Raw genomic sequence first — 278,078 nt, 5'->3', positions numbered from 1 at the left:
TACACACACTGACAATGGTTCCGGAATCCTGAGCGTGGGGAGGTTCCACCAACGGTCGGCAGCGCGTGGGTTCTAACGGAATGCCTAAGCTCGTCTCCCCTGAGGGTTTTCCTAATTTCTCTGTGCCAGGGAATTCTAGGGGTGTTTGCAGGAATTCCCAGGGACAGAGGCTGCCTCCCCAAAGTCAGGGAAGGTATTTCTCTGACTTCCCCAAACAGGGAACACCTGTGACTGAAGAGAGCTGCGTGGAGTTGTCTGTCGATCTCCCCTACGCACTGACAATAGTTCCGGAATCCTGAGCGTGGGGAGGTTCCACCATCGGTCGGCAGCGCGTGGGTTCTAACGGAATGCCTAAGCTCGAATCCCCTGAGGGTTTTCCAAGTGTCTCTATGCCCGGGAAGGCTAGGGGGGTTTTCAGGAAGTCCCAGGGACAGAGGTTGCCTCCCAAGGTAAGGGAAGGTTTTTCTCTGACTTCCCCGAACAGGGAACACCTGTGACTGAAGAGAGCTGCGTGGAGTTGTCTCTCGAGCTCCCCCAAGCGCTGACAATGGTTCCGGAATCCTGAGCATGGGGAGGTTCCACCAACGGTCAGCAGCGCGTGGGTTCAAATGGAATGCCTAAGCTCGTCTCCCCTGAGGGTTTTCCTAATGTCTCTGTGCCAGGGAATGCTAGGGGGGTTTGCAGGAAGTCCCAGGGACAGAGGCTGCCTCCCCAACATCAGGGAAGATTTTTCTCGGACTTCCCCGAACAGGGAACACCTGTGACTGAAGAGAGCTGCGTGGAGTTGTCTCTCGAGCTCCCCCACGCACTGACAATGGTTCCGGAATCCTGAGCGTGGGGAGGTTCCACCAACGGTCGGCAGCGCGTGGGTTCTAACGGAATGCCTTAGCTCGTCTCCCCTGAGGGTTTTCCTAATGTCTCTGTGCCAGGGAATGCTAGGGGGGTTTGCAGGAATTCCCAGGGACAGAGGCTGCCTCCCCAAGGTCATGGAAGGTATTTCTCGGACTTCCCCGAACAGGGAACACCTGTGAATGAAGAGAGCTGCGTGGAGTTTTCTCTCCAGCTCCCCCACGCACTGACAATGGTTCCGGAATGCTGAGCGTGGGGAGGTTCCACCAACGGTCGGCAGCGCGTGGGTTCTAACGGAATGCTTAAGCTCGTCTCCCCTGAGGGTTTTCCTAATTTCTCTGTGCCAGGGAATTCTACGGGTGTTTGCAGGAAGTCCCAGGGACAGAGGCTGCCTTCCCAAGGTCAGGGAAGGTATTTCTCTGACTTCCCCGAACAGGGAACACCTGTGACTGAAGAGAGGTGCGTGGAGTTGTCTCTCCACCTCCCCGACGAACTGACAATGGTTCCGGAATCCTGATGTTGGGGAGGTTCCACCAAAGGTCGGCAGCGTGTGGGTTCTAACAGAATTGCAAAGCTCGTCTCCCCTGAGGTTTTCCCAAGTGTCTCTATGCCCGGGAAGGCTAGGGGGGTTTGCAGGACGTCCCAGGGTCAGAGGTTGCCTCCCAAGGTCAGGGAAGGTATTTGTCGGACTTCCCCGAACAGGGAACACCTGTGACTGAAGAGAGCTGCGTGGAGTTGTCTCTCGAGCTCCCCCACGCGCTGACAATGGTTCCGGAATCCTGAGGTGGGGAGGTTCCACCAACGGTCGGCAGCGCATGGGATCTAACGGAATGCCTTAGCTCGACTCCCCTGAGGGTTTTCCTAATGTCTCTGTGCCAGGGAATGCTCGGGGGGTTTGCAGGAAGTCCCAGTGGCAGAGGCTGCCTCCCCAAGGTCAGGGAAGTTATTTCTCGGACTTCCCCGAACAGGGAACACCTGTGACTGAAGAGAGCTGCGTGGAGTTTTCTCTCGAGCTCCCCCACGCACTGACAATGGTTCCGGAATCCTGAGCGTGGGGAGGTTCCACCAACGGTCGGCAGCGCGTGGGTTCTAACGGAATGCCTAAGCTCGTCTCCCCTGAGGGTTTTCCTAAAGTCTCTGTGCCAGGGAATGCTAGGGGGGTTTGCAGGAAGTCCCAGGGACAGAGGCTGCCTCCCCAAGGTCAGGGAAGGTATTTCTCGGACTTCCCCGAACAGGGAACACCTGTGACTGAAGAGAGCTGCGTGGAGTTGTCTCTCCACCTCCCCGACGAACTGACAATGGTTCCGGAATCCTGATGTTGGGGAGGTTCCACCAACGGTCGGCAGCGAGTGGGTTCTAACAGAATTGCAAAGCTCGTCTCCCCTAATTGTTTTCCTAATATCTCTGTGCCAGGAAAGGCTAGGGGGGTTTGCAGGAAGTCCCAGTGACAGAGGCTAACTCCCCAAGGTCAGGGAAGTTATTTCTTGGACTTCCCTGAGCATTGAACACCTGTGACTGAAGAGAGCTGCGTGGAGTTGTCTCTCGAGCTCCCCCATGCACTGACAATGGTTCCGGAATCCTGAGCTTGGGGAGGTTCCACCAACGGTAGGCATCGCGTGGGTTCTAACGGAATGCCTAAGTTCGTCTCCCCTGAGGGTTTTCCTAATATCTCTGTGCCAGGGAATGCTAGGGGGTTTTGCAGGAAATCCCAGGGACAGAGGCTGCCTCCCCATGTTCAGGGAAGGTATTTCTCGGACTTCCCCGAACAGGGAACACCTGTGACTGAAGAGAGCTGCGTGGAGTTGTCTGTCGATCTCCCCCACGCGCTGACAATGGTTCCGGAATCCTGAGCGTGGGGAGGTTCCACCAACGGTCGGCAGCGCGTGGGTTCTAACGGAATGCCTAAGCTCGTCTCCCCTGAGGTTTTTCCTAATGTCTCTGTGCCAGGGAATACTAGGGGGGTTTGCAGGAAGTCCCAGGGACAGAGGCTGCCTCCCCAAGGTCAGGGAAGGTATTTCTCGGACTTCCCCGAACAGGGAACACCTGTGACTGAAGAGAGCTGCGTGGAGTTGTCTCTCCACCTCCCCGACGAACTGACAATGATTCCGGAATCCTGATGTTGGGGAGGTTCCACCAACGGTCGGCAGCGAGTGGGTTCTAACAGAATTGCAAAGCTCGTCTCCCCTGAGGGTTTTCCAAGTGTCTCTATGCCCGGGAAGGCTACGGGGGTTTGCAGGAAGTCCCAGGGTCAGAGGTTGCCTCCCAAGGTCAGGGAAGGTATTTCTCGGACTTCCCCGAACAGGGAACATCTGTGACTGAAGAGAGCTGCGTGGAGTTGTCTCTCGAGCTCCCCCACGCGCTGACAAGGGTTCCGGAATCCTGAGCGTGGGGAGGTTCCACCAACGGTCGGCAGCGCGTGGGTTCTAACGGAATGCCTTAGCTCGTCTCCCCTGAGGGTTTTCCTAATTTCTCTGTGCCAGGGAATGCTAGGGGGGTTTGCAGGAAGTCCCAGGGACAGAGGCTGCCTCCCCAAGGTCAGCGAAGATTTTTCTCGGACTTCCCCGAACAGGGAACACCTGTGACTGAAGAGAGATGCGTGGAGTTGTCTCTCGAGCTCCCCCACGCACTGACAATGGTTCCGGAATCCTGAGCTTGGGGAGGTTCCACCAACGGTCGGCAGCGCGTGGGTTCTAACGGAATGCCTAAGCTCGTCTCCCCTGAGGGTTTTCCTAATATCTCTGTGCCAGGGAATACTAGGGGTGTTTGCAGGAATTCCCAGGGACAGAGGCTGCCTCCACAAGGTCAGGGAAGGTATTTCTTGGACTTCCCCAAACAGGGAACACCTGTGAATGAGGAGAGCTGCGTGGAGTTTTCTCTCGAGCTCCCCCACGCACTGACAATGGTTCCGGAATCCTGAGCGTGGGGAGGTTCCACCAACGGTCGGTAGCGCGTGGGATCTAACGGAATTGCAAAGCTCGTCTCCCCTGAGGGTTTTCCAAATGTCTCTGTGCCAGGGAATGCTAGGGGTGTTTGAAGGAAGTCCCAGTGGCAGAGACTGCCTCCCCATGGTAAGGAAAGGTATTTCTCGGGCTTCCCCGGACAGGGAACAACTGTGAATGAAGAGAGCTGCGTGGAGTTGTCTCTCCAACTCCCCGACGCACTGACAATGGTTCCGGAATCCTGAGCGTGGGGAGGTTCCACCAACGGTCGGCAGCGTGTGGGTTCTAACAGAATTGCAAAGCTCGTCTCCCCTAAGGGTTTTCCTAATATCTCTGTGCCAGGAAAGGCTAGGGGGGTTTGCAGGAAGTCCCAGTGAAAGAGACTGCCTCCCCAAGGTCAGGGAAGTTATTTCTCGTACTTCCGCGAAAAAGGAAAACCTGTGACTGAAGAGAGCTGCTTGGAGTTGTCTCTCGAGATCCCCCACGCACTGACAATGTTTCCGGAATCCTGAGCGTGTGGAGGTTCCACCAACGGTCGTCAGCGCGTGGGTTCAAACGGAATCCCTAAGCTCGTCTTCCCTGAGAGTTTTCCTAATGTCTCTGTGCCAGGGAAAGCTAGGGGGGTTTGCAGGAATTCTCAGGGACAGAGGCTGCCTCCCCAAGGTCAGGGAAGGTTTTTCTCGGACTTCCCCGGACAGGGAACACCTGTGACTGAAGAGAGCTGCGTGGAGTTGTCTCTCGAGCTCCCCCAAGCATTGACAATTGTTCCGGAATCCTAAGCATGGGGAGGTTCCACCAACGGTCGGCAGCGAGTGGGTTCTAACGGAATGGCTAAGCTCGTCTCACCTGAGGGTTTTCCTAATGTCTCTGTGCCAAGGAATGCTAAGGGGGTTTGCAGGAATTCCCAGGGACAGAGGCTGCCTCCCCAAGGCCAGGGAAGTTATTTCTCGGACTTCCGCGAACAGGGAACACCTGTGACTGAAGAGAGCTGCATGGAGTTGTCTCTCGAGATCCCCCACGCACTGACAATGGTTCCGGAATCCTGAGCGTGGAGAGGTTCCACCAACGGTCGGCAGCGCGTGGGTTCTAACGGAATGCCTAAGCTCGTCTCCCCTGAGGGTTTTCCTAATGTCTCTGTGCCAGGGAATGCTAGAGGTGTTTGCAGGAAGTCCCAGGGACAGAGGCTGCCTCCCCAAGGTCAGGGAAGGTTTTTCTCGGACTTCCCCGAACAGGGAACACCTGTGACTGAAGAGAGCTGCGTGGAGTTGTCTCTCGAGCTCCCCCACGCGCTGACAATGGTTCCGGAATCCTGAGCATGGGGAGGTTCCACCAACGGTCAGCAGCGCGTGGGTTCAAATGGAATGCCTAAGCTCGTCTCCCCTGAGGGTTTTCCTAATGTCTCTGTGCCAGGGAATGCTAGGGGGGTTTGCAGGAAGTCCCAGGGACAGAGGCTGCCTCCCCAACATCAGGGAAGATTTTTCTCGGACTTCCCCGAACAGGGAACACCTGTGACTGAAGAGAGCTGCGTGGAGTTGTCTCTCGAGCTCCCCCACGCACTGACAATGGTTCCGGAATCCTGAGCGTGGGGAGGTTCTACCAACGGTCGGCAGCGCGAGGGTTCTAACGGAATGCCTTAGCTCGTCTCCCCTGAGGGTTTTCCTAATGTCTCTGTGCCAGGGAATGCTAGGGGGGTTTGCAGGAAGTCCCAGGGACAGAGGCTGCCTCCCCAAGGTCATGGAAGGTATTTCTCGGACTTCCCCGAACAGGGAACACCTGTGAATGAAGAGAGCTGCGTGGAGTTTTCTCTCCAGCTCCCCCACGCACTGACAATGGTTCCGGAATCCTGAGCGTGGGGAGGTTCCACCAACGGTCGGCAGCGCGTGGGTTCTAACGGAATGCTTAAGCTCGTCTCCCCTGAGGGTTTTCCTAATTTCTCTGTGCCAGGGAATTCTACGGGTGTTTGCAGGAAGTCCCAGGGACAGAGGCTGCCTTCCCAAGGTCAGGGAAGGTATTTCTCTGACTTCCCCGAACAGGGAACACCTGTGACTGAAGAGAGGTGCGTGGAGTTGTCTCTCCACCTCCCCGACGAACTGACAATGGTTCCGGAATCCTGATGTTGGGGAGGTTCCACCAAAGGTCGGCAGCGTGTGGGTTCTAACAGAATTGCAAAGCTCGTCTCCCCTGAGGTTTTCCCAAGTGTCTCTATGCCCGGGAAGGCTAGGGGGGTTTGCAGGACGTCCCAGGGTCAGAGGTTGCCTCCCAAGGTCAGGGAAGGTATTTGTCAGACTTCCCCGAACAGGGAACACCTGTGACTGAAGAGAGCTGCGTGGAGTTGTCTCTCGAGCTCCCCCACGCGCTGACAATGGTTCCGGAATCCTGAGGTGGGGAGGTTCCACCAACGGTCGGCAGCGCATGGGATCTAACGGAATGCCTTAGCTCGACTCCCCTGAGGGTTTTCCTAATGTCTCTGTGCCAGGGAATGCTCGGGGGGTTTGCAGGAAGTCCCAGTGGCAGAGGCTGCCTCCCCGAGGTCAGGGAAGTTATTTCTCGGACTTCCCCGAACAGGGAACACCTGTGACTGAAGAGAGCTGCGTGGAGTTTTCTCTCGAGCTCCCCCACGCACTGACAATGGTTCCGGAATCCTGAGCGTGGGGAGGTTCCACCAACGGTCGGCAGCGCGTGGGTTCTAACGGAATGCCTAAGCTCGTCTCCCCTGAGGGTTTTCCTAAAGTCTCTGTGCCAGGGAATGCTAGGGGGGTTTGCAGGAAGTCCCAGGGACAGAGGCTGCCTCCCCAAGGTCAGGGAAGGTATTTCTCGGACTTCCCCGAACAGGGAACACCTGTGACTGAAGAGAGCTGCGTGGAGTTGTCTCTCCACCTCCCCGACGAACTGACAATGGTTCCGGAATCCTGATGTTGGGGAGGTTCCACCAACGGTCGGCAGCGAGTGGGTTCTAACAGAATTGCAAAGCTCGTCTCCCCTAATTGTTTTCCTAATATCTCTGTGCCAGGAAAGGCTAGGGGGGTTTGCAGGAAGTCCCAGTGACAGAGGCTAACTCCCCAAGGTCAGGGAAGTTATTTCTCGGACTTCCCTGAGCATTGAACACCTGTGACTGAAGAGAGCTGCGTGGAGTTGTCTCTCGAGCTCCCCCATGCACTGACAATGGTTCCGGAATCCTGAGCTTGGGGAGGTTCCACCAACGGTAGGCATCGCGTGGGTTCTAACGGAATGCCTAAGTTCGTCTCCCCTGAGGGTTTTCCTAATATCTCTGTGCCAGGGAATGCTAGGGGGTTTTGCAGGAAATCCCAGGGACAGAGGCTGCCTCCCCATGTTCAGGGAAGGTATTTCTCGGAGTTCCCCGAACAGGGAACACCTGTGACTGAAGAGAGCTGCGTGGAGTTGTCTGTCGATCTCCCCCACGCGCTGACAATGGTTCCGGAATCCTGAGCGTGGGGAGGTTCCACCAACGGTCGGCAGCGCGTGGGTTCTAACGGAATGCCTAAGCTCGTCTCCCCTGAGGTTTTTCCTAATGTCTCTGTGCCAGGGAATACTAGGGAGGTTTGCAGGAAGTCCCAGGGACAGAGGCTTCCTCCCCAAGGTCAGGGAAGGTATTTCTCGGACTTCCCCGAACAGGGAACACCTGTGACTGAAGAGAGCTGCGTGGAGTTGTCTCTCCACCTCCCCGACGAACTGACAATGATTCCGGAATCCTGATGTTGGGGAGGTTCCACCAACGGTCGGCAGCGTGTGGGTTCTAACAGAATTGCAAAGCTCGTCTCCCCTGAGGGTTTTCCAAGTGTCTCTATGCCCGGGAAGGCTACGGGGGTTTGCAGGAAGTCCCAGGGTCAGAGGTTGCCTCCCAAGGTCAGGGAAGGTATTTCTCGGACTTCCCCGAACAGGGAACATCTGTGACTGAAGAGAGCTGCGTGGAGTTGTCTCTCGAGCTCCCCCACGCGCTGACAAGGGTTCCGGAATCCTGAGCGTGGGGAGGTTCCACAAACGGTCGGCAGCGCGTGGGTTCTAACGGAATGCCTTAGCTCGTCTCCCCTGAGGGTTTTCCTAATTTCTCTGTGCCAGGGAATGCTAGGGGGGTTTGCAGGAAGTCCCAGGGACAGAGGCTGCCTCCCCAAGGTCAGCGAAGATTTTTCTCGGACTTCCCCGAACAGGGAACACCTGTGACTGAAGAGAGATGCGTGGAGTTGTCTCTCGAGCTCCCCCACGCACTGACAATGGTTCCGGAATCCTGAGCTTGGGGAGGTTCCACCAACGGTCGGCAGCGCGTGGGTTCTAACGGAATGCCTAAGCTCGTCTCCCCTGAGGGTTTTCCTAATATCTCTGTGCCAGGGAATACTAGGGGTGTTTGCAGGAATTCCCAGGGACAGAGGCTGCCTCCACAAGGTCAGGGAAGGTATTTCTTGGACTTCCCCAAACAGGGAACACCTGTGAATGAGGAGAGCTGCGTGGAGTTTTCTCTCGAGCTCCCCCACGCACTTACAATGGTTCCGGAATCCTGAGCGTGGGGAGGTTCCACCAACGGTCGGTAGCGCGTGGGATCTAACGGAATTGCAAAGCTCGTCTCCCCTGAGGGTTTTCCAAATGTCTCTGTGCCAGGGAATGCTAGGGGGGTTTGAAGGAAGTCCCAGTGGCAGAGACTGCCTCCCCATGGTAAGGAAAGGTATTTCTCGGGCTTCCCCGGACAGGGAACAACTGTGAATGAAGAGAGCTGCGTGGAGTTGTCTCTCCAACTCCCCGACGCACTGACAATGGTTCCGGAATCCTGAGCGTGGGGAGGTTCCACCAACGGTCGGCAGCGTGTGGGTTCTAACAGAATTGCAAAGCTCGTCTCCCCTGAGGGTTTTCCTAATGTCTCTGTGCCAGGGAATGCTAGAGGTGTTTGCAGGAAGTCCCAGGGACAGAGGCTGCCTCCCCAAGGTCAGGGAAGGTTTTTCTCGGACTTCCCCAAACAGGGAAAACCTGTGACTGAAGAGCGCTGCGTGGAGTTGTCTCTCGAGCTCCCCCACGCACTGACAATTGTTCCGGAATCCTGAGCGTAGGGAGGTTCCACCAACGGTCGGCAGCGCGTGGGTTCTAACGGAATGCCTGAGCTGGTCTCCCCTGAGGGTTTTCCTAATATCTCTGTGCCAGGGAATGCTAGGGGGGTTTGCAGGAAATCCCAGTGACAGAGGCTGCCTCCCCAAGGTCAGGGAAGGTATTTCTCGGACTTCCCCGGACAGGGAACACCTGTGCCTGAAGAGAGCTGCGTGGAGGTGTCTCTCGAGCTCCCCCACGCACTGACAATGGTTCCGGAACCCTGAGCGTGGGGAGGTTCCACCAACGGTCGGCAGCGCGTGGGTTCCAACGGAATGCCTGAGCTGGTCTCCCCTGAGTGTTTTCCTAATGTCTCTGTGCCAGGGAATGCTAGGGGTGTTTGCAGGAAATCCCAGTGAGAGAGGCTGCCTCCCCAAGGTCAGGGAAGTATTTCTCGGACTTCCCCGGACAGGGAATACCTGTGCCTGAAGAGAGCTGCGTGGAGGTGTCTCTCGAGCTCCCCCATGCACTGACAATGCTTCCGGAACCCTGAGCGTGGGGAGGTTCCACCAACGGTCGGCAGCGCGTGGGTTATAACGGAATGCCTGAGCTGGTCTCCCCTGAGGGTTTTCCTAATATCTCTGTGCCAGGGAATGCTAGGGGGGTTTGCCGGAAATCCCAGTGACAGAGGCTGCCTCCCCAAGGTCAGGGAAGGTATTTCTCGGACTTCCCCAGACAGGGAACACCTGTGCCTGAAGAGAGCTGCGTGGAGGTGTCTCTCGAGCTCCCCCACGCACGGACAATGCTTCCGGAACCCTGAGCGTGGGGAGGTTCCACCAACGGTCGACAGCGCGTGGGTTCCAACGGAATGCCTGAGCTGGTCTCCCAGGTGTTTTCCTAATGTCTCTGTGCCAGGGAATGCTTGGGGGGTTTGCAGGAAATCCCAGTGACAGAGGCTGCCTCCCCAAGGTCAGGGAAGGTATTTCTCGGACTTCCCCGGACAGGGAACTCCTGTGCCTGAAGAGAGCTGCGTGGAGGTGTCTCTCGAGCTCCCCCACGCACTGACAATGCTTCCGGAACCCTGAGCGTGGGGAGGTTCCACCAACGGTTGGCAGCGCGTGGGTTCCAACGGAATGGCTGAGCTGGTCTCCCCTGAGGGTTTTCCTAATGTCTCTGTGCCAGGGAATGCTAGGGGGGTTTGCAGGAAATCCCAGTGACAGAGGCTGCCTCCCCAAGGTCAGGGAAGTTATTTGTCGGACTTCCCCGGACAGGGAACACCTGTGCCTGAAGAGAGCTGCGTGGAGGTGTCTCTCGAGCTCCCCCACGCACTGACAATGCTTCCGGAATCCTGAGCGTGGGGAGGTTTCACCAACGGTCGGCAGCGCGTGGGTTCCAACGGAATGCCTGAGCTGGTCTATCCTGAGGGTTTTCCTAATGTCTATGTGCCAGGGAATGCTAGGGGGTTTTGCCGGAAATCACAGTGACAGAGGCTGCCTCCCCAAGGTCAGGGAAGGTATTTCTCAGACTTCCGCGGACAGGGAACACCTGTGCCTGAAGAGAGCTGCGTGGAGGTGTCTCTCGAGCTCCCCCACGCACTCACAATGTTTCTGGAACCCTGAGCGTGGAGGGGATCCACCAACCGTCGGCAGCGCGTGGGTTCCAACGGAATACCTGAGCTGTTCTCCCCTGAGGGTTTTCCTAATGTCTCTGTGCCAGGGAATGCTAGGGGGGTTTGCAGGAATTCCCAGAGACAGAGGCTGCCTCCCCAAGGTCAGGGAAGCTATTTCTCGGACTTCCCCGGACAGGGAACACCTGTGCCTGAAGAGAGCTGCGTGGAGGTGTCTCTCGAGCTCCCCCACGCACTGACAATGGTTCCGGAACCCTGGGCGTGGGGAGGTTCCACCAACGGTCGGCAGCGCGTTGGTTCCAACGGAATGCCTGAGCTAGTCTCCCCTGAGGGTTTTCCTAATGTCTCTGTGCCAGGGAATGCTAGGGGTGTTTGCAGGAAATCCCAGGGACAGAGGCTGCCTCCCCAATGTCAGGGAAGGTATTTCTCGGACTTCCCCGGACAGGGAACACCTGTGCCTGAAGAGAGCTGCGTGGAGGTGTCTCTCGACCTCCCCGACGCACTGACAATGTTTCCGGAACCCTGAGCGTGGGGAGGTTCCACCAACGGTCGACAGCGCGTGGGTCCCAACGGAATGACTGAGCTGGCCTCCCCTGAGGGTTTTCCTAATATCTCTGTGCCAGGGAATGCTAGGGGGGTTTGCAGGAAATCCCAGTGACAGAGGCTGCCTCCCCAATGTCAGGGAAGGTTTTTCTCGGACTTCCCCGGACAGGGAACACCTGTGCCTGAAGAGAGCTGCGTGGAGGTGTCTCTCGAGCTCCCCCACGCACTGACAATGGTTCTGGAACCCTGAGCGTGGGGAGGTTCCACCAACGGTCGGCAGTGCGTGGGTTCCAACGGAATACCTGAGCTGTTCTCCCCTGAGGTTTTTCCTAATGTCTCTGTGCCAGGGAATGCTAGGGGGGTTTGCAGGTAATCAAAGTGACAGAGGCTGCCTCCCCAAGGTCAGGGAAGGTATTTCTCGGAATTCCCCGGACAGGGAACACCTGTGCCTGAAGAGAGCTGCGTGTAGGTATGTCTCGAGCTCCCCCGCGCACTGACAATGGTTCCGGAACCCTGAGCGTCGGGAGGTTCCACCAACGGTCGGCAGCGCGTGGGTTCCAACGGAATGCCTGAGCTGGTCTCCCCTGAGGGTTTTTCTAATGTCTCTGTGCCAGGGAATGGTAGGGGGGTTTGCAGGAAATCCCAGTGACAGAGGCTGCCTCCCCAAAGTCAGGGAAGGTATTTCTCGGACTTCCCCGGACAGGGAACACCTGTGCCTGAAGAGAGCTGCGTGGAAGTGTCTCTCGAGCTCCCCCACGCACTGACAATGCTTCCGGAACCCTGAGCGTGGGGAGGTTCCACCAACGGTCGGCAGCGCGTGGGTTCCAACGGAATGCCTGAGCTGGTCTCCCCTGAGTGTTTTCCTAATGTCTCTGTGCCAGGGAATGCTAGGGGGGTTTGCAGGAAATCCCAGTGACAGAGGCTGCCTCCCCAAGGTCAGGGAAGGTATTTCTCGGACTTCCCCGGACAGGGAACACCTGTGCCTGAAGAGAGCTGCGTGGAGGTGTGTCTCGAGCTCCCCCACGCACTGACAATGCTTCCGGAACCGTGAGCGTGGGGGGGTTCCTCCCACGGTCGGCAGCGCGTGGGTTCCAACGGAATGCCTGAGCTGGTCTCCCCTGAGGGTTTTCCTAATGTCTCTGTGCCAGGGAATGCTAGGGGGATTTGCAGGAAATCCCAGTGACAGAGGCTGCCTCCCCAAGGTCAGGGAAGGTATTTCTCGGACTTCCCCGGACAGGGAACACCTGTGCCTGAAGAGAGCTGCGTGGAGGTGTCTCTCGAACTCCCCCACGCACTGATATTGCTTCCGGAACCCTGAGCGTGGGGAGGTTTCACCAACGGTCGGCAGTGCGTGGGTTACAACGGAATGCCTGAGCTGGTCTCCCCTGAGGGTTTTCCTAATGTCTCTGTGCCAGGGAATGCTAGGGGGGTTTGCAGGAAATCCCAGTGACAGAGGCTGCCTCCCCAATGTCAGGGAAGGTATTTCTCAGACTTCCCCGGACAGGGAACACCTGTGCCTGAAGAGAGCTGCCTGGAAGTGTCTCTCGAGCTTCCCCACGCACTGACAATGCTTCCGGAACCCTGAGCGTGGGGAAGTTCCACCAACGGTTGGCAGCGCGTGGGTTCCAACGGAATGGCTGAGCTGGTCTCCCCTGAGGGTTTTCCTAATGTCTCTGTGCCAGGGAATGCTAGGGGGGTTTGCAGGAAATCCCAGGGACAGAGGCTGCCTCCCCAAGGTCAGGGAAGTTATTTGTCGTACTTCCCCGGACAGGGAACACCTGTGCCTGAAGAGAGCTGCGTGGAGGTGTCTCTCGAGCTCCCCCACGCACTCACAATGGTTCTGGAACCCTGAGTGTGGGGAGGTTCCACCAACCGTCGGCAGCGCGTGGGTTCCAACGGAATACCTGAGCTGTTCTCCCCTGAGGGTTTTCCTAATGTCTCTGTGCCAGGGAATGCTAGGGGGGTTTGCAGGGATTCCCAGTGACAGAGGCTGCCTCCCCAAGGTCTGGGAAGGTATTTCTCGGACTTCCCCGGACAGGGAACACCTGTGCCTGAAGAGAGCTTCGTGGAAGTGTCTCTCGAGCTCCGCCACGCACTGACAATGCTTCCGGAACCCTGAGCGTGGGGAGGTTCCACCAACGGTCGACAGCGCGTGGGTTCCAACGGAATGCCTGAGCTGGTCTCCCCTGAGTGTTTTCCTAATGTCTCTGTGCCAGGGAATGCTAGGGGGGTTTGCAGGAAATCCCAGTGACAGAGGCTGCCTCCCCAAGGTCAGGGAAGATATTTCTCGGACTTCCCCGGACAGGGAACACCTGTGACTGAAGAGAGCTGCGTGGAGGTGTCTCTCGAGCTCCCCCACGCACTGACAATGCTTCCGGAATCCTGAGCGTGGGGAGGTTCAACCAACGGTCGGCAGCGCGTGGGTTCCAAAGGAATGCCTGAGCTGGTCTCCCCTGAGGGTTTTCCTAATTTCTCTGTGCCAGGGAATGCTAGGGGGGTTTGCAGGAAATCCCAGTGACAGAGGCTGCCTCCCCAAGGTCAGGGAAGTTATTTGTCGTACTTCCCCGGACAGGGAACACCTGTGCCTGAAGAGAGCTGCGTGGAGGTGTCTCTCGAACTCCCCCACGCACTGATATTGCTTCCGGAACCCTGAGCGTGGGGAGGTTTCACCAACGGTCGGCAGTGCGTGGGTTCCAACGGAATGCCTGAGCTGGCCTCCCCTGAGGGTTTTCCTAATATCTCTGTGCCAGGGAATGCTAGGGGGGTTTGCAGGAAATCCCAGTGACAGAACCTGCCTCCCCAAGGTCAGGGAAGGTATTTCTCAGACTTCCCCGGACAGGGAACACCTGTGCCTGAAGAGAGCTGCGTGGAAGTGTCTCTCGAGCTCCCCCACGCACTGACAATGGTTCTCGAACCCTGAGCGCGGGGAGGTTCCACCAACCGTCGGCAGCGCGTGGGTTCCAACGGAATACCTGAGCTGTTCTCCCCTGAGGGTTTTCCTAATATCTCTGTGCCAGGGAATGCTAGGGGGGTTTGCAGGAAATCCCAGTGACAGAGGCTGCCTCCCCAAAGTCAGGGAAGGTATTTCTCGGACTTCCCCGGACAGGGAACTCCTGTGCCTGAAGAGAGCTGCGTGGAGGTGTCTCTCGAGCTCCCCCACGCACTGACAATGCTTCCGGAACCCTGAGCGTGGGGAGGTTCCACCAACGGTTGGCAGCGCGTGGGTTCCAACGGAATGGCTGAGCTGGTCTCCCCTGAGGGTTTTCCTAATGTCTCTGTGCCAGGGAATGCTAGGGGGGTTTGCAGGAAATCCCAGTGACAGAGGCTGCCTCCCCAAGGTCAGGGAAGTTATTTGTCGGACTTCCCCGGACAGGGAACACCTGTGCCTGAAGAGAGCTGCGTGGAGGTGTCTCTCGAGCTCCCCCACGCACTGACAATGCTTCCGGAATCCTGAGCGTGGGGAGGTTTCACCAACGGTCGGCAGCGCGTGGGTTCCAACGGAATGCCTGAGCTGGTCTATCCTGAGGGTTTTCCTAATGTCTATGTGCCAGGGAATGCTAGGGGGTTTTGCCGGAAATCACAGTGACAGAGGCTGCCTCCCCAAGGTCAGGGAAGGTATTTCTCAGACTTCCGCGGACAGGGAACACCTGTGCCTGAAGAGAGCTGCGTGGAGGTGTCTCTCGAGCTCCCCCACGCACTCACAATGGTTCTGGAACCCTGAGCGTGGAGGGGATCCACCAACCGTCGGCAGCGCGTGGGTTCCAACGGAATACCTGAGCTGTTCTCCCCTGAGGGTTTTCCTAATGTCTCTGTGCCAGGGAATGCTAGGGGGGATTGCAGGAATTCCCAGTGACAGAGGCTGCCTCCCCAAGGTCAGGGAAGCTATTTCTCGGACTTCCCCGGACAGGGAACACCTGTGCCTGAAGAGAGCTGCGTGGAGGTGTCTCTCGAGCTCCCCCACGCACTGACAATGGTTCCGGAACCCTGGGCGTGGGGAGGTTCCACCAACGGTCGGCAGCGCATTGGTTCCAACGGAATGCCTGAGCTAGTCTCCCCTGAGGGTTTTCCTAATGTCTCTGTGCCAGGGAATGCTAGGGGTGTTTGCAGGAAATCCCAGGGACAGAGGCTGCCTCCCCAATGTCAGGGAAGGTATTTCTCGGACTTCCCCGGACAGGGAACACCTGTGCCTGAAGAGAGCTGCGTGGAGGTGTCTCTCGAGCTCCCCCACGCACTGACAATGGTTCTGGAACCCTGAGCGTGGGGAGGTTCCACCAACGGTCGGCAGTGCGTGGGTTCCAACGGAATACCTGAGCTGTTCTCCCCTGAGGTTTTTCCTAATGTCTCTGTGCCAGGGAATGCTAGGGGGGTTTGCAGGTAATCAAAGTGACAGAGGCTGCCTCCCCAAAGTCAGGGAAGGTATTTCTCGGAATTCCCCGGACAGGGAACAACTGTGCCTGAAGAGAGCTGCGTGGAGGTATGTCTCGAGCTCCCCCACGCACTGACAATGGTTCCGGAACCCTGAGCGTCGGGAGGTTCCACCAACGGTCGGCAGCGCGTGGGTTCCAACGGAATGCCTGAGCTGGTCTCCCCTGAGGGTTTTTCTAATGTCTCTGTGCCAGGGAATGCTAGGGGGGTTTGCAGGAAATCCCAGTGACAGAGGCTGCCTCCCCAAAGTCAGGGAAGGTATTTCTCGGACTTCCCCGGACAGGGAACACCTGTGCCTGAAGAGAGCTGCGTGGAAGTGTCTCTCGAGCTCCCCCACGCACTGACAATGCTTCCGGAACCCTGAGCGTGGGGAGGTTCCACCAACGGTCGGCAGCGCGTGGGTTCCAACGGAATGCCTGAGCTGGTCTCCCCTGAGTGTTTTCCTAATGTCTCTGTGCCAGGGAATGCTAGGGGGGTTTGCAGGAAATCCCAGTGACAGAGGCTGCCTCCCCAAGGTCAGGGAAGGTATTTCTCGGACTTCCCCGGACAGGGAACACCTTTGCCTGAAGAGAGCTGCGTGGAGGTGTGTCTCGAGCTCCCCCACGCACTGACAATGCTTCCGGAACCGTGAGCGTGGGGGGGTTCCTCCCACGGTCGGCAGCGCGTGGGTTCCAACGGAATGCCTGAGCTGGTCTCCCCTGAGGGTTTTCCTAATGTCTCTGTGCCAGGGAATGCTAGGGGGATTTGCAGGAAATCCCAGTGACAGAGGCTGCCTCCCCAAGGTCAGGGAAGGTATTTCTCGGACTTCCCCGGACAGGGAACACCTGTGCCTGAAGAGAGCTGCGTGGAGGTGTCTCTCGAACTCCCCCACGCACTGATATTGCTTCCGGAACCCTGAGCGTGGGGAAGTTTCACCAACGGTCGGCAGTGCGTGGGTTACAACGGAATGCCTGAGCTGGTCTCCTCTGAGGGTTTTCCTAATGTCTCTGTGCCAGGGAATGCTAGGGGGGTTTGCAGGAAATCCCAGTGACAGAGGCTGCCTCCCCAATATCAGGGAAGGTATTTCTCAGACTTCCCCGGACAGGGAACACCTGTGCCTGAAGAGAGCTGCCTGGAAGTGTCTCTCGAGCTTCCCCACGCACTGACAATGCTTCCGGAACCCTGAGCGTGGGGAAGTTCCACCAACGGTTGGCAGCGCGTGGGTTCCAACGGAATGGCTGAGCTGGTCTCCCCTGAGGGTTTTCCTAATGTCTCTGTGCCAGGGAATGCTAGGGGGGTTTGCAGGAAATCCCAGGGACAGAGGCTGCCTCCCCAAGGTCAGGGAAGTTATTTGTCGTACTTCCCCGGACAGGGAACACCTGTGCCTGAAGAGAGCTGCGTGGAGGTGTCTCTCGAGCTCCCCCACGCACTGACAATGCTTCCGGAATCCTGAGCGTGGGGAGGTTTCACCAACGATCGGCAGCGCGTGGGTTCCAACGGAATGCCTGAGCTTGTCTATCCTGAGGATTTTCCTAATGTCTATGTGCCAGGGAATGCTAGGGGGTTTTGCCGGAAATCCCAGTGACAGAGGCTGCCTCCCCAAGGTCAGGGAAGGTATTTCTCAGACTTCCCCGGACAGGGAACACCTGTGCCTGAAGAGAGCTGCGTGGAGGTGTCTCTCGAGCTCCCCCACGCACTCACAATGGTTCTGGAACCCTGAGCGTGGGGAGGATCCACCAACGGTCGGCAGCGCGTGGGTTCCAACGGAATGCCTGAGCTAGTCTCCCCTGAGGGTTTTCCTAATGTCTCTGTGCCAGGGAATGCTAGGGGTGTTTGCAGGAAATCCCAGGGACAGAGGCTGCCTCCCCAAGGTCAGGGAAGGTATTTCTCGGACTTCCCCTGACAGGGAACACCTGTGCCTGAAGAGAGCTGCGTGGAGGTGTCTCTCGACCTCCCCGACGCACTGACAATGTTTCCGGAACCCTGAGCGTGGGGAGGTTCCACCAAAGGTCGACAGCGCGTGGGTTCCAACGGAATGCCTGAGCTGGCCTCCCCTGAGGGTTTTCCTAATATCTCTGTGCCAGGGAATGCTAGGGGGGTTTGCAGGAAATCCCAGTGACAGAGGCTGCCTCCCCAAGGTCAGGGAAGATTTTTCTCGGACTTCCCCGGACAGGGAACACCTGTGCCTGAAGAGAGCTGCGTGGAGGTGTCTCTCGAGCTCCCCCACGCACTGACAATGCTTCCGGAACCCTGAGCGTGGGGAGGTTCCACCAACGGTCGGCAGCGCTTGGGTTCCAACGGAATGACTGAGCTGGTCTCCCCTGAGGGTTTTCCTAATATCTCTGTGCCAGGGAATGCTAGGGGGTTTTGCAGGAAATCCCAGTGACAGAGGCTGCATCCCCAAGGTCAGGGAAGGTATTTCTCGGACTTCCCCGTACAGGGAACACCTGTGCCTGAAGAGAGCTGCGTGGAGGTGTCTCTCGAGCTCCCCCACGCACTGATAATGCTTCCAGAACCCTGAGCATGGGGAGGTTCCACCAACGGTTGGCAGCGCGTGGGTTCAAACGGAATGCCTGAGCTGGTCTCCCTTGAGGGTTTTCCTAATGTCTCTGTGCCAGGGAATGCTAGGGGGGTTTGCAGGAATTCCCAGTGAGAGAGGCTGCTCCCCAAGGTCAGGGAAGTTATTTCACGGACTTCCCCGGACAGGGAATACCTGTGCCTGAAGAGAGCTGCGTGGAGGTGTCTCTCGAGTTCCCCCACGCACTGACAATGCTTCCGGAACCCTGAGCGTGGGGAGGTTCCACCAACGGTCGGCAGCGCGTGGGTTCCAACGGAATGCCTGAGCTGGTCTCCCCTGAGGGTTTTCCTAATATCTCTGTGCCAGAGAAAGCTAGGGGGGTTTGCAGGAAATCCCAATGACAGAGGCTGCCTCATCTAGGTCAGGGAAGGTATTTCTGGGACTTCCCCGGACAGGGAACACCTGTGCCTGAATAGAGTTGCGTGGAGGTGTCTCTCGAGCTCCCCCACGCACTGGCAATGCTTCCGGAATCCTGAGCGTGGGGAGGTTCCACCAACGGTCGGCAGCGCGTGGGTTCCAACGGAATGCCTAAGCTGGTCTATCCTGAGAGTTTTCGTAATGTCTATGTGCCAGGGAATGCTAGGGGGTTTTGAAGGAAATCCCAGTGACAGAGGCTGCCTCCCCAAGGTCAGGGAAGGTATTTCTCGGACTTCCCCGGACAGGGAACACCTGTGCCTGAAGAGAGCTGCGTGGATGTGTCTCTCGAGCTCCCCCACGCACTCACAATGGTTCTGGAACCCTGAGTGTGGGGAGGTTGCACCAACCGTCGGCAGCGCGTGGGTTCCAACGGAATACCTGAGCTGTTCTTCCCTGAGGGTTTTCCTAATGTCTCTGGGCCAGGGAATGCTAGGGGGGTTTGCAGGAATTCCCAGTGACAGAGGCTGCCTCCCCAAGGTCTGGGAAGGTATTTCTCGGACTTCCCCGGACAGGGAACACCTGTGCCTGAAGAGAGCTTCGTGGAAGTGTCTCTCGAGCTCCGCCACGCACTGACAATGCTTCCGGAACCCTGAGCGTGGGGAGGTTCCACCAACGGTCGGCAACGCGTGGGTTCCAACAGAATGCCTGAGCTGGTCTCCCCTGAGGGTTTTCCTAATGTCTCTGTGCCAGGGAATGCTAGGGGGGTTTGCAGGAAATCCCAGTGACAGAGGCTGCCTCCCCAAGGTCAGGGAAGGTATTTCTCGGACTTCCCCGGACAGGGAACACCTGTGCCTGAAGAGAGCTGCGTGGAGGTGTCTCTCGAGCTCCCCCACGCACTGACAATGCTTACGTAACCCTGAGCGTGGGGAGGTTCCACCAACGGTCGACAGCGCGTGGGTTCCAACGGAATGCCTGAGCTGGTCTCCCCTGAGGGTTTTCCTAATATCTCTGTGCCAGGGAATGCTAGGGGGGTTTGCAGGAAATCCCAGTGACAGAGGCTGCCTCCCCAAGGTCAGGGAAGGTATTTCTCGGACTTCCCCGGACAGGGAACACCTGTGCCTGAAGAGAGCTGCGTGGAGGTGTCTCTCGAGCTCCCCCACGCACTGACAATGGTTCCGGAACCCTGAGCGTGGGGAGGTTCCACCAACGGTCGGCAGCGCGTGGGTTCCAACGGAATGCCTGAGCTGGTCTCCCCTGAGGGTTTTCCTAATGTCTCTGTGCCAGGGAATGCTAGGGGTGTTTGCAGGAACTCCCAGTGAGAGAGGCTGCCTCCCCAAGGTCAGGGAAGTATTTCTCGGACTTCCCCGGACAGGGAATACCTGTGCCTGAAGAGAGCTGCGTGGAGGTGTCTCTCGAGCTCCCCCATGCACTGACAATGCTTCCGGAACCCTGAGCATGGGGAGGTTCCACCAACGGTCGGCAGCGCGTGGGTTCCAACGGAATGCCTGAGCTGGTCTACCCTGAGGGTTTTCCTAATATCTCTGTGCCAGGGAATGCTAGGGGGGTTTGTCGGAAATCCCAGTAACAGAGGCTGCCTCCCCAAGGTCAGGGAAGGTATTTCTCGGACTTCCCCAGACAGGGAACACCTGTGCCTGAAGAGAGCTGCGTGGAGGTGTCTCTCGAGCTCCCCCACGCACGGACAATGCTTCCGGAACCCTGAGCGTGGGGAGGTTCCACCAACGGTCGACAGCGCGTGGGTTCCAACGGAATGCCTGAGCTGGTCTCCCCTGAGTGTTTTCCTAATGTCTCTGTGCCAGGGAATGCTAGGGGGGTTTGCAGGAAATCCCAGTGACAGAGGCTGCCTCCCCAAGGTCAGGGAAGGTATTTCTCGGACTTCCCCGGACAGGGAACACCTGTGCCTGAAGAGAGCTGCGTGGAGGTGTCTCTCGAGCTCCCCCACGCACTGACAATGCTTCCGGAACCCTGAGCATGGGGAGGTTCCACCAACGGTCGGCAGCGCGTGGGTTCCAACGGAATGCCTGAGCTGGTCTCCCCTGAGGGTTTTCCTAATGTCTCTGTGCCAGGGAATGCTAGGGGTGTTTGCAGGAAATCCCAGTGGGAGAGGCTGCCTCCCCAAGATCAGGGAAGGTATTTCTCGGACTTCCCCGGACAGGGAATACCTGTGCCTGAAGAGAGCTGCGTGGAGGTGTCTCTCGAGCTCCCCCACGCACTGACAATGCTTCCGGAACCCTGAGCGTGGGGAGGTTCCACCAACGTTCGGCAGCGCGTGGGTTCCAACGGAATGCCTGAGCTGGTCTCCCCTGAGGGTTTTCCTAATGTCTCAGTTCCAGGGAATGCTAGGGGGGTTTGCAGGAAATCCCAGTGACAGAGGCTGCCTCCCCAAGGTCAGGGAAGGTATTTCTCGGACTTCCCCGGACAGGGAACACCTGTGCCGGAAGAGAGCTGCGTGGAGGTGTCTCTCGAGCTTCCCCACGCACTGACAATGCTTCCGGAACCCTGAGCGTGGGGAGGTTCCACCAACGGTCGGCATCGCTTGGGTTCCAACGGAATGCCTGAGCTGGTGTAGACTGAGGGTTTTCCAAATGTCTATGTGCCAGGGAATGCTAGGGGGTTTTGCAGGAAATCCCAGTGAAAGAGGCTGCCTCCCCAAGGTAAGGGAAGGTATTTCTCAGACTTCCCCGGACAGGGAACACCTGTGCCTGAAGAGAGATGCGTGGAGGTGTCTCTCGAGCTCCCCCACGCACTGACAATGGTTCTGGAACCCTGAGCGTGGGGAGGTTCCACCAACCTTCGGCAGCGCGTGGGTTCCAACGGAATACCTGAGCTGTTCTCCCCTGAGGGTTTTCCTAATGTCTCTGTGCCAGGGAATGCTACGGGGGTTTGCAGGAAATCACAGTGACAGCGGCTGCCTCCCCAAGGTCAGGGAAGATATTTCTCGGACTTCCCCGGACAGGGAACACCTGTGCCTGAAGAGAGCTGCGTGGAGGTGTCTCTCGAGCTCCCCCACGCACGGACAATGGTTCCAGAAACCTGAGCGTGGGGAGGTTCCACGAACGGTTGGCAGCGCGTGGGTTCCAACGGAATGACTGAGCTGGTCTCCCCTAAGGGTTTTCCTAATGTCTCTGTGCCAGGGAATGCTAGGGGTGTTTGCAGGAAATCCCAGTGACAGAGACGGCCTCCCCATGGTCAGGGAAGTTATTTCTCGAACTTCCCCGGACAGGGAACACCTGTGCCTGAAGAGATCTTCGGGGAGGTGTCTCACGAGTTCCTCCACGCACTGACAATGCTTCCGGAACCCTGAGCGTGGGGAGGTTCCACCAACGGTCGGCAGCGCGTGGGTTCCAACGGAATGCCTGAGTTGGTCTCCCCTGAGGGTTCTCCTAATGTCTCTGTGCCAGGGAATGCTAGGGGGGTTTGCAGGAATTCCCAGTGACAGAGGCTGACTCCCTAAGGTCAGGGAAGGTACTTCTCGGACTTCCCCGAACAGGGAACACCTGTGCCTGAAGAGAGATGCGTGGAGGTGTCTCTCGAGCTCCCCCACGCACTGACAATGGTTCTGGAACCCTGAGCGTGGGGAGGTTCCACCAACCGTCGGCAGCGCTTGGGTTCCAACGGAATGCCTGAGCTGGTCTCCCCTGAGGGTTTTCCTAATGTCTCTGTGCCAGGGAATGCTAGGGGGGATTGCAGGAAATCCCATAGAAACAGGCTGCCTCCCCAAGGTCAGGGAATGTATTTCTCGGACTTCCCCGGACAGGGAACACCTGTGCCTGAAGAGAGCTGCATGGAGGTGTCTCTCGAGCTCCCCCACGCACTGACAATGCTTCCGGAACCCTGAGCGTGGGGAGGTTCCACCAACGGTCGGTAGCGCGTGGGTTCCAACGGAATGCCTGAGTTGGTCTCCCCTGAGGGTTTTCCTAATGTCTCTGTGCCAGGGAATGCTAGGGGGGTTTGCAGGAATTCCCAGTGACAGAGGCTGACTCCCTAAGGTCAGGGAAGGTACTTCTCGGACTTCCCCGTACAGGGAACACCTGTGCCTGAAGAGAGATGCGTGGAGGTGTCTCTCGAGCTCCCCCACGCACTGACAATGCTTCCGGAACCCTGAGCGTGGGGAGGTTCCACCAACGGTCGGCAGCGCGTGGGTTCCAACGGCATGCCTGAGCTGGTCTCCCCTGAGGGTTTTCCTAATGTCTCTGTGCCAGGGAATGCTAGGGGGGTTTGCAGGAAATCCCAGTGACAGAGGCTGCCTCCCCAAGGTCAGGGAAGGTATTTCTCTGACTTCCTCGGACAGGGAACACCTGTGCCTGAAGAGAGCTGCGTGGAGGTGTCTCTCGAGCTCCCCCATGCACTGACAATGCTTCCGGAACCCTGAGCGTGGGGAGGTTCCACCAACGGTCTGCAGCGCGTGGGTTCCAACGGAATGCCTGAGCTGGTCTCCCCTGAGGCTTTTCCTAATGTGTCTTTGCCAGGGATTACTGGGGTGTTTGCAGGAATTCCCAGTGACAGAGGCTGCCTCCCGAAGGTCAGGGAAGGTATTTCTCGGACTTCCCCGGACAGTGAACACCTGTGCCTGAAGAGAGCTGCGTGGAGGTGTCTATCGAGCTCCCCCACGCACTGACAATTCTTCCGGAACACTGAGCGTGGGGAGGTTCCACCAACTGTCGGCAGCGCGTGGGTTCCAACGGAATGCCTGAGCTGGTCTCCCCTGAGGGTTTTCCTAATGTATCTGTGCCAGGGAATGCTAGGGGGGTTTGCAGGAAATCCCAGTGACATAGGCTGCTTCCCCAAGGTCAGGGAAGGTATTTCTCGGACTTCCCCGGACAGGGAACACCTGTGCCTGAAGAGAGCTGCGTGGAGGTGTCTCTCGAGCTCCCCCACGCACTGACAATGCTTCCGGAACCCTGAGTGTGGGGAGGTTCCACCAACGGTCGTCAGCGCGTGGGTTCCAACGGAATGCCTGAGCTGGTCTCCCCTGAGGGTTTTCCTAATGTCTCTGTGCCAGGGAATGCTAGGGGGGTTTGCAGGAAATCCCAGTGACAGAGGCTGCCTCCCCAAGGTCAGGGAAGGTATTTCTCGGACTTCCCCAGACAGGGAACACCTGTGCCTGAAGAGAGATGCGTGGAGGTGTCTCTCGAGCTTCCCCACGCCCTGACAATGCTTCCAGAATCCTGATCGTGGGGAGGTTCCACCAACGGTCGGCAGCGCGTGGGTTCCAACGGAATGCCTGAGCTGGTCTCCCCTGAGGGTTTTCCTAATTTCTCTTTGGCAGGGAATGCTAGGGGGGTTTGCAGGAAATCCCAGTGACAGAGGCTGCCTCCCCAAGGTCAGGGAAGGTATTTCTCGGACTTCCCCGGACAGGGAACACCTGTGACTGAAGAGAGCTGCGTGGAGGTGTCTCTCGAGCGCCCCCACGCAGTGACAATGGTTCCGGAATCCTGAGCGTGGGGAGGTTCCACCAACGGTCGGCAGCGCGTGGGTTCCAACGGAATGCCTGAGCTGGTCTCCCCTGAGGGTTTTCCTAATGTCTCTGTGCCAGGGAATGCTAGGGGGGTTTGCAGGAAATCCCAGTGACAGAGGCTGCCTCCCCAAGGTCAGGGAAGGTATTTCTCGGACTTCCCCGGACAGGGAGCACCTGTGCCTGAAGAGAGCTGCGTGGAGGTGTCTCCCGAGCTCCCCCACGCACTGACAATGCTTCCGGAACCCTGAGCGTGGGGAGGTTCCACCAACTGTCGGCAGCGCTTGGGTTCCAACGGAATGCCTGAGCTGGTCTCCCCTGAGGGTTTTCCTAATGTCTCTGTGCCAGGGAATGCTAGGGGGGATTGCAGGAAATCCCATAGAAACAGGCTGCCTCCCCAAGGTCAGGGAATGTATTTCTCGGACTTCCCCGGACAGGGAACACCTGTGCCTGAAGAGAGCTGCGTGGAGGTGTCTCTCGAGCTCCCCCACGCACTGACAATGCTTCCGGAACCCTGAGCGTGGGGAGGTTCCACCAACGGTCGGTAGCGCGTGGGTTCCAACGGAATGCCTGAGTTGGTCTCCCCTGAGGGTTTTCCTAATGTCTCTGTGCCAGGGAATGCTAGGGGGGTTTGCAGGAATTCCCAGTGACAGAGGCTGATTCCCTAAGGTCAGGGAAGGTACTTCTCGGACTTCCCCGTACAGGGAACACCTGTGCCTGAAGAGAGATGCGTGGAGGTGTCTCTCGAGCTCCCCCACGCACTGACAATGCTTCCGGAACCCTGAGCGTGGGGAGGTTCCACCAACGGTCGGCAGCGCCTGGGTTCCAACGGAATGCCTGAGCTGGTCTCCCCTGAGGGTTTTCCTAATGTCTCTGTGCCAGGGAATGCTAGGAGGTTTTGCAGGAAATCCCAGTGACAGAGGCTGCCTCCCCAAGGTCAGGGAAGGTATTTCTCGGACTTCCCCGTACAGGGAACACCTGTGCCTGAAGAGAGCTGCGTGGAGGTGTCTATCGAGCTCCCCCACGCACTGACAATGCTTCCGGAACACTGAGCGTGGGGAGGTTCCACCAACTGTCGGCAGCGCGTGGGTTCCAACGGAATGCCTGAGCTGGTCTCCCCTGAGGGTTTTCCTAATGTATCTGTGCCAGGGAATGCTAGGGGGGTTTGCAGGAAATCCCAGTGACATAGGCTGCTTCCCCAAGGTCAGGGAAGGTATTTCTCGGACTTCCCCGGACAGGGAACACCTGTGCCTGAAGAGAGCTGCGTGGAGGTGTCTCTCGAGCTCCCCCACCCACTGACAATGCTTCCGGAACCCTGAGTGTGGGGAGGTTCCACCAACGGTCGGCAGCGCGTGGGTTCCAACGGAATGCCTGAGCTGGTCTCCCCTGAGGGTTTTCCTAATGTCTCTGTGCCAGGGAATGCTAGGGGGGTTTGCAGGAAATCCCAGTGACAGAGGCTGCCTCCCCAAGGTCAGGGAAGGTATTTCTCGGACTTCCCCAGACAGGGAACCCCTGTGCCTGAAGAGAGCTGCGTGGAGGTGTCTCTCGAGCTCCCCCACGCACTGACAATGCTTCCGGAACCCTGAGCGTGGGGAGGTTCCACCAACGGTCGGCAGCGCGTGGGTTCCAACGGAATGCCTGAGCTGGTCTCCCCTGAGGGTTTTCCTAATGTCTCTGTGCCAGGGAATGCTAGGGGGCTTTGCAGGAAATCCCAGTGACAGAGGCTTCCTCCACAAGGTCAGGGAAGGTATTTCTCGGACTTCCCCGGACAGGGAACACCTGTGCCTGAAGAGAGATGCGTGGAGGTGTCTCTCGAGCTTCCCCACGCCCTGACAATGCTTCCAGAATCCTGAGCGTGGGGAGGTTCCACCAACGGTCGGCAGCGCGTGGGTTCCAACGGAATGCCTGAGCTGGTCTCCCCTGAGGGTTTTCCTAATTTCTCTTTGGCAGGGAATGCTAGGGGGGTTTGCAGGAAATCCCAGTGACAGAGGCTGCCTCCCCAAGGTCAGGGAAGGTATTTCTCGGACTTCCCCGGACAGGGAACACCTGTGACTGAAGAGAGCTGCGTGGAGGTGTCTCTCGAGCTCCCCCACGCAGTGACAATGCTTCCGGAACCCTGAGCGTGGGGAGGTTCCACCAACGGTCGGCAGCGCGTGGGTTCCAACGGAATGCCTGAGCTGGTCTCCCCTGAGGGTTTTCCTAATGTCTCTGTGCCAGGGAATGCTAGGGGGGTTTGCAGGAAATCCCAGTGACAGAGGCTGCCTCCCCAAGGTCAGGGAAGGTATTTCTCGGACTTCCCCGGACAGGGAGCACCTGTGCCTGAAGAGAGCTGCGTGGAGGTGTCTCCCGAGGTCCCCCACGCACTGACAATGCTTCCGGAACCCTGAGCGTGGGGAGGTTCCACCAACGGTCGGCAGCGCTTGGGTTCCAACGGAATGCCTGAGCTGGTCTCCCCTGAGGGTTTTCCTAATGTCTCTGTGCCAGGGAATGCTAGGGGGGATTGCAGGAAATCCCATAGAAACAGGCTGCCTCCCCAAGGTCAGGGAATGTATTTCTCGGACTTCCCCGGACAGGGAACACCTGTGCCTGAAGAGAGCTGCGTGGAGGTGTCTCTCGAGCTCCCCCACGCACTCACAATGGTTCCGGAACCCTGAGCGTGGGGAGGTTCCACCAACCGTCGGCAGCGCGTGGGTTCCAACGGAATACCTGAGCTGTTCTCCCCTGAGGGTTTTCCTAATGTCTCTGTGCCAGGGAATGCTAGGGGGGTTTGCAGGAATTCCCAGTGACAGAGACTGCCTCCCCAAGGTCTGGGAAGGTATTTCTCGGACTTCCCCGGACAGGGAACACCTGTGCCTGAAGAGAGCTGCGTGGAGGTGTCTCTCGACCTCCCCGACGCACTGACAATGTTTCCGGAACCCTGAGCGTGGGGAGGTTCCACCAACGGTCGACAGCGCGTGGGTTCCAACGGAATGCCTGAGCTGGCCTCCCCTGAGGGTTTTCCTAATATCTCTGTGCCAGGGAATGCTAGGGGGGTTTGCAGGAAATCCCAGTGACAGAGGCTGCCTCCCCAAGGTCAGGGAAGGTATTTCTCGGACTTCATCGGACAGGGAACACCTGTGCCTGAAGAGAGCTGCGTGGAGGTGTCTCTCGAACTCCCCCACGCACTGATATTGCTTCCGGAACCCTGAGCATGGGGAGGTTTCACCAACGGTCGGCAGTCCGTGGGTTACAACGGAATGCCTGAGCTGGTCTCCCTTGAGGGTTTTCCTAATGTCTCTGTGCCAGGGAATGCTAGGGGGGTTTGCAGGAAATCCCAGTGACAGAGGCTGCCTCCCCAATGTCAGGGAAGGTATTTCTCAGACTTCCCCGGACAGGGAACACCTGTGCCTGAAGAGAGCTGCCTGGAAGTGTCTCTCGAGCTCCCCCACGCACTGACAATGGTTCTGGAACCATGAGCGCGGGGAGGATCCACCAACCGTCGGCAGCGCGTGGGTTCCAACGGAATACCTGAGCTGTTCTCCCCTGAGGGTTTTCTTAATTTCTCTGTTCCAGGGAATGCTAGGGGGGTTTGCAGGAAATCCCAGTGACAGAGGCTGACTCCCCAAAGTCAGGGAAGGTATTTCTCGGACTTCCCCGGACAGGGAACTCCTGTGCCTGAAGAGAGCTGCGTGGAGTTGTCTCTCGAGCTTCCCCACGCACTGACAATGCTTCCGGAACCTTGAGCGTGGGGAGGTTCCACCAACGGTTGGCAGCGCGTGGGTTCCAACGGAATGGCTGAGCTGGTCTCCCCTGAGGGTTTTCCTAATGTCTCTGTGCCAGGGAATGCTAGGGGGGTTTGCAGGAAATCCCAGTGACAGAGGCTGCCTCCCCAAGGTCAGGGAAGTTATTTGTCGTACTTCCCCGGACAGGGAACACCTGTGCCTGAAGAGAGCTGCGTGGAGGTGTCTCTCGAGCTCCCCCACGCACTGACAATGCTTCCGGAATCCTGAGCGTGAGGAGGTTTCACCAACGGTCGGCAGCGCGTGGGTTCCAACGGAATGCCTGAGCTGGTCTATCCTGAGGCTTTTCCTAATGTCTATGTGCCAGGGAATGCTAGGGGTTTTTGCCGGAAATCCCAGTGACAGAGGCTGCCTCCCCAAGGTCAGGGAAGGTATTTCTCAGACTTCCCCGGACAGGGAACACCTGTGCCTGAAGAGAGCTGCGTGGAGGTGTCTCTCGAGCTCCCCCACGCACTCACAATGGTTCTGGAACCCTGAGCGTGGAGAGGTTCCACCAACCGTCGGCAGCACGTGGGTTACAACGGAATACCTGAGCTGTCCTCCCCTGAGTGTTTTCCTCATGTCTCTGTGCCAGGGAATGCTAGGGGGGTTTGCAGGAATTCCCAGTGACAGAGGCTGCCTCCCCAAAGTCAGGGAAGGTATTTCTCGGACTTCCCCGGACAGGGAACACCTGTGCCTGAAGAGAGCTGCGTGGAGGTGTCTCTCGAGCTCCCCCACGCACTGACAATGGTTCCGGAACCCTGGGCGTGGGGAGGATCCACCAACGGTCGGCATGCGTGGGTTCCAACGGAATGCCTGAGCTAGTCTCCCCTGAGGATTTTCCTAATGTCTCTGTGCCAGGGAATGCTAGGGGTGTTTGCAGGAAATCCCAGGGACAGAGGCTGCCTCCCCAAGGTCAGGGAAGGTATTTCTCGGACTTCCCGGGACAGGGAACACCTGTGCCTGAAGAGAGCTGCGTGGAGGTGTCTCTCGACCTCCCCGACGCACTGACAATGTTTCCGGAACCCTGAGCGTGGGGAGGTTCCACCAACGGTCGACAGCGCGTGGGTTCCAACGGAATGCCTGAGCTGGCCTCCCCTGAGGGTTTTCCTAATATCTCTGTGCCAGGGAATGCTAGGGGGGTTTGCAGGAAATCCCAGTGACAGAGGCTGCCTCCCCAAGGTCAGGGAAGGTTTTTCTCGGACTTCCCCGTACAGGGAACACCTGTGCCTGAAGAGAGCTGCGTGGAGGTGTCTCTCGAGCTCCCCCACGCACTGATAATGCTTCCGGAACCCTGAGCATGGGGAGGTTCCACCAACGGTCGGCAGCGCGTGGGTTCCAACGGAATGCCTGAGCTGGTCTCCCTTGAGGGTTTTCCTAATGTCTCTGTGCCAGGGAATGCTAGGGGGGTTTGAAGGAATTCCCAGTGAGAGAGGCTGCTCCCCAAGGTCAGGGAAGTTATTTCTCGGACTTCCCCGGACAGGGAATACCTTGCCTGAAGAGAGCTGCGTGGATGTGTCTCTCGAGCTCCCCCACGCACTGACAATGCTTCCGGAACCCTGAGCGTGGGGAGGTTCCACCAACGGTCGGCAGCGCGTGGGTTCAAACGGAATGCCTGAGCTGGTCTCCCCTGAGGGTTTTCCTAATATCTCTGTGCCAGAGAAAGCTAGGGGGGTTTGCAGGAAATCCCAATGACAGAGGCTGCCTCATCTAGGTCAGGGAAGGTATTTCTCGGACTTCCCCGGACAGGGAACACCTGTGCCTGAATAGAGTTGCGTGGAGGTGTCTCTCGAGCTCCCCCACGCACTGACAATGCTTCCGGAACCCTGAGCGTGGGGAGGTTCCACCAACGGTCGGCAGCGCGTGGGTTCCAACGGAATGCCTAAGCTGGTCTATCCTGAGGGTTTTCGTAATGTCTATGTGCCAGGGAATGCTAGGGGGTTTTGCAGGAAATCCCAGTGACAGAGGCTGCCTCCCCAAGGTCAGGGAAGGTATTTCTCGGACTTCCCCGGACAGGGAACACCTGTGCCTGAAGAGAGCTGCGTGGAGGTGTCTCTCGAGCTCCCCCACGCACTCACAATGGTTCTGGAACCCTGAGTGTGGGGAGGTTCCACCAACCGTCGGCAGCGCGTGGGTTCCAACGGAATACCTGAGCTGTTCTCCCCTGAGGGTTTTCCTAATGTCTCTGTGCCAGGGAATGCTAGGGGGGTTTGCAGGAATTCCCAGTGACACAGGCTGCCTCCCCAAGGTCTGGGAAGGTATTTCTCGGACTTCCCCGTACAGGGAACACCTGTGCCTGAAGAGAGCTTCGTTGAAGTGTCTCTCGAGCTCCGCCACGCACTGACAATGCTTCCGGAACCCTGAGCGTGGGGAGGTTCCACCAACGGTCGGCAACGCGTGGGTTCCAACGGAATGCCTGAGCTGGTCTCCCCTGAGGGTTTTCCTAATGTCTCTGTGCCAGGGAATGCTAGGGGGGTTTGCAGGAAATCCCAGTGACAGAGGCTGCCTCCCCAAGGTCAGGGAAGGTATTTCTCGGACTTCCCCGGACAGGGAACACCTGTGCCTGAAGAGAGCTGCGTGGAGGTGTCTCTCGAGCTCCCCCACGCACTGACAATGCTTACGTAACCCTGAGCGTGGGGAGGTTCCACCAACGGTCGACAGCGCGTGGGTTCCAACGGAATGCCTGAGCTGGTCTCCCCTGAGGGTTTTCCTAATATCTCTGTGCCAGGGAATGCTAGGGGGGTTTGCAGGAAATCCCAGTGACAGAGGCTGCCTCCCCAAGGTCAGGGAAGGTATTTCTCGGACTTCCCCGGACAGGGAACACCTGTGCCTGAAGAGAGCTGCGTGGAGGTGTCTCCCGAGCTCCCCCACGCACTGACAATGGTTTCGGAACCCTGAGCGTGGGGAGGTTCCACCAACGGTCAGCAGCGCGTGGGTTCCAACGGAATGCCTGAGCTGGTCTCCCCTGAGTGTTTTCCTAATGTCTCTGTGCCAGGGAATGCTAGGGGTGTTTGCAGGAAATCCCAGTGAGAGAGGCTGCCTCCCCAAGGTCAGGGAAGTATTTCTCGGACTTCCCCGGACAGGGAATTCCTGTGCCTGAAGAGAGCTGCGTGGAGGTGTCTCTCGAGCTCCCCCACGCACTGACAATGCTTCCGGAACCCTGAGCGTGGGGAGGTTCCACCAACGGTCGGCAGCGCGTGGGTTCCAACGGAATGCCTGAGCTGGTCTCCCCTGAGGGTTTTCCTAATATCTCTGTGCCAGGGAATGCTAGGGGGTTTTGCAGGAAATCCCAGTGACAGAGGCTGCCTCCCCAACGTCAGGGAAGGTATTTCTCGGACTTCCCCAGACAGGGAACACCTGTGCCTGAAGAGAGCTGCGTGGAGGTGTCTCTCGAGCTCCCCCACGCACGGACAATGCTTCCGGAACCCTGAGCGTGGGGAGGTTCCACCAACGGTCGGCAGCGCGTGGGTTCCAACGGAATGCCTGAGCTGGTCTCCCCTGAGTGTTTTCCTAATGTCTCTGTGCCAGGGAATGCTAGGGGAGTTTGCAGGAAATCCCAGTGACAGAGGCTGCCTCCCCAAGGTCAGGGAAGGTATTTCTCGGACTTCCCCGGACAGGGAACACCTGTGCCTGAAGAGAGCTGCGTGGAGGTGTCTCTCGAGCTCCCCCACGCACTGACAATGCTTCCGGAACCCTGAGCATGGGGAGGTTCCACCAACGGTCGGCAGCGCGTGGGTTCCAACGGAATGCCTGAGCTGGTCTCCCCTGAGGGTTTTCCTAATGTCTCTGTGCCAGGGAATGCTAGGGGTGTTTGCAGGAAATCCCAGTGGGAGAGGCTGCCTCCCCAAGATCAGGGAAGGTATTTCTCGGACTTCCCCGGACAGGGAATACCTGTGCCTGAAGAGAGCTGCGTGGAGGTGTCTCTCGAGCTCCCCCACGCACTGACAATGCTTCCGGAACCCTGAGCGTGGGGAGGTTCCACCAACGGTCGGCAGCGCGTGGGTTCCAACGGAATGCCTGAGCTGGTCTCCCCTGAGGGTTTTCCTAATATCTCTGTGCCAGGGAATGCTAGGGGGGTTTGCAGGAAATCCATTTGTCAGAGGCGGCCTCCCCAAGATCAGGGAAGGTATTTCTCGGACTTCCCCGGACAGGGAATACCTGTGCCTGAAGAGAGCTGCGTGGAGGTGTCTCTCGAGCTCCCCCACGCACGGACAATGCTTCCGGTACCCTGAGCGTGGGGAGGTTCCACCAACGGTCGGCAGCGCGTGGGTTCCAACGGAATGCCTGAGCTGGTCTCCCCTGAGTGTTTTCCTAATTTCTCTGTGCCAGGGAATGCTAGGGGGGTTTGCAGGAAATCCCAGTGACAGAGGCTGCCTCCCCAAAGTAAGGGAAGGTATTTCTCAGACTTCCCCGGTACAGGGAACACCTGTGCCTGAAGAGAGATGCGTGGAGGTGTCTCTCGAGCTCCCCCACGCACTGACAATGGTTCTGGAACCCTGAGCGTGGGGAGGTTCCACCAACCTTCGGCAGCGCGTGGGTTCCAACGGAATACCTGAGCTGTTCTCCCCTGAGGGTTTTCCTAATGTCTCTGTGCCAGGGAATGCTACGGGGGTTTGCAGGAAATCCCAGTGACAGCGGCTGCCTCCCCAAGGTCAGGGAAGGTTTTTCTCGGACTTCCCCGGACAGGGAACACCTGTGCCTGAAGAGAGCTGCGTGGAGGTGTCTCACGAGCTCCCCCACGCACGGACAATGGTTCCAGAAACCTGAGCGTGGGGAGGTTCCACGAACGGTTGGCAGCGCGTGGGTTCCAACGGAATGCCTGAGCTGGTCTCCCCTAAGGGTTTTCCTAATGTCTCTGTGCCAGGGAATGCTAGGGGTGTTTGCAGGAAATCCCAGTGACAGAGACGGCCTCCCCAAGGTCAGGGAAGGTATTTCTCGAACTTCCCCGGACAGGGAACACCTGTGCCTGAAGAGATCTTCGTGGAGGTGTCTCACGAGTTCCTCCACGCACTGACAATGCTTCCGGAACCCTGAGCGTGGGGAGGTTCCACCAACGGTCGGCAGCGCGTGGGTTCCAACGGAATGCCTGAGCTGGTCTCCCCTGAGGGTTTTCCTAATGTCTCTGTGCCAGGGAATGCTAGGGGGGTTTGCAGGAAATCCCATAGAAACAGGCTGCATCCCCAAGGTCAGGGAATGTATTTCTCGGACTTCCCCGGACAGGGAACACCTGTGCCTGAAGAGAGCTGCATGGAGGTGTCTCTCGAGCTCCCCCACGCACTGACAATGCTTCCGGAACCCTGAGCGTTGGGAGGTTCCACCAACGGTCGGTAGCGCGTGGGTTCCAACGGAATGCCTGAGTTGGTCTCCCCTGAGGGTTTTCCTAATGTCTCTGTGCCAGGGAATGCTAGGGGGGTTTGCAGGAATTCCCAGTGTCAGAGGCTGACTCCCTAAGGTCAGGGAAGGTACTTCTCCGACTTCCCCGTACAGGGAACACCTGTGCCTGAAGAGAGATGCGTGGAGGTGTCTCTCGAGCTCCCCCACGCACTGACAATGCTTCCGGAACCCTGAGCGTGGGGAGGTTCCACCAACGGTCGGCAGCGCTTGGGTTCCATCGGAATGCCTGAGCTGGTCTCCCCTGAGGGTTTTCCTAATGTCTCTGTGCCAGGGAATGCTAGGGGGGTTTGCAGGAAATCCCATAGAAACAGGCTGCCTCCCCAAGGTCAGGGAATGTATTTCTCGGACTTCCCCGGACAGGGAACACCTGTGCCTGAAGAGAGCTGCATGGAGGTGTCTCTCGAGCTCCCCCACGCACTGACAATGCTTCCGGAACCCTGAGCGTGGGAAGGTTCCACCAACGGTCGGTAGCGCGTGGGTTCCAACGGAATGCCTGAGTTTGTCTCCCCTGAGGGTTTTCCTAATGTCTCTGGGCCAGGGAATGCTAGGGGGGTTTGCAGGAATTCCCAGTGACAGAGGCTGACTCCCTAAGGTCAGGGAAGGTACTTCTCGGACTTCCCCGTACAGGGAACACCTGTGCCTGAAGAGAGATGCGTGGAGGTGTCTCTCGAGCTCCCCCACGCACTGACAATGCTTCCGGAACCCTGAGCGTGGGGAGGTTCCACCAACGGTCGGCAGCGCGTGGGTTCCAACCGAATGCCTGAGCTGGTCTCCCCTGAGGGTTTTCCTAATGTCTCTGTGCCAGGGAATGCTAGGGGGTTTTGCAGGAAATCCCAGTGACAGAGGCTGCCTCCCCAAGGTCAGGGAAGGTATTTCTCGGACTTCCCCGTACAGGGAACACCTGTGCCTGAAGAGAGCTGCGTGGAGGTGTCTCTCGAGCTCCCCCACGCACTGACAATGCTTCCGGAACCCTGAGCGTGGGGAGGTTCCACCAACGGTCGGCAGCGCGTGGGTTCCAACGGCATGCCTGAGCTGGTCTCCCCTGAGGGTTTTCCTAATGTCTCTGTGCCAGGGAATGCTAGGGGGGTTTGCAGGAAATCCCAGTGACAGAGGCTGCCTCCCCAAGGTCAGGGAAGGTATTTCTCTGACTTCCTCGGACAGGGAACACCTGTGCCTGAAGAGAGCTGCGTGGAGGTGTCTCTAGAGCTCCCCCATGCACTGACAATGCTTCCGGAACCCTGAGCGTTGGGAGGTTCCACCAACGGTCTGCAGCGCGTGGGTTCCAACGGAATGCCTGAGCTGGTCTCCCCTGAGGGTTTTCCTAATGTGTCTTTGCCAGGGAATACTGGGGTGTTTGCAGGAATTCCCAGTGACAGAGGCTGCCTCCCGAAGGTCAGGGAAGATATTTCTCGGACTTCCCCGGACAGGGAACACCTGTGCCTGAAGAGAGCTGCGTGGAGGTGTCTATCGAGCTCCCCCACGCACTGACAATGCTTCCGGAACACTGAGCGTGGGGAGGTTCCACCAACTGTCGGCAGCGCGTGGGTTCCAAACGGAATGCCTGAGCTGGTCTCCCCTGAGGGTTTTCCTAATGTCTCTGTGCCAGGGAATGCTAGGGGGGTTTGCAGGAAATCCCAGTGACAGAGGCTGCCTCCCCAAGGTCAGGGAAGGTATTTCTCGGACTTCCCCGGACAGGGAACACCTGTGCCTGAAGAGAGCTGCGTGGAGGTGTCTCTCGAGCTCCCCCACGCACTGACAATGCTTGCGGAACCCTGAGCGTGGGGAGGTTCCACCAACGGTCGGCAGCGCGTGGGTTCCAACGGAATGCCTGAGCTGGTCTCCCCTGAGGGTTTTCCTAATGTCTCTGTGCCAGGGAATGCTAGGGGGGTTTGCAGGAAATCCCAGTGACAGAGGCTGCCTCCCCAAGGTCAGGGAAGGTATTTCTCGGACTTCCCCAGACAGGGAACACCTGTGCCTGAAGAGAGCTGCGTGGAGGTGTCTCTCGAGCTCCCCCACGCACTGACAATGCTTCCGGAACCCTGAGCGTGGGGAGGTTCCACCAACGGTCGGCAGCGCGTGGGTTCCAACGGAATGCCTGAGCTGGTCTCCCCTGAGGGTTTTCCTAATTTCTCTGTGGCAGGGAATGCTAGGGGGGTTTGCAGGAAATCCCAGTGACAGAGGCTGCCTCCCCAAGGTCAGGGAAGGTATTTCTCGGACTTCCCCGGACAGGGAACACCTGTGACTTAAGAGAGCTGCGTGGAGGTGTCTCTCGAGCTCCCCCACGCAGTGACAATGGTTCCGGAACCCTGAGCGTGGGGAGGTTCCACCAACGGTCGGCAGCGCGTGGGTTCCAACGGAATGCCTGAGCTGGTCTCCCCTGAGGGTTTTCCTAATGTCTCTGTGCCAGGGAATGCTAGGGGGGTTTGCAGGAAATCCCAGTGACAGAGGCTGCCTCCCCAAGGTCAGGGAAGGTATTTCTCGGACTTCCCCGGTCAGGGAGCACCTGTGCCTGAAGAGAGCTGCGTGGAGGTGTCTCTCGAGCTCCCCCACGCACTGACAATGCTTCCGGAACCCTGAGCGTGGGGAGGTTACACCAACGGTCGGCAGCGCGTGGGTTCCAACGGAACGCCTGAGATGGTGTAGCCTGAGGGTTTTCCAAATGTCTATGTGCCAGGGAATGCTAGGGGGTTTTGCAGGAAATCCCAGTGAAAGAGGCTGCCTCCCCAAGGTCAGGGAAGGTATTTCTCGGATTTCCCCGGACAGGGAACACCTGTGCCTGAAGAGAGCTGCGTGGAGGTGTCTCTCGAGCTCCCCCACGCACTGACAATGCTTCCGGAACCCTGAGCGTGGGGTGGTTCCACCAACGGTCGGCAGCGCGTGGGATCTAACGGAATTGCAAAGCTCGACTCCCCTGAGGGTTTTCCAAATGTCTCTGTGCCAGGGAATGCTAGGGGGGTTTGAAGGAAGTCCCAGTGGCAGAGGCTGCCTCCCCATGGTAAGGAAAGATATTTCTCGGGCTTCCCCGGACAGGGAACACCTGTGACTGAAGAGAGCTGCGTGGAGTTGTCTCTCGAGCTCCCCCACGCAATGATAATGGTTCCGGAATCCTTACCGTGGGGAGGTAACTCCATAGGTCGGCAGCGCATGGGTTCTAACGGAATGCCTAAGCTCGTCTCCTCTGAGAATTTTCCTAATGTCTCTGTGCCAGGGAATGCTAGGGGGGTTTGCAGGAAGTCCCAGGGACAGAGGCTGCCTCCCCAAGGTCAGGGAAGGTATTTCTCGGACTTCCCCGAACAGGGAACACCTGTGACTGAAGAGAGCTGCGTGGAGTTGTCTCTCGAGCTCCCCCACGCGCTGAAAATGGTTCCGGAATCCTGAGGTGGGGAGGTTCCACCAACGGTCGGCAGCGCATGGGATCTAACGGAATGCCTTAGCTCGACTCCCTTGAGGGTTTTCCTAATGTCTCTGTGCCAGGGAATGCTCGGGGGGTTTGCAGGAAGTCCCAGTGGCAGAGGCTGCCTCCCCAAGGTCAGGGAAGTTATTTCTCGGACTTCCCCGAACAGGGAACACCTGTGACTGAAGAGAGCTGCGTGGAGTTTTCTCTCGAGCTCCCCCACGCATTGACAATGGTTCCGGAATCCTGAGCGTGGGGAGGTTCCACCAAAGGTCGGCAGCGCGTGGGTTCTAACGGAATGCCTAAGCTCGTCTCCCCTGAGGGTTTTCCTAAAGTCTCTGTGCCAAGGAATGCTAGGGGGATTTGCAGCAAGTCCCAGGGACAGAGGCTGCCTCCCCAAGGTCAGGGAAGGTATTTCTCGGACTTCCCCGAACAGGGAACACCTGTGACTGAAGAGAGCTGCGTGGAGTTGTCTCTCCACCTCTCCGACGAACTGACAATGGTTCCGGAATCCTGATGTTGGGGAGGTTCCACCAACGGTCGGCAGCGAGTGGGTTCTAACAGAATTGCAAAGCTCGTCTCCCCTAAGGGTTTTCCTAATATCTCTGTGCCAGGAAAGGCTAGGGGTGTTTGCAGGAAGTCCCAGTGACAGAGGCTACCTCCGCAAGGTCAGGGAAGTTATTTCTCGGACTTCCCTGAGCATTGAACACCTGTGACTAAAGAGAGCTGCGTGGAGTTGTCTCTCGAGCTCCCCCACGCAATGATAATGGTTCCGGAATCCTTACCGTGGGGAGGTAACTCCATTGGTCGGCAGCGCGTGGGTTCTAACGGAATGCCTAAGCTCGTCTCCTTTGAGAATTTTCCTAATGTCTCTGTGCCAGGGAATGCTAGGGGGGTTTGCAGGAAGTCCCAGGGACAGAGGCTGCCTCCCCAAGGTCAGGGAAGTTATTTCTCGGACTTCCCCGAACAAGGAACAACTGTGAATGAAGAGAGCTGCGTGAAGTTGTCTCTCCAACTCCCCGACGCACTGACAATGGTTCCGGAATCCTGAGCGTGGGGAGGTTCCACCAACGGTCGGCAGCGTGTGGGTTCTAACAGAATTGCAAAGCTCGTCTCCCCTAAGGGTTTTCCTAATATCTCTGTGCCAGGAAAGGCTAGGGGGGTTTGCAGGAAGTCCCAGTGACAGAGACTGCCTCCCCAAGGTCAGGGAAGTTATTTCTCGGACTTCCCTGAGCATTGAACACCTGTGATTAAAGAGAGCTGCGTGGAGTTGTCTCTCGAGCTCCCCCACGCAATGACAATGGTTCCGGAATCCTGAGCGTGGGGAGGTTCCACCAACGGTCGGCAGATCGTGGGTTCTAACGGAATGCCTAAGCTCGTCTCCTATGAGGGTTTTCCTAATGTCTCTGTGCCAGGGAATGCTAGGGGGGTTTTCAGGAAGTCCCAGGGACAGAGGCTGCCTCCCCAAGGTCAGGGAAGGTATTTCTCGGACTTCCCCGAACAAGGAACACCTGTGAATGAAGAGAGCTGCGTGGAGTTGTCTCTCCACCTCCCCGACGCACTGACAATGGTTCCGGAATCCTGAGCGTGGGGAGGTTCCAACAACGGTCGGCAGCGAGTGGGTTCTAACAGAATTGCAAAGCTCGTCTCCCCTAAGGATTTTCCTAATATCTCTCTGCCAGGAAAGGCTTGGGTGGTTTGCAGAAAGTCCCAGTGACAGAGGCTGCCTCCCCAAGGTCAGGGAAGTTATTTCTTGGACTTCCCCGGTCAGGGAACACCTGTGACTGAGGAGAGCTGCGTGGAGTTGTCTCTCGAGCTCCCCCACGCACTGACAATGTTTCCGGAATCCTGAGCGTGGGGAGGTTCCACCAACGGTCGGCAGCGCGTGGGTTCTAACGGAATACCTAAGCTCGCCTCCCCTGAGGGTTTTCCTAATGTCTCTGTGCCAGGGAATGCTAGGGGGGTTTGCAGGAAATCCCAGTGACAGAGGCTGCCTCCCCAAGGTCAGGGAAGGTATTTCTCGGACTTCCCCGGACAGGGAACACCTGTGACTGAAGAGCTGCGTGGAGTTGTCTCTCCACCTCCCCGACCCACTGACAATGGTTCCGGAGTCCTGACGGTGGGGAGGTTCCACCAACGGTAGGCAGCGAGTGGGTTCTAACGGAATTGCAAAGCTCGTCTCCCCTGAGGGTTTTCCAAGTGTCTCTATGCCCGGGAAGTCTACGGGGGTTTGCAGGAAGTCCCAGGGACAGAGGTTGCCTCCCACGGTCAGGGAAGGTATTTCTCGGACTTCCCCGAACAGGGAACACCTGTGACTGAAGAGAGCTGCGTGGTGTTGTCTCTCCACCTCCCCGACGCACTGACAATGATTCCGGAATCCTTACCGTGTGGAGGTACCTCCATTGGTCGGCAGCGCGTGGGTTCTAACGGAATGCCTAAGCTCGTCTCCCCTGAGAATTTTCCTAATGTCTCTGTGCCAGGGAAGGCTAGGGGGGTTTGCAGGAAGTCCCAGGGGAAGAGGCTGCCTCGCCAAGGTCAGGGAAGGTATTTCTCAGACTTGCCTGAGCATTGAACACTTGTGACTGAAGAGAGCTGCGTGGAGTTGTCTCTCGAGCTCCCCCACGCACTGACAATGATTCCGGAATCCTGAGCGTGGGGAGGTTCCACCAACGGTCGGCAGCGTGTGGGTTCTAACGGAATGCCTAAGCTCGTCTCCCCTGAGGGTTTTCCTAATGTCTCTGTGCCAGGGAATGCTAGGGGCGTTTGCAGGTAGTCCCAGGGACAGAGGCTGCCTCCCCAAGGTCAGGGAAGGTATTTCTCGGACTTCCCCGAACAGGGAACACCTGTGACTGAAGAGAGCTGCGTGGAGTTGTCTCTCGAGCTCCCCCACGCACTGACAATGGTTCCGGAATCCTGAGCGTGGGGAGGTTCCACCAACGGTCGGCAGCGCGTGGGTTCTAACGGAATGCCTTAGCTCGTCTCCCCTGAGGGTTTTCCTAATGTCTCTCGGCCAGGGAATGCTAGGGTGGTTTGCAGGAAGTCCCAGGGACAGAGGCTGCCTCCCCAAGGTCAGGGAAGGTATTTCTCGGACTTCCCCGAACAGGGAACACCTGTGAATGAAGAGAGCTGCGTGGAGTTTTCTCTCGAGCTCCTACACACACTGACAATGGTTCCGGAATCCTGAGCGTGGGGAGGTTCCACCAACGGTCGGCAGCGCGTGGGTTCTAACGGAATGCCTAAGCTCGTCTCCCCTGAGGGTTTTCCTAATTTCTCTGTGCCAGGGAATTCTAGGGGTGTTTGCAGGAAGTCCCAGGGACAGAGGCTGCCTCCCCAAGGTCAGGGAAGGTATTTCTCTGACTTCCCCAAACAGGGAACACCTGTGACTGAAGAGAGCTGCGTGGAGTTGTCTCTCGTGCTCCCCCACGCGCTGACAATGGTTCCGGAATCCTGAGCGTGGGGAGGTTCCACCAACGGTCAGCAGCGCGTGGGTTCAAATGGAATGCCTAAGCTCGTCTCCCCTGAGGGTTTTCCTAATGTCTCTGTGCCAGGGAATGCTAGGGGGGTTTGCAGGAAGTCCCAGGGACAGAGGCTGCCTCCCCAACATCAGGGAAGATTTTTCTCGGACTTCCCCGAACAGGGAACACCTGTGACTGAAGAGAGCTGCGTGGAGTTGTCTCTCGAGCTCCCCCACGCACTGACAATGGTTCCGGAATCCTGAGCGTGGGGAGGTTCCACCAACGGTCGGCAGCGCGTGGGTTCTAACGGAATGCCTTAGCTCGTCTCCCCTGAGGGTTTTCCTAATGTCTCTGTGCCAGGGAATGCTAGGGGGGTTTGCAGTAAGTCCCAGGGACAGAGGCTGCCTCCCCAAGGTCAGGGAAGGTATTTCTCGGACTTCCCCGAACAGGGAACACCTGTGAATGAAGAGAGCTGCGTGGAGTTTTCTCTCGAGCTCCCCCACGCACTGAAAATGGTTCCGGAATCCTGAGCGTGGGGAGGTTCCACCAACGGTCGGCAGCGCGTGGGTTCTAACGGAATGCTTAAGCTCGTCTCCCCTGAGGGTTTTCCTAATTTCTCTGTGCCAGGGAATTCTAGGGGTGTTTGCAGGAAGTCCCAGGGACAGAGGCTGCCTCCCCAAGGTCAGGGAAGGTATTTCTCGCACTTCCCCGAACAGGGAACACCTGTGAATGAAGAGAGCTGCGTGGAGTTTTCTCTCGAGCTCCTACACACACTGACAATGGTTCCGGAATCCTGAGCGTGGGGAGGTTCCACCAACGGTCGGCAGCGCGTGGGTTCTAACGGAATGCCTAAGCTCGTCTCCCCTGAGGGTTTTCCTAATTTCTCTGTGCCAGGGAATTCTAGGGGTGTTTGCAGGAATTCCCAGGGACAGAGGCTGCCTCCCCAAGGTCAGGGAAGGTATTTCTCTGACTTCCCCAAACAGGGAACACCTGTGACTGAAGAGAGCTGCGTGGAGTTGTCTGTCGATCTCCCCTACGCACTGACAATAGTTCCGGAATCCTGAGCGTGGGGAGGTTCCACCATCGGTCGGCAGCGCGTGGGTTCTAACGGAATGCCTAAGCTCGAATCCCCTGAGGGTTTTCCAAGTGTCTCTATGCCCGGGAAGGCTAGGGGGGTTTTCAGGAAGTCCCAGGGACAGAGGTTGCCTCCCAAGGTAAGGGAAGGTTTTTCTCTGACTTCCCCGAACAGGGAACACCTGTGACTGAAGAGAGCTGCGTGGAGTTGTCTCTCGAGCTCCCCCACGCGCTGACAATGGTTCCGGAATCCTGAGCATGGGGAGGTTCCACCAACGGTCAGCAGCGCGTGGGTTCAAATGGAATGCCTAAGCTCGTCTCCCCTGAGGGTTTTCCTAATGTCTCTGTGCCAGGGAATGCTAGGGGGGTTTGCAGGAAGTCCCAGGGACAGAGGCTGCCTCCCCAACATCAGGGAAGATTTTTCTCGGACTTCCCCGAACAGGGAACACCTGTGACTGAAGAGAGCTGCGTGGAGTTGTCTCTCGAGCTCCCCCACGCACTGACAATGGTTCCGGAATCCTGAGCGTGGGGAGGTTCCACCAACGGTCGGCAGCGCGTGGGTTCTAACGGAATGCCTTAGCTCGTCTCCCCTGAGGGTTTTCCTAATGTCTCTGTGCCAGGGAATGCTAGGGGGGTTTGCAGGAAGTCCCAGGGACAGAGGCTGCCTCCCCAAGGTCATGGAAGGTATTTCTCGGACTTCCCCGAACAGGGAACACCTGTGAATGAAGAGAGCTGCGTGGAGTTTTCTCTCCAGCTCCCCCACGCACTGACAATGGTTCCGGAATCCTGAGCGTGGGGAGGTTCCACCAACGGTCGGCAGCGCGTGGGTTCTAACGGAATGCTTAAGCTCGTCTCCCCTGAGGGTTTTCCTAATTTCTCTGTGCCAGGGAATTCTACGGGTGTTTGCAGGAAGTCCCAGGGACAGAGGCTGCCTTCCCAAGGTCAGGGAAGGTATTTCTCTGACTTCCCCGAACAGGGAACACCTGTGACTGAAGAGAGGTGCGTGGAGTTGTCTCTCCACCTCCCCGACGAACTGACAATGGTTCCGGAATCCTGATGTTGGGGAGGTTCCACCAAAGGTCGGCAGCGTGTGGGTTCTAACAGAATTGCAAAGCTCGTCTCCCCTGAGGTTTTCCCAAGTGTCTCTATGCCCGGGAAGGCTAGGGGGGTTTGCAGGACGTCCCAGGGTCAGAGGTTGCCTCCCAAGGTCAGGGAAGGTATTTGTCGGACTTCCCCGAACAGGGAACACCTGTGACTGAAGAGAGCTGCGTGGAGTTGTCTCTCGAGCTCCCCCACGCGCTGACAATGGTTCCGGAATCCTGAGGTGGGGAGGTTCCACCAACGGTCGGCAGCGCATGGGATCTAACGGAATGCCTTAGCTCGACTCCCCTGAGGGTTTTCCTAATGTCTCTGTGCCAGGGAATGCTCGGGGGGTTTGCAGGAAGTCCCAGTGGCAGAGGCTGCCTCCCCAAGGTCAGGGAAGTTATTTCTCGGACTTCCCCGAACAGGGAACACCTGTGACTGAAGAGAGCTGCGTGGAGTTTTCTCTCGAGCTCCCCCACGCACTGACAATGGTTCCGGAATCCTGAGCGTGGGGAGGTTCCACCAACGGTCGGCAGCGCGTGGGTTCTAACGGAATGCCTAAGCTCGTCTCCCCTGAGGGTTTTCCTAAAGTCTCTGTGCCAGGGAATGCTAGGGGGGTTTGCAGGAAGTCCCAGGGACAGAGGCTGCCTCCCCAAGGTCAGGGAAGGTATTTCTCGGACTTCCCCGAACAGGGAACACCTGTGACTGAAGAGAGCTGCGTGGAGTTGTCTCTCCACCTCCCCGACGAACTGACAATGGTTCCGGAATCCTGATGTTGGGGAGGTTCCACCAACGGTCGGCAGCGAGTGGGTTCTAACAGAATTGCAAAGCTCGTCTCCCCTAATTCTTTTCCTAATATCTCTGTGCCAGGAAAGGATAGGGGGGTTTGCAGGAAGTCCCAGTGACAGAGGCTAACTCCCCAAGGTCAGGGAAGTTATTTCTCGGACTTCCCTGAGCATTGAACACCTGTGACTGAAGAGAGCTGCGTGGAGTTGTCTCTCGAGCTCCCCCATGCACTGACAATGGTTCCGGAATCCTGAGCTTGGGGAGGTTCCACCAACGGTAGGCATCGCGTGGGTTCTAACGGAATGCCTAAGTTCGTCTCCCCTGAGGGTTTTCCTAATATCTCTGTGCCAGGGAATGCTAGGGGGTTTTGCAGGAAATCCCAGGGACAGAGGCTGCCTCCCCATGTTCAGGGAAGGTATTTCTCGGACTTCCCCGAACAGGGAACACCTGTGACTGAAGAGAGCTGCGTGGAGTTGTCTGTCGATCTCCCCCACGCGCTGACAATGGTTCCGGAATCCTGAGCGTGGGGAGGTTCCACCAACGGTCGGCAGCGCGTGGGTTCTAACGGAATGCCTAAGCTCGTCTCCCCTGAGGTTTTTCCTAATGTCTCTGTGCCAGGGAATACTAGGGGGGTTTGCAGGAAGTCCCAGGGACAGAGGCTGCCTCCCCAAGGTCAGGGAAGGTATTTCTCGGACTTCCCCGAACAGGGAACACCTGTGACTGAAGAGAGCTGCGTGGAGTTGTCTCTCCACCTCCCCGACGAACTGACAATGATTCCGGAATCCTGATGTTGGGGAGGTTCCACCAACGGTCGGCAGCGTGTGGGTTCTAACAGAATTGCAAAGCTCGTCTCCCCTGAGGGTTTTCCAAGTGTCTCTATGCCCGGGAAGGCTACGGGGGTTTGCAGGAAGTCCCAGGGTCAGAGGTTGCCTCCCAAGGTCAGGGAAGGTATTTCTCGGACTTCCCCGAACAGGGAACATCTGTGACTGAAGAGAGCTGCGTGGAGTTGTCTCTTGAGCTCCCCCACGCGCTGACAAGGGTTCCGGAATCCTGAGCGTGGGGAGGTTCCACCAACGGTCGGCAGCGCGTGGGTTCTAACGGAATGCCTTAGCTCGTCTCCCCTGAGGGTTTTCCTAATTTCTCTGTGCCAGGGAATGCTAGGGGGGTTTGCAGGAAGTCCCAGGGACAGAGGCTGCCTCCCCAAGGTCAGCGAAGATTTTTCTCGGACTTCCCCGAACAGGGAACACCTGTGACTGAAGAGAGATGCGTGGAGTTGTCTCTCGAGCTCCCCCACGCACTGACAATGGTTCCGGAATCCTGAGCTTGGGGAGGTTCCACCAACGGTCGGCAGCGCGTGGGTTCTAACGGAATGCCTAAGCTCGTCTCCCCTGAGGGTTTTCCTAATATCTCTGTGCCAGGGAATACTAGGGGTGTTTGCAGGAATTCCCAGGGACAGAGGCTGCCTCCACAAGGTCAGGGAAGTTATTTCTCGTACTTCCGCGAAAAAGGAAAACCTGTGACTGAAGAGAGCTGCTTGGAGTTGTCTCTCGAGATCCCCCACGCACTGACAATGTTTCCGGAATCCTGAGCGTGTGGAGGTTCCACCAACGGTCGTCAGCGCGTGGGTTCAAACGGAATCCCTAAGCTCGTCTTCCCTGAGAGTTTTCCTAATGTCTCTGTGCCAGGGAAAGCTAGGGGGGTTTGCAGGAATTCTCAGGGACAGAGGCTGCCTCCCCAAGGTCAGGGAAGGTTTTTCTCGGACTTCCCCGGACAGGGAACACCTGTGACTGAAGAGAGCTGCGTGGAGTTGTCTCTCGAGCTCCCCCAAGCATTGACAATTGTTCCGGAATCCTAAGCATGGGGAGGTTCCACCAACGGTCGGCAGCGAGTGGGTTCTAACGGAATGGCTAAGCTCGTCTCACCTGAGGGTTTTCCTAATGTCTCTGTGCCAAGGAATGCTAAGGGGGTTTGCAGGAATTCCCAGGGACAGAGGCTGCCTCCCCAAGGCCAGGGAAGTTATTTCTCGGACTTCCGCGAACAGGGAACACCTGTGACTGAAGAGAGCTGCATGGAGTTGTCTCTCGAGATCCCCCACGCACTGACAATGGTTCCGGAATCCTGAGCGTGGAGAGGTTCCACCAACTGTCGGCAGCGCGTGGGTTCTAACGGAATGCCTAAGCTCGTCTCCCCTGAGGGTTTTCCTAATGTCTCTGTGCCAGGGAATGCTAGAGGTGTTTGCAGGAAGTCCCAGGGACAGAGGCTGCCTCCCCAAGGTCAGGGAAGGTTTTTCTCGGACTTCCCCAAACAGGGAAAACCTGTGACTGAAGAGCGCTGCGTGGAGTTGTCTCTCGAGCTCCCCCACGCACTGACAATTGTTCCGGAATCCTGAGCGTAGGGAGGTTCCACCAACGGTCGGCAGCGCGTGGGTTCTAACGGAATGCATAAGCTCGTCTACCCTGAGGGTTTTCCTAATGTCTCTGTGCCAGGGAATGCTAGGGGGGTTTGCAGGAAGTCCCAGGGACAGAGGCTGCCCCCGCAAGTTCAGGGAAGGTGTTTCTCGGACTTCCCCGGACAGGGAACACCTGTGACTGAAGATAGCTGCGTGGAGTTGTCTCTCGAGCTCCCCCACGCACTGTCAATGGTTCCGGAATCCTGAGCGTGGGGAGGTTCCACCAACGGTCGGCAGCGCGTGGGTTCTAACGGAAAGCCTAAGCTCGTCTCCCCTGAGAGTTTTCCTAATGTCTCTGTGCCAGGGAATGCTAGGGGGGTTTGCAGGAAGTCCCAGGGGCAGAGGCTGCCTCCCCAAGGTCAGGGAAGTTATTTCTCGGACTTCCCCGAACAGGGAACACCTGTGACTGAAGAGAGCTGCGTGGAGTTGTCTCTCGAGCTCCCCCACGCACTGACAATGGTTCCGGACTCCTGAGCGTGTGTAGGTTCCACCGACGGTCGGCGGCACGAGGGTTCTAATGGAATGACTAAGGTCGTCTCCCCTGAGGGTTTTCCTAATTTCTCTGTGCCAGGGAATGCTAAGGAGGTTTGCAGGAATTCCCAGGGACAGAGGCTGCCTCCCCAAAGTCATGGAAGTTATTTCTCGGACTTCCTCGAACAGGGAACACCTGTGACTTAAGAGAGCTGCGTGGAGTTGTCTCTCGAGCTCCCCCACGCACTGACAATGGTTCCGGAATCCTGAGCGTGGGGAGTTTCCACATACGGTCGGCAGCGCGTGGGTTCTAACGGAATGCCTAAGCTCGTCTCCCCTGAGGGTTTTCCTAATGTCTCTGTGCCAGGGAATGCTTGGGGGGTTTGCCGGAAGTCCCAGGGACAGAGGCTGGCTCCCCAATGTCAGGGAAGTTATTTCTTGGACTTCCCCAAACAGGGAACACCTGTGACTGAAGAGAGATGCGTGGAGTTGTCTCTCGAGCTCCCACACGCACTGACAATGTTTCCGGAATCCTGACCGTGGGGAGGTTCCACCAACCGTCGGCAGCGCGTGGGTTCTAACGGAATGCCAAAGCTCGACTCCCCTGAGGGTTTTCCTAATGTCTCTGTGCCTGAGAATGCTAGTGGTGTTTGCAGGAAGTCCCAGGGACAGAGGCTACCTCCCCAAGATCAGGGAAGTTATTTTTCGGACTTCCGGAAACAGGGAACATCTGTGACTGAAGAGAGCTGCGTGGAGTTGTCTCTCGAGATCCCCCACACACTGACAATGGTTCGGGACTCATGAGCGTGGGGAGGTTCCCCCAACGGTCGGCAGCGCGTGGGTTCTAACGGAATGCATAAGCTCGTCTCCCCTGAGGGTTTTCCTAATATCTCTGTGCCAGGGAATGCTAGGGGGGTTTGCAGGAATTCCCAGGGACAGAGGCAGCATACCCAAGGTCAGGGAATTTATTTCTCGGACTTCCCCGAACAGGGAACACCTGTGACTGAAGAGCGCTGCGTGGAGTTGTCTCTCGAGCTCCCCCACGCACTGACAATGTTTCCGGAATCCTGAGCGTGGGGAGGTTCCACCAACGGTCGGCAGCGCGTGGGTTCTAACGGAATGCCTAAGCTCGTCTCCCCTGAGTGATTTCCTAATGTCTGTGTGCCATGGAATACTAGGGGTGTTTGCAGGAAGTCCCAGTGACAGAGGCTGCCTCCCCAAGGTCAGGGAAGGTATTTCTCGGACTTCCCCGAACAGGGAACACCTGTGACTGAAGAGAGCTGCATGGAGTTGTCTCTCGAGCTCCCCCACGCACTGACAATGTTTCCGGAATCCTGAGCGTGGGGAGGTTCCACCAAAGGTCGGCAGAGCGTGGGTTCTAACGGAATGCCTAAGCTCGTCTCCCCTGACGGTTTTCCTAATGTCTCTGTGCCAGGGAATGCTAGGGGTGTTTGCAGGAATTCCCAGGGACAGAGGCTGCCTCCCCAATATCAGGGATGGTATTTCTCTTACTTATCCGAACAGGGAACACCTGTGACTGAAGAGAGCTGCGTGGAGTTGTCTCTCGAGCTCCCCCACGCACTGACAATGGTTCCGGAATCCTGCGCGTGGGGAGGTTCCAGCAACGGTCGGCAGCGCTTGGGTTCTAACGGAATGCCTAAGCTCGTCTCCCCTGAGGGTTCTCCTAATGTCTCTGTGCCAGGGAATGCTAGGGGGGTTTGCAGTAAGTCCCAGTGACAGAGGCTGCATCCCCAAGGTCAGGGAAGGTATTTCTCGGACTTCCCCGAACATGGAACACCTGTGACTGAAGAGAGCTGCGTGAAGTTGTCTCTCGAGCTCCCCCACGCACTGACAATGGTTCCGGAATCCTGAGCGTGGGGAGGTTCCACCAACGGTCGGCAGCGCGTGGGTTCTAACGGAATGCCTAAGCTCGTCTCCCCTGAGGGTTTTCCTAATGTCTCTGTGCCAGGGAATGCTAGGGGGGTTTGCAGGAAGTCCCAGGGTAAGAGGCTGCCTCCCCAAGGTCAGGGAAATTATGTCTCGGACTTCCCCGAGCTGGGAACACCTGTGACTGAAGAGAGCTGCGTGGAGTTGTCTCTCGATCTCCCCCACGCACTGACAATGGTTCCGGAATCCTGAGCGTGGGGAGGTTCCACCAACGGTCGGCAGCGCGTGGGTTATAACGGAATGCCTAAGCTCGTCTCCCCTGAGGGTTTTCCTAATGTCTCTGTTCCAGGGAATGCTAGGGGGGTTTGCAGGAATTCCCAGTGACAGAGGCTGCCTCCCCAAGGTCAGGGAAGTTATTTCTCGGACTTCCCCGAACAGGGAACACCTGTGACTGAAGAGAGCTGCGTGGAGTTGTCTCTCGAGCTCCCCCACGCACTGACAATGGTTCCGGAATCCTGAGGGTGGAGAGGTTCCACCAACGGTCGGCAGCGCGTGGGTTCTAACGAAATGCCTAAGCTCGTCTCCCCTGAGTGTTTTCCTAATGTCTCTGTGCCAGGGAATGCTAGCGGGGTTTGTAGGAATTCCCAGTGACAGAGGCTGCCTCCCCAAGGTCAGGAAAGTTATTTCACAGACTTCCCCGCAGAGGAACACCTGTGACTGAAGAGAGCTGCGTGGAGTTGTCTCTCGAGCTCCCCCACGCACTGACAATGGTTCCGGAATCCTGAGCGTGGGGAGGTTCCACCAACGGTCGGCAGCGCGTGGGTTCTAACGGAATGCCTAAGTTCGTCTCCCCTGAGGGTTTTCCTAATGTCTCTGTGCCAGGGAATGCTAGGGGGGCTGCAGGAAGTCCTAGTGACAGAGGCTGCCTCCCCAAGTTCAGGGAAGTTATTTCTCGGACTTCCCCAGACAGGGAACACCTGTGAGTGAAGAGAGCTGCGTGGAGTTGTCTCTCGAGATCCCCCACGCACTGACAATGGTTCCGGAATCCTGAGCGTGGGGAGGTTCCACCAACGGTCGGCAGCGCGTGGGTTCTAATGGAATGCCTAAGCTCGTCTCCCCTGAGGGTTTTCCTAATGTCTCTGTGCCAGGGAATGCTAGGGGGGTTGCAGGAAGTTCTAGTGACAGAGGCTGCCTCCCCAAGTCAGGGAAGTTATTTCTCGGACTTCCCCAGACAGGGAACACCTGTGACTTAAGAGAGCTGCGTGGAGTTGTCTCTCGAGATCCCCCACGCACTGACAATGGTTCCGGAATCCTGAGCGTGGGGAGGTTCCACCAACGGTCGGCAGCGCGTGGGATTTAACGGAATGCCTAAGCTCGCCTCCCCTGAGGGTTTTCCTAATGTCTCTGTGCCAGGGAATGCCAGAGATTTGTGCAGGAAATCCCAGTGACAGAGGTTGACTCCCCAAGCTGAGGGAAGTTATTTCTCGTAATTCCCCGAACAGGGAACACCTGTGACTGAAGAGAGCTGCGTGGAGTTGTCTCTCGAGATCCCCCACGCACTGACAATGGTTCCGGAATCCTGAGCGTGGGGAGGTTCCACCAACGGTCGGCAGCGCGTGGGATTTAACGGAATGCCTAAGCTCGCCTCCCCTGAGGGTTTTCCTAATGTCTCTGTGCCAGGGAATGCCAGAGATTTGTGCAGGAAATCCCAGTGACAGAGGCTGACTCCCCAAGCTGAGGGAAGTTATTTCTCGTAATTCCCCGAACAGGGAACACCTGTGACTGAAGAGAGCTGCGTGGAGTTGTCTCTCGAGCTCCCCCACGCACTGACAATGTTTCCGGAATCCTGAGCGTTTGGAGGTTCCACCAACGGTCGGTAGCGCGTGGGATCTTACGGAATGCCTAATCTCGTCTCCCCTGAGTGTTTACCTAATGTCTCTGTGCCAGCGAATGCTAGGGGCGTTTGCAGGAAATCCCATTGACAGAGGCTGCCTCCCCAAGGTCAGGGAAGGTATTTCTCGGACTTCTCCGGAAAGGGAACACCTGTGAATTAAGAGAGCTGCATGGAGTTGTCTCTTGTGCTCCCCCACGCACTGGCAATGATTCTGGAATCCTGAGGGTGGGGAGGTTCCACCAACGGTCGTCAGCGCGTGGGTTCTAACGGAATGCCTAAGTTCGACTCCCTTGAGGCTTTTCCTAATGTCTCTGTGCCAGGGAATGCTAGGGGGGTTTGCAGGAAGTCCCAGGGACAGAGGCTGCCTCCCCAAGGTCAGGGAAGGTATTTCTCGGACATCCCCGAACAGAGAACACCTGTGACTGAAGAGAGCTGCGTGGAGTTGTCTCTCCACCTGCCCGACGCACTGACAATGGTTCCGGAATCCTGACGTTGGGGAGGTCCCACCAACGGTGGGCAGCGAGTGGGATCTAACGGAATTGCAAAGCTCGTCTCCCCTGAGGGTTTTCCAAGTGTCTCTATGCCCGGGAATGCTAGGGGGGTTTGCAGGAAGTCCCAGGGACAGAGGTTGCCTCCCAAGGTCAGGGAAGGTATTTCTCGGACTTCCCCGAACAGGGAACACCTGTGACTGAAGAGAGCTGCGTGGAGTTGTCTCTCGAGCTCCCCCATGCACTGACAATGGTTCCGGAATCCTGACCGTGGGGAGGTTCCACCAACGGTCGGCAGCGCGAGGGTTCTAACGGAATGCCTAATTTCGTCTCCCCTGAGGGTTTTCCTAATGTCTCTGTGCCAGGGAATGCTAGGGTGGTTTGCAGGAATTCCAAGGGACAGAGGCTGCCTCCCCAAGGTCAGGGTAGGTATTTCTCGGACTTCCCCGAACAGGGAACACCTGTGACAGAAGAGAGCTGCGTGGAGTTGTCTCTCGAGCTCCCCCACGCAATGACAATGGTTTCGGAATCCTGAGCGTGGAGAGGTTTCACCAACGGTCGGCAGGGCGTCGGTTCTAACGGAATGCCTAAGCTCGTCTCCCCTGAGGGTTTTCCTAATGTCTCTGTGCCAGGGAATGCTAGGGGGGGTTGTAGGAAGTCCCAGGGACAGAGGCTGCCTCCCCAAGATCAGGGAAGGTGTTTCTCGGACATCCCCGGACAGGGGAGACCTGTGACTGAAGAGAGCTGCGTGGAGTTGTCTCTCGAGCTCCCCCACGCACTGACAATGGTTCCAGAATCCTGAACGTGGGGAGGTTGCACCAACGTTCGGCAGCGCGTGGGTTCTAACGGAATGCCTTAGCTCGTCTCCCCTGAGGGTTTTCCTAATGTCTCTGTGCCAGGGAATGCTACGGGTGTTAGCAGGAAGTCCCAGGGTCAGAGGCTGCCTCCCCAAGGTCAGGGAAGGTATTTCTCGGACTTCTCCGGAAAGGGAACACCTGTGAATTAAGAGAGCTGCATGGAGTTGTCTCTCGAGCTCCCCCACGCACTGACAATGGTTCCGGAATCCTGAGCGTTTGGAGGTTCCACCAACGGTCGGTAGCGCGTGGGATCTTACGGAATGCCAAAGCTCGTCTCCCCTGCTGATTTACCTGATTTCTCTGTGCCAGGGAATGCTAGGGGTGTTTGCAGGAAGTCCCAGTGACAGAGGCTGTGTTCCCAAGGTCAGGGAAGGTATTTCTCGGACTTCCCCGAACAGGGAACACCTGTGACTGAAGAGAGCTGCGTGGAGTTGTCTCTCGAGCTCCCCCACGCACTGACAATGGTTTCGGAATCCTGAGCGTGGAGAGGTTTCACCAAGGGTCGGCAGGGCGTTGGTTCTAACGGAATGCCTAAGCTCGTCTCCCCTGAGGGTTTTCCTAATGTCTCTGTGCCAGGGAATGCTAGGGGGGGTTGCAGGAAGTCCCAGTGACAGAGGCAGCCTCCCCAAGGTCAGGGAAGGTATTTCTCGGACTTCCCCGGACAGGGAACACCTGTGACTTAAGAGAGCTTCGTGGAGGTGTCTCTCGAGCTCCCCCACGCACTGACAATGCTTCCGGAACCCTGAGCGTGGGGAGGTTCCACCAACGGTCGGCAGCGCGTGGGTTCCAACGGAATGCCTTAGATGGTCTCCCCTGAGGGTTTTCCTAATGTCTCTGTGCCAGGGAATGCTAGGGGGGTTTGCAGGAAATCCCAGTGACAGAGGCTGCCTCCCCAAGGTCAGGGAAGGTATTTCTCGGACTTCCCCGGACAGGGAACACCTGTGCCTGAAGAGAGCTGCGTGGAGGTGTCTCTCGAGCTCCCCCACGCACTGACAATGCTTCCGGAACCCTGAGCGTGGGGAGGTTCCACCAACGGTCGGCAGCGCGTGGGTTCCAACGGAATGCCTGAGCTGGTCTCCCCTGAGGGTTTTCCTAATGTCTCTGTGACAGGGAATGCTAGGGGGGTTTGCAGGAAATCCCAGTGACAGAGGCTGCCTCCCCAAGGTCAGGGAATTTATTTCTCGGACTTCCCCGGACAGGGAACACCTGTGCCTGAAGAGAGCTGCGTGGAGGTGTCTCTCGAGCTCCCCCACGCACTGACAATGCTTCCGGAACCCTGAGCGTGGCGAGGTTCCACCAAAGTTCGGCAGCACGTGGGTTCCAACGGAATGCCTGAGCTGGTCTCCCCTGAGGGTTTTCCTAATGTCTCTGTGCCAGGGAATGCTAGGGGGGTTTGCAGGAATTCCCAGGGACAGAGGCTGCCTCCCCAAGGTCAGGGAAGGTATTTCTCGGACTTCTCCGGACAGGGAACACCAGTGACTTAAGAGAGCTTCGTGGAGGTGTCTCTCGAGCTCCCCCACGCACTGACAATGCTTCCGGAACCCTGAGCGTGGGGAGGTTCCACCAACGGTCGGCAGCGCGTGGGTTCCAACGGAATGCCTTAGATGGTCTCCCCTGAGGGTTTTCCTAATGTCTCTGTGCCAGGGAATGCTAGGGGTGTTTGCAGGAAATCCCAGGGACAGAGGCTGCCTCCCCAAGGTCAGGGAAGGTATTTCTCGGACTTCCCCGGACAGGGAACACCTGTGCCTGAAGAGAGCTGCGTGGAGGTGTCTCTCGACCTCCCCGACGCACTGACAATGTTTCCGGAACCCTGAGCGTGGGGAGGTTCCACCAACGGTCGACAGCGCGTGGGTTCCAACGGAATGCCTGAGCTGGCCTCCCCTGAGGGTTTTCCTAATATCTCTGTGCCAGGGAATGCTAGGGGGGTTTGCAGGAAATCCCAGTGACAGAGGCTGTCTCCCCAAGGTCAGGGAAGGTTTTTCTCGGACTTCCCCGTACAGGGAACACCTGTGCCTGAAGAGAGCTGCGTGGAGGTGTCTCTCGAGCTCCCCCACGCACTGATAATGCTTCCGGAACCCTGAGCATGGGGAGGTTCCACCAACGGTCGGCAGCGCGTGGGTTCCAACGGAATGCCTGAGCTGGTCTCCCTTGAGGGTTTTCCTAATGTCTCTGTGCCAGGGAATGCTAGGGGGGTTTGCAGGAATTCCCAGTGAGAGAGGCTGCTCCCCAAGGTCAGGGAAGTTATTTCTCGGACTTCCCCGGACAGGGAATACCTTGCCTGAAGAGAGCTGCGTTTATGTGTCTCTCGAGCTCCCCCACGCACTGACAATGCTTCCGGAACGCTGAGCGTGGGGAGGTTCCACCAACGGTCGGCAGCGCTTGGGTTCAAACGGAATGCCTGAGCTGGTCTCCCCTGAGGGTTTTCCTAATATCTCTGTGCCAGAGAAAGCTAGGGGGGTTTGCAGGAAATCCCAATGACAGAGGCTGCCTCATCTAGGTCAGGGAAGGTATTTCTCGGACTTCCCCGGACAGGGAACACCTGTGCCTGAATAGAGTTGCGTGGAGGTGTCTCTCGAGCTCCCCCACGCACTGACAATGCTTCCGGAACCCTGAGCGTGGGGAGGTTCCACCAACGGTCGGCAGCGCGTGGGTTCCAACGGAATGCCTAAGCTGGTCTATCCTGAGGGTTTTCGTAATGTCTATGTGCCAGGGAATGCTAGGGGGTTTTGCAGGAAATCCCAGTGACAGAGCCTGCCTCCCCAAGGTCAGGGAAGGTATTTCTCGGACTTCCCCGGACAGGGAACACCTGTGCCTGAAGAGAGCTGCGTGGAGGTGTCTCTCGAGCTCCCCCACGCACTCACAATGGTTCTGGAACCCTGAGTGTGGGGAGGTTCCACCAACCGTCGGCAGCGCGTGGGTTCCAACGGAATACCTGAGCTGTTCTCCCCTGAGGGTTTTCCTAATGTCTCTGTGCCAGGGAATGCTAGGGGGGTTTGCAGGAATTCCCAGTGACACAGGCTGCCTCCCCAAGGTCTGGGAAGGTATTTCTCGGACTTCCCCGGACAGGGAACACCTGTGCCTGAAGAGAGCTTCGTTGAAGTGTCTCTCGAGCTCCGCCACGCACTGACAATGCTTCCGGAACCCTGAGCGTGGGGAGGTTCCACCAACGGTCGGCAACGCGTGGGTTCCAACGGAATGCCTGAGCTGGTCTCCCCTGAGGGTTTTCCTAATGTCTCTGTGCCAGGGAATGCTAGGGGGGTTTGCAGGAAATCCCAGTGACAGAGGCTGCCTCCCCAAGGTCAGGGAAGGTATTTCTCGGACTTCCCCGGACAGGGAACACCTGTGCCTGAAGAGAGCTGCGTGGAGGTGTCTCTCGAGCTCCCCCACGCACTGACAATGCTTACGTAACCCTGAGCGTGGGGAGGTTCCACCAACGGTCGACAGCGCGTGGGTTCCAACGGAATGCCTGAGCTGGTCTCCCCTGAGGGTTTTCCTAATATCTCTGTGCCAGGGAATGCTAGGGGGGTTTGCAGGAAATCCCAGTGACAGAGGCTGCATCCCCAAGGTCAGGGAAGGTATTTCTCGGACTTCCCCGGACAGGGAACACCTGTGCCTGAAGAGAGCTGCGTGGAGGTGTCTCCCGAGCTCCCCCACGCACTGACAATGGTTCCCGAACCCTGAGCGTGGGGAGGTTCCACCAACGGTCGGCAGCGCGTGGGTTCCAACGGAATGCCTGAGCTGGTCTCCCCTGAGTGTTTTCCTAATGTCTCTGTGCCAGGGAATGCTAGGGGTGTTTGCAGGAAATCCCAGTGAGAGAGGCTGCCTCCCCAAGGTCAGGGAAGTATTTCTCAGACTTCCCCGGACAGGGAATACCTGTGCCTGAAGAGAGCTGCGTGGAGGTGTCTCTCGAGCTCCCCCACGCACTGACAATGCTTCCGGAACCCTGAGCGTGGGGAGGTTCCACCAACGGTCGGCAGCGCGTGGGTTCCAACGGAATGCCTGAGCTGGTCTCCCCTGAGGGTTTTCCTAATATCTCTGTGCCAGGGAATGCTAGGGGGTTTTGCAGGAAATCCCAGTGACAGAGGCTGCCTCCCCAAGGTCAGGGAAGGTATTTCTCGGACTTCCCCAGACAGGGAACACCTGTGCCTGAAGAGAGCTGCGTGGAGGTGTCTCTCGAGCTCCCCCACGCACGGACAATGCTTCCGGAACCCTGAGCGTGGGGAGGTTCCACCAACGGTCGGCAGCGCGTGGGTTCCAACGGAATGCCTGAGCTGGTCTCCCCTGAGAGTTTTCCTAATGTCTCTGTGCCAGGGAATGCTAGGGGAGTTTGCAGGAAATCCCAGTGACAGAGGCTGCCTCCCCAAGGTCAGGGAAGGTATTTCTCGGACTTCCCCGGACAGGGAACACCTGTGCCTGAAGAGAGCTGCGTGGAGGTGTCTCTCGAGCTCCCCCACGCACTGACAATGCTTCCGGAACCCTGAGCATGGGGAGGTTCCACCAACGGTCGGCAGCGCGTGGGTTCCAACGGAATGCCTGAGCTGGTCTCCCCTGAGGGTTTTCCTAATGTCTCTGTGCCAGGGAATGCTAGGGGTGTTTGCAGGAAATCCCAGTGGGAGAGGCTGCCTCCCCAAGATCAGGGAAGGTATTTCTCGGACTTCCCCGGACAGGGAATACCTGTGCCTGAAGAGAGCTGCGTGGAGGTGTCTCTCGAGCTCCCCCACGCACTGACAATGCTTCCGGAACCCTGAGCGTGGGGAGGTTCCACCAACGGTCGGCAGCGCGTGGGTTCCAACGGAATGCCTGAGCTGGTCTCCCCTGAGGGTTTTCCTAATATCTCTGTGCCAGGGAATGCTAGGGGGGTTTGCAGGAAATCCATTTGACAGAGGCGGCCTCCCCAAGATCAGGGAAGGTATTTCTCGGACTTCCCCGGACAGGGAATACCTGTGCCTGAAGAGAGCTGCGTGGAGGTGTCTCTCGAGCTCCCCCACGCACGGACAATGCTTCCGGTACCCTGAGCGTGTGGAGGTTCCACCAACGGTCGGCAGCGCGTGGGTTCCAACGGAATGCCTGAGCTGGTCTCCCCTGAGTGTTTTCCTAATTTCTCTGTGCCAGGGAATGCTAGGGGGGTTTGCAGGAAATCCCAGTGACAGAGGCTGCCTCCCCAAGGTCAGGGAAGGTATTTCTCGGACTTCCCCGGACAGGGAACACCTGTGCCTGAAGAGAGCTGCGTGGAGGTGTCTCTCGAGCTCCCCCACGCACTGACAATGCTTCCGGAACCCTGAGCGTGGGGAGGTTCCACCAACGGTCGGCAGCGCGTGGGTTCCAACGGAACGCCTGAGATGGTGTAGCCTGAGGGTTTTCCAAATGTCTATGTGCCAGGGAATGCTAGGGGGTTTTGCAGGAAATCCCAGTGAAAGAGGCTGCCTCCCCAAGGTAAGGGAAGGTATTTCTCAGACTTCCCCGGTACAGGGAACACCTGTGCCTGAAGAGAGATGCTTGGAGGTGTCTCTCGAGCTCCCCCACGCACTGACAATGGTTCTGGAACCCTGAGCGTGGGGAGGTTCCACCAACCTTCGGCAGCGCGTGGGTTCCAACGGAATACCTGAGCTGTTCTCCCCTGAGGGTTTTCCTAATGTCTCTGTGCCAGGGAATGCTACGGGGGTTTGCAGGAAATCCCAGTGACAGCGGCTGCCTCCCCAAGGTCAGGGAAGGTTTTTCTCGGACTTCCCCGGACAGGGAACACCTGTGCCTGAAGAGAGCTGCGTGGAGGTGTCTCACGAGCTCCCCCACGCACGGACAATGGTTCCAGAAACCTGAGCGTGGGGAGGTTCCACGAACGGTTGGCAGCGCGTGGGTTCCAACGGAATGCCTGAGCTGGTCTCCCCTAAGGGTTTTCCTAATGTCTCTGTGCCAGGGAATGCTAGGGGTGATTGCAGGAAATCCCAGTGACAGAGACGGCCTCCCCAAGGTCAGGGAAGGTATTTCTCGAACTTCCCCGGACAGGGAACACCTGTGCCTGAAGAGATCTTCGTGGAGGTGTCTCACGAGTTCCTCCACGCACTGACAATGCTTCCGGAACCCTGAGCGTGGGGAGGTTCCACCAACGGTCGGCAGCGCGTGGGTTCCAACGGAATGCCTGAGCTGGTCTCCCCTGAGGGTTTTCCTAATATCTCTGTGCCATGGAATGCTAGGGGGATTTGCAGGAAATCCCAGTGACAGAGGCTGCCTCCCCAAGGTCAGGGAAGTTATTTCTCGGACTTCCCCGGACAGCGAACACCTGTGCCTGAAGAGAGCTGCGTGGAGGTGTCTCTCGAGCTCCCCCACGCACTGACAATGCTTCCGGAACCCTGAGCGTGGGGAGGTTCCACCAACGGTCGGCAGCGCGTGGGTTCCAACGGAATGCCTGAGCTGGTCTCCCCTGAGGGTTTTCCTAATGTCACTGTGCCAGGGAATGCTAGGGGGGTTTGCAGGAAATCCCATAGAAACAGGCTGCATCCCCAAGGTCAGGGAATGTATTTCTCGGACTTCCCCGGACAGGGAACACCTGTGCCTGAAGAGAGCTGCATGGAGGTGTCTCTCGAGCTCCCCCACGCACTGACAATGCTTCCGGAACCCTGAGCGTTGGGAGGTTCCACCAACGGTCGGTAGCGCGTGGGTTCCAACGGAATGCCTGAGTTGGTCTCCCCTGAGGGTTTTCCTAATGTCTCTGTGCCAGGGAATGCTAGGGGGGTTTGCAGGAATTCCCAGTGGCAGAGGCTGACTCCCTAAGGTCAGGGAAGGTACTTCTCCGACTTCCCCGTACAGGGAACACCTGTGCCTGAAGAGAGATGCGTGGAGGTGTCTCTCGAGCTCCCCCACGCACTGACAATGCTTCCGGAACCCTGAGCGTGGGGAGGTTCCACCAGCGGTCGGCAGCGCTTGGGTTCCAACGGAATGCCTGAGCTGGTCTCCCCTGAGGGTTTTCCTAATGTCTCTGTGCCAGGGAATGCTAGGGGGGTTTGCAGGAAATCCCATAGAAACAGGCTGCCTCCCCAAGGTCAGGGAATGTATTTCTCGGACTTCCCCGGACAGGGAACACCTGTGCCTGAAGAGAGCTGCATGGAGGTGTCTCTCGAGCTCCCCCACGCACTGACAATGCTTCCGGAACCCTGAGCGTGGGGAGGTTCCACCAACGGTCGGTAGCGCGTGGGTTCCAACGGAATGCCTGAGTTGGTCTCCCCTGAGGGTTTTCCTAATGTCTCTGTGCCAGGGAATGCTAGGGGGGTTTGCAGGAATTCCCAGTGACAGAGGCTGACTCCCTAAGGTCAGGGAAGGTACTTCTCGGACTTCCCCGCACAGGGAACACCTGTGCCTGAAGAGAGATGCGTGGAGGTGTCTCTCGAGCTCCCCCACGCACTGACAATGCTTCCGGAACCCTGAGCGTGGGGAGGTTCCACCAACGGTCGGCAGCGCGTGGGTTCCAACCGAATGCCTGAGCTGGTCTCCCCTGAGGGTTTTCCTAATGTCTCTGTGCCAGGGAATGCTAGGGGGTTTTGCAGGAAATCCCAGTGACAGAGGCTGCCTCCCCAAGGTCAGGGAAGGTATTTCTCGGACTTCCCCGTACAGGGAACACCTGTGCCTGAAGAGAGCTGCGTGGAGGTGTCTCTCGAGCTCCCCCACGCACTGACAATGCTTCCGGAACCCTGAGCGTGGGGAGGTTCCACCAACGGTCGGCAGCGCGTGGGTTCCAACGGCATGCCTGAGCTGGTCTCCCCTGAGGGTTTTCCTAATGTCTCTGTGCCAGGGAATGCTAGGGGGGTTTGCAGGAAATCCCAGTGACAGAGGCTGCCTCCCCAAGGTCAGGGAAGGTATTTCTCTGACTTCCTCGGACAGGGAACACCTGTGCCTGAAGAGAGCTGCGTGGAGGTGTCTCTCGAGCTCCCCCATGCACTGACAATGCTTCCGGAACCCTGAGCGTTGGGAGGTTCCACCAACGGTCTGCAGCGCGTGGGTTCCAACGAAATGCCTGAGCTGGTCTCCCCTGAGGGTTTTCCTAATGTGTCTTTGCCAGGGAATACTGGGGTGTTTGCAGGAATTCCCAGTGACAGAGGCTGCCTCCCGAAGGTCAGGGAAGATATTTCTCGGACTTCCCCGGACAGGGAACACCTGTGCCTGAAGAGAGCTGCGTGGAGGTGTCTCTCGAGCTCCCCCACGCACTGACAATGGTTCTGGAACCCTGAGCGTGGGGAGGTTCCACCAACCTTCGGCAGCGCGTGGGTTCCAACGGAATACCTGAGCTGTTCTCCCCTGAGGGTTTTCCTAATGTCTCTGTGCCAGGGAATGCTACGGGGGTTTGCAGGAAATCCCAGTGACAGCGGCTGCCTCCCCAAGGTCAGGGAAGGTATTTCTCGGACTTCCCCGGACAGGGAACACCTGTGCCTGAAGAGAGCTGCGTGGAGGTGTCTCACGAGCTCCCCCACGCACGGCCAATGGTTCCCGAACCCTGAGCGTGGGGAGGTTCCACGAACGGTTGGCAGCGCGTGGGTTCCAACGGAATGCCTGAGCTGGTCTCCCCTAAGGGTTTTCCTAATGTCTCTGTGCCAGGGAATGCTAGGGGTGTTTGCAGGAAATCCCAGTGACAGAGACGGCCTCCCCAAGGTCAGGGAAGGTATTTCTCGAACTTCCCCGGACAGGGAACACCTGTGCCTGAAGAGATCTTCGTGGAGGTGTCTCACGAGTTCCTCCACGCACTGACAATGCTTCCGGAACCCTGAGCGTGGGGAGGTTCCACCAACGGTCGGCAGCGCGTGGGTTCCAACGGAATGCCTGAGCTGGTCTCCCCTGAGGGTTTTCCTAATATCTCTGTGCCATGGAATGCTAGGGGGGTTTGCAGGAAATCCCAGTGACAGAGGCTGCCTCCCCAAGGTCAGGGAAGGTATTTCTCGGACTTCCCCGGACAGCGAACACCTGTGCCTGAAGAGAGCTGCGTGGAGGTGTCTCTCGAGCTCCCCCACGCACTGACAATGCTTCCGGAACCCTGAGCGTGGGGAGGTTCCACCAACGGTCGGCAGCGCGTGGGATCTTACGGAATTGCAAAGCTCGTCTCCCCTGAGGGTTTTCCAAATGTCTCTGTGCCAGGGAATGCTAGGGGGGTTTGAAGGAAGTCCCAGTGGCAGAGGCTGCCTCCCCATGGTAAGGAAAGATATTTCTCGGGCTTCCCCGGACAGGGAACACCTGTGACTGAAGAGAGCTGCGTGGAGTTGTCTCTCGAGCTCCCCCACGCAATGATAATGGTTCCGGAATCCTTACCGTGGTGAGGTAACTCCATTGGTCGGCAGCGCGTGGGTTCTAACGGAATGCCTAAGCTCGTCTCCTCTGAGAATTTTCCTAATGTCTCTGTGCCAGGGAATGCTAGGGGGGTTTGCAGGAAGTCCCAGGGACAGAGGCTGCCTCCTCAAGGTCAGGGAAGGTATTTCTCGGACTTCCCCGAACAGGGAACACCTGTGAATGAAGAGAGCTGCGTGGAGTTGTCTCTCGAGCTCCCCCACGCGCTGACAATGGTTCCGGAATCCTGAGGTGGGGAGGTTCCACCAACGGTCGGCAGCGCATGGGATCTAACGGAATGCCTTAGCTCGACTCCCTTGAGGGTTTTCCTAATTTCTCTGTGCCAGGGAATGCTCGGGGGGTTTGCAGGAAGTCCCAGTGGCAGAGGCTGCCTCCCCAAGGTCAGGGAAGTTATTTCTCGGACTTCCCCGAACAAGGAACACCTGTGACTGAAGAGAGCTGCGTGGAGTTTTCTCTCGAGCTCCCCCACGCATTGACAATGGTTCCGGAATCCTGAGCGTGGGGAGGTTCCACCAAATGTCGGCAGCGCGTGGGTTCTAACGGAATGCCTAAGCTCGTCTCCCCTGAGGGTTTTCCTAAAGTCTCTGTGCCAGGGAATGCTAGGGGGGTTTGCAGGAAATCCCAGTGACAGAGGCTGCCTCCCCAAGGTCAGGGAAGGTATTTCTCGGACTTCCCCGAACAGGGAACACCTGTGACTGAAGAGAGCTGTGTGGAGTTGTCTCTCCACCTCCCCGACGAACTGACAATGGTTCCGGAATCCTGATGTTGGGGAGGTTCCACCAACGGTCGGCAGCGAGTGGGTTCTAACAGAATTGCAAAGCTCGTCTCCCCTAAGGGTTTTCCTAATATCTCTGTGCCAGGAAAGGCTAGGGGGGTTTGCAGGAAGTCCCAGTGACAGAGGCTACCTCCCCAAGCTCAGGGAAGTTATTTCTCGGACTTCCCTGAGCATTGAACACCTGTGACTAAAGAGAGCTGCGTGGAGTTGTCTCTCGAGCTCCCCCACGCACTGACAATTGTTCCGGAATCCTGAGCGTGGGGAGGTTCCACCAACGGTCGGCAGCGCGTTGGTTCTAACAGAATGCCTAAGTTCGTCTCCCCTGAGGGTTTTCCTAATGTCTCTGTGCCAGGGAATGCTAGGGGGATTTGCAGGAAATCCCAGGGACAGAGGTTGCCTCCACAAGGTCAGGGAAGTTATTTCTCGGACTTCCCCGAACAGGGAACACCTGTGACTGAAGAGAGCTGCGTGGAGTTGTCTCTCCACCTCCCCGACGAACTGACAATGGTTCCGGAATCCTGATGTTGGGGAGGTTCCACCAACGGTCGGCAGCGAGTGGGTTCTAACAGAATTGCAAAGCTCGTCTCCCCTGATGGTTTTCCAAGTGTCTCTATGCCCGGGAAGGCTACGGGGGTTTGCAGGAAGTCCCAGGGTCAGAGGTTGCCTCCCAAGGTCAAGGAAGGTATTTCTCGGACTTCCCCGAACAGGGAACATCTGTGACTGAAGAGAGCTGCGTGGAGTTGTCTCTCGAGCTCCCCCACGCGCTGACAATGGTTGCGGATTCCTGAGCGTGGGGAGGTTCCACCAACGGTCGGCAGCGCGAGGGATCTAACGGAATTGCAAAGCTCGTCTCCCCTGAGGTTTTTCCTAATGTCTCTGTGCCAGGGAATGCTATGGGGGTTTGCAGGAAATCCCAGGGACAGAGGCTGCCTCCCAAATCTCAAGGAAGGTATTTCTCGGACTTCCCCGAACAGGGAACACCTGTGACTGAAGAGAGATGCGTGGAGTTGTCTCTCGAGCTCCCCCATGCGCTGACAATGGTTCCGGAATCCTGAGCGTGGGGAGGTTCCACCAACGGTCGGCAGCGCGTGGGTTCTAACGGAATGCCTAAGCTCGTCTCCCCTGAGGGTTTTCCTAATATCTCTGTGCCAGGGAATACTAGGGTTGTTTGCAGGAAATCCCAGGGACAGAGGCTGCCTCGACAAGGTCAGGGAAGGTATTTCTCGGACTTCCCCGAACAGGGAACACCTGTGAATGAAGAGAGCTGCGTAGAGTTTTCTCTCGAGCTCCCCCACGCACTGACAATGGTTCCGGAATCCTGAGCGTGGGGAGGTTCCACCAACGGTCGGCAGCGCGTGGGATCTAACGGAATTGCAAAGCTCGTCTCCCATGAGGGTTTTCCAAATGTCTCTGTGCCAGGGAATGCTAGGGGGGTTTGAAGGAAGTCCCAGTGGCAGAGGCTGCCTCCCCATGGTAAGGAAAGGTATTTCTCGGGCTTCCCCGGACAGGGAACACCTGTGAGTGAAGAGAGCTGCGTGGAGTTGTCTCTCGAGCTCCCCCACGCAATGATAATGGTTCCGGAATCCTTACCGTGGGGAGGTAACTCCATAGGTCGGCAGCGCATGGGTTCTAACGGAATGCCTAAGCTCGTCTCCTCTGAGAATTTTCCTAATGTCTCTGTGCCAGGGAATGCTAGGGGGGTTTGCAGGAAGTCCCAGGGACAGAGGCTGCCTCCCCAAGGTCAGGGAAGGTATTTCTCGGACTTCCCCGAACAGGGAACACCTGTGACTGAAGAGAGCTGCGTGGAGTTGTCTCTCGAGCTCCCCCACGCGCTGACAATGGTTCCGGAATCCTGAGGTGGGGAGGTTCCACCAACGGTCGGCAGCGCATGGGATCTAACGGAATGCCTTAGCTCGACTCCCTTGAGGGTTTTCCTAATGTCTCTGTGCCAGGGAATGCTCGGGGGGTTTGCAGGAAGTCCCAGTGGCAGAGGCTGCCTCCCCAAGGTCAGGGAAGTTATTTCTCGGACTTCCCCGAACAGGGAACACCTGTGACTGAAGAGAGCTGCGTGGAGTTTTCTCTCGAGCTCCCCCACGCATTGACAATGGTTCCGGAATCCTGAGCGTGGGGAGGTTCCACCAAAGGTCGGCAGCGCGTGGGTTCTAACGGAATGCCTAAGCTCGTCTCCCCTGAGGGTTTTCCTAAAGTCTCTGTGCCAAGGAATGCTAGGGGGATTTGCAGGAAGTCCCAGGGACAGAGGCTGCCTCCCCAAGGTCAGGGAAGGTATTTCTCGGACTTCCCCGAACAGGGAACACCTGTGACTGAAGAGAGCTGCGTGGAGTTGTCTCTCCACCTCCCCGACGAACTGACAATGGTTCCGGAATCCTGATGTTGGGGACGTTCCACCAACGGTCGGCAGCGAGTGGGTTCTAACAGAATTGCAAAGCTCGTCTCCCCTAAGGGTTTTCCTAATATCTCTGTGCCAGGAAAGGCTAGGGGTGTTTGCAGGAAGTCCCAGTGACAGAGGCTACCTCCGCAAGGTCAGGGAAGTTATTTCTCGGACTTCCCTGAGCATTGAACACCTGTGACTAAAGAGAGCTGCGTTGAGTTGTCTCTCGAGCTCCCCCACGCAATGATAATGGTTCCGGAATCCTTACCGTGGGGATGTAACTCCATTGGTCGGCAGCGCGTGGGTTCTAACGGAATGCCTAAGCTCGTCTCCTTTGAGAATTTTCCTAATGTCTCTGTGCCAGGGAATGCTAGGGGGGTTTGCAGGAAGTCCCAGGGACAGAGGCTGCCTCCCCAAGGTCAGGGAAGTTATTTCTCGGACTTCCCCGAACAAGGAACAACTGTGAATGAAGAGAGCTGCGTGAAGTTGTCTCTCCAACTCCCCGACGCACTGACAATGGTTCCGGAATCCTGAGCGTGGGGAGGTTCCACCAACGGTCGGCAGCGTGTGGGTTCTAACAGAATTGCAAAGCTCGTCTCCCCTACGGGTTTTCCTAATATCTCTGTGCCAGGAAAGGCTAGGGGGGTTTGCAGGAAGTCCCAGTGACAGAGACTGCCTCCCCAAGGTCAGGGAAGTTATTTCTCGGACTTCCCTGAGCATTGAACACCTGTGATTAAAGAGAGCTGCGTGGAGTTGTCTCTCGAGCTCCCCCACGCAATGACAATGGTTCCGGAATCCTGAGCGTGGGGAGGATCCACCAACGGTCGGCAGATCGTGGGTTCTAACGGAATGCCTAAGCTCGTCTCCTATGAGGGTTTTCCTAATGTCTCTGTGCCAGGGAATGCTAGGGGGGTTTTCAGGAAGTCCCAGGGACAGAGGCTGCCTCCCCAAGGTCAGGGAAGGTATTTCTCGGACTTCCCCGAACAAGGAACACCTGTGAATGAAGAGAGCTGCGTGGAGTTGTCTCTCCACCTCCCCGACGCACTGACAATGGTTCCGGAATCCTGAGCGTGGGGAGGTTCCACCAACGGTCGGCAGCGAGTGGGTTCTAACAGAATTGCAAAGCTCGTCTCCCCTAAGGATTTTTCTAATATCTCTGTGCCAGGAAAGGCTTGGGTGGTTTGCAGAAAGTCCCAGTGACAGAGGCTGCCTCCCCAAGGTCAGGGAAGTTATTTCTCGGACTTCCCCGGTCAGGGAACACCTGTGAATGAGGAGAGCTGCGTGGAGTTGTCTCTCGAGCTCCCCCACGCACTGACAATGTTTCCGGAATCCTGAGCGTGGGGAGGTTCCACCAACGGTCGGCAGCGCGTGGGTTCTAACGGAATACCTAAGCTCGCCTCCCCTGAGGGTTTTCCTAATGTCTCTGTGCCAGGGAATGCTAGGGGGGTTTGCAGGAAATCCCAGGGACAGAGGCTGCCTCCCCAAGGTCAGGGAAGGTATTTCTCAGACTTCCCCGAACAGGGAACACCTGTGACTGAAGAGAGCTGCGTGGAGTTTTCTCTCGAGCTCCCCCACACATTGACAATGGTTCCGGAATCCTGAGCGTGGGGAGGTTCCACCAAATGTCGGCAGCGCGTGGGTTCTAACGGAATGCCTAAGCTCGTCTCCCCTGAGGGTTTTCCTAAAGTCTCTGTGCCAGGGAATGCTAGGGGGGTTTGCAGGAAATCCCAGTGACAGAGGCTGCCTCCCCAAGGTCAGGGAAGGTATTTCTCGGACTTCCCCGAACAGGGAACACCTGTGACTGAAGAGAGCTGTGTGGAGTTGTCTCTCCACCTCCCCGACGAACTGACAATGGTTCCGGAATCCTGATGTTGGGGAGGTTCCACCAACGGTCGGCAGCGAGTGGGTTCTAACAGAATTGCAAAGCTCGTCTACCCTAAGGGTTTTCCTAATATCTCTGTGCCAGGAAAGGCTAGGGGGGTTTGCAGGAAGTCCCAGTGACAGAGGCTACCTCCCCAAGCTCAGGGAAGTTATTTCTCGGACTTCCCTGAGCATTGAACACCTGTGACTAAAGAGAGCTGCGTGGAGTTGTCTCTCGAGCTCCCCCACGCACTGACAATTGTTCCGGAATCCTGAGCGTGGGGAGGTTCCACCAACGGTCGGCAGCGCGTTGGTTCTAACAGAATGCCTAAGTTCGTCTCCCCTGAGGGTTTTCCTAATGTCTCTGTGCCAGGGAATGCTAGGGGGATTTGCAGGAAATCCCAGGGACAGAGGTTGCCTCCCCAAGGTCAGGGAAGTTATTTCTCGGACTTCCCCGAACAGGGAACATCTGTGACTGAAGAGAGCTGCGTGGAGTTGTCTCTCGAGCTCCCCCACGCGCTGACAATGGTTGCGGATTCCTGAGCGTGGGGAGGTTCCACCAACGGTCGGCAGCGCGAGGGATCTAACGGAATTGCAAAGCTCGTCTCCCCTGAGGTTTTTCCTAATGTCTCTGTGCCAGGGAATGCTATGGGGGTTTGCAGGAAATCCCAGGGACAGAGGCTGCCTCCCAAATCTCAAGGAAGGTATTTCTCGGACTTCCCCGAACAGGGAACACCTGTGACTGAAGAGAGATGCGTGGAGTTGTCTCTCGAGCTCCCCCATGCGCTGACAATGGTTCCGGAATCCTGAGCGTGGGGAGGTTCCACCAACGGTCGGCAGCGCGTGGGTTCTAACGGAATGCCTAAGCTCGTCTCCCCTGAGGGTTTTCCTAATATCTCTGTGCCAGGGAATACTAGGGTTGTTTGCAGGAAATCCCAGGGACAGAGGCTGCCTCGACAAGGTCAGGGAAGGTATTTCTCGGACTTCCCCGAACAGGGAACACCTGTGAATGAAGAGAGCTGCGTAGAGTTTTCTCTCGAGCTCCCCCACGCACTGACAATGGTTCCGGAATCCTGAGCGTGGGGAGGTTCCACCAACGGTCGGCAGCGCGTGGGATCTAACGGAATTGCAAAGCTCGTCTCCCATGAGGGTTTTCCAAATGTCTCTGTGCCAGGGAATGCTAGGGGGGTTTGAAGGAAGTCCCAGTGGCAGAGGCTGCCTCCCCATGGTAAGGAAAGGTATTTCTCGGGCTTCCCCGGACAGGGAACACCTGTGAGTGAAGAGAGCTGCGTGGAGTTGTCTCTCGAGCTCCCCCACGCAATGATAATGGTTCCGGAATCCTTACCGTGGGGAGGTAACTCCATAGGTCGGCAGCGCATGGGTTCTAACGGAATGCCTAAGCTCGTCTCCTCTGAGAATTTTCCTAATGTCTCTGTGCCAGGGAATGCTAGGGGGGTTTGCAGGAAGTCCCAGGGACAGAGGCTGCCTCCCCAAGGTCAGGGAAGGTATTTCTCGGACTTCCCCGAACAGGGAACACCTGTGACTGAAGAGAGCTGCGTGGAGTTGTCTCTCGAGCTCCCCCACGCGCTGACAATGGTTCCGGAATCCTGAGGTGGGGAGGTTCCACCAACGGTCGGCAGCGCATGGGATCTAACGGAATGCCTTAGCTCGACTCCCTTGAGGGTTTTCCTAATGTCTCTGTGCCAGGGAATGCTCGGGGGGTTTGCAGGAAGTCCCAGTGGCAGAGGCTGCCTCCCCAAGGTCAGGGAAGTTATTTCTCGGACTTCCCCGAACAGGGAACACCTGTGACTGAAGAGAGCTGCGTGGAGTTTTCTCTCGAGCTCCCCCACGCATTGACAATGGTTCCGGAATCCTGAGCGTGGGGAGGTTCCACCAAAGGTCGGCAGCGCGTGGGTTCTAACGGAATGCCTAAGCTCGTCTCCCCTGAGGGTTTTCCTAAAGTCTCTGTGCCAAGGAATGCTAGGGGGATTTGCAGGAAGTCCCAGGGACAGAGGCTGCCTCCCCAAGGTCAGGGAAGGTATTTCTCGGACTTCCCCGAACAGGGAACACCTGTGACTGAAGAGAGCTGCGTGGAGTTGTCTCTCCACCTCCCCGACGAACTGACAATGGTTCCGGAATCCTGATGTTGGGGACGTTCCACCAACGGTCGGCAGCGAGTGGGTTCTAACAGAATTGCAAAGCTCGTCTCCCCTAAGGGTTTTCCTAATATCTCTGTGCCAGGAAAGGCTAGGGGTGTTTGCAGGAAGTCCCAGTGACAGAGGCTACCTCCGCAAGGTCAGGGAAGTTATTTCTCGGACTTCCCTGAGCATTGAACACCTGTGACTAAAGAGAGCTGCGTTGAGTTGTCTCTCGAGCTCCCCCACGCAATGATAATGGTTCCGGAATCCTTACCGTGGGGAGGTAACTCCATTGGTCGGCAGCGCGTGGGTTCTAACGGAATGCCTAAGCTCGTCTCCTTTGAGAATTTTCCTAATGTCTCTGTGCCAGGGAATGCTAGGGGGGTTTGCAGGAAGTCCCAGGGACAGAGGCTGCCTCCCCAAGGTCAGGGAAGTTATTTCTCGGACTTCCCCGAACAAGGAACAACTGTGAATGAAGAGAGCTGCGTGAAGTTGTCTCTCCAACTCCCCGACGCACTGACAATGGTTCCGGAATCCTGAGCGTGGGGAGGTTCCACCAACGGTCGGCAGCGTGTGGGTTCTAACAGAATTGCAAAGCTCGTCTCCCCTACGGGTTTTCCTAATATCTCTGTGCCAGGAAAGGCTAGGGGGGTTTGCAGGAAGTCCCAGTGACAGAGACTGCCTCCCCAAGGTCAGGGAAGTTATTTCTCGGACTTCCCTGAGCATTGAACACCTGTGATTAAAGAGAGCTGCGTGGAGTTGTCTCTCGAGCTCCCCCACGCAATGACAATGGTTCCGGAATCCTGAGCGTGGGGAGGATCCACCAACGGTCGGCAGATCGTGGGTTCTAACGGAATGCCTAAGCTCGTCTCCTATGAGGGTTTTCCTAATGTCTCTGTGCCAGGGAATGCTAGGGGGGTTTTCAGGAAGTCCCAGGGACAGAGGCTGCCTCCCCAAGGTCAGGGAAGGTATTTCTCGGACTTCCCCGAACAAGGAACACCTGTGAATGAAGAGAGCTGCGTGGAGTTGTCTCTCCACCTCCCCGACGCACTGACAATGGTTCCGGAATCCTGAGCGTGGGGAGGTTCCACCAACGGTCGGCAGCGAGTGGGTTCTAACAGAATTGCAAAGCTCGTCTCCCCTAAGGATTTTTCTAATATCTCTGTGCCAGGAAAGGCTTGGGTGGTTTGCAGAAAGTCCCAGTGACAGAGGCTGCCTCCCCAAGGTCAGGGAAGTTATTTCTCGGACTTCCCCGGTCAGGGAACACCTGTGAATGAGGAGAGCTGCGTGGAGTTGTCTCTCGAGCTCCCCCACGCACTGACAATGTTTCCGGAATCCTGAGCGTGGGGAGGTTCCACCAACGGTCGGCAGCGCGTGGGTTCTAACGGAATACCTAAGCTCGCCTCCCCTGAGGGTTTTCCTAATGTCTCTGTGCCAGGGAATGCTAGGGGGGTTTGCAGGAAATCCCAGGGACAGAGGCTGCCTCCCCAAGGTCAGGGAAGGTATTTCTCAGACTTCCCCGAACAGGGAACACCTGTGACTGAAGAGCTGCGTGGAGTTGTCTCTCCACCTCCCCGACCCACTGACAATGGTTCCGGAGTCCTGACGGTGGAGAGGTTCCACCAACGGTGGGCAGCGCGTGGGTTCTAACGGAATTGCAATGCTCGTCTCCCCTGAGGGTTTTCCAAGTGTCTCTATGCCCGGGAAGTCTACGGGGGTTTGCAGGAAGTCCCAGGGACAGAGATTGCCTCCCACGGTCAGGGAAGGTATTTCTCGGACTTCCCCGAACAGGGAACACCTGTGACTGAAGAGAGCTGCGTGGAGTTGTCTCTCCACCTCCCCGACGCACTGACAATGATTCCGGAATCCTTACCGTGTGGAGGTACCTCCATTGGTCGGCAGCGCGTGGGTTCTAACGGAATGCCTAAGCTCGCCTCCCCTGAGAATTTTCCTAATGTCTCTGTGCCAGGGAAGGCTAGGGGGGTTTGCAGGAAGTCCCAGGGTAAGAGGCTGCCTCGCCAAGGTCAGGGAAGGTATTTCTCAGACTTGCCTGAGCATTGAACACTTGTGACTGAAGAGAGCTGCGTGGAGTTGTCTCTCGAGCTCCCCCACGCACTGACAATGATTCCGGAATCCTGAGCGTAGGGAGGTTCCACCAACGGTCGGCAGCGTGTGGGTTCTAACGGAATGCCTAAGCTCGTCTCCCCTGAGGGTTTTCCTAATGTCTCTGTGCCAGGGAATGCTAGGGGCGTTTGCAGGTAGTCCCAGGGACAGAGGCTGCCTCCCCAAGGTCAGGGAAGGTATTTCTCGGACTTCCCCGAACAGGGAACACCTGTGACTGAACAGAGCTGCGTGGAGTTGTCTCTCGAGCTCCCCCACGCGCTGACAATGGTTCCGGAATCCTGAAGTGGGGAGGTTCCACCAACGGTCGGCAGCGCATGGGATCTAACGGAATGCCTTAGCTCGACTCCCCTGAGGGTTTTCCTAATGTCTCTGTGCCAGGGAATGCTCGGGGGGTTTGCAGGAAGTCCCAGTGGCAGAGGCTGCCTCCCCAAGGTCAGGGAAGTTATTTCTCGGACTTCCCCGAACAGGGAACTCCTGTGACTGAAGAGAGCTGCGTGGAGTTTTCTCTCGAGCTCCCCCAGGCATTGACAATGGTTCCGGAATCCTGAGCGTGGGGAGGTTCCACCAACGGTCGGCAGCGCGTGGGTTCTAACGGAATGCCTAAGCTCGTCTCCCCTGAGGGTTTTCCTAAAGTCTCTGTGCCAGGGAATGCTAGGGTGGTTTGCAGGAAGTCCCAGTGGCAGAGGCTGCCTCCCCATGGTAAGGAAAGTTATTTCTCGGGCTTCCCCGGACAGGGAACACCTGTGACTGAAGAGAGCTGCGTGGAGTTGTCTCTCGAGCTCCCCCACGCAATGATAATGGTTCCGGAATCCTTACCGTGGGGAGGTAACTCCATTGGTCGGCAGCGCGTGGGTTCTAACGGAATGCCTAAGCTCGTCTCCTTTGAGAATTTTCCTAATGTCTCTGTGCCAGGGAATGCTAGGGGGGTTTTCAGGAAGTCCCAGGGACAGAGGCTGCCTCCCCAAGGTCAGGGAAAGTATTTCTCGGACTTCCCCGAACAAGGAACACCTGTGAATGAAGAGAGCTGCGTGGAGTTGTCTCTCCACCTCCCCGACGCACTGACAATGGTTCCGGAATCCTGAGCGTGGGGAGGTTCCCCCAACGGTCGGCAGCGAGTGGGTTCTAACAGAATTGCAAAGCTCGTATCCCCTAAGGATTTTCCTAATATCTCTGTGCCAGGAAAGGCTAGTGTGGTTTGCAGGAAGTCCCAGTGACAGAGGCTGCCTCCCCAAGGTCAGGGAAGTTATTTCTCGGACTTCCCTGAGCATTGAACACCTGTGACTAAAGAGAGCTGCGTGGAGTTTTCTCTCGAGCTCCCCCACGCACTGACAATGGTTCCGGAATCATGAGCGTGGGGAGGTTCCACCAACGGTCGGCAGCGAGTGGGATCTAACGGAATTGCAAAGCTCGTCTCCCCTGGGGTTTTTCCTAATATCTCTGTACCAGGGAATGCTACGGGGGTTTGAAGGAAGTCCCAGTGGCAGAGGCTGCCTCCCCAAGGTAACGAAAGGTATTTCTCGGGCTTTCCCGGACAGGGAACACCTGTGACTGTAGAGAGCTGCGTGGAGTTGTCTCTCGAGCTCCCCACGCAATGATAATGGTTCCGGAATTCTGAGCGTGGGGAGGTTCCACTAAGAGTCGGCAGTGCGTGGGTTCTAATGGAATGCCTAAGCTCGTCTCCCCTGAGGGTTTTCCTAATTTCTCTGTGCCAGGGAATGCTAGGTGGGTTTGCAGGAAGTCCCAGGGACAGAGGCTGCCTCCCCAAGGTCAGGGAAGGTATTTCTCGGACTTCCCCGAACAGGGAACACCTGTGAATGAAGAGAGCTGCGTGGAGTTTTCTCTCGAGCTCCTACACACACTGACAATGGTTCCGGAATCCTGAGCGTGGGGAGGTTCCACCAACGGTCGGCAGCGCGTGGGTTCTATCGGAATGCCTAAGCTCGTCTCCCCTGAGGGTTTTCCTAATTTCTCTGTGCCAGGGAATTCTAGGGGTGTTTGCAGGAAGTCCCAGGGACAGAGGCTGCCTCCCCAAGGTCAGGAAAGGTATTTCTCTGACTTCCCCAAACAGGGAACACCTGTGACTGAAGAGAGCTGCGTGGAGTTGTCTCTCGTGCTCCCCCACGCGCTGACAATGGTTCCGGAATCCTGAGCGTGGGGAGGTTCCACCAACGGTCAGCAGCGCGTGGGTTCAAATGGAATGCCTAAGCTCGTCTCCCCTGAGGGTTTTCCTAATGTCTCTGTGCCAGGGAATGCTAGGGGGGTTTGCAGGAAGTCCCAGGGACAGAGGCTGCCTCCCCAACATCAGGGAAGATTTTTCTCGGACTTCCCCGAACAGGGAACACCTGTGACTGAAGAGAGCTGCGTGGAGTTGTCTCTCGAGCTCCCCCACGCACTGACAATGGTTCCGGAATCCTGAGCGTGGGGAGGTTCCACCAACGGTCGGCAGCGCGTGGGTTCTAACGGAATGCCTTAGCTCATCTCCCCTGAGGGTTTTCCTAATGTCTCTGTGCCAGGGAATGCTAGGGGGGTTTGCAGTAAGTCCCAGTGACAGAGGCTGCCTCCCCAAGGTCAGGGAAGGTATTTCTCGGACTTCCCCGAACAGGGAACACCTGTGAATGAAGAGAGCTGCGTGGAGTTTTCTCTCGAGCTCCCCCACGCACTGAAAATGGTTCCGGAATCCTGAGCGTGGGGAGGTTCCACCAACGGTCGGCAGCGCGTGGGTTCTAACGGAATGCTTAAGCTCGTCTCCCCTGAGGGTTTTCCTAATTTCTCTGTGCCAGGGAATTCTAGGGGTGTTTGCAGGAAGTCCCAGGGACAGAGGCTGCCTCCCCAAGGTCAGGGAAGGTATTTCTCGGACTTCCCCGAACAGGGAACACCTGTGAATGAAGAGAGCTGCGTGGAGTTTTCTCTCGAGCTCCTACACACACTGACAATGGTTCCGGAATCCTGAGCGTGGGGAGGTTCCACCAACGGTCGGCAGCGCGTGGGTTCTAACGGAATGCCTAAGCTCGTCTCCCCTGAGGGTTTTCCTAATTTCTCTGTGCCAGGGAATTCTAGGGGTGTTTGCAGGAATTCCCAGGGACAGAGGCTGCCTCCCCAAGGTCAGGGAAGGTATTTCTCTGACTTCCCCAAACAGGGAACACCTGTGACTGAAGAGAGCTGCGTGGAGTTGTCTGTCGATCTCCCCTACGCACTGACAATAGTTCCGGAATCCTGAGCGTGGGGAGGTTCCACCATCGGTCGGCAGCGCGTGGGTTCTAACGGAATGCCTAAGCTCGAATCCCCTGAGGGTTTTCCAAGTGTCTCTATGCCCGGGAAGGCTAGGGGGGTTTTCAGGAAGTCCCAGGGACAGAGGTTGCCTCCCAAGGTAAGGGAATGTTTTTCTCTGACTTCCCCGAACAGGGAACACCTGTGACTGAAAAGAGCTGCGTGGAGTTGTCTCTCGAGCTCCCCCACGCGCTGACAATGGTTCCGGAATCCTGAGCATGGGGAGGTTCCACCAACGGTCAGCAGCGCGTGGGTTCAAATGGAATGCCTAAGCTCGTCTCCCCTGAGGGTTTTCCTAATGTCTCTGTGCCAGGGAATGCTAGGGGGGTTTGCAGGAAGTCCCAGGGACAGAGGCTGCCTCCCCAACATCAGGGAAGATTTTTCTCGGACTTCCCCGAACAGGGAACACCTGTGACTGAAGAGAGCTGCGTGGAGTTGTCTCTCGAGCTCCCCCACGCACTGACAATGGTTCCGGAATCCTGAGCGTGGGGAGGTTCCACCAACGGTCGGCAGCGCGTGCGTTCTAACGGAATGCCTTAGCTCGTCTCCCCTGAGGGTTTTCCTAATGTCTCTGTGCCAGGGAATGCTAGGGGGGTTTGCAGGAAGTCCCAGGGACAGAGGCTGCCTCCCCAAGGTCAGGGAAGGTATTTCTCGGACTTCCCCGAACAGGGAACACCTGTGAATGAAGAGAGCTGCGTGGAGTTTTCTCTCCAGCTCCCCGAAGAACTGACAATGGTTCCGGAATTCTGATGTTGGGGAGGTTCCACCAAAGGTCGGCAGTGTGTGGGTTCTAACAGAATTGCAAAGCTCGTCTCCCCTGAGGTTTTCCCAAGTGTCTCTATGCCCGGGAAGGCTAGGGGGGTTTGCAGGACGTCCCAGGGTCAGATGTTGCCTCCCAAGGTCAGGGAAGGTATTTGTCGGACTTCCCCGAACAGGGAACACCTGTGACTGAAGAGAGCTGCGTGGAGTTGTCTCTCGAGCTCCCCCACGCGCTGACAATGGTTCCGGAATCCTGAGGTGGGGAGGTTCCACCAACGGTCGGCAGCGCATGGGATCTAACGGAATGCCTTAGCTCGACTCCCCTGAGGGTTTTCCTAATGTCTCTGTGCCAGGGAATGCTCGGGGGGTTTGCAGGAAGTCCCAGTGGCAGAGGCTGCATCCCCAAGGTCAGGGAAGTTATTTCTCGGACTTCCCCGAACAGGGAACACCTGTGACTGAAGAGAGCTGCGTGGAGTTTTCTCTCGAGCTCCCCCACGCACTGACAATGGTTCCGGAATCCTGAGCGTGGGGAGGTTCCACCAACGGTCGGCAGCGCGTGGGTTCTAACGGAATGCCTAAGCTCGTCTCCCCTGAGGGTTTTCCTAAAGTCTCTGTGCCAGGGAATGCTAGGGGGGTTTGCAGGAAGTCCCAGGGACAGAGGCTGCCTCCCCAAGGTCAGGGAAGGTATTTCTCGGACTTCCCCGAACAGGGAACACCTGTGACTGAAGAGAGCTGCGTGGAGTTGTCTCTCCACCTCCCCGACGAACTGACAATGGTTCCGGAATCCTGATGTTGGGGAGGTTCCACCAACGGTCGGCAGCGAGTGGGTTCTAACAGAATTGCAAAGCTCGTCTCCCCTAATTGTTTTCCTAATATCTCTGTGCCAGGAAAGGCTAGGGGGGTTTGCAGGAAGTCCCAGTGACAGAGGCTAACTCCCCAAGGTCAGGGAAGTTATTTCTCGGACTTCCCTGAGCATTGAACACCTGTGACTTAAGAGAGCTGCGTGGAGTTGTCTCTCGAGCTCCCCCATGCACTGACAATGGTTCCGGAATCCTGAGCTTGGGGAGGTTCCACAACGGTAGGCATCGCGTGGGTTCTAACGGAATGCCTAAGTTCGTCTCCCCTGAGGGTTTTCCTAATATCTCTGTGCCAGGGAATGCTAGGGGGTTTTGCAGGAAATCCCAGGGACAGAGGCTGCCTCCCCATGTTCAGGGAAGGTATTTCTCGGACTTCCCCGAACAGGGAACACCTGTGACTGAAGAGAGCTGCGTGGAGTTGTCTGTCGATCTCCCCCACGCGCTGACAATGGTTCCGGAATCCTGAGCGTGGGGAGGTTCCACCAACGGTCGGCAGCGCGTGGGTTCTAACGGAATGCATAAGCTCGTCTCCCCTGAGGTTTTTCCTAATGTCTCTGTGCCAGGGAATACTAGGGGGGTTTGCAGGAAGTCCCAGGGACAGAGGCTGCCTCCCCAAGGTCAGGGAAGGTATTTCTCGGACTTCCCCGAACAGGGAACACCTGTGACTGAAGAGAGCTGCGTGGAGTTGTCTCTCCACCTCCCCGACGAACTGACAATGATTCCGGAATCCTGATGTTGGGGAGGTTCCACCAACGGTCGGCAGCGAGTGGGTTCTAACAGAATTGCAAAGCTCGTCTCCCCTGAGGGTTTTCCAAGTGTCTCTATGCCCGGGAAGGCTACGGGGGTTTGCAGGAAGTCCCAGGGTCAGAGGTTGCCTCCCAAGGTCAGGGAAGGTATTTCTCAGACTTCCCCGAACAGGGAACATCTGTGACTGAAGAGAGCTGCGTGGAGTTGTCTCTCGAGCTCCCCCACGCGCTGACAAGGGTTCCGGAATCCTGAGCGTGGGGAGGTTCCACCAACGGTCGGCAGCGCGTGGGTTCTAACGGAATGCCTTAGCTCGTCTCCCCTGAGGGTTTTCCTAATTTCTCTGTGCCAGGGAATGCTAGGGGGGTTTGCAGGAAGTCCCAGGGACAGAGGCTGCATCCCCAAGGTCAGCGAAGATTTTTCTCGGACTTCCCCGAACAGGGAACACCTGTGACTGAAGAGAGCTGCGTGGAGTTGTCTCTCGAGCTCCCCCACGCACTGACAATGGTTCCGGAATCCTGAGCTTGGGGAGGTTCCACCAACGGTCGGCAGCGCGTGGGTTCTAACGGAATGCCTAAGCTCGTCTCCCCTGAGGGTTTTCCTAATATCTCTGTGCCAGGGAATACTAGGGGTGTTTGCAGGAATTCCCAGGGACAGAGGCTGCCTCCACAAGGTCAGGGAAGGTATTTCTTGGACTTCCCCAAACAGGGAACACCTGTGAATGAGGAGAGCTGCGTGGAGTTTTCTCTCGAGCTCCCCCACGCACTGACAATGGTTCCGGAATCCTGAGCGTGGGGAGGTTCCACCAACGGTCGGTAGCGCGTGGGATCTAACGGAATTGCAAAGCTCGTCTCCCCTGAGGGTTTTCCAAATGTCTCTGTGCCAGGGAATGCTAGGGGGGTTTGAAGGAAGTCCCAGTGGCAGAGACTGCCTCCCCATGGTAAGGAAAGGTATTTCTCGGGCTTCCCCGGACAGGGAACAACTGTGAATGAAGAGAGCTGCGTGGAGTTGTCTCTCCAACTCCCCGACGCACTGACAATGGTTCCGGAATCCTGAGCGTGGGGAGGTTCCACCAACGGTCGGCAGCGTGTGGGTTCTAACAGAATTGCAAAGCTCGTCTCCCCTAAGGGTTTTCCTAATATCTCTGTGCCAGGAAAGGCTAGGGGGGTTTGCAGGAAGTCCCAGTGAAAGAGACTGCCTCCCCAAGGTCAGGGAAGTTATTTCTCGTACTTCCGCGAAAAAGGAAAACCTGTGACTGAAGAGAGCTGCTTGGAGTTGTCTCTCGAGATCCCCCACGCACTGACAATGTTTCCGGAATCCTGAGCGTGTGGAGGTTCCACCAACGGTCGTCAGCGCGTGGGTTCAAACGGAATCCCTAAGCTCGTCTTCCCTGAGAGTTTTCCTAATGTCTCTGTGCCAGGGAAAGCTAGGGGGGTTTGCAGGAATTCTCAGGGACAGAGGCTGCCTCCCCAAGGTCAGGGAAGGTTTTTCTCGGACTTCCCCGGACAGGGAACACCTGTGACTGAAGAGAGCTGCGTGGAGTTGTCTCTCGAGCTCCCCCAAGCATTGACAATTGTTCCGGAATCCTAAGCATGGGGAGGTTCCACCAACGGTCGGCAGCGAGTGGGTTCTAACGGAATGGCTAAGCTCGTCTCACCTGAGGGTTTTCCTAATGTCTCTGTGCCAAGGAATGCTAAGGGGATTTGCAGGAATTCCCAGGGACAGAGGCTGCCTCCCCAAGGCCAGGGAAGTTATTTCTCGGACTTCCGCGAACAGGGAACACCTGTGACTGAAGAGAGCTGCATGGAGTTGTCTCTCGAGCTCCCCCACGCACTGACAATGGTTCCGGAATCCTGAGCGTGGAGAGGTTCCACCAACGGTCGGCAGCGCGTGGGTTCTAACGGAATGCCTAAGCTCGTCTCCCCTGAGGGTTTTCCTAATGTCTCTGTGCCAGGGAATGCTAGAGGTGTTTGCAGGAAGTCCCAGGGACAGAGGCTGCCTCCCCAAGGTCAGGGAAGGTTTTTCTCGGACTTCCCCAAACAGGGAAAACCTGTGACTGAAGAGCGCTGCGTGGAGTTGTCTCTCGAGCTCCCCCACGCACTGACAATGTTTCCGGAATCCTGAGCGTGGGGAGGTTCCACCAAAGGTCGGCAGAGCGTGGGTTCTAACGGAATGCCTAAGCTCGTCTCCCCTGACGGTTTTCCTAATGTCTCTGTGCCAGGGAATGCTAGGGGTGTTTGCAGGAATTCCCAGGGACAGAGGCTGCCTCCCCAATATCAGGGATGGTATTTCTCGTACTTATCCGAACAGGGAACACCTGTGACTGAAGAGAGCTGCGTGGAGTTGTCTCTCGAGCTCCCCCACGCACTGACAATGGTTCCGGAATCCTGCGCGTGGGGAGGTTCCAGCAACGGTCGGCAGCGCTTGGGTTCTAACGGAATGCCTAAGCTCGTCTCCCCTGAGGGTTCTCCTAATGTCTCTGTGCCAGGGAATGCTAGGGGGGTTTGCAGTAAGTCCCAGTGACAGAGGCTGCATCCCCAAGGTCAGGGAAGGTATTTCTCGGACTTCCCCGAACATGGAACACCTGTGACTGAAGAGAGCTGCGTGGAGTTGTCTCTCGAGCTCCCCCACGCACTGACAATGGTTCCGGAATCCTGAGCGTGGGGAGGTTCCACCAACGGTCGGCAGCGCGTGGGTTCTAACGGAATGCATAAGCTCGTCTCCCCTGAGGGTTTTCCTAATGTCTCTGTGCCAGGGAATGCTAGGGGGGTTTGCAGGAAGTCCCAGGGTAAGAGGCTGCCTCCCCAAGGTCAGGGAAATTATGTCTCGGACTTCCCCGAGCTGGGAACACCTGTGACTGAAGAGAGCTGCGTGGAGTTGTCTCTCGATCTCCCCCACGCACTGACAATGGTTCCGGAATCCTGAGCGTGGGGAGGTTCCACCAACGGTCGGCAGCGCGTGGGTTATAATGGAATGCCTAAGCTCGTCTCCCCTGAGGGTTTTCCTAATGTCTCTGTTCCAGGGAATGCTAGGGGGGTTTGCAGGAAGTCCCAGTGAAAGAGGCTGCCTCCCCAAGGTCAGGGAAGTTATTTCTCGGACTTCCCCGAACAGGGAACACCTGTGACTGAAGAGAGCTGCGTGGAGTTGTCTCTCGAGCTCCCCCACGCACTGACAATGGTTCCGGAATCCTGAGGGTGGAGAGGTTCCACCAACGGTCGGCAGCGCGTGGGTTCTAACGAAATGCCTAAGCTCGTCTCCCCTGAGTGTTTTCCTAATGTCTCTGTGCCAGGGAATGCTAGCGGGGTTTGTAGGAATTCCCAGTGACAGAGGCTGCCTCCCCAAGGTCAGGAAAGTTATTTCACAGACTTCCCCGCAGAGGAACACCTGTGACTGAAGAGAGCTGCGTGGAGTTGTCTCTCGAGCTCCCCCACGCACTGACAATGGTTCCGGAATCCTGAGCGTGGGGAGGTTCCACCAACGGTCGGCAGCGCGTGGGTTCTAACGGAATGCCTAAGTTCGTCTCCCCTGAGGGTTTTCCTAATGTCTCTGTGCCAGGGAATGCTAGGGGGGCTGCAGGAAGTCCTAGTGACAGAGGCTGCCTCCCCAAGTTCAGGGAAGTTATTTCTCGAACTTCCCCAGACAGGGAACACCTGTGAGTGAAGAGAGCTGCGTGGAGTTGTCTCTCGAGATCCCCCACGCACTGACAATGGTTCCGGAATCCTGAGCATGGGGAGGTTCCACCAACGGTCGGCAGCGCGTGGGTTCTAATGGAATGCCTAAGCTCGTCTCCCCTGAGGGTTTTCCTAATGTCTCTGTGCCAGGGAATGCTAGGGGGGTTGCAGGAAGTTCTAGTGACAGAGGCTGCCTCCCCAAGTCAGGGAAGTTATTTCTCGGACTTCCCCAGACAGGGAACACCTGTGAGTGAAGAGAGCTGCGTGGAGTTGTCTCTCGAGATCCCCCACGCACTGACAATGGTTCCGGAATCCTGAGCGTGGGGAGGTTCCACCAACGGTCGGCAGCGCGTGGGATTTAACGGAATGCCTAAGCTCGCCTCCCCTGAGGGTTTTCCTAATGTCTCTGTGCCAGGGAATGCCAGAGATTTGTGCAGGAAATCCCAGTGACAGAGGTTGACTCCCCAAGCTGAGGGAAGTTATTTCTCGGACTTCCCCGGACAGGGAACACCTGTGCCTGAAGAGAGCTGCGTGGAGGTGTCTCTCGAGCTCCCCCACGCACTGACAATGCTTCCGGAACCCTTAGCGTGGGGAGGTTCCACCAACGGTCTGCAGCGCGTGGGTTCCAACGGTATGCCTGAGCTGGTCTCCCCTGAGGGTTTTCCTAATGTCTCTGTGCCAGGGAATGCTACGGGAGTTTGCAGGAAATCCCAGTGACACAGGCTGAATCCCCAAGGTCAGGGAAGGTATTTCTCGGACTTCCCCGGACAGGGAACAACTGTGCCTGAAGAGAGCTGCGTGGAGGTGTCTCTCGAGCTCCCCCACGCACTGACAATGCTTCCGGAACCCTGAGCGTGGGGAGGTTCCACCAACGGTCGGCAGCGCGTGGGTTCCAACGGAATGCCTGAGCTGGTCTCCCCTGAGGGTTTTCCTAATGTCTCTGTGCCAGGGAATGCTAGGGGGGTTTGCAGGAAATCCCAGTGACAGAGGCTGCCTCCCCAAGGTCAGGGATGGTATTTCTCGGACTTCCCCGGACAGGGAACACCTGTGCCTGAAGAGAGCTGCGTGGAGGTGTCTCTCGAGCTCCCCCACGCACTGACAATGCTTCCGGAACCCTGAGCGTGGGGAGGTTCCAACAACGGTCGGCAGCGCGTGGGTTCCAACGGAATGCCTGAGCTGTTCTCCCCTGAGCGTTTTCCTAATATCTCTGTGCCAGGGAATGCTAGGGGTGTTTGCAGGAAATCCCAGTGACAGAGGCTGCCTCCCCAAGGTCAGGGAAGGTATTTCTCGGACTTCCCCGGACAGGGAACACCTGTGCCTGAAGAGAGCTGCGTGGAGGTGTCTCTCGAGCTCCCCCACGCACTGACAATGCTTCCGGAACCCTGAGCGTGGGGAGGTTCCACCAACGGTCGGCAGCGCGTGGGTTCCAACGGAATGCCTGAGCTGGTCTCCCCTGAGCGTTTTCCTAATGTCTCTGTGCCAGGGAATGCTAGGGGGGTTTGCAGGAAATCCCAGTGACAGAGGCTGCCTCCCCAAGGTCAGGGAAGGTATTTCTCGGACTTCCCCGGACAGGGAACACCTGTGCCTGAAGAGAGCTGCGTGGAGTTGTCTCTCGAGCTCCCCCACGCACTGACAATGCTTCCGGAACCCTGAGCGTGGGGAGGTTCCACCAACGGTCGGCAGCGCGTGGGTTCCAACGGAATGCCTGAGCTGGTCTCCCCTGAGGGTTTTCCTAATGTCTCTGTGCCAGGGAATGCTAGGGGTGTTTGCAGGAAATCCCAGTGACAGAGGCTGCCTCCCCAAGGTCAGGGAAGGTATTTCTCGGACTTCTCCGGAAAGGGAACACCTGTGAATTAAGAGAGCTGCATGGAGTTGTCTCTCGAGCTCCCCCACGTACTGACAATGTTTCCGGAATCCTGAGCGTTTGGAGGTTCCACCAACGGTCGGCAGCGCGTGGGTTCTAACGGAATGCCTAATTTCGTCTCCCCTGAGGGTTTTCCTAATATCTCTGTGCCAGGGAATGCTAGGGTGGTTTGCAGGAATTCCAAGGGACAGAGGCTGCCTCCCCAAGGTCAGGGTAGGTATTTCTCGGACTTCCCCTAACAGGGAACACCTGTGACTGAAGAGAGCTGCGTGGAGTTGTCTCTCGAGCTCCCCCACGCAATGACAATGGTTTCGGAATCCTGAGCGTGGAGAGGTTTCACCAACGGTCGGCAGGGCGTCGGTTCTAACGGAATGCCTAAGCTCGTCTCCCCTGAGGGTTTTCCTAATGTCTCTGTGCCAGGGAATGCTAGGGGGGGTTGCAAGAAGTCCCAGGGACAGAGGCTGCCTCCCCAAGATCAGGGAAGGTTTTTCTCGGACTTCCCCGGACAGGGGAGACCTGTGACTGAAGAGAGCTGCGTGGAGTTGTCTCTCGAGCTCCCCCACGCACTGACAATGTTTCCAGAATCCTGAACGTGGGGAGGTTGCACCAACGTTCGGCAGCGCGTGGGTTCTAACGGAATGCCTAAGCTCGTCTCCCCTGAGGGTTTTCCTAATGTCTCTGTGCCAGGGAATGCTACGGGTGTTAGCAGGAAGTCCCAGGGTCAGAGGCTGCCTCCCCAAGGTCAGGGAAGGTATTTCTCGGACTTCTCCGGAAAGGGAACACCTGTGAATTAAGAGAGCTGCATGGAGTTGTCTCTCGAGCTCCCCCACGCACTGACAATGGTTCCGGAATCCTGAGCGTTTGGAGGTTCCACCAACGGTCGGTAGCGCGTGGGATCTTACGGAATGCCTAAGCTCGTCTCCCCTGCTGATTTACCTGATTTCTCTGTGCCAGGGAATGCTAGGGGTGTTTGCAGGAAGTCCCAGTGACAGAGGCTGTGTTCCCAAGGTCAGGGAAGGTATTTCTCGGACTTCCACGAACAGGGAACACCTGTGACTGAAGAGAGCTGCGTGGAGTTGTCTCTCGAGCTCCCCCACGCACTGACAATGGTTTCGGAATCCTGAGCGTGGAGAGGTTTCACCAAGGGTCGGCAGGGCGTTGGTTCTAACGGAATGCCTAAGCTCGTCTCCCCTGAGGGTTTTCCTAATGTCTCTGTGCCAGGGAATGCTAGGGGGGGTTGCAGGAAGTCCCAGTGACAGAGGCAGCCTCCCCAAGGTCAGGGAAGGTATTTCTCGGACTTCCCCGGACAGGGAACACCTGTGACTTAAGAGAGCTTCGTGGAGGTGTCTCTCGAGCTCCCCCACGCACTGACAATGCTTCCGGAACCCTGAGCGTGGGGAGGTTCCACCAACGGTCGGCAGCGCGTGGGTTCCAACGGAATGCCTCAGCTGGTCTCCCCTGAGGGTTTTCCTAATGTCTCTGTGCCAGGGAATGCTAGGGGGGTTTGCAGGAAATCCCAGTGACAGAGGCTGCCTCCCCAAGGTCAGGGAAGGTATTTCTCGGACTTCCCCAGACAGGGAACACCTGTGCCTGAAGAGAGCTGCTTGGAGGTGTCTCTCGAGCTCCCCCACGCACTGACAATGCTTCCGGAACCCAGAGCGTGGGGAGGTTCCACCAACGGTCGGCAGCGCGTGGGTTCCAACGGAATGCCTCAGCTGATCTCCCCTGAGGGTTTTCCTAATGTCTCTGTGCCAGGGAATGCTAGGGGGGTTTGCAGGAAATCCCAGTGACAGAGGCTGCCTCCCCAAGGTCAGGGAAGGTATTTCTCGGACTTCCCCATACAGGGAACACCTGTGCCTGAAGAGAGCTGCGTGGAGGTGTCTCTCGAGCTCCCCCACGCACTGACAATGCTTCCGGAACCCTGAGCATGTGGAGGTTCCACCAACGGTCGGCAGCGCGTGGGTTCCAACGGAATGCCTGAGCTGGTCTCCTCTGAGTGTTTTCCTAATGTCTCTGTGCCAGGGAATGCTAGGGGGGTTTGCAGAAAATCCCAGTGAGAGAGGCGGCCTCCCCAAGGTCAGGGAAATTATTTCTCGGACTTCCCCGGACAGGGAACACCTGTGCCTGAAGAGAGCTGCGTGGAGGTGTCTCTCGAGCTCCCCCACGCACTGACAATGCTTCCGGAACCCTGATCGTGGGGAGGTTCCACCAACGGTCGGCAGCGCGTGGGTTCCAACGGAATGCCTGAGCTGGTCTCCCCTGAGGGTTTTCCTAATGTCTCTGTGCCAGGGAATGCTAGGGGTGTTTGCAGGAAATCCCAGTGACAGAGGCTGCCTCCCCAAGGTCAGGGAAGGTATTTCTCGGACTTCCCCGGACAGGGAACACCTGTGCCTGAAGAGAGCTGCGTGGAGATGTCTCTCGAGCTCCCCCACGCACTGACAATGCTTCCGGAACCCTGAGCGTGGGGAGGTTCCACCAGCGGTCGGCAGCGCGTGGGTTCCAACGGAATGCCTGAGCTGGTCTCCCCTGAGGGTTTTCCTAATGTCTCTGTGCCAGGGAATGCTAGGGGGGTTTGCAGGAAATCCCAGTGACAGAGGCTGCCTCCCCAAGGTCAGGGAAGGTATTTCTCGGACTTCCCCGGACAGGGAACACCTGTGCCTGAAGAGAGCTGCGTGGAGGTGTCTCTCGAGCTCCCCCACGCACTGACAATGCTTCCGGAACCCTGAGCGTGGGGAGGTTCCACCAACGGTCGGCAGCGCGTGGGTTCCAACGGAATGCCTGAGCTGGTCTCCCCTGAGGGTTTTCCTAATGTCTCTGTGCCAGGGAATGCTAGGGGGGTTTGCAGGAAATCCCAGTGACAGAGGCTGCCTCCCCAAAGTCAGGGAAGGTATTTCTCGGACTTCCCCGGACAGGGAACACCTGTGCCTGAAGAGAGCTGCTTGGAGGTGTCTCTCGAGCTCCCCCACGCACTGACAATGCTTCCGGAACCCTGAGCGTGGGGAGGTTCCACCAACGGTCGGCAGCGCGTCGGTTCCAACGGAATGCCTGAGCTGGTCTCCCCTGAGGGTTTTCCTAATGTCTCTGTGCCAGGGAATGCTAGGGGGGTTTGCAGGAAATCCCAGTGACAGAGGCTGCCTCCCCAAGGTCAGGGAAGGTATTTCTCGGACTTCTCCGGACAGGGAACACCTGTGCCTGAAGAGAGCTGCGTAGAGGTGTCTCTCGAGCTCCCCCACGCACTGACAATTCTTCCGGAACCCTGAGCATGGGGAGGTTCCACCAACGGTCGGCAGCGCGTGGGTTCAAACGGAATGCCTGAGCTGGTCTCCTCTGAGGGTTTTCCTAATGTCTCTGTGCCAGGGAATGCTGGGGGGGTTTGCAGAAAATCCCAGTGAGAGAGGCGGCCTCCCCAAGGTCAGGGAAATTATTTCTCGGACTTCCCCGGACAGGGAACACCTGTGCCTGAAGAGAGCTGCGTGGAGGTGTCTCTCGAGCTCCCCCACGCACTGACAATACTTCCGGAACCCTGATCGTGGGGAGGTTCCACCAACGGTCGGCAGCGCGTGGGTTCCAACGGAATGCCTGAGCTGGTCTCCCCTGAGGGTTTTCCTAATGTCTCTGTGCCAGGGAATGCTAGGGGGGTTTGCAGGAAATCTCAGTGACAGAGGCTGCCTCCCCAAGGTCAGGGAAGGTATTTCTCGGACTTCCCCGGACAGGGAACACCTGTGCCTGAAGAGAGCTGCGTGGAGGTGTCTCTCGAGCTCCCCCACGCACTGACAATGCTTCCGGAACCCTGAGCGTGGGGAGGTTCCACCAACGGTCGGCAGCGCGTGGGTTCCAACGGAATGCCTCAGCTGGTCTCCCCTGAGGGTTTTCCTAATGTCTCTGTGCCAGGGAATGCTAGGGGTGTTTGCAGGAAATCCCAGTGACAGAGGCTGCCTCCCCAAGGTCAGGGAAAGTATTTCTCGGACTTCCCCGGACAGGGAACACCTGTGCCTGAAGAGAGCTGCGTGGAGGTGTCTCTCGAGCTCCCCCACGCACTGACAATGCTTCCGGAACCCTGAGCGTGGGGAGGTTCCACCAACGGTCGGCAGCGCGTGGGTTCCAACGGAATGCCTGAGCTGGTCTCCCCTGAGGGTTTTCCTAATGTCTCTGTGCCAGGGAATGCTAGGCGGTTTGCAGGAAATCCCAGTGACAGAGGCTGCCTCCCCAAGGTCAGGGAAGGTATTTCTCGGACTTCCCCGGACAGGGAACACCTGTGCCTGAAGAGAGCTTCATGGAGATGTCTCTCGAGCTCCCCCACGCACTGACAATGCTTCCGGAACCCTGAGCGTGGGGAGGTTCCACCAACGGTCGGCAGCGCGTGGGTTTCAAAGGAATGCCTGAGCTGGTCTCCCCTGAGGGTTTTCCTAATGTCTCTGTGCCAGGGAATGCTACGGGGGTTTGCAGGAAATCCCAGTGACAGAGGCTGCCTCCACAAGGTCAGGGAAGGTATTTCTCGGACTTCCCCGGACAGGGAACAACTGTGCCTGAAGAGAGCTGCGTGGAGGTGTCTCTCGAGCTCCCCCACACAATGACAATGCTTCCGGAACCCTGAGCGTGGGGAGGTTCCACCAACGGTCGGCAGCGCGTGGGTTCCAACGGAATACCTGAGCTGGTCTCCCCTGAGGGTTTTCCTAATGTCTCTGTGCCAGGGAATGCTAGGGGTGTTTGCAGGAAATCCCAGTGACAGAGGCTGCCTCCCCAAGGTCAGGGAAGGTATTTCTCGGACTTCCCCGGACAGGGAACACCTGTGCCTGAAGAGAGCTGCGTGGAGGTGTCTCTCGAGCTCCCCCACGCACTGACAATGCTTCCGGAACCCTGAGCGTGGGGAGGTTCCACCAACGGTCGGCAGCGCGTGGGTACCAACGGAATGCCTGAGCTGGTCTCCCCTGAGGGTTTTCCTAATGTCTCTGTGCCAGGGAATGCTAGGGGTGTTTGCAGGAATTCCCAGTGACAGAGGCTGCCTCCCCAAGGTCAGGGAAGGTATTTCTCGGACCTCCCCGGACAGGGAACACCTGTGCCTGAAGAGAGCTGCGTGGAGGTGTCTCTCGAGCTCCCCCACGCACTGACAATGCTTCCGGATCCCTGAGCGTGGGGAGGTTCTACCAACGGTCGGCAGCGCGTGGGTTCCAACGGAATGCCTGAGCTGTTCTCCCCTGAGCGTTTTCCTAATGTCTCTGTGCCAGGGAATGCTAGGGTTGTTTGCAGGAAATCCCAGTGACAGAGGCTGCCTCCCCAAGGTCAGGGAAGGTATTTCTCGGACTTCCCCGGACAGGGAACACCTGTGCCTGAAGAGAGCTGCGTGGAGGTGTCTCTCGAGCTCCCCCACGCACTGACAATGCTTCCGGAACCCTGAGCGTGGGGAGGTTCCACCAACGGTCGGCAGCGCGTGGGTTCCAACGGAATGCCTGAGCTGGTCTCCCCTGAGGGTTTTCCTAATGTCTCTGTGCCAGGGAATGCTAGGGGGGTTTGCAGGAAATCCCAGTGACAGAGGCTGCCTCCCCAAGGTCAGGGAAGGTATTTCTCGGACTTCCCCGGACAGGGAACACCTGTGCCTGAAGAGAGCTGCGTGGAGGTGTCTCTCGAGCTCCCCCACGCACTGACAATGCTTCCGGAACCCTGAGCGTGGGGAGGTTCCACCAACGGTCGGCAGCGCGTGGGTTCCAACGGAATGCCTGAGCTGGTCTCCCCTGAGGGTTTTCCTAATGTCTCTGTGCCAGGGAATGCTAGGGGTGTTTGCAGGAAATCCCAGTGACAGAGGCTGCCTCCCCAAGGTCAGGGAAGGTATTTCTCGGACTTCCCCGGACAGGGAACACCTGTGCCTGAAGAGAGCTGCGTGGAGGTGTCTCTCGAGCTCCCCCACGCACTGACAATGCTTCCGGAACCCTGAGCGTGGGGAGGTTCCACCAACGGTCGGCAGCGCGTGGGTTCCAACGGAATGCCTCAGCTGGTCTCCCCTGAGGGTTTTCCTAATGTCTCTGTGCCAGGGAATGCTAGGGGTGTTTGCAGGAAATCCCAGTGACAGAGGCTGCCTCCCCAAGGTCAGGGAAAGTATTTCTCGGACTTCCCCGGACAGGGAACACCTGTGCCTGAAGAGAGCTCCGTGGAGGTGTCTCTCGAGCTCCCCCACGCACTGACAATGCTTCCGGAACCCTGAGCGTGGGGAGGTTCCACCAACGGTCGGCAGCGCGTGGGTTCCAACGGAATGCCTGAGCTGGTCTCCCCTGAGGGTTTTCCTAATGTCTCTGTGCCAGGGAATGCTAGGGGGGTTTGCAGGAAATCCCAGTGACAGAGGCTGCCTCCCCAAGGTCAGGGAAGGTATTTCTCGGACTTCCCCGGACAGGGAACACCTGTGCCTGAAGAGAGCTGCGTGGAGATGTCTCTCGAGCTCCCCCACGCACTGACAATGCTTCCGGAACCCTGAGCGTGGGGAGGTTCCACCAACGGTCGGCAGCGCGTGGGTTTCAACGGAATGCCTGAGCTGGTCTCCCCTGAGGGTTTTCCTAATGTCTCTGTGCCAGGGAATGCTACGGGGGTTTGCAGGAAGTCCCAGTGACAGAGGCTGCCTCCCCAAGGTCAGGGAAGGTATTTCTCGGACTTCCCCGGACAGGGAAAAACTGTGCCTGAAGAGAGCTGCGTGGAGGTGTCTCTCGAGCTCCCCCACACAATGACAATGCTTCCGGAACCCTGATCGTGGGGAGGTTCCACCATCGGTCGGCAGCGCGTGGGTTCCAACGGAATGCCTGAGCTGGTCTCCCCTGAGGGTTTTCCTAATGTCTCTGTGCCAGGGAATGCTAGGGGTGTTTGCAGGAAATCCCAGTGACAGAGGCTGCCTCCCCAAGGTCAGGGAAGTTTTTTCTCGGACTTCCCCGGACAGGGAACACCTGTGCCTGAAGAGAGCTGCGTGGAGGTGTCTCTCGAGCTCCCCCACGCACTGACAATGCTTCCGGAACCCTGAGCGTGGGGAGGTTCCACCAACGGTCGGCAGCGCGTGGGTTCCAACGGAATGCCTGAGCTGGTCTCCCCTGAGGGTTTTCCTAATGTCTCTGTGCCAGTGAATGCTAGGGGGGTTTGCAGGAAATCCCAGTGACAGAGGCTGCCTCCCCAAGGTCAGGGAAGGTATTTCTCGGACTTCCCCGTACAGGGAACACATGTGCCTGAAGAGAGCTGCGTGGAGGTGTCTCTCGAGCTCCCCCACGCACTGACAATGCTTCCGGAACCCTGAGCGTGGCGAGGTTCCACCAAATTTCGGCAGCACGTGGGTTCCAACGGAATGCCTGAGCTGGTCTCCCCTGAGGGTTTTCCTAATGTCTCTGTGCCAGGGAATGCTAGGGGGGTTTGCAGGAATTCCCAGGGACAGAGGCTGCCTCCCCAAGGTCAGGGAAGTTATTTCTCGGACTTCTCCGGACAGGGAACACCAGTGACTTAAGAGAGCTTCGTGGAGGTGTCTCTCGAGCTCCCCCACGCACTGACAATGCTTCCGGAACCCTGAGCGTGGGGAGGTTCCACCAACGGTCGGCAGCGCGTGGGTTCAAACGGAATGCCTGAGCTGGTCTCCCCTGAGGGTTTTCCTAATGTCTCTGTGCCAGGGAATGCTAGGGGGGTTTGCAGGAAATCCCAGTGACAGAGGCTGCCTCCCCAAGGTCAGGGAAGGTATTTCTCGGACTTCCCCGGACAGGGAACACCTGTGCCTGAAAAGAGCTGCGTGGAGATGTCTCTCGAGCTCCCCCACGCACTGACAATGCTTCCGGAACCCTGAGCGTGGGGAGGTTCCACCAACGGTCGGCAGCGCGTGGGTTTCAACGGAATGCCTGAGCTGGTCTCCCCTGAGGGTTTTCCTAATGTCTCTGTGCCAGGGAATGCTACGGGGGTTTGCAGGAAATCCCAGTGACAGAGGCTGCCTCCCCAAGGTCAGGGAAGGTATTTCTCGGACTTCCCCGGACAGGGAAAAACTGTGCCTGAAGAGAGCTGCGTGGAGGTGTCTCTCGAGCTCCCCCACACAATGACAATGCTTCCGGAACCCTGATCGTGGGGAGGTTCCACCAACGGTCGGCAGCGCGTGGGTTCCAACGGAATGCCTGAGCTGGTCTCCCCTGAGGGTTTTCCTAATGTCTCTGTGCCAGGGAATGCTAGGGGTGTTTGCAGGAATTCCCAGTGACAGAGGCTGCCTCCCCAAGGTCAGGGAAGTTTTTTCTCGGACTTCCCCGGACAGGGAACACCTGTGCCTGAAGAGAGCTGCGTGGAGGTGTCTCTCGAGCTCCCCCACGCACTGACAATGCTTCCGGAACCCTGAGCGTGGGGAGGTTCCACCAACGGTCGGCAGCGCGTGGGTTCCAACGGAATGCCTGAGCTGGTCTCCCCTGAGGGTTTTCCTAATGTCTCTGTGCCAGGGAATGCTAGGGGGGTTTGCAGGAAATCCCAGTGACAGAGGCTGCCTCCCCAAGGTCAGGGAAGGTATTTCTCGGACTTCCCCGGACAGGGAACACCTGTGCCTGAAGAGAGCTGCGTGGAGGTGTCTCTCGAGCTCCCCCACGCACTGACAATGCTTCCGGAACCCTGAGCGTGGCGAGGTTCCACCAAATTTCGGCAGCACGTGGGTTCCAACGGAATGCCTGAGCTGGTCTCCCCTGAGGGTTTTCCTAATGTCTCTGTGCCAGGGAATGGTAGGGGGGTTTGCAGGGATTCCCAGGGACAGAGGCTGCCTCCCCAAGGTCAGTGAAGTTATTTCTCGGACTTCCCCGGACAGGGAACACCTGTGCCTGAAGAGAGCTGCGTGGAGGTGTCTCTCGAGGTCCCCCTCGCACTGACAATGCTTCCGGAACCCTGAGCGTGGGGAGGTTCCACCAACGGTCGGCAGCGCGTGGGTTCCAACGGAATGCCTGAGCTGGTCTCCCCTGAGGGTTTTCCTAATGTGTCTGTGCCAGGGAATGCTAGGGGGGTTTGCAGGGAATCCCAGTGACAGAGGCTGCCTCCCCAAGGTCAGGGATGGTATTTCTCGGACTTCCCCGGACAGGGAACACCTGTGCCTGAAGAGAGCTGCGTGGAGGTGTCTCTCGAGCTCCCCCACGCACTGACAATGCTTCCGGAACCCTGAGCGTGGGGAGGTTCCAACAACGGTCGGCAGCGTGTGGGTTACAACGGAATGCCTGAGCTGTTCTCCCCTGAGAGTTTTCCTAATGTCTCTGTGCCAGGGAATGCTAGGGGTGTTTGCAGGAAATCCCAGTGACAGAGGCTGCCTCCCCAAGGTCAGGGAAGGTATTTCTCGGACTTCCCCGGACAGGGAACACCTGTGCCTGAAGAGAGCTGCGTGGAGGTGTCTCTCGAGCTCCCCCACGCACTGACAATGCTTCCGGAACCCTGAGCGTGGGGAGGTTCCACCAACGGTCGGCAGCGCGTGGGTTCCAACGGAATGCCTGAGCTGGTCTCCCCTGAGGGTTTTCCTAATGTCTCTGTGCCAGGGAATGCTAGGGGTGTTTGCAGGAAATCCCAGTGACAGAGGCTGCCTCCCCAAGGTTAGGGAAGGTATTTCTCGGACTTCTCCGGAAAGGGAACACCTGTGAATTAAGAGAGCTGCATGGAGTTGTCTCTCGAGCTCCCCCACGCACTGACAATGTTTCCGGAATCCTGAGCGTTTGGAGGTTCCACCAACGGTCGGTAGCGCGTGGGATCTTACGGAATGCCTAAGCTCGTCTCCCCTGAGGGTTTACCTAATGTCTCTGTGCCAGCGAATGCTAGGGGCGTTTGCAGGAAATCCCAGTGACAGAGGCTGCCTCCCCAAGGTCAGGGAAGGTTTTTCTCGGACTTCCCCGAACAGGGAACACCTGTGACTGAAGAGAGCTGCGTGGAGTTGTCTCTTGTGCTCCCCCACGCACTGGCAATGATTCTGGAATCCTGAGCGTGGGGAGGTTCCACCAACGGTCGTCAGCGCGTGGGTTCTAACGGAATGCCTAAGTTCGACTCCCTTGAGGCTTTTCCTAATGTCTCTGTGCCAGGGAATGCTAGGGGGGTTTGCAGGAAGTCCCAGGGACAGAGGCTGCCTCCCCAAGGTCAGGGAAGGTATTTCTCGGACATCCCCGAACAGGGAACACCTGTGACTGAAGAGAGCTGCGTGGAGTTGTCTCTCCACCTCCCCGACGCACTGACAATGGTTCCGGAATCCTGACGGTGGGGAGGTCCCACCAACGGTGGGCAGCGAGTGGGATCTAACGGAATTGCAAAGCTCGTCTCCCCTGAGGGTTTTCCAAGTGTCTCTATGCCCGGGAAGTCTAGGGGGGTTTGCAGGAAGTCCCAGGGACAGAGGTTGCCTCCCAAGGTCAGGGAAGGTATTTCTCGGACTTCCCCGAACAGGGAACACCTGTGACTGAAGAGAGCTGTGTGGAGTTGTCTCTCGAGCTCCCCCATGCACTGACAATGGTTCCGGAATCCTGACCGTGGGGAGGTTCCACCAACGGTCGGCAGCGCGTGGGTTCTAACGGAATGCCTAAGTTCGTCTCCCCTGAGGGTTTTCCTAATGTCTCTGTGCCAGGGAATGCTAGGGTGGTTTGCAGGAAGTCCCAGGGACAGAGGCTGCATCCCCAAGGTCAGGGAAGGTGTTTCTCGGACTTCCCCGGACAGGGGAGACCTGTGACTGAAGAGAGCTGCGTGGAGTTGTCTCTCGAGCTCCCCCACGCACTGACAATGGTTCCAGAATCCTGAACGTGGGGAGGTTGCACCAACGTTCGGCAGCGCGTGGGTTCTAACGGAATGCCTAAGCTCGTCTCCCCTGAGGGTTTTCCTAATGTCTCTGTGCCAGGGAATGCTACGGGTGTTTGCAGGAAGTCCCAGGGTCAGAGGCTGCCTCCCCAAGGTCAGGGAAGGTATTTCTCGGACTTCTCCGGAAAGGGAACACCTGTGAATTAAGAGAGCTGCATGGAGTTGTCTCTCGAGCTCCCCCACGCACTGACAATGGTTCCGGAATCCTGAGCGTTTGGAGGTTCCACCAACGGTCGGAAGCGCGTGGGATCTTACGGAATGCCTAAGCTCGTCTCCCCTGCTGATTTACCTGATTTCTCTGTGCCAGGGAATGCTAGAGGTGTTTGCAGGAAGTCCCAGTGACAGAGGCTGCCTCCCCAAGGTCAGGGAAGATATTTCTCGGACTTCCCCGAACAGGGAACACCTGTGACTGAAGAGAGCTGCGTGGAGTTGTCTCTCGGGCTCCCACATGCACTGACAATGGTTCCGGAATCCTGACCGTGGGGAGGTTCCACCAACTTCGGCAGCGCGTGGGTTCTAACGGAATGCCTAATTTCGTCTCCCCTGAGGGTTTTCCTAATGTCTCTGTGCCAGGGAATGCTAGGGTGGTTTGCAGGAATTCCAAGGGACAGAGGCTGCCTCCCCAAGGTCAGGGTAGGTATTTCTCGGGCTTCCCCTAACAGGGAACACCTGTGACTGAAGAGAGCTGCGTGGAGTTGTCTCTCGAGCTCCCCCACGCAATGACAATGGTTTCGGAATCCTGAGCGTGGAGAGGTTTCACCAAGGGTCGGCAGGGCGTTGGTTCTAACGGAATGCCTAAGCTCGTCTCCCCTGAGGGTTTTCCTAATGTCTCTGTGCCAGGGAATGCTAGGGGGGGTTGCAGGAAGTCCCAGTGACAGAGGCAGCCTCCCCAAGGTCAGGGAAGGTATTTCTCGGACTTCCCCGGACAGGGAACACCTGTGCCTGAAGAGAGCTGCGTGGAGGTGTCTCTCGAGCTCCCCCACGCACTGACAATGCTTCCGGAACCCTGAGCGTGGGGAGGTTCCACCAACGGTCGGCAGCGCGTGGGTTCCAACGGAATGCCTGAGCTGGTCTCCCCTGAGGGTTTTCCTAATGTCTCTGTGCCAGGGAATGCTAGGGGGGGTTGCAAGAAGTCCCAGGGACAGAGGCTGCCTCCCCAAGATCAGGGAAGGTTTTTCTCGGACTTCCCCGGACAGGGGAGACCTGTGACTGAAGAGAGCTGCGTGGAGTTGTCTCTCGAGCTCCCCCACGCACTGACAATGTTTGCAGAATCCTGAACGTGGGGAGGTTGCACCAACGTTCGGCAGCGCGTGGGTTCTAACGGAATGCCTAAGCTCGTCTCCCCTGAGGGTTTTCCTAATGTCTCTGTGCCAGGAAATGCTACGGGTGTTAGCAGGAAGTAACAGGGTCAGAGGCTGCCTCCCCAAGTTCAGGGAAGGTATTTCTCGGACTTCCCCGGACAGGGAACACCTGTGCCTGAAGAGAGCTGCGTGGAGGTGTCTCTCGAGCTCCCCCACGCACTGACAATGCTTCCGGAACCCTGAGCGTGGGGAGGTTCCACCAACGGTCGGCAGCGCGTGGGTTCCAACGGAATGCCTGAGCTGGTCTCCCCTGAGGGTTTTCCTAATGTCTCTGTGCCAGGGAATGCTAGGGGGGTTTGCAGGAAATCCCAGTGACAGAGGCTGCCTCCCCAAAGTCAGGGAAGTTATTTCTCGGACTTCCCCGGACAGGGAACACCTGTGCCTGAAGAGAGCTGCGTGGAGGTGTCTCTCGAGCTCCCCCACGCACTGACAATGCTTCCGGAACCCTGAGCGTGGGGAGGTTCCACCAACGGTCGGCAGCGCGTGGGTTCCAACGGAATGCCTGAGCTGGTCTCCCCTGAGGGTTTTCCTAATGTCTCTGTGCCAGGGAATGCTAGGGTGGTTTGCAGGAAGTCCCAGGGACAGAGGCTGCATCCCCAAGATCAGGGAAGGTTTTTCTCGGACTTCCCCGGACAGGGGAGACCTGTGACTGAAGAGAGCTGCGTGGAGTTATCTCTCGAGCTCCCCCACGCACTGACAATGTTTCCAGAATCCTGAACGTGGGGAGGTTGCACCAACGTTCGGCAGCGCGTGGGTTCTAACGGAATGCCTAAGCTCGTCTCCCCTGAGGGTTTTCCTAAAGTCTCTGTGCCAGGGAATGCTACGGGTGTTAGCAGGAAGTCCCAGGGTCAGAGGCTGCCTCCCCAAGATCAGGGAAGGTATTTCTCGGACTTCTCCGGAACGGGAACACCTGTGAATTAAGAGAGCTGCATGGAGTTGTCTCTCGAGCTCCCCCACGCACTGACAATGGTTCCGGAATCCTGAGCGTTTGGAGGTTCCACCAACGGTCGGCAGCGCGTGGGATCTTACGGAATGCCTAAGCTCGTCTCCCCTGCTGATTTACCTGATTTCTCTGTGCCAGGGAATGCTAGGGGTGTTTGCAGGAAGTCCCAGTGACAGAGGCTGTGTTCCCAAGATCAGGGAAGGTTTTTCTCGGACTTCCCCGGACAGGGGAGACCTGTGACTGAAGAGAGCTGCGTGGAGTTGTCTCTCGAGCTCCCCCACGCACTGACAATGGTTTCGGAATCCTGAGCGTGGAGAGGTTTCACCAAGGGTCGGCAGGGCGTTGGTTCTAACGGAATGCCTAAGCTCGTCTCCCCTGAGGGTTTTCCTAATGTCTCTGTGCCAGGGAATGCTAGGGGGGGTTGCAGGAAGTCCCAGTGACAGAGGCAGCCTCCCCAAGGTCAGGGAAGGTATTTCTCGGACTTCCCCGGACAGGGAACACCTGTGCCTGAATAGAGCTGCGTGGAGGTGTCTCTCGAGCTCCCCCACGCACTGACAATGCTTCCGGAACCCTGAGCGTGGGGAGGTTCCACCAACGGTCGGCAGCGCGTGGGTTCCAACGGAATGCCTGAGCTGGTCTCCCCTGAGTGTTTTCCTAATGTCTCTGTGCCAGGGAATGCTAGGGGTGTTTGCAGGAAATCCCAGTGACAGAGGCTGCCTCCCCAAGGTCAGGGAAGGTATTTCTCGGACTTCCCCGGACAGGGAACACCTGTGCCTGAAGAGAGCTGCGTGGAGTTTCTCTCGAGCTCCCCCACGCACTGACAATGCTTCCGGAACCCTGAGCGTGGGGAGGTTCCACCAACGGTCGGCAGCGCGTGGGTTCCAACGGAATGCCTGAGCTGGTCTCCCCTGAGGGTTTTCCTAATGTCTCTGTGCCAGGGAATGCTAGGGGTGTTTGCAGGAAATCCCAGTGACAGAGGCTGCCTCCCCAAGATCAGGGAAGGTATTTCTCGGACTTCTCCGGAAAGGGAACACCTGTGAATTAAGAGAGCTGCATGGAGTTGTCTCTCGAGCTCCCCCACGCACTGACAATGTTTCCGGAATCCTGAGCGTTTGGAGGTTCCACCAACGGTCGGTAGCGCGTGGGATCTTACGGAATGCCTAAGCTCGTCTCCCCTGAGGGTTTACCTAATGTCTCTGTGCCAGCGAATGCTAGGGGCGTTTGCAGGAAATCCCAGTGACAGAGGCTGCCTCCCCAAGGTCAGGGAAGGTTTTTCTCGGACTTCCCCGAACAGGGAACACCTGTGACTGAAGAGAGCTGCGTGGAGTTGTCTCTTGTGCTCCCCCACGCACTGGCAATGATTCTGGAATCCTGAGCGTAGGGAGGTTCCACCAACGGTCGTCAGCGCGTGGGTTCTAACGGAATGCCTAAGTTCGACTCCCTTGAGGCTTTTCCTAATGTCTCTGTGCCAGGGAATGCTAGGGGGGTTTGCAGGAAGTCCCAGGGACAGAGGCTGCCTCCCCAAGGTCAGGGAAGGTATTTCTCGGACATCCCCGAACAGGGAACACCTGTGACTGAAGAGAGCTGCGTGGAGTTGTCTATCCACCTCCCCGACGCACTGAAAATGGTTCCGGAATCCTGACGGTGGGGAGGTCCCACCAACGGTGGGCAGCGAGTGGGATCTAACGGAATTGCAAAGCTCGTCTCCCCTGAGGGTTTTCCAAGTGTCTCTATGCCCGGGAAGGCTAGGGGGGTTTGCAGGAAGTCCCAGGGACAGAGGTTGCCTCCCAAGGTCAGGGAAGGTATTTCTCGGACTTCCCCAAACAGGGAACACCTGTGACTGAAGAGAGCTGTGTGGAGTTGTCTCTCGAGCTCCCCCATGCACTGACAATGGTTCCGGAATCCTGACCGTGGGGAGGTTCCACCAACGGTCGGCAGCGCGTGGGTTCTAACGGAATGCCTAAGTTCGTCTCCCCTGAGGGTTTTCCTAATGTCTCTGTGCCAGGGAATGCTAGGGTGGTTTGCAGGAAGTCCCAGGGACAGAGGCTGCATCCCCAAGGTCAGGGAAGGTGTTTCTCGGACTTCCCCGGACAGGGGAGACCTGTGACTGAAGAGAGCTGCGTGGAGTTGTCTCTCGAGCTCCCCCACGCACTGACAATGGTTCCAGAATCCTGAACGTGGGGAGGTTGCACCAACGTTCGGCAGCGCGTGGGTTCTAACGGAATGCCTAAGCTCGTCTCCCCTGAGGGTTTTCCTAATGTCTCTGTGCCAGGGAATGCTACGGGTGTTTGCAGGAATTCCCAGGGTCAGAGGCTGCCTCCCCAAGGACAGGGAAGGTATTTCTCGGACTTCTCCGGAAAGGGAACACCTGTGAATTAAGAGAGCTGCATGGAGTTGTCTCTCGAGCTCCCCCACGCACTGACAATGGTTCCGGAATCCTGAGCGTTTGGAGGTTCCACCAACGGTCGGAAGCGCGTGGGATCTTACGGAATGCCTAAGCTCGTCTCCCCTGCTGATTTACCTGATTTCTCTGTGCCAGGGAATGCTAGGGGTGTTTGCAGGAAGTCCCAGTGACAGAGGCTGCCTCCCCAAGGTCAGGGAAGATATTTCTCGGACTTCCCCGAACAGGGAACACCTGTGACTGAAGAGAGCTGCGTGGAGTTGTCTCTCGAGCTCCCCCATGCACTGACAATGGTTCCGGAATCCTGACCGTGGGGAGGTTCCACCAACGGTCGGCAGCGCGTGGGTTCTAACGGAATGCCTAATTTCGTCTCCCCTGAGGGTTTTCCTAATGTCTCTGTGCCAGGGAATGCTAGGGTGGTTTGCAGGAATTCCAAGGGACAGAGGCTGCCTCCCCAAGGTCAGGGTAGGTATTTCTCGGACTTCCCCTAACAGGGAACACCTGTGACTGAAGAGAGCTGCGTGGAGTTGTCTCTCGAGCTCCCCCACGCAATGACAATGGTTTCGGAATCCTGAGCGTGGAGAGGTTTCACCAACGGTCGGCAGGGCGTCGGTTCTAACGGAATGCCTAAGCTCGTCTCCCCTGAGGGTTTTCCTAATGTCTCTGTGCCAGGGAATGCTAGGGGGGGTTGCAAGAAGTCCCAGGGACAGAGGCTGCGTCCCCAAGATCAGGGAAGGTTTTTCTCGGACTTCCCCGGACAGGGGAGACCTGTGACTGAAGAGAGCTGCGTGGAGTTGTCTCTCGAGCTCCCCCACGCACTGACAATGTTTGCAGAATCCTGAACGTGGGGAGGTTGCACCAACGTTCGGCAGCGCGTGGGTTCTAACGGAATGCCTAAGCTCGTCTCCCCTGAGGGTTTTCCTAATGTCTCTGTGCCAGGAAATGCTACGGGTGTTAGCAGGAAGTCCCAGGGTCAGAGGCTGCCTCCCCAAGGTCAGGGAAGGTATTTCTCGGACTTCCCCGGACAGGGAACACCTGTGCCTGAAGAGAGCTGCGTGGAGGTGTCTCTCGAGCTCCCCCACGCACTGACAATGCTTCCGGAACCCTGAGCGTGGGGAGGTTCCACCAACGGTCGGCAGCGCGTGGGTTCCAACGGAATGCCTGAGCTGGTCTCCCCTGAGGGTTTTCCTAATGTCTCTGTGCCAGGGAATGCTAGGGGGGTTTGCAGGAAATCCCAGTGACAGAGGCTGCCTCCCCAAAGTCAGGGAAGTTATTTCTCGGACTTCCCCGGACAGGGAACACCTGTGCCTGAAGAGAGCTGCGTGGAGGTGTCTCTCGAGCTCCCCCACGCACTGACAATGCTTCCGGAACCCTGAGCGTGGGGAGGTTCCACCAACGGTCGGCAGCGCGTGGGTTCCAACGGAATGCCTGAGCTGGTCTCCCCTGAGGGTTTTCCTAATGTCTCTGTGCCAGGGAATGCTAGGGGGGTTTGCAGGAAATCCCAGTGACAGAGGCTGCCTCCCCAAGGTCAGGGAAGGTATTTCTCGGACTTCCCCGGACAGGGAACACCTGTGCCTGAAGAGAGCTGCGTGGAGGTGTCTCTCGAGCTCCCCCACGCACTGACAATGCTTCCGGAACCCTGAGCATGGGGAGGTTCCACCAACGGTCGGCAGCGCGTGGGTTCCAACGGAATGCCTGATCTGGTCTCCTCTGAGGGTTTTCCTAATGTCTCTGTGCCAGGGAATGCTAGGGGGGTTTGCAGAAAATCCCAGTGAGAGAGGCGGCCTCCCCAAGGTCAGGGAAATTATTTCTCGGACTTCCCCGGACAGGGAACACCTGTGCCTGAAGAGAGCTGCGTGGAGGTGTCTCTCGAGCTCCCCCATGCACTGACAATGCTTCCGGAACCCTGATCGTGGGGAGGTTCCACCAACGGTCGGCAGCGCGTGGGTTCCAACGGAATGCCTCAGCTGGTCTCCCCTGAGGGTTTTCCTAATGTCTCTGTGCCAGGGAATGCTAGGGGGGTTTGCAGGAAATCCCAGTGACAGAGGCTGCCTCCCCAAGGTCAGGGAAGGTATTTCTCGGACTTCCCCGGACAGGGAACACCTGTGCCTGAAGAGAGCTGCGTGGAGGTGTCTCTCGAGCTCCCCCACGCACTGACAATGCTTCCGGAACCCTGAGCGTGGGGAGGTTCCACCAACGGTCGGCAGCGCGTGGGTTCCAACGGAATGCCTGAGCTGGTCTCCCCTGAGGATTTTCCAAATGTCTCTGTGCCAGGGAATGCTAGGGGGGTTTGCAGGAAATCCCAGTGACAGAGGCTGCCTCCCCAAAGTCAGGGAAGGTATTTCTCGGACTTCCCCGGACAGGGAACACCTGTGCCTGAAGAGAGCTGCTTGGAGGTGTCTCTCGAGCTCCCCCACGCACTGACAATGCTTCCGGAACCCTGAGCGTGGGGAGGTTCCACCAACGGTCGGCAGCGCGTGGGTTCCAACGGAATGCCTGAGCTGGTCTCCCCTGAGGGTTTTCCTAATGTCTCTGTGCCAGGGAATGCTAGGGGGGTTTGCAGGAAATCCCAGTGACAGAGGCTGCCTCCCCAAGGTCAGGGAAGGTATTTCTCGGACTTCCCCGGACAGGGAAGACCTGTGCCTTAAGAGAGCTGCGTGGAGGTGTCTCTCGAGCTCCCCCACGCACTGACAATGCTTCCGGAACCCTGAGCATGGGGAGGTTCCACCAACGGTCGGCAGCGCGTGGGTTCCAACGGAATGCCTGAGCTGGTCTCCTCTGAGGGTTTTCCTAATGTCTCTGTGCCAGGGAATGCTAGGGGGGTTTGCAGAAAATCCCAGTGAGAGAGGCGGCCTCCCCAAGGTCAGGGAAATTATTTCTCGGACTTCCCCGGACAGGGAACACCTGTGCCTGAAGAGAGCTTCGTGGAGGTGTCTCTCGAGCTCCCCCACGCACTGACAATGCTTCCGGAACCCTGAGCGTGGGGAGGTTCCACCAACGGTCGGCAGCGCGTGGGTTCCATCGGAATGCCTGAGCTGGTCTCCCCTGAGGGTTTTCCTAATGTCTCTGTGCCAGGTAATGCTAGGGGGGTTTGCAGGAAATCCCAGTGACAGAGGCTGCCTCCCCAAGGTCAGGGAAGGTATTTCTCGGACTTCCCCGACAGGGAACACCTGTGCCTGAAGAGAGCTGCGTGGAGGTGTCTCTCGAGCTCCCCCACGCACTGACAATGCTTCCGGAACCCTGAGCGTGGGGAGGTTCCACCAACGGTCGGCAGCGCGTGGGTTCCAACGGAATGCCTGAGCTGGTCTCCCCTGAGGGTTTTCCTAATGTCTCTGTGCCAGGGAATGCTAGGGGGGTTTGCAGGAAATCCCAGTGACAGAGGCTGCATCCCCAAAGTCAGGGAAGTTATTTCTCGGACTTCCCCGGACAGGGAACACCTGTGCCTGAAGAGAGCTGCTTGGAGGTGTCTCTCGAGCTCCCCCACGCACTGACAATGCTTCCGGAACCCTGAGCGTGGGGAGGTTCCACCAACGGTCGGCAGCGCGTGGGTTCCAACGGAATGCCTGAGCTGGTCTCCCCTGAGGGTTTTCCTAATGTCTCTGTGCCAGGGAATGCTAGGGGGGTTTGCAGGAAATCCCAGTGACAGAGGCTGCCTCCCCAAGGTCAGGGAAGGTATTTCTCGGACTTCCCCGGACAGGGAACACCTGTGCCTGAAGAGAGCTGCGTGGAGGTGTCTCTCGAGCTCCCCCACGCACTGACAATGCTTCCGGAACCCTGAGCATGGGGAGGTTCCACCAACAGTCGGCAGCGCGTGGGTTCCAACGGAATGCCTGAGCTGGTCTCCTCTGAGGGTTTTCCTAATGTCTCTGTGCCAGGGAATGCTAGGGGGGTTTGCAGAAAATCCCAGTGAGAGAGGCGGCCTCCCCAAGGTCAGGGAAATTATTTCTCGGACTTCCCCGGACAGGGAACACCTGTGCCTGAAGAGAGCTGCGTGGAGGTGTCTCTCGAGCTCCCCCACGCACTGACAATGCTTCCGGAACCCTGAGCGTGGGGAGGTTCCACCAACGGTCGGCAGCGCGTGGGTTCCAACGGAATGCCTGAGCTGGTCTCCCCTGAGGGTTTTCCTAATGTCTCTGTGCCAGGGAATGCTAGGGGTGTTTGCAGGAAATCCCAGTGACAGAGGCTGCCTCCCCAAGGTCAGGGAAGGTATTTCTCGGACTTCCCCGGACAGGGAACACCTGTGCCTGAAGAGAGCTGCGTGGAGGTGTCTCTCGAGCTCCCCCACGCACTGACAATGCTTCCGGAACCCTGAGCGTGGGGAGGTTCCACCAACGGTCGGCAGCGCGTGAGTTCCAACGGAATGCCTGAGCTGGTCTCCCCTGAGGGTTTTCCTAATATCTCTGTGCCAGGGAATGCTAGGGGGGTTTGCAGGAAATCCCAGTGACAGAGGCTGCCTCCCCAAAGTCAGGGAACGTATTTCTCGGACTTCCCCGGACAGGGAACACCTGTGCCTGAAGAGAGCTGCTTGGAGGTGTCTCTCGAGCTCCCCCACGCACTGACAATGCTTCCGGAACCCTGAGCGTGGGGAGGTTCCACCAACGGTCGGCAGCGCGTGGGTTCCAACGGAATGCCTGAGCTGGTCTCCCCTGAGGGTTTTCCTAATGTCTCTGTGCCAGGGAATGCTAGGGGGGTTTGCAGGAAATCCCAGTGACAGAGGCTGCCTCCCCAAGGTCAGGGAAGGTATTTCTCGGACTTCCCCGGACAGGGAACACCTGTGCCTGAAGAGAGCTGCGTGGAGGTGTCTCTCGAGCTCCCCCACGCACTGACAATTCTTCCGGAACCCTGAGCATGGGGAGGTTCCACCAACGGTCGGCAGCGCGTGGGTTCCAACGGGATGCCTGAGCTTGTCTCCTCTGAGGGTTTTCCTAATGTCTCTGTGCCAGGGAATGCTGGGGGGGTTTGCAGAAAATCCCAGTGAGAGAGGCGGCCTCCCCAATGTCAGGGAAATTATTTCTCGGACTTCCCCGGACAGGGAACACCTGTGCCTGAAGAGAGATGCGTGGAGGTGTCTCTCGAGCTCCCCCACGCACTGACAATGCTTCCGGAACCCTGATCGTGGGGAGGTTCCACCAACGGTCGGCAGCGCGTGGGTTCCAACGGAATGCCTGAGCTGGTCTCCCCTGAGGGTTTTCCTAATGTCTCTGTGCCAGGGAATGCTAGGGGGGTTTGCAGGAAATCCCAGTGACAGAGGCTGCCTCCCCAAGGTCAGGGAAGGTATTTCTCGGACTTCCCCGGACAGGGAACACCTGTGCCTGAAGAGAGCTGCGTGGAGGTGTCTCTCGAGCTCCCCCACGCACTGACAATGCTTCCGGAACCCTGAGCGTGGGGAGGTTCCACCAACGGTCGGCAGCGCGTGGGTTCCAACGGAATGCCTGAGCTGGTCTCCCCTGAGGATTTTCCAAATGTCTCTGTGCCAGGGAATGCTAGGGGGGTTTGCAGGAAATCCCAGTGACAGAGGCTGCCTCCCCAAAGTCAGGGAAGGTATTTCTCGGACTTCCCCGGACAGGGAACACCTGTGCCTGAAGAGAGCTGCTTGGAGGTGTCTCTCGAGCTCCCCCACGCACTGACAATGCTTCCGGAACCCTGAGCGTGGGGAGGTTCCACCAACGGTCGGCAGCGCGTGGGTTCCAACGGAATGCCTGAGCTGGTCTCCCCTGAGGGTTTTCCTAATGTCTCTGTGCCAGGGAATGCTAGGGGGGTTTGCAGGAAATCCCAGTGACAGAGGCTGCCTCCCCAAGGTCAGGGAAGGTATTTCTCGGACTTCCCCGGACAGGGAAGACCTGTGCCTGAAGAGAGCTGCGTGGAGGTGTCTCTCGAGCTCCCCCACGCACTGACAATGCTTCCGGAACCCTGAGCATGGGGAGGTTCCACCAACGGTCGGCAGCGCGTGGGTTCCAACGGAATGCCTGAGCTGGTCTCCTCTGAGGGTTTTCCTAATGTCTCTGTGCCAGGGAATGCTAGGGGGGTTTGCAGAAAATCCCAGTGAGAGAGGCGGCCTCCCCAAGGTCAGGGAAATTATTTCTCGGACTTCCCCGGACAGGGAACACCTGTGCCTGAAGAGAGCTGCGTGGAGGTGTCTCTCGAGCTCCCCCACGCACTGACAATTCTTCCGGAACCCTGAGCATGGGGAGGTTCCACCAACGGTCGGCAGCGCGTGGGTTCCAACGGGATGCCTGAGCTTGTCTCCTCTGAGGGTTTTCCTAATGTCTCTGTGCCAGGGAATGCTGGGGGGGTTTGCAGAAAATCCCAGTGAGAGAGGCGGCCTCCCCAATGTCAGGGAAATTATTTCTCGGACTTCCCCGGACAGGGAACACCTGTGCCTGAAGAGAGATGCGTGGAGGTGTCTCTCGAGCTCCCCCACGCACTGACAATGCTTCCGGAACCCTGATCGTGGGGAGGTTCCACCAACGGTCGGCAGCGCGTGGGTTCCAACGGAATGCCTGAGCTGGTCTCCCCTGAGGGTTTTCCTAATGTCTCTGTGCCAGGGAATGCTAGGGGGGTTTGCAGGAAATCCCAGTGACAGAGGCTGCCTCCCCAAGGTCAGGGAAGGTATTTCTCGGACTTCCCCGGACAGGGAACACCTGTGCCTGAAGAGAGCTGCGTGGAGGTGTCTCTCGAGCTCCCCCACGCACTGACAATGCTTCCGGAACCCTGAGCGTGGGGAGGTTCCACCAACGGTCGGCAGCGCGTGGGTTCCAACGGAATGCCTGAGCTGGTCTCCCCTGAGGATTTTCCAAATGTCTCTGTGCCAGGGAATGCTAGGGGGGTTTGCAGGAAATCCCAGTGACAGAGGCTGCCTCCCCAAAGTCAGGGAAGGTATTTCTCGGACTTCCCCGGACAGGGAACACCTGTGCCTGAAGAGAGCTGCTTGGAGGTGTCTCTCGAGCTCCCCCACGCACTGACAATGCTTCCGGAACCCTGAGCGTGGGGAGGTTCCACCAACGGTCGGCAGCGCGTGGGTTCCAACGGAATGCCTGAGCTGGTCTCCCCTGAGGGTTTTCCTAATGTCTCTGTGCCAGGGAATGCTAGGGGGGTTTGCAGGAAATCCCAGTGACAGAGGCTGCCTCCCCAAGGTCAGGGAAGGTATTTCTCGGACTTCCCCGGACAGGGAAGACCTGTGCCTGAAGAGAGCTGCGTGGAGGTGTCTCTCGAGCTCCCCCACGCACTGACAATGCTTCCGGAACCCTGAGCATGGGGAGGTTCCACCAACGGTCGGCAGCGCGTGGGTTCCAACGGAATGCCTGAGCTGGTCTCCTCTGAGGGTTTTCCTAATGTCTCTGTGCCAGGGAATGCTAGGGGGGTTTGCAGAAAATCCCAGTGAGAGAGGCGGCCTCCCCAAGGTCAGGGAAATTATTTCTCGGACTTCCCCGGACAGGGAACACCTGTGCCTGAAGAGAGCTGCGTGGAGGTGTCTCTCGAGCTCCCCCACGCACTGACAATGCTTCCGGAACCCTGAGCGTGGGGAGGTTCCACCAAAGGTCGGCAGCGCGTGGGTTCCATCGGAATGCCTGAGCTGGTCTCCCCTGAGGGTTTTCCTAATGTCTCTGTGCCAGGTAATGCTAGGGGGGTTTGCAGGAAATCCCAGTGACAGAGGCTGCCTCCCCAAGGTCAGGGAAGGTATTTCTCGGACTTCCCCGGACAGGGAACACCTGTGCCTGAAGAGAGCTGCGTGGAGGTGTCTCTCGAGCTCCCCCACGCACTGAAAATGCTTCCGGAACCATGAGCGTGGGGAGGTTCCACCAACGGTCGGCAGCGCGTGAGTTCCAACGGAATGCCTGAGCTGGTCTCCCCTGAGGGTTTTCCTAATATCTCTGTGCCAGGGAATGCTAGGGGGGTTTGCAGGAAATCCCAGTGACAGAGGCTGCCTCCCCAAGGTCAGGGAAGGTATTTCTCGGACTTCCCCGGACAGGGAAGACCTGTGCCTGAAGAGAGCTGCGTGGAGGTGTCTCTCGAGCTCCCCCACGCACTGACAATGCTTCCGGAACCCTGAGCGTGGGGAGGTTCCACCAACGGTCGGCAGCGTGTGGGTTCCAACGGAATGCCTGAGCTGGTCTCCCCTGAGGGTTTTCCTAATGTCTCTGTGCCAGGGAATGCTAGGGGGGTTTGCAGGAAATCCCAGTGACAGAGGCTGCCTCCCCAAGGTCAGGGAAGGTATTTCTCGGACTTCCCCGGACAGGGAACACCTGTGCCTGAAGAGAGCTGCGTGGAGGTGTCTCTCGAGCTCCCCCACGCACTGACAATGCTTCCGGAACCCTGAGCGTGGCGAGGTTCCACCAAAGTTCGGCAGCACGTGGGTTCCAACGGAAAGCCTGAGCTGGTCTCCCCTGAGGGTTTTCCTAATGTCTCTGTGCCAGGGAATGCTAGGGGGTTTGCAGGAATTCCCAGGGACAGAGGCTGCCTCCCCAAGGTCAGGGAAGGTATTTCTCGGACTTCTCCGGACAGGGAACACCAGTGACTTAAGAGAGCTTCGTGGAGGTGTCTCTCGAGCTCCCCCACGCACTGACAATGCTTCCGGAACCCTGAGCGTGGGGAGGTTCCACCAACGGTCGGCAGCGCGTGGGTTCCAACGGAATGCCTTAGATGGTCTCCCCTGAGGGTTTTCCTAATGTCTCTGTGCCAGGGAATGCTAGGGGTGTTTGCAGGAAATCCCAGTGACAGAGGCTGCCTCCCCAAGGTCAGGGAAGGTATTTCTTGGACTTCCCCGGACAGGGAACACCTGTGCCTGAAGAGAGCTGCGTGGAGGTGTCTCTCGAGCTCCCCCACGCACTGACAATGCTTCCGGAACCCTGAGCGTGGGGAGGATCCACCAACGGTCGGCAGCGCGTGGGTTCCAACTGAATGCCTGAGCTGGTCTCCCCTGAGGGTTTTCCTAATGTCTCTGTGCCAGGGAATGCTAGGGGAGTTTGCAGGAAATCCCAGTGACAGAGGCTGCCTCCCCAAGGTCAGGGAAGGTATTTCTCGGACTTCCCCAGAAAGGGAACACCTGTGCCTGAAGAGAGCTGCGTGGAGGTGTCTCTCGAGCTCCCCCACGCACTGACAATGCTTCCGGAACCCTGAGCGTGGGGAGGATCCACCAACGGTCGGCAGCGCGTGGGTTCCAACGGTATGCCTGAGCTGGTCTCTCCTGAGGGTTTTCCTAATTTCTCTGTGCCAGGGAATGCTACGGGGGTTTGCAGGAAATCCCAGTGACAGAGGCTGCCTCCCCAAGGTCAGGGAAGGTATTTCTCGGACTTCCCCGGACAGGGAAAAACTGTGCCTGAAGAGAGCTCCGTGGAGGTGTCTCTCGAGCTCCCCCACGCACTGACAATGCTTCCGGAACCCTGAGCGTGGGGAGGTTCCACCAACGGTCGGCAGCGCGTGGGTTCCAACGGAATGCCTGAGCTGGTCTCCCCTGAGGGTTTTCCTAATGTCTCTGTGCCAGGGAATGCTAGGGGGGTTTGCAGGAAATCCCAGTGACAGAGGCTGCCTCCCCAAGGTCAGGGAAGGTATTTCTCGGACTTCCCCGGACAGGGAACAACTGTGCCTGAAGAGAGCTGCGTGGAGGTGTCTCTCGAGCTCCCCCACGCACTGACAATGCTTCCGGAACCCTGAGCGTGGGTAGGTTCCACCAACGGTCGGCAGCGTGTGGGTTCCAACGGAATGCCTGAGCTGGTCTCCCCTGAGGGTTTTCCTAATGTCTCTGTGCCAGGGAATGCTAGGGGGGTTTGCAGGAAATCCCAGTGACAGAGGCTGCCTCCCCAAGGTCAGGGAAGGTATTTCTCGGACTTCCCCGGACAGGGAACACCTGTGCCTGAAGAGAGCTGCGTGGAGGTGTCTCTCGAGCTCCCCCACGCACTGACAATGCTTCCGGAACCCTGAGCGTGGCGAGGTTCCACCAAAGTTCGGCAGCACGTGGGTTCCAACGGAAAGCCTGAGCTGGTCTCCCCTGAGGGTTTTCCTAATGTCTCTGTGCCAGGGAATGCTAGGGGGTTTGCAGGAATTCCCAGGGACAGAGGCTGCCTCCCCAAGGTCAGGGAAGGTATTTCTCGGACTTCTCCGGACAGGGAACACCAGTGACTTAAGAGAGCTTCGTGGAGGTGTCTCTCGAGCTCCCCCACGCACTGACAATGCTTCCGGAACCCTGAGCGTGGGGAGGTTCCACCAACGGTCGGCAGCGCGTGGGTTCCAACGGAATGCCTTAGATGGTCTCCCCTGAGCGTTTTCCTAATGTCTCTGTGCCAGGGAATGCTAGGGGGGTTTGCAGGAAATCCCAGTGACAGAGGCTGCCTCCCCAAGGTCAGGGAAGGTATTTCTTGGACTTCCCCGGACAGGGAACACCTGTGCCTGAAGAGAGCTGCGTGGAGGTGTCTCTCGAGCTCCCCCACGCACTGACAATGCTTCCGGAACCCTGAGCGTGGGGAGGATCCACCAACGGTCGGCAGCGCGTGGGTTCCAACTGAATGCCTGAGCTGGTCTCCCCTGAGGGTTTTCCTAATGTCTCTGTGCCAGGGAATGCTAGGGGAGTTTGCAGGAAATCCCAGTGACAGAGGCTGCCTCCCCAAGGTCAGGGAAGGTATTTCTCGGACTTCCCCGGACAGGGAACACCTGTGCCTGAAGAGAGCTGCGTGGAGGTGTCTCTCGAGCTCCCCCACGCACTGACAATGCTTCCGGAACCCTGAGCGTGGGGAGGATCCACCAACGGTCGGCAGCGCGTGGGTTCCAACGGTATGCCTGAGCTGGTCTCTCCTGAGGGTTTTCCTAATGTCTCTGTGCCAGGGAATGCTACGGGGGTTTGCAGGAAATCCCAGTGACAGAGGCTGCCTCCCCAAGGTCAGGGAAGGTATTTCTCGGACTTCCCCGGACAGGGAAAAACTGTGCCTGAAGAGAGCTGCGTGGAGGTGTCTCTCGAGCTCCCCCACGCACTGACAATGCTTCCGGAACCCTGAGCGTGGGGAGGTTCCACCAACGGTCGGCAGCGCGTGGGTTCCAACGGAATGCCTGAGCTGGTCTCCCCTGAGGGTTTTCCTAATGTCTCTGTGCCAGGGAATGCTAGGGGGGTTTGCAGGAAATCCCAGTGACAGAGGCTGCCTCCCCAAGGTCAGGGAAGGTATTTCTCGGACTTCCCCGGACAGGGAACAACTGTGCCTGAAGAGAGCTGCGTGGAGGTGTCTCTCGAGCTCCCCCACGCACTGACAATGCTTCCGGAACCCTGAGCGTGGGTAGGTTCCACCAACGGTCGGCAGCGCGTGGGTTCCAACGGAATGCCTGAGCTGGTCTCCCCTGAGGGTTTTCCTAATGTCTCTGTGCCAGGGAATGCTAGGGTTGTTTGCAGGAAATCCCAGTGACAGAGGCTGCCTCCCCAAGGTCAGGGAAGATATTTCTCGGACTTCCCCGGACAGGGAACACCTGTGCCTGAAGAGAGCTGCGTGGAGATGTCTCTCGAGCTCCCCCACGCACTGACAATGCTTCCGGAACCCTGAGCGTGGGGAGGTTCCACCAACGGTCGGCAGCGCGTGGGTTCCAACGGAATGCCTGAGCTGGTCTCCCCTGAGGGTTTTCCTAATGTCTCTGTGCCAGGGAATGCTAGGGGGGTTTGCAGGAAATCCCAGTGACAGAGGCTGCCTCCCCAAGGTCAGGGAAATTATTTCTCGGACTTCCCCGGACAGGGAACACCTGTGCCTGAAGAGAGCTGCGTGGAGGTGTCTCTCGAGCTCCCCCACGCACTGACAATGCTTCCGGAACCCTGAGCGTGGGGAGGTTCCACCAACGGTCGGCAGCGCGTGGGTTCCAACGGAATGCCTGAGCTGGTCTCCCCTGATGGTTTTCCTAATGTCTCTGTGCCAGGGAATGCTAGGGGGGTTTGCAGGAAATCCCAGTGACAGAGGCTGCCTCCCCAAAGTCAGGGAAGTTATTTCTCGGACTTCCCCGGACAGGGAACACCTGTGCCTGAAGAGAGCTGCGTGGAGGTGTCTCTCGAGCTCCCCCACGCACTGACAATGCTTCCGGAACCCTGAGCGTGGGGAGGTTCCACCAACGGTCGGCAGCGCGTGGGTTCCAACGGAATGCCTGAGCTGGTCTCCCCTGAGGGTTTTCCTAATGTCTCTGTGCCAGGGAATGCTAGGGGTGTTTGCAGGAAATCCCAGTGACAGAGGCTGCCTCCCCAAGGTCAGGGAAGGTATTTCTCGGACCTCCCCGGACAGGGAACACCTGTGCCTGAAGAGAGCTGCAAGGAGGTGTCTCTCGAGCTCCCCCACGCACTGACAATGCTTCCGGAACCCTGAGCGTGGGGAGGTTCCACCAACGGTCGGCAGCGCGTGGGTTCCAACGGAATGCCTGAGCTGTTCTCCCCTGAGCGTTTTCCTAATGTCTCTGTGCCAGGGAATGCTAGGGTTGTTTGCAGGAAATCCCAGTGACAGAGGCTGCCTCCCCAAGGTCAGGGAAGGTATTTCTCGGACTTCCCCGGACAGGGAACACCTGTGCCTGAAGAGAGCTGCGTGGAGGTGTCTCTCGAGCTCCCCCACGCACTGACAATGCTTCCGGAACCCTGAGCGTGTGGAGGTTCCACCAACGGTCGGCAGCGCGTGGGTTCCAACGGAATGCCTGAGCTGGTCTCCCCTGAGGGTTTTCCTAATGTCTCTGTGCCAGGGAATGCTAGGGGGGTTTGCAGGAAATCCCAGTGAAAGAGGCTGCCTCCCCAAGGTCAGGGAAGGTATTTCTCGGACTTCCCCGGACAGGGAACACCTGTGCCTGAAGAGAGCTGCGTGGAGGTGTCTCTCGAGCTCCCCCACGCACTGACAATGCTTCCGGAACCCTGAGCGTGGGGAGGTTCCACCAACGGTCGGCAGCGCGTGGGTTCCAACGGAATGCCTGAGCTGGTCTCCCCTGAGGGTTTTCCTAATGTCTCTGTGCCAGGGAATGCTAGGGGTGTTTGCAGGAAATCCCAGTGACAGAGGCTGCCTCCCCAAGGTCAGGGAAGGTATTTCTCGGACTTCCCCGGAGAGGGAACACCTGTGCCTGAAGAGAGCTGCGTGGAGGTGTCTCTCGAGCTCCCCCACGCACTGACAATGCTTCCGGAACCCTGAGCGTGGGGAGGTTCCACCAACGGTCGGCAGCGCGTGGGTTCCAACGGAATGCCTCAGCTGGTCTCCCCTGAGGGTTTTCCTAATGTCTCTGTGCCAGGGAATGCTAGGGGGTTTGCAGGAAATCCCAGTGACAGAGGCTGCCTCCCCAAGGTCAGGGAAGGTATTTCTCGGACTTCCCCGGACAGGGAACACCTGTGCCTGAAGAGAGCTGCGTGGAGGTGTCTCTCGAGCTACCCCACGCACTGACAATGCTTCCGGAACCCTGAGCGTGGGGAGCTTCCACCAACGGTCGGCAGCGCGTGGGTTCCAACGGAATGCCTGAGCTGGTCTCCCCTGAGGGTTTTCCTAATGTCTCTGTGCCAGGGAATGCTAGGGGTGTTTGCAGGAAATCCCAGTGACAGAGGCTGCCTCCCCAAGGTCAGGGAAGGTATTTCTCGGACTTCCACGGACAGGGAACACCTGTGCCTGAAGAGAGCTGCGTGGAGATGTCTCTCGAGCTCCCCCACGCACTGACAATGCTTCCGGAACCCTGAGCGTGGGGAGGTTCCACCAACGGTCGGCAGCGCGTGGGTTCCAACGGAATGCCTGAGCTGGTCTCCTCTGAGGGTTTTCCTAATGTCTCTGTGCCAGGGAATGCTAGGGGGGTTTGCAGAAAATCCCAGTGAGAGAGGCGGCCTCCCCAAGGTCAGGGAAATTATTTCTCGGACTTCCCCGGACAGGGAACACCTGTGCCTGAAGAGAGCTGCGTGGAGGTGTCTCTCGAGCTCCCCCACGCACTGACAATGCTTCCGGAACCCTGAGCGTGGGGAGGTTCCACCAACGGTCGGCAGCGCGTGGGTTCCATCGGAATGCCTGAGCTGGTCTCCCCTGAGGGTTTTCCTAATGTCTCTGTGCCAGGTAATGCTAGGGGGGTTTGCAGGAAATCCCAGTGACAGAGGCTGCCTCCCCAAGGTCAGGGAAGGTATTTCTCGGACTTCCCCGGACAGGGAACACCTGTGCCTGAAGAGAGCTGCGTGGAGGTGTCTCTCGAGCTCCCCCACGCACTGAAAATGCTTCCGGAACCATGAGCGTGGGGAGGTTCCACCAACGGTCGGCAGCGCGTGAGTTCCAACGGAATGCCTGAGCTGGTCTCCCCTGAGGGTTTTCCTAATATCTCTGTGCCAGGGAATGCTAGGGGGGTTTGCAGGAAATCCCAGTGACAGAGGCTGCCTCCCCAAGGTCAGGGAAGGTATTTCTCGGACTTCCCCGGACAGGGAAGACCTGTGCCTGAAGAGAGCTGCGTGGAGGTGTCTCTCGAGCTCCCCCACGCACTGACAATGCTTCCGGAACCCTGAGCGTGGGGAGGTTCCACCAACGGTCGGCAGCGTGTGGGTTCCAACGGAATGCCTGAGCTGGTCTCCCCTGAGGGTTTTCCTAATGTCTCTGTGCCAGGGAATGCTAGGGGGGTTTGCAGGAAATCCCAGTGACAGAGGCTGCCTCCCCAAGGTCAGGGAAGGTATTTCTCGGACTTCCCCGGACAGGGAACACCTGTGCCTGAAGAGAGCTGCGTGGAGGTGTCTCTCGAGCTCCCCCACGCACTGAAAATGCTTCCGGAACCATGAGCGTGGGGAGGTTCCACCAACGGTCGGCAGCGCGTGAGTTCCAACGGAATGCCTGAGCTGGTCTCCCCTGAGGGTTTTCCTAATATCTCTGTGCCAGGGAATGCTAGGGGGGTTTGCAGGAAATCCCAGTGACAGAGGCTGCCTCCCCAAGGTCAGGGAAGGTATTTCTCGGACTTCCCCGGACAGGGAAGACCTGTGCCTGAAGAGAGCTGCGTGGAGGTGTCTCTCGAGCTCCCCCACGCACTGACAATGCTTCCGGAACCCTGAGCGTGGGGAGGTTCCACCAACGGTCGGCAGCGTGTGGGTTCCAACGGAATGCCTGAGCTGGTCTCCCCTGAGGGTTTTCCTAATGTCTCTGTGCCAGGGAATGCTAGGGGGGTTTGCAGGAAATCCCAGTGACAGAGGCTGCCTCCCCAAGGTCAGGGAAGGTATTTCTCGGACTTCCCCGGACAGGGAACACCTGTGCCTGAAGAGAGCTGCGTGGAGGTGTCTCTCGAGCTCCCCCACGCACTGACAATGCTTCCGGAACCCTGAGCGTGGCGAGGTTCCACCAAAGTTCGGCAGCACGTGGGTTCCAACGGAAAGCCTGAGCTGGTCTCCCCTGAGGGTTTTCCTAATGTCTCTGTGCCAGGGAATGCTAGGGGGTTTGCAGGAATTCCCAGGGACAGAGGCTGCCTCCCCAAGGTCAGGGAAGGTATTTCTCGGACTTCTCCGGACAGGGAACACCAGTGACTTAAGAGAGCTTCGTGGAGGTGTCTCTCGAGCTCCCCCACGCACTGACAATGCTTCCGGAACCCTGAGCGTGGGGAGGATCCACCAACGGTCGGCAGCGCGTGGGTTCCAACTGAATGCCTGAGCTGGTCTCCCCTGAGGGTTTTCCTAATGTCTCTGTGCCAGGGAATGCTAGGGGAGTTTGCAGGAAATCCCAGTGACAGAGGCTGCCTCCCCAAGGTCAGGGAAGGTATTTCTCGGACTTCCCCAGAAAGGGAACACCTGTGCCTGAAGAGAGCTGCGTGGAGGTGTCTCTCGAGCTCCCCCACGCACTGACAATGCTTCCGGAACCCTGAGCGTGGGGAGGATCCACCAACGGTCGGCAGCGCGTGGGTTCCAACGGAATGCCTGAGCTGGTCTCCCCTGAGGGTTTTCCTAATGTCTCTGTGCCAGGGAATGCTAGGGGGGTTTGCAGGAAATCCCAGTGACAGAGGCTGCCTCCCCAAGGTCAGGGAAGGTATTTCTCGGACTTCCCCGGACAGGGAACACCTGTGCCTGAAGAGAGCTGCGTGGAGGTGTCTCTCGAGCTCCCCCACGCACTGACAATGCTTCCGGAACCCTGAGCATGGGGAGGTTCCACCAACGGTCGGCAGCGCGTGGGTTCCAACGGAATGCCTGAGCTGGTCTCCCCTGATGGTTTTCCTAATGTCTCTGTGCCAGGGAATGCTAGGGGGGTTTGCAGGAAATCCCAGTGACAGAGGCTGCCTCCCCAAAGTCAGGGAAGTTATTTCTCGGACTTCCCCGGACAGGGAACACCTGTGCCTGAAGAGAGCTGCGTGGAGGTGTCTCTCGAGCTCCCCCACGCACTGACAATGCTTCCGGAACCCTGAGCGTGGGGAGGTTCCACCAACGGTCGGCAGCGCGTGGGTTCCAACGGAATGCCTGAGCTGGTCTCCCCTGAGGGTTTTCCTAATGTCTCTGTGCCAGGGAATGCTAGGGGTGTTTGCAGGAAATCCCAGTGACAGAGGCTGCCTCCCCAAGGTCAGGGAAGGTATTTCTCGGACCTCCCCGGACAGGGAACACCTGTGCCTGAAGAGAGCTGCAAGGAGGTGTCTCTCGAGCTCCCCCACGCACTGACAATGCTTCCGGAACCCTGAGCGTGGGGAGGTTCCACCAACGGTCGGCAGCGCGTGGGTTCCAACGGAATGCCTGAGCTGTTCTCCCCTGAGCGTTTTCCTAATGTCTCTGTGCCAGGGAATGCTAGGGTTGTTTGCAGGAAATCCCAGTGACAGAGGCTGCCTCCCCAAGGTCAGGGAAGGTATTTCTCGGACTTCCCCGGACAGGGAACACCTGTGCCTGAAGAGAGCTGCGTGGAGGTGTCTCTCGAGCTCCCCCACGCACTGACAATGCTTCCGGAACCCTGAGCGTGTGGAGGTTCCACCAACGGTCGGCAGCGCGTGGGTTCCAACGGAATGCCTGAGCTGGTCTCCCCTGAGGGTTTTCCTAATGTCTCTGTGCCAGGGAATGCTAGGGGGGTTTGCAGGAAATCCCAGTGAAAGAGGCTGCCTCCCCAAGGTCAGGGAAGGTATTTCTCGGACTTCCCCGGACAGGGAACACCTGTGCCTGAAGAGAGCTGCGTGGAGGTGTCTCTCGAGCTCCCCCACGCACTGACAATGCTTCCGGAACCCTGAGCGTGGGGAGGTTCCACCAACGGTCGGCAGCGCGTGGGTTCCAACGGAATGCCTGAGCTGGTCTCCCCTGAGGGTTTTCCTAATGTCTCTGTGCCAGGGAATGCTAGGGGTGTTTGCAGGAAATCCCAGTGACAGAGGCTGCCTCCCCAAGGTCAGGGAAGGTATTTCTCGGACTTCCCCGGACAGGGAACACCTGTGCCTGAAGAGAGCTGCGTGGAGGTGTCTCTCGAGCTCCCCCACGCACTGACAATGCTTCCGGAACCCTGAGCGTGGGGAGGTTCCACCAACGGTCGGCAGCGCGTGGGTTCCAACGGAATGCCTCAGCTGGTCTCCCCTGAGGGTTTTCCTAATGTCTCTGTGCCAGGGAATGCTAGGGGGTTTGCAGGAAATCCCAGTGACAGAGGCTGCCTCCCCAAGGTCAGGGAAGGTATTTCTCGGACTTCCCCGGACAGGGAACACCTGTGCCTGAAGAGAGCTGCGTGGAGGTGTCTCTCGAGCTACCCCACGCACTGACAATGCTTCCGGAACCCTGAGCGTGGGGAGCTTCCACCAACGGTCGGCAGCGCGTGGGTTCCAACGGAATGCCTGAGCTGGTCTCCCCTGAGGGTTTTCCTAATGTCTCTGTGCCAGGGAATGCTAGGGGTGTTTGCAGGAAATCCCAGTGACAGAGGCTGCCTCCCCAAGGTCAGGGAAGGTATTTCTCGGACTTCCCCGGACAGGGAACACCTGTGCCTGAAGAGAGCTGCGTGGAGATGTCTCTCGAGCTCCCCCACGCACTGACAATGCTTCCGGAACCCTGAGCGTGGGGAGGTTCCACCAACGGTCGGCAGCGCGTGGGTTCCAACGGAATGCCTGAGCTGGTCTCCCCTGAGGGTTTTCCTAATGTCTCTGTGCCAGGGAATGCTAGGGGGGTTTGCAGGAAATCCCAGTGACAGAGGCTGCCTCCCCAAGGTCAGGGAAGGTATTTCTCGGACTTCCCCGGACAGGGAACAACTGTGCCTGAAGAGAGCTGCGTGGAGGTGTCTCTCGAGCTCCCCCACGCACTGACAATGCTTCCGGAACCCTGAGCGTGGGTAGGTTCCACCAACGGTCGGCAGCGCGTGGGTTCCAACGGAATGCCTGAGCTGTTCTCCCCTGAGCGTTTTCCTAATGTCTCTGTGCCAGGGAATGCTAGGGTTGTTTGCAGGAAATCCCAGTGACAGAGGCTGCCTCCCCAAGGTCAGGGAAGGTATTTCTCGGACTTCCCCGGACAGGGAACACCTGTGCCTGAAGAGAGCTGCGTGGAGGTTTCTCTCGAGCTCCCCCACGCACTGACAATGCTTCCGGAACCCTGAGCGTGGGGAGGTTCCACCAACGGTCGGCAGCGCGTGGGTTCCAACGGAATGCCTGAGCTGGTCTCCCCTGAGGGTTTTCCTAATGTCTCTGTGCCAGGGAATGCTAGGGGGGTTTGCAGGAAATCCCAGTGACAGAGGCTGCCTCCCCAAGGTCAGGGAAGGTATTTCTCGGACTTCCCCGGACAGGGAACACCTGTGCCTGAAGAGAGCTGCGTGGAGGTGTCTCTCGAGCTCCCCCACGCACTGACAATGCTTCCGGAACCCTGAGCGTGGGGAGGTTCCACCAACGGTCGGCAGCGCGTGGGTTCCAACGGAATGCCTGAGCTGGTCTCCCCTGATGGTTTTCCTAATGTCTCTGTGCCAGGGAATGCTAGGGGGGTTTGCAGGAAATCCCAGTGACAGAGGCTGCCTCCCCAAAGTCAGGGAAGTTATTTCTCGGACTTCCCCGGACAGGGAACACCTGTGCCTGAAGAGAGCTGCGTGGAGGTGTCTCTCGAGCTCCCCCACGCACTGACAATGCTTCCGGAACCCTGAGCGTGGGGAGGTTCCACCAACGGTCGGCAGCGCGTGGGTTCCAACGGAATGCCTGAGCTGGTCTCCCCTGAGGGTTTTCCTAATGTCTCTGTGCCAGGGAATGCTAGGGGTGTTTGCAGGAAATCCCAGTGACAGAGGCTGCCTCCCCAAGGTCAGGGAAGGTATTTCTCGGACCTCCCCGGACAGGGAACACCTGTGCCTGAAGAGAGCTGCAAGGAGGTGTCTCTCGAGCTCCCCCACGCACTGACAATGCTTCCGGAACCCTGAGCGTGGGGAGGTTCCACCAACGGTCGGCAGCGCGTGGGTTCCAACGGAATGCCTGAGCTGTTCTCCCCTGAGCGTTTTCCTAATGTCTCTGTGCCAGGGAATGCTAGGGTTGTTTGCAGGAAATCCCAGTGACAGAGGCTGCCTCCCCAAGGTCAGGGAAGGTATTTCTCGGACTTCCCCGGACAGGGAACACCTGTGCCTGAAGAGAGCTGCGTGGAGGTGTCTCTCGAGCTCCCCCACGCACTGACAATGCTTCCGGAACCCTGAGCGTGTGGAGGTTCCACCAACGGTCGGCAGCGCGTGGGTTCCAACGGAATGCCTGAGCTGGTCTCCCCTGAGGGTTTTCCTAATGTCTCTGTGCCAGGGAATGCTAGGGGGGTTTGCAGGAAATCCCAGTGACAGAGGCTGCCTCCCCAAGGTCAGGGAAGGTATTTCTCGGACTTCCCCGGACAGGGAACACCTGTGCCTGAAGAGAGCTGCGTGGAGGTGTCTCTCGAGCTCCCCCACGCACTGACAATGCTTCCGGAACCCTGAGCGTGGGGAGGTTCCACCAACGGTCGGCAGCGCGTGGGTTCCAACGGAATGCCTGAGCTGGTCTCCCCTGAGGGTTTTCCTAATGTCTCTGTGCCAGGGAATGCTAGGGGTGTTTGCAGGAAATCCCAGTGACAGAGGCTGCCTCCCCAAGGTCAGGGAAGGTATTTCTCGGACTTCCCCGGACAGGGAACACCTGTGCCTGAAGAGAGCTGCGTGGAGGTGTCTCTCGAGCTCCCCCACGCACTGACAATGCTTCCGGAACCCTGAGCGTGGGGAGGTTCCACCAACGGTCGGCAGCGCGTGGGTTCCAACGGAATGCCTCAGCTGGTCTCCCCTGAGGGTTTTCCTAATGTCTCTGTGCCAGGGAATGCTAGGGGGTTTGCAGGAAATCCCAGTGACAGAGGCTGCCTCCCCAAGGTCAGGGAAGGTATTTCTCGGACTTCCCCGGACAGGGAACACCTGTGCCTGAAGAGAGCTGCGTGGAGGTGTCTCTCGAGCTACCCCACGCACTGACAATGCTTCCGGAACCCTGAGCGTGGGGAGCTTCCACCAACGGTCGGCAGCGCGTGGGTTCCAACGGAATGCCTGAGCTGGTCTCCCCTGAGGGTTTTCCTAATGTCTCTGTGCCAGGGAATGCTAGGGGTGTTTGCAGGAAATCCCAGTGACAGAGGCTGCCTCCCCAAGGTCAGGGAAGGTATTTCTCGGACTTCCCCGGACAGGGAACACCTGTGCCTGAAGAGAGCTGCGTGGAGATGTCTCTCGAGCTCCCCCACGCACTGACAATGCTTCCGGAACCCTGAGCGTGGGGAGGTTCCACCAACGGTCGGCAGCGCGTGGGTTTCAACGGAATGCCTGAGCTGGTCTCCCCTGAGGTTTTTCCTAATGTCTCTGTGCCAGGGAATGCTACGGGGGTTTGCAGGAAATCCCAGTGACAGAGGCTGCCTCCCCAAGGTCAGGGAAGGTATTTCTCGGACTTCCCCGGACAGGGAAAAACTGTGCCTGAAGAGAGCTGCGTGGAGGTGTCTCTCGAGCTCCCCCACACAATGACAATGCTTCCGGAACCCTGAGCGTGGGGAGGTTCCACCAACGGTCGGCAGCGCGTGGGTTCCAACGGAATGCCTGAGCTGGTCTCCCCTGAGTGTTTTCCTAATGTCTCTGTGCCAGGGAATGCTAGGGGTGTTTGCAGGAAATCCCAGTGACAGAGGCTGCCTCCCCAAGGTCAGGGAAGTTATTTCTCGGACTTCCCCGGACAGGGAACACCTGTGCCTGAAGAGAGCTGCGTGGAGGTGTCTCTCGAGCTACCCCACGCACTGACAATGCTTCCGGAACCCTGAGCGTGGGGAGGTTCCACCAACGGTCGGCAGCGCGTGGGTTCCAACGGAATGCCTGAGCTGTCCTCCCCTGAGGGTTTTCCTAATGTCTCTGTGCCAGGGAATGCTAGGGTTGTTTGCAGGAAATCCCAGTGACAGAGGCTGCCTCCCCAAGGTCAGTGAAGTTATTTCTCGGACTTCCCCGGACAGGGAACACTTGTGCCTGAAGAGAGCTGCGTGGAGGTGTCTCTCGAGCTCCCCCACGCACTGACAATGCTTCCGGAACCCTGAGCGTGGGGAGGTTCCACCAACGGTCGGCAGCGCGTGGGTTCCAACGGAATGCCTCAGCTGGTCTTCCCTGAGGGTTTTCCTAATGTCTCTGTGCCAGGGAATGCTAGGGGTGTTTGCAGGAAATCCCAGTGACAGAGGCTGCCTCCCCAAGGTCAGGGAAGGTATTTCTCGGACTTCCCCGGACAGGGAACACCTGTGCCTGAAGAGAGCTGAGTGGAGGTGTCTCTCGAGCTCCCCCACGCACTGACAATGCTTCCGGAACCCTGAGCGTGGGGAGGTTCCACCAACGGTCGGCAGCGCGTGGGTTCCAACGGAATGCCTGAGCTGGTCTCCCCTGAGGGTTTTCCTAATGTCTCTGTGCCAGGGAATGCTAGGGGGTTTGCAGGAAATCCCAGTGACAGAGGCTGCCTCCCCAAGGTCAGGGAAGGTATTTCTCGGACTTCCCCGGACAGGGAACACCTGTGCCTGAAGAGAGCTGCGCGGAGATGTCTCTCGAGCACCCCCACGCACTGACAATGCTTCCGGAACCCTGAGCGTGGGGAGGTTCCACCAACGGTCGGCAGCGCGTGGGTTTCAACGGAATGCCTGAGCTGGTCTCCCCTGAGTGTTTTCCTAATGTCTCTGTGCCAGGGAATGCTAGGGGTGTTTGCAGGAAATCCCAGTGACAGAGGCTGCCTCCCCAAGGTCAGGGAAGGTATTTCTCGGACTTCCCCGGACAGGGAACACCTGTGCCTGAAGAGAGCTGCGTGGAGGTGTCTCTCGAGCTACCCCACGCACTGACAATGCTTCCGGAACCCTGAGCGTGGGGAGGTTCCACCAACGGTCGGCAGCGCGTGGGTTCCAACGGAATGCCTGAGCTGTCCTCCCCTGAGCGTTTTCCTAATGTCTCTTTGCCAGGGAATGCTAGGGTTGTTTGCAGGAAATCCCAGTGACAGAGGCTGCCTCCCCAAGGTCAGTGAAGTTATTTCTCGGACTTCCCCGGACAGGGAACACTTGTGCCTGAAGAGAGCTGCGTGGAGGTGTCTCTCGAGCTCCCCCACGCACTGACAATGCTTCCGGAACCCTGAGCGTGGGGAGGTTCCACCAACGGTCGGCAGCGCTTGGGTTCCAACGGAATGCCTCAGCTGGTCTTCCCTGAGGGTTTTCCTAATGTCTCTGTGCCAGGGAATGCTAGGGGTGTTTGCAGGAAATCCCAGTGACAGAGGCTGCCTCCCCAAGGTCAGGGAAGGTATTTCTCGGACTTCCCCGGACAGGGAACACCTGTGCCTGAAGAGAGCTGAGTGGAGGTGTCTCTCGAGCTCCCCCACGCACTGACAATGCTTCCGGAACCCTGAGCGTGGGGAGGTTCCACCAACGGTCGGCAGCGCGTGGGTTCCAACGGAATGCCTGAGCTGGTCTCCCCTGAGGGTTTTCCTAATGTCTCTGTGCCAGGGAATGCTAGGGGGTTTGCAGGAAATCCCAGTGACAGAGGCTGCCTCCCCAAGGTCAGGGAAGGTATTTCTCGGACTTCCCCGGACAGGGAACACCTGTGCCTGAAGAGAGCTGCGCGGAGATGTCTCTCGAGCTCCCCCACGCACTGACAATGCTTGCGGAACCCTGAGCGTGGGGAGGTTCCACCAACGGTCGGCAGCGCGTGGGTTTCAACGGAATGCCTGAGCTGGTCTCCCCTGAGGGTTTTCCTAATGTCTCTGTGCCAGGGAATGCTACGGGGGTTTGCAGGAAATCCCAGTGACAGAGGCTGCCTCCCCAAGGTCGGGGAAGGTATTTCTCGGACTTCCCCGGACAGGGAACAACTGTGCCTGAAGAGAGCTGTGTGGAGGTGTCTCTCGATCTCCCCCACACACTGACAATGCTTCCGGAACCCTGAGCGTGGGGAGGTTCCACCAACGGTCGGCAGCGCTTGGGTTCCAACGGAATGCCTGAGCTGGTCTCCCCTGAGGGTTTTCCTAATGTCTCTGTGCCAGGGAATGCTAGGGGTGTTTGCAGGAAATCCCAGTGACAGAGGCTGCCTCCCCAAGGTCAGGGAAGGTATTTCTCGGACTTCCCCGGACAGGGAACACCTGTGCCTGAAGAGAGCTGCGTGGAGGTGTCTCTCGAGCTCCCCCACGCCCTGACAATGCTTCCGGAACCCTGAGCGTGGGGAGGTTCCACCAACGGTCGGCAGCGCGTGGGTTCCAACGGAATGCCTCAGCTGGTCTCCCCTGAGGGTTTTCCTAATGTCTCTGTGCCAGGGAATGCTAGGGGTGTTTGCAGGAAATCCCAGTGACAGAGGCTGCCTCCCCAAGGTCAGGGAAGGTATTTCTCGGACTTCCCCGGACAGGGAACACCTGTGCCTGAAGAGAGCTACGTGGAGGTGTCTCTCGAGCTCCCCCACGCCCTGACAATGCTTCCGGAACCCTGAGCGTGGGGAGGTTCCACCAACGGTCGGCAGCGCGTGGGTTCCAACGGAAAGCCTGAGCTGGTCTCCCCTGAGGCTTTTCCTAATGTCTCTGTGCCAGGGAATGCTAGGGGGTTTGCAGGAAATCCCAGTGACAGAGGCTGCCTCCCCAAGGTCAGGGAAGGTATTTCTCGGACTTCCACGGACAGGGAACACCTGTGCCTGAAGAGAGCTGCGTGGAGATGTCTCTCGAGCTCCCCCACGCACTGACAATGCTTGCGGAACCCTGAGCGTGGGGAGGTACCACCAACGGTCGGCAGCGCGTGGGTTTCAACGGAATGCCTGAGCTGGTCTCCCCTGAGGGTTTTCCTAATGTCTCTGTGCCAGGGAATGCTACGGGGGCTTGCAGGAAATCCCAGTGACAGAGGCTGCCTCCCCAAGGTCAGGGAAGGTATTTCTCGGACTTCCCCGGTCAGGGAACAACTGTGCATGAAGAGAGCTGCGTGGAGGTGTCTCTCGAGCTCCCCCACACACTGACAATGCTTCCGGAACCCTGAGCGTGGGGAGGTTCCACCAACGGTCGGCAGCGCGTGGGTTCCAACGGAATGCCTGAGCTGGTCTCCCCTGAGGGTTTTCCTAATGTCTCTGTGCCAGGGAATGCTAGGGGAGTTTGCAGGAAATCCCAGTGACAGAGGCTGCCACCCCAAGGTCAGGGAAGGTATTTCTCGGACTTCCCTGGACAGGGAACACCTGTGCCTGAAGAGAGCTGCGTGGAGGTGTCTCTCGAGCTACCCCACGCACTGACAATGCTTCCGGAACCCTGAGCGTGGGGAGGTTCCACCAACGGTCGGCAGCGCGTGGGTTCCAACGGAATGCCTGAGCTGGTCTCCCCTGAGGGTTTTCCTAATGTCTCTGTGCCAGGGAATGCTAGGGGGGTTTGCAGGAAATCCCAGTGACAGAGGCTGCCTCCCCAAGGTCAGGGAAGGTATTTCTCGGACTTCCCCGGACAGGGAACACCTGTGCCTGAAGAGAGCTGCGTGGAGGTGTCTCTCGAGCTCCCCCACGCAATGACAATGCTTCCGGAACCCTGAGGGTGGGGAGGTTCCACCAACGGTCGGCAGCGCGTGGGTTCCAACGGAATGCTTGAGCTGTTCTCCCCTGAGCGTTTTCCTAATGTCTCTGTGCCAGGGAATGCTAGGGTTGTTTGCAGGAAATCCCAGTGACAGAGGCTGCCTCCCCAAGGTCAGTGAAGGTATTTCTCGGACTTCCCCGGACAGGGAACACCTGTGCCTGAAGAGAGCTGCGTGGAGGTGTCTCTCGAGCTCCCCCACGCACTGACAATGCTTCCGGAACCCTGAGCGTGGGGAGGTTCCACCAACGGTCGGCAGCGCGTGGGTTCCAACGGAATGCATGAGCTGGTCTCCCCTGAGCGTTTTCCTAATGTCTCTGTGCCAGGGAATGCTATGGGGGTTCGCAGGAAATCCCAGTGACAGAGGGTGCCTCCCCAAGGTCAGGGAAGGTATTTCTCGGACTTCCCCGGACAGGGAACACCTGTGCCTGAAGAGAGCTGCGTGGAGTTGTCTCTCGAGCTCCCCCACGCACTGACAATGCTTCCGGAACCCTGAGCGTGGGGAGGTTCCACCAACGGTCGGCAGCGCGTGGGTTCCAACGGAATGCCTGAGCTGGTCTCCCCTGAGGGTTTTCCTAATGTCTCTGTGCCAGGGAATGCTAGGGGTGTTTGCAGGATATCCCAGTGACAGAGGCTGCCTCCCCAAGGTCAGGGAAGTTATTTCTCGGACTTCCCCGGACAGGGAACACCTGTGCCTGAAGAGAGCTGCGTGGAGGTGTCTCTCGAGCTCCCCCACGCACTGACAATGCTTGCGGAACCCTGAGCGTGGGGAGGTTCCACCAACGGTCGGCAGCGCGTGGGTTTCAACGGAATGCCTGAGCTGGTCTCCCCTGAATGTTTTCCTAATGTCTCTGTGCCAGGGAATGCTAGGGGGTTTTGCAGGAAATCCCAGTGATAGAGGCTGCTTCCCCAAGGTCAGGGAATTTATTTCTCGGATGTCCCCGAACAGAGAACACCTGTGCCTGAAGAGAGCTGCGTGGAGTTGTCTCTCGAGCTCCCCCACGCACTGACAATGCTTCCGGAACCCTGAGCGTGGGGAGGTTCCACCAACGGTCGGCAGCGCGTGGGTTTCAACGGAATGCCTGAGCTGGTCTCCCCTGAGGGTTTTCCTAATGTCTCTGTGCCAGGGAATGCTACGGGGGTTTGCAGGAAATCCCAGTGACAGAGGCTGCCTCCCCAAGGTCGGGGAAGGTATTTCTCGGACTTCCCCGGACAGGGAAAAACTGTGCCTGAAGAGAGCTGCGTGGAGGTATCTCTCGAGCTCCCCCACACACTGACAATGCTTCCGGAACCCTGAGCGTGGGGAGGTTCCACCAACGGTCGGCAGCGCTTGGGTTCCAACGGAATGCCTGAGCTGGTCTCCCCTGAGGGTTTTCCTAATGTCTCTGTGCCAGGGAATGCTAGGGGTGTTTGCAGGAAATCCCAGTGACAGAGGCTGCCTCCCCAAGTTCAGGGAAGGTATTTCTCGGACTTCCCCGGACAGGGAACTCCTGTGCCTGAAGAGAGCTGCGTGGAGGTGTCTCTCGAGCTCCCCCACGCCCTGACAATGCTTCCGGAACCCTGAGCGTGGGGAGGTTCCACCAACGGTCGGCACCGCGTGGGTTCCAACGGAATGCCTCAGCTGGTCTCCCCTGAGGGTTTTCCTAATGTCTCTGTGCCAGGGAATGCTAGGGGTGTTTGCAGGAAATCCCAGTGACAGAGGCTGCCTCCCCAAGGTCAGGGAAGTTATTTCTCGGACTTCCCCGGACAGGGAACACCTGTGCCTGAAGAGAGCTACGTGGAGGTGTCTCTCGAGCTCCCCCACGCCCTGACAATGCTTCCGGAACCCTGAGCGTGGGGAGGTTCCACCAACGGTCGGCAGCGCGTGGGTTCCAACGGAAAGCCTGAGCTGGTCTCCCCTGAGGGTTTTCCTAATGTCTCTGTGCCAGGGAATGCTAGGGGGTTTGCAGGAAATCCCAGTGACAGAGGCTGCCTCCCCAAGGTCAGGGAAGGTAATTCTCGGACTTCCCCGGACAGGGAACACCTGTGCCTGAAGAGAGCTGCGTGGAGATGTCTCTCGAGCTCCCCCACGCACTGACAATGCTTGCGGAACCCTGAGCATGGGGAGGTTCCACCAACGGTCGGCAGCGCGTGGGTTTCAACGGAATGCCTGAGCTGGTCTCCCCTGAGGGTTTTCCTAATGTCTCTGTGCCAGGGAATGCTACGGGGGCTTGCAGGAAATCCCAGTGACAGAGGCTGCCTCTCCAAGGTCAGGGAAGGTATTTCTCGGACTTCCCCGGTCAGGAAACAACTGTGCATGAAGAGAGCTGCGTGGAGGTGTCTCTCGAGCTCCCCCACACACTGACAATGCTTCCGGAACCCTGAGCGTGGGGAGGTTCCACCAACGGTCGGCAGCGCGTGGGTTCCAACGGAATGCCTGAGCTGGTCTCCCCTGAGGGTTTTCCTAATGTCTCTGTGCCAGGGAATGCTAGGGGTGTTTGCAGGAAATCCCAGTGACAGAGGCTGCCACCCCAAGGTCAGGGAAGGTATTTCTCGGACTTCCCTGGACAGGGAACACCTGTGCCTGAAGAGAGCTGCGTGGAGGTGTCTCTCGAGCTACCCCACGCACTGACAATGCTTCCGGAACCCTGAGCGTGGGGAGGTTCCACCAACGGTCGGCAGCGCGTGGGTTCCAACGGAATGCCTGAGCTGGTCTCCCCTGAGGGTTTTCCTAATGTCTCTGTGCCAGGGAATGCTAGGGGGGTTTGCAGGAAATCCCAGTGACAGAGGCTGCCTCCCCAAGGTCAGGGAAGGTATTTCTCGGACTTCCCCGGACAGGGAACACCTGTGCCTGAAGAGAGCTGCGTGGAGGTGTCTCTCGAGCTCCCCCACGCAATGACAATGCTTCCGGAACCCTGAGCGTGGGGAGGTTCCACCAACGGTCGGCAGCGCGTGGGTTCCAACGGAATGCCTGAGCTGTTCTCCCCTGAGCGTTTTCCTAATGTCTCTGTGCCAGGGAATGCTAGGGTTGTTTGCAGGAAATCCCAGTGACAGAGGCTGCCTCCCCAAGGTCAGTGAAGGTATTTCTCGGACTTCCCCGGACAGGGAACACCTGTGCCTGAAGAGAGCTGCGTGGAGGTGTCTCTCGAGCTCCCCCACGCACTGACAATGCTTCCGGAACCCTGAGCGTGGGGAGGTTCCACCAACGGTCGGCAGCGCGTGGGTTCCAACGGAATGCATGAGCTGGTCTCCTCTGAGCGTTTTCCTAATGTCTCTGTGCCAGGGAATGCTAGGGGGGTTTGCAGGAAATCCCAGTGACAGAGGCTGCCTCCCCAAGGTCAGGGAAGGTATTTCTCGGACTTCCCCGGACAGGGAACACCTGTGCCTGAAGAGAGCTGCGTGGAGTTGTCTCTCGAGCTCCCCCACGCACTGACAATGCTTTCGGAACCCTGAGCGTGGGGAGGTTCCACCAACGGTCGGCAGCGCGTGGGTTCCAACGGAATGCCTGAGCTGGTCTCCCCTGAGGGTTTTCCTAATGTCTCTGTGCCAGGGAATGCTAGGGGTGTTTGCAGGATATCCCAGTGACAGAGGCTGCCTCCCCAAGGTCAGGGAAGTTATTTCTCGGACTTCCCCGGACAGGGAACACCTGTGCCTGAAGAGAGCTGCGTGGAGGTGTCTCTCGAGCTCCCCCACGCACTGACAATGCTTGCGGAACCCTGAGCGTGGGGAGGTTCCACCAACGGTCGGCAGCGCGTGGGTTTCAACGGAATGCCTGAGCTGGTCTCCCCTGAGGGTTTTCCTAATGTCTCTGTGCCAGGGAATGCTAGGGGGTTTTGCAGGAAATCCCAGTGATAGAGGCTGCTTCCCCAAGGTCAGGAAATTAATTTCTCGGATGTCCCCGAACAGGGAACACCTGTGCCTGAAGAGAGCTGCGTGGAGGTGTCTCTCGAGCTCCCCCACGCACTGACAATGCTTCCGGAACCCTGAGCGTGGGGAGGTTCCACCAACGGTCGGCAGCGCGTGGGTTCCAACGGAATGCCTGAGCTGGTCTCCCCTGAGGATTTTCCTAATGTCTCTGTGCCAGGGAATGCTAGGGGGGTTTGCAGGAAATCCCAGTGACAGAGGCTGCCTCCCCAATGTCAGGGAAGGTATTTCTCGGACTTCCCCGGACAGGGAACACCTGTGCCTGAAGAGAGCTGCGTGGAGGTGTCTCTCGAACTCCCCCACGCGCTGACAATGCTTCCGGAACCCTGAGCGTGGGGAGGTTCCACCAACGGTCGGCAGCGCGTGGGTTCCAAAGGAATGCCTGAGCTGGTCCCCTCTGAGGGTTTTCCTAATGTCTCTGTGCCAGGGAATGCTAGGGGTGTTTGCAGAAATTCCCAGTGACAGAGGCTGCCTCCCCAAGGTCAGGGAAGGTATTTCTCGGACTTCCCCGGACAGGGAACACCTGTGCCTGAAGAGAGCTGCGTGGAGGTGTCTCTCGAGCTCCCCCACGCACTGACAATGCTTCCGGAACCCTGAGCGTGGGGAAGTTCCACCAACGGTCGGCAGCGCGTGGGTTCCAACGGAATGCCTGAGCTGGTCTCCCCTGAGGGTTTTCCTAATTTCTCTGTGCCAGGGAATGCTAGGGGTGTTTGCAGGAAATCCCAGTGACAGAGGCTGCCTCCCCAAGGTCAGGGAAGGTATTTCTCGGACTTCCCCGGACAGGGAACACCTGTGCCTGAAGAGAGCTGCGTGGAGGTGTCTCTCGAGCTCCCCCACGCACTGACAATGCTTCCGGAACCCTGAGCGTGGGGAGGTTCCACCAACGGTCGGCAGCGCGTGCGTTCCAACGGAATGCCTCAGCTGGTCTCCCCTGAGGGTTTACCTAATGTCTCTGTGCCAGGGAATGCTAGGGGTGTTTGCAGGAAATCCCAGTGACAGAGGCTGCCTCCCCAAGGTCAGGGAAATTGTTTCTCGGACTTCCCCGGACAGGGAACACCTGTGCCTGAAGAGAGCTGCGTGGAGGTGTCTCTCGAGCTCCCCCACGCACTGACAATGCTTCCGGAACCCTGAGCGTGGGGAGGTTCCACCAACGGTCGGCAGCGCGTGGGTTCCAACGGAATGCCTGAGCTGGTCTCCCGTGAGGGTTTTCCTAATGTCTCTGTGCCAGGGAATGCTAGGGGGTTTGCATGAAATCCCAGTGACAGAGGTTGCCTCCCCAAGGTCAGGGAAGGTATTTCTCGGACTTCCCCGGACAGGGAACACCTGTGCCTGAAGAGAGCTGCGTGGAGGTGTCTCTCGAGCTCCCCCACGCACTGACAATGCTTGCGGAACACTGAGCGTGGGGAGGTTCCACCAACGGTCGGCAGCGCGTGGGTTTCAACGGAATGCCTGAGCTGGTCTCCCCTGAGGGTTTTCCTAATGTCTCTGTGCCAGGGAATGCTAGGGGGTTTTGCAGGAAATCCCAGTGATAGAGGCTGCTTCCCCAAGGTCAGGGAATGTATTTCTCGGATGTCCCCGAACAGGGAACACCTGTGCCTGAAGAGAGCTGCGTGGAGGTGTCTCTCGAGCACCCCACGCACTGACAATTCTTCCGGAACCCTGAGCGTGGGGAGGTTCCACCAACGGTCGGCAGCGAGTGGGTTCCAACAAAATGCCTGAGCTGGTCTCCCCTGAGGGTTTTCCTAATGTCTCTGTGCCAGGGAATGCTAGGGGGGTTTGCAGGAAATCCCAGTGACAGAGGCTGCCTCCCCAAGGTCAGGGAAGGTATTTCTCGGACTTCCCCGGACAGGGAACACCTGTGCCTGAAGAGAGCTGCGTGGAGGTGTCTCTCGAGCTCCCCCACGCACTGACAGTGCTTCCGGAACCCTGAGAGTGGGGAGGTTCCACCAACGGTCGGCAGCGCGTGGGTTCAAACGGAATGCCTGAGCTGGTCTCCCCTGAGGGTTTTCCTAATGTCTCTGTGCCTGGGAATGCTAGGGGGGTTTGCAGGAAATCCCAGTAACAGAGGCTGCCTCCCCAAGGTCAGGGAAGATATTTCTCGGACTTCCCCGGACAGGGAACACCTGTGCTTGAAGAGAGCTGCGTGGAGGTGTCTCTCGAGCTCCCCCACGCACTGACAATGCTTGCGGAACCCTGAGCGTGGGGAGGTTCCACCAACGGTCGGCAGCGCGTGGGTTCCAACGGAATGCCTGAGCTGGACTCCCCTGAGGGTTTTCCTAATGTCTCTGTGCCAGGGAATGCTAGGGGGTTTGCAGGAAATCCCAGTGACAGAGGCTGCCTCCCCAAGGTCAGGGAAGGTATTTCTCGGACTTCCCCGGACAGGGAACACCTGTGCCTGAAGAGAGCTGCGTGGAGATGTCTCTCGAGCTCCCCCACGCACTGACAATGCTTCCGGAACCCTGAGCGTGGGGAGGTTCCACCAACGGTCGGCAGCGCGTGGGTTTCAACGGAATGCCTGAGCTGGTCTCCCCTGAGGGTTTTCCTAATGTCTCTGTGCCAGGGAATGCTACGGGGGTTTGCAGGAAATCCCAGTGACAGAGGCTGCCTCCCCAAGGTCAGGGAAGGTATTTCTCGGACTTCCCCGGACAGGGAACAACTGTGCCTGAAGAGAGCTGCGTGGAGGTGTCTCTCGAGCTCCCCCACACACTGACAATGCTTCCGGAACCCTGAGCGTGGGGAGGTTCCACCAACGGTCGGCAGCGCGTGGGTTCCAACGGAATGCCTGAGCTGGTCTCCCCTGAGAGTTTTCCTAATGTCTTTGTGCCAGGGAATGCTAGGGGTGTTTGCAGGAAATCCCAGTGACAGAGGCTGCCTCCCCAAGGTCAGGGAAGGTATTTCTCGGACTTCCCCGGACAGGGAACACCTGTGCCTGAAGAGAGCTGCGTGGAGGTGTCTCTCGAGCTCCCCCACGCACTGACAATGCTTCCGGAACCCTGAGCGTGGGGAGGTTCCACCAACGGTCGGCAGTGCGTGGGTTCCAACGGAATGCCTCAGCTGGTCTCCCCTGAGGGTTTTCCTAATGTCTCTGTGCCAGGGAATGCTAGGGGGTTTGCAGGAAATCCCAGTGACAGAGGCTGCCTCCCCAAGGTCAGGGAAGGTATTTCTCGGACTTCCCCGGACAGGGAACACCTGTGCCTGAAGAGAGCTGCGTGGAGGTGTCTCTCGAGCTCCCCCACGCACTGACAATGCTTCCGGAACCCTGAGCGTGGGGAGGTTCCACCAACGGTCGGCAGCGCATGTGTTTCAACGGAATGCCTGAGCTGGTCTCCCCTGAGGGTTTTCCTAATGTCTCTGTGCCAGGGAATGCTAGGGGGGTTTGCAGGAAATCCCAGTGACAGAGGCTGCCTCCCCAAGGTCAGGGAAGGTATTTCTCGGACTTCCCCGGACAGGGAACAACTGTGCATGAAGAGAGCTGCGTGGAGGTGTCTCTCGAGCTCCCCCACACACTGACAATGCTTCCGGAACCCTGAGCGTGGGGAGGTTCCACCAACGGTCGGCAGCGCGTGGGTTCCAACGGAATGCCTGAGCTGGTCTCCCCTGAGGGTTTTCCTAATGTCTCTGTGCCAGGGAATGCTAGGGGTGTTTGCAGGAAATCCCAGTGACAGAGGCTGCCTCCCCAAGGTCAGGGAAGGTATTTCTCGGACTTCCCTGGACAGGGAACACCTGTGCCTGAAGAGAGCTGCGTGGAGGTGTCTCTCGAGCTACCCCACGAACTGACAATGCTTCCGGAACCCTGAGCGTGGGGAGGTTCCACCAACGGTCGGCAGCGCGTGGGTTTCAACGGAATGCCTGAGCTGGTCTCCCCTGAGGGTTTTCCTAATGTCTCTGTGCCAGGGAATGCTAGGGGTGTTTGCAGGAAATCCCAGTGACAGAGGCTGCCTCCCCAAGGTCAGGGAAGGTATTTCTCGGACTTCCCCGGACAGGGAACAACTGTGCCTGAAGAGAGCTGCGTGGAGGTGTCTCTCGAGCTCCCCCACACACTGACAATGCTTCCGGAACCCTGAGCGTGGGGAGGTTCCACCAACGGTCGGCAGCGCGTGGGTTCCAACGGAATGCCTGAGCTGGTCTCCCCTGAGAGTTTTCCTAATGTCTTTGTGCCAGGGAATGCTAGGGGTGTTTGCAGGAAATCCCAGTGACAGAGGCTGCCTCCCCAAGGTCAGGGAAGGTATTTCTCGGACTTCCCCGGACAGGGAACACCTGTGCCTGAAGAGAGCTGCGTGGAGGTGTGTCTCGAGCTCCCCCACGCACTGACAATGCTTCCGGAACCCTGAGCGTGGGGAGGTTCCACCAACGGTCGGCAGTGCGTGGGTTCCAACGGAATGCCTCAGCTGGTCTCCCCTGAGGGTTTTCCTAATGTCTCTGTGCCAGGGAATGCTAGGGGGTTTGCAGGAAATCCCAGTGACAGAGGCTGCCTCCCCAAGGTCAGGGAAGGTATTTCTCGGACTTCCCCGGACAGGGAACACCTGTGCCTGAAGAGAGCTGCGTGGAGGTGTCTCTCGAGCTCCCCCACGCACTGACAATGCTTCCGGAACCCTGAGCGTGGGGAGGTTCCACCAACGGTCGGCAGCGCATGTGTTTCAACGGAATGCCTGAGCTGGTCTCCCCTGAGGGTTTTCCTAATGTCTCTGTGCCAGGGAATGCTAGGGGGGTTTGCAGGAAATCCCAGTGACAGAGGCTGCCTCCCCAAGGTCAGGGAAGGTATTTCTCGGACTTCCCCGGACAGGGAACAACTGTGCATGAAGAGAGCTGCGTGGAGGTGTCTCTCGAGCTCCCCCACACACTGACCATGCTTCCGGAACCCTGAGCGTGGGGAGGTTCCACCAACGGTCGGCAGCGCGTGGGTTCCAACGGAATGCCTGAGCTGGTCTCCCCTGAGGGTTTTCCTAATGTCTCTGTGCCAGGGAATGCTAGGGGTGTTTGCAGGAAATCCCAGTGACAGAGGCTGCCTCCCCAAGGTCAGGGAAGGTATTTCTCGGACTTCCCTGGACAGGGAACACCTGTGCCTGAAGAGAGCTGCGTGGAGGTGTCTCTCGAGCTACCCCACGAACTGACAATGCTTCCGGAACCCTGAGCGTGGGGAGGTTCCACCAACGGTCGGCAGCGCGTGGGTTCCAACGGAATGCCTGAGCTGGTCTCCCCTGAGGGTTTTCCTAATGTCTCTGTGCCAGGGAATGCTAGGGGTGTTTGCAGGAAATCCCAGTGACAGAGGCTGCCTCCCCAAGGTCAGGGAAGGTATTTCTCGGACTTCCCCGGACAGGGAACACCTGTGCCTTAAGAGAGCTGCGTGGAGGTGTCTCTCGAGCTCCCCCACGCAATGACAATGCTTCCGGAACCCTGAGCGTGGGGAGGTTCCACCAACGGTCGGCAGCGCGTGGGTTCCAACGGAATGCCTGAGCTGTTCTCCCCTGAGCGTTTTCCTAATGTCTCTGTGCCAGGGAATGCTAGGGTTGTTTGCAGGAAATCCCAGTGACAGAGGCTGCCTCCCCAAGGTCAGTGAAGGTATTTCTCGGACTACCCCGGACAGGGAACACCTGTGCCTGAAGAGAGCTGCGTGGAGGTGTCTCTCGAGCTCCCCCACGCACTGACAATGCTTCCGGAACCCTGATCGTGGGGAGGTTCCACCAACGGTCGGCAGCGCGTGGGTTCCAACGGAATGCCTGAGCTGGTCTCCCCTGAGGGTTTTCCTAATGTCTCTGTGCCTGGGAATGCTAGGGGGGTTTGCAGGAAATCCCAGTAACAGAGGCTGCCTCCCCAAGGTCAGGGAAGATATTTCTCGGACTTCCCCGGACAGGGAACACCTGTGCTTGAAGAGAGCTGCGTGGAGGTGTCTCTCGAGCTCCCCCACGCACTGACAATGCTTGCGGAACCCTGAGCGTGGGGAGGTTCCACCAACGGTCGGCAGCGCGTGGGTTCCAATGGAATGCCTGAGCTGGTCTCCCCTGAGGATTTTCCTAATGTCTCTGTGCCAGGGAATGCTAGGGGGGTTTGCAGGAAATCCCAGTGACAGAGGCTGCCTCCCCAAGGTCAGGGAAGGTATTTCTCAGACTTCCCCGGACAGGGAACACCTGTGCCTGAAGAGAGCTGCGTGGAGGTGTCTCTCGAGCTCCCCCACGCACTGACAATGCTTCCGGAACCCTGAGCGTGGGGAGGTTCCACCAACGGTCGGCAGCGCGTGGGTTCCAACGGAATGCCTGAGCTGGTCTCCCCTGAGGGTTTTCCTAATGTCTCTGTGCCTGGGAATGCTAGGGGGGTTTGCAGGAAATCCCAGTGACAGAGGCTGCCTCCCCAAAGTCAGGGAAGATATTTCTCGAACTTCCCCGGACAGGGAACACCTGTGCTTGAAGAGAGCTGCGTGGAGGTGTCTCTCGAGCTCCCCCACGCACTGACAATGCTTCCGGAACCCTGAGCGTGGGGAGGTTCCACCATCGGTCGGCAGCGCGTGGGTTACAACGGAATGCCTGAGCTGGTCTCCCCTGAGGATTTTCCTAATGTCTCTGTGCCAGGGAATGCTAGGGGGGTTTGCAGGAAATCCCAGTGACAGAGGCTGCCTCCCCAAGGTCAGGGAAGTTATTTCTCAGACTTCCCCGGACAGGGAACACCTGTGCCTGAAGAGAGCTGCGTGGAGGTGTCTCTCGAGCTACCCCACGCGCTAAAAATGCTTCCGAACCCTGAGCGTGGGGAGGTTCCACCAACGGTCGGCAGCGCGTGGGTTCCAACGGAATGCCTGAGCTGGTCTCCCCTGAGGGTTTTCCTAATGTCTCTGTGCCAGGGAATGCTAGGGGGGTTTGCAGGAAATCCCAGTGACAGAGGCTGCCTCCCCAAGGTCAGGGAAGGTATTTCTCAGACTTCCCCGGACAGGGAACACCTGTGCCTGAAGAGAGCTGCGTGGAGGTGTCTCTCGAGCTCCCCCACGCACTGACAAAGCTTCCGGAACCCTGAGCGTGGGGAGGTTCCACCAACGGTCGGCAGCGCGTGGGTTCCAACGGAATGCCTGAGCTGGTCTCCCCTGAGGGTTTTCCTAATGTCTCTGTGCCAGGGAATGCTAGGGGGGTTTGCAGGAAATCCCAGTGACAGAGGCTGCCTCTCCAAGATCAGGGAAGTTATTTCTCGGACTTCCCCGGACAGGGAACACCTGTGCCTGAAGAGAGCTGCGTGGAGGTGTCTCTCGAGCTCCCCCACGCGCTGACAATGCTTCCGGAACCCTGAGAGTGGGGAGGTTCCGCCAACGGTCGTCAGCGCGTGGGTTCCAACGGAATGCCTGAGCTGGTCTCCCCTGAGGGTTTTCCTAATGTCTCTGTGCCAGGGAATGCTAGGGGGGTTTGTAGGAAATCCCAGTGACAGAGGCTGCCTCCCCAAGTTCAGGGAAGGTATTTCTCGGACTTCCCCGGACAGGGAACACCTGTGCCTGAAGAGAGCTGCGTGGAGCTGTCTCTCGAGCTCCCCCACGCACTGACAATGCTTCCGGAACCCTGAGCGTGGGGAGGTTCCACCAACGGTCGGCAGCGCGTGGGTTCCAACGGAATGCCTGAGCTGGTCTCCCCTGAGGGTTTTCCTAATGTCTCTGTGCCAGGGGATGCAAGGGGGGTTTGCAGGAAATCCCAGTGACTGAGGCTGCCTCCCCAAGTTCAGGGAAGGTATTTCTCGGACTTCCCCGGCCAGGGAACACCTGTGCCTGAAGAGAGCTGCGTGGAGGTGTCTCTCGAGCTCCCCCACGCACTGACAATGCTTCCGAACTCTGAAAGTGGGGAGGTTCCACCAACGGTCGGCAGCGCGTGGGTTCCAACGGAATGCCTGAGCTGGTCTCCCCTGAGGGTTTTCCTAATGTCTCTGTGCCAGGGAATGCTAGGGGGGTTTGCAGGAAATCCCAGTGACAGAGGCTGCCTCCCCAAGGTCAGGGAAGGTATTTCTCGGACTTCCCCGGACAGGGAACACCTGTGCCTGAAGAGAGCTGCGTGGAGGTGTCTCTCGAGCTCCCCCACGCACTGACAATGCTTGCGGAACCCTGAGCGTGGGGAGGTTCCACCAACGGTCGGCAGCGCGTGGGTTCCAATGGAATGCCTGAGCTGGTCTCCCCTGAGGATTTTCCTAATGTCTCTGTGCCAGGGAATGCTAGGGGGGTTTGCAGGAAATCCCAGTGACAGAGGCTGCCTCCCCAAGGTCAGGGAAGTTATTTCTCAGACTTCCCCGGACAGGGAACACCTGTGCCTGAAGAGAGCTGCGTGGAGGTGTCTCTCGAGCTCCCCCACGCACTGACAATGCTTCCGGAACCCTGAGCGTGGGGAGGTTCCACCATCGGTCTGCAGCGCGTGGGTTACAACGGAATGCCTGAGCTGGTCTCCCCTGAGGGTTTTCCTAATGTCTCTGTGCCAGGGAATGCTAGGGGTGTTTGGAGGAAATCCCAGTGACAGAGGCTGCCTCCCCAAGGTCAGGGAAGGTATTTCTCGGACTTCCCCGGACAGGGAACACCTGTGCCTGAAGAGAGCTGCGTGGAGGTGTCTCTCGAGCTCCCCCACGCACTGACAATGCTTGCGGAACCCTGAGCGTGGGGAGGTTCCACCAACGGTCGGCAGCGCGTGGGTTCCAATGGAATGCCTGAGCTGGTCTCCCCTGAGGATTTTCCTAATGTCTCTGTGCCAGGGAATGCTAGGGGGGTTTGCAGGAAATCCCAGTGACAGAGGCTGCCTCCCCAAGGTCAGGGAAGTTATTTCTCAGACTTCCCCGGACAGGGAACACCTGTGCCTGAAGAGAGCTGCGTGGAGGTGTCTCTCGAGCTACCCCACGTGCTAAAAATGCTTCCGAACCCTGAGCGTGGGGAGGTTCCACCAACGGTCGGCAGCGCGTGGGTTCCAACGGAATGCCTGAGCTGGTCTCCCCTGAGGGTTTTCCTAATGTCTCTGTGCCAGGGAATGCTAGGGGGGTTTGCAGGAAATCCCAGTGACAGAGGCTGCCTCCCCAAGGTCAGGGAAGGTATTTCTCAGACTTCCCCGGACAGGGAACACCTGTGCCTGAAGAGAGCTGCGTGGAGGTGTCTCTCGAGCTCCCCCACGCACTGACAATTCTTCCGGAACCCTGAGCGTGGGGAGGTTCCACCAACGGTCGGCAGCGCGTGGGTTCCAACGGAATGCCTGAGCTGGTCTCCCCTGAGGGTTTTCCTAATGTCTCTGTGCCAGGGAATGCTAATGGGGTTTGCAGGAAATCCCAGTGACAGAGGCTGCCTCCCCAAGGTCAGGGAAGGTATTTCTCGGACTTCCCCGGACAGGGAACACCTGTGCCTGAAGAGAGCTGCGTGGAGGTGTCTCTCGAGCTCCCCCACGCACTGACAATGCTTCCGGAACCCTGAGCGTGGGGAGGTTCCACCAACGTTCGGCAGCGCGTGGGTTCCAACGGAATGGCTGAGCTGGTCTCCCCTGAGGGTTTTCCTAATGTCTCTGTGCCAGGGAATGCTAGGGGTGTTTGCAGGAAATCCCAGTGACAGAGGCTGCCTCCCCAAGGTCAGGGAAGGTATTTCTCGGACTTCCCCGGACAGGGAACACCTGTGCCTGAAGAGAGCTGCGTGGAGGTGTCTCTCGAGCTCCCCCACGCACTGACAATGCTTCCGGAACCCTGAGCGTGGGGAGGTTCCACCAACGGTCGGCAGCGCGTGGGTTCCAACGGAATGCCTGAGCTGGTCTCCCCTGAGGGTTTTCCTAAAGTCTCTGTGCCAGGGAATGCTAGGGGTTTTGCAGGAAATCCCAGTGACTGAGGCTGCCTCCCCAAGGTCAGGGAAGGTATTTCTCGGACTTCCCCGGACAGGGAACACCTGTGCCTGAAGAGAGCTGCGTGGAGGTGTCTCTCGAGCTCCCCCACGCACTGACAATGCTTCCGGAACCCTGAGCGTGGGGAGGTTCCACCAACGGTCGGCAGCGCGTGGGTTCCAACGGAATGGCTGAGCTGGTCTCCCCTGAGGGTTTTCCTAATGTCTCTGTGCCAGGGAATGCTAGGGGTGTTTGCAGGAAATCCCAGTGACAGAGGCTGCCTCCCCAAGGTCAGGGAAGGTATTTCTCGGACTTCCCCGGACAGGGAACACCTGTGCCTGAAGAGAGCTGCGTGGAGGTGTCTCTCGAGCTCCCCCACGCACTGACAATGCTTCCGGAACCCTGAGCGTGGGGAGGTTCCACCAACGGTCGGCAGCGCGTGGGTTCCAACGGAATGCCTGAGCTGGTCTCCCCTGAGGGTTTTCCTAATGTCTCTGTGCCAGGGAATGCTAGGGGGTTTGCAGGAAATCCCAGTGACTGAGGCTGCCTCCCCAAGGTCAGGGAAGGTATTTCTCGGACTTCCCCGGACAGGGAACACCTGTGCCTGAAGAGAGCTGCGTGGAGGTGTCTCTCGAGCTCCCACACGCACTGACAATGCTTCCGAAACCCTGAGCGTGGGGAGGTTCCACCAACGGTCGGCAGCGCGTGGGTTCCAACGGAATGCCTGAGCTGGTCTCCCCTGAGGGTTTTCCTAATGTCTCTGTGCCAGGGAATGCTAGGGGGGTTTGCAGGAAATCCCAGTGACAGAGGCTGCCTCCCCAAGGTCAGGGAAGGTACTTCTCGGACTTCCCTGGACAGAGCACACCTGTGCCTGAAGAGAGCTGCGTGGAGGTGTCTCTCGAGCTCCCCCACGCACTGACAATGCTTCCGGAACCCTGAGCGTGGGGAGGTTCCACCAACGGTCGGCAGCGCGTGGGTCCGTACGGAATGCCTCAGCTGGTCTCCCCTGAGGGTTTTCCTAATGTCTCTGTGCCAGGGAATGCTAGGGGGTTTTGCAGGAAATCCCAGTGACAGAGGCTGCCTCCCCAAGGTCAGGGAAGGTACTTCTCGGACTTCCCCGGACAGGGCACACCTGTGCCTGAAGAGAGCTGCGTGGAGGTGTCTCTCGAGCTCCCCCACGCACTGACAATGCTTCCGGAACCCTGAGCTTGGGGAGGTTCCACCAACGGTCGGCAGCGCGTGGGTTCCAACGGAATGCCTGAGCTGGTCTCCCCTGAGGGTTTTCCTAATGTCTCTGTGCCAGGGAATGCTCGGGGGTTTGCAGGAAATCCCAGTGACAGAGGCTGCCTCCCCAAGGTCAGGGAAGGTATTTCTCGGACTTCCCCGGACAGGGAACACCTGTGCCTGAAGAGAGCTGCGTGGAGGTGTCTCTCGAACTCCCCCACGCACTGACAATGCTTCCGGAACCCTGAGCGTGGGGAGGTTCCACCAACGCACGGCAGCGCGTGGGTTCCAACGGAATGCCTGAGCTGGTCTCCCCTGAGGGTTTTCCTAATGTCTCTGTGCCAGGGAATGCTAGGGGGGTTTGCAGGGAATCCCTGTGACAGAGGCTGCCTCCCCAAGGTCAGGGAAAGTATTTCTCGGACTTCCCCGGACAGGGAACTCCTGTGCCTGAAGAGAGCTTCGTGGAGGTGTCTCTCGAGCTCCCCCACGCACTGACAATGCTTCCAGAACCCTGAGCGTGGGGAGGTTCCACCAACGGTCGGCAGCGCGTGGGTTCCAACGGAATGCCTGAGCTGGTCTCCCCTGAGGGTTTTCCTAATGTCTCTGTGCCAGGGAATGCTAGGGGGGTTTGCAGGAAATCCCAGTGACAGAGGCTGCCTCCCCAAGGTCAGGGAAGGTATTTCTCGGATTTCCCCGGACAGGGAACACCTGTGCCTGAAGAGAGCTGCGTGGAGGTGTCTCTCGAGCTCCCCCACGCACTGACAATGCTTCCGGAACCCTGAGCGTGGGGAGGTTCCACCAACGGTCGGCAGCGCGTGGGTTCCAACGGAATGCCTGAGCTGGTCTCCCCTGATGGTTTTCCTAATGTCTCTGTGCCAGGGGATGATAGGGGGTTTTGCAGGAAATCCCAGTGACAGAGGCTGCCTCCCCAAGGTCAGGGAAGGTATTTCTTGGACTTCCCCGGACAGGGAACACCTGTGCCTGAAGAGAGCTGCGTGGAGGTGTCTCTCGAGCTCCCCCACGCACTGACAATGCTTCCGGAACCCTGAGCGTGGGGAGGTTCCACCAACGGTCGGCAGCGCGTGGGTTCCAACGGAATGGCTGAGCTGGTCTCCCCTGAGGGTTTTCCTACTGTCTCTGTGCCAGGGAATGCTAGGGGTGTTTGCAGGAAATCCCAGTGACAGAGGCTGCCTCCCCAAGGTCAGGGAAGGTATTTCTCGGACTTCCCCGGACAGGGAACACCTGTGCCTGAAGAGAGCTGCGTGGAGGTGTCTCTCGAGCTCCCCCACGCACTGACAATGCTTCCGGAACCCTGAGCGTGGGGAGGTTCCACCAACGGTCGGCAGCGCGTGGGTTCCAACGGAATGCCTGAGCTGGTCTCCCCTGATGGTTTTCCTAATGTCTCTGTGCCAGGGAATGCTAGGGGGTTTGCAGGAAATCCCAGTGACAGAGGCTGCCTCCCCAAGGTCAGGGAAGGTATTTCTCGGACTTCCCCGGACAGGGAACACCTGTGCCTGAAGAGAGCTGCGTGGAGGTGTCTCTCGAGCTCCCACACGCACTGACAATGCTTCCGGAACCCTGAGCGTGGGGAGGTTCCACCAACGGTCGGCAGCGCGTGGGTTCCAACGGAATGCCTGAGCTGGTCTCCCCTGAGTGTTTTCCTAATGTCTCTGTGCCAGGGAATGCTAGGAGGGTTTGCAGGAAATCCCAGTGACAGAGGCTGCCTCCCCAAGGTCAGGGAAGGTACTTCTCGGACTTCCCCGGACAGGGCACACCTGTGCCTGAAGAGAGCTTCGTGGAGGTGTCTCTCGAGCTCCCCCACGCACTGACAATGCTTCCGGAACCCTGAGCGTGGGGAGGTTCCACCAACGGTCGGCAGCGCGTGGGTTCCAACGGAATGCCTGAGCTGGTCTCCCCTGAGGGTTTTCCTAATGTCTCTGTGCCAGGGAATGCTAGGGGGGTTTGCAGGAAATCCCAGTGACAGAGGCTGCCTCCCCAAGGTCAGGGAAGGTATTTCTCGGACTTCCCCGGACAGGGAACACCTGTGCCTGAAGAGAGCTGCGTGGAGGTGTCTCTCGAGCTCCCCCACGCACTGACAATGCTTCCGGAACCCTGAGCGTGGGGAGGTTCCACCAACGGTCGGCAGCGCGTGGGTTCCAACGGAATGGCTGAGCTGGTCTCCCCTGAGGGTTTTCCTAATGTCTCTGTGCCAGGGAATGCTAGGGGTGTTTGCAGGAAATCCCAGTGACAGAGGCTGCCTCCCCAAGGTCAGGGAAGGTATTTCTCGGACTTCCCCGGACAGGGAACACCTGTGCCTGAAGAGAGCTGCGTGGAGGTGTCTCTCGAGCTCCCCCACGCACTGACAATGCTTCCGGAACCCTGAGCGTGGGGAGGTTCCACCAACGGTCGGCAGCGCGTGGGTTCCAACGGAATGCCTGAGCTGGTCTCCCCTGAGGGTTTTCCTAATGTCTCTGTGCCAGGGAATGCTAGGGGTTTTGCAGGAAATCCCAGTGACTGAGGCTGCCTCCCCAAGGTCAGGGAAGGTATTTCTCGGACTTCCCCGGACAGGGAACACCTGTGCCTGAAGAGAGCTGCGTGGAGGTGTCTCTCGAGCTCCCACACGCACTGACAATGCTTCCGAAACCCTGAGCGTGGGGAGGTTCCACCAACGGTCGGCAGCGCGTGGGTTCCAACGGAATGCCTGAGCTGGTCTCCCCTGAGGGTTTTCCTAATGTCTCTGTGCCAGGGAATGCTAGGGGGGTTTGCAGGAAATCCCAGTGACAGAGGCTGCCTCCCCAAGGTCAGGGAAGGTATTTCTCGGATTTCCCCGGACAGGGAACACCTGTGCCTGAAGAGAGCTGCGTGGAGGTGTCTCTCGAGCTCCCCCACGCACTGACAATGCTTCCGGAACCCTGAGCGTGGGGAGGTTCCACCAACGGTCGGCAGCGCGTGGGTTCCAACGGAATGCCTGAGCTGGTCTCCCCTGATGGTTTTCCTAATGTCTCTGTGCCAGGGGATGATAGGGGGTTTTGCAGGAAATCCCAGTGACAGAGGCTGCCTCCCCAAGGTCAGGGAAGGTATTTCTTGGACTTCCCCGGACAGGGAACACCTGTGCCTGAAGAGAGCTGCGTGGAGGTGTCTCTCGAGCTCCCCCACGCACTGACAATGCTTCCGGAACCCTGAGCGTGGGGTGGTTCCACCAACGGTCGGCAGCGCGTGGGTTCCAACGGAATGCCTGAGCTGGTCTCCCCTGAGGGTTTTCCTAATGTCTCTGTGCCAGGGAATGCTAGGGGGGTTTGCAGGAAATCCCAGTGACAGAGGCTGCCTCCCCAAGGTCAGGGAAGGGATTTCTCGGACTTCCCCGAACAGGGAACACCTGTGCCTGAAGAGAGCTGCGTGGAGGTGTCTCTCGAGCTCCCCCACGCACTGACAATTCTTCCGGAACCCTGAGCGTGGGGAGGTTCCACCAACGGTCGGCAGCGCGTGGGTTCCAACGGAATGCCTGAGCTGGTCTCCCCTGAGGGTTTTCCTAATGTCTCTGTGCCAGGGAATGCTAGGGGGGTTTGCAGGAATTCCCAGTGACAGAGGCTGCCTCCCCAAGGTCAGGGAAGGTACTTCTCGGACTTCCCCGGACAGGGAACACCTGTGCCTGAAGAGCGCTGCGTGGAGGTGTCTCTCGAGCTCCCCCACGCACTGACAATGCTTCCGGAACCCTGAGCGTGGGGAGGTTCCACCAACGGTCGGCAGCGCGTGGGTTCGAACAGAATGCCTGAGCTGGTCTCCCCTGAGGGTTTTCCTAATGTCTCTGTGCCAGGGAATGCTAGGGGTTTTTGCAGGAAATCCCAGTGACAGAGGCTGCCTCCCCAAGGTCAGGGAAGGTATTTCTCGGACTTCCCCGGACAGGGAACACCTGTGCCTGAAGAGAGCTGCGTGGAGGTTTCTCTCGATCTCCCCCACGCACTGACAATGCTTCCGGAACCCTGAGCGTGGGGAGGTTCCACCAACGCACGGCAGCGCGTGGGTTCCAACGGAATGCCTGAGCTGGTCTCCCCTGAGGGTTTTCCTAATGTCTCTGTGCCAGGGAATGCTAGGGGGGTTTGCAGGAAATCCCAGTGACAGAGGCTGCCTCCCCAAGTTCAGGGAAGGTATTTCTCTGACTTCCCCGGACAGGGAACACCTGTGCCTTAAGAGAGCTGCGTGGAGGTGTCTCTCGTGCTCCCCCACGCACTGACAATGGTTCCGGAACACTGAGCGTGGGGAGGTTCCACCAACGGTCGGCAGCGCGTGGGTTCCAACGGAATGCTTCAGCTGGTCTCCCCTGAGGGTTTTCCTAATGTCTCTGTGCCAGGGAATGCTAGGGGGGTTTGCAGGAAATCCCAGTGACAGAGGCTGCCACCCCAAGTTCAGGGAAGGTATTTCTCGGACTTCCCCGGACAGGGATCAACTGTGCCTGAAGAGAGCTGTGTGGAGGTGTCTCTCGAGCTCCCCCACGCACTGACAATGCTTCCGGAACCCTGAGCGTGGGGAGGTTCCATCAACGGTCGGCAGCGCGTGGGTTCCAACGGAATGCCTGAGCTGGTCTCCCCTGAGGGTTTTCCTAATGTCTCTGTGCCAGGGAATGCTAGGGGTGTTTGCAGGAAATCCCAGTGACAGAGGCTGCCTCCCCAAGGTCAGGGAAGTTATTTCTCGGACTTCCCCGGACAGGGAACACCTGTGCCTGAAGAGAGCTGCGTGGAGGTGTCTCTCGAGCTCCCCCACGCACTGACAATGCTTCCGGAACCCTGAGCGTGGGGAGGTTCCACCAACGGTCGGCAGCGCGTTGGTTCCAACGGAATGCCTGAGCTGGTCTCCCCTGAGGGTTTTCCTAATGTCTCTGTGCCAGGGGATGATAGGGGGTTTTGCAGGAAATCCCAGTGACAGAGGCTGCCTCCCCAAGTTCAGGGAAGGTATTTCTCGGACTTCCCAGGACAGGGAACACCTGTGCCTGAAGAGAGCTGCGTGGAGGTGTCTCTCGAGCTCCCACACGCACTGAGAATGCTTCCGGAACCCTGAGCGTGGGGAGGTTCCACCAACGGTCGGCAGCGCGTGGGTTCCAACGGAATGCCTGAGCTGGTCTCCCCTGAGGGTTTTCCTAATGTCTCTGTGCCAGGGAATGCTAGGGGGATTTGCAGGAAATCCCAGTGACAGAGGCTGCCTCCCCAAGGTCAGGGAAGGTATTTCTCGGACTTCCCCGGACAGGGAACACCTGTGCCTGAAGAGAGCTGCGTGGAGGTGTCTCTCGAGCTCCCCCACGCACTGACAATGCTTCCGGAACCCTGAGCGTGGGGAGGTTCCACCAACGGTCGGCAGCGCGTGGGTTCCAACGGAATGCCTCAGCTGGTCTCCCCTGAGGGTTTTCCTAATGTCTCTGTGCCAGGGGATGCTAGGGGGTTTGCAGGAAATCCCAGTGACAGAGGCTGCCTCCCCAAGGTCAGGAAAGGTACTTTTCGGACTTCCCCGGACAGGGAACACCTGTGCCTGAAGAGAGCTGCGTGGAGGTGTCTCTTGAGCTCCCCCACGCACTGACAATGCTTCCGGAACCCTGAGCGTGGGGAGGTTCCACCAACGGTCGGCAGCGCGTGGGTTCGAACGGAATGCCTGAGCTGGTCTCCCCTGAGGGTTTTCCTAATGTCTCTGTGCCAGGGAATTCTAGGGGTGTTTGCAGGAATTCCCAGTGACAGAGGCTGCCTCCCCAAGGTCAGGGAAGGTATTTCTCGGACTTCCCCGGACAGGGAACACCTGTGCCTGAAGAGAGCTGCGTGGAGGTGTCTCTCGAGCTCCCCCACGCACTGACAATGCTTCCGGAACCCTGAGCGTGGGGAGGTTCCACCAACGGTCGGCAGCGCGTTGGTTCCAACGGAATACCTGAGCTGGTTTCCCCTGAGGGTTTTCCTAATGTCTCTGTGCCAGGGGATGATAGGGGGTTTTGCAGGAAATCCCAGTGACAGAGGCTGCCTCCCCAAGGTCAGGGAAGGTATTTCTCGGACTTCCCCGGACAGGGAACACCTGTGCCTGAAGAGAGCTGCGTGGAGGTGTCTCTCGAGCTCCCCCACGCACTGACAATGCTTCCGGAACCCTGAGCGTGGGGAGGTTCCACCAACGGTCGGCAGCGCGTGGGTTCCAACGGAATGCCTGAGCTGGTCTCCCCTGAGGGTTTTCCTAATGTCTCTGTGCCAGGGAATGCTAGGGGAGTTTGCAGGAAATCCCAGTGACAGAGGCTGCCTCCCCAAGGTCAGGGAAGGTATTTCTCGGACTTCCCCGGACAGGGAACACCTGTGCCTGAAGAGAGCTGCGTGGAGGTGTCTCTCGAGCTCCCCCACGCACTGACAATGCTTCCGGAACCCTGAGCGTGGGGAGGTTCCACCAACGGTCGGCAGCGCGTGGGTTCCAACGGAATGCCTGAGCTGGTCTCCCCTGAGGGTTTTCCTAATGTCTCTGTGCCAGGGAATGCTAGGGGGGTTTGCAGGAAATCCCAGTGACAGAGGCTGCCTCCCCAAGGTCAGGGAAGGTATTTCTCGGACTTCCCCGGACAGGGAACACCTGTGCCTGAAGAGAGCTGCGTGGAGGTGTCTCTCGAGCTCCCACACGCACTGACAATGCTTCCGGAACCCTGAGCGTGGGGAGGTTCCACCAACGGTCGGCAGCGCGTGGGTTCCAACGGAATGCCTCAGCTGGTCTCCCCTGAGGGTTTTCCTAATGTCTCTGTGCCAGGGGATGCTAGGGGGGTTTGCAGGAAATCCCAGTGACAGAGGCTGCCTCCCCAAGGTCAGGGAAGGTATTTCTCGGACTTCCCCGGACAGGGAACACCTGTGCCTGAAGAGAGCTGCGTGGAGGTGTCTCTCGAGCTCCCCCACGCACTGACAATGCTTCCGGAACCCTGAGCGTGGGGAGGTTCCACCAACGGTCGGCAGCGCGTGGGTTCCAACGGAATGCCTGAGCTGGTCTCCCCTGAGGGTTTTCCTAATGTCTCTGTGCCAGGGAATGCTAGGGGGGTTTGCAGGAAATCCCAGTGACAGAGGCTGCCTCCCCAAGGTCAGGGAAGGTATTTCTCGGACTTCCCCGGACAGGGAACACCTGTGCCTGAAGAGAGCTGCGTGGAGGTGTCTCTCGAGCTCCCACACGCACTGACAATGCTTCCGGAACCCTGAGCGTGGGGAGGTTCCACCAACGGTCGGCAGCGCGTGGGTTCCAACGGAATGCCTCAGCTGGTCTCCCCTGAGGGTTTTCCTAATGTCTCTGTGCCAGGGAATGCTTGGGGGGTTTGCAGGAAATCCCTGTGACAGAGGCTGCCTCCCCAAGGTCAGGGAAGGTATTTCTCGGACTTCCCCGGACAGGGAACTCCTGTGCCTGAAGAGAGCTTAGTGGAGGTGTCTCTCGAGCTCCCCCACGCACTGACAATGCTTCCAGAACCCTGAGCGTGGGGAGGTTCAACCAACGGTCGGCAGCGCGTGGGTTCCAACGGAATGCCTGAGCTGGTCTCCCCTGAGGGTGTTCCTAATGTCTCTGTGCCAGGGAATGCTAGGGGGGTTTGCAGGAAATCCCAGTGACAGAGGCTGCCTCCCCAAGGTCAGGGAAGGTATTTCTCGGACTTCCCCGGACAGGGAACACCTGTGCCTGAAGAGAGCTGCGTGGAGGTGTCTCTCGAGCTCCCCCACGCACTGACAATGCTTCCGGAACCCTGAGCGTGGGGAGGTTCCACCAACGGTCGGCAGCGCGTGGGTTCGAACGGAATGCCTGAGCTGGTCTCCCTTGAGGGTTTTCCTAATGTCTCTGTGCCAGGGGATGATAGGGGGTTTTGCAGGAAATCCCAGTGACAGAGGCTGCCTCCCCAAGGTCAGGGAAGGTATTTCTCGGACTTCCCCGGACAGGGAACACCTGTGCCTGAAGAGAGCTGCGTGGAGGTTTCTCTCGATCTCCCCCACACACTGACAATGCTTCCGGAACCCTGAGCGTGGGGAGGTTCCACCAACGCACGGCAGCGCGTTGGTTCCAACGGAATGCCTGAGCTGGTCTCCCCTGAGGGTTTTCCTAATGTCTCTGTGCCAGGGAATGCTAGGGGGGTTTGCAGGAAATCCCTGTGACAGAGGCTGCCTCCCCAAGTTCAGGGAAGTTATTTCTCGGACTTCCCCGGACAGGGAACTCCTGTGCCTGAAGAGAGCTTCGTGGAGGTTTCTATCGAGCTCCCCCACGCACTGACAATGCTTCCAGAACCCTGAGCGTGGGGAGGTTCCACCAACGGTCGGCAGCGCGTGGGTTCCAACGGAATGCCTGAGCTGGTCTCCCCTGAGGGTTTTCCTAATGTCTCTGTGCCAGGGAATGCTTGGGGGGTTTGCAGGAAATCCCAGTGACAGAGGCTGCCTCCCCAAGGTCAGGGAAGGTATTTCTCGGACTTCCCCGGACAGGGAACACCTGTGCCTGAAGAGAGCTGCGTGGAGGTGTCTCTCGAGCTCCCCCACGCACTGACAATGCTTCCGGAACCCTGAGCGTGGGGAGGTTCCACCAACGGTCGGCAGCGCGTGGGTTCCAACGGAATGCCTGAGCTGGTCTCCCCTGAGGGGTTTCCTAATGTCTCTGTGCCAGGGGATGATAGGGGAATTTGCAGGAAATCCCAGTGACAGAGGCTGCCTCCCCAAGTTCAGGGAAGGTATTTCTCGGACTTCCCCGGACAGGGAACACCTGTGCCTGAAGAGAGCTGCGTGGAGGTGTCTCTCGAGCTCCCCCACGCACTGACAATGCTTCCGGAACCCTGAGCGTGGGGAGGTTCCACCAACGGTCGGCAGCGCGTGGGTTCCCACGGAATGCCTGAGCTGGTCTCCCCTGAGGATTTTCCTAATGTCTCTGTGCCAGCGAATGCTAGGGGGGTTTGCAGGAAATCCCAGTGACAGAGGCTGCCTCCCCAAGTTCAGGGAAGGTATTTCTCGGACTTCCCCGGACAGGGAACACCTGTGCCTGAAGAGAGCTGCGTGGAGGTGTCTCTCGAGCTCCCCCACGCACTGACAATGCTTCCGGAACCCTGAGCGTGGGGAGGTTCCACCAACGGTCGGCAGCGCGTGGGTTCCAACGGAATGCCTGAGCTGGTCTCCCCTGTGGGTTTTCCTAATGTCTCTGTGCCAGGGAATGCTAGGGGGGTTTGCAGGAAATCCCAGTGACAGAGGCTGCCTCCCCAAGGTCAGGTAAGGTATTTCTCGGACTTCCCCGGACAGGGAACACCTGTGCCTGAAGAGAGCTGCGTGGAGGTGTCTCTCGAGCTCCCCCACGCACTGACAATGCTTCCGGAACCCTGAGCGTGGGGAGGTTCTACCAACGGTCGGCAGAGCGTGGGTCCCAACGGAATGCCTGAGCTGGTCTCCCCTGAGGGTTTTACTAATATCTCTGTGCAGGGGATGCTAGGGGGGTTTGCAGGAAATCCCAGTGACAGAGGCTGCCTCCCCAAGGTCAGGGAAGGTATTTCTCGGACTTCCCCGGACAGGGAACACCTGTGCCTGAAGAGAGCTGCGTGGAGGTGTCTCTCGAGCTCCCCCACGCACTGACAATGCTTCCGGAACCCTGAGCGTGGGGAGGTTCCATCAACGGTCGGCAGCGCGTGTGTTCCAACGGAATGCCTCAGCTGGTCTCCCCTGAGGGTTTTCCTAATGTCTCTGTGCCAGGGGATGCTAGGGGGGTTTGCAGGAAATCCCAGTGACAGAGGCTGCCTCCCCAAGGTCAGGGAAGGTACTTCTCGGACTTCCCCGGACAGGGAACACCTGTGCCTGAAGAGAGCTGCGTGGAGGTGTCTCTCGAGCTCCCCCACGCACTGACAATGCTTCCAGAACCCTGAGCGTGGGGAGGTTCCACCAACGGTCGGCAGCGCGTGGGTTCCAACGGAATGCCTGAGCTGGTCTCCCCTGAGGGATTTCCTAATGTCTCTGTGCCATGGAATGCTAGGGGGGTTTGCAGGAAATCCCAGGGACAGAGGCTGCCTCCCCAAGGTCAGGGAAGGTATTTCTCGGACTTCCCCGGACAGGGAACACCTGTGCCTGAAGAGAGCTGCGTGGAGGTGTCTCTCGAGCTCCCCCACGCACTGACAATGCTTCAGGAACCCTGAGCGTGGGGAGGTTCTACCAACGGTCGGCAGAGCGTGGGTTCCAACGGAATGCCTGAGCTGGTCTCCCCTGAGGGTTTTACTAATGTCTCTGTGCCAGGGGATGCTAGGGGGGTTTGCAGGAAATCCCAGTGACAGAGGCTGCCTCCCCAAGGTCAGGGAAGGTATTTCTCGGACTTCCCCGGACAGGGAACACCTGTGCCTGAAGAGAGCTGCGTGGAGGTGTCTCTCGAGCTCCCCCACGCACTGACAATGCTTCCGGAACCCTGAGCGTGGGGAGGTTCCATCAACGGTCGGCAGCGCGTGGGTTCCAACGGAATGCCTCAGCTGGTCTCCCCTGAGGGTTTTCCTAATGTCTCTGTGCCAGGGGATGCTAGGGGGGTTTGCAGGAAATCGCAGTGACAGAGGCTGCCTCCCCAAGGTCAGGGAAGGTACTTCGCGGACTTCCCCGGACAGGGAACACCTGTGCCTTAAGAGAGCTGCGTGGAGGTGTCTCTCGAGCTCCCCCACGCACTGACAATGCTTCCGGAACCCTGAGCGTGGGGAGGTTCCACCAACGGTCGGCAGCGCCTGGGTTCGAACGGAATGCCTCAGCCGGTCTCCCCTGAGGGTTTTCCTAATGTCTCTGTGCCAGGGAATGCTAGGGGTTTTTGCAGGAAATCCCAGTGACAGAGGCTGCCTCCCCAAGGTCAGGGAAGGTATTTCTCGGACTTCCCCGGACAGGGAACTCCTGTGCCTAAAGAGAGCTGCGTGGAGGTTTCTCTCGATCTCCCCCACACACTGACAATGCTTCCGGAACCCTGAGAGTGGGGAGGTTCCACCAACGCACGGCAGCGCGTGGGTTCCAACGGAATGCCTGAGCTGGTCTCCCCTGAGGGTTTTCCTAATGTCTCTGTGCCAGGGAATGCTAGGGGGGTTTGCAGGAAATCCCAGTGACAGAGGCTGCCTCCCCAAGTTCAGGGAAGGTATTTCTCAGACTTCCCCGGACAGGGAACACCTGTGCCTTAAGAGAGCTGCGTGGAGGTGTCTCTCGTGCTCCCCCACGCACTGACAATGGTTCCGGAACACTGAGCGTGGGGAGGTTCCACCAACGGTCGGCAGCGCGTGGGTTCCAACGGAATGCTTCAGCTGGTCTCCCCTGAGGGTTTTCCTAATGTCTCTGTGCCAGGGAATGTTAGGGGGGTTTGCAGGAAATCCCAGTGACAGAGGCTGCCACCTCAAGTTCAGGGAAGGTATTTCTCGGACTTCCCCGGACAGGGATCAACTGTGCCTGAAGAGAGCTGTGTGGAGGTGTCTCTCGAGCTCCCCCACGCACTGACAATGCTTCCGGAACCCTGAGCGTGGGGAGGTTCCATCAACGGTCGGCAGCACGTGGGTTCCAACGGAATGCCTGAGCTGGTCTCCCCTGAGGGTTTTCCTAATGTCTCTGTGCCAGGGAATGCTAGGGGTGTTTGCAGGAAATCCCAGTGACAGAGGCTGCCTCCCCAAGGTCAGGGAAGGTATTTCTCGGACTTCCCCGGACAGGGAACACCTGTGCCTGAAGAGAGCTGCGTGGAGGTGTCTCTCGAGCTCCCCCACGCACTGACAATGCTTCCGAACCCTGAGCGTGGGGAGGTTCCACCAACGGTCGGCAGCGCGTGGGTTCCAACGGAATGCCTGAGCTGGTCTCCCTTGAGGGTTTTCCTAATGTCTCTGTGCCAGGGGATGCTAGGGGGTTTGCAGGAAATCCCAGTGACAGAGGCTGCCTCCCCAAGGTCAGGGAAGTTATTTCTCGGACTTCCCCGTACAGGGAACACCTGTGCCTGAAGAGAGCTGTGTGGAGGTGTCTCTCGAGCTCCCCCACGCACTGACAATGCTTCCGGAACCCTGAGCGTGGGGAGGTTCCACCAAAGGTCGGCACGCGTGGGTTCCAACGGAATGCCTGAGCTGGTCTCCCCTGAGGGTTTTCCTAATGTCTCTGTGCCAGGGAAAGCAAAGGGGGTTTGCAGGAAATCCCAGTGACAGAGGCTGCCTCCCCAAGGTCAGGGAAGGTATTTCTCGGACTTCCCCGGACAGGGAACACCTGTGCCTGAAGAGAGCTGCGTGGAGGTGTCTCTCGAGCTCCCCTCGCACTGACAATGCTTCCGGAACCCTGAGCGTGGGGAGGTTCCACCAACGGTCGGCAGCGCGTGGGTTCCAACGGAATGCCTGAGCTGGTCTCCCCTGAGGGTTTTCCTAATGTCTCTGTGCCAGGGAATGCTAGGGGGGTTTGCAGGAGATCCCAGTGACAGAGGCTGCCTCCCCAAGATCAGGGAAGGTATTTCTCGGACTTCCCCGGACAGGGAACACCTGTGCCTGAAGAGAGCTGCTTGGAGGTGTCTCTCGAGCTCCCCCACGCACTGACAATGCTTCCGGAACCCTGAGCGTGGGGAGGTTCCACCAACGGTCGGCAGCGCGTGGTTTCCAACGGAATGCCTGAGCTGGTCTCCCCTGAGGGTTTTCCTAATGTCTCTGTGCCAGGGAATGCTAGGGGGGTTTGCAGGAAATCCCAGTGACAGAGGCTGCCTCCCCAAGGTCAGGGAAGTTATTTCTCGGACTTCCCCGGACAGGGAACTCCTGTGCCTGAAGAGAGCTGCGTGGAGGTGTCTCTCGAGCTCCCCCACGCACTGACAATGCTTCCGGAACCCTGAGCGTGGGGAGGTTCCTGCAACTTTCGGCAGCGCGTGGGTTCCAACGGAATGCCTGAGCTGGTCTCCCCTGAGGGTTTTCCAAATGTCTCTGTGCCAGGGAATGCTAGGGGTGTTTGCAGGAAATCCCAGTGACAGAGGCTGCCTCCCCAAGGTCAGGGAAGGTATTTCTCGGACTTCCCCGGACAGGGAACACCTGTGCCTGAAGAGAGCTGCGTGGAGGTGTCTCTCGAGCTCCCCCTCGCACTGACAATGCTTCCGGAACCCTGAGCGTGGGGAGGTTCCACCAACGGTCGGCAGCGCGTGGGTTCCAACGGAATGCCTGAGCTGGTCTCCCCTGAGGGTTTTCCTAATGTCTCTGTGCCAGGGAATGCTAGGGGGGTTTGCAGGAAATCCCAGTGACAGAGGCTGCCTCCCCAAGGTCAGGGAAGGTATTTCTCGGACTTCCCCGGACAGGGAACACCTGTGCCTGAAGAGAGCTGCGTGGAGGTGTCTCTCGAGCTCCCCCACGCACTGACAATGCTTCCGGAACCCTGAGCGTGGGGAAGTTCCACCAACGGTCGGCAGCGCGTGGTTTCAAACGGAATGCCTGAGCTGGTCTCCCCTGAGGGTTTTCCTAATGTCTCTGTGCCAGGGAATGCTAGGGGTGTTTGCAGGAAATCCTAGTGACAGAGGCTGTCTCCCCAAGGTCAGGGAAGCTACTTCTCGGACTTCCCCGGACAGGGAACACCTGTGCCTGAAGAGAGCTGCGTGGAGGTGTCTCTCGAGCTCCCCCACGCACTGAAAATGCTTCCGGAACCCTGAGCGTGGGGAGGTTCCACCAACGGTCGGCAGCGCGTGGGTTTGAACGGAATGCCTCAGCTGGTCTCCCCTGAGGGTTTTCCTAATGTCTCTGTGCCAGGGAATGCTAGGGGTGTTTGCAGGAAATCCCAGTGACAGAGGCTGCCTCCCCAAGGTCAGGGAAGGTATTTCTCATACTTCCCCGGACAGGGAACACCTGTGCCTGAAGAGAGCTGCGTGGAGGTTTCTCTCGATCTCCCCCACACACTGACAATGCTTCCGGAACCCTGAGCGTGGGGAGGTTCCACCAACGCACGGCAGCGCGTGGGTTCCAACGGAATGCCTGAGCTGGTCTCCCCTGAGGGTTTTCCTAATGTCTCTGTGCCAGGGAATGCTAGAGGGGTTTGCAGGAAATCCCTGTGACAGAGGCTGCCTCCCCAAGGTCAGGGAAGGTATTTCTCGGACTTCCCCGGACAGGGAACTCCTGTGCCTGAAGAGAGCTTCGTGGAGGTGTCTCTCGAGCTCCCCCACGCACTGACAATGCTTCCAGAACCCTGAGCGTGGGGAGGTTCCACCAACGGTCGGCAGCGCGTGGGTTCCAACGGAATGCCTGACCTGGTCTCCCCTGAGGGTTTTCCTAATGTCTCTGTGCCAGGGAATGCTAGGGGGGTTTGCAGGAAATCCCAGTGACAGAGGCTGCCTCCCGAATGTCAGGGAAGGTATTTCTCGGACTTCCCCGAACAGGGAACACCTGTGCCTGAAGAGAGCTGCGTGGAGGTGTCTCTCGAGCTCCCCCACGCACTGACAATGCTTCCGGAACCCTGAGCGTGGGGAGGTTCCAGCAACGGTCGGCAGTGCGTGGGTTCCAACGGAATGCATGAGCTGGTCTCCCCTGAGGGTTTTCCTAATGTCTCTGTGCCAGGGAATGCTACGGGGGTTTGCAGGAAATCCCAGTGACAGAGGCTGCCTCCCCAAGGTCAGGGAAGTTATTTCTCGGACTTCCCCGGACAGGGAACCCCTGTGCCTGAAGAGAGCTGCGTGGAGGTGTCTCTCGAGCTCCCCCACGCACTGACAATGCTTCCGGAACCCTGAGCGTGGGGAGGTTCCACCAACGTTCGGCAGCGCGTGGGTTCCAACGGAATGCCTCAGCTGGTCTCCCCTGAGGGTTTTCCTAATGTCTCTGTGCCAGGGAATGCTAGGGGGGTTTGCAGGAAATCCCAGTGACAGAGGCTGCCTCCCCAAGTTCAGGGAAGGTATTTCTCGGACTTCCCCGGACAGGGAACACCTGTGCCTGAAGAGAGCTGCGTGGAGGTGTCTCTCGAGCTCCCCCACGCACTGACAATGCTTCCGGAACCCTGAGCGTGGGGAGGTTCCACCAACGGTCGGCAGCGCGTGGGTTCCAACGGAATGCCTCAGCTGGTCTCCCCTGAGGGTTTTCCTAATGTCTCTGTGCCAGGGAATGCTAGGGGTGTTTGCAGGAAATCCCAGTGACAGAGGATGCCTCCCCAAGGTCAGGGAAGTTATTTCTCGGACTTCCCCGGACAGGGAACACCTGTGACTGAAGAGAGCTGCGTGGAGGTTTCTCTCGATCTCCCCCACACACTGACAATGCTTCCGGAACCCTCAGCGTGGGGAGGTTCCACCAACGCACGGCAGCGCGTGGGTTCCAATGGAATGCCTGAGCTGGTCTCCCCTGAGGGTTTTCCTAATGTCTGTGTGCCAGGGAATGCTAGGGGGGTTTCCAGGAAATCCCTGTGACAGAGGCTGCCTCCCCAAGGTCAGGGAAGGTATTTTTCGGACTTCCCCGGACAGGGAACTCCTGTGCCTGAAGAGAGCTTCGTGGAGGTGTCTCTCGAGCTCCCCCACGCACTGACAATGCTTCCAGAACCCTGAGCGTGGGGAGGTTCCACCAACGGTCGGCAGCGCGTGGGTTCCAACGGAATGCCTGAGCTGGTCTCCCCTGAGGGTTTTCCTAATGTCTCTGTGCCAGGGAATGCTAGGGGGGTTTGCAGGAAATCCCAGTGACAGAGGCTGCCTCCCCAAGGTCAGGGAAGGTACTTCTCGGACTTCCCCGGACAGGGAACACCTGTGCCTGAAGAGAGCTGCGTGGAGGGTCTCTCGAGCTCCCCCACGCACTGACAATGCTTCCGGAACCCTGAGCGTGGGGAGGTTCCACCAACGGTCGGCAGCACGTGGGTTCGAACAGAATGCCTCAGCTGGTCTCCCCTGAGGGTTTTCCTAATGTCTCTGTGCCAGGGAATGCTAGGGGTTTTTGCAGGAAATCCCAGTGACAGAGGCTGCCTCCCCAAGGTCAGGGAAGGTATTTCTCGGACTTCCCCGGACAGGGAACACCTGTGCCTGAAGAGAGCTGCGTGGAAGTTTCTCTCGATCTCCCCCACACACTGACAATGCTTCCGGAACCCTGAGCGTGGGGAGGTTCCACCAAAGCACGGCAGCGCGTGGGTTCCAACGGAATGCCTGAGCTGGTCTCCCCTGAGGGTTTTCCTAATGTCTGTGTGCCAGGGAATGCTAGGGGGGTTTGCAGGAAATCCCTGTGACAGAGGCTGCCTCCCCAAGGTCAGGGAAGGTATTTCTCGGACTTCCCCGGACAGGGAACTCCTGTGCCTGAAGAGAGCTTCGTGGAGGTGTCTCTCGAGCTCCCCCACGCACTGACAATGCTTCCAGAACCCTGAGCGTGGGGAGGTTCCACCAACGGTCGGCAGCGCGTGGGTTCCAACGGAATGCCTGAGCTGGTCTCCCCTGAGGTTTTTCCTAATGTCTCTGTGCCAGGGAATGCTAGGGGGGTTTGCAGGAAATCCCAGGGACAGAGGCTGCCTCCCCAAGGTCAGGGAAGATATTTGTCGGACTTCCCCTGACAGGGAACACCTGTGCCTGAAGAGAGCTGCGTGGAGGTGTCTCTCGAGCTCCCCCACGCACTGCCAATGCTTCCGGAACCCTGAGCGTGGGGAGGTTCCACCAACGGACGGCAGAGCGTGGGTTCCAACGGAATGCCTGAGCTGGTCTCCCCTGAGGATTTTCCTAATGTCTCTGTGCCAGGGGATGCTAGGGGGTTTTGCAGGAAATCCCAGTGACAGAGGCTGCCTCCGCAAGGTCAGGGAAGCTATTTCTCGGACTTCCCCGGACAGGGAACACCTGTGCCTGAAGAGAGCTGCGTGGAGGTGTCTCTCGAGCTCCCCCACGCACTGACAATGCTTCCGGAACCCTGAGCGTGGGGAGGTTCCAGCAACGGTCGGCAGCGCGTGGGTTCCAACGGAATGCCTGAGCTGGTCTCCCCTGAGGGTTTTCCTAATGTCTCTGTGCCAGGGAATGCTAGGGGGGTTTGCAGGAAATCCCAGTGACAGAGGCTGCCTCCCCAAGGTCAGGGAAGGTATTTCTCGGACTTCCCCGGACAGGGAACACCTGTGCCTGAAGAGAGCTGCGTGGAGGTGTCTCTCGAGCTCCCCCACGCACTGACAATGCTTCCGGAACCCTGAGCGTGGGGAGGTTCCACCAACGGTCGGCAGCGCGTGGGTTCCAACGGAATGCCTGAGCTGGTCTCCCCTGAGGGTTTTCCTAATGTCTCTGTGCCAGGGAATGCTAGGGGGGTTTGCAGGAAATCCCAGTGACAGAGGCTGCCTCCCCAAGGTCAGGGAAGGTATTTCTCGGACTTCCCCGGACAGGGAACACCTGTGCCTGAAGAGAGCTGCGTGGAGGTGTCTCTCGAGCTCCCACACGCAATGACAATGCTTCCGGAACCCTGAGCGTGGGGAGGTTCCACCAACGGTCGGCAGCGCGTGGGTTCCAACGGAATGCCTGAGCTGGTCTCCCCTGAGGGTTTTCCTAATGTCTATGTGCCAGGGAATGCTAGGGGGGTTTGCAGGAAATCCCAGTGACAGAGGCTGCCTCCCCAAGGTCAGGGAAGTTATTTCTCGGACTTCCCCGGTCAGGGAACACCTGTGCCTTAAGAGAGCTGCGTGGAGGTGTCTCTCGAGCTCCCCCACGCACTGACAATGCTTCCGGAACCCTGAGCGTGGGGAGGTTCCACCAACGGTCGGCAGCGCGTGGGTTCCAACGGAATGCCTGAGCTGGTCTCCCCTGAGGGTTTTCCTAATGTCTCTGTGCCAGGGAATGCTAGGGGGGTTTGCAGGAAATCCCAGTGACAGAGGCTGCCTCCCCAAGGTCAGGGAAGGTATTTCTCGGACTTCCCCGGACAGGGAACACCTGTGCCTGAAGAGAGCTGCGTGGAGGTGTCTCTCGAGCTCCCCCACGCACTGACAATGCTTCCGAACCCTGAGCGTGGGGAGGTTCCACCAACGGTCGGCAGCGCGTGGGTTCCAACGGAATGCCTGAGCTGGTCTCCCTTGAGGGTTTTCCTAATGTCTCTGTGCCAGGGGATGCTAGGGGGTTTGCAGGAAATCCCAGTGACAGAGGCTGCCTCCCCAAGGTCAGGGAAGGTATTTCTCGGACTTCCCCGTACAGGGAACACCTGTGCCTGAAGAGAGCTGCGTGGAGGTGTCTCTCGAGCTCCCCCACGCACTGACAATGTTTCCGGAACCCTGAGCGTGGGGAGGTTCCACCAAAGGTCGGCACGCGTGGGTTCCAACGGAATGCCTGAGCTGGTCTCCCCTGAGGGTTTTCCTAATGTCTCTGTGCCAGGGAAAGCAAAGGGGGTTTGCAGGAAATCCCAGTGACAGAGGCTGCCTCCCCAAGGTCAGGGAAGGTATTTCTCGGACTTCCCCGGACAGGGAACACCTGTGCCTGAAGAGAGCTGCGTGGAGGTGTCTCTCGAGCTCCCCCACGCACTGACAATGCTTCCGGAACCCTGAACGTGGGGAGGTTCCACCAACGGTCGGCAGCGCGTGGGTTCCAACGGAATGCCTGAGCTGGTCTCCCCTGAGTGTTTTCCTAATGTCTCTGTGCCAGGGAATGCTAGGGGGGTTTGCAGGAAATCCCAGTGACAGAGGCTGCCTCCCCAAGGTCAGGGAAGGTATTTCTCGGACTTCCCCGGACAGGGAACACCTGTGCTTGAAGAGACCTCATGGAGGTGTCTCTCGAGCTCCCCCACGCACTGACAATGCTTCCGGAACCCTGAGCGTGGGGAGGTTCCACCAACGGTCGGCAGCGCGTGGGTTCCAACGGAATGCCTGAGCTGGTCTCCCCTGAGGGTTTTCCTAATGTCTCTGTGCCAGGGAATGCTTGGGGGGTTTGCAGGAAATCCCAGTGACAGAGGCTGGCTCCCCAAGGTCAGGGAAGGTATTTCTCGGACTGTCCCGGACAGGGAACACCTGTGCCTGAAGAGAGCTGCGTGGAGGTGTCTCTCGAGCTCCCCCACGCACTGACAATGCTTCCGGAACCCTGAGCGTGGGGAGGTTCCACCAACGGTCGGCAGCGCGTGGGTTCCAACGGAATGCCTGAGCTGGTCTCCCCTGAGGGTTTTCCTACTGTCTCTGTGCCAGGGAATGCTAAGGGGGTTTGCAGGAAATCCCAGTGACAGAGGCTGCCTCCCCAAGGTCAGGGAAGGTATTTCTCGGACTTCCCCGGACAGGGAACACCTGTGCCTGAAGTGAGCAGCGTGGAGGTGTCTCTCGAGCTCCCCCACGCACTGACAATGCTTCCGGAACCCTGAGCGTGGGGAGGTTCCACCAACGGTCGGCAGCGCGTGGGTTCCAACGGAGTGCCTGAGCTGGTCTCCCCTGAGGGTTTTCCTAATGTCTCTGTGCCAGGGAATGCTAGGGGGGTTTGCAGGAAATCCCAGTGACAGAGGCTGCCTCCCCAAGGTCAGGGAAGGTATTTCTCGGACTTCCCCGGACAGGGAACACCTGTGCCTGAAGAGAGCTGCGTGGAGGTGTCTCTCGAGCTCCCCCACGCACTGACAATGCTTCCGGAACCCTGAGCGTGGGGAGGTTCCACCAACGGTCGGCAGCGCGTGGGTTCCAACGGAATGCCTGAGCTGGTCTCCCCTGAGGGTTTTCCTAATGTCTCTGTGCCAGGGAATGCTTGGGGGGTTTGCAGGAAATCCCAGTGACAGAGGCTGCCTCCCCAAGGTCAGGGAAGTTATTTCTCGGACTTCCCCGGACAGGGAATACCTGTGACTGAAGAGAGCTGCGTGGAGGTGTCTCTCGAGCTCCCCCACGCACTGACAATGCTTCCGGAACCCTGAGCGTGGGGAGGTTCCACCAACGGTCGGCAGCGCGTGGGTTCCAACGGAATGCCTGAGCTGGTCTCCCCTGAGGGTTTTCCTAATGTCTCTGTGCCAGGGAATGCTAGGGGGGTTTGCAGGAAATCCCAGTGACAGAGGCTGCCTCCCCAAGGTCAGGGAAGGTATTTCTCGGACTTCCCCGGACAGGGAACACCTGTGCCTGAAGAGAGCTGCGTGGAGGTGTCTCTCGAGCTCCCCCACGCACTGACAATGCTTCCAGAACCCTGAGCGTGGGGAGGTTCCACCAACGGTCGGCAGCGCGTGGGTTCCAACGGAATGCCTGAGCTGGTTTCCCCTGAGGGTTTTCCTAATGTCTCTGTGCCAGGGAATGCTAGAGGGGTTTGCATGAAATCCCAGTGACAGAGGCTGCCTCCCCAAGGTCAGGGAAGGTATTTCTCGGACTTCCCCGGACAGGGAACACCTGTGGCTGAAGAGAGCTGCGTGGAGGTGTCTCTCAAGCTCCCCCACGCACTGACAATTCTTCCGGAACCCTGAGCGTGGGGAGGTTCCACCAACGGTCGGCAGCGCGTGGGTTCCAACGGAGTGCCTCAGCTGGTCTCCCCTGAGGGTTTTCCTAATGTCTCTGTGCCAGGGAATGCTAGGGGGGTTTGCAGGAAATCCCAGTGACAGAGGCTGCCTCCCCAAGGTCAGGGAAGGTATTTCTCGGACTTCCCCGGACAGGGAACACCTGTGCCTGAAGAGAGCTGGGTGGAGGTGTCTCTCGAACTCCCCCACGCACTGACAATGCTTCCGGAACCCTGAGCGTGGGGAGGTTCCACCAACGGTCGGCAGCGCGTGGGTTCCAACGGAATGCCTGAGCTGGTCTCCCCTGAGTGTTTTCCTAATGTCTCTGTGCCAGGGAATGCTAGGGGGGTTTGCAGGAAATCCCAGTGACAGAGGCTGCCTCCCCAAGGTCAGGGAAAGTATTTCTCGGACTTCCCCGGACAGGGAACACCTGTGCCTGAAGAGAGCTGCGTGGAAGTGTCTCTCGAGCTCCCCCACGCACTGACAATGCTTCCGGAACCCTGAGCGTGGGGAGGTTCCACCAACGGTCGGCAGCGCGTGGGTTCCAACGGAATGCCTGAGCTGGTCTCCCCTGAGGGTTTTCCTAATGTCTCTGTGCCAGGGAATGCTAGGGGGGTTTGCAGGAAATCCCAGTGACAGAGGCTGCCTCCACAAGGTCAGGGAAGGTATTTCTCGGACTTCCCCGGACAGGGAACACCTGTGCCTGAAGAGAGCTGCGTGGAGGTGTCTCTCGAGCTCCCCCACGCACTGACAATTCTTCCGGAACCCTGAGCGTGGGGAAGTTCCACCAACGGTCGGCAGCGCGTGGGTTCCAACCGAATGCCTGAGGTGGTTTCCCCTGAGGGTTTTCCTAATGTCTCTGTGCCAGGGAATGCTAGGGGGGTTTGCAGGAAATCCCAGTGACAGAGGCTGCCTCCCCAAGGTCAGGGAAGGTATTTCTCGGACTTCCCCGGACAGGGAACACCTGTGCCTGAAGAGAGCTGCGTGGAGGTGTCTCTCAAGCTCCCCCAGGCACTGACAATTCTTCCGGAACCCTGAGCGTGGGGAGGTTCCACCAACGGTCGGCAGCGCGTGGGTTCCAACGGAGTGCCTGAGCTGGTCTCCCCTGAGGGTTTTCCTAATGTCTCTGTGCCAGGGAATGCTAGGGGGGTTTGCAGGAAATCCCAGTGACAGAGGCTGCCTCCCCAAGGTCAGGGAAGGTATTTCTCGGACTTCCCCGGACAGGGAACACCTGTGCCTGAAGAGACCTCGTGGAGGTGTCTCTCGAGCTCCCCCACGCACTGACAATGCTTCCGGAACCCTGAGCGTGGGGAGGTTCCACCAACGGTCGGCAGCGCGTGGGTTCCAACGGAATGCCTGAGCTGGTCTCCCCTGAGGGTTTTCCTAATGTCTCTGTGCCAGGGAATGCTTGGGGGGTTTGCAGGAAATCCCAGTGACAGAGGCTGGCTCCCCAAGGTCAGGGAAGGTATTTCTCGGACTTTCCCGGACAGGGAACACCTGTGCCTGAAGAGAGCTGCGTGGAGGTGTCTCTCGAGCTCCCCCACGCACTGACAATGCTTCCGGAACCCTGAGCGTGGGGAGGTTCCACCAACGGTCGGCAGCGCGTGGGTTCCAACGGAATGCCTGAGCTGGTCTCCCCTGAGGGTTTTCCTACTGTCTCTGTGCCAGGGAATGCTAGGGGGGTTTGCAGGAAATCCCAGTGACAGAGGCTGCCTCCCCAAGTTCAGGGAAGATATTTCTCGGACTTCCCCGGACAGGGAACACCTGTGCCTGAAGTGAGCAGCGTGGAGGTGTCTCTCGAGCTCCCCCACGCACTGACAATGCTTCCGGAACCCTGAGCGTGGGGAGGTTCCACCAACGGTCGGCAGCGCGTGGGTTCCAACGGAGTGCCTGAGCTGGTCTCCCCTGAGGGTTTTCCTAATGTCTCTGTGCCAGGGAATGCTAGGGGGGTTTGCAGGAAATCCCAGTGACCGAGGCTGCCTCCCCAAGGTCAGGGAAGGTATTTCTCGGACTTCCCCGGACAGGGAACACCTGTGCCTGAAGAGAGCTGCGTGGAGGTGTCTCTCGAGCTCCCCCACGCACTGACAATGCTTCCGGAACCCTGAGCGTGGGGAGGTTCCACCAACGGTCGGCAGCGCGTGGGTTCCAACGGAATGCCTCAGCTGGTCTCCCCTGAGGGTTTTCCTAATGTCTCTCTGCCAGGGAATGCTAGGGGGGTTTGCAGGAAATCCCAGTGACAGAGGCTGCCTCCCCAAGGTCAGGGAAGTTATTTCTCGGACTTCCCCGGACAGGGAACACCTGTGACTGAAGAGAGCTGCGTGGAGGTGTCTCTCGAGCTCCCCCACGCACTGACAATGCTTCCGGAACCCTGAGCGTGGGGAGGTTCCACCAACGGTCGGCAGCGCGTGGGTTCCAACGGAATGCCTGAGCTGGTCTCCCCTGAGGGTTTTCCTAATGTCTCTGTGCCAGGGAATGCTAGGTGGGTTTGCAGGAAATCCCAGTGACAGAGGCTGCCTCCCCAAGGTCAGGGAAGGTATTTCTCGGACTTCCCCGGACAGGGAACACCTGTGCCTGAAGAGAGCTGCGTGGAGGTGTCTCTCGAGCTCCCCCACGCACTGACAATGCTTCCGGAACCCTGAGCGTGGGGAGGTTCCACCAACGGTCGGCAGCGCGTGGGTTCCAACGGAATGCCTGAGCTGGTTTCCCCTGAGGGTTTTCCTAATGTCTCTGTGCCAGGGAATGCTAGAGGGGTTTGCAGGAAATCCCAGTGACAGAGGCTGCCTCCCCAAGGTCAGGGAAGGTATTTCTCGGACTTCCCCGGACAGGGAACACCTGTGGCTGAAGAGAGCTGCGTGGAGGTGTCTCTCAAGCTCCCCCACGCACTGACAATTCTTCCGGAACCCTGAGCGTGGGGAGGTTCCACCAACGGTCGGCAGCGCGTGGGTTCCAACGGAGTGCCTCAGCTGGTCTCCCCTGAGGGTTTTCCTAATGTCTCTGTGCCAGGGAATGCTAGGGGGGTTTGCAGGAAATCCCAGTGACAGAGGCTGCCTCCCAAGGTCAGGGAAGGTATTTCTCGGACTTCCCCGGACAGGGAACACCTGTGCCTGAAGAGAGCTGCGTGGAGGTGTCTCTCGAGCTCCCCCACGCACTGACAATGCTTCCGGAACCCTGAGCGTGGGGAGGTTCCACCAACGGTCGGCAGCGCGTGGGTTCCAACGGAATGCCTGAGCTGGTCTCCCCTGAGGGTTTTCCTAATGTCTCTGTGCCAGGGAATGCTAGGGGGGTTTGCAGGAAATCCCAGTGACAGAGGCTGCCTCCCCAAGGTCAGGGAATTTATTTCTCGGACTTCCCCGTACAGGGAACACCTGTGCCTGAAGAGAGCTGCGTGGAGGTGTCTCTCAAGCTCCCCCACGCACTGACAATGCTTCCGGAACCCTGAGCGTGGGGAGGTTCCACCAACGGTCGGCAGCGCGTGGGTTCCAACGGAGTGCCTGAGCTGGTCTCCCCTGAGGGTTTTCCTAATATCTCTGTGCCAGGGAATGCTAGGGGGGTTTGCAGGAAATCCCAGTGACAGAGGCTGCCTCCCCAAGGTCAGGGAAGCTATTTCTCGGACTTCCCCGGACAGGGAACACCTGTGCCTGAAGAGAGATGCGTGGAGGTGTCTCTCGAGCTCCCCCACGCACTGACAATGCTTCCGGAACCCTGAGCGTGGGGAAGTTCCACCAACGGTCGGCAGCGCGTGGGTTCCAACGGAATGCCTGAGGTGGTTTCCCCTGAGGGTTTTCCTAATGTCTCTGTGCCAGGGAATGCTAGGGGGGTTTGCAGGAAATCCCAGTGACAGAGGCTGCCTCCCCAAGGTCAGGGAAGGTATTTCTCGGAGTTCCCCGGACTGGGAACACCTGTGCCTGAAGAGAGCTGCGTGGAGGTGTCTCTCAAGCTCCCCCACGCACTGACAATTCTTCCGGAACCCTGAGCGTGGGGAGGTTCCACCAACGGTCGGCAGCGCGTGGGTTCCAACGGAGTGTCTGAGCTGGTCTCCCCTGAGGGTTTTCCTAATGTCTCTGTGCCAGGGAATGCTAGGGGGGTTTGCAGGAAATCCCAGTGACAGAGGCTGCCTCCCCAAGGTCAGGGAAGGTATTTCTCGGACTTCCCCGGACAGGGAACACCTGTGCCTGAAGAGAGCTGCGTGGAGGTGTCTCTCGAGCTCCCCCACGCACTGACAATGCTTCCGGAACCCTGAGCGTGGGGAGGTTCCACCAACGGTCGGCAGCGCGTGGGTTCCAACGGAATGCCTGAGCTGGTCTCCCCTGAGTGTTTTCCTAATGTCTCTGTGCCAGGGAATGCTAGGGGGGTTTGCAGGAAATCCCAGTGACAGAGGCTGCCTCCCCAAGGTCAGGGAAGGTATTTCTCGGACTTCCCCGGACAGGGAACACCTGTGCCTGAAGAGAGCTGCGTGGAGGTGTCTCTCGAGCTCCCCCACGCACTGACAATGCTTCCGGAACCCTGAGCGTGGGGAGGTTCCACCAACGGTCGGCAGCGCGTGGGTTCCAACGGACTGCCTGAGCTGGTTTCCCCTGAGGGTTTTCCTAATGTCTCTGTGCCAGGGAATGCTAGAGGGGTTTGCAGGAAATCCCAGTGACAGAGGCTGCCTCCCCAAGGTCAGGGAAGTTATTTCTCGGACTTCCCCGGACAGGGAACACCTGTGCCTGAAGAGAGCTGCGTGGAGGTGTCTCTCAAGCTCCCCCACGCACTGACAATGCTTCCGGAACCCTGAGCGTGGGGAGGTTCCACCAACGGTCGGCAGCGCGTGGGTTCCAACGGAGTGCCTGAGCTGGTCTCCCCTGAGGGTTTTCCTAATGTCTCTGTGCCAGGGAATGCTAGGGGGGTTTGCAGGAAATCCCAGTGACAGAGGCTGCCTCCCCAAGGTCAGGGAAGGTATTTCTCGGACTTCCCCGGACAGGGAACACCTGTGCCTGAAGAGAGATGCGTGGAGGTGTCTCTCGAGCTCCCCCACGCACTGACAATGCTTCCGGAACCCTGAGCGTGGGGAGGTTCCACCAACGGTCGGCAGCGCGTGGGTTCCAACGGAATGCCTGAGCTGGTCTCCCCTGAGGGTTTTCCTAATGTCTCTGTGCCAGGGAATGCTAGGGGGGTTTGCAGGAAATCCCAGTGACAGAGGCTGCCTCCCCAAGGTCAGGGAAGGTATTTCTCGGACTTCCCCGGACAGGGAACACCTGTGCCTGAAGAGAGCTGCGTGGAGGTGTCTCTCGAGCTCCCCCACGCACTGACAATGCTTCCGGAACCCTGAGCGTGGGGAGGTTCCACCAACGGTCGGCAGCGCGTGGGTTCCAACGGAATGCCTGAGCTGGTCTCCCCTGAGGGTTTTCCTAATGTCTCTGTGCCAGGGAATGCTAGGGGGGTTTGCAGGAAATCCCAGTGACAGAGGCTGCCTCCCCAAGGTCAGGGAAGGTATTTCTCGGACTTCCCCGGACAGGGAACACCTGTGCCTGAAGAGAGCTGCGTGGAGGTGTCTCTCGAGCTCCCCCACGCACTGACAATGCTTCCGGAACCCTGAGCGTGGGGAGGTTCCACCAACGGTCGGCAGCGCGTGGGTTCCAACGGAATGCCTGAGCTGGTCTCCCCTGAGTGTTTTCCTAATGTCTCTGTGCCAGGGAATGCTAGGGGGGTTTGCAGGAAATCCCAGTGACAGAGGCTGCTTCCCCAAGGTCAGGGAAGGTATTTCTCGGACTTCCCCGGACAGGGAACACCTGTGCCTGAAGAGAGCTGCGTGGAGGTGTCTCTCGAGCTCCCCCACGCACTGACAATGCTTCCGGAACCCTGAGCGTGGGGAGGTTCCACCAACGGTCGGCAGCGCGTGGGTTCCAACGGAATGCCTGAGCTGGTCTCCCCTGAGTGTTTTCCTAATGTCTCTGTGCCAGGGAATGCTAGGGGGGTTTGCAGGAAATCCCAGTGACAGAGGCTGCCTCCCCAAGGTCAGGGAAGGTATTTCTCGGACTTCCCCGGACAGGGAACACCTGTGCCTGAGGAGAGCTGCGTGGAGGTGTCTCTCGAGCTCCCCCACGCACTGACAATGCTTCCGGAACCCTGAGCGTGGGGAGGTTCCACCAACGGTCGGCAGCGCGTGGGTTCCAACGGAATGCCTGAGCTGGTCTCCCCTGAGGGTTTTCCTAATGTCTCTGTGCCAGGGAATGCTTGGGGTGTTTGCAGGAAATCCCAGTGACAGAGGCTGCCTCCCCAAGGTCAGGGAAGTTATTTCTCGGACTTCCCCGGACAGGGAACACCTGTGCCTGAAGAGAGCTGCGTGGAGGTGTCTCTCGAGCTCCCCCACGCACTGACAATGCTTCCGGAACCCTGAGCGTGGGGAGGTTCCACCAACGGTCGGCAGCGCGTGGGTTCCAACGGAATGCCTGAGCTGGTCTCCCCTGAGGGTTTTCCTAATGTCTCTGTGCCAGGGAATGCTAGGGGGGTTTGCAGGAAATCCCAGTGACAGAGGCTGCCTCCCCAAGGTCAGGGAAGGTATTTCTCGGACTTCCCCGGACAGGGAACAACTGTGCCTGAAGAGAGCTGCGTGGAGGTGTCTCTCGAGCTCCCCCACGCACTGACAATGCTTCCGGAACCCTGAGCGTGGGGAGGTTCCACCAACGGTCGGCAGCGCGTGGGTTCCAACGGAATGCCTGAGCTGGTCTCCCCTGAGGGTTTTCCTAATGTCTCTGTGCCAGGGAATGCTAGGGGGGTTTGCAGGAAATCCCAGTGACAGAGGCTGCCTCCCCAAGGTCAGGGAAGGTATTTCTCGGAGTTCCCCGGACTGGGAACACCTGTGCCTGAAGAGAGCTGCGTGGAGGTGTCTCTCAAGCTCCCCCACGCACTGACAATGCTTCCGGAACCCTGAGCGTGGGGAAGTTCCACCAACGGTCGGCAGCGCGTGGGTTCCAACGGAATGCCTGAGGTGGTCTCCCCTGAGGGTTTTCCTAATGTCTCTGTGCCAGGGAATGCTAGGGGGGTTTGCAGGAAATCCCAGTGACAGAGGCTGCCTCCCCAAGGTCAGGGAAGGTATTTCTCGGACTTCCCCGGACAGGGAACACCTGTCCCTGAAGAGAGCTGCGTGGAGGTGTCTCTCGAGCTCCCCCACGCACTGACAATGCTTCCGGAACCTTGAGCGTGGGGAGGTTCCACCAACGGTCGGCAGCGCGTGGGTTCCAACGGAATGCCTGAGCTGGTCTCCCCTGAGTGTTTTCCTAATGTCTCTGTGCCAGGGAATGCTAGGGGGGTTTGCAGGAAATCCCAGTGACAGAGGCTGCCTCCCCAAGGTCAGGGAAGGTATTTCTCGGACTTCCCCGGACAGGGAACACCTGTGCCTGAAGAGACCTCGTGGAGTTGTCTCTCGAGCTCCCCCACGCACTGACAATGCTTCTGGAACACTGAGCGTGGGGAGGTTCCACCAACGGTCGGCAGCGCGTGGGTTCCAACGGAATGCCTGAGCTGGTCTCCCCTGAGGGTTTTCCTAATGTCTCTGTGCCAGGGAATGCTTGGGGGGTTTGCAGGAAATCCCAGTGACACAGGCTGCCTCCCCAAGGTCAGGGAAGGTATTTCTCGGACTTCCCCGGACAGGGAACACCTGTGCCTGAAGAGAGCTGCGTGGAGGTGTCTCTCGAGCTCCCCCACGCACTGACAATGCTTCCGGAACCCTGAGCGTGTGGAGGTTCCACCAACGGTCGGCAGCGCGTGGGTTCCAACGGAATGCCTGAGCTGGTCTCCCCTGAGGGTTTTCCTACTGTCTCTGTGCCAGGGAATGCTAGGGGGGTTTGCAGGAAATCCCAGTGACAGAGGCTGCCTGCCCAAGGTCAGGGAAGGTATTTCTCGGACTTCCCCGGACAGGGAACACCTGTGCCTGAAGAGAGCTGCGTGGAGGTGTCTCTCGAGCTCCCCTACGCACTGACAATGCTTCCGGAACCCTGAGCGTGGGGAGGTTCCACCAACGGTCGGCAGCGCGTGGGTTCCAACGGAATGCCTGAGCTGGTCTCCCCTGAGGGTTTTCCTAATGTCTCTGTGCCAGGGAATGCTAGGGGGGTTTGCAGGAAATCCCAGTGACAGAGGCTGCCTCCCCAAGGTCAGGGAAGGTATTTCTCGGACTTCCCCGGACAGGGAACACCTGTGCCTGAAGAGAGCTGCGTGGAGGTGTCTCTCGAGCTCCCCCACGCACTGACAATGCTTCCGGAACCCTGAGCGTGGGGAGGTTCCACCAACGGTCGGCAGCGCGTGGGTTCCAACGGAATGCCTGAGCTGGTCTCCCCTGAGGGTTTTCCAAATGTCTCTGTGCCAGGGAATGCTAGGGGGGTTTGCAGGAAATCCCAGTGACAGAGGCTGCCTCCCCAAGGTCAGGGAAGGTATTTCTCGGACTTCCCCGGACAGGGAACACCTGTGCCTGAAGAGAGCTGCGTGGAGGTGTCTCTCGAGCTCCCCCACGCACTGACAATGCTTCCGGAACCCTGAGCGTGGGGAGGTTCCACCAACGGTCGGCAGCGCGTGGGTTCCAACGGAATGCCTGAGCTGGTCTCCCCTGAGTGTTTTCCTAATGTCTCTGTGCCAGGGAATGCTAGGGGGGTTTGCAGGAAATCCCAGTGACAGAGGCTGCCTCCCCAAGGTCAGGGAAGGTATTTCTCGGACTTCCCCGGACAGGGAACACCTGTGCCTGAAGAGAGCTGCGTGGAGGTGTCTCTCGAGCTCCCCCACGCACTGACAATGCTTCCGGAACCCTGAGCGTGGGGAGGTTCCACCAACGGTCGGCAGCGCGTGGGTTCCAACGGAATGCCTGAGCTGGTCTCCCCTGAGTGTTTTCCTAATGTCTCTGTGCCAGGGAATGCTAGGGGGGTTTGCAGGAAATCCCGGTGACAGAGGCTGCCTCCCCAAGGTCAGGGAAGGTATTTCTCGGACTTCCCCGGACAGGGAACACCTGTGCCTGAAGAGAGCTGCGTGGAGGTGTCTCTCGAGCTCCCCCACGCACTGACAATGCTTCCGGAACCCTGAGCGTGGGGAGGTTCCACCAACGGTCGGCAGCGCGTGGGTTCCAACGGAATGCCTGAGCTGGTTTCCCCTGAGGGTTTTCCTAATGTCTCTGTGCCAGGGAATGCTAGAGGCTTTGCAGGGAATCCCAGTGACAGAGGCTGCCTCCCCAAGGTCAGGGAAGGTATTTCTCGGACTTCCCCGGACAGGGAACACCTGTGCCTGAAGAGAGCTGCGTGGATGTGTCTCTCGAGCTCCCCCACGCACTGACAATGCTTCCGGAACCCTGAGCGTGGGGAGGTTCCACCAACGGTCGGCAGCGCGTGGGTTCCAACGGAATGCCTGAGCTGGTCTCCCCTGAGTGTTTTCCTAATGTCTCTGTGCCAGGGAATGCTAGGGGGCTTTGCAGGGAATCCCAGTGACAGAGGCTGCCTCCCCAAGGTCAGGGAAGGTATTTCTCGGACTTCCCCGGACAGGGAACACCTGTGCCTGAAGAGAGCTGCGTGGAGGTGTCTCTCGAGCTCCCCCACGCACTGACAATGCTTCCGGAACCCTGAGCGTGGGGAGGTTCCACCAACGGTCGGCAGCGCGTGGGTTCCAACGGAATGCCTGAGCTGGTCTCCCCTGAGTGTTTTCCTAATGTCTCTGTGCCAGGGAATGCTAGGGGGGTTTGCAGGAAATCCCAGTGACAGAGGCTGCCTCCCCAAGGTCAGGGAAGGTATTTCTCGGACTTCCCCGGACAGGGAACACCTGTGCCTGAAGAGAGCTGCGTGGAGGTGTCTCTCGAGCTCCCCCACGCACTGACAATGCTTCCGGAACCCTGAGCGTGGGGAGGTTCCACCAACGGTCGGCAGCGCGTGGGTTCCAACGGAATGCCTGAGCTGGTCTCCCCTGAGGGTTTTCCTAATGTCTCTGTGCCAGGGAATGCTTGGGGTGTTTGCAGGAAATCCCAGTGACAGAGGCTGCCTCCCCAAGGTCAGGGAAGTTATTTCTCGGACTTCCCCGGACAGGGAACACCTGTGCCTGAAGAGAGCTGCGTGGAGGTGTCTCTCGAGCTCCCCCACGCACTGACAATGCTTCTGGAACCCTGAGCGTGGGGAGGTTCCACCAACGGTCGGCAGCGCGTGGGTTCCAACGGAATGCCTGAGCTGGTCTCCCCTGAGGGTTTTCCTAATGTCTCTGTGCCAGGGAATGCTTGGGTGGTTTGCAGGAAATCCCAGTGACAGAGGCTGCCTCCCCAAGGTCAGGGAAGGTATTTCTCGGACTTCCCCGGACAGGGAACACCTGTGCCTGAAGAGAGCTGCGTGGAGGTGTCTCTCGAGCTCCCCCACGCACTGACAATGCTTCCGGAACCCTGAGCGTGGGGAGGTTCCACCAACGGTCGGCAGCGCGTGGGTTCCAACGGAATGCCTGAGCTGGTCTCCCCTGAGGGTTTTCCTAATGTCTCTGTGCCAGGGAATGCTTGGGGTGTTTGCAGGAAATCCCAGTGACAGAGGCTGCCTCCCCAAGGTCAGGGAAGTTATTTCTCGGACTTCCCCGGACAGGGAACACCTGTGCCTGAAGAGAGCTGCGTGGAGGTGTCTCTCGAGCTCCCCCACGCACTGACAATGCTTCCGGAACCCTGAGCGTGGGGAGGTTCCACCATCGGTCGGCAGCGCGTGGGTTCAAACGGAATGCCTGAGCTGGTCTCCCCTGAGGGTTTTCCTACTGTCTCTGTGCCAGGGAATGCTAGGGGGGTTTGCAGGAAATCCCAGTGATAGAGGCTGCCTCCCCAAGGTCAGGGAAGGTATTTCTCGGACTTCCCCGGACAGGGAACACCTGTGTCTGAAGAGAGCTGCGTGGAGGTGTCTCTCGAGCTCCCCCACGCACTGACAATGCTTCCGGAACCCTGAGCGTGGGGAGGTTCCACCAACGGTCGGCAGCGCGTGGGTTCCAACGGAATGCCTGAGCTGGTCTCCCCTGAGGGTTTTCCTAATGTCTCTGTGCCAGGGAATGCTAGTGTGGTTTGCAGGAAATCCCAGTGACAGAGGCTGCCTCCCCAAGGTCAGGGAAGGTATTTCTCGGACTTCCCCGGACAGGGAACACCTGTGCCTGAAGAGAGCTGCGTGGAGGTGTCTCTCGAGCTCCCCCACGCACTGACAATGCTTCCGGAACCCTGAGCGTGGGGAGGTTCCACCAACGGTCGGCAGCGCGTGGGTTCCAACGGAATGCCTGAGCTGGTCTCCCCTGAGTGTTTTCCTAATGTCTCTGTGCCAGGGAATGCTAGGGGGGTTTGCAGGAAATCCCAGTGACAGAGGCTGCCTCCCCAAGGTCAGGGAAGGTATTTCTCGGATTTCCCCGGACAGGGAACACCTGTGCCTGAAGAGAGCTGCGTGGAGGTGTCTCTCGAGCTCCCCCACGCACTGACAATGCTTCCGGAACCCTGAGCGTGGGGAGGTTCCACCAACGGTCGGCAGCGCGTGGGTTCCAACGGAATGCCTGAGCTGGTCTCCCCTGAGGGTTTTCCTAATGTCTCTGTGCCAGGGAATGCTAGGGGGGTTTGCAGGAAATCCCAGTGACAGAGGCTGCCTCCCCAAGGTCAGGGAAGGTATTTCTCGGACTTCCCCGGACAGGGAACACCTGTGCCTGAAGAGAGCTGCGTGGAGGTGTCTCTCGAGCTCCCCCACGCACTGACAATGCTTCCAGAACCCTGAGCGTGGGGAGGTTCCACCAACGGTCGGCAGCGCGTGGGTAACAACGGAATGCCTGAGCTGGTCTCCCCTGAGGGTTTTCCTACTGTCTCTGTGCCAGGGAATGCTAGGGGGGTTTGCAGGAAATCCCAGTGGCAGAGGCTGACTCCCCAAGGTCAGGGAAGGTATTTCTCGGACTTCCCCGGACAGGGAACACCTGTGCCTGAAGAGAGCTGCGTGGAGGTGTCTCTCGAGCTCCCCCACGCACTGACAATGCTTCCGGAACCCTGAGCGTGGGGAGGTTCCACCAACGGTCGGCAGCGCGTGGGTTCCAACGGAATGCCTGAGCTGGTCTCCCCTGAGGGTTTTCCTAATGTCTCTGTGCCAGGGAATGCTAGGTGGGTTTGCAGGAAATCCCAGTGACAGAGGCTGCCTCCCCAAGGTCAGGAAAGGTATTTCTCGGACTTCCCCGGATAGGGAACACCTGTGCCTGAAGAGAGCTGCGTGGAGGTGTCTCTCGAGCTCCCCCACGCACTGACAATGCTTCCGGAACCCTGAGCGTGGGGAGGTTCCACCAACGGTCGGCAGCGCGTGGGTTCCAACGGAATGCCTGAGCTGGTCTCCCCTGAGGGTTTTCCTAATGTCTCTGTGCCAGGGAATGCTAGGGGGGTTTGCAGGAAATCCCAGTGACAGAGGCTGCCTCCCCAAGGTCAGGGAAGGTATTTCTCGGACTTCCCCGGACAGGGAACAACTGTGCCTGAAGAGAGCTGCGTGGAGGTGTCTCTCGAGCTCCCCCACGCACTGACAATGCTTCCGGAACCCTGAGCGTGGGGAGGTTCCACCAACGGTCGGCAGCGCGTGGGTTCCAACGGAATGCCTGAGCTGGTCTCCCCTGAGGGTTTTCCTAATGTCTCTGTGCCAGGGAATGCTAGGGGGGTTTGCAGGAAATCCCAGTGTGAGAGGCTGCCACCCCAAGGTCAGGGAAGGTATTTCTCGGACTTCCCCGGACAGGAAACACCTGTGCCTGAAGAGAGCTGCGTGGAGGTGTCTCTCGAGCTCCCCCACGCACTGACAATGCTTCCGGAACCCTGAGCGTGGGGAGGTTCCACCAACGGTCGGCAGCGCGTGGGTTCCAACGGAATGCCTGAGCTGGTCTCCCATGAGGGTTTTCCTAATGTCTCTGTGCCAGGGAATGCTAGGGGGCTTTGCAGGAAATCCCAGTGACAGAGGCTGCCTCCCCAAGGTCAGGGAAGTTATTTCTCGGACTTCCCCGGACAGGGAACACCTGTGCCTGAAGAGAGGTGCGTGGAGGTGTCTCTCGAGCTCCCCCACGCACTGACAATGCTTCCGGAACCCTGAGCGTGGGGAGGTTCCACCAACGGTCGGCAGCGCTTGGGTTCCAACGGAATGCCTGAGCTGGTCTCCCCTGAGGGTTTTCCTAATGTCTCTGTGCCAGGGAATGCTAGGGGGGTTTGCAGGAAATCCCAGTGACAGAGGCTGCCTCTCCAAGTTCAGGGAATTTATTTCTCGGACTTCCCCGGACAGGGAACACCTGTGCCTGAAGAGAGCTGCGTGGAGGTGTCTCTCGAGCTCCCCCACGCACTGACAATGCTTCCGGAACCCTGAGCGTGGGGAGGTTCCACCAACGGTCGGCAGCGCGTGGGTTCCAACGGAATGCCTGAGCTGGTCTCCCCTGAGGGTTTTCCTAATGTCTCTGTGCCAGGGAATGCTAGGGGTTTTTGCAGGAAATCCCAGTGACAGAGGCTGCCTCCCCAAGGTCAGGGAAGGTATTTCTCGGACTTCCCCGGACAGGGAACACCTGTGCCTGAAGAGAGCTGCGTGGAGGTGTCTCTCGAGCTCCCCCACGCACTGACAATGCTTCCGGAACCCTGAGCGTGGGGAGGTTCCACCAACGGTCGGCAGCGCGTGGGTTCCAACGGAATGCCTGAGCTGGTCTCCCCTGAGGGTTTTCCTAATGTCTTTGTGCCAGGGAATGCAAGGGGTTTTTGCAGGAAATCCCAGTGACAGAGGCTGCCTCCCCAAGGTCAGGGAAGGTATTTCTCGGACTTCCCCATACAGGGAACACCTGTGCCTGAAGAGAGCTGCGTGGAGGTGTCTCTCGAGCTCCCCCACGCACTGACAATGCTTCCGGAACCCTGAGCGTGGGGAGGTTCCACCAACGGTCGGCAGCGCGTGGGTTCCAACGGAATGCCTGAGCTGGTCTCCCCTGAGGGTTTTCCTAATGTCTCTGTGCCAGGGAATGCTAGGGGTTTTTGCAGGAAATCCCAGTGACAGAGGCTGCCTCCCCAAGGTCAGGGAAGGTATTTCTCGGACTTCCCCGGACAGGGAACACCTGTGCCTGAAGAGAGCTGCGTGGAGCTGTCTCTCGAGCTCCCCCACGCACTGACAATGCTTCCGGAACCCTGAGCGTGGGGAGGTTCCACCAACGGTCGGCAGCGCGTGGGTTCCAACGGAATGCCTGAGCTGGTCTCCCCTGAGGGTTTTCCTAATGTCTCTGTGCCAGGGAATGCAAGGGGTTTTTGCAGGAAATCCCAGTGACAGAGGCTGCCTCCCCAAGGTCAGGGAAGGTATTTCTCGGACTTCCCCGGACAGGGAACACCTGTGCCTGAAGAGAGCTGCGTGGAGGTGTCTCTCGAGCTCCCCCACGCACTGACAATGCTTCCGGAACCCTGAGCGTGGGGAGGTTCCACCAACGGTCGGCAGCGCGTGGGTTCCAACGGAATGCCTGAGCTGGTCTCCCCTGAGGGTTTTCCTAAAGTCTCTGTGCCAGGGAATGCTAGGGGGGTTTGCAGGAAATCCCAGGGACAGAGGCTGCCTCCCCAAGGTCAGGGAAGGTATTTCTCGGACTTCCCCGGACAGGGAACACCTGTGCCTGAAGAGAGCTCCGTGGAGGTGTCTCTCGAACTCCCCCACGCACTGACAATGCTTCCGGAACCCTGAGCGTGGGGAGGTTCCACCAACGGTCGGTAGCGCGTGGGTTCCAACGGAATGCCTGAGCTGGTCTCCCCTGAGGGTTTTCCAAATGTCTCTGTGCCAGGGAATGCTAGGGGGGTTTGCAGGAAATCCCAGTGACAGAGGCTGCCTCCCCAAGGTCAGGGAAGGTATTTCTCGGACTTCCCCGGACAGGGAACACCTGTGCCTGAAGAGAGCTGCGTGGAGGTGTCTCTCGAGCTCCCCCACGCACTGACAATGCTTCCGGAACACTGAGCGTGGGGAGGTTCCACCAACGGTCGGCAGCGCGTGGGTTCCAACGGAATGCCTGAGCTGGTCTCCCCTGAGGGTTTTCCTAATGTCTCTGTGCCAGGGAATGCTAGGGGGGTTTGCAGGAAATCTCAGTGACAGAGGCTGCCTCCCCAAGGTCAGGGAAGGTATTTCTCGGACTTCCCCGGACAGGGAACACCTGTGCCTGAAGAGAGCTGCGTGGAGGTGTCTCTCGTGCTCCCCCATGCACTGACAATGCTTCCGGAACCCTGAGCGTGGGGAGGTTCCACCAACGGTCGGCAGCGCGTGGGTTCCAACGGAATGCCTGAGCTGGTCTCCCCTGAGTGTTTTCCTAATGTCTCTGTGCCAGGGAATGCTAGGGGGGTTTGCAGGAAATCCCAGTGACAGAGGCTGCCTCCCCAAGGTCAGGGAAGGTATTTCTCGGACTTCCCCGGACAGGGAACACCTGTGCCTGAAGAGAGCTGCGTGGAGATGTCTCTCGAGCTCCCCCACGCACTGACAATGGTTCCGGAACCCTGAGCGTGGGGAGGTTCCACCAACGGTCGGCAGCGCGTGGCTTCCAACGGAATGCCTGAGCTGGTCTCCCCTGAGGGTTTTCCTAATGTCTCTGTGCCAGGGAATGCTAGGGGGGTTTGCAGGAAATCCCAGTGACAGAGGCTGCCTCTCCAAGGTCAGGGAAGGTATTTCTCGGACTTCCCCGGACAGGGAACACCTGTGCCTGAAGAGAGCTGCGTGGAGGTGTCTCTCGAGCTCCCCCACGCACTGACAATGCTTCCGGAACCCTGAGCGTGGGGAGGTTCCACCAACGGTCGGCAGCGCGTGGGTTCCAACGGAATGCCTGAGCTGGTCTCCCCTGAGGGTTTTCCAAATGTCTCTGTGCCAGGGAATGCTGGGGGCTTTGCAGGAAATCCCAGTGACAGAGGCTGCCTCCCCAAGGTCAGGGAAGGTATTTCTCGGACTTCCCCGGACAGGGAACACCTGTGCCTGAAGAGAGCTGCGTGGAGGTGTCTCTCGAGCTCCCCCACGCACTGACAATGCTTCCGGAACCCTGAGCGTGGGGAGGTTCCACCAACGGTCGGCAGCGCGTGGGTTCCAACGGAATGCCTGAGCTGGTCTCCCCTGAGGGTTTTCCTAATGTCTCTGTGCCAGGGAATGCTAGGGGGGTTTGCAGGAAATCCCAGTGACAGAGGCTGCCTCCCCAAGGTCAGGGAAGATATTTCTCAGAATTCCCCGGACAGGGAACACCTGTGCCTGAAAAGAGCTGCGTTGAGGTGTCTCTCGAGCTCTCCCACGCAATGACAATGCTTCCGGAACCCTGAGCGTGGGGAGGTTCCACCAACGGTCGGCAGCGCGTGGGTTCAAACGGAATGCCTGAGCTGGTCTCCCCTGAGGGTTTTCTTAATATCTCTGTGCCAGGGAATGCTAGGGGGGTTTGCAGGAAATCCCAGTGACAGAGGCTGCCTCTCCAAGGTCAGGGAAGGTATTTCTCGGACTTCCCCGGACAGGGAACACCTGTGCCTGAAGAGAGCTGCGTGGAGGTGTCTCTCGAGCTCCCCCACGCACTGACAATGCTTCCGGAACCCTGAGCGTGGGGAGGTTCCACCAACGGTCGGCAGCGCGTGGGTTCCAACGGAATGCCTGAGCTGGTCTCCCCTGAGGGTTTTCCAAATGTCTCTGTGCCAGGGAATGCTGGGGGTTTTGCAGGAAATCCCAGTGACAGAGGCTGCCTCCCCAAGGTCAGGGAAGGTATTTCTCGGACTTCCCCGGACAGGGAACACCTGTGCCTGAAGAGAGCTGCGTGGAGGTGTCTCTCGAGCTCCCCCACGCACTGACAATGCTTCCGGAACCCTGAGCGTGGGGAGGTTCCACCAACGGTCGGCAGCGCGTGGGTTCAAACGGAATGCCTGAGCTGGTCTCCCCTGAGTGTTTTCCTAATGTCTCTGTGCCAGGGAATGCTAGGGGGGTTTGCAGGAAATCCCAGTGACAGAGGCTGCCTCCCCAAGGTCAGGGAAGGTATTTCTCAGAATTCCCCGGACAGGGAACACCTGTGCCTGAAAAGAGCTGCGTTGAGGTGTCTCTCGAGCTCTCCCACGCACTGACAATGCTTCCGGAACCCTGAGCGTGGGGAGGTTCCACCAACGGTCGGCAGCGCGTGGGTTCCAACGGAATGCCTGAGCTGGTCTCCCCTGAGGGTTTTCCTAATGTCTCTGTGCCAGGGAATGCTAGGGGGGATTGCAGGAAATCCCAGTGACAGAGGCTGCCTCTCCAAGGTCAGGGAAGGTATTTCTCGGACTTCCCCGGACAGGGAACACCTGTGCCTGAAGAGAGCTGCGTGGAGGTGTCTCTCGAGCTCCCCCACCCACTGACAATGTTTCCGGAACCCTGAGCGTGGGGAGGTTCCACCAACGGTCGGCAGCGCGTGGGTTCCATCGGAATGCCTGAGCTGGTCTCCCCTGAGGGTTTTCCTAATGTCTCTGTGCCAGGGAATGCTAGGGGGGTTTGCAGGAAATCCCAGTGACAGAGGCTGCCTCCCCAAGGTCAGGGAAGGTATTTCTCGGACTTCCCCGTACAGGGAACACCTGTGCCTGAAGAGAGCTGCGTGGAGGTGTCTCTCGAGCTCTCCCACGCACTGACAATGCTTCCGGAACCCTGAGCGTGGGGAGGTTCCACCAACGGTCGGCAGCGCGTGGGTTCCAACGGAATGGCTGAGCTGGTCTCCCCTGAGGATTTTCCGCATGTCTCTGTGCCAGGGAATGCTAGGGGGGTTTGCAGGAAATCCCAGTGACAGAGGCTGCCTCTCCAAGGTCAGGGAAGGTATTTCTCGGACTTCCCCGGACAGGGAACACCTGTGCCTGAAGAGAGCTGCGTGGAGGTGTCTCTCGAGCTCCCCCACGCACTGACAATGCTTCCGGAACCCTGAGCGTGGGGAGGTTCCACCAACGGTCGGCAGCGCGTGGGTTCCAACGGAATGCCTGAGCTGGTCTCCCCTGAGGGTTTTCCAAATGTCTCTGTGCCAGGGAATGCTGGGGGCTTTGCAGGAAATCCCAGTGACAGAGGCTGCCTCCCCAAGGTCAGGGAAGGTATTTCTCGGACTTCCCCGGACAGGGAACACCTGTGCCTGAAGAGAGCTGCGTGGAGGTGTCTCTCGAGCTCCCCCACGCACTGACAATGCTTCCGGAACCCTGAGCGTGGGGAGGTTCCACCAACGGTCGGCAGCGCGTGGGTTCCAACGGAATGCCTGAGCTGGTCTCCCCTGAGGGTTTTCCTAATGTCTCTGTGCCAGGGAATGCTAGGGGGGTTTGCAGGAAATCCCAGTGACAGAGGCTGCCTCCCCAAGGTCAGGGAAGGTATTTCTCAGAATTCCCCGGACAGGGAACACCTGTGCCTGAAAAGAGCTGCGTTGAGGTGTCTCTCGAGCTCTCCCACGCACTGACAATGCTTCCGGAACCCTGAGCGTGGGGAGGTTCCACCAACGGTCGGCAGCGCGTGGGTTACAACGGAATGCCTGAGCTGGTCTCCCCTGAGGGTTTTCCTAATGTCTCTGTGCCAGGGAATGCTAGGGGGGATTGCAGGAATTCCCAGTGACAGAGGCTGCCTCTCCAAGGTCAGGGAAGGTATTTCTCGGACTTCCCCGAACAGGGAACACCTGTGCCTGAAGAGAGCTGCGTGGAGGTGTCTCTCGAGCTCCCCCACGCACTGACAATGCTTCCGGAACCCTGAGCGTGGGGAGGTTCCACCAACGGTCGGTAGCGCGTGGATTCCATCGGAATGCCTGAGCTGGTCTCCCCTGAGTGTTTTCCTAATGTCTCTGTGCCAGGGAATGCTAGGGGGCTTTGCAGGAAATCCCAGTGACAGAGGCTGCCTCCCCAAGGTCAGGGAAGGTATTTCTCGGACTTCCCCGGACAGGGAACACCTGTGCCTGAAGAGAGCTGCGTGGAGGTGTCTCTCGGGCTCCCCCACGCACTGACAATGCTTCCGGAACCCTGAGCGTGGGGAGGTTCCACCAACGGTCGGCAGCGCGTGGGTTCCAACGGAATGCCTGAGCTGGTCTCCCCTGAGGGTTTTCCTAATGTCTCTGTGCCAGGGAATGCTAGGGGGCTTTGCAGGAAATCCCAGTGACAGAGGCTGCCTCCCCAAGGTCAGGGAAGGTATTTCTCGGACTTCCCCGGACAGGGAACACCTGTGCCTGAAGAGAGCTGCGTGGAGGTGTCTCTCGAGCTCCCCCACGCACTGACAATGCTTCCGGAACCCTGAGCGTGGGGAGGTTCCACCAACGGTCGGCAGCGCGTGGGTTCCAACGGAATGCCTGAGCTGGTCTCCCCTGAGGGTTTTCCTAATGTATCTGTGCCAGGGAATGCTAGGGGGGTTTGCAGGAAATCCCAGTGACAGAGGCTGCCTCCCCAAGGTCAGGGAAGGTATTTCTCGGACTTCCCGGACAGGGAACACCTGTGCCTGAAGAGAGCTGCGTGGAGGTGTCTCTCGAGCTCCCCCACGCACTGACAATGCTTCCGGAACCCTGAGCGTGGGGAGGTTCCACCAACGGTCGGCAGCGCGTGGGTTCCAACGGAATGCCTGAGCTGGTCTCCCCTGAGGGTTTTCCTAATGTCTCTGTGCCAGGGAATGCTAGGGGGCTTTGCAGGAAATCCCAGTGTCAGAGGCTGCCTCCCCAAGGTCAGGGAAGGTATTTCTCGGACTTCCCCAGACAGGGAACACCTGTGCCTGAAGAGAGCTGCGTGGAGGTGTCTCTCGAGCTCCCCCACGCACTGACAATGCTTCCGGAACCCTGAGCGTGGGGAGGTTCCACCAACGGTCGGCAGCGCGAGGGTTCCAACGGAATGCCTGAGCTGGTCTCCCCTGAGGGTTTTCCTAGTTTCTCTGTGCCAGGGAATGCTAGGGGGGTTTGCAGGAAATCCCAGTGACAGAGGCTGCCTCCCCAAGGTCAGGGAAGGTATTTCTCAGACTTCCCCGGACAGGGAACACCTGTGCCTGAAGAGAGCTGCGTTGAGGTGTCTCTCGAGCTCCCCCACGCACTGACAATGCTTCCGGAACCCTGAGCGTGGGGAGGTTGCACCAACGGTCGGCAGCGCGTGGGTTCCAACGGAATGCCTGAGCTGGTCTCCCCTGAGGGTTTTCCTAATGTCTCTGTGCCAGGGAATGCTAGGGGGCTTTGCAGGAAATCCCAGTTACAGAGGCTGCCTCCCCAAGGTCAGGGAAGGTATTTCTCGGACTTCCCCGGACAGGGAACACCTGTGCCTGAAGAGAGCTGCGTGGAGGTGTCTCTCGAGCTCCCCCACGCACTGAAAATGCTTCCGGAACCCTGAGCGTGGGGAGGTTCCACCAACGGTCGGCAGCGCGTGGGTTCCAACGGAATGCCTGAGCTGGTCTCCCCTGAGGGTTTTCCTAATGTCTCTGTGCCAGGGAATGCTAGGGGGCTTTGCAGGAAATCCCAGTGACAGAGGCTGCCTCCCCAAGGTCAGGGAAGGTATTTCTCGGACTTCCCCGGACAGGGAACACCTGTGCCTGAAGAGAGCTGCGTGGAGGTGTCTCTCGAGCTCCCCCACGCACTGACAATGCTTCCGGAACCCTGAGCGTGGGGAGGTTCCACCAACGGTCGGCAGCGCGTGGGTTCCAACGGAATGCCTGAGCTGGTCTCGCCTGAGGGTTTTCCTAATGTCTCTGTGCCAGGGAATGCTAGGGGGGTTTGCAGGAAATCCCAGTGACAGAGGCTGCCTCCCCAAGGTCAGGGAAGGTATTTCTCGGACTTCCCCGGACAGGGAACACCTGTGCCTTAAGAGAGCTGCGTGGAGGTGTCTCTCGAGCTCCCCCACGCACTGACAATGGTTCCAGAACCCTGAGCGTGGGGAGGTTCCACCAACGGTCGGCAGCGCGTGGGTTCCAACGGAATGCCTGAGCTGGTCTCCCCTGAGGGTTTTCCTAATGTCTCTGTGCCAGGGAATGCTAGGGGGGTTTGCAGGAAATCCCAGTGACAGAGGCTGCCTCCCCAAGGTCAGGGAAGGTATTTCTCGGACTTCCCCGGACAGGGAACACCTGTGCCTGAAGAGAGCTGCGTGGAGGTGTCTCTCGAGCTCCCCCAATCACTGACAATGCTTCCGGAACCCTGAGCGTGGGGAGGTTCCACCAACGGTCGGCAGCGCGTGGGTTCCAACGGAATGCCTGAGCTGGTCTCCCCTGAGGGTTTTCCTAATGTCTCTGTGCCAGGGAATGCTAGGGGTGTTTGCAGGAAATCCCAGTGACAGAGGCTGCCTCCCCAAGGTCAGGGAAGGTTTTTCTCGGACTTCCCCGGACAGGGAAAACCTGTGCCTGAAGAGAGCTGCGTGGAGGTGTCTCTCGAGCTCCCCCACGCACTGACAATATTTCTGGAACCCTGAGCGTGGGGAGGTTCCACCAACTGTCGGCAGCGCGTGGGTTCCAACGGAATGCCTGAGCTGGTCTCCCCTGAGGGTTTTCCTAATGTCTCTGTGCCAGGGAATGCTAGGGGTTTTTGCAGGAAATCCCAGTGAGAGGGGCTGCCTCCCCAAGGTGAGGGAAGGTATTTCTCGGACTTCCCCGGACAGGGAACACCTGTGCCTGAAGAGAGCTGCGTGGAGGTGTCTCTCGAGCTCCCCCACACACTGACAATGCTTCCAGAACCCTGAGCGTGGGGAGGTTCCACCAACGGTCGGTAGCGCGTGGGTTCCAACGGAATGCCTGAGCTGCTCTCCGCTGAGGGTTTTCCTAATGTCTCTGTGCCAGGGAATGCTAGGGGTGTTTGCAGGAAATCCCAGTGACAGAGGCTGCCTCCCCAAAGTCAGGGAAGGTATTTCTCGGACTTCCCCGGACAGGGAACACCTGTGCCTGAAGAGAGCTGCGTGGAGGTGTCTCTCGAGCTCCCCCACGCACTGACAATGCTTCCGGAACCCTGAGCGTGGGGAGGTTCCACCAACGGTCGGCAGCGCGTGGGTTCCAACGGAATGGCTGAGCTGGTCTCCCCTGAGGGTTTTCCTAATGTCTCTGTGCCAGGGAATGCTAGGGGGGTTTGCAGGAAATCCCAGTGACAGAGGCTGCCTCCCCAAGGTCAGGGAAGGTATTTCTCGGACTTCCCCGGACAGGGAACACCTGTGCCTGAAGAAAGCTGCGTGGAGGTGTCTTTCGAGCTCCCCCACGCACTGACAATGCTTCCGGAATCCTGGGCGTGGGGAGGTTCCACCAACGGTCGGCAGCGCGTGGGTTCCAACGGAATGCCTGAGCTGGTCTCCCCTGAGGGTTTTCCAAATGTCTCTGTGCCAAGGAATGCTAGGGGTTTTGCAGGAAATCCCAGTTACAGAGGCTGCCTCCCCAAGGTCAGGGAAGTTATTTCTCGGACTTCCCCGGACAGGGAACACCTGTGCCTGAAGAGAGCTGCGTGGAGGTGTCTCTCGCGCTCCCCCACGCACTGACAATGGTTCCGGAACCCTGAGCGTGGGGAGGTTCCACCAAAGGTCGGCAGCGCGTGGGTTCCAACGGAATGCCTGAGCTGGTCTCCCCTGAGGGTTTTCCTAATGTCTCTGTGCCAGGGAATGCTAGGGGGGTATGCAGGAAATCCCAGTGACAGAGGCTGCCTCCCCAATGCCAGGGAAGTTATTTCTCGGACTTCGCCGGACACGGAACACCTGTGCCTGAAGAGAGCTGCGTTGAGGTGTCTCTCGAGCTCCCCCACGCACTGACAATGCTTCCGGAACGCTGAGCGTGGGGAGGTTCCACCAACGGTCAGCAGCGCGTGGGTTCCAACGGAATGACTGAGCTGGTCTCCCCTGAGGGTTTTCCTAATGTCTCTGTGCCAGGGAATGCTAGGGGGGTTTGCAGGAAATCCCAGTGACAGAGGCTGCCTCCCCAAGGTCAGGGAAGGTATTTCTCGGACTTCCCCGGACAGGGAACACCTGTGCCTGAAGAGAGCTCCGTGGAGGTGTCTCTCGACCTCCCCCACGCACTGACAATGCTTCCGGAACCCTGAGCGTGGGGAGGTTCCACCAACGGTCGGTAGCGCGTTGGTTCCAACGGAATGCCTGAGCTGGTCTCCCCTGAGGGTTTTCCAAATGTCTCTGTGCCAGGGAATGCTAGGGGTGTTTGCAGGAAATCCCAGTGACAGAGGCTGCCTCCCCAAGGTCAGGGAAGGTATTTCTCGGACTTCCCCGGACAGGGAACACCTGTGCCTGAAGAGAGCTGCGTGGAGGTGTCTCTCGAGCTCCCCCACGCACTGACAATGCTTCCGGAACCCTGAGCGTGGGGAGGTTCCACCAACGGTCGGCAGCGCGTGCGTTCCAACGGAATGCCTGAGCTGGTCTCCCCTGAGGGTTTTCCTAATATTTCTGTGCCAGGGAATGCTAGGGGGGTTTGCAGGAAATCCCAGTGACAGAGGCTGCCTCCCCAAGATCAGGGAAGGTATTTCTCGGAATTCCCCGGACAGGGAACACCTGTGCCTGAAGAGAGCTGCGTGGAGGTGTCTCTCGAGTTCCCCCACGCACTGACAATGCTTCCGGAACCCTGAGCGTGGGGAGGTTCCACCAACGGTCGGCAGCACGTGGGTTCCAACGGAATGCCTGAGCTGGTCTCCCCTGAGGGTTTTCCTAATGTCTCTGTGCCAGGGAATGCTAGGGGGGTTTGCAGGAAATCCCAGTGACAGAGGCTGCCTCCCAAGGTCAGGGAAGGTATTTCTCGGACTTCCCCGGACAGGGAACACCTGTGCCTGAAGAGAGCTGCGTGGAGGTGTCTCTCGAGCTCCCCCACGCACTGACAATGCTTCCGGAACCCTGAGCGTGGGGAGGTTCCACCAACGGTCGGCAGCGCGTGGGTTCCAACGGAATGCCTGAGCTGGTCTCCCCTGAGGGTTTTCCTAATGTCTCTGTGCCAGGGAATGCTAGGGGGGTTTGCAGGAAATCCCAGTGACAGAGGCTGCCTCCCCAAGGTCAGGGAATTTATTTCTCGGACTTCCCCGTACAGGGAACACCTATGCCTGAAGAGAGCTGCGTGGAGGTGTCTCTCAAGCTCCCCCACGCACTGACAATGCTTCCGGAACCCTGAGCGTGGGGAGGTTCCACCAACGGTCGGCAGCGCGTGGGTTCCAACGGAGTGCCTGAGCTGGTCTCCCCTGAGGGTTTTCCTAATATCTCTGTGCCAGGGAATGCTAGGGGGGTTTGCAGGAAATCCCAGTGACAGAGGCTGCCTCCCCAAGGTCAGGGAAGCTATTTCTCGGACTTCCCCGGACAGGGAACACCTGTGCCTGAAGAGAGATGCGTGGAGGTGTCTCTCGAGCTCCCCCACGCACTGACAATGCTTCCGGAACCCTGAGCGTGGGGAAGTTCCACCAACGGTCGGCAGCGCGTGGGTTCCAACGGAATGCCTGAGGTGGTTTCCCCTGAGGGTTTTCCTAATGTCTCTGTGCCAGGGAATGCTAGGGGGGTTTGCAGGAAATCCCAGTGACAGAGGCTGCCTCCCCAAGGTCAGGGAAGGTATTTCTCGGAGTTCCCCGGACTGGGAACACCTGTGCCTGAAGAGAGCTGCGTGGAGGTGTCTCTCAAGCTCCCCCACGCACTGACAATTCTTCCGGAACCCTGAGCGTGGGGAGGTTCCACCAACGGTCGGCAGCGCGTGGGTTCCAACGGAGTGTCTGAGCTGGTCTCCCCTGAGGGTTTTCCTAATGTCTCTGTGCCAGGGAATGCTAGGGGGGTTTGCAGGAAATCCCAGTGACAGAGGCTGCCTCCCCAAGGTCAGGGAAGGTATTTCTCGGACTTCCCCGGACAGGGAACACCTGTGCCTGAAGAGAGCTGCGTGGAGGTGTCTCTCGAGCTCCCCCACGCACTGACAATGCTTCCGGAACCCTGAGCGTGGGGAGGTTCCACCAACGGTCGGCAGCGCGTGGGTTCCAACGGAATGCCTGAGCTGGTCTCCCCTGAGTGTTTTCCTAATGTCTCTGTGCCAGGGAATGCTAGGGGGGTTTGCAGGAAATCCCAGTGACAGAGGCTGCCTCCCCAAGGTCAGGGAAGGTATTTCTCGGACTTCCCCGGACAGGGAACACCTGTGCCTGAAGAGAGCTGCGTGGAGGTGTCTCTCGAGCTCCCCCACGCACTGACAATGCTTCCGGAACCCTGAGCGTGGGGAGGTTCCACCAACGGTCGGCAGCGCGTGGGTTCCAACGGACTGCCTGAGCTGGTTTCCCCTGAGGGTTTTCCTAATGTCTCTGTGCCAGGGAATGCTAGAGGGGTTTGCAGGAAATCCCAGTGACAGAGGCTGCCTCCCCAAGGTCAGGGAAGTTATTTCTCGGACTTCCCCGGACAGGGAACACCTGTGCCTGAAGAGAGCTGCGTGGAGGTGTCTCTCAAGCTCCCCCACGCACTGACAATGCTTCCGGAACCCTGAGCGTGGGGAGGTTCCACCAACGGTCGGCAGCGCGTGGGTTCCAACGGAGTGCCTGAGCTGGTCTCCCCTGAGGGTTTTCCTAATGTCTCTGTGCCAGGGAATGCTAGGGGGGTTTGCAGGAAATCCCAGTGACAGAGGCTGCCTCCCCAAGGTCAGGGAAGGTATTTCTCGGACTTCCCCGGACAGGGAACACCTGTGCCTGAAGAGAGATGCGTGGAGGTGTCTCTCGAGCTCCCCCACGCACTGACAATGCTTCCGGAACCCTGAGCGTGGGGAGGTTCCACCAACGGTCGGCAGCGCGTGGGTTCCAACGGAATGCCTGAGCTGGTCTCCCCTGAGGGTTTTCCTAATGTCTCTGTGCCAGGGAATGCTAGGGGGGTTTGCAGGAAATCCCAGTGACAGAGGCTGCCTCCCCAAGGTCAGGGAAGGTATTTCTCGGACTTCCCCGGACAGGGAACACCTGTGCCTGAAGAGAGCTGCGTGGAGGTGTCTCTCGAGCTCCCCCACGCACTGACAATGCTTCCGGAACCCTGAGCGTGGGGAGGTTCCACCAACGGTCGGCAGCGCGTGGGTTCCAACGGAATGCCTGAGCTGGTCTCCCCTGAGGGTTTTCCTAATGTCTCTGTGCCAGGGAATGCTAGGGGGGTTTGCAGGAAATCCCAGTGACAGAGGCTGCCTCCCCAAGGTCAGGGAAGGTATTTCTCGGACTTCCCCGGACAGGGAACACCTGTGCCTGAAGAGAGCTGCGTGGAGGTGTCTCTCGAGCTCCCCCACGCACTGACAATGCTTCCGGAACCCTGAGCGTGGGGAGGTTCCACCAACGGTCGGCAGCGCGTGGGTTCCAACGGAATGCCTGAGCTGGTCTCCCCTGAGTGTTTTCCTAATGTCTCTGTGCCAGGGAATGCTAGGGGGGTTTGCAGGAAATCCCAGTGACAGAGGCTGCTTCCCCAAGGTCAGGGAAGGTATTTCTCGGACTTCCCCGGACAGGGAACACCTGTGCCTGAAGAGAGCTGCGTGGAGGTGTCTCTCGAGCTCCCCCACGCACTGACAATGCTTCCGGAACCCTGAGCGTGGGGAGGTTCCACCAACGGTCGGCAGCGCGTGGGTTCCAACGGAATGCCTGAGCTGGTCTCCCCTGAGTGTTTTCCTAATGTCTCTGTGCCAGGGAATGCTAGGGGGGTTTGCAGGAAATCCCAGTGACAGAGGCTGCCTCCCCAAGGTCAGGGAAGGTATTTCTCGGACTTCCCCGGACAGGGAACACCTGTGCCTGAGGAGAGCTGCGTGGAGGTGTCTCTCGAGCTCCCCCACGCACTGACAATGCTTCCGGAACCCTGAGCGTGGGGAGGTTCCACCAACGGTCGGCAGCGCGTGGGTTCCAACGGAATGCCTGAGCTGGTCTCCCCTGAGGGTTTTCCTAATGTCTCTGTGCCAGGGAATGCTTGGGGTGTTTGCAGGAAATCCCAGTGACAGAGGCTGCCTCCCCAAGGTCAGGGAAGTTATTTCTCGGACTTCCCCGGACAGGGAACACCTGTGCCTGAAGAGAGCTGCGTGGAGGTGTCTCTCGAGCTCCCCCACGCACTGACAATGCTTCCGGAACCCTGAGCGTGGGGAGGTTCCACCAACGGTCGGCAGCGCGTGGGTTCCAACGGAATGCCTGAGCTGGTCTCCCCTGAGGGTTTTCCTAATGTCTCTGTGCCAGGGAATGCTAGGGGGGTTTGCAGGAAATCCCAGTGACAGAGGCTGCCTCCCCAAGGTCAGGGAAGGTATTTCTCGGACTTCCCCGGACAGGGAACAACTGTGCCTGAAGAGAGCTGCGTGGAGGTGTCTCTCGAGCTCCCCCACGCACTGACAATGCTTCCGGAACCCTGAGCGTGGGGAGGTTCCACCAACGGTCGGCAGCGCGTGGGTTCCAACGGAATGCCTGAGCTGGTCTCCCCTGAGGGTTTTCCTAATGTCTCTGTGCCAGGGAATGCTAGGGGGGTTTGCAGGAAATCCCAGTGACAGAGGCTGCCTCCCCAAGGTCAGGGAAGGTATTTCTCGGAGTTCCCCGGACTGGGAACACCTGTGCCTGAAGAGAGCTGCGTGGAGGTGTCTCTCAAGCTCCCCCACGCACTGACAATGCTTCCGGAACCCTGAGCGTGGGGAAGTTCCACCAACGGTCGGCAGCGCGTGGGTTCCAACGGAATGCCTGAGGTGGTCTCCCCTGAGGGTTTTCCTAATGTCTCTGTGCCAGGGAATGCTAGGGGGGTTTGCAGGAAATCCCAGTGACAGAGGCTGCCTCCCCAAGGTCAGGGAAGGTATTTCTCGGACTTCCCCGGACAGGGAACACCTGTCCCTGAAGAGAGCTGCGTGGAGGTGTCTCTCGAGCTCCCCCACGCACTGACAATGCTTCCGGAACCTTGAGCGTGGGGAGGTTCCACCAACGGTCGGCAGCGCGTGGGTTCCAACGGAATGCCTGAGCTGGTCTCCCCTGAGTGTTTTCCTAATGTCTCTGTGCCAGGGAATGCTAGGGGGGTTTGCAGGAAATCCCAGTGACAGAGGCTGCCTCCCCAAGGTCAGGGAAGGTATTTCTCGGACTTCCCCGGACAGGGAACACCTGTGCCTGAAGAGACCTCGTGGAGTTGTCTCTCGAGCTCCCCCACGCACTGACAATGCTTCTGGAACACTGAGCGTGGGGAGGTTCCACCAACGGTCGGCAGCGCGTGGGTTCCAACGGAATGCCTGAGCTGGTCTCCCCTGAGGGTTTTCCTAATGTCTCTGTGCCAGGGAATGCTTGGGGGGTTTGCAGGAAATCCCAGTGACACAGGCTGCCTCCCCAAGGTCAGGGAAGGTATTTCTCGGACTTCCCCGGACAGGGAACACCTGTGCCTGAAGAGAGCTGCGTGGAGGTGTCTCTCGAGCTCCCCCACGCACTGACAATGCTTCCGGAACCCTGAGCGTGTGGAGGTTCCACCAACGGTCGGCAGCGCGTGGGTTCCAACGGAATGCCTGAGCTGGTCTCCCCTGAGGGTTTTCCTACTGTCTCTGTGCCAGGGAATGCTAGGGGGGTTTGCAGGAAATCCCAGTGACAGAGGCTGCCTGCCCAAGGTCAGGGAAGGTATTTCTCGGACTTCCCCGGACAGGGAACACCTGTGCCTGAAGAGAGCTGCGTGGAGGTGTCTCTCGAGCTCCCCTACGCACTGACAATGCTTCCGGAACCCTGAGCGTGGGGAGGTTCCACCAACGGTCGGCAGCGCGTGGGTTCCAACGGAATGCCTGAGCTGGTCTCCCCTGAGGGTTTTCCTAATGTCTCTGTGCCAGGGAATGCTAGGGGGGTTTGCAGGAAATCCCAGTGACAGAGGCTGCCTCCCCAAGGTCAGGGAAGGTATTTCTCGGACTTCCCCGGACAGGGAACACCTGTGCCTGAAGAGAGCTGCGTGGAGGTGTCTCTCGAGCTCCCCCACGCACTGACAATGCTTCCGGAACCCTGAGCGTGGGGAGGTTCCACCAACGGTCGGCAGCGCGTGGGTTCCAACGGAATGCCTGAGCTGGTCTCCCCTGAGGGTTTTCCAAATGTCTCTGTGCCAGGGAATGCTAGGGGGGTTTGCAGGAAATCCCAGTGACAGAGGCTGCCTCCCCAAGGTCAGGGAAGGTATTTCTCGGACTTCCCCGGACAGGGAACACCTGTGCCTGAAGAGAGCTGCGTGGAGGTGTCTCTCGAGCTCCCCCACGCACTGACAATGCTTCCGGAACCCTGAGCGTGGGGAGGTTCCACCAACGGTCGGCAGCGCGTGGGTTCCAACGGAATGCCTGAGCTGGTCTCCCCTGAGTGTTTTCCTAATGTCTCTGTGCCAGGGAATGCTAGGGGGGTTTGCAGGAAATCCCAGTGACAGAGGCTGCCTCCCCAAGGTCAGGGAAGGTATTTCTCGGACTTCCCCGGACAGGGAACACCTGTGCCTGAAGAGAGCTGCGTGGAGGTGTCTCTCGAGCTCCCCCACGCACTGACAATGCTTCCGGAACCCTGAGCGTGGGGAGGTTCCACCAACGGTCGGCAGCGCGTGGGTTCCAACGGAATGCCTGAGCTGGTCTCCCCTGAGTGTTTTCCTAATGTCTCTGTGCCAGGGAATGCTAGGGGGGTTTGCAGGAAATCCCGGTGACAGAGGCTGCCTCCCCAAGGTCAGGGAAGGTATTTCTCGGACTTCCCCGGACAGGGAACACCTGTGCCTGAAGAGAGCTGCGTGGAGGTGTCTCTCGAGCTCCCCCACGCACTGACAATGCTTCCGGAACCCTGAGCGTGGGGAGGTTCCACCAACGGTCGGCAGCGCGTGGGTTCCAACGGAATGCCTGAGCTGGTTTCCCCTGAGGGTTTTCCTAATGTCTCTGTGCCAGGGAATGCTAGAGGCTTTGCAGGGAATCCCAGTGACAGAGGCTGCCTCCCCAAGGTCAGGGAAGGTATTTCTCGGACTTCCCCGGACAGGGAACACCTGTGCCTGAAGAGAGCTGCGTGGATGTGTCTCTCGAGCTCCCCCACGCACTGACAATGCTTCCGGAACCCTGAGCGTGGGGAGGTTCCACCAACGGTCGGCAGCGCGTGGGTTCCAACGGAATGCCTGAGCTGGTCTCCCCTGAGTGTTTTCCTAATGTCTCTGTGCCAGGGAATGCTAGGGGGCTTTGCAGGGAATCCCAGTGACAGAGGCTGCCTCCCCAAGGTCAGGGAAGGTATTTCTCGGACTTCCCCGGACAGGGAACACCTGTGCCTGAAGAGAGCTGCGTGGAGGTGTCTCTCGAGCTCCCCCACGCACTGACAATGCTTCCGGAACCCTGAGCGTGGGGAGGTTCCACCAACGGTCGGCAGCGCGTGGGTTCCAACGGAATGCCTGAGCTGGTCTCCCCTGAGTGTTTTCCTAATGTCTCTGTGCCAGGGAATGCTAGGGGGGTTTGCAGGAAATCCCAGTGACAGAGGCTGCCTCCCCAAGGTCAGGGAAGGTATTTCTCGGACTTCCCCGGACAGGGAACACCTGTGCCTGAAGAGAGCTGCGTGGAGGTGTCTCTCGAGCTCCCCCACGCACTGACAATGCTTCCGGAACCCTGAGCGTGGGGAGGTTCCACCAACGGTCGGCAGCGCGTGGGTTCCAACGGAATGCCTGAGCTGGTCTCCCCTGAGGGTTTTCCTAATGTCTCTGTGCCAGGGAATGCTTGGGGTGTTTGCAGGAAATCCCAGTGACAGAGGCTGCCTCCCCAAGGTCAGGGAAGTTATTTCTCGGACTTCCCCGGACAGGGAACACCTGTGCCTGAAGAGAGCTGCGTGGAGGTGTCTCTCGAGCTCCCCCACGCACTGACAATGCTTCTGGAACCCTGAGCGTGGGGAGGTTCCACCAACGGTCGGCAGCGCGTGGGTTCCAACGGAATGCCTGAGCTGGTCTCCCCTGAGGGTTTTCCTAATGTCTCTGTGCCAGGGAATGCTTGGGTGGTTTGCAGGAAATCCCAGTGACAGAGGCTGCCTCCCCAAGGTCAGGGAAGGTATTTCTCGGACTTCCCCGGACAGGGAACACCTGTGCCTGAAGAGAGCTGCGTGGAGGTGTCTCTCGAGCTCCCCCACGCACTGACAATGCTTCCGGAACCCTGAGCGTGGGGAGGTTCCACCAACGGTCGGCAGCGCGTGGGTTCCAACGGAATGCCTGAGCTGGTCTCCCCTGAGGGTTTTCCTAATGTCTCTGTGCCAGGGAATGCTTGGGGTGTTTGCAGGAAATCCCAGTGACAGAGGCTGCCTCCCCAAGGTCAGGGAAGTTATTTCTCGGACTTCCCCGGACAGGGAACACCTGTGCCTGAAGAGAGCTGCGTGGAGGTGTCTCTCGAGCTCCCCCACGCACTGACAATGCTTCCGGAACCCTGAGCGTGGGGAGGTTCCACCATCGGTCGGCAGCGCGTGGGTTCAAACGGAATGCCTGAGCTGGTCTCCCCTGAGGGTTTTCCTACTGTCTCTGTGCCAGGGAATGCTAGGGGGGTTTGCAGGAAATCCCAGTGATAGAGGCTGCCTCCCCAAGGTCAGGGAAGGTATTTCTCGGACTTCCCCGGACAGGGAACACCTGTGTCTGAAGAGAGCTGCGTGGAGGTGTCTCTCGAGCTCCCCCACGCACTGACAATGCTTCCGGAACCCTGAGCGTGGGGAGGTTCCACCAACGGTCGGCAGCGCGTGGGTTCCAACGGAATGCCTGAGCTGGTCTCCCCTGAGGGTTTTCCTAATGTCTCTGTGCCAGGGAATGCTAGTGTGGTTTGCAGGAAATCCCAGTGACAGAGGCTGCCTCCCCAAGGTCAGGGAAGGTATTTCTCGGACTTCCCCGGACAGGGAACACCTGTGCCTGAAGAGAGCTGCGTGGAGGTGTCTCTCGAGCTCCCCCACGCACTGACAATGCTTCCGGAACCCTGAGCGTGGGGAGGTTCCACCAACGGTCGGCAGCGCGTGGGTTCCAACGGAATGCCTGAGCTGGTCTCCCCTGAGTGTTTTCCTAATGTCTCTGTGCCAGGGAATGCTAGGGGGGTTTGCAGGAAATCCCAGTGACAGAGGCTGCCTCCCCAAGGTCAGGGAAGGTATTTCTCGGATTTCCCCGGACAGGGAACACCTGTGCCTGAAGAGAGCTGCGTGGAGGTGTCTCTCGAGCTCCCCCACGCACTGACAATGCTTCCGGAACCCTGAGCGTGGGGAGGTTCCACCAACGGTCGGCAGCGCGTGGGTTCCAACGGAATGCCTGAGCTGGTCTCCCCTGAGGGTTTTCCTAATGTCTCTGTGCCAGGGAATGCTAGGGGGGTTTGCAGGAAATCCCAGTGACAGAGGCTGCCTCCCCAAGGTCAGGGAAGGTATTTCTCGGACTTCCCCGGACAGGGAACACCTGTGCCTGAAGAGAGCTGCGTGGAGGTGTCTCTCGAGCTCCCCCACGCACTGACAATGCTTCCAGAACCCTGAGCGTGGGGAGGTTCCACCAACGGTCGGCAGCGCGTGGGTAACAACGGAATGCCTGAGCTGGTCTCCCCTGAGGGTTTTCCTACTGTCTCTGTGCCAGGGAATGCTAGGGGGGTTTGCAGGAAATCCCAGTGGCAGAGGCTGACTCCCCAAGGTCAGGGAAGGTATTTCTCGGACTTCCCCGGACAGGGAACACCTGTGCCTGAAGAGAGCTGCGTGGAGGTGTCTCTCGAGCTCCCCCACGCACTGACAATGCTTCCGGAACCCTGAGCGTGGGGAGGTTCCACCAACGGTCGGCAGCGCGTGGGTTCCAACGGAATGCCTGAGCTGGTCTCCCCTGAGGGTTTTCCTAATGTCTCTGTGCCAGGGAATGCTAGGTGGGTTTGCAGGAAATCCCAGTGACAGAGGCTGCCTCCCCAAGGTCAGGAAAGGTATTTCTCGGACTTCCCCGGATAGGGAACACCTGTGCCTGAAGAGAGCTGCGTGGAGGTGTCTCTCGAGCTCCCCCACGCACTGACAATGCTTCCGGAACCCTGAGCGTGGGGAGGTTCCACCAACGGTCGGCAGCGCGTGGGTTCCAACGGAATGCCTGAGCTGGTCTCCCCTGAGGGTTTTCCTAATGTCTCTGTGCCAGGGAATGCTAGGGGGGTTTGCAGGAAATCCCAGTGACAGAGGCTGCCTCCCCAAGGTCAGGGAAGGTATTTCTCGGACTTCCCCGGACAGGGAACAACTGTGCCTGAAGAGAGCTGCGTGGAGGTGTCTCTCGAGCTCCCCCACGCACTGACAATGCTTCCGGAACCCTGAGCGTGGGGAGGTTCCACCAACGGTCGGCAGCGCGTGGGTTCCAACGGAATGCCTGAGGTGGTCTCCCCTGAGGGTTTTCCTAATGTCTCTGTGCCAGGGAATGCTAGGGGGGTTTGCAGGAAATCCCAGGGACAGAGGCTGCCTCCCCAAGGTCAGGGAAGGTATTTCTCGGACTTCCCCGGACAGGGAAAACCTGTGCCTGAAGAGAGCTGCGTGGAGGTGTCTCTCGAGCTCCCCCACGCACTGACAATGCTTCCGGAACCCTGAGCGTGGGGAGGTTCCACCAACGGTCGGCAGCGCGTGGGTTCCAACGGAATGCCTGAGCTGGTCTCCCCTGAGTGTTTTCCTAATGTCTCTGTGCCAGGGAATGCTAGGGGGGTTTGCAGGAAATCCCAGTGACAGAGGCTGCCTCCCCAAGGTCAGGGAAGGTATTTCTCGGACTTCCCCGGACAGGGAACACCTGTGCCTGAAGAGACCTCGTGGAGTTGTCTCTCGAGCTCCCCCACGCACTGACAATGCTTCTGGAACACTGAGCGTGGGGAGGTTCCACCAACGGTCGGCAGCGCGTGGGTTCCAACGGAATGCCTGAGCTGGTCTCCCCTGAGGGTTTTCCTAATGTCTCTGTGCCAGGGAATGCTTGGGGGGTTTGCAGGAAATCCCAGTGACACAGGCTGCCTCCCCAAGGTCAGGGAAGGTATTTCTCGGACTTCCCCGGACAGGGAACACCTGTGCCTGAAGAGAGCTGCGTGGAGGTGTCTCTCGAGCTCCCCCACGCACTGACAATGCTTCCGGAACCCTGAGCGTGGGGAGGTTCCACCAACGGTCGGCAGCGCGTGGGTTCCAACGGAATGCCTGAGCTGGTCTCCCCTGAGGGTTTTCCTACTGTCTCTGTGCCAGGGAATGCTAGGGGGGTTTGCAGGAAATCCCAGTGACAGAGGCTGCCTGCCCAAGGTCAGGGAAGGTATTTCTCGGACTTCCCCGGACAGGGAACACCTGTGCCTGAAGAGAGCTGCGTGGAGGTGTCTCTCGAGCTCCCCCACGCACTGACAATGCTTCCGGAACCCTGAGCGTGGGGAGGTTCCACCAACGGTCGGCAGCGCGTGGGTTCCAACGGAATGCCTGAGCTGGTCTCCCCTGAGGGTTTTCCTAATATCTCTGTTCCAGGGAATGCTAGGGGGGTTTGCAGGAAATCCCAGTGACAGAGGCTGCCTCCCCAAGGTCAGGGAAGGTATTTCTCGGACTTCCCCGGACAGGGAACACCTGTGCCTGAAGAGAGCTGCGTGGAGGTGTCTCTCGAGCTCCCCCACGCACTGACAATGCTTCCGGAACTCTGAGCGTGGGGAGGTTCCACCAACGGTCGGCAGCACGTGGGTTCCAACGGAATGCCTGAGCTGGTCTCCCCTGAGGGTTTTCCTAATGTCTCTGTGCCAGGGAATGCTAGGGGGGTTTGCAGGAAATCCCAGTGACAGAGGCTGCCTCCCGAAGGTCAGGGAAGGTATTTCTCGGACTTCCCCGGACAGGGAACACCTGTGCCTGAAGAGAGCTGCGTGGAGGTGTCTCTCGAGCTCCCCCACGCACTGACAATGCTTCCGGAACCCTGAGCGTGGGGAGGTTCCACCAACGGTCGGCAGCGCGTGGGTTCCAACGGAATGCCTGAGCTGGTCTCCCCTGAGGGTTTTCCTAATGTCTCTGTGCCAGGGAATGCTAGGGGGGTTTGCAGGAAATCCCAGTGACAGAGGCTGCCTCCCCAAGGTCAGGGAAGGTATTTCTCGGACTTCCCCGGACAGGGAACACCTGTGCCTGAAGAGAGCTGCGTGGAGGTGTCTCTCGAGCTCCCCCACGCACTGACAATGCTTCCGGAACCCTGAGCGTGGGGAGGTTCCACCAACGGTCGGCAGCGCGTGGGTTCCAACGGAATGCCTGAGCTGGTTTCCCCTGAGGGTTTTCCTAATGTCTCTGTGCCAGGGAATGCTAGGGGGCTTTGCAGGGAATCCCAGTGACAGAGGCTGCCTCCCCAAGGTCAGGGAAGGTATTTCTCGGACTTCCCCGGACAGGGAACACCTGTGCCTGAAGAGAGCTGCGTGGAGGTGTCTCTCGAGCTCCCCCACGCACTGACAATGCTTCCGGAACCCTGAGCGTGGGGAGGTTCCACCAACGGTCGGCAGCGCGTGGGTTCCAACGGAATGCCTGAGCTGGTCTCCCCTGAGTGTTTTCCTAATGTCTCTGTGCCAGGGAATGCTAGGGGCTTTGCAGGGAATCCCAGTGACAGAGGCTGCCTCCCCAAGGTCAGGGAAGGTATTTCTCGGACTTCCCCGGACAGGGAACACCTGTGCCTGAAGAGAGCTGCGTGGAGGTGTCTCTCGAGCTCCCCCACGCACTGACAATGCTTCCGGAACCCTGAGCGTGGGGAGGTTCCACCAACGGTCGGCAGCGCGTGGGTTCCAACGGAATGCCTGAGCTGGTCTCCCCTGAGTGTTTTCCTAATGTCTCTGTGCCAGGGAATGCTAGGGGGGTTTGCAGGGAATCCCAGTGACAGAGGCTGCCTCCCCAAGGTCAGGGAAGGTATTTCTCGGACTTCCCCGGACAGGGAACACCTGAGCCTGAAGAGAGCTGCGTGGAGGTGTCTCTCGAGCTCCCCCACGCACTGACAATGCTTCCGGAACCCTGAGCGTGGGGAGGTTCCACCAACGGTCGGCAGCGCGTGGGTTCCAACGGAATGCCTGAGCTGGTCTCCCCTGAGTGTTTTCCTAATGTCTCTGTGCCAGGGAATGCTTGGGGTGTTTGCAGGAAATCCCAGTGACAGAGGCTGCCTCCCCAAGGTCAGGGAAGTTATTTCTCGGACTTCCCCGGACAGGGAACACCTGTGCCTGAAGAGAGCTGCGTGGAGGTGTCTCTCGAGCTCCCCCACGCACTGACAATGCTTCCGGAACCCTGAGCGTGGGGAGGTTCCACCATCGGTCGGCAGCGCGTGGGTTCCAACGGAATGCCTGAGCTGGTCTCCCCTGAGGGTTTTCCTACTGTCTCTGTGCCAGGGAATGCTAGGGGGGTTTGCAGGAAATCCCAGTGATAGAGGCTGCCTCCCCAAGGTCAGGGAAGGTATTTCTCGGACTTCCCCGGACAGGGAACACCTGTGTCTGAAGAGAGCTGCGTGGAGGTGTCTCTCGAGCTCCCCCACGCACTGACAATGCTTCCGGAACCCTGAGCGTGGGGAGGTTCCACCAACGGTCGGCAGCGCGTGGGTTCCAACGGAATGCCTGAGCTGGTCTCCCCTGAGGGTTTTCCTAATGTCTCTGTGCCAGGGAATGCTAGGGGGGTTTGCAGGAAATCCCAGTGACAGAGGCTGCCTCCCCAAGGTCAGGGAAGGTATTTCTCGGACTTCCCCGGACAGCGAACACCTGTGCCTGAAGAGAGCTGCGTGGAGGTGTCTCTCGAGCTCCCCCACGCACTGACAATTCTTCCGGAACCCTGAGCGTGGGGAGGTTCCACCAACGGTCGGCAGCGCGTGGGTTCCAACGGAGTGCCTGAGCTGGTCTCCCCTGAGGGTTTTCCTAATGTCTCTGTGCCAGGGAATGCTAGGGGGGTTTGCAGGAAATCCCAGTGACAGAGGCTGCCTCCCCAAGGTCAGGGAATGTATTTCTCGGACTTCCCCGGACAGGGAACACCTGTGCCTGAAGAGAGCTGCGTGGAGGTGTCTCTCGAGCTCCCCCACGCACTGACAATGCTTCCGGAACCCTGAGCGTGGGGAGGTTCCAGCAACGGTCGGCAGCGCGTGGGTTCCAATGGAGTGCCTGAGCTGGTCTCCCCTGAGTGTTTTCCTAATGTCTCTGTGCCAGGGAATGCTAGGGGGGTTTGCAGGAAATCCCAGTGACAGAGGCTGCCTCCCCAAGGTCAGGGAAGGTATTTCTCGGACTTCCCCGGACAGGGAACACCTGTGCCTGAAGAGAGCTGCGTGGAGGTGTCTCTCGAGCTCCCCCACGCACTGACAATGCTTCCGGAACCCTGAGCGTGGGGAGGTTCCACGAACGGTCGGCAGCGCGTGGGTTCCAACGGAATGCCTGAGCTGGTCTCCCCTGAGGGTTTTCCTAATGTCTCTGTGCCAGGGAATGCTAGGGGGGTTTGCAGGAAATCCCAGTGACAGAGGCTGCCTCCCCAAGGTCAGGGAAGGTATTTCTCGGACTTCCCCGGACAGGGAACACCTGTGCCTGAAGAGAGCTGCGTGGAGGTGTCTCTCGAGCTCCCCCACGCACTGACAATGCTTCCGGAACCCTGAGCGTGGGGAGGTTCCACCAACGGTCGGCAGCGCGTGGGTAACAACGGAATGCCTGAGCTGGTCTCCCCTGAGGGTTTTCCTAATATCTCTGTGCCAGGGAATGCTAGGGGGGTTTGCAGGAAATCCCAGTGGCAGAGGCTGACTCCCCAAGGTCAGGGAAGGTATTTCTCGGACTTCCCCGGACAGGGAACACCTGTGCCTGAAGAGAGCTGCGTGGAGTTGTCTCTCGAGCTCCCCAACGCACTGACAATGCTTCCGGAACCCTGAGCGTGGGGAGGTTCCATCAACGGTCGGCAGCGCGTGGGTTCCAACGGAATGCCTGAGCTGGTCTTCCCTGAGGGTTTTCCTAATGTCTCTGTGCCAGGGAATGCTAGGGGTGTTTGCAGGAAATCCCAGTGACAGAGGCTGCCTCCCCAAGTTCAGGGAAGGTTTTTCTCAGACTTCCCCGGACAGGGAACACCTGTGCCTGAAGAGAGCTGCGTGGAGGTGTCTCTCGAGCTCCCCCACGCACTGACAATTCTTCCGGAACCCTGAGCGTGGGGAGGTTCCACCAACGGTCGGCAGCGCGTGGGTTCCAACGGAATGCCTGAGCTGGTCTCCCCTGAGGGTTTTCCTAATGTCTCTGTGCCAGGGAATGCTAGGGGGGTTTGCAGGAAATCCCAGTGACAGAGGCTGCCTCCCCAAGGTCAGGGAAGGTATTTCTCGGACTTCCCCGGACAGGGAACACCTGTACCTGAAGAGAGCTGCGTGGAGGTGTCTCTCGAGCTCCCCCACGCACTGACAATGCTTCCGGAACCCTGAGCGTGGGGAGGTTCCACCAACGGTCGGCAGCGCGTGGGTTCCAACGGAATGCCTGAGCTGGTCTCCCCTGAGTGTTTTCCTAATGTCTCTGTGCCAGGGAATGCTAGGGGGGTTTGCAGGAAATCCCAGTGACAGAGGCTGCCTCCCCAAGGTCAGGGAAGGTATTTCTCGGACTTCCCCGGACAGGGAACACCTGTGCCTGAAGAGAGCTGCGTGGAGGTGTCTCTCGAGCTCCCCCACGCACTGACAATGCTTCCGGAACCCTGAGCGTGGGGAGGTTCCACCAACGGTCGGCAGCGCGTGGGTTCCAACGGAATGCCTGAGCTGGTCTCCCCTGAGGGTTTTCCTAATGTCTCTGTGCCAGGGAATGCTTGGGGTGTTTGCAGGAAATCCCAGTGACAGAGGCTGCCTCCCCAAGGTCAGGGAAGTTATTTCTCGGACTTCCCCGGACAGGGAACACCTGTGCCTGAAGAGAGCTGCGTGGAGGTGTCTCTCGAGCTCCCCCACGCACTGACAATGCTTCTGGAACCCTGAGCGTGGGGAGGTTCCACCAACGGTCGGCAGCGCGTGGGTTCCAACGGAATGCCTGAGCTGGTCTCCCCTGAGGGTTTTCCTAATGTCTCTGTGCCAGGGAATGCTTGGGTGGTTTGCAGGAAATCCCAGTGACAGAGGCTGCCTCCCCAAGGTCAGGGAAGGTATTTCTCGGACTTCCCCGGACAGGGAACACCTGTGCCTGAAGAGAGCTGCGTGGAGGTGTCTCTCGAGCTCCCCCACGCACTGACAATGCTTCCGGAACCCTGAGCGTGGGGAGGTTCCACCAACGGTCGGCAGCGCGTGGGTTCCAACGGAATGCCTGAGCTGGTCTCCCCTGAGGGTTTTCCTAATGTCTCTGTGCCAGGGAATGCTTGGGGTGTTTGCAGGAAATCCCAGTGACAGAGGCTGCCTCCCCAAGGTCAGGGAAGTTATTTCTCGGACTTCCCCGGACAGGGAACACCTGTGCCTGAAGAGAGCTGCGTGGAGGTGTCTCTCGAGCTCCCCCACGCACTGACAATGCTTCCGGAACCCTGAGCGTGGGGAGGTTCCACCATCGGTCGGCAGCGCGTGGGTTCAAACGGAATGCCTGAGCTGGTCTCCCCTGAGGGTTTTCCTACTGTCTCTGTGCCAGGGAATGCTAGGGGGGTTTGCAGGAAATCCCAGTGATAGAGGCTGCCTCCCCAAGGTCAGGGAAGGTATTTCTCGGACTTCCCCGGACAGGGAACACCTGTGTCTGAAGAGAGCTGCGTGGAGGTGTCTCTCGAGCTCCCCCACGCACTGACAATGCTTCCGGAACCCTGAGCGTGGGGAGGTTCCACCAACGGTCGGCAGCGCGTGGGTTCCAACGGAATGCCTGAGCTGGTCTCCCCTGAGGGTTTTCCTAATGTCTCTGTGCCAGGGAATGCTAGTGTGGTTTGCAGGAAATCCCAGTGACAGAGGCTGCCTCCCCAAGGTCAGGGAAGGTATTTCTCGGACTTCCCCGGACAGGGAACACCTGTGCCTGAAGAGAGCTGCGTGGAGGTGTCTCTCGAGCTCCCCCACGCACTGACAATGCTTCCGGAACCCTGAGCGTGGGGAGGTTCCACCAACGGTCGGCAGCGCGTGGGTTCCAACGGAATGCCTGAGCTGGTCTCCCCTGAGTGTTTTCCTAATGTCTCTGTGCCAGGGAATGCTAGGGGGGTTTGCAGGAAATCCCAGTGACAGAGGCTGCCTCCCCAAGGTCAGGGAAGGTATTTCTCGGATTTCCCCGGACAGGGAACACCTGTGCCTGAAGAGAGCTGCGTGGAGGTGTCTCTCGAGCTCCCCCACGCACTGACAATGCTTCCGGAACCCTGAGCGTGGGGAGGTTCCACCAACGGTCGGCAGCGCGTGGGTTCCAACGGAATGCCTGAGCTGGTCTCCCCTGAGGGTTTTCCTAATGTCTCTGTGCCAGGGAATGCTAGGGGGGTTTGCAGGAAATCCCAGTGACAGAGGCTGCCTCCCCAAGGTCAGGGAAGGTATTTCTCGGACTTCCCCGGACAGGGAACACCTGTGCCTGAAGAGAGCTGCGTGGAGGTGTCTCTCGAGCTCCCCCACGCACTGACAATGCTTCCAGAACCCTGAGCGTGGGGAGGTTCCACCAACGGTCGGCAGCGCGTGGGTAACAACGGAATGCCTGAGCTGGTCTCCCCTGAGGGTTTTCCTACTGTCTCTGTGCCAGGGAATGCTAGGGGGGTTTGCAGGAAATCCCAGTGGCAGAGGCTGACTCCCCAAGGTCAGGGAAGGTATTTCTCGGACTTCCCCGGACAGGGAACACCTGTGCCTGAAGAGAGCTGCGTGGAGGTGTCTCTCGAGCTCCCCCACGCACTGACAATGCTTCCGGAACCCTGAGCGTGGGGAGGTTCCACCAACGGTCGGCAGCGCGTGGGTTCCAACGGAATGCCTGAGCTGGTCTCCCCTGAGGGTTTTCCTAATGTCTCTGTGCCAGGGAATGCTAGGTGGGTTTGCAGGAAATCCCAGTGACAGAGGCTGCCTCCCCAAGGTCAGGAAAGGTATTTCTCGGACTTCCCCGGATAGGGAACACCTGTGCCTGAAGAGAGCTGCGTGGAGGTGTCTCTCGAGCTCCCCCACGCACTGACAATGCTTCCGGAACCCTGAGCGTGGGGAGGTTCCACCAACGGTCGGCAGCGCGTGGGTTCCAACGGAATGCCTGAGCTGGTCTCCCCTGAGGGTTTTCCTAATGTCTCTGTGCCAGGGAATGCTAGGGGGGTTTGCAGGAAATCCCAGTGACAGAGGCTGCCTCCCCAAGGTCAGGGAAGGTATTTCTCGGACTTCCCCGGACAGGGAACAACTGTGCCTGAAGAGAGCTGCGTGGAGGTGTCTCTCGAGCTCCCCCACGCACTGACAATGCTTCCGGAACCCTGAGCGTGGGGAGGTTCCACCAACGGTCGGCAGCGCGTGGGTTCCAACGGAATGCCTGAGGTGGTCTCCCCTGAGGGTTTTCCTAATGTCTCTGTGCCAGGGAATGCTAGGGGGGTTTGCAGGAAATCCCAGGGACAGAGGCTGCCTCCCCAAGGTCAGGGAAGGTATTTCTCGGACTTCCCCGGACAGGGAAAACCTGTGCCTGAAGAGAGCTGCGTGGAGGTGTCTCTCGAGCTCCCCCACGCACTGACAATGCTTCCGGAACCCTGAGCGTGGGGAGGTTCCACCAACGGTCGGCAGCGCGTGGGTTCCAACGGAATGCCTGAGCTGGTCTCCCCTGAGTGTTTTCCTAATGTCTCTGTGCCAGGGAATGCTAGGGGGGTTTGCAGGAAATCCCAGTGACAGAGGCTGCCTCCCCAAGGTCAGGGAAGGTATTTCTCGGACTTCCCCGGACAGGGAACACCTGTGCCTGAAGAGACCTCGTGGAGTTGTCTCTCGAGCTCCCCCACGCACTGACAATGCTTCTGGAACACTGAGCGTGGGGAGGTTCCACCAACGGTCGGCAGCGCGTGGGTTCCAACGGAATGCCTGAGCTGGTCTCCCCTGAGGGTTTTCCTAATGTCTCTGTGCCAGGGAATGCTTGGGGGGTTTGCAGGAAATCCCAGTGACACAGGCTGCCTCCCCAAGGTCAGGGAAGGTATTTCTCGGACTTCCCCGGACAGGGAACACCTGTGCCTGAAGAGAGCTGCGTGGAGGTGTCTCTCGAGCTCCCCCACGCACTGACAATGCTTCCGGAACCCTGAGCGTGGGGAGGTTCCACCAACGGTCGGCAGCGCGTGGGTTCCAACGGAATGCCTGAGCTGGTCTCCCCTGAGGGTTTTCCTACTGTCTCTGTGCCAGGGAATGCTAGGGGGGTTTGCAGGAAATCCCAGTGACAGAGGCTGCCTGCCCAAGGTCAGGGAAGGTATTTCTCGGACTTCCCCGGACAGGGAACACCTGTGCCTGAAGAGAGCTGCGTGGAGGTGTCTCTCGAGCTCCCCCACGCACTGACAATGCTTCCGGAACCCTGAGCGTGGGGAGGTTCCACCAACGGTCGGCAGCGCGTGGGTTCCAACGGAATGCCTGAGCTGGTCTCCCCTGAGGGTTTTCCTAATATCTCTGTTCCAGGGAATGCTAGGGGGGTTTGCAGGAAATCCCAGTGACAGAGGCTGCCTCCCCAAGGTCAGGGAAGGTATTTCTCGGACTTCCCCGGACAGGGAACACCTGTGCCTGAAGAGAGCTGCGTGGAGGTGTCTCTCGAGCTCCCCCACGCACTGACAATGCTTCCGGAACTCTGAGCGTGGGGAGGTTCCACCAACGGTCGGCAGCACGTGGGTTCCAACGGAATGCCTGAGCTGGTCTCCCCTGAGGGTTTTCCTAATGTCTCTGTGCCAGGGAATGCTAGGGGGGTTTGCAGGAAATCCCAGTGACAGAGGCTGCCTCCCGAAGGTCAGGGAAGGTATTTCTCGGACTTCCCCGGACAGGGAACACCTGTGCCTGAAGAGAGCTGCGTGGAGGTGTCTCTCGAGCTCCCCCACGCACTGACAATGCTTCCGGAACCCTGAGCGTGGGGAGGTTCCACCAACGGTCGGCAGCGCGTGGGTTCCAACGGAATGCCTGAGCTGGTCTCCCCTGAGGGTTTTCCTAATGTCTCTGTGCCAGGGAATGCTAGGGGGGTTTGCAGGAAATCCCAGTGACAGAGGCTGCCTCCCCAAGGTCAGGGAAGGTATTTCTCGGACTTCCCCGGACAGGGAACACCTGTGCCTGAAGAGAGCTGCGTGGAGGTGTCTCTCGAGCTCCCCCACGCACTGACAATGCTTCCGGAACCCTGAGCGTGGGGAGGTTCCACCAACGGTCGGCAGCGCGTGGGTTCCAACGGAATGCCTGAGCTGGTTTCCCCTGAGGGTTTTCCTAATGTCTCTGTGCCAGGGAATGCTAGGGGGCTTTGCAGGGAATCCCAGTGACAGAGGCTGCCTCCCCAAGGTCAGGGAAGGTATTTCTCGGACTTCCCCGGACAGGGAACACCTGTGCCTGAAGAGAGCTGCGTGGAGGTGTCTCTCGAGCTCCCCCACGCACTGACAATGCTTCCGGAACCCTGAGCGTGGGGAGGTTCCACCAACGGTCGGCAGCGCGTGGGTTCCAACGGAATGCCTGAGCTGGTCTCCCCTGAGTGTTTTCCTAATGTCTCTGTGCCAGGGAATGCTAGGGGCTTTGCAGGGAATCCCAGTGACAGAGGCTGCCTCCCCAAGGTCAGGGAAGGTATTTCTCGGACTTCCCCGGACAGGGAACACCTGTGCCTGAAGAGAGCTGCGTGGAGGTGTCTCTCGAGCTCCCCCACGCACTGACAATGCTTCCGGAACCCTGAGCGTGGGGAGGTTCCACCAACGGTCGGCAGCGCGTGGGTTCCAACGGAATGCCTGAGCTGGTCTCCCCTGAGTGTTTTCCTAATGTCTCTGTGCCAGGGAATGCTAGGGGGGTTTGCAGGGAATCCCAGTGACAGAGGCTGCCTCCCCAAGGTCAGGGAAGGTATTTCTCGGACTTCCCCGGACAGGGAACACCTGAGCCTGAAGAGAGCTGCGTGGAGGTGTCTCTCGAGCTCCCCCACGCACTGACAATGCTTCCGGAACCCTGAGCGTGGGGAGGTTCCACCAACGGTCGGCAGCGCGTGGGTTCCAACGGAATGCCTGAGCTGGTCTCCCCTGAGTGTTTTCCTAATGTCTCTGTGCCAGGGAATGCTTGGGGTGTTTGCAGGAAATCCCAGTGACAGAGGCTGCCTCCCCAAGGTCAGGGAAGTTATTTCTCGGACTTCCCCGGACAGGGAACACCTGTGCCTGAAGAGAGCTGCGTGGAGGTGTCTCTCGAGCTCCCCCACGCACTGACAATGCTTCCGGAACCCTGAGCGTGGGGAGGTTCCACCATCGGTCGGCAGCGCGTGGGTTCCAACGGAATGCCTGAGCTGGTCTCCCCTGAGGGTTTTCCTACTGTCTCTGTGCCAGGGAATGCTAGGGGGGTTTGCAGGAAATCCCAGTGATAGAGGCTGCCTCCCCAAGGTCAGGGAAGGTATTTCTCGGACTTCCCCGGACAGGGAACACCTGTGTCTGAAGAGAGCTGCGTGGAGGTGTCTCTCGAGCTCCCCCACGCACTGACAATGCTTCCGGAACCCTGAGCGTGGGGAGGTTCCACCAACGGTCGGCAGCGCGTGGGTTCCAACGGAATGCCTGAGCTGGTCTCCCCTGAGGGTTTTCCTAATGTCTCTGTGCCAGGGAATGCTAGGGGGGTTTGCAGGAAATCCCAGTGACAGAGGCTGCCTCCCCAAGGTCAGGGAAGGTATTTCTCGGACTTCCCCGGACAGCGAACACCTGTGCCTGAAGAGAGCTGCGTGGAGGTGTCTCTCGAGCTCCCCCACGCACTGACAATTCTTCCGGAACCCTGAGCGTGGGGAGGTTCCACCAACGGTCGGCAGCGCGTGGGTTCCAACGGAGTGCCTGAGCTGGTCTCCCCTGAGGGTTTTCCTAATGTCTCTGTGCCAGGGAATGCTAGGGGGGTTTGCAGGAAATCCCAGTGACAGAGGCTGCCTCCCCAAGGTCAGGGAATGTATTTCTCGGACTTCCCCGGACAGGGAACACCTGTGCCTGAAGAGAGCTGCGTGGAGGTGTCTCTCGAGCTCCCCCACGCACTGACAATGCTTCCGGAACCCTGAGCGTGGGGAGGTTCCAGCAACGGTCGGCAGCGCGTGGGTTCCAATGGAGTGCCTGAGCTGGTCTCCCCTGAGTGTTTTCCTAATGTCTCTGTGCCAGGGAATGCTAGGGGGGTTTGCAGGAAATCCCAGTGACAGAGGCTGCCTCCCCAAGGTCAGGGAAGGTATTTCTCGGACTTCCCCGGACAGGGAACACCTGTGCCTGAAGAGAGCTGCGTGGAGGTGTCTCTCGAGCTCCCCCACGCACTGACAATGCTTCCGGAACCCTGAGCGTGGGGAGGTTCCACGAACGGTCGGCAGCGCGTGGGTTCCAACGGAATGCCTGAGCTGGTCTCCCCTGAGGGTTTTCCTAATGTCTCTGTGCCAGGGAATGCTAGGGGGGTTTGCAGGAAATCCCAGTGACAGAGGCTGCCTCCCCAAGGTCAGGGAAGGTATTTCTCGGACTTCCCCGGACAGGGAACACCTGTGCCTGAAGAGAGCTGCGTGGAGGTGTCTCTCGAGCTCCCCCACGCACTGACAATGCTTCCGGAACCCTGAGCGTGGGGAGGTTCCACCAACGGTCGGCAGCGCGTGGGTAACAACGGAATGCCTGAGCTGGTCTCCCCTGAGGGTTTTCCTAATATCTCTGTGCCAGGGAATGCTAGGGGGGTTTGCAGGAAATCCCAGTGGCAGAGGCTGACTCCCCAAGGTCAGGGAAGGTATTTCTCGGACTTCCCCGGACAGGGAACACCTGTGCCTGAAGAGAGCTGCGTGGAGTTGTCTCTCGAGCTCCCCAACGCACTGACAATGCTTCCGGAACCCTGAGCGTGGGGAGGTTCCATCAACGGTCGGCAGCGCGTGGGTTCCAACGGAATGCCTGAGCTGGTCTTCCCTGAGGGTTTTCCTAATGTCTCTGTGCCAGGGAATGCTAGGGGTGTTTGCAGGAAATCCCAGTGACAGAGGCTGCCTCCCCAAGTTCAGGGAAGGTTTTTCTCAGACTTCCCCGGACAGGGAACACCTGTGCCTGAAGAGAGCTGCGTGGAGGTGTCTCTCGAGCTCCCCCACGCACTGACAATTCTTCCGGAACCCTGAGCGTGGGGAGGTTCCACCAACGGTCGGCAGCGCGTGGGTTCCAACGGAATGCCTGAGCTGGTCTCCCCTGAGGGTTTTCCTAATGTCTCTGTGCCAGGGAATGCTAGGGGGGTTTGCAGGAAATCCCAGTGACAGAGGCTGCCTCCCCAAGGTCAGGGAAGGTATTTCTCGGACTTCCCCGGACAGGGAACACCTGTACCTGAAGAGAGCTGCGTGGAGGTGTCTCTCGAGCTCCCCCACGCACTGACAATGCTTCCGGAACCCTGAGCGTGGGGAGGTTCCACCAAAGGTCGGCAGCGCGTGGGTTCCAACGGAATGCCTGAGCTGGTCTCCCCTGAGGGTTTTCCTAATGTCTCTGTGCCAGGGAATGCTAGGGGGGTTTGCAGGAAATCCCAGTGACAGAGGCTGCCTCCCCAAGGTCAGGGAAGGTATTTCTCGGACTTCCCCGGACACGGAACACCTGTGCCTGAAGAGAGCTGCGTGGAGGTGTCTCTCGAGCTCCCCCACGCACTGACAATGCTTCCGGAACCCTGAGCGTGGGGAGGTTCCACCAACGGTCGGCAGCGCGTGGGTTCAAACGGAATGCCTGAGCTGGTTTCCCCTGAGGGTTTTCCTAATTTCTCTGTGCCAGGGAATGCTAGGGGGCTTTGCAGGAAATCCCAGTGACAGAGGCTGCCTCCCCAAGGTCAGGGAAGGTATTTCTCGGACTTCCCCGGACAGGGAACACCTGTGCCTGAAGAGAGCTGCGTGGAGGTGTCTCTCGAGCTCCCCCACGCACTGACAATGCTTCCGGAACCCTGAGCGTGGGGAGGTTCCACCAACGGTCGGCAGCGCGTGGGTTCCAACGGAATGCCTGAGCTGGTCTCCCCTGAGGGTTTTCCTAATGTCTCTGTGCCAGGGAATGCTAGGGTGGTTTGCAGGAAATCCCAGTGACAGAGGCTGCCTCCCCAAGGTCAGGGAAGTTATTTCTCGGACTTCCCCGGACAGGGAACACCTGTGCCTGAAGAGAGCTGCGTGGAGGTGTCTCTCGAGCTCCCCAACGCACTGACAATGCTACCGGAACCCTGAGCGTGGGGAGGTTCCACCAACGGTCGGCAGCGCGTGGGTTCCAACGGAATGCCTGAGCTGGTCTCCCCTGAGGGTTTTCCTAATGTCTCTGTGCCAGGGAATGCTAGGGTGGTTTGCAGGAAATCCCAGTGACAGAGGCTGCCTCCCCAAGGTCAGGGAAGGTATTTCTCGGACTTCCCCGGACAGGGAACACCTGTGCCTGAAGAGAGCTGCGTGGAGGTGTCTCTCGAGCTCCCCCACGCACTGACAATGCTTCCGGAACCCTGAGCGTGGGGAGGTTCCACCAACGGTCGGCAGCGCGTGGGTTCCAACGGAATGCCTGAGCTGGTCTCCCCTGAGGGTTTTCCTAATGTCTCTGTGCCAGGGAATGCTTGGGGTGTTTGCAGGAAATCCCAGTGACAGAGGCTGCCTCCCCAAGGTCAGGGAAGGTATTTCTCGGACTTCCCCGGACAGGGAACACCTGTGCCTGAAGAGAGCTGCGTGGAGGTGTCTCTCGAGCTCCCCCACGCACTGACAATGCTTCCGGAACCCTGAGCGTGGGGAGGTTCCACCAACGGTCGGCAGCGCGTTGGTTCCAACGGAATGCCTGAGCTGGTCTCCCCTGAGTGTTTTCCTAATGTCTCTGTGCCAGGGAATGCTAGGGGGGTTTGCAGGAAATCCCAGTGACAGAGGCTGCCTCCCCAAGGTCAGGGAAGGTATTTCTCGGACTTCCCCGGACAGGGAACACCTGTGCCTGAAGAGACCTCGTGCAGTTGTCTCTCGAGCTCCCCCTCGCACTGACAATGCTTCTGGAACACTGAGCGTGGGGAGGTTCCACCAACGGTCGGCAGCGCGTGGGTTCCAACGGAATGCCTGAGCTGGTCTCCCCTGAGGGTTTTCCTAATGTCTCTGTGCCAGGGAATGCTTGGGGGGTTTGCAGGAAATCCCAGTGACACAGGCTGCCTCCCCAAGGTCAGGGAAGGTATTTCTCGGAATTCCCCGGACAGGGAACACCTGTGCCTGAAGAGAGCTGCGTGGAGGTGTCTCTCGAGCTCCCCCACGCACTGACAATGCTTCCGGAACCCTGAGCGTGGGGAGGTTCCACCAACGGTCGGCAGCGCGTGGGTTCCAACGGAATGCCTGAGCTGGTCTCCCCTGAGGGTTTTCCTACTGTCTCTGTGCCAGGGAATGCTAGGGGGGTTTGCAGGAAATCCCAGTGACAGAGGCTGCCTGCCCAAGGTCAGGGAAGGTATTTCTCGGACTTCCCCGGACAGGGAACACCTGTGCCTGAAGAGAGCTGCGTGGAGGTGTCTCTCGAGCTCCCCCACGCACTGACAATGCTTCCGGAACCCTGAGCGTGGGGAGGTTCCACCAACGGTCGGCAGCGCGTGGGTTCCAACGGAATGCCTGAGCTGGTTTCCCCTGAGGGTTTTCCTAATGTCTCTGTGCCAGGGAATGCTAGGGTTGTTTGCAGGAAATCCCAGTGACAGAGGCTGCCTCCCCAAGGTCAGGGAAGGTATTTCTCGGACTTCCCCGGACAGGGAACACCTGTGCCTGAAGAGAGCTGCGTGGAGGTGTCTCTCGAGCTCCCCCACGCACTGACAATGCTTCCGGAACCCTGAGCGTGGGGAGGTTCCACCAACGGTCGGCAGCGCGTGGGTTCCAACGGAATGCCTGAGCTGGTCTCCCCTGAGGGTTTTCCTAATGTCTCTGTGCCAGGGAATGCTAGGGGGGTTTGCAGGAAATCCCAGTGACAGAGGCTGCCTCCCCAAGGTCAGGGAAGGTATTTCTCGGACTTCTCCGGACAGGGAACACCTGTGCCTGAAGAGAGCTGCGTGGAGGTGTCTCTCGAGCTCCCCCACGCACTGACAATGCTTCCGGAACCCTGAGCGTGGGGAGGTTCCACCAACGGTCGGCAGCGCGTGGGTTCCAACGGAATGCCTGAGCTGGTCTCCCCTGAGTGTTTTCCTAATGTCTCTGTGCCAGGGAATGCTTGGGGTGTTTGCAGGAAATCCCAGTGACAGAGGCTGCCTCCCCAAGGTCAGGGAAGTTATTTCTCGGACTTCCCCGGACAGGGAACACCTGTGCCTGAAGAGAGCTGCGTGGAGGTGTCTCTCGAGCTCCCCCACGCACTGACAATGCTTCTGGAACCCTGAGCGTGGGGAGGTTCCACCAACGGTCGGCAGCGCGTCGGTTCCAACGGAATGCCTGAGCTGGTCTCCCCTGAGGGTTTTCCTAATGTCTCTGTTCCAGGGAATGCTAGGGGGGTTTGCAGGAAATCCCAGTGACAGAGGCTGCCTCCCCAAGGTCAGGGAAGGTATTTCTCGGACTTCCCCGGACAGGGAACACCTGTGCCTGAAGAGAGCTGCGTGGAGGTGTCTCTCGAGCTCCCCCACGCACTGACAATGCTTCCGGAACCCTGAGCGTGGGGAGGTTCCACCAACGGTCGGCAGCGCGTGGGTTCCAACGGAATGCCTGAGCTGGTCTCCCCTGAGGGTTTTCCTAATGTCTCTGTGCCAGGGAATGCTTGGGGGGTTTGCAGGAAATCCCAGTGTCAGAGGCTGCCTCCCCAAGGTCAGGGAAGTTATTTCTCGGACTTCCCCGGACAGGGAACACCTGTGCCTGAAGAGAGCTGCGTGGAGGTGTCTCTCGAGCTCCCCCACGCACTGACAATGCTTCCGGAACCCTGAGCGTGGGGTGGTTCCACCATCGGTCGGCAGCGCGTGGGTTCCAACGGAATGCCTGAGCTGGTCTCCCCTGAGGGTTTTCCTACTGTCTCTGTGCCAGGGAATGCTAGGGGGGTTTGCAGGAAATCCCAGTGATAGAGGCTGCCTCCCCAAGGTCAGGGAAGGTATTTCTCGGACTTCCCCGGACAGGGAACACCTGTGTCTGAAGAGAGCTGCGTGGAGGTGTCTCTCGAGCTCCCCCACGCACTGACAATGCTTCCGGAACCCTGAGCGTGGGGAGGTTCCACCAACGGTCGGCAGCGCGTGGGTTCCAACGGAATGCCTGAGCTGGTCTCCCCTGAGGGTTTTCCTAATGTCTCTGTGCCAGGGAATGCTAGGGGGGTTTGCAGGAAATCCCAGTGACAGAGGCTGCCTCCCCAAGGTCAGGGAAGGTATTTCTCGGACTTCCCCGGACAGCGAACACCTGTGCCTGAAGAGAGCTGCGTGGAGGTGTCTCTCGAGCTCCCCCACGCACTGACAATTCTTCCGGAACCCTGAGCGTGGGGAGGTTCCACCAACGGTCGGCAGCGCGTGGGTTCCAACGGAGTGCCTGAGCTGGTCTCCCCTGAGGGTTTTCCTAATGTCTCTGTGCCAGGGAATGCTAGGGGGTTTTGCAGGAAATCCCAGTGACAGAGGCTGCCTCCCCAAGGTCAGGGAAGGTATTTCTCGGACTTCCCCGGACAGGGAACACCTGTGCCTGAAGAGAGCTGCGTGGAGGTGTCTCTCGAGCTCCCCCACGCACTGACAATGCTTCCGGAACCCTGAGCGTGGGGAGGTTCCACCAACGGTCGGCAGCGCGTGGGTTCCAACGGAGTGCCTGAGCTGGTCTCCCCTGAGTGTTTTCCTAATGTCTCTGTGCCAGGGAATGCTAGGGGGGTTTGCAGGAAATCCCAGTGACAGAGGCTGCCTCCCCAAGGTCAGGGAAGGTATTTCTCGGACTTCCCCGGACAGGGAACACCTGTGCCTGAAGAGAGCTGCGTGGAGGTGTCTCTCGAGCTCCCCCACGCACTGACAATGCTTCCGGAACCCTGAGCGTGGGGAGGTTCCACCAACGGTCGGCAGCGCGTGGGTTCCAACGGAATGCCTGAGCTGGTCTCCCCTGAGGGTTTTCCTAATGTCTCTGTGCCAGGGAATGCTAGGGGGGTTTGCAGGAAATCCCAGTGACAGAGGCTGCCTCCCCAAGGTCAGGGAAGGTATTTCTCGGACTTCCCCGGACAGGGAACACCTGTGCCTGAAGAGAGCTGCGTGGAGGTGTCTCTCGAGCTCCCCCACGCACTGACAATGCTTCCGGAACCCTGAGCGTGGGGAGGTTCCACCAAAGGTCGGCAGCGCGTGGGTTCCAACGGAATGCCTGAGCTGGTCTCCCCTGAGGGTTTTCCTAATGTCTCTGTGCCAGGGAATGCTAGGGGGGTTTGCAGGAAATCCCAGTGACAGAGGCTGCCTCCCCAAGGTCAGGGAAGTTATTTCTCGGACTTCCCCGGACAGGGAACACCTGTGCCTGAAGAGAGCTGCGTGGAGGTGTCTCTCGAGCTCCCCCACGCACTGACAATGCTTCCGGAACCCTGAGCGTGGGGAGGTTCCACCAACGGTCGGCAGCGCGTGGGTTCAAACGGAATGCCTGAGCTGGTTTCCCCTGAGGGTTTTCCTAATTTCTCTGTGCCAGGGAATGCTAGGGGGCTTTGCAGGAAATCCCAGTGACAGAGGCTGCCTCCCCAAGGTCAGGGAAGTTATTTCTCGGACTTCCCCGGACAGGGAACACCTGTGCCTGAAGAGAGCTGCGTGGAGGTGTCTCTCGAGCTCCCCCACGCACTGACAATGCTTCCGGAACCCTGAGCGTGGGGAGGTTCCACCAACGGTCGGCAGCGCGTGGGTTCCAACGGAATGCCTGAGCTGGTCTCCCCTGAGGGTTTTCCTAATGTCTCTGTGCCAGGGAATGCTAGGGGGCTTTGCAGGAAATCCCAGTGACAGAGGCTGCCTCCCCAAGGTCAGGGAAGGTATTTCTCGGACTTCCCCGGACAGGGAACACCTGTGCCTGAAGAGAGCTGCGTGGAGGTGTCTCTCGAGCTCCCCCACGCACTGACAATGCTTCCGGAACCCTGAGCGTGGGGAGGTTCCACCAACGGTCGGCAGCGCGTGGGTTCCAACGGAATGCCTGAGCTGGTCTCCCCTGAGTGTTTTCCTAATGTCTCTGTGCCAGGGAATGCTTGGGGGGTTTGCAGGAAATCCCAGTGACAGAGGCTGCCTCCCCAAGGTCAGGGAAGGTATTTCTCGGACTTCCCCGGACAGGGAACACCTGTGCCTGAAGAGAGCTGCGTGGAGGTGTCTCTCGAGCTCCCCCACGCACTGACATTGCTTCCGGAACCCTGAGCGTGGGGAGGTTCCACCAACGGTCGGCAGCGCGTAGGTTCCAACGGAATGCCTGAGCTGGTCTCCCCTGAGGGTTTTCCTAATGTCTCTGTGCCAGGGAATGCTTGGGGTGTTTGCAGGAAATCCCAGTGACAGAGGCTGCCTCCCCAAGGTCAGGGAAGGTATTTCTCGGACTTCCCCGGACAGGGAACACCTGTGCCTGAAGAGAGCTGCGTGGAGGTGTCTCTCGAGCTCCCCCACGCACTGACAATGCTTCCGGAACCCTGAGCGTGGGGAGGTTCCACCAACGGTCGGCAGCGCGTGGGTTCCAACGGAATGCCTGAGCTGGTCTCCCCTGAGGGTTTTCCTAATGTCTCTGTGCCAGGGAATGCTAGGGGGGTTTGCAGGAAATCCCAGTGACAGAGGCTGCCTCCCCAAGGTCAGGGAAGGTATTTCTCGGACTTCCCCGGACAGCGAACACCTGTGCCTGAAGAGAGCTGCGTGGAGGTGTCTCTCGAGCTCCCCCACGCACTGACAATTCTTCCGGAACCCTGAGCGTGGGGAGGTTCCACCAACGGTCGGCAGCGCGTGGGTTCCAACGGAGTGCCTGAGCTGGTCTCCCCTGAGGGTTTTCCTAATGTCTCTGTGCCAGGGAATGCTAGGGGGTTTTGCAGGAAATCCCAGTGACAGAGGCTGCCTCCCCAAGGTCAGGGAAGGTATTTCTCGGACTTCCCCGGACAGGGAACACCTGTGCCTGAAGAGAGCTGCGTGGAGGTGTCTCTCGAGCTCCCCCACGCACTGACAATGCTTCCGGAACCCTGAGCGTGGGGAGGTTCCACCAACGGTCGGCAGCGCGTGGGTTCCAACGGAGTGCCTGAGCTGGTCTCCCCTGAGTGTTTTCCTAATGTCTCTGTGCCAGGGAATGCTAGGGGGGTTTGCAGGAAATCCCAGTGACAGAGGCTGCCTCCCCAAGGTCAGGGAAGGTATTTCTCGGACTTCCCCGGACAGGGAACACCTGTGCCTGAAGAGAGCTGCGTGGAGGTGTCTCTCGAGCTCCCCCACGCACTGACAATTCTTCCGGAACCCTGAGCGTGGGGAGGTTCCACCAACGGTCGGCAGCGCGTGGGTTCCAACGGAATGCCTGAGCTGGTCTCCCCTGAGGGTTTTCCTAATGTCTCTGTGCCAGGGAATGCTAGGGGGGTTTGCAGGAAATCCCAGTGACAGAGGCTGCCTCCCCAAGGTCAGGGAAGGTATTTCTCGGACTTCCCCGGACAGGGAACACCTGTGCCTGAAGAGAGCTGCGTGGAGGTGTCTCTCGAGCTCCCCCACGCACTGACAATGCTTCCGGAAGCCTGAGCGTGGGGAGGTTCCACCAAAGGTCGGCAGCGCGTGGGTTCCAACGGAATGCCTGAGCTGGTCTCCCCTGAGGGTTTTCCTAATGTCTCTGTGCCAGGGAATGCTAGGGGGGTTTGCAGGAAATCCCAGTGACAGAGGCTGCCTCCCCAAGGTCAGGGAAGTTATTTCTCGGACTTCCCCGGACAGGGAACACCTGTGCCTGAAGAGAGCTGCGTGGAGGTGTCTCTCGAGCTCCCCCACGCACTGACAATGCTTCCGGAACCCTGAGCGTGGGGAGGTTCCACCAACGGTCGGCAGCGCGTGGGTTCAAACGGAATGCCTGAGCTGGTTTCCCCTGAGGGTTTTCCTAATTTCTCTGTGCCAGGGAATGCTAGGGGGCTTTGCAGGAAATCCCAGTGACAGAGGCTGCCTCCCCAAGGTCAGGGAAGGTATTTCTCGGACTTCCCCGGACAGGGAACACCTGTGCCTGAAGAGAGCTGCGTGGAGGTGTCTCTCGAGCTCCCCCACGCACTGACAATGCTTCCGGAACCCTGAGCGTGGGGAGGTTCCACCAACGGTCGGCAGCGCGTGGGTTCCAACGGAATGCCTGAGCTGGTCTCCCCTGAGGGTTTTCCTAATGTCTCTGTGCCAGGGAATGCTAGGGGGCTTTGCAGGAAATCCCAGTGACAGAGGCTGCCTCCCCAAGGTCAGGGAAGGTATTTCTCGGACTTCCCCGGACAGGGAACACCTGTGCCTGAAGAGAGCTGCGTGGAGGTGTCTCTCGAGCTCCCCCACGCACTGACAATGCTTCCGGAACCCTGAGCGTGGGGAGGTTCCACCAACGGTCGGCAGCGCGTGGGTTCCAACGGAATGCCTGAGCTGGTCTCCCCTGAGTGTTTTCCTAATGTCTCTGTGCCAGGGAATGCTTGGGGGGTTTGCAGGAAATCCCAGTGACAGAGGCTGCCTCCCCAAGGTCAGGGAAGGTATTTCTCGGACTTCCCCGGACAGGGAACACCTGTGCCTGAAGAGAGCTGCGTGGAGGTGTCTCTCGAGCTCCCCCACGCACTGACATTGCTTCCGGAACCCTGAGCGTGGGGAGGTTCCACCAACGGTCGGCAGCGCGTAGGTTCCAACGGAATGCCTGAGCTGGTCTCCCCTGAGGGTTTTCCTAATGTCTCTGTGCCAGGGAATGCTTGGGGTGTTTGCAGGAAATCCCAGTGACAGAGGCTGCCTCCCCAAGGTCAGGGAAGGTATTTCTCGGACTTCCCCGGACAGGGAACACCTGTGCCTGAAGAGAGCTGCGTGGAGGTGTCTCTCGAGCTCCCCCACGCACTGACAATGCTTCCGGAACCCTGAGCGTGGGGAGGTTCCACCAACGGTCGGCAGCGCGTGGGTTCCAACGGAATGCCTGAGCTGGTCTCCCCTGAGGGTTTTCCTAATGTCTCTGTGCCAGGGAATGCTAGGTTGGTTTGCAGGAAATCCCAGTGACAGAGGCTGCCTCCCCAAGGTCAGGGAAGCTATTTCTCGGATTTCCCCGGACAGGGAACACCTGTGCCTGAAGAGAGCTGCGTGGAGGTGTCTCTCGAGCTCCCCCACGCACTGACAATGCTTCCGGAACCCTGAGCGTGGGGAGGTTCCACCAACGGTCGGCAGCGCGTGGGTTCCATCGGAATGCCTGAGCTGGTCTCCCCTGAGGGTTTTCCTAATGTCTCTGTGCCAGGGAATGCTAGGGTTGTTTGCAGGAAGTCCCAGTGACAGAGGCTGCCTCCCCAAGGTCAGGGAAGGTATTTCTCGGACTTCCCCGGACAGGGAACACCTGTGCCTGAAGAGAGCTGCGTGGAGGTGTCTCTCGAGCTCCCCCACGCACTGACAATGCTTCCGGAACCCTGAGCGTGGGGAGGTTCCACCAACGGTCGGCAGCGCGTGGGTTCCAACGGAATGCCTGAGCTGGTCTCCCCTGAGGGTTTTCCTAAAGTCTCTGTTCCAGGGAATGCTAGGGGGGTTTGCAGGAAATCCCAGTGACAGAGGCTGCCTCCCCAAGGTCAGGGAAGGTATTTCTCGGACTTCCCCGGACAGGGAACACCTGTGCCTGAAGAGAGCTGCGTGGAGGTGTCTCTCGAGCTCCCCCACGAACTGACAATGCTTCCGGAACCCTGAGCGTGGGGAGGTTCCACCAACGGTCGGCAGCGCGTGGGTTCCAACGGAATGCCTGATCTGATCTCCCCTGAGGGTTTTCCTAATGTCTCTGTGCCCGGGAATGCTTGGGGGGTTTGCAGGAAATCCCAGTGACAGAGGCTGCCTCCCCAAGGTCAGGGAAGTTATTTCTCGGACTTCCCCGGACAGGGAACACCTGTGCCTGAAGAGAGCTGCGTGGAGGTGTCTCTCGAGCTCCCCCACGCACTGACAATGCTTCCGGAACCCTGAGCGTGGGGAGGTTCCACCAACGGTCGGCAGCGCGTGGGTTCCAACGGAATGCCTGAGCTGGTCTCCCCTGAGTGTTTTCCTAATGTCTCTGTGCCAGGGAATGCTAGGGGGGTTTGCAGGAAATCCCAGTGACAGAGGCTGCCTCCCCAAGTTCAGGGAAGGTATTTCTCGGACTTCCCCGGACAGGGAACACCTGTGCCTGAAGAGAGCTGCGTGGAGGTGTCTCTCGAGCTCCCCCACGCACTGACAATGCTTCCGGAACCCTGAGCGTGGGGAGGTTCCACCAACGGTCGGCAGCGCGTGGGTTCCAACGGAATGCCTGAGCTGGTCTCCCCTGAGTGTTTTCCTAATGTCTCTGTGCCAGGGAATGCTAGGGGGGTTTGCAGGAAATCCCAGTGACAGAGGCTGCCTCCCCAAGTTCAGGGAAGGTATTTCTCGGACTTCCCCGGATAGGGAACACCTGTGCCTGAAGAGAGCTGCGTGGAGGTGTCTCTCGAGCTCCCCCACGCACTGACAATGCTTCCGGAACCCTGAGCGTGGGGAGGTTCCACCAACGGTCGGCAGCGCGTGGGTTCCAACGGAATGCCTGTGCTGGTCTCCCCTGAGGGTTTTCCTAATGTCTCTGTGCCAGGGAATGCTTGGGGGGTTTGCAGGAAATCCCAGTGACAGAGGCTGCCTCCCCAAGGTCAGGGAAGGTATTTCTCGGACTTCCCCGGACAGGGAACACCTGTGCCTGAAGAGAGCTGCGTGGAGGTGTCTCTCGAGCTCCCCCACGCACTGACAATGCTTCCGGAACCCTGAGCGTGGGGAGGTTCCACCAACGGTCGGCAGCGTGTGAGTTCCAACGGAATGCCTGAGCTGGTCTCCCCTGAGGGTTTTCCTACTGTCTCTGTGCCAGGGAATGCTAGGGGGGTTTGCAGGAAATCCCAGTGACAGAGGATGCCTCCCCAAGGTCAGGGAAGGTATTTCTCGGGCTTCCCAGGACAGGGAACACCTGTGCCTGAAGAGAGCTGCGTGGAGGTGTCTCTCGAGCTCCCCCACGCACTGACAATGCTTCCGGAACCCTGAGCGTGGGGAGGTTCCACCAACGGTCGGCAGCGCGTGGGTTCCAACGGAATGCCTGAGCTGGTCTCCCCTGAGGGTTTTCCTAATGTCTCTTTGCCAGGGAATGCTAGGGGGGTTTGCAGGAAATCCCGGTGACAGAGGCTGCCTCCCCAAGGTCAGGGAAGTTATTTTTCGGACTTCCCCGGACAGGGAACACCTGTGCCTGAAGAAAGCTGCGTGGAGGTGTCTCTCGAGCTCCCCCACGCACTGACAATGGTTCCAGAACCCTGAGTGTGGGGAGGTTCCACCAACGGTCGGCAGCGCGTGGGTTCCAACGGAATGCCTGAGCTGGACTCCCCTGAGGGTATTCCTAATGTCTCTGTGCCAGGGAATGCTAGGGGGGTTTGCAGGAAATCCCAGGGACTAAGGCTGCCTCCCCAAGGTCAGGGAAGGTATTTCTCAGACTTCCCCGGACAGGGAACACCTGTGCCTGAAGAGAGCTGCGTGGAGGTGCCACTCGAGATCCCCCACGCACTGACAATGCTTTTGGAACCCTGAGCGTGGGGAGGTTCCACCAACGGTCGGCAGCACGTGGGTTCGAAAGGAATGCCTGAGCTGGTCTCCCCTGAGGGTTTTCCTAATGTCTCTGTGCCAGGGAATGCTAGGGGGGTTTGCAGGAAATCCCAGGGACAGAGGCTGCCTCCCCAAGGTCAGGGAAGTTATTTCTCGGACTTCCCCGGACAGGGAACACCTGTGCCTGAAGAGAGCTGCGTGGAGGTGTCTCTCGAGCTCCCCCACGCACTGACAATGCTTCCGGAACCCTGAGCGTGGGGAGGTTCCACCAACGGTCGGCAGCGCGTGGGTTAAAACGGAATGCCTGAGCTGGTCTCCCCTGAGGGTTTTCCTAATGTCTCTGTGCCAGGGAATGCTAGGTTGGTTTGCAGGAAATCCCAGTGACAGAGGCTGCCTCCCCAAGGTCAGGGAAGCTATTTCTCGGATTTCCCCGGACAGGGAACACCTGTGCCTGAAGAGAGCTGCGTGGAGGTGTCTCTCGAGCTCCCCCACGCACTGACAATGCTTCCGGAACCCTGAGCGTGGGGAGGTTCCACCAACGGTCGGCAGCGCGTGGGTTCCATCGGAATGCCTGAGCTGGTCTCCCCTGAGGGTTTTCCTAATGTCTCTGTGCCAGGGAATGCTAGGGTTGTTTGCAGGAAGTCCCAGTGACAGAGGCTGCCTCCCCAAGGTCAGGGAAGGTATTTCTCGGACTTCCCCGGACAGGGAACACCTGTGCCTGAAGAGAGCTGCGTGGAGGTGTCTCTCGAGCTCCCCCACGCACTGACAATGCTTCCGGAACCCTGAGCGTGGGGAGGTTCCACCAACGGTCGGCAGCGCGTGGGTTCCAACGGAATGCCTGAGCTGGTCTCCCCTGAGGGTTTTCCTAAAGTCTCTGTGCCAGGGAATGCTAGGGGGGTTTGCAGGAAATCCCAGTGACAGAGGCTGCCTCCCCAAGGTCAGGGAAGGTATTTCTCGGACTTCCCCGGACAGGGAACACCTGTGCCTGAAGAGAGCTGCTTGGAGGTGTCTCTCGAGCTCCCCCACGAACTGACAATGCTTCCGGAACCCTGAGCGTGGGGAGGTTCCACCAACGGTCGGCAGCGCGTGGGTTCCAACGGAATGCCTGATCTGATCTCCCCTGAGGGTTTTCCTAATGTCTCTGTGCCCGGGAATGCTTGGGGGGTTTGCAGGAAATCCCAGTGACAGAGGCTGCCTCCCCAAGGTCAGGGAAGTTATTTCTCGGACTTCCCCGGACAGGGAACACCTGTGCCTGAAGAGAGCTGCGTGGAGGTGTCTCTCGAGCTCCCCCACGCACTGACAATGCTTCCGGAACCCTGAGCGTGGGGAGGTTCCACCAACGGTCGGCAGCGCGTGGGTTCCAACGGAATGCCTGAGCTGGTCTCCCCTGAGTGTTTTCCTAATGTCTCTGTGCCAGGGAATGCTAGGGGGGTTTGCAGGAAATCCCAGTGACAGAGGCTGCCTCCCCAAGTTCAGGGAAGGTATTTCTCGGACTTCCCCGGATAGGGAACACCTGTGCCTGAAGAGAGCTGCGTGGAGGTGTCTCTCGAGCTCCCCCACGCACTGACAATGCTTCCGGAACCCTGAGCGTGGGGAGGTTCCACCAACGGTCGGCAGCGCGTGGGTTCCAACGGAATGCCTGTGCTGGTCTCCCCTGAGGGTTTTCCTAATGTCTCTGTGCCAGGGAATGCTTGGGGGGTTTGCAGGAAATCCCAGTGACAGAGGCTGCCTCCCCAAGGTCAGGGAAGGTATTTCTCGGACTTCCCCGGACAGGGAACACCTGTGCCTGAAGAGAGCTGCGTGGAGGTGTCTCTCGAGCTCCCCCACGCACTGACAATGCTTCCGGAACCCTGAGCGTGGGGAGGTTCCACCAACGGTCGGCAGCGTGTGAGTTCCAACGGAATGCCTGAGCTGGTCTCCCCTGAGGGTTTTCCTACTCTCTCTGTGCCAGGGAATGCTAGGGGGGTTTGCAGGAAATCCCAGTGACAGAGGATGCCTCCCCAAGGTCAGGGAAGGTATTTCTCGGGCTTCCCAGGACAGGGAACACCTGTGCCTGAAGAGAGCTGCGTGGAGGTGTCTCTCGAGCTCCCCCACGCACTGACAATGCTTCCGGAACCCTGAGCGTGGGGAGGTTCCACCAACGGTCGGCAGCGCGTGGGTTCCAACGGAATGCCTGAGCTGGTCTCCCCTGAGGGTTTTCCTAATGTCTCTTTGCCAGGGAATGCTAGGGGGGTTTGCAGGAAATCCCGGTGACAGAGGCTGCCTCCCCAAGGTCAGGGAAGTTATTTTTCGGACTTCCCCGGACAGGGAACACCTGTGCCTGAAGAAAGCTGCGTGGAGGTGTCTCTCGAGCTCCCCCACGCACTGACAATGGTTCCAGAACCCTGAGTGTGGGGAGGTTCCACCAACGGTCGGCAGCGCGTGGGTTCCAACGGAATGCCTGAGCTGGACTCCCCTGAGGGTATTCCTAATGTCTCTGTGCCAGGGAATGCTAGGGGGGTTTGCAGGAAATCCCAGGGACTAAGGCTGCCTCCCCAAGGTCAGGGAAGGTATTTCTCAGACTTCCCCGGACAGGGAACACCTGTGCCTGAAGAGAGCTGCGTGGAGGTGCCTCTCGAGATCCCCCACGCACTGACAATGCTTTTGGAACCCTGAGCGTGGGGAGGTTCCACCAACGGTCGGCAGCACGTGGGTTCGAAAGGAATGCCTGAGCTGGTCTCCCCTGAGGGTTTTCCTAATGTCTCTGTGCCAGGGAATGCTAGGGGGGTTTGCAGGAAATCCCAGGGACAGAGGCTGCCTCCCCAAGGTCAGGGAAGTTATTTCTCGGACTTCCCCGGACAGGGAACACCTGTGCCTGAAGAGAGCTGCGTGGAGGTGTCTCTCGAGCTCCCCCACGCACTGACAATGCTTCCGGAACCCTGAGCGTGGGGAGGTTCCACCAACGGTCGGCAGCGCGTGGGTTAAAACGGAATGCCTGAGCTGGTCTCCCCTGAGGGTTTTCCTAATGTCTCTGTGCCAGGGAATGCTAGGTTGGTTTGCAGGAAATCCCAGTGACAGAGGCTGCCTCCCCAAGGTCAGGGAAGCTATTTCTCGGATTTCCCCGGACAGGGAACACCTGTGCCTGAAGAGAGCTGCGTGGAGGTGTCTCTCGAGCTCCCCCACGCACTGACAATGCTTCCGGAACCCTGAGCGTGGGGAGGTTCCACCAACGGTCGGCAGCGCGTGGGTTCCATCGGAATGCCTGAGCTGGTCTCCCCTGAGGGTTTTCCTAATGTCTCTGTGCCAGGGAATGCTAGGGTTGTTTGCAGGAAGTCCCAGTGACAGAGGCTGCCTCCCCAAGGTCAGGGAAGGTATTTCTCGGACTTCCCCGGACAGGGAACACCTGTGCCTGAAGAGAGCTGCGTGGAGGTGTCTCTCGAGCTCCCCCACGCACTGACAATGCTTCCGGAACCCTGAGCGTGGGGAGGTTCCACCAACGGTCGGCAGCGCGTGGGTTCCAACGGAATGCCTGAGCTGGTCTCCCCTGAGGGTTTTCCTAAAGTCTCTGTGCCAGGGAATGCTAGGGGTGTTTGCAGGAAATCCCAGTGACAGAGGCTGCCTCCCCAAGGTCAGGGAAGGTATTTCTCGGACTTCCCCGGACAGGGAACACCTGTGCCTGAAGAGAGCTGCGTGGAGGTGTCTCTCGAGCTCCCCCACGAACTGACAATGCTTCCGGAACCCTGAGCGTGGGGAGGTTCCACCAACGGTCGGCAGCGCGTGGGTTCCAACGGAATGCCTGATCTGATCTCCCCTGAGGGTTTTCCTAATGTCTCTGTGCCCGGGAATGCTTGGGGGGTTTGCAGGAAATCCCAGTGACAGAGGCTGCCTCCCCAAGGTCAGGGAAGTTATTTCTCGGACTTCCCCGGACAGGGAACACCTGTGCCTGAAGAGAGCTGCGTGGAGGTGTCTCTCGAGCTCCCCCACGCACTGACAATGCTTCCGGAACCCTGAGCGTGGGGAGGTTCCACCAACGGTCGGCAGCGCGTGGGTTCCAACGGAATGCCTGAGCTGGTCTCCCCTGAGTGTTTTCCTAATGTCTCTGTGCCAGGGAATGCTAGGGGGGTTTGCAGGAAATCCCAGTGACAGAGGCTGCCTCCCCAAGGTCAGGGAAGGTATTTCTCGGACTTCCCCGGATAGGGAACACCTGTGCCTGAAGAGAGCTGCGTGGAGGTGTCTCTCGAGCTCCCCCACGCACTGACAATGCTTCCGGAACCCTGAGCGTGGGGAGGTTCCACCAACGGTCGGCAGCGCGTGGGTTCCAACGGAATGCCTGTGCTGGTCTCCCCTGAGTGTTTTCCTAATGTCAGTGTGCCAGGGAATGCTTGGGGGGTTTGCAGGAAATCCCAGTGACAGAGGCTGCCTCCCCAAGGTCAGGGAAGGTATTTCTCGGACTTCCCCGGACAGGGAACACCTGTGCCTGAAGAGAGCTGCGTGGAGGTGTCTCTCGAGCTCCCCCACGCACTGACAATGCTTCCGGAACCCTGAGCGTGGGGAGGTTCCACCAACGGTCGGCAGCGTGTGAGTTCCAACGGAATGCCTGAGCTGGTCTCCCCTGAGGGTTTTCCTACTGTCTCTGTGCCAGGGAATGCTAGGGGGGTTTGCAGGAAATCCCAGTGACAGAGGATGCCTCCCCTAGGTCAGGGAAGGTATTTCTCGGGCTTCCCCGGACAGGGAACACCTGTGCCTGAAGAGAGCTGCGTGGAGGTGTCTCTCGAGCTCCCCCACGCACTGACAATGCTTCCGGAACCCTGAGCGTGGGGAGGTTCCACCAACGGTCGGCAGCGCGTGGGTTCCAACGGAATGCCTGAGCCTGTCTCCCCTGAGGGTTTTCCTAATGTCTCTGTGCCAGGGAATGCTAGGGGGGTTTGCAGGAAATCCCAGTGACAGAGGCTGCCTCCCCAAGGTCAGGGAAGGTATTTCTCGGACTTCCCCGGACAGGGAACACCTGTGCCTGAAGAGAGCTGCGTGGAGGTGTCTCTCGAGCTCCCCCACGCACTGACAATGCTTCCGGAACCCTGAGCGTGGGGAGGTTCCACCAACGGTCGGCAGCGCGTGGGTTCCAACGGAATGCCTGAGCTGGTCTCCCCTGAGGGTTTTCCTAATGTCTCTGTGCCAGGGAATGCTAGGGGGGTTTGCAGGAAATCCCAGTGACAGAGGCTGCCTCCCGAATGTCAGGGAAGTTATTTCTCGGACTTCCCCGGACAGGGAACACCTGTGCCTGAAGAGAGCTGCGTAGAGGTGTCTCTCGAGCTCCCCCACGCACTGACAATGCTTCCGGAACCCTGAGCGTGGGGAGGTTCCACCAACGGTCGGCAGCGCGTGGGTTCCAACGGAATGCCTGAGCTGGTCTCCCCTGAGGGTTTTCCTAATGTCTCTGTGCCAGGGAATGCTAGGGGGGTTTGCAGGAAATCCCAGTGACAGAGGCTGCCTCCCCAAGGACAGGGAAGTTATTTCTCGGACTTCCCCGGACAGGGAACACCTGTGCCTGAAGAGAGCTGCGTGGAGGTGTCTCTCGAGCTCCCCCACGCACTGACAATGCTTCCGGAACCCTGAGCGTGGGGAGGTTCCACCAACGGTCGGCAGCGCGTGGGTTCCAACGGAATGCCTGAGCTGGTCTCCCCTGAGGGTTTTCCTAATGTCTCTGTGCCAGGGAATGCTAGGGGGGTTTGCAGGAAATCCCAGTGACAGAGGCTGCCTCCCCAAGGTCAGGGAAGGTATTTCTCGGACTTCCCCGGACAGGGAACACCTGTGCCTGAAGAGAGCTGCGTGGAGGTGTCTCTCGAGCTCCCCCACGCACTGACAATGCTTCCGGAACCCTGAGCGTGGGGAGGTTCCACCAACGGTCGGCAGCGCGTGGGTTCCAACGGAATGCCTGAGCTGGTTTCCCCTGAGGGTTTTCCTAATGTCTCTGTGCCAGGGAATGCTAGAGGGGATTGCAGGAAATCCCAGTGACAGAGGCTGCCTCCCCAAGGTCAGGGAAGGTATTTCTCGGACTTCCCCGGACAGGGAACAACTGTGCCTGAAGAGAGCTGCGTGGAGGGGTCTCTCAAGCTCCCCCACGCACTGACAATGCTTCCGGAACCCTGAGCGTGGGGAGGTTCCACCAACGGTCGGCAGCGCGTGGGTTCCAACGGAGTGCCTGAGCTGGTCTCCCCTGAGGGTTTTCCTAATGTCTCTGTGCCAGGGAATGCTAGGGGGGTTTGCAGGAAATACCAGTGACAGAGGCTGCCTCCCCAAGGTCAGGGAAGGTATTTCTCGGACTTCCCCGGACAGGGAACACCTGTGCCTGAAGAGAGCTGCGTGGAGGTGTCTCTCGAGCTCCCCCACGCACTGACAATGCTTCCAGAACCCTGAACGTGGGGAGGTTCCACCAACGGTCGGCAGCGCGTGGGTTCCAACGGAATTCCTGAGCTGGTCTCCCCTGAGTGTTTTCCTAATGTCTCTGTGCCAGGGAATGCTAGGGGGGTTTGCAGGAAATCCCAGTGACAGAGGCTGCCTCCCCAAGGTCAGGGAAGGTATTTCTCGGACTTCCCCGGACAGGGAACACCTGTGCCTGAAGAGAGCTGCGTGGAGGTGTCTCTCGAGCTCCCCCACGCACTGACAATGCTTCCGGAACCCTGAACGTGGGGAGGTTCCACCAACGGTCGGCAGCGCGTGGGTTCCAACGGAATGCCTGAGCTGGTCTCCCCTGAGTGTTTTCCTAATGTCTCTGTGCCAGGGAATGCTAGGGGGGTTTGCAGGAAATCCCAGTGACAGAGGCTGCCTCCCCAAGGTCAGGGAAGGTATTTCTCGGACTTCCCCGGACAGGGAACACCTGTGCCTGAAGAGACCTCGTGGAGGTGTCTCTCGAGCTCCCCCACGCACTGACAATGCTTCCGGAACCCTGAGCGTGGGGAGGTTCCACCAACGGTCGGCAGCGCGTGGGTTCCAACGGAATGCCTGAGCTGGTCTCCCCTGAGGGTTTTCCTAATGTCTCTGTGCCAGGGAATGCTTGGGGGGTTTGCAGGAAATCCCAGTGACAGAGGCTGGCTCCCCAAGGTCAGGGAAGGTATTTCTCGGACTTTCCCGGACAGGGAACACCTGTGCCTGAAGAGAGCTGCGTGGAGGTGTCTCTCGAGCTCCCCCACGCACTGACAATGCTTCCGGAACCCTGAGCGTGGGGAGGTTCCACCAACGGTCGGCAGCGCGTGGGTTCCAACGGAATGCCTGAGCTGGTCTCCCCTGAGGGTTTTCCTACTGTCTCTGTGCCAGGGAATGCTAGGGGGGTTTGCAGGAAATCCCAGTGACAGAGGCTGCCTCCCCAAGGTCAGGGAAGGTATTTCTCGGACTTCCCCGGACAGGGAACACCTGTGCCTGAAGTGAGCAGCGTGGAGGTGTCTCTCGAGCTCCCCCACGCACTGACAATGCTTCCGGAACCCTGAGCGTGGGGAGGTTCCACCAACGGTCGGCAGCGCGTGGGTTCCAACGGAATGCCTGAGCTGGTCTCCCCTGAGGGTTTTCCTAATGTCTCTGTGCCAGGGAATGCTAGGGGGGTTTGCAGGAAATCCCAGTGACAGAGGCTGCCTCCCCAAGGTCAGGGAAGGTATTTCTCGGACTTCCCCGGACAGGGAACACCTGTGCCTGAAGAGAGCTGCGTGGAGGTGTCTCTCGAGCTCCCCCACGCACTGACAATTCTTCCGGAACCCTGAGCGTGGGGAGGTTCCACCAACGGTCGGCAGCGCGTGGGTTCCAACGGAATGCCTGAGCTGGTCTCCCCTGAGGGTTTTCCTAATGTCTCTGTGCCAGGGAATGCTAGGGGGGTTTGCAGGAAATCCCAGTGACAGAGGCTGCCTCCCCAAGGTCAGGGAAGCTATTTCTCGGACTTCCCCGGACAGGGAACACCTGTGACTGAAGAGAGCTGCGTGGAGGTGTCTCTCGAGCTCCCCCACGCACTGACAAAGCTTCCGGAACCCTGAGCGTGGGGAGGTTCCACCAACGGTCGGCAGCGCGTGGGTTCCAACGGAATGCCTGAGCTGGTCTCCCCTGAGGGTTTTCCTACTGTCTCTGTGCCAGGGAATGCTAGGGGGGTTTGCAGGAAATCCCAGTGACAGAGGCTGCCTCCCCAAGGTCAGGGAAGGTATTTCTCGGACTTCCCCGGACAGGGAACACCTGTGCCTGAAGAGAGCAGCGTGGAGGTGTCTCTCGAGCTCCCCCACGCACTGACAATGCTTCCGGAACCCTGAGCGTGGGGAGGTTCCACCAACGGTCGGCAGCGCGTGGGTTCCAACGGAATGCCTGAGCTGGTCTCCCCTGAGGGTTTTCCTAATGTCTCTGTGCCAGGGAATGCTAGGGTTGTTTGCAGGAAATCCCAGTGACAGAGGCTGCCTCCCCAAGGTCAGGGAAGTTATTTCTCGGACTTCCCCGGACAGGGAACACCTGTGACTGAAGAGAGCTGCGTGGAGGTGTCTCTCGAGCTCCCCCACGCACTGACAATGCTTCCGGAACCCTGAGCGTGGGGAGGTTCCACCAACGGTCGGCAGCGCGTGGGTTCCAACGGAATGCCTGAGCTGGTCTCCCCTGAGGGTTTTCCTAATGTCTCTGTGCCAGGGAATGCTAGGGGGGTTTGCAGGAAATCCCAGTGACAGAGGCTGCCTCCCAAAGGTCAGGGAAGGTATTTCTCGGACTTCCCCGGACAGGGAACACCTGTGCCTGAAGAGAGCTGCGTGGAGGTGTCTCTCGAGCTCCCCCACGCACTGACAATGCTTCCGGAACCCTGAGCGTGGGGAGGTTCCACCAACGGTCGGCAGCGCGTGGGTTCCAACGGAATGCCTGAGCTGGTCTCCCCTGAGGGTTTTCCTAATGTCTCTGTGCCAGGGAATGCTAGAGGGGTTTGCAGGAAATCCCAGTGACAGAGGCTGCCTCCCCAAGGTCAGGGAAGGTATTTCTCGGGCTTCCCCGGACAGGGAACACCTGTGCCTGAAGAGAGCTGCGTGGAGGTGTCTCTCAAGCTCCCCCACGCACTGACAATTCTTCCGGAACCCTGAGCGTGGGGAGGTTCCACCAACGGTCGGCAGCGCGTGGGTTAAAACGGAGTGCCTGAGCTGGTCTCCCCTGAGGGTTTTCCTAATGTCTCTGTGCCAGGGAATGCTAGGGGGGTTTGCAGGAAATCCCAGTGACAGAGGCTGCCTCCCCAAGGTCAGGGAAGGTATTTCTCGGACTTCCCCGGACAGGGAACACCTGTGCCTGAAGAGAGCTGCGTGGAGGTGTCTCTCGAGCTCCCCCACGCACTGACAATGCTTCCGGAACCCTGAGCGTGGGGAGGTTCCACCAACGGTCGGCAGCGCGTGGGTTCCAACGGAATGCCTGAGCTGGTTTCCCCTGAGGGTTTTCCTAATGTCTCTGTGCCAGGGAATGCTAGGGGGGTTTGCAGGAAATCCCAGTGACAGAGGCTGCCTCCCCAAGGTCAGGGAAGGTATTTCTCGGACTTCCCCGGACTGGGAACACATGTGCCTGAAGAGAGCTGCGTGGAGGTGTCTCTCAAGCTCCCCCACGCACTGACAATTCTTCCGGAACCCTGAGCGTGGGGAGGTTCCACCAACGGTCGGCAGCGCGTGGGTTCCAACGGAGTGCCTGAGCTGGTCTCCCCTGAGGGTTTTCCTAATGTCTCTGTGCCAGGGAATGCTAGGGGGGTTTGCAGGAAATCCCAGTGACAGAGGCTGCCTCCCCAAGGTCAGGGAAGGTATTTCTCGGACTTCCCCTTACAGGGAACACCTGTGCCTGAAGAGAGCTGCGTGGAGGTGTCTCTCGAGCTCCCCCACGCACTGACAATGCTTCCGGAACCCTGAGCGTGGGGAGGTTCCACCAACGGTCGGCAGCGCGTGGGTTCCAACGGAATGCCTGAGCTGGTCTCCCCTGAGTGTTTTCCTAATGTCTCTGTGCCAGGGAATGCTAGGGGGGTTTGCAGGAAATCCCAGTGACAGAGGCTGCCTCCCCAAGGTCAGGGAAGGTATTTCTCGGACTTCCCCGGACAGGGAACACCTGTGCCTGAAGAGACCTCGTGGAGGTGTCTCTCGAGCTCCCCCACGCACTGACAATGCTTCCGGAACCCTGAGCGTGGGGAGGTTCCACCAACGGTCGGCAGCTCGTGGGTTCCAACGGAATGCCTGAGCTGGTCTCCCCTGAGGGTTTTCCTACTGTCTCTGAGCCAGGGAATGCTAGGGGGGTTTGCAGGAAATCCCAGTGACAGAGGCTGCCTCCCCAAGGTCAGGGAAGGTATTTCTCGGACTTCCCCGGACAGGGAACACCTGTGCCTGAAGAGAGCTGCGTGGAGGTGTCTCTCGAGCTCCCCCACGCACTGACAATGCTTCCGGAACCCTGAGCGTGGGGAGGTTCCACCAACGGTTGGCAGCGCGTGGGTTCCAACGGAGTGCCTGAGCTGGTCTCCCCTGAGGGTTTTCCTAATGTCTCTGTGCCAGGGAATGCTAGGGGTGTTTGCAGGAAATCCCAGTGACAGAGGCTGCCTCCCCAAGGTCAGGGAAGGTATTTCTCGGACTTCCCCGGACAGGGAACACCTGTGCCTGAAGAGAGCTGCGTGGAGGTGTCTCTCGAGCTCCCCCACGCACTGACAATGCTTCCGGAACCCTGAGCGTGGGGAGGTTCCACCAACGGTCGGCAGCGCGTGGGTTCCAACGGAATGCCTGAGCTGGTCTCCCCTGAGGGTTTTCCTAATGTCTCTGTGCCAGGGAATGCTAGGGTGGTTTGCAGGAAATCCCAGTGACAGAGGCTGCCTCCCCAAGGTCAGGGAAGGTATTTCTCGGACTTCCCCGGACAGGGAACACCTGTGCCTGAAGAGAGCTGCGTGGAGGTGTCTCTCGAGCTCCCCCACGCACTGACAATGCTTCCGGAACCCTGAGCGTGGGGAGGTTCCACCAACGGTCGGCAGCGCGTGGGTTCCAACGGAATGCCTGAGCTGGTTTCCCCTGAGGGTTTTCCTAATGTCTCCGTGCCAGGGAATGCTAGGGGGGTTTGCAGGAAATCCCAGTGACAGAGGCTGCCTCCCCAAGGTCAGGGAAGGTATTTCTCGGACTTCCCCGGACAGGGAACACCTGTGCCTGAAGAGAGCTGCGTGGAGGTGTCTCTCAAGCTCCCCCACGCACTGACAATTCTTCCGGAACCCTGAGCGTGGGGAGGTTCCACCAACCGTCGGCAGCGCGTGGGTTCCAACGGACTGCCTGAGCTGGTCTCCCCTGAGGGTTTTCCTAATGTCTCTGTGCCAGGGAATGCTAGGGGGGTTTGCAGGAAATCCCAGTGACAGAGGCTGCCTCCCCAAGGTCAGGGAAGGTATTTCTCGGACTTCCCCGGACAGGGAACACCTGTGCCTGAAGAGAGCTGCGTGGAGGTGTCTCTCGAGCTCCCCCACGCACTGACAATGCTTCCGGAACCCTGAGCGTGGGGAGGTTCCACCAACGGTCGGCAGCGCGTGGGTTCCAACGGAATGCCTGAGCTGGTCTCCCCTGAGTTTTTTCCTAATGTCTCTGTGCCAGGGAATGCTAGGGGGGTTTGCAGGAAATCCCAGTGACAGAGGCTGCCTCCCCAAGGTCAGGGAAGGTATTTCTCGGACTTCCCCGGACAGGGAACACCTGTGCCTGAAGAGACCTCGTGGAGGTGTCTCTCGAGCTCCCCCACGCACTGACAATGCTTCTGGAACCCTGAGCGTGGGGAGGTTCCACCAACGGTCGGCAGCGCGTGGGTTCCAACGGAATGCCTGAGCTGGTCTCCCCTGAGGGTTTTCCTAATATCTCTGTGCCAGGGAATGCTTGGGGGGTTTGCAGGAAATCCCAGTGACAGAGGCTGCCTCCCCAAGGTCAGGGAAGGTATTTCTCGGACTTCCCCGGACAGGGAACACCTGTGCCTGAAGAGAGCTGCGTGGAGGTGTCTCTCGAGCTCCCCCACGCACTGACAATGCTTCCGGAACCCTGAGCGTGTGGAGGTTCCACCAACGGTCGGCAGCGCGTGGGTTCCAACGGAATGCCTGAGCTGGTCTCCCCTGAGGGTTTTCCTACTGTCTCTGTGCCAGGGAATGCTAGGGGGGTTTGCAGGAAATCCCAGTGACAGAGGCTGCCTGCCCAAGGTCAGGGAAGGTATTTCTCGGACTTCCCCGGACAGGGAACACCTGTGCCTGAAGAGAGCTGCGTGGAGGTGTCTCTCGAGCTCCCCCACGCACTGACAATGCTTCCGGAACCCTGAGCGTGGGGAGGTTCCACCAACGGTCGGCAGCGCGTGGGTTCCAACGGAATGCCTGAGCTGGTCTCCCCTGAGGGTTTTCCTAATGTCTCTGTGCCAGGGAATGCTAGGGGGGTTTGCAGGAAATCCCAGTGACAGAGGCTGCCTCCCCAAGGTCAGGGAAGGTATTTCTCGGACTTCCCCGGACAGGGAACACCTGTGCCTGAAGAGAGCTGCGTGGAGGTGTCTCTCGAGCTCCCCCACGCACTGACAATGCTTCCGGAACCCTGAGCGTGGGGAGGTTCCACCAACGGTCGGCAGCGCGTGGGTTCCAACGGAATGCCTGAGCTGGTCTCCCCTGAGGGTTTTCCTAATGTCTCTGTGCCAGGGAATGCTAGGGGGGTTTGCAGGAAATCCCAGTGACAGAGGCTGCCTCCCCAAGGTCAGGGAAGGTATTTCTCGGACTTCCCCGGACAGGGAACACCTGTGCCTGAAGAGAGCTGCGTGGAGGTGTCTCTCGAGCTCCCCCACGCACTGACAATGCTTCCGGAACCCTGAGCGTGGGGAGGTTCCACCAACGGTCGGCAGCGCGTGGGTTCCAACGGAATGCCTGAGCTGGTCTCCCCTGAGGCTTTTCCTAATGTCTCTGTGCCAGGGAATGCTAGGGGTGTTTGCAGGAAATCCCAGTGACAGAGGCTGCCTCCTCAAGGTCAGGGAAGGTATTTCTCGGACTTCCCCGGACAGGGAACACCTGTGCCTGAAGAGAGCTGCGTGGAGGTGTCTCTCGAGCTCCCCCACGCACTGACAATGCTTCCGGAACCCTGAGCGTGGGGAGGTTCCACCAACGGTCGGCAGCGCGTGGGTTCCAACGGAATGCCTGAGCTGGTTTCCCCTGAGGGTTTTCCTAATGTCTCTGTGCCAGGGAATGCTAGGGGGCTTTGCAGGGAATCCCAGTGACAGAGGCTGCCTCACCAAGGTCAGGGAAGGTATTTCTCGGACTTCCCCGGACAGGGAACACCTGTGCCTGAAGAGAGCTGCGTGGAGGTGTCTCTCGAGCTCCCCCACGCACTGACAATGCTTCCGGAACCCTGAGCGTGGGGAGGTTCCACCAACGGTCGGCAGCGCGTGGGTTCCAACGGAATGCCTGAGCTGGTCTCCCCTGAGGGTTTTCCTAATGTCTCTGTGCCAGGGAATGCTAGGGGGGTTTGCAGGAAATCCCAGTGACAGAGGCTGCCTCCCCAAGGTCAGGGAAGGTATTTCTCGGACTTCCCCGGTCAGGGAACACCTGTGCCTGAAGAGAGCTGCGTGGAGGTGTCTCTCGAGCTCCCCCACGCACTGACAATGCTTCCGGAACCCTGAGCGTGGGGAGGTTCCACCAACGGTCGGCAGCGCGTCGGTTCCAACGGAATGCCTGAGCTGGTCTCCCCTGAGTGTTTTCCTAATGTCTCTGTGCCAGGGAATGCTAGGGGGGTTTGCAGGAAATCCCAGTGACAGAGGCTGCCTCCCCAAGGTCAGGGAAGGTATTTCTCGGACTTCCCCGGACAGGGAAAACCTGTGCCTGAAGAGAGCTGCGTGGAGGTGTCTCTCGAGCTCCCCCACGCACTGACAATGCTTCCGGAACCCTGAGCGTGGGGAGGTTCCACCAACGGTCGGCAGCGCGTGGGTTCCAACGGAATGCCTGAGCTGGTCTCCCCTGAGGGTTTTCCTAATGTCTCTGTGCCAGGGAATGCTTGGGGTGTTTGCAGGAAATCCCAGTGACAGAGGCTGCCTCCCCAAGGTCAGGGAAGTTATTTCTCGGACTTCCCCGGACAGGGAACACCTGTGCCTGAAGAGAGCTGCGTGGAGGTGTCTCTCGAGCTCCCCCACGCACTGACAATGCTTCCGGAACCCTGAGCGTGGGGAGGTTCCACCATCGGTCGGCAGCGCGTGGGTTCCAACGGAATGCCTGAGCTGGTCTCCCCTGAGGGTTTTCCTACTGTCTCTGTGCCAGGGAATGCTAGGGGGGTTTGCAGGAAATCCCAGTGATAGAGGCTGCCTCCCCAAGGTCAGGGAAGGTATTTCTCGGACTTCCCCGGACAGGGAACACCTGTGCCTGAAGAGAGCTGCGTGGAGGTGTCTCTCGAGATCCCCCACGCACTGACAATGCTTCCGGAACCCTGAGCGTGGGGAGGTTCCACCAACGGTCGGCAGCGCGTGGGTTCCAACGGAATGCCTGAGCTGGTCTCCCCTGAGGGTTTTCCTAATGTCTCTGTGCCAGGGAATGCTAGGGTGGTTTGCAGGAAATCCCAGTGACAGAGGCTGCCTCCCCAAGGTCAGGGAAGGTATTTCTCGGACTTCCCCGGACTGGGAACACCTGTGCCTGAAGAGAGCTGCGTGGAGGTGTCTCTCGAGCTCCCCCACGCACTGACAATGCTTCCGGAACCCTGAGCGTGGGGAGGTTACACCAACGGTCGGCAGCGCGTGGGTTCCAACGGAATGTCTGAGCTGGTTTCCCCTGAGGGTTTTCCTAATGTCTCTGTGCCAGGGAATGCTAGGGGGGTTTGCAGGAAATCCCAGTGACAGAGGCTGCCTCCCCAAGGTCAGGGAAGGTATTTCTCGGACTTCCCCGGACAGGGAACACCTGTGCCTGAAGAGAGCTGCGTGGAGGTGTCCCTCGAGCTCCCCCACGCACTGACAATTCTTCCGGAACCCTGAGCGTGGGGAGGTTCCACCAACGGTCGGCAGCGCGTGGGTTCCAACGGAATGCCTGAGCTGGTTTCCCCTGAGGGTTTTCCTAATGTCTCTGTGCCAGGGAATGCTAGGGGGGTTTGCAGGAAATCCCAGTGACAGAGGCTGCCTCCCCAAGGTCAGGGAAGGTATTTCTCGGACTTCCCCGGACAGGGAACACCTGTGCCTGAAGAGAGCTGTGTGGAGGTGTCTCTCGAGCTCCCCCACGCACTGACAATGCTTCCGGAACCCTGAGCGTCGGGAGGTTCCACCAACGGTCGGCAGCGCGTGGGTTCCAACGGAATGCCTGAGCTGGTCTCCCCTGAGGGTTTTCCTAATGTCTCTGTGCTAGGGAATGCTAGGGGGGTTTGCAGGAAATCCCAGTGACAGAGGCTGCCTCCCCAAGGTCAGGGAATGTATTTCTCGGACTTCCCCGGACAGGGAACACCTGTGCCTGAAGAGAGCTGCGTGGAGGTGTCTCTCGAGCTCCCCCACGCACTGACAATGCTTCCGGAACCCTGAGCGTGGGGAGGTTCCACCAACGGTCGGCAGCGCGTGGGTTCCAACGGAATGCCTGAGCTGGTCTCCCCTGAGTGTTTTCCTAATGTCTCTGTGCCAGGGAATGCTAGGGGGGTTTGCAGGAAATCCCAGTGACAGAGGCTGCCTCCCCAAGGTCAGGGAAGGTATTTCTCGGACTTCCCCGGACAGGGAACACCTGTGCCTGAAGAGAGCTGCGTGGAGGTGTCTCTCGAGCTCCCCCACGCACTGACAATGCTTCCGGAACCCTGAGCGTGGGGAGGTTCCACCAACGGTCGGCAGCGCGTGGGTTCCAACGGAATGCCTGAGCTGGTCTCCCCTGAGGGTTTTCCTAATGTCTCTGTGCCAGGGAATGCTTGGGGGGTTTGCAGGAAATCCCAGTGACAGAGGCTGCCTCCCCAAGGTCAGGGAAGTTATTTCTCGGACTTCCCCGGACAGGGAACACCTGTGCCTGAAGAGAGCTGCGTGGAGGTGTCTCTCGAGCTCCCCCACGCACTGACAATGCTTCCGGAACCCTGAGCGTGGGGAGGTTCCACCAACGGTCGGCAGCGCGTGGGTTCCAACGGAATGCCTGAGCTGGTCTCCCCTGAGGGTTTTCCTAATGTCTCTGTGCCAGGGAATGCTAGGGGGGTTTGCAGGAAATCCCAGTGACAGAGGCTGCCTCCCCAAGGTCAGGGAAGGTATTTCTCGGACTTCCCCGGACAGGGAACACCTGTGCCTGAAGAGAGCTGCGTGGAGGTGTCTCTCGAGCTCCCCCACGCACTGACAATGCTTCCGGAACCCTGAGCGTGGGGAGGTTCCACCAACGGTCGGCAGCGCGTGGGTAACAACGGAATGCCTGAGCTGGTCTCCCCTGAGGGTTTTCCTACTGTCTCTGTGCCAGGGAATGCTAGGGGGGTTTGCAGGAAATCCCAGTGGCAGAGGCTGCCTCCCCAAGGTCAGGGAAGTTATTTCTCGGACTTCCCCGGACAGGGAACACCTGTGCCTGAAGAGAGCTGCGTGGAGGTGTCTCTCGAGCTCCCGCACGCACTGACAATGCTTCCGGAACCCTGAGCGTGGGGAGGTTCCACCAACGGTCGGCAGCGCGTGGGTTCCATCGGAATGCCTGAGCTGGTCTCCCCTGAGGGTTTTCCTAATGTCTCTGTGCCAGGGAATGCTAGGGTTGTTTGCAGGAAGTCCCAGTGACAGAGGCTGCCTCCCCAAGGTCAGGGAAGGTATTTCTCGGACTTCCCCGGAAAGGGAACAACTGTGCCTGAAGAGAGCTGCGTGGAGGTGTCTCTCGAGCTCCCCCACGCACTGACAATGCTTCCGGAACCCTGAGCGTGGGGAGGTTCCACCAACGGTCGGCAGCGCGTGGGTTCCAACGGAATGCCTGAGCTGGTCTCCCCTGAGGGTTTTCCTAAATTCTCTGTGCCAGGGAATGCTAGGGGGGTTTGCAGGAAATCCCAGTGACAGAGGCTGCCTCCCCAAGGTCAGGGAAGGTATTTCTCGGACTTCCCCGGACAGGGAACACCTGTGCCTGAAGAGAGCTGCGTGGAGGTGTCTCTCGAGCTCCCCCACGAACTGACAATGCTTCCGGAACCCTGAGCGTGGGGAGGTTCCACCAACGGTCGGCAGCGCGTGGGTTCCAACGGAATGCCTGATCTGATCTCCCCTGAGGGTTTTCCTAATGTCTCTGTGCCCGGGAATGCTTGGGGGGTTTGCAGGAAATCCCAGTGACAGAGGCTGCCTCCCCAAGGTCAGGGAAGGTATTTCTCGGACTTCCCCGGACAGGGAACACCTGTGCCTGAAGAGAGCTGCGTGGAGGTGTCTCTCGAGCTCCCCCACGCACTGACAATGCTTCCGGAACCCTGAGCGTGGGGAGGTTCCACCAACGGTCGGCAGCGCGTGGGTTCCAACGGAATGCCTGAGCTGGTCTCCCCTGAGTGTTTTCCTAATGTCTCTGTGCCAGGGAATGCTAGGGGGGTTTGCAGGAAATCCCAGTGACAGAGGCTGCCTCCCCAAGGTCAGGGAAGTTATTTCTCGGACTTCCCCGGACAGGGAACACCTGTGCCTGAAGAGAGCTGCGTGGAGGTGTCTCTCGAGCTCCCCCACGCACTGACAATGCTTCCGGAACCCTGAGCGTGGGGAGGTTCCACCAACGGTCGGCAGCGCGTGGGTTCCAACGGAATGCCTGTGCTGGACTCCCCTGAGGGTTTTCCTAATGTCTCTGTGCCAGGGAATGCTTGGGGTGTTTGCAGGAAATCCCAGTGACAGAGGCTGCCTCCCCAAGGTCAGGGAAGGTATTTCTCGGACTTCCCCGGACAGGGAACACCTGTGCCTGAAGAGAGCTGCGTGGAGGTGTCTCTCGAGCTCCCCCACGCACTGACAATGCTTCCGGAACCCTGAGCGTGGGGAGGTTCCACCAACGGTCGGCAGCGTGTGGGTTCCAACGGAATGCCTGAGCTGGTCTCCCCTGAGGTTTTTCCTACTGTCTCTGTGCCAGGGAATGCTAGGGGGGTTTGCAGGAAATCCCAGTGACAGAGGATGCCTCCCCAAGGTCAGGGAAGCTATTTCTCGGACTTCCCCGGACAGGGAACACCTGTGCCTGAAGAGAGCTGCGTGGAGGTGTCTCTCGAGCTCCCCCACGCACTGACAATGCTTCCGGAACCCTGAGCGTGTGGAGGTTCCACCAACGGTCGGCAGCGCGTGGGTTCCAACGGAATGCCTGAGCTGGTCTCCCCTGAGGGTTTTCCTACTGTCTCTGTGCCAGGGAATGCTAGGGGGGTTTGCAGGAAATCCCAGTGATAGAGGCTGCCTCCCCAAGGTCAGGGAAGGTATTTCTCGGACTTCCCCGGACAGGGAACACCTGTGCCTGAAGAGAGCTGCGTGGAGGTGTCTCTCGAGATCCCCCACGCACTGACAATGCTTCCGGAACCCTGAGCGTGGGGAGGTTCCACCAACGGTCGGCAGCGCGTGGGTTCCAACGGAATGCCTGAGCTGGTCTCCCCTGAGGGTTTTCCTAATGTCTCTGTGCCAGGGAATGCTAGGGTGGTTTGCAGGAAATCCCAGTGACAGAGGCTGCCTCCCCAAGGTCAGGGAAGGTATTTCTCGGACTTCCCCGGACTGGGAACACCTGTGCCTGAAGAGAGCTGCGTGGAGGTGTCTCTCGAGCTCCCCCACGCACTGACAATGCTTCCGGAACCCTGAGCGTGGGGAGGTTACACCAACGGTCGGCAGCGCGTGGGTTCCAACGGAATGTCTGAGCTGGTTTCCCCTGAGGGTTTTCCTAATGTCTCTGTGCCAGGGAATGCTAGGGGGGTTTGCAGGAAATCCCAGTGACAGAGGCTGCCTCCCCAAGGTCAGGGAAGGTATTTCTCGGACTTCCCCGGACAGGGAACACCTGTGCCTGAAGAGAGCTGCGTGGAGGTGTCCCTCGAGCTCCCCCACGCACTGACAATTCTTCCGGAACCCTGAGCGTGGGGAGGTTCCACCAACGGTCGGCAGCGCGTGGGTTCCAACGGAATGCCTGAGCTGGTTTCCCCTGAGGGTTTTCCTAATGTCTCTGTGCCAGGGAATGCTAGGGGGGTTTGCAGGAAATCCCAGTGACAGAGGCTGCCTCCCCAAGGTCAGGGAAGGTATTTCTCGGACTTCCCCGGACAGGGAACACCTGTGCCTGAAGAGAGCTGTGTGGAGGTGTCTCTCGAGCTCCCCCACGCACTGACAATGCTTCCGGAACCCTGAGCGTCGGGAGGTTCCACCAACGGTCGGCAGCGCGTGGGTTCCAACGGAATGCCTGAGCTGGTCTCCCCTGAGGGTTTTCCTAATGTCTCTGTGCTAGGGAATGCTAGGGGGGTTTGCAGGAAATCCCAGTGACAGAGGCTGCCTCCCCAAGGTCAGGGAATGTATTTCTCGGACTTCCCCGGACAGGGAACACCTGTGCCTGAAGAGAGCTGCGTGGAGGTGTCTCTCGAGCTCCCCCACGCACTGACAATGCTTCCGGAACCCTGAGCGTGGGGAGGTTCCACCAACGGTCGGCAGCGCGTGGGTTCCAACGGAATGCCTGAGCTGGTCTCCCCTGAGTGTTTTCCTAATGTCTCTGTGCCAGGGAATGCTAGGGGGGTTTGCAGGAAATCCCAGTGACAGAGGCTGCCTCCCCAAGGTCAGGGAAGGTATTTCTCGGACTTCCCCGGACAGGGAACACCTGTGCCTGAAGAGAGCTGCGTGGAGGTGTCTCTCGAGCTCCCCCACGCACTGACAATGCTTCCGGAACCCTGAGCGTGGGGAGGTTCCACCAACGGTCGGCAGCGCGTGGGTTCCAACGGAATGCCTGAGCTGGTCTCCCCTGAGGGTTTTCCTAATGTCTCTGTGCCAGGGAATGCTTGGGGGGTTTGCAGGAAATCCCAGTGACAGAGGCTGCCTCCCCAAGGTCAGGGAAGTTATTTCTCGGACTTCCCCGGACAGGGAACACCTGTGCCTGAAGAGAGCTGCGTGGAGGTGTCTCTCGAGCTCCCCCACGCACTGACAATGCTTCCGGAACCCTGAGCGTGGGGAGGTTCCACCAACGGTCGGCAGCGCGTGGGTTCCAACGGAATGCCTGAGCTGGTCTCCCCTGAGGGTTTTCCTAATGTCTCTGTGCCAGGGAATGCTAGGGGGGTTTGCAGGAAATCCCAGTGACAGAGGCTGCCTCCCCAAGGTCAGGGAAGGTATTTCTCGGACTTCCCCGGACAGGGAACACCTGTGCCTGAAGAGAGCTGCGTGGAGGTGTCTCTCGAGCTCCCCCACGCACTGACAATGCTTCCGGAACCCTGAGCGTGGGGAGGTTCCACCAACGGTCGGCAGCGCGTGGGTAACAACGGAATGCCTGAGCTGGTCTCCCCTGAGGGTTTTCCTACTGTCTCTGTGCCAGGGAATGCTAGGGGGGTTTGCAGGAAATCCCAGTGGCAGAGGCTGCCTCCCCAAGGTCAGGGAAGTTATTTCTCGGACTTCCCCGGACAGGGAACACCTGTGCCTGAAGAGAGCTGCGTGGAGGTGTCTCTCGAGCTCCCGCACGCACTGACAATGCTTCCGGAACCCTGAGCGTGGGGAGGTTCCACCAACGGTCGGCAGCGCGTGGGTTCCATCGGAATGCCTGAGCTGGTCTCCCCTGAGGGTTTTCCTAATGTCTCTGTGCCAGGGAATGCTAGGGTTGTTTGCAGGAAGTCCCAGTGACAGAGGCTGCCTCCCCAAGGTCAGGGAAGGTATTTCTCGGACTTCCCCGGAAAGGGAACAACTGTGCCTGAAGAGAGCTGCGTGGAGGTGTCTCTCGAGCTCCCCCACGCACTGACAATGCTTCCGGAACCCTGAGCGTGGGGAGGTTCCACCAACGGTCGGCAGCGCGTGGGTTCCAACGGAATGCCTGAGCTGGTCTCCCCTGAGGGTTTTCCTAAATTCTCTGTGCCAGGGAATGCTAGGGGGGTTTGCAGGAAATCCCAGTGACAGAGGCTGCCTCCCCAAGGTCAGGGAAGGTATTTCTCGGACTTCCCCGGACAGGGAACACCTGTGCCTGAAGAGAGCTGCGTGGAGGTGTCTCTCGAGCTCCCCCACGAACTGACAATGCTTCCGGAACCCTGAGCGTGGGGAGGTTCCACCAACGGTCGGCAGCGCGTGGGTTCCAACGGAATGCCTGATCTGATCTCCCCTGAGGGTTTTCCTAATGTCTCTGTGCCCGGGAATGCTTGGGGGGTTTGCAGGAAATCCCAGTGACAGAGGCTGCCTCCCCAAGGTCAGGGAAGGTATTTCTCGGACTTCCCCGGACAGGGAACACCTGTGCCTGAAGAGAGCTGCGTGGAGGTGTCTCTCGAGCTCCCCCACGCACTGACAATGCTTCCGGAACCCTGAGCGTGGGGAGGTTCCACCAACGGTCGGCAGCGCGTGGGTTCCAACGGAATGCCTGAGCTGGTCTCCCCTGAGTGTTTTCCTAATGTCTCTGTGCCAGGGAATGCTAGGGGGGTTTGCAGGAAATCCCAGTGACAGAGGCTGCCTCCCCAAGGTCAGGGAAGTTATTTCTCGGACTTCCCCGGACAGGGAACACCTGTGCCTGAAGAGAGCTGCGTGGAGGTGTCTCTCGAGCTCCCCCACGCACTGACAATGCTTCCGGAACCCTGAGCGTGGGGAGGTTCCACCAACGGTCGGCAGCGCGTGGGTTCCAACGGAATGCCTGTGCTGGACTCCCCTGAGGGTTTTCCTAATGTCTCTGTGCCAGGGAATGCTTGGGGTGTTTGCAGGAAATCCCAGTGACAGAGGCTGCCTCCCCAAGGTCAGGGAAGGTATTTCTCGGACTTCCCCGGACAGGGAACACCTGTGCCTGAAGAGAGCTGCGTGGAGGTGTCTCTCGAGCTCCCCCATGCACTGACAATGCTTCCGGAACCCTGAGCGTGGGGAGGTTCCACCAACGGTCGGCAGCGTGTGGGTTCCAACGGAATGCCTGAGCTGGTCTCCCCTGAGGTTTTTCCTACTGTCTCAGTGCCAGGGAATGCTAGGGGGGTTTGCAGGAAATCCCAGTGACAGAGGATGCCTCCCCAAGGTCAGGGAAGCTATTTCTCGGACTTCCCCGGACAGGGAACACCTGTGCCTGAAGAGAGCTGCGTGGAGGTGTCTCTCGAGCTCCCCCACGCACTGACAATGCTTCCGGAACCCTGAGCGTGTGGAGGTTCCACCAACGGTCGGCAGCGCGTGGGTTCCAACGGAATGCCTGAGCTGGTCTCCCCTGAGGGTTTTCCTAAAGTCTCTGTGCCAGGGAATGCTAGGGGGGTTTGCAGGAAATCCCAGTGACAGAGGCTGCCTCCCCAAGGTCAGGGAAGGTATTTCTCGGACTTCCCCGGACAGGGAATACCTGTGCCTGAAGAGAGCTGCGTGGAGGTGTCTCTCGAGCTCCCCCACGAACTGACAATGCTTCCGGAACCCTGAGCGTGGGGAGCTTCCACCAACGGTCGGCAGCGCGTGGGTTCCAACGGAATGCCTAATCTGATCTCCCCTGAGGGTTTTCCTAATGTCTCTGTGCCCGGGAATGCTTGGGGTGTTTGCAGGAAATCCCAGTGACAGAGGCTGCCTCCCCAAGGTCAGGGAAGGTATTTCTCGGACTTCCCCGGACAGGGAACACCTGTGCCTGAAGAGAGCTGCGTGGAGGTGTCTCTCGAGCTCCCCCACGCACTGACAATGCTTCCGGAACCCTGAGCGTGGGGAGGTTCCACCAACGGTCGGCAGCGCGTGGGTTCCAACGGAATGCCTGAGCTGGTCTCCCCTGAGGATTTTCCTAATGTCTCTGTGCCAGGGAATGCTAGGGGGGTTTGCAGGAAATCCCAGTGACAGAGGCTGCCTCCCCAAGGTCAGGGAAGGTATTTCTCGGACTTCCCCGGACAGGGAACACCTGTGCCTGAAGAGAGCTGCGTGGAGGTGTCTCTCGAGCTCCCCCACGCACTGACAATGCTTCCGGAACCCTGAGCGTGGGGAGGTTCCACCAACGGTCGGCAGCGCGTGGGTTCCAACGGAATGCCTGATCTGATCTCCCCTGAGGGTTTTCCTAATGTCTCTGTGCCCGGGAATGCTTGGGGGGTTTGCAGGAAATCCCAGTGACAGAGGCTGCCTCCCCAAGGTCAGGGAAGGTATTTCTCGGACTTCCCCGGACAGGGAACACCTGTGCCTGAAGAGAGCTGCGTGGAGGTGTCTCTCGAGCTCCCCCACGCACTGACAATGCTACCGGAACCCTGAGCGTGGGGAGGTTCCACCAACGGTCGGCAGCGCGTGGGTTCCAACGGAATGCCTGAGCTGGTCTCCCCTGAGTGTTTTCCTAATGTCTCTGTGCCAGGGAAGGCTAGGGGGGTTTGCAGGAAATCCCAGTGACAGAGGCTGCCTCCCCAAGGTCAGGGAAGGTATTTCTCGGACTTCCCCGGACAGGGAACACCTGTGCCTGAAGAGAGCTGCGTGGAGGTGTCTCTCGAGCTCCCCCACGCACTGACAATGCTTCCGGAACCCTGAGCGTGGGGAGGTTCCACCAACGGTCGGCAGCGCGTGGGTTCCAACGGAATGCCTGAGCTGGTCTCCCCTGAGGGTTTTCCTAAAGTCTCTGTGCCAGGGAATGCTAGGGGGGTTTGCAGGAAATCCCAGAGTCAGAGGCTGCCTCCCCAAGGTCAGGGAAGGTATTTCTCGGACTTCCCCGGACAGGGAACACCTGTGCCTGAAGAGAGCTCCGTGGAGGTGTCTCTCGAGCTCCACCACGAACTGACAATGCTTCCGGAACCCTGAGCGTGGGGAGGTTCCACCAACGGTCGGCAGCGCGTGGGTTCCAACGGAATGCTTGAGCTGATCTCCCCTGAGGGTTTTCCTAATGTCTCTGTGCCCGGGAATGCTTGGGGGGTTTGCAGGAAATCCCAGGGACAGAGGCTGCCTCCCCAAGGTCAGGGAAGGTATTTCTCGGACTTCCCCGGACAGGGAACACCTGTGCCTGAAGAGAGCTGCGTGGAGGTGTCTCTCGAGCTCCCCCACGCACTGACAATGCTTCCGGAACCCTGAGCGTGGGGAGGTTCCACCAACGGTCGGCAGCGCGTGGATTCCAACCGAATGCCTGAGCTGGTCTCCCCTGAGTGTTTTCCTAATGTCTCTGTGCCAGGGAATGCTAGGGGGGTTTGCAGGAAATCCCAGTGACAGAGGCTGCCTCCCCAAGGTCAGGGAAGGTATTTCTCGGACTTCCCCGGACAGGGAACACCTGTGCCTGAAGAGAGCTGCGTGGAGGTGTCCCTCGAGCTCCCCCACGCACTGACAATTCTTCCGGAACCCTGAGCGTGGGGAGGTTCCACCAACGGTCGGCAGCGCGTGGGTTCCAACGGAATGCCTGAGCTGGTTTCCCCTGAGGGTTTTCCTAATGTCTCTGTGCCAGGGAATGCTAGGGGGGTTTGCAGGAAATCCCAGTGACAGAGGCTGCCTCCCCAAGGTCAGGGAAGGTATTTCTCGGACTTCCCCGGACAGGGAACACCTGTGCCTGAAGAGAGCTGTGTGGAGGTGTCTCTCGAGCTCCCCCACGCACTGACAATGCTTCCGGAACCCTGAGCGTCGGGAGGTTCCACCAACGGTCGGCAGCGCGTGGGTTCCAACGGAATGCCTGAGCTGGTCTCCCCTGAGGGTTTTCCTAATGTCTCTGTGCTAGGGAATGCTAGGGGGGTTTGCAGGAAATCCCAGTGACAGAGGCTGCCTCCCCAAGGTCAGGGAATGTATTTCTCGGACTTCCCCGGACAGGGAACACCTGTGCCTGAAGAGAGCTGCGTGGAGGTGTCTCTCGAGCTCCCCCACGCACTGACAATGCTTCCGGAACCCTGAGCGTGGGGAGGTTCCACCAACGGTCGGCAGCGCGTGGGTTCCAACGGAATGCCTGAGCTGGTCTCCCCTGAGTGTTTTCCTAATGTCTCTGTGCCAGGGAATGCTAGGGGGGTTTGCAGGAAATCCCAGTGACAGAGGCTGCCTCCCCAAGGTCAGGGAAGGTATTTCTCGGACTTCCCCGGACAGGGAACACCTGTGCCTGAAGAGAGCTGCGTGGAGGTGTCTCTCGAGCTCCCCCACGCACTGACAATGCTTCCGGAACCCTGAGCGTGGGGAGGTTCCACCAACGGTCGGCAGCGCGTGGGTTCCAACGGAATGCCTGAGCTGGTCTCCCCTGAGGGTTTTCCTAATGTCTCTGTGCCAGGGAATGCTTGGGGGGTTTGCAGGAAATCCCAGTGACAGAGGCTGCCTCCCCAAGGTCAGGGAAGTTATTTCTCGGACTTCCCCGGACAGGGAACACCTGTGCCTGAAGAGAGCTGCGTGGAGGTGTCTCTCGAGCTCCCCCACGCACTGACAATGCTTCCGGAACCCTGAGCGTGGGGAGGTTCCACCAACGGTCGGCAGCGCGTGGGTTCCAACGGAATGCCTGAGCTGGTCTCCCCTGAGGGTTTTCCTAATGTCTCTGTGCCAGGGAATGCTAGGGGGGTTTGCAGGAAATCCCAGTGACAGAGGCTGCCTCCCCAAGGTCAGGGAAGGTATTTCTCGGACTTCCCCGGACAGGGAACACCTGTGCCTGAAGAGAGCTGCGTGGAGGTGTCTCTCGAGCTCCCCCACGCACTGACAATGCTTCCGGAACCCTGAGCGTGGGGAGGTTCCACCAACGGTCGGCAGCGCGTGGGTAACAACGGAATGCCTGAGCTGGTCTCCCCTGAGGGTTTTCCTACTGTCTCTGTGCCAGGGAATGCTAGGGGGGTTTGCAGGAAATCCCAGTGGCAGAGGCTGCCTCCCCAAGGTCAGGGAAGTTATTTCTCGGACTTCCCCGGACAGGGAACACCTGTGCCTGAAGAGAGCTGCGTGGAGGTGTCTCTCGAGCTCCCGCACGCACTGACAATGCTTCCGGAACCCTGAGCGTGGGGAGGTTCCACCAACGGTCGGCAGCGCGTGGGTTCCATCGGAATGCCTGAGCTGGTCTCCCCTGAGGGTTTTCCTAATGTCTCTGTGCCAGGGAATGCTAGGGTTGTTTGCAGGAAGTCCCAGTGACAGAGGCTGCCTCCCCAAGGTCAGGGAAGGTATTTCTCGGACTTCCCCGGAAAGGGAACAACTGTGCCTGAAGAGAGCTGCGTGGAGGTGTCTCTCGAGCTCCCCCACGCACTGACAATGCTTCCGGAACCCTGAGCGTGGGGAGGTTCCACCAACGGTCGGCAGCGCGTGGGTTCCAACGGAATGCCTGAGCTGGTCTCCCCTGAGGGTTTTCCTAAATTCTCTGTGCCAGGGAATGCTAGGGGGGTTTGCAGGAAATCCCAGTGACAGAGGCTGCCTCCCCAAGGTCAGGGAAGGTATTTCTCGGACTTCCCCGGACAGGGAACACCTGTGCCTGAAGAGAGCTGCGTGGAGGTGTCTCTCGAGCTCCCCCACGAACTGACAATGCTTCCGGAACCCTGAGCGTGGGGAGGTTCCACCAACGGTCGGCAGCGCGTGGGTTCCAACGGAATGCCTGATCTGATCTCCCCTGAGGGTTTTCCTAATGTCTCTGTGCCCGGGAATGCTTGGGGGGTTTGCAGGAAATCCCAGTGACAGAGGCTGCCTCCCCAAGGTCAGGGAAGGTATTTCTCGGACTTCCCCGGACAGGGAACACCTGTGCCTGAAGAGAGCTGCGTGGAGGTGTCTCTCGAGCTCCCCCACGCACTGACAATGCTTCCGGAACCCTGAGCGTGGGGAGGTTCCACCAACGGTCGGCAGCGCGTGGGTTCCAACGGAATGCCTGTGCTGGACTCCCCTGAGGGTTTTCCTAATGTCTCTGTGCCAGGGAATGCTTGGGGTGTTTGCAGGAAATCCCAGTGACAGAGGCTGCCTCCCCAAGGTCAGGGAAGGTATTTCTCGGACTTCCCCGGACAGGGAACACCTGTGCCTGAAGAGAGCTGCGTGGAGGTGTCTCTCGAGCTCCCCCACGCACTGACAATGCTTCCGGAACCCTGAGCGTGGGGAGGTTCCACCAACGGTCGGCAGCGTGTGGGTTCCAACGGAATGCCTGAGCTGGTCTCCCCTGAGGTTTTTCCTACTGTCTCTGTGCCAGGGAATGCTAGGGGGGTTTGCAGGAAATCCCAGTGACAGAGGATGCCTCCCCAAGGTCAGGGAAGCTATTTCTCGGACTTCCCCGGACAGGGAACACCTGTGCCTGAAGAGAGCTGCGTGGAGGTGTCTCTCGAGCTCCCCCACGCACTGACAATGCTTCCGGAACCCTGAGCGTGTGGAGGTTCCACCAACGGTCGGCAGCGCGTGGGTTCCAACGGAATGCCTGAGCTGGTCTCCCCTGAGGGTTTTCCTAAAGTCTCTGTGCCAGGGAATGCTAGGGGGGTTTGCAGGAAATCCCAGTGACAGAGGCTGCCTCCCCAAGGTCAGGGAAGGTATTTCTCGGACTTCCCCGGACAGGGAATACCTGTGCCTGAAGAGAGCTGCGTGGAGGTGTCTCTCGAGCTCCCCCACGAACTGACAATGCTTCCGGAACCCTGAGCGTGGGGAGCTTCCACCAACGGTCGGCAGCGCGTGGGTTCCAACGGAATGCCTAATCTGATCTCCCCTGAGGGTTTTCCTAATGTCTCTGTGCCCGGGAATGCTTGGGGTGTTTGCAGGAAATCCCAGTGACAGAGGCTGCCTCCCCAAGGTCAGGGAAGGTATTTCTCGGACTTCCCCGGACAGGGAACACCTGTGCCTGAAGAGAGCTGCGTGGAGGTGTCTCTCGAGCTCCCCCACGCACTGACAATGCTTCCGGAACCCTGAGCGTGGGGAGGTTCCACCAACGGTCGGCAGCGCGTGGGTTCCAACGGAATGCCTGAGCTGGTCTCCCCTGAGGATTTTCCTAATGTCTCTGTGCCAGGGAATGCTAGGGGGGTTTGCAGGAAATCCCAGTGACAGAGGCTGCCTCCCCAAGGTCAGGGAAGGTATTTCTCGGACTTCCCCGGACAGGGAACACCTGTGCCTGAAGAGAGCTGCGTGGAGGTGTCTCTCGAGCTCCCCCACGCACTGACAATGCTTCCGGAACCCTGAGCGTGGGGAGGTTCCACCAACGGTCGGCAGCGCGTGGGTTCCAACGGAATGCCTGATCTGATCTCCCCTGAGGGTTTTCCTAATGTCTCTGTGCCCGGGAATGCTTGGGGGGTTTGCAGGAAATCCCAGTGACAGAGGCTGCCTCCCCAAGGTCAGGGAAGGTATTTCTCGGACTTCCCCGGACAGGGAACACCTGTGCCTGAAGAGAGCTGCGTGGAGGTGTCTCTCGAGCTCCCCCACGCACTGACAATGCTACCGGAACCCTGAGCGTGGGGAGGTTCCACCAACGGTCGGCAGCGCGTGGGTTCCAACGGAATGCCTGAGCTGGTCTCCCCTGAGTGTTTTCCTAATGTCTCTGTGCCAGGGAAGGCTAGGGGGGTTTGCAGGAAATCCCAGTGACAGAGGCTGCCTCCCCAAGGTCAGGGAAGGTATTTCTCGGACTTCCCCGGACAGGGAACACCTGTGCCTGAAGAGAGCTGCGTGGAGGTGTCTCTCGAGCTCCCCCACGCACTGACAATGCTTCCGGAACCCTGAGCGTGGGGAGGTTCCACCAACGGTCGGCAGCGCGTGGGTTCCAACGGAATGCCTGAGCTGGTCTCCCCTGAGGGTTTTCCTAAAGTCTCTGTGCCAGGGAATGCTAGGGGGGTTTGCAGGAAATCCCAGAGTCAGAGGCTGCCTCCCCAAGGTCAGGGAAGGTATTTCTCGGACTTCCCCGGACAGGGAACACCTGTGCCTGAAGAGAGCTCCGTGGAGGTGTCTCTCGAGCTCCACCACGAACTGACAATGCTTCCGGAACCCTGAGCGTGGGGAGGTTCCACCAACGGTCGGCAGCGCGTGGGTTCCAACGGAATGCTTGAGCTGATCTCCCCTGAGGGTTTTCCTAATGTCTCTGTGCCCGGGAATGCTTGGGGGGTTTGCAGGAAATCCCAGGGACAGAGGCTGCCTCCCCAAGGTCAGGGAAGGTATTTCTCGGACTTCCCCGGACAGGGAACACCTGTGCCTGAAGAGAGCTGCGTGGAGGTGTCTCTCGAGCTCCCCCACGCACTGACAATGCTTCCGGAACCCTGAGCGTGGGGAGGTTCCACCAACGGTCGGCAGCGCGTGGATTCCAACCGAATGCCTGAGCTGGTCTCCCCTGAGTGTTTTCCTAATGTCTCTGTGCCAGGGAATGCTAGGGGGGTTTGCAGGAAATCCCAGTGACAGAGGCTGCCTCCCCAAGGTCAGGGAAGGTATTTCTCGGACTTCCCCGGACAGGGAACACCTGTGCCTGAAGAGAGCTGCGTGGAGGTGTCTCTCGAGCTCCCCCACGCACTGACAATGCTTCCGGAACCCTGAGCGTGGGGAGGTTCCACCAACGGTCGGCAGCGCGTGGGTTCCAACGGAATGCCTGAGCTGGTCTCCCCTGAGGGTTTTCCTAATGTCTCTGTGCCAGGGAATGCTTGGGGGGTTTGCAGGAAATCCCAGTGACAGAGGCTGCCTCCCCAAGGTCAGGGAAGTTATTTCTCGGACTTCCCCGGACAGGGAACACCTGTGCCTGAAGAGAGCTGCGTGGAGGTGTCTCTCGAGCTCCCCCACGCACTGACAATGCTTCCGGAACCCTGAGCGTGGGGAGGTTCCACCATCGGTCGGCAGCGTGTGGGTTCCAACGGAATGCCTGAGCTGGTCTCCCCTGAGGGTTTTCCTACTGTCTCTGTGCCAGGGAATGCTAGGGGTGTTTGCAGGAAATCCCAGTGACAGAGGCTGCCTCCCCAAGGTCAGGGAAGGTATTTGTCGGACTTCCCCGGACAGGGAACACCTGTGCCTGAAGAGAGCTGCGTGGAGGTGTCTCTCGAGCTCCCCCACGCACTGACAATGCTTCCGGAACCCTGAGCGTGGGGAGGTTACACCAACGGTCGGCAGCGCGTGGGTTCCAACGGAATGCCTGAGCTGGTCTCCCCTGAGGGTTTTCCTAATGTCTCTGTGCCAGGGAATGCTAGGGGGGTTTGCAGGAAATCCCAGTGACAGAGGCTGCCTCCCCAAGGTCAGGGAAGGTATTTCTCGGACTTCCCCGGATAGGGAACACCTGTGCCTGAAGAGAGCTGCGTGGAGGTGTCTCTCGAGCTCACCCACGCACTGACAATGCTTCCGGAACCCTGAGCGTGGGGAGGTTCCACCAACGGTCGGCAGCGCGTAGGTTCCAACGGAATGCCTGAGCTGGTCTCCCCTGAGGGTTTTCCTAATGTCTCTGTGCCAGGGAATGCTAGGGGGGTTTGCAGGAAATCCCGGTGACAGAGGCTGCCTCCCCAAGGTCAGGGAAGGTATTTCTCGGACTTCCCCGGACAGGGAACACCTGTGCATGAAGAAACCTCCGTAGAGGTGTCTCTCGAGCTCCCCCACGCACTGACAATGCTTCCGGAACCCTGAGCGTAGGGAGGTTCCACCAACGGTCGGCAGCGCGTGGGTTCCAACGGAATGCCTGAGCTGGTCTCCCCTGAGGGTTTTCCTAATGTCTCTGTGCCAGGGAATGCTAGGGGGGTTTGCAGGAAATCCCGGTGACAGAGGCTGCCTCCCCAAGGTCAGGGAAGGTATTTCTCGGACTTCCCCGGACAGGGAACACCTGTGCCTGAAGAGAGCTGCGTGGAGGTGTCTCTCGAGCTCCCCCACGCACTGACAATGGTTCCAGAACCCTGAGTGTGGGGAGGTTCCACCAACGGTCTGCAGCGCGTGGGTTCGAACGGAATGCCTGAGCTGGACTCCCCTGAGTGTATTCCTAATGTCTCTGTGCCAGGGAATGCTAGGGGGGTTTGCAGGAAATCCCAGGGACAGAGGCTGCCTCCCCAAGGTCAGGGAAGGTATTTCTCAGACTTCCCCGGACAGGGAACACCTGTGCCTGAAGAGAGCTGCGTGGAGGTGTCTCTCGAGCTCCCCCACGCACTGACAATGCTTCCGGAACCCTGAGCGTGGGGAGGTTCCACCAACGGTCGGCAGCGCGTGGGTTCGTACGGAATGCCTGAGCTGGTCTCCCCTGAGGGTTTTCCTAATGTCTCTGTGCCAGGGAATGCTAGGGGGGTTTGCAGGAAATCCCAGGGACAGAGGCTGCCTCCCCAAGGTCAGGGAAGTTATTTCTCGGACTTCCCCGGACAGGGAACACCTGTGACTGATGAGAGCTGCGTGGAGGTGTCTCTCGAGCTCCCCCACACACTGACAATGCTTCCGGAACCCTGAGCGTGGGGAGGTTCCACCAACGGTCGGCAGCGCGTGGGTTCCAACGGAATGCCTGAGCTGGTCTCCCCTGAGGGTTTTCCTAATGTCTCAGTGCCAGGGAATGCTAGGGGGGTTTGCAGGAAATCCCAGTGACAGAGGCTGCCTCCCCAAGGTCAGGGAAGCTATTTCTCGGATTTCCCCGGACAGGGAACACCTGTGCCTGAAGAGAGCTGCGTGGAGGTGTCTCTCGAGCTCCCCCACGCACTGACAATGCTTCCGGAACCCTGAGCGTGGGGAGGTTCCACCAACGGTCGGCAGCGCGTGGGTTCCAACGGAATGCCTGAGCTGGTCTCCCCTGAGGGTTTTCCTAATGTCTCTGTGCCAGGGAATGCTAGGGGGGTTTGCAGGAAATCCCAGTGACAGAGGCTGCCTCCCCAAGGTCAGGGAAGGTATTTCTCGGACTTCCCCGGACAGGGAACACCTGTGCCTGAAGAGAGCTGCGTGGAGGTGTCTCTCGAGCTCCCCCAGGCACTGACAATGCTTCCGGAACCCTGAGCGTGGGGAGGTTCCACCAACGGTCGGCAGCGCGTGGGTTCCAACGGAATGCCTGAGCTGGTCTCCCCTGAGGGTTTTCCTAATGTCTCTGTGCCAGGGAATGCTAGGGGGGTTTGCAGGAAATCCCGGTGACAGAGGCTGCCTCCCCAAGGTCAGGGAAGGTATTTCTCGGACTTCCCCGGACAGGGAACACCTGTGCCTGAAGAAAGCTGCGTGGAGGTGTCTCTCGAGCTCGCCCACGCACTGACAATGGTTCCAGAACCCTGAGAGTGGGGAGGTTCCACCAACGGTCGGCAGCGCGTGTGTTCGAACGGAATGCCTGAGCTGGACTCCCCTGAGGGTATTCCTAATGTCTCTGTGCCAGGGAATGCTAGGGGGTTTTCAGGAAATCCCAGTGACAGAGGCTGCCTCCCCAAGGTCAGGGAAGGTACTTCTCGGACTTCCCCGGACAGGGAACACCTGTGCCTGAAGAGAGCTGCGTGGAGGTGTCTCTCGAGCTCCCCCACGCACTGACAATGCTTCCGGAACCCTGAGCGTGGGGAGGTTCCACCAACGGTCGGCAGCGCGTGGGTTCCAACGGAATGCCTGAGCTGGTCTCCCCTGAGGGTTTTCCTAATGTGTCTGTGCCAGGGAATGCTAGGGGTGTTTGCAGGATATCCCAGTGACAGAGGCTGCCTCCCCAAGGTCAGGGAATATATTTCTTGGACTTCCCCGGACAGGGAACACCTGTGCCTGAAGAGAGCTGCGTGGAGGTGTCTCTCGAGCTCCCCCACGCACTGACAATGCTTCCGGAACCCTGAGCGTGGGGAGGTTATAACGGTCGGCAGCGCGTGGGTTCCAACGGAATGCCTGAGCTGGTCTCCCCTGAGGGTTTTCCTAATGTCTCTGTTCCAGGGAATGCTAGGGGGGTTTGCAGGAAATCCCAGTGACAGAGGCTGCCTCCCCAAGGTCAGGGAAGGTATTTCTCGGACTTCCCCGGACAGGGAACACCTGTGCCTGAAGAGAGCTGCGTGGAGGTGTCTCTCGAGCTCCCCCACGCACTGACAATGCTTCCGGAACCCTGAGCGTGGGGAGGTTCCACCAACTTTCGGCAGCGCGTGGGTTCCAACGGAATGCCTGAGCTGGTCTCCCCTGAGGGTTTTCCTACTGTCTCTGTGCCAGGGAATGCTAGGGGGGTTTGCAGGAAATCCCAGTGACAGAGGCTGCCTCCCCAAGGTCAGGGAAGTTATTTCTCGGACTTCCCCGGACAGGGAACACCTGTGCCTGAAGAGAGCTGCGTGGAGGTGTCTCTCGAGCTCCCCCACGCACTGACAATGCTTCCGGAACCCTGAGCGTGGGGAGGTTCCACCAACGGTCGGCAGCACGTGGGTTCGAACGGAATGCCTGAGCTGGTCTCCCCTGAGGGTTTTCCTAATGTCTCTGTGCCAGGGAATGCTAGGGGGGTTTGCAGGAAATCCCAGGGACAGAGGCTGCCTCCCCAAGGTCAGGGAAGTTATTTCTCGGACTTCCCCGGACAGGGAACACCTGTGCCTGAAGAGAGCTGCGTGGATGTGTCTCTCGAGCTCCCCCACGCACTGACAATGCTTCCGGAACCCTGAGCGTGGGGAGGTTCCACCAACGGTCGGCAGCGCGTGGGTTCCAACGGAATGCCTGATCTGATCTCCCCTGAGGGTTTTCCTAATGTCTCTGTGCCCGGGAATGCTTGGGGGGTTTGCAGGAAATCCCAGTGACAGAGGCTGCCTCCCCAAGGTCAGGGAAGGTATTTCTCGGACTTCCCCGGACAGGGAACACCTGTGCCTGAAGAGAGCTGCGTGGAGGTGTCTCTCGAGCTCCCCCACGCACTGACAATGCTTCCGGAACCCTGAGCGTGGGGAGGTTCCACCAACGGTAGGCAGCGCGTGGGTTCCAACGGAATGCCTGAGCTGGTCTCCCCTGAGTGTTTTCCTAATGTCTCCGTGCCAGGGAATGCTAGGGGGGTTTGCAGGAAATCCCAGTGACAGAGGCTGCCTCCCCAAGGTCAGGGAAGGTATTTCTCGGACTTCCCCGGACAGGGAACACCTGTGCCTGAAGAGAGCTGCGTGGAGGTGTCTCTCGAGCTCCCCCACGCACTGACAATGCTTCCGGAACCCTGAGCGTGGGGAGGTTCCACCAACGGTCGGCAGCGCGTGGGTTCCAACGGAATGCCTGAGCTGGTCTCCCCTGAGGGTTTTCCTAATGTCTCTGTGCCAGGGAATGCTTGGGGGGTTTGCAGGAAATCCCAGTGACAGAGGCTGCCTCCCCAAGGTCAGGGAAGTTATTTCTCGGACTTCCCCGGACAGGGAACACCTGTGCCTGAAGAGAGCTGCGTGGAGGTGTCTCTCGAGCTCCCCCACGCACTGACAATGCTTCCGGAACCCTGAGCGTGGGGAGGTTCCACCAACGGTCGTCAGCGTGTGGGTTCCAACGGAATGCCTGAGCTGGTCTCCCCTGAGGGTTTTCCTACTGTCTCTGTGCCAGGGAATGCTACGGGGGTTTGCAGGAAATCCCAGTGACAGAGGATGCCTCCCCAAGGTCAGGGAAGTTATTTCTCGGACTTCCCCGGACAGGGAACACCTGTGCCTGAAGAGAGCTGCGTGGAGGTGTCTCTCGAGCTCCCCCACGCACTGACAATGCTTCCGGAACCCTGAGCGTGGGGAGGTTCCACCAACGGTCGGCAGCGCGTGGGTTCCAACGGAATGCCTGAGCTGGTCTCCCCTGAGGGTTTTCCTAATGTCTCTGTGCCAGGGAATGCTAGGGGGGTTTGCAGGAAATCCCAGTGACAGAGGCTGCCTCCCCAAGGTCAGGGAAGCTATTTCTCGGATTTCCCCGGACAGGGAACACCTGTGCCTGAAGAGAGCTTCGTGGAGGTGTCTCTCGATCTCCCCCACGCACTGACAATGCTTCCGGAACCCTGAGCGTGGGGAGGTTCCACCAACGGTCGGCAGCGCGTGGGTTCCATCGGAATGCCTGAGCTGGTCTCCCCTGAGGGTTTTCCTAATGTCTCTGTGCCCGGGAATGCTTGGGGGGTTTGCAGGAAATCCCAGTGACAGAGGCTGCCTCCCCAAGGTCAGGGAAGGTATTTCTCGGACTTCCCCGGACAGGGAACACCTGTGCCTGAAGAGAGCTGCGTGGAGGTGTCTCTCGAGCTCCCCCACGCACTGACAATGCTACCGGAACCCTGAGCGTGGGGAGGTTCCACCAACGGTCGGCAGCGCGTGGGTTCCAACGGAATTCCTGAGCTGGTCTCCCCTGAGTGTTTTCCTAATGTCTCTGTGCCAGGGAATGCTAGGGGGGTTTGCAGGAAATCCCAGTGACAGAGGCTGCCTCCCCAAGGTCAGGGAAGGTATTTCTCGGACTTCCCCGGACAGGGAACACCTGTGCCTGAAGAGAGCTGCGTGGAGGTGTCTCTCGAGCTCCCCCACGCACTGACAATGCTTCCGGAACCCTGAGCGTGGGGAGGTTCCACCAACGGTCGGCAGCGCGTGGGTTCCAACGGAATGCCTGAGCTGGTCTCCCCTGAGGGTTTTCCTACTGTCTCTGTGCCAGGGAATGCTAGGGGGGTTTGCAGGAAATCCCAGTGACAGAGGCTGCCTCCCCAAGGTCAGGGAAGTTATTTCTCGGACTTCCCCGGACAGGGAACACCTGTGCCTGAAGAGAGCAGCGTGGAGGTGTCTCTCGAGCTCCCCCACGCACTGACAATGCTTCCGGAACCCTGAGCGTGGGGAGGTTACACCAACGGTCGGCAGCGCGTGGGTTCCAACGGAATGCCTGAGCTGGTCTCCCCTGAGGGTTTTCCTAATGTCTCTGTGCCAGGGAATGCTAGGGTTGTTTGCAGGAAATCCCAGTGACAGAGGCTGCCTCCCCAAGGTCAGGGAAGTTATTTCTCGGACTTCCCCGGACAGGGAACACCTGTGACTGAAGAGAGCTGCGTGGAGGTGTCTCTCGAGCTCCCCCACGCACTGACAATGCTTCCGGAACCCTGAGCGTGGGGAGGTTCCACCAACGGTCGGCAGCGCGTGGGTTCCAACGGAATGCCTGAGCTGGTCTCCCCTGAGGGTTTTCCTAATGTCTCTGTGCCAGGGAATGCTAGAGGGGTTTGCAGGAAATCCCAGTGACAGAGGCTGCCTCCCCAAGGTCAGGGAAGGTATTTCTCGGACTTCCCCGGACAGGGAACACCTGTGCCTGAAGAGAGCTGCGTGGAGGTGTCTCTCGAGCTCCCCCACGCACTGACAATGCTTCCGGAACCCTGAGCGTGGGGAGGTTCCACCAACGGTCGGCAGCGCGTGGGTTCCAACGGAATGCCTGAGCTGGTTTCCCCTGAGGGTTTTCCTAATGTCTCTGTGCCAGGGAATGCTAGGGGGGTTTGCAGGAAATCCCAGTGACAGAGGCTGCCTCCCCAAGGTCAGGGAAGGTATTTCTCGGACTTCCCCGGACTGGGAACACCTGTGCCTGAAGAGAGCTGCGTGGAGGTGTCTCTCAAGCTCCCCCACGCACTGACAATTCTTCCGGAACCCTGAGCGTGGGGAGGTTCCACCAACGGTCGGCAGCGCGTGGGTTCCAACGGAGTGCCTGAGCTGGTCTCCCCTGAGGGTTTTCCTAATGTCTCTGTGCCAGGGAATGCTAGGGGGGTTTGCAGGAAATCCCAGTGACAGAGGCTGCCTCCCCAAGGTCAGGGAAGGTATTTCTCGGACTTCCCCTTACAGGGAACACCTGTGCCTGAAGAGAGCTGCGTGGAGGTGTCTCTCGAGCTCCCCCACGCACTGACAATGCTTCCGGAACCCTGAGCGTGGGGAGGTTCCACCAACGGTCGGCAGCGCGTGGGTTCCAACGGAATGCCTGAGCTGGTCTCCCCTGAGTGTTTTCCTAATGTCTCTGTGCCAGGGAATGCTAGCGGGGTTTGCAGGAAATCCCAGTGACAGAGGCTGCCTCCCCAAGGTCAGGGAAGGTATTTCTCGGACTTCCCCGGACAGGGAACACCTGTGCCTGAAGAGACCTCGTGGAGGTGTCTCTCGAGCTCCCCCACGCACTGACAATGCTTCCGGAACCCTGAGCGTGGGGAGGTTCCACCAACGGTCGGCAGCTCGTGGGTTCCAACGGAATGCCTGAGCTGGTCTCCCCTGAGGGTTTTCCTACTGTCTCTGAGCCAGGGAATGCTAGGGGGGTTTGCAGGAAATCCCAGTGACAGAGGCTGCCTCCCCAAGGTCAGGGAATGTATTTCTCGGACTTCCCCGGACAGGGAACACCTGTGCCTGAAGAGAGCTGCGTGGAGGTGTCTCTCGAGCTCCCCCACGCACTGACAATGCTTCCGGAACCCTGAGCGTGGGGAGGTTCCACCAACGGTCGGCAGCGCGTGGGTTCCAACGGAGTGCCTGAGCTGGTCTCCCCTGAGGGTTTTCCTAATGTCTCTGTGCCAGGGAATGCTAGGGGGGTTTGCAGGAAATCCCAGTGACACAGGCTGCCTCCCCAAGGTCAGGGAAGGTATTTCTCGGACTTCCCCGGACAGGGAACACCTATGCCTGAAGAGAGCTGCGTGGAGGTGTCTCTCGAGCTCCCCCACGCACTGACAATGCTTCCGGAACCCTGAGCGTGGGGAGGTTCCACCAACGGTTGGCAGCGCGTGGGTTCCAACGGAGTGCCTGAGCTGGTCTCCCCTGAGTGTTTTCCTAATGTCTCTGTGCCAGGGAATGCTAGGGGTGTTTGCAGGAAATCCCAGTGACAGAGGCTGCCTCCCCAAGGTCAGGGAAGGTATTTCTCGGACTTCCCCGGACAGGGAACACCTGTGCCTGAAGAGAGCTGCGTGGAGGTGTCTCTCGAGCTCCCCCACGCACTGACAATGCTTCCGGAACCCTGAGCGTGGGGAGGTTCCACCAACGGTCGGCAGCGCGTGGGTTCCAACGGAATGCCTGAGCTGGTCTCCCCTGAGGGTTTTCCAAATGTCTCTGTGCCAGGGAATGCTAGGGTGGTTTGCAGGAAATCCCAGTGACAGAGGCTGCCTCCCCAAGGTCAGGGAAGGTATTTCTCGGACTTCCCCGGACAGGGAACACCTGTGCCTGAAGAGAGCTGCGTGGAGGTGTCTCTCGAGCTCCCCCACGCACTGACAATGCTTCCGGAACCCTGAGCGTGGGGAGGTTCCACCAACGGTCGGCAGCGCGTGGGTTCCAACGGAATGCCTGAGCTGGTTTCCCCTGAGGGTTTTCCTAATGTCTCTGTGCCAGGGAATGCTAGGGGGGTTTGCAGGAAATCCCAGTGACAGAGGCTGCCTCCCCAAGGTCAGGGAAGGTATTTCTCGGACTTCCCCGGACAGGGAACACCTGTGCCTGAAGAGAGCTGCGTGGAGGTGTCTCTCAAGCTCCCCCACGCACTGACAATTCTTCCGGAACCCTGAGCGTGGGGAGGTTCCACCAACCGTCGGCAGCGCGTGGGTTCCAACGGACTGCCTGAGCTGGTCTCCCCTGAGGGTTTTCCTAATGTCTCCGTGCCAGGGAATGGTAGGGGGGTTTGCAGGAAATCCCAGTGACAGAGGCTGCCTCCCCAAGGTCAGGGAAGGTATTTCTCGGACTTCCCCGGACAGGGAACACCTGTGCCTGAAGAGAGCTGCGTGGAGGTGTCTCTCGAGCTCCCCCACACACTGACAATGCTTCCGGAACCCTGAGCGTGGGGAGGTTCCACCAACGGTCGGCAGCGCGTGGGTTCCAACGGAATACCTGAGCTGGTCTCCCCTGAGGGTTTTCCTAATGTCTCTGTGCCAGGGAATGCTAGGGGGGTTTGCAGGAAATCCCGGTGACAGAGGCTGCCTCCCCAAGGTCAGGGAAGGTATTTCTCGGACTTCCCCGGACAGGGAACACCTGTGCCTGAAGAAAGCTGCGTGGAGGTGTCTCTCGAGCTCGCCCACGCACTGACAATGGTTCCAGAACCCTGAGAGTGGGGAGGTTCCACCAACGGTCGGCAGCGCGTGGGTTCGAACGGAATGCCTGAGCTGGACTCCCCTGAGGGTATTCCTAATGTCTCTGTGCCAGGGAATGCTAGGGGGTTTTCAGGAAATCCCAGTGACAGAGGCTGCCTCCCCAAGGTCAGGGAAGGTACTTCTCGGACTTCCCCGGACAGGGAACACCTGTGCCTGAAGAGAGCTGCATGGAGGTGTCTCTCGAGCTCCCCCACGCACTGACAATGCTTCCGGAACCCTGAGCGTGGGGAGGTTCCACCAACGGTCGGCAGCGCGTGGGTTCCAACGGAATGCCTGAGCTGGTCTCCCCTGAGGGTTTTCCTAATGTGTCTGTGCCAGGGAATGCTAGGGGTGTTTGCAGGATATCCCAGTGACAGAGGCTGCCTCCCCAAGGTCAGGGAATATATTTCTTGGACTTCTCCGGACAGGGAACACCTGTGCCTGAAGAGAGCTGCGTGGAGGTGTCTCTCGAGCTCCCCCACGCACTGACAATGCTTCCGGAACCCTGAGCGTGGGGAGGTTATAACGGTCGGCAGCGCGTGGGTTCCAACGGAATGCCTGAGCTGGTCTCCCCTGAGGGTTTTCCTAATGTCTCTGTTCCAGGGAATGCTAGGGGGGTTTGCAGGAAATCCCAGTGACAGAGGCTGCCTCCCCAAGGTCAGGGAAGGTATTTCTCGGACTTCCCCGGACAGGGAACACCTGTGCCTGAAGAGAGCTGCGTGGAGGTGTCTCTCGAGCTCCCCCACGCACTGACAATGCTTCCGGAACCCTGAGCGTGGGGAGGTTCCACCAACTTTCGGCAGCGCGTGGGTTCCAACGGAATGCCTGAGCTGGTCTCCCCTGAGGGTTTTCCTACTGTCTCTGTGCCAGGGAATGCTAGGGGGGTTTGCAGGAAATCCCAGTGACAGAGGCTGCCTCCCCAAGGTCAGGGAAGGTATTTCTCGGACTTCCCCGGACAGGGAACACCTATGCCTGAAGAGAGCTGCGTGGAGGTGTCTCTCGAGCTCGCCCACGCACTGACAATGCTTCCGGAACCCTGAGCGTGGGGAGGTTCCACCAACGGTTGGCAGCGCGTGGGTTCCAACGGAGTGCCTGAGCTGGTCTCCCCTGAGTGTTTTCCTAATGTCTCTGTGCCAGGGAATGCTAGGGGTGTTTGCAGGAAATCCCAGTGACAGAGGCTGCCTCCCCAAGGTCAGGGAAGGTATTTCTCGGACTTCCCCGGACAGGGAACACCTGTGCCTGAAGAGAGCTGCGTGGAGGTGTCTCTCGAGCTCCCCCACGCACTGACAATGCTTCCGGAACCCTGAGCGTGGGGAGGTTCCACCAACGGTCGGCAGCGCGTGGGTTCCAACGGAATGCCTGAGCTGGTCTCCCCTGAGGGTTTTCCAAATGTCTCTGTGCCAGGGAATGCTAGGGTGGTTTGCAGGAAATCCCAGTGACAGAGGCTGCCTCCCCAAGGTCAGGGAAGGTATTTCTCGGACTTCCCCGGACAGGGAACACCTGTGCCTGAAGAGAGCTGCGTGGAGGTGTCTCTCGAGCTCCCCCACGCACTGACAATGCTTCCGGAACCCTGAGCGTGGGGAGGTTCCACCAACGGTCGGCAGCGCGTGGGTTCCAACGGAATGCCTGAGCTGGTTTCCCCTGAGGGTTTTCCTAATGTCTCTGTGCCAGGGAATGCTAGGGGGGTTTGCAGGAAATCCCAGTGACAGAGGCTGCCTCCCCAAGGTCAGGGAAGGTATTTCTCGGACTTCCCCGGACAGGGAACACCTGTGCCTGAAGAGAGCTGCGTGGAGGTGTCTCTCAAGCTCCCCCACGCACTGACAATTCTTCCGGAACCCTGAGCGTGGGGAGGTTCCACCAACCGTCGGCAGCGCGTGGGTTCCAACGGACTGCCTGAGCTGGTCTCCCCTGAGGGTTTTCCTAATGTCTCCGTGCCAGGGAATGGTAGGGGGGTTTGCAGGAAATCCCAGTGACAGAGGCTGCCTCCCCAAGGTCAGGGAAGGTATTTCTCGGACTTCCCCGGACAGGGAACACCTGTGCCTGAAGAGAGCTGCGTGGAGGTGTCTCTCGAGCTCCCCCACACACTGACAATGCTTCCGGAACCCTGAGCGTGGGGAGGTTCCACCAACGGTCGGCAGCGCGTGGGTTCCAACGGAATGCCTGAGCTGGTCTCCCCTGAGGGTTTTCCTAATGTCTCTGTGCCAGGGAATGCTAGGGGGGTTTGCAGGAAATCCCGGTGACAGAGGCTGCCTCCCCAAGGTCAGGGAAGGTATTTCTCGGACTTCCCCGGACAGGGAACACCTGTGCCTGAAGAAAGCTGCGTGGAGGTGTCTCTCGAGCTCGCCCACGCACTGACAATGGTTCCAGAACCCTGAGAGTGGGGAGGTTCCACCAACGGTCGGCAGCGCGTGGGTTCGAACGGAATGCCTGAGCTGGACTCCCCTGAGGGTATTCCTAATGTCTCTGTGCCAGGGAATGCTAGGGGGTTTTCAGGAAATCCCAGTGACAGAGGCTGCCTCCCCAAGGTCAGGGAAGGTACTTCTCGGACTTCCCCGGACAGGGAACACCTGTGCCTGAAGAGAGCTGCATGGAGGTGTCTCTCGAGCTCCCCCACGCACTGACAATGCTTCCGGAACCCTGAGCGTGGGGAGGTTCCACCAACGGTCGGCAGCGCGTGGGTTCCAACGGAATGCCTGAGCTGGTCTCCCCTGAGGGTTTTCCTAATGTGTCTGTGCCAGGGAATGCTAGGGGTGTTTGCAGGATATCCCAGTGACAGAGGCTGCCTCCCCAAGGTCAGGGAATATATTTCTTGGACTTCTCCGGACAGGGAACACCTGTGCCTGAAGAGAGCTGCGTGGAGGTGTCTCTCGAGCTCCCCCACGCACTGACAATGCTTCCGGAACCCTGAGCGTGGGGAGGTTATAACGGTCGGCAGCGCGTGGGTTCCAACGGAATGCCTGAGCTGGTCTCCCCTGAGGGTTTTCCTAATGTCTCTGTTCCAGGGAATGCTAGGGGGGTTTGCAGGAAATCCCAGTGACAGAGGCTGCCTCCCCAAGGTCAGGGAAGGTATTTCTCGGACTTCCCCGGACAGGGAACACCTGTGCCTGAAGAGAGCTGCGTGGAGGTGTCTCTCGAGCTCCCCCACGCACTGACAATGCTTCCGGAACCCTGAGCGTGGGGAGGTTCCACCAACTTTCGGCAGCGCGTGGGTTCCAACGGAATGCCTGAGCTGGTCTCCCCTGAGGGTTTTCCTACTGTCTCTGTGCCAGGGAATGCTAGGGGGGTTTGCAGGAAATCCCAGTGACAGAGGCTGCCTCCCCAAGGTCAGGGAAGTTATTTCTCGGACTTCCCCGGACAGGGAACACCTGTGCCTGAAGAGAGCTGCGTGGAGGTGTCTCTCGAGCTCCCCCACGCACTGACAATGCTTCCGGAACCCTGAGCGTGGGGAGGTTCCACCAACGGTCGGCAGCACGTGGGTTCGAACGGAATGCCTGAGCTGGTCTCCCCTGAGGGTTTTCCTAATGTCTCCGTGCCAGGGAATGCTAGGGGGGTTTGCAGGAAATCCCAGGGACAGAGGCTGCCTCCCCAAGGTCAGGGAAGTTATTTCTCGGACTTCCCCGGACAGGGAACACCTGTGCCTGAAGAGAGCTGCGTGGAGGTGTCTCTCGAGCTCCCCCACGCACTGACAATGCTTCCGGAACCCTGAGCGTGGGGAGGTTCCACCAACGGTCGGCAGCGCGTGGGTTCCAACGGAATGCCTGAGCTGGTCTCCCCTGAGGGTTTTTCCTAATGTCTCTGTGCCAGGGAATGCTAGGGGGGTTTGCAGGAAATCCCAGTGACAGAGGCTGCCTCCCCAAGGTCAGGGAAGCTATTTCTCGGATTTCCCCGGACAGGGAACACCTGTGCCTGAAGAGAGCTGCGTGGAGGTGTCTCTCGAGCTCCCCCACGCACTGACAATGCTTCCGGAACCCTGAGCGTGGGGAGGTTCCACCAACGGTCGGCAGCGCGTGGGTTCCAACGGAATGCCTGATCTGATCTCCCCTGAGGGTTTTCCTAATGTCTCTGTGCCCGGGAATGCTTGGGGGGTTTGCAGGAAATCCCAGTGACAGAGGCTGCCTCCCCAAGGTCAGGGAAGGTATTTCTCGGACTTCCCCGGACAGGGAACACCTGTGCCTGAAGAGAGCTGCGTGGAGGTGTCTCTCGAGCTCCCCCACGCACTGACAATGCTTCCGGAACCCTGAGCGTGGGGAGGTTCCACCAACGGTCGGCAGCGCGTGGGTTCCAACGGAATGCCTGAGCTGGTCTCCCCTGAGTGTTTTCCTAATGTCTCCGTGCCAGGGAATGCTAGGGGGGTTTGCAGGAAATCCCAGTGACAGAGGCTGCCTCCCCAAGGTCAGGGAATGTATTTCTCGGACTTCCCCGGACAGGGAACACCTGTGCCTGAAGAGAGCTGCGTGGAGGTGTCTCTCGAGCTCCCCCACGCACTGACAATGCTTCCAGAACCCTGAGCGTGGGGAGGTTCCACCAACGGTCGGCAGCGCGTGGGTTCCAACGGAATGCCTGAGCTGGTCTCCCCTGAGGGTTTTCCTAATGTCTCTGTGCCAGGGAATGCTTGGGGGGTTTGCAGGAAATCCCAGTGACAGAGGCTGCCTCCCCAAGGTCAGGGAAGGTATTTCTCGGACTTCCCCGGACAGGGAACACCTGTGCCTGAAGAGAGCTGCGTGGAGGTGTCTCTCGAGCTCCCCCACGCACTGACAATGCTTCCGGAACCCTGAGCGTGGGGAGGTTCCACCAACGGTCGTCAGCGTGTGGGTTCCAACGGAATGCCTGAGCTGGTCTCCCCTGAGGGTTTTCCTACTGTCTCTGTGCCAGGGAATGCTAGGGGGGTTTGCAGGAAATCCCAGTGACAGAGGATGCCTCCCCAAGGTCAGGGAAGTTATTTCTCGGACTTCCCCGGACAGGGAACACCTGTGCCTGAAGAGAGCTGCGTGGAGGTGTCTCTCGAGCTCCCCCACGCACTGACAATGCTTCCGGAACCCTGAGCGTGGGGAGGTTCCACCAACGGTCGGCAGCGCGTGGGTTCCAACGGAATGCCTGAGCTGGTCTCCCCTGAGGGTTTTCCTAATGTCTCTGTGCCAGGGAATGCTAGGGGGGTTTGCAGGAAATCCCAGTGACAGAGGCTGCCTCCCCAAGGTCAGGGAAGCTATTTCTCGGATTTCCCCGGACAGGGAACACCTGTGCCTGAAGAGAGCTGCGTGGAGGTGTCTCTCGAGCTCCCCCACGCACTGACAATGCTTCCGGAACCCTGAGCGTGGGGAGGTTCCACCAACGGTCGGCAGCGCGTGGGTTCCATCGGAATGCCTGAGCTGGTCTCCCCTGAGGGTTTTCCTAATGTCTCTGTGCCCGGGAATGCTTGGGGGGTTTGCAGGAATTCCCAGTGACAGAGGCTGCCTCCCCAAGGTCAGGGAAGGTATTTCTCGGACTTCCCCGGACAGGGAACACCTGTGCCTGAAGAGAGCTGCGTGGAGGTGTCTCTCGAGCTCCCCCACGCACTGACAATGCTTCCGGAACCCTGAGCGTGGGGAGGTTCCACCAACGGTCGGCAGCGCGTGGGTTCCAACGGAATGCCTGAGCTGGTTTCCCCTGAGGGTTTTCCTAATGTCTCTGTGCCAGGGAATGCTAGGGGGGTTTGCAGGAAATCCCAGTGACAGAGGCTGCCTCCCCAAGGTCAGGGAAGGTATTTCTCGGACTTCCCCGGACTGGGAACACCTGTGCCTGAAGAGAGCTGCGTGGAGGTGTCTCTCAAGCTCCCCCACGCACTGACAATTCTTCCGGAACCCTGAGCGTGGGGAGGTTCCACCAACGGTCGGCAGCGCGTGGGTTCCAACGGAGTGCCTGAGCTGGTCTCCCCTGAGGGTTTTCCTAATGTCTCTGTGCCAGGGAATGCTAGGGGGGTTTGCAGGAAATCCCAGTGACAGAGGCTGCCTCCCCAAGGTCAGGGAAGGTATTTCTCGGACTTCCCCTTACAGGGAACACCTGTGCCTGAAGAGAGCTGCGTGGAGGTGTCTCTCGAGCTCCCCCACGCACTGACAATGCTTCCGGAACCCTGAGCGTGGGGAGGTTCCACCAACGGTCGGCAGCGCGTGGGTTCCAACGGAATGCCTGAGCTGGTCTCCCCTGAGTGTTTTCCTAATGTCTCTGTGCCAGGGAATGCTAGGGGGGTTTGCAGGAAATCCCAGTGACAGAGGCTGCCTCCCCAAGGTCAGGGAAGGTATTTCTCGGACTTCCCCGGACAGGGAACACCTGTGCCTGAAGAGACCTCGTGGAGGTGTCTCTCGAGCTCCCCCACGCACTGACAATGCTTCCGGAACCCTGAGCGTGGGGAGGTTCCACCAACGGTCGGCAGCTCGTGGGTTCCAACGGAGTGCCTGAGCTGGTCTCCCCTGAGGGTTTTCCTAATGTCTCTGTGCCAGGGAATGCTAGGGGGGTTTGCAGGAAATCCCAGTGACAGAGGCTGCCTCCCCAAGGTCAGGGAAGGTATTTCTCGGACTTCCCCGGACAGGGAACACCTGTGCCTGAAGAGAGCTGCGTGGAGGTGTCTCTCGAGCTCCCCCACGCACTGACAATGCTTCCGGAACCCTGAGCGTGGGGAGGTTCCACCAACGGTTGGCAGCGCGTGGGTTCCAACGGAGTGCCTGAGCTGGTCTCCCCTGAGTGTTTTCCTAATGTCTCTGTGCCAGGGAATGCTAGGGGTGTTTGCAGGAAATCCCAGTGACAGAGGCTGCCTCCCCAAGGTCAGGGAAGGTATTTCTCGGACTTCCCCGGACAGGGAACACCTGTGCCTGAAGAGAGCTGCGTGGAGGTGTCTCTCGAGCTCCCCCACGCACTGACAATGCTTCCGGAACCCTGAGCGTGGGGAGGTTCCACCAACGGTCGGCAGCGCGTGGGTTCCAACGGAATGCCTGAGCTGGTCTCCCCTGAGGGTTTTCCAAATGTCTCTGTGCCAGGGAATGCTAGGGTGGTTTGCAGGAAATCCCAGTGACAGAGGCTGCCTCCCCAAGGTCAGGGAAGGTATTTCTCGGACTTCCCCGGACAGGGAACACCTGTGCCTGAAGAGAGCTGCGTGGAGGTGTCTCTCGAGCTCCCCCACGCACTGACAATGCTTCCGGAACCCTGAGCGTGGGGAGGTTCCACCAACGGTCGGCAGCGCGTGGGTTCCAACGGAATGCCTGAGCTGGTTTCCCCTGAGGGTTTTCCTAATGTCTCTGTGCCAGGGAATGCTAGGGGGGTTTGCAGGAAATCCCAGTGACAGAGGCTGCCTCCCCAAGGTCAGGGAAGGTATTTCTCGGACTTCCCCGGACAGGGAACACCTGTGCCTGAAGAGAGCTGCGTGGAGGTGTCTCTCAAGCTCCCCCACGCACTGACAATTCTTCCGGAACCCTGAGCGTGGGGAGGTTCCACCAACCGTCGTCAGCGCGTGGGTTCCAACGGACTGCCTGAGCTGGTCTCCCCTGAGGGTTTTCCTAAATTCTCTGTGCCAGGGAATGCTAGGGGGGTTTGCAGGAAATCCCAGTGACAGAGGCTGCCTCCCCAAGGTCAGGGAAGGTATTTCTCGGACTTCCCCGGACAGGGAACACCTGTGCCTGAAGAGAGCTGCGTGGAGGTGTCTCTCGAGCTCCCCCACGCACTGACAATGCTTCCGGAACCCTGAGCGTGGGGAGGTTCCACCAACGGTCGGCAGCGCGTGGGTTCCAACGGAATGCCTGAGCTGGTCTCCCCTGAGTGTTTTCCTAATGTCTCTGTGCCAGGGAATGCTAGGGGGGTTTGCAGGAAATCCCAGTGACAGAGGCTGCCTCCCCAAGGTCAGGGAAGGTATTTCTCGGACTTCCCCGGACAGGGAACACCTGTGCCTGAAGAGACCTCGTGGAGGTGTCTCTCGAGCTCCCCCACGCACTGACAATGCTTCTGGAACCCTGAGCGTGGGGAGGTTCCACCAACGGTCGGCAGCGCGTGGGTTCCAACGGAATGCCTGAGCTGGTCTCCCCTGAGGGTTTTCCTAATGTCTCTGTGCCAGGGAATGCTTGGGGGGTTTGCAGGAAATCCCAGTGACAGAGGCTGCCTCCCCAAGGTCAGGGAAGGTATTTCTCGGACTTCCCCGGACAGGGAACACCTGTGCCTGAAGAGAGCTGCGTGGAGGTGTCTCTCGAGCTCCCCCACGCACTGACAATGCTTCCGGAACCCTGAGCGTGTGGAGGTTCCACCAACGGTCGGCAGCGCGTGGGTTCCAACGGAATGCCTGAGCTGGTCTCCCCTGAGGGTTTTCCTACTGTCTCTGTGCCAGGGAATGCTAGGGGGGTTTGCAGGAAATCCCAGTGACAGAGGCTGCCTGCCCAAGTTCAGGGAAGGTATTTCTCGGACTTCCCCGGACAGGGAACACCTGTGCCTGAAGAGAGCTGCGTGGAGGTGTCTCTCGAGCTCCCCCACGCACTGACAATGCTTCCGGAACCCTGAGCGTGGGGAGGTTCCACCAACGGTCGGCAGCGCGTGGGTTCCAACGGAATGCCTGAGCTGGTCTCCCCTGAGGGTTTTCCTAATGTCTCTGTGCCAGGGAATGCTAGGGGGGTTTGCAGGAAATCCCAGTGACAGAGGCTGCCTCCCCAAGGTCAGGGAAGGTATTTCTCGGACTTCCCCGGACAGGGAACACCTGTGCCTGAAGAGAGCTGCGTGGAGGTGTCTCTCGAGCTCCCCCACGCACTGACAATGCTTCCGGAACCCTGAGCGTGGGGAGGTTCCACCAACGGTCGGCAGCGCGTGGGTTCCAACGGAATGCCTGAGCTGGTCTCCCCTGAGGGTTTTCCTAATGTCTCTGTGCCAGGGAATGCTAGGGGGGTTTGCAGGAAATCCCAGTGACAGAGGCTGCCTCCCCAAGGTCAGGGAAGGTATTTCTCGGACTTCCCCGGACAGGGAACACCTGTGCCTGAAGAGAGCTGCGTGGAGGTGTCTCTCGAGCTCCCCCACGCACTGACAATGCTTCCGGAACCCTGAGCGTGGGGAGGTTCCACCAACGGTCGGCAGCGCGTGGGTTCCAACGGAATGCCTGAGCTGGTCTCCCCTGAGGGTTTTCCTAATGTCTCTGTGCCAGGGAATGCTAGGGGTGTTTGCAGGAAATCCCAGTGACAGAGGCTGCCTCCTCAAGGTCAGGGAAGGTATTTCTCGGACTTCCCCGGACAGGGAACACCTGTGCCTGAAGAGAGCTGCGTGGAGGTGTCTCTCGAGCTCCCCCACGCACTGACAATGCTTCCGGAACCCTGAGCGTGGGGAGGTTCCACCAACGGTCGGCAGCGCGTGGGTTCCAACGGAATGCCTGAGCTGGTTTCCCCTGAGGGTTTTCCTAATGTCTCTGTGCCAGGGAATGCTAGGGGGCTTTGCAGGGAATCCCAGTGACAGAGGCTGCCTCCCCAAGGTCAGGGAAGGTATTTCTCGGACTTCCCCGGACAGGGAACACCTGTGCCTGAAGAGAGCTGCGTGGAGGTGTCTCTCGAGCTCCCCCACGCACTGACAATGCTTCCGGAACCCTGAGCGTGGGGAGGTTCCACCAACGGTCGGCAGCGCGTGGGTTCCAACGGAATGCCTGAGCTGGTCTCCCCTGAGGGTTTTCCTAATGTCTCTGTGCCAGGGAATGCTAGGGGGGTTTGCAGGAAATCCCAGTGACAGAGGCTGCCTCCCCAAGGTCAGGGAAGGTATTTCTCGGACTTCCCCGGACAGGGAACACCTGTGCCTGAAGAGAGCTGCGTGGAGGTGTCTCTCGAGCTCCCCCACGCACTGACAATGCTTCCGGAACCCTGAGCGTGGGGAGGTTCCACCAACGGTCGGCAGCGCGTGGGTTCCAACGGAATGCCTGAGCTGGTCTCCCCTGAGTGTTTTCCTAATGTCTCTGTGCCAGGGAATGCTAGGGGGGTTTGCAGGAAATCCCAGTGACAGAGGCTGCCTCCCCAAGGTCAGGGAAGGTATTTCTCGGACTTCCCCGGACAGGGAACACCTGTGCCTGAAGAGAGCTGCGTGGAGGTGTCTCTCGAGCTCCCCCACGCACTGACAATGCTTCCGGAACCCTGAGCGTGGGGAGGTTCCACCAATGGTCGGCAGCGCGTGGGTTCCAACGGAATGCCTGAGCTGGTCTCCCCTGAGGGTTTTCCTAATGTCTCTGTGCCAGGGAATGCTTGGGGTGTTTGCAGGAAATCCCAGTGACAGAGGCTGCCTCCCCAAGGTCAGGGAAGTTATTTCTCGGACTTCCCCGGACAGGGAACACCTGTGCCTGAAGAGAGCTGCGTGGAGGTGTCTCTCGAGCTCCCCCACGCACTGACAATGCTTCCGGAACCCTGAGCGTGGGGAGGTTCCACCATCGGTCGGCAGCGCGTGGGTTCCAACGGAATGCCTGAGCTGGTCTCCCCTGAGGGTTTTCCTAAAGTCTCTGTGCCAGGGAATGCTAGGGGGGTTTGCAGGAAATCCCAGTGACAGAGGCTGCCTCCCCAAGGTCAGGGAAGGTATTTCTCGGACTTCCCCGGACAGGGAACACCTGTGCCTGAAGAGAGCTGCGTGGAGGTGTCTCTCGAGCTCCCCCACGAACTGACAATGCTTCCGGAACCCTGAGCGTGGGGAGGTTCCACCAACGGTCGGCAGCGCGTGGGTTCCAACGGAATGCCTGATCTGATCTCCCCTGAGGGTTTTCCTAATGTCTCTGTGCCCGGGAATGCTTGGGGGGTTTGCAGGAAATCCCAGTGACAGAGGCTGCCTCCCCAAGGTCAGGGAAGGTATTTCTCGGACTTCCCCGGACAGGGAACACCTGTGCCTGAAGAGAGCTGCGTGGAGGTGTCTCTCGAGCTCCCCCACGCACTGACAATGCTTCCGGAACCCTGAGCGTGGGGAGGTTCCGCCAACGGTCGGCAGCGCGTGGGTTCCAACGGAATGCCTGAGCTGGTCTCCCCTGAGGGTTTTCCTAATGTCTCTGTGCCAGGGAATGCTAGGGGGGTTTGCAGGAAATCCCAGTGACAGAGGCTGCCTCCCCAAGGTCAGGGAAGTTATTTCTCGGACTTCCCCGGACAGGGAACACCTGTGCCTGAAGAGAGCTGCGTGGAGGTGTCTCTCGAGCTCCCCCACGCACTGACAATGCTTCCGGAACCCTGAGCGTGGGGAGGTTCCACCAACGGTCGGCAGCGCGTGGGTTCCAACGGAATGCCTGTGCTGGTCTCCCCTGAGGGTTTTCCTAATGTCTCTGTGCCAGGGAATGCTTGGGGTGTTTGCAGGAAATCCCAGTGACAGAGGCTGCCTCCCCAAGGTCAGGGAAGGTATTTCTCGGACTTCCCCGGACAGGGAACACCTGTGCCTGAAGAGAGCTGCGTGGAGGTGTCTCTCGAGCTCCCCCACGCACTGACAATGCTTCCGGAACCCTGAGCGTGGGGAGGTTCCACCAACGGTCGGCAGCGTGTGGGTTCCAACGGAATGCCTGAGCTGGTCTCCCCTGAGGTTTTTCCTACTGTCTCTGTGCCAGGGAATGCTAGGGGGGTTTGCAGGAAATCCCAGTGACAGAGGATGCCTCCCCAAGGTCAGGGAAGCTATTTCTCGGACTTCCCCGGACAGGGAACACCTGTGCCTGAAGAGAGCTGCGTGGAGGTGTCTCTCGAGCTCCCCCACGCACTGACAATGCTTCCGGAACCCTGAGCGTGGGGAGGTTCCACCAACGGTCGGCAGCGCGTGGGTTCCAACGGAATGCCTGAGCTGGTCTCCCCTGAGGGTTTTTCCTAATGTCTCTGTGCCAGGGAATGCTAGGGGGGTTTGCAGGAAATCCCAGTGACAGAGGCTGCCTCCCCAAGGTCAGGGAAGCTATTTCTCGGATTTCCCCGGACAGGGAACACCTGTGCCTGAAGAGAGCTGCGTGGAGGTGTCTCTCGAGCTCCCCCACGCACTGACAATGCTTCCGGAACCCTGAGCGTGGGGAGGTTCCACCAACGGTCGGCAGCGCGTGGGTTCCAACGGAATGCCTGATCTGATCTCCCCTGAGGGTTTTCCTAATGTCTCTGTGCCCGGGAATGCTTGGGGGGTTTGCAGGAAATCCCAGTGACAGAGGCTGCCTCCCCAAGGTCAGGGAAGGTATTTCTCGGACTTCCCCGGACAGGGAACACCTGTGCCTGAAGAGAGCTGCGTGGAGGTGTCTCTCGAGCTCCCCCACGCACTGACAATGCTTCCGGAACCCTGAGCGTGGGGAGGTTCCACCAACGGTCGGCAGCGCGTGGGTTCCAACGGAATGCCTGAGCTGGTCTCCCCTGAGTGTTTTCCTAATGTCTCCGTGCCAGGGAATGCTAGGGGGGTTTGCAGGAAATCCCAGTGACAGAGGCTGCCTCCCCAAGGTCAGGGAAGGTATTTCTCGGACTTCCCCGGACAGGGAACACCTGTGCCTGAAGAGAGCTGCGTGGAGGTGTCTCTCGAGCTCCCCCACGCACTGACAATGCTTCCAGAACCCTGAGCGTGGGGAGGTTCCACCAACGGTCGGCAGCGCGTGGGTTCCAACGGAATGCCTGAGCTGGTCTCCCCTGAGGGTTTTCCTAATGTCTCTGTGCCAGGGAATGCTTGGGGGGTTTGCAGGAAATCCCAGTGACAGAGGCTGCCTCCCCAAGGTCAGGGAAGGTATTTCTCGGACTTCCCCGGACAGGGAACACCTGTGCCTGAAGAGAGCTGCGTGGAGGTGTCTCTCGAGCTCCCCCACGCACTGACAATGCTTCCGGAACCCTGAGCGTTGGGAGGTTCCACCAACGGTCGTCAGCGTGTGGGTTCCAACGGAATGCCTGAGCTGGTCTCCCCTGAGGGTTTTCCTACTGTCTCTGTGCCAGGGAATGCTAGGGGGGTTTGCAGGAAATCCCAGTGACAGAGGATGCCTCCCCAAGGTCAGGGAAGTTATTTCTCGGACTTCCCCGGACAGGGAACACCTGTGCCTGAAGAGAGCTGCGTGGAGGTGTCTCTCGAGCTCCCCCACGCACTGACAATGCTTCCGGAACCCTGAGCGTGGGGAGGTTCCACCAACGGTCGGCAGCGCGTGGGTTCCAACGGAATGCCTGAGCTGGTCTCCCCTGAGGGTTTTCCTAATGTCTCTGTGCCAGGGAATGCTAGGGGGGTTTGCAGGAAATCCCAGTGACAGAGGCTGCCTCCCCAAGGTCAGGGAAGCTATTTCTCGGATTTCCCCGGACAGGGAACACCTGTGCCTGAAGAGAGCTGCGTGGAGGTGTCTCTCGAGCTCCCCCACGCACTGACAATGCTTCCGGAACCCTGAGCGTGGGGAGGTTCCACCAACGGTCGGCAGCGCGTGGGTTCCATCGGAATGCCTGAGCTGGTCTCCCCTGAGGGTTTTCCTAATGTCTCTGTGCCCGGGAATGCTTGGGGGGTTTGCAGGAAATCCCAGTGACAGAGGCTGCCTCCCCAAGGTCAGGGAAGGTATTTCTCGGACTTCCCCGGACAGGGAACACCTGTGCCTGAAGAGAGCTGCGTGGAGGTGTCTCTCGAGCTCCCCCACGCACTGACAATGCTTCCGGAACCCTGAGCGTGGGGAGGTTCCACCAACGGTCGGCAGCGCGTGGGTTCCAACGGAATGCCTGAGCTGGTTTCCCCTGAGGGTTTTCCTAATGTCTCTGTGCCAGGGAATGCTAGGGGGGTTTGCAGGAAATCCCAGTGACAGAGGCTGCCTCCCCAAGGTCAGGGAAGGTATTTCTCGGACTTCCCCGGACTGGGAACACCTGTGCCTGAAGAGAGCTGCGTGGAGGTGTCTCTCAAGCTCCCCCACGCACTGACAATTCTTCCGGAACCCTGAGCGTGGGGAGGTTCCACCAACGGTCGGCAGCGCGTGGGTTCCAACGGAGTGCCTGAGCTGGTCTCCCCTGAGGGTTTTCCTAATGTCTCTGTGCCAGGGAATGCTAGGGGGGTTTGCAGGAAATCCCAGTGACAGAGGCTGCCTCCCCAAGGTCAGGGAAGGTATTTCTCGGACTTCCCAGGACAGGGAACACCTGTGCCTGAAGAGAGCTGCGTGGAGGTGTCTCTCGAGCTCCCCCACGCACTGACAATGCTTCCGGAACCCTGAGCGTGGGGAGGTTCCACCAACGGTCGGCAGCGCGTGGGTTCCAACGGAATGCCTGAGCTGGTCTCCCCTGAGTGTTTTCCTAATGTCTCTGTGCCAGGGAATGCTAGGGGGGTTTGCAGGAAATCCCAGTGACAGAGGCTGCCTCCCCAAGGTCAGGGAAGGTATTTCTCGGACTTCCCCGGACAGGGAACACCTGTGCCTGAAGAGACCTCGTGGAGGTGTCTCTCGAGCTCCCCCACGCACTGACAATGCTTCCGGAACCCTGAGCGTTGGGAGGTTCCACCAACGGTCGGCAGCTCGTGGGTTCCAACGGAATGACTGAGCTGGTCTCCCCTGAGGGTTTTCCTACTGTCTCTGAGCCAGGGAATGCTAGGGGGGTTTGCAGGAAATCCCAGTGACAGAGGCTGCCTCCCCAATGTCAGGGAATGTATTTCTCGGACTTCCCCGGACAGGGAACACCTGTGCCTGAAGAGAGCTGCGTGGAGGTGTCTCTCGAGCTCCCCCACGCACTGACAATGCTTCCGGAACCCTGAGCGTGGGGAGGTTCCACCAACGGTCGGCAGCTCGTGGGTTCCAACGGAGTGCCTGAGCTGGTCTCCCCTGAGGGTTTTCCTAATGTCTCTGTGCCAGGGAATGCTAGGGGGGTTTGCAGGAAATCCCAGTGACAGAGGCTGCCTCCCCAAGGTCAGGGAAGGTATTTCTCGGACTTCCCCGGACAGGGAACACCTGTGCCTGAAGAGAGCTGCGTGGAGGTGTCTCTCGAGCTCCCCCACGCACTGACAATGCTTCCGGAACCCTGAGCGTGGGGAGGTTCCACCAACGGTTGGCAGCGCGTGGGTTCCAACGGAGTGCCTGAGCTGGTCTCCCCTGAGTGTTTTCCTAATGTCTCTGTGCCAGGGAATGCTAGGGGTGTTTGCAGGAAATCCCAGTGACAGAGGCTGCCTCCCCAAGGTCAGGGAAGGTATTTCTCGGACTTCCCCGGACAGGGAACACCTGTGCCTGAAGAGAGCTGCGTGGAGGTGTCTCTCGAGCTCCCCCACGCACTGACAATGCTTCCGGAACCCTGAGCGTGGGGAGGTTCCACCAACGGTCGGCAGCGCGTGGGTTCCAACGGAATGCCTGAGCTGGTCTCCCCTGAGGGTTTTCCAAATGTCTCTGTGCCAGGGAATGCTAGGGTGGTTTGCAGGAAATCCCAGTGACAGAGGCTGCCTCCCCAAGGTCAGGGAAGGTATTTCTCGGACTTCCCCGGACAGGGAACACCTGTGCCTGAAGAGAGCTGCGTGGAGGTGTCTCTCGAGCTCCCCCACGCACTGACAATGCTTCCGGAACCCTGAGCGTGGGGAGGTTCCACCAACGGTCGGCAGCGCGTGGGTTCCAACGGAATGCCTGAGCTGGTTTCCCCTGAGGGTTTTCCTAATGTCTCTGTGCCAGGGAATGCTAGGGGGGTTTGCAGGAAATCCCAGTGACAGAGGCTGCCTCCCCAAGGTCAGGGAAGGTATTTCTCGGACTTCCCCGGACAGGGAACACCTGTGCCTGAAGAGAGCTGCGTGGAGGTGTCTCTCAAGCTCCCCCACGCACTGACAATTCTTCCGGAACCCTGAGCGTGGGGAGGTTCCACCAACCGTCGGCAGCGCGTGGGTTCCAACGGACTGCCTGAGCTGGTCTCCCCTGAGGGTTTTCCTAATGTCTCTGTGCCAGGGAATGCTAGGGGGGTTTGCAGGAAATCCCAGTGACAGAGGCTGCCTCCCCAAGGTCAGGGAAGGTATTTCTCGGACTTCCCCGGACAGGGAACACCTGTGCCTGAAGAGAGCTGCGTGGAGGTGTCTCTCGAGCTCCCCCACGCACTGACAATGCTTCCGGAACCCTGAGCGTGGGGAGGTTCCACCAACGGTCGGCAGCGCGTGGGTTCCAACGGAATGCCTGAGCTGGTCTCCCCTGAGTGTTTTCCTAATGTCTCTGTGCCAGGGAATGCTAGGGGGGTTTGCAGGAAATCCCAGTGACAGAGGCTGCCTCCCCAAGGTCAGGGAAGGTATTTCTCGGACTTCCCCGGACAGGGAACACCTGTGCCTGAAGAGACCTCGTGGAGGTGTCTCTCGAGCTCCCCCACGCACTGACAATGCTTCTGGAACCCTGAGCGTGGGGAGGTTCCACCAACGGTCGGCAGCGCGTGGGTTCCAACGGAATGCCTGAGCTGGTCTCCCCTGAGGGTTTTACTAATGTCTCTGTGCCAGGGAATGCTAGGGGGGTTTGCAGGAAATCCCAGTGACAGAGGCTGCCTGCCCAAGGTCAGGGAAGGTATTTCTCGGACTTCCCCGGACAGGGAACACCTGTGCCTGAAGAGAGCTGCGTGGAGGTGTCTCTCGAGCTCCCCCACGCACTGACAATGCTTCCGGAACCCTGAGCGTGGGGAGGTTCCACCAACGGTCGGCAGCGCGTGGGTTCCAACGGAATGCCTGAGCTGGTCTCCCCTGAGGGTTTTCCTAATGTCTCTGTGCCAGGGAATGCTAGGGGGGTTTGCAGGAAATCCCAGTGACAGAGGCTGCCTCCCCAAGGTCAGGGAAGGTATTTCTCGGACTTCCCCGGACAGGGAACACCTGTGCCTGAAGAGAGCTGCGTGGAGGTGTCTCTCGAGCTCCCCCACGCACTGACAATGCTTCCGGAACCCTGAGCGTGGGGAGGTTCCACCAACGGTCGGCAGCGCGTGGGTTCCAACGGAATGCCTGAGCTGGTCTCCCCTGAGGGTTTTCCTAATGTCTCTGTGCCAGGGAATGCTAGGGGGGTTTGCAGGAAATCCCAGTGACAGAGGCTGCCTCCCCAAGGTCAGGGAAGGTATTTCTCGGACTTCCCCGGACAGGGAACACCTGTGCCTGAAGAGAGCTGCGTGGAGGTGTCTCTCGAGCTCCCCCACGCACTGACAATGCTTCCGGAACCCTGAGCGTGGGGAGGTTCCACCAACGGTCGGCAGCGCGTGGGTTCCAACGGAATGCCTGAGCTGGTCTCCCCTGAGGGTTTTCCTGATGTCTCTGTGCCAGGGAATGCTAGGGGTGTTTGCAGGAAATCCCAGTGACAGAGGCTGCCTCCTCAAGGTCAGGGAAGGTATTTCTCGGACTTCCCCGGACAGGGAACACCTGTGCCTGAAGAGAGCTGCGTGGAGGTGTCTCTCGAGCTCCCCCACGCACTGACAATGCTTCCGGAACCCTGAGCGTGGGGAGGTTCCACCAACGGTCGGCAGCGCGTGGGTTCCAACGGAATGCCTGAGCTGGTTTCCCCTGAGGGTTTTCCTAATGTCTCTGTGCCAGGGAATGCTAGGGGGCTTTGCAGGGAATCCCAGTGACAGAGGCTGCCTCCCCAAGGTCAGGGAAGGTATTTCTCGGACTTCCCCGGACAGGGAACACCTGTGCCTGAAGAGAGCTGCGTGGAGGTGTCTCTCGAGCTCCCCCACGCACTGACAATGCTTCCGGAACCCTGAGCGTGGGGAGGTTCCACCAACGGTCGGCAGCGCGTGGGTTCCAACGGAATGCCTGAGCTGGTCTCCCCTGAGGGTTTTCCTAATGTCTCTGTGCCAGGGAATGCTAGGGGGGTTTGCAGGAAATCCCAGTGACAGAGGCTGCCTCCCCAAGGTCAGGGAAGGTATTTCTCGGACTTCCCCGGACAGGGAACACCTGTGCCTGAAGAGAGCTGCGTGGAGGTGTCTCTCGAGCTCCCCCACGCACTGACAATGCTTCCGGAACCCTGAGCGTGGGGAGGTTCCACCAACGGTCGGCAGCGCGTGGGTTCCAACGGAATGCCTGAGCTGGTCTCCCCTGAGTGTTTTCCTAATGTCTCTGTGCCAGGGAATGCTAGGGGGGTTTGCAGGAAATCCCAGTGACAGAGGCTGCCTCCCCAAGGTCAGGGAAGGTATTTCTCGGACTTCCCCGGACAGGGAACACCTGTGCCTGAAGAGAGCTGCGTGGAGGTGTCTCTCGAGCTCCCCCACGCACTGACAATGCTTCCGGAACCCTGAGCGTGGGGAGGTTCCACCAACGGTCGGCAGCGCGTGGGTTCCAACGGAATGCCTGAGCTGGTCTCCCCTGAGGGTTTTCCTAATGTCTCTGTGCCAGGGAATGCTTGGGGTGTTTGCAGGAAATCCCTGTGACAGAGGCTGCCTCCCCAAGGTCAGGGAAGTTATTTCTCGGACTTCCCCGGACAGGGAACACCTGTGCCTGAAGAGAGCTGCGTGGAGGTGTCTCTCGAGCTCCCCCACGCACTGACAATGCTTCCGGAACCCTGAGCGTGGGGAGGTTCCACCATCGGTCGGCAGCGCGTGGGTTCCAACGGAATGCCTGAGCTGGTCTCCCCTGAGGGTTTTCCTACTGTCTCTGTGCCAGGGAATGCTAGGGGGGTTTGCAGGAAATCCCAGTGATAGAGGCTGCCTCCCCAAGGTCAGGGAAGGTATTTCTCGGACTTCCCCGGACAGGGAACACCTGTGCCTGAAGAGAGCTGCGTGGAGGTGTCTCTCGAGATCCCCCACGCACTGACAATGCTTCCGGAACCCTGAGCGTGGGGAGGTTCCACCAACGGTCGGCAGCGCGTGGGTTCCAACGGAATGCCTGAGCTGGTCTCCCCTGAGGGTTTTCCTAATGTCTCTGTGCCAGGGAATGCTAGGGTGGTTTGCAGGAAATCCCAGTGACAGAGGCTGCCTCCCCAAGGTCAGGGAAGGTATTTCTCGGACTTCCCCGGACTGGGAACACCTGTGCCTGAAGAGAGCTGCGTGGAGGTGTCTCTCGAGCTCCCCCACGCACTGACAATGCTTCCGGAACCCTGAGCGTGGGGAGGTTACACCAACGGTCGGCAGCGCGTGGGTTCCAACGGAATGCCTGAGCTGGTTTCCCCTGAGGGTTTTCCTAATGTCTCTGTGCCAGGGAATGCTAGGGGGGTTTGCAGGAAATCCCAGTGACAGAGGCTGCCTCCCCAAGGTCAGGGAAGGTATTTCTCGGACTTCCCCGGACAGGGAACACCTGTGCCTGAAGAGAGCTGCGTGGAGGTGTCCCTCGAGCTCCCCCACGCACTGACAATTCTTCCGGAACCCTGAGCGTGGGGAGGTTCCACCAACGGTCGGCAGCGCGTGGGTTCCAACGGAATGCCTGAGCTGGTTTCCCCTGAGGGTTTTCCTAATGTCTCTGTGCCAGGGAATGCTAGGGGGGTTTGCAGGAAATCCCAGTGACAGAGGCTGCCTCCCCAAGGTCAGGGAAGGTATTTCTCGGACTTCCCCGGACAGGGAACACCTGTGCCTGAAGAGAGCTGCGTGGAGGTGTCTCTCGAGCTCCCCCACGCACTGACAATGCTTCCGGAACCCTGAGCGTCGGGAGGTTCCACCAACGGTCGGCAGCGCGTGGGTTCCAACGGAATGCCTGAGCTGGTCTCCCCTGAGGGTTTTCCTAATGTCTCTGTGCCAGGGAATGCTAGGGGGGTTTGCAGGAAATCCCAGTGACAGAGGCTGCCTCCCCAAGGTCAGGGAATGTATTTCTCGGACTTCCCCGGACAGGGAACACCTGTGCCTGAAGAGAGCTGCGTGGAGGTGTCTCTCGAGCTCCCCCACGCACTGACAATGCTTCCGGAACCCTGAGCGTGGGGAGGTTCCACCAACGGTCGGCAGCGCGTGGGTTCCAACGGAATGCCTGAGCTGGTCTCCCCTGAGTGTTTTCCTAATGTCTCTGTGCCAGGGAATGCTAGGGGGGTTTGCAGGAAATCCCAGTGACAGAGGCTGCCTCCCCAAGGTCAGGGAAGGTATTTCTCGGACTTCCCCGGACAGGGAACACCTGTGCCTGAAGAGAGCTGCGTGGAGGTGTCTCTCGAGCTCCCCCACGCACTGACAATGCTTCCGGAACCCTGAGCGTGGGGAGGTTCCACCAACGGTCGGCAGCGCGTGGGTTCCAACGGAATGCCTGAGCTGGTCTCCCCTGAGGGTTTTCCTAATGTCTCTGTGCCAGGGAATGCTAGGGGGGTTTGCAGGAAATCCCAGTGACAGAGGCTGCCTCCCCAAGGTCAGGGAAGGTTTTTCTCGGACTTCCCCGGACAGGGAACACCTGTGCCTGAAGAGAGCTGCGTGGAGGTGTCTCTCGAGCTCCCCCACGCACTGACAATGCTTCCGGAACCCTGAGCGTGGGGAGGTTCCACCAACGGTCGGCAGCGCGTGGGTAACAACGGAATGCCTGAGCTGGTCTCCCCTGAGGGTTTTCCTACTGTCTCTGTGCCAGGGAATGCTAGGGGGGTTTGCAGGAAGTCCCAGTGGCAGAGGCTGCCTCCCCAAGGTCAGGGAAGTTATTTCTCGGACTTCCCCGGACAGGGAACACCTGTGCCTGAAGAGAGCTGCGTGGAGGTGTCTCTCGAGCTCCCGCACGCACTGACAATGCTTCCGGAACCCTGAGCGTGGGGAGGTTCCACCAACGGTCGGCAGCGCGTGGGTTCCATCGGAATGCCTGAGCTGGTCTCCCCTGAGGGTTTTCCTAATGTCTCTGTGCCAGGGAATGCTAGGGTTGTTTGCAGGAAGTCCCAGTGACAGAGGCTGCCTCCCCAAGGTCAGGGAAGGTATTTCTCGGACTTCCCCGGACAGGGAACAACTGTGCCTGAAGAGAGCTGCGTGGAGGTTTCTCTCGAGCTCCCCCACGCACTGACAATGCTTCCGGAACCCTGAGCGTGGGGAGGTTCCACCAACGGTCGGCAGCGCGTGGGTTCCAACGGAATGCCTGAGCTGGTCTCCCCTGAGGGTTTTCCTAAAGTCTCTGTGCCAGGGAATGCTAGGGGGGTTTGCAGGAAATCCCAGTGACAGAGGCTGCCTCCCCAAGGTCAGGGAAGGTATTTCTCGGACTTCCCCGGACAGGGAACACCTGTGCCTGAAGAGAGCTGCGTGGAGGTGTCTCTCCAGCTCCCCCACGAACTGACAATGCTTCCGGAACCCTGAGCGTGGGGAGGTTCCACCAACGGTCGGCAGCGCGTGGGTTCCAACGGAATGCCTGATCTGATCTCCCCTGAGGGTTTTCCTAATGTCTCTGTGCCCGGGAATGCTTGGGGGGTTTGCAGGAAATCCCAGTGACAGAGGCTGCCTCCCCAAGGTCAGGGAAGGTATTTCTCGGACTTCCCCGGACAGGGAACACCTGTGCCTGAAGAGAGCTGCGTGGAGGTGTCTCTCGAGCTCCCCCACGCACTGACAATGCTTCCGGAACCCTGAGCGTGGGGAGGTTCCGCCAACGGTCGGCAGCGCGTGGGTTCCAACGGAATGCCTGAGCTGGTCTCCCCTGAGGGTTTTCCTAATGTCTCTGTGCCAGGGAATGCTAGGGGGGTTTGCAGGAAATCCCAGTGACAGAGGCTGCCTCCCCAAGGTCAGGGAAGTTATTTCTCGGACTTCCCCGGACAGGGAACACCTGTGCCTGAAGAGAGCTGCGTGGAGGTGTCTCTCGAGCTCCCCCACGCACTGACAATGCTTCCGGAACCCTGAGCGTGGGGAGGTTCCACCAACGGTCGGCAGCGCGTGGGTTCCAACGGAATGCCTGTGCTGGTCTCCCCTGAGGGTTTTCCTAATGTCTCTGTGCCAGGGAATGCTTGGGGTGTTTGCAGGAAATCCCAGTGACAGAGGCTGCCTCCCCAAGGTCAGGGAAGGTATTTCTCGGACTTCCCCGGACAGGGAACACCTGTGCCTGAAGAGAGCTGCGTGGAGGTGTCTCTCGAGCTCCCCCACGCACTGACAATGCTTCCGGAACCCTGAGCGTGGGGAGGTTCCACCAACGGTCGGCAGCGTGTGGGTTCCAACGGAATGCCTGAGCTGGTCTCCCCTGAGGTTTTTCCTACTGTCTCTGTGCCAGGGAATGCTAGGGGGGTTTGCAGGAAATCCCAGTGACAGAGGATGCCTCCCCAAGGTCAGGGAAGCTATTTCTCGGACTTCCCCGGACAGGGAACACCTGTGCCTGAAGAGAGCTGCGTGGAGGTGTCTCTCGAGCTCCCCCACGCACTGACAATGCTTCCGGAACCCTGAGCGTGGGGAGGTTCCACCAACGGTCGGCAGCGCGTGGGTTCCAACGGAATGCCTGAGCTGGTCTCCCCTGAGGGTTTTCCTAATGTCTCTGTGCCAGGGAATGCTAGGGGGGTTTGCAGGAAATCCCAGTGACAGAGGCTGCATCCCCAAGGTCAGGGAAGCTATTTCTCGGATTTCCCCGGACAGGGAACACCTGTGCCTGAAGAGAGCTGCGTGGAGGTGTCTCTCGAGCTCCCCCACGCACTGACAATGCTTCCGGAACCCTGAGCGTGGGGAGGTTCCACCAACGGTCGGCAGCGCGAGGGTTCCATCGGAATGCCTGAGCTGGTCTCCCCTGAGGGTTTTCCTAATGTCTCTGTGCCAGGGAATGCTAGGGTTGTTTGCAGGAAGTCCCAGTGACAGAGGCTGCCTCCCCAAGGTCAGGGAAGGTATTTCTCGGACTTCCCCGGACAGGGAACACCTGTGCCTGAAGAGAGCTGCGTGGAGGTGTCTCTCGAGCTCCCCCACGCACTGACAATGCTTCCGGAACCCTGAGCGTGTGGATGTTCCACCAACGGTCGGCAGCGCGTGGGTTCCAACGGAATGCCTGAGCTGGTCTCCCCTGAGGGTTTTCCTAAAGTCTCTGTGCCAGGGAATGCTAGGGGGGTTTGCAGGAAATCCCAGTGACAGAGGCTGCCTCCCCAAGGTCAGGGAAGGTATTTCTCGGACTTCCCCGGACAGGGAACACCTGTGCCTGAAGAGAGCTGCGTGGAGGTGTCTCTCGAGCTCCCCCACGAACTGACAATGCTTCCGGAACCCTGAGCGTGGGGAGCTTCCACCAACAGTCGGCAGCGCGTGGGTTCCAACGGAATGCCTAATCTGATCTCCCCTGAGGGTTTTCCTAATGTCTCTGTGCCCGGGAATGCTTGGGGTGTTTGCAGGAAATCCCAGTGACAGAGGCTGCCTCCCCAAGGTCAGGGAAGGTATTTCTCGGACTTCCCCGGACAGGGAACACCTGTGCCTGAAGAGAGCTGCGTGGAGGTGTCTCTCGAGCTCCCCCACGCACTGACAATGCTTCCGGAACCCTGAGCGTGGGGAGGTTCCACCAACGGTCGGCAGCGCGTGGGTTCCAACGGAATGCCTGAGCTGGTCTCCCCTGAGGATTTTCCTAATGTCTCTGTGCCAGGGAATGCTAGGGGGGTTTGCAGGAAATCCCAGTGACAGAGGCTGCCTCCCCAAGGTCAGGGAAGGTATTTCTCGGACTTCCCCGGACAGGGAACACCTGTGCCTGAAGAGAGCTGCGTGGAGGTGTCTCTCGAGCTCCCCCACGCACTGACAATGCTTCCGGAACCCTGAGCGTGGGGAGGTTCCACCAACGGTCGGCAGCGCGTGGGTTCCAACGGAATGCCTGATCTGATCTCCCCTGAGGGTTTTCCTAATGTCTCTGTGCCCGGGAATGCTTGGGGGGTTTGCAGGAAATCCCAGTGACAGAGGCTGCCTCCCCAAGGTCAGGGAAGGTATTTCTCGGACTTCCCCGGACAGGGAACACCTGTGCCTGAAGAGAGCTGCGTGGAGGTGTCTCTCGAGCTCCCCCACGCACTGACAATGCTACCGGAACCCTGAGCGTGGGGAGGTTCCACCAACGGTCGGCAGCGCGTGGGTTCCAACGGAATGCCTGAGCTGGTCTCCCCTGAGTGTTTTCCTAATGTCTCTGTGCCAGGGAAGGCTAGGGGGGTTTGCAGGAAATCCCAGTGACAGAGGCTGCCTCCCCAAGGTCAGGGAAGGTATTTCTCGGACTTCCCCGGACAGGGAACACCTGTGCCTGAAGAGAGCTGCGTGGAGGTGTCTCTCGAGCTCCCCCACGCACTGACAATGCTTCCGGAACCCTGAGCGTGGGGAGGTTCCACCAACGGTCGGCAGCGCATGGGTTCCAACGGAATGCCTGAGCTGGTCTCCCCTGAGGGTTTTCCTAATGTCTCTGTGCCAGGGAATGCTAGGGGGGTTTGCAGGAAATCCCAGTGACAGAGGCTGCCTCCCCAAGGTCAGGGAAGGTATTTCTCGGACTTCCCCGGACAGGGAACACCTGTGCCTGAAGAGAGCTCCGTGGAGGTGTCTCTCGAGCTCCACCACGAACTGACAATGCTTCCGGAACCCTGAGCGTGGGGAGGTTCCACCAACGGTCGGCAGCGCGTGGGTTCCAACGGAATGCCTGAGCTGATCTCCCCTGAGGGTTTTCCTAATGTCTCTGTGCCCGGGAATGCTTGGGGGGTTTGCAGGAAATCCCAGTGACAGAGGCTGCCTCCCCAAGGTCAGGGAAGGTATTTCTCGGACTTCCCCGGACAGGGAACACCTGTGCCTGAAGAGAGCTGCGTGGAGGTGTCTCTCGAGCTCCCCCACGCACTGACAATGCTTCCGGAACCCTGAGCGTGGGGAGGTTCCACCAACGGTCGGCAGCGCGTGGATTCCAACCGAATGCCTGAGCTGGTCTCCCCTGAGTGTTTTCCTAATGTCTCTGTGCCAGGGAATGCTAGGGGGGTTTGCAGGAAATCCCAGTGACAGAGGCTGCCTCCCCAAGGTCAGGGAAGGTATTTCTCGGACTTCCCCGGACAGGGAACACCTGTGCCTGAAGAGAGCTGCGTGGAGGTGTCTCTCGAGCTCCCCCACGCACTGACAATGCTTCCGGAACCCTGAGCGTGGGGAGGTTCCACCAACGGTCGGCAGCGCGTGGGTTCCAACGGAATGCCTGAGCTGGTCTCCCCTGAGGGTTTTCCTAATGTCTCTGTGCCAGGGAATGCTTGGGGGGTTTGCAGGAAATCCCAGTGACAGAGGCTGCCTCCCCAAGGTCAGGGAAGTTATTTCTCGGACTTCCCCGGACAGGGAACACCTGTGCCTGAAGAGAGCTGCGTGGAGGTGTCTCTCGAGCTCCCCCACGCACTGACAATTCTTCCGGAACCCTGAGCGTGGGGAGGTTCCACCATCGGTCGGCAGCGTGTGGGTTCCAACGGAATGCCTGAGCTGGTCTCCCCTGAGGGTTTTCCTACTGTCTCTGTGCCAGGGAATGCTAGGGGTGTTTGCAGGAAATCCCAGTGACAGAGGCTGCCTCCCCAAGGTCAGGGAAGGTATTTGTCGGACTTCCCCGGACAGGGAACACCTGTGCCTGAAGAGAGCTGCGTGGAGGTGTCTCTCGAGCTCCCCCACGCACTGACAATGCTTCCGGAACCCTGAGCGTGGGGAGGTTACACCAACGGTCGGCAGCGCGTGGGTTCCAACGGAATGCCTGAGCTGGTCTCCCCTGAGGGTTTTCCTAATGTCTCTGTGCCAGGGAATGCTAGGGGGGTTTGCAGGAAATCCCAGTGACAGAGGCTGCCTCCCCAAGGTCAGGGAAGGTATTTCTCGGACTTCCCCGGATAGGGAACACCTGTGCCTGAAGAGAGCTGCGTGGAGGTGTCTCTCGAGCTCACCCACGCACTGACAATGCTTCCGGAACCCTGAGCGTGGGGAGGTTCCACCAACGGTCGGCAGCGCGTAGGTTCCAACGGAATGCCTGAGCTGGTCTCCCCTGAGGGTTTTCCTAATGTCTCTGTGCCAGGGAATGCTAGGGGGGTTTGCAGGAAATCCCGGTGACAGAGGCTGCCTCCCCAAGGTCAGGGAAGGTATTTCTCGGACTTCCCCGGACAGGGAACACCTGTGCATGAAGAAACCTCCGTAGAGGTGTC

Source organism: Vicugna pacos, unplaced genomic scaffold (genome assembly GCF_048564905.1).
Source record: "Vicugna pacos unplaced genomic scaffold, VicPac4 SAC-SAT, whole genome shotgun sequence".
Taxonomy (NCBI): Eukaryota; Metazoa; Chordata; class Mammalia; order Artiodactyla; family Camelidae; genus Vicugna; species Vicugna pacos.
The sequence above is the reverse complement of the archived record's forward strand: the minus strand, read 5'-3'. Positions refer to the sequence as shown.